General features: G+C 40.1%; 4 protein-coding genes across 5 annotated transcripts; 2 read left to right on the forward strand and 2 right to left on the reverse strand.

The window, feature by feature from the left end:
• Positions 1-64,243: 64,243 nt before the first annotated feature.
• calb1 (calbindin 1) lies at positions 64,244-110,935 on the forward strand. Of its 2 annotated transcripts, XM_052023879.1 has the most exons (11): positions 64,244-64,331; positions 64,771-64,847; positions 66,419-66,493; positions 68,385-68,465; positions 70,397-70,453; positions 96,529-96,606; positions 106,972-107,027; positions 107,120-107,159; positions 107,959-108,012; positions 110,302-110,373; positions 110,488-110,935. In XM_052023879.1, the coding sequence occupies exons 1-11, from the start codon at positions 64,244-64,246 to the stop codon at positions 110,599-110,601; spliced, it is 792 nt and encodes a 263-aa protein (XP_051879839.1). In that variant the 3' UTR covers positions 110,602-110,935. The 2 variants fall into 2 exon arrangements, with proteins under 2 accessions (XP_051879839.1, XP_051879840.1); XM_052023880.1 differs by lacking the exon at positions 66,419-66,493.
• Positions 110,936-111,076: 141 nt separating this feature from the next.
• decr1 (2,4-dienoyl CoA reductase 1, mitochondrial) lies at positions 111,077-138,412 on the reverse strand. Its single transcript, XM_052023877.1, has 10 exons — positions 138,274-138,412; positions 133,099-133,301; positions 124,628-124,685; positions 123,258-123,344; positions 122,483-122,630; positions 119,309-119,408; positions 116,966-117,038; positions 115,307-115,453; positions 112,399-112,461; positions 111,077-112,047 (listed from the first exon to the last, which is right to left on the reverse strand). Exons 1-10 carry the CDS (start codon positions 138,355-138,357, stop codon positions 111,988-111,990), a joined length of 1,023 nt encoding a protein of 340 aa, XP_051879837.1. The 5' UTR covers positions 138,358-138,412; the 3' UTR covers positions 111,077-111,987.
• A 34-nt stretch (positions 138,413-138,446) lies between these two features.
• On the forward strand, positions 138,447-191,035 carry nbn (nibrin). Its single transcript, XM_052023874.1, has 15 exons — positions 138,447-138,555; positions 143,883-144,016; positions 145,396-145,544; positions 149,770-149,929; positions 151,129-151,232; positions 152,586-152,703; positions 154,711-154,898; positions 155,929-156,026; positions 156,553-156,688; positions 161,788-162,054; positions 162,928-163,378; positions 169,199-169,366; positions 170,073-170,186; positions 170,398-170,447; positions 190,202-191,035. Exons 1-15 carry the CDS (start codon positions 138,522-138,524, stop codon positions 190,230-190,232), a joined length of 2,202 nt encoding a protein of 733 aa, XP_051879834.1. The 5' UTR covers positions 138,447-138,521; the 3' UTR covers positions 190,233-191,035.
• Positions 191,036-197,154: 6,119 nt separating this feature from the next.
• osgin2 (oxidative stress induced growth inhibitor family member 2) lies at positions 197,155-215,896 on the reverse strand. The gene is made up of 7 exons (XM_052023876.1): positions 215,722-215,896; positions 215,355-215,520; positions 212,643-212,794; positions 207,240-207,376; positions 204,389-204,580; positions 202,882-202,973; positions 197,155-199,188 (listed from the first exon to the last, which is right to left on the reverse strand). The coding sequence occupies exons 3-7, from the start codon at positions 212,707-212,709 to the stop codon at positions 198,153-198,155; spliced, it is 1,524 nt and encodes a 507-aa protein (XP_051879836.1). The 5' UTR covers positions 212,710-212,794; positions 215,355-215,520; positions 215,722-215,896; the 3' UTR covers positions 197,155-198,152.
• Positions 215,897-288,358: the final 72,462 nt, after the last annotated feature.

Genomic DNA, 288,358 nt, shown 5'->3' on the forward strand with positions numbered 1-288,358 from the left:
CTTCTCAGCTTTTGGAAAATACATAAAGAGTTTTTTTTAGGACAATAAATACAGTGCAACATTTACTTTTCACCTACCTGAGTAAATTCTAAAATCTAAGATGTGGCTACTGCACTTTTATTTTCAGAAAATTACTACTCTGTGCCTTTAACTCAAAAGACTGAGAGGATTGCTATTCTCGATTAGCTTTTGAGACCATGTATTTCGATTGTTTTGTTTGGGGTTTGCAGAATTTAGCAATTTTGTCCTGGCTTTCAATCTTCTCGACTTGAATTAGAAGTGCCTATTCAAATTAATGTTAGTTTCAGCTCAGCAACAATAGTAAAGCCAGATTTTGGACTCTGGATCTGGAGTAATGATGCATGAAATAATGACCAGTAAAGCCTTTAAAACATACACTACATTTCACTATGTTTGATTGGTGTTGGGCCAGAAGTCATTCAGACAGAAGTATATTGATTTGTTTTCTTTCAATTCAATAAAAACACTATTCTGAAGGTTACAGTTGATCTGCAATATAACTTGTAAATAGTGTATTCTGTCCTACTCAATATGACTGAAAATAACAGATTAAACTCCCAAGAAAGTCACCAAATAAAAATAAGGCCTGATAAGTGATCCTGCAAGTTTCAGCATATCATGAAAATTAATATTTAGGAATTAGTTTTGTCAATGATTAATATGTCAGACATAATTAAAATTTATAATAATGTTAAATTTATATTTAATTATGTTGTTGATTCCCAAGTTCACGTTTGATCAAATCGGCAAATATTTCCCTTTTTTTAACCAAGCGTAAAGTTTCCGGGCTTGAATTTGTTTGTAATCAGTAGGTTTTCAGTGCAATGAGGAAACCATGCATTCATGTGTTGAGTCACTATAATTCCTCCCAGGGTACTCATTATCAATAGAGGGAAGATTTCGAGCAGCAAACTCCTCTTCATAGTTACTCTGGGACAAGGGAAAGTCCCAGAGGGATCTAAAACATTGTTGCTTTTTAAAGGGATATTTCTGTTTGAAAAGTCAGGGACAGGAGTCTAATGTTTAAGAATGAACAAGAGCTTCAACAATGCTTACAGCTGGGTGAATCACCAAATACTTGGACTCATCCTAACAGAAGTAAGAGCCAGAAGAGCATGACTATTGAGATCTGAGGGTTGGAAATACCATAAGAGATGGCTGAAGCAATGTGGTGTGATGTGGCAATGGCTGTTTGTGTTTGTGTCTCAGTGAGTATGATTTCCACCACATTCAGCACTGCCACAGTTTACAGAAGGGTTACATTGTAAGAGTGTTCAAGGTATGGTGCCAATCCACTTCCTGTATGAACAATAAAAATGATCCAAAGATTATTGATGGAAGGTTTTGACCTAAAACATTAGTTCTGTTTCTTTCTCCACTGAGGCTGCCTGACCTGCTGAGCATTTCTGTTTTATTTCAGATTTCCAGCATCCCCAGTACTTTGTTTTTGCATAATCTTATTTTTATTAGCAACTAGGCATCTGAGGAACTCATTTATTGCAAGGAGCACCTTCTGAGAACAGCAGCATCAGCCAACACATGGCTGGTCACAAGGAGATCTGTTGGTTTATAGGCATATTTTTTAATGGGGTAATGAACTAGCATTTCACACATGGGTAAGTATTCAGGCCTTTAATAGAGACAGAAAGATAGACAGAGAAAAGAATCACTACCTGTTCATTGGAGGAAGTTTTCTTGGAAATTGGAAAACCTTCTGATGAGGGTAATGGTCCCAGGGACTACTTTAATCTTAAAATGCAAGGCAGATATTGTGTAGATGTAGAAAATTGCCTACACAGGTCCTGTTCACAAAATACAGAAAGAATCCAATCAACCCAGTCGACTCACAATCGTCAGAAAATGGATGAACAGTGCTCGCATGCAATACTAAGTCACTACAAGCCTACTTACCAGTGCACAGAAATAAAACCAATAAATGCTGGAAACACTCAGCAGGTCAGGCATCATCTGTGGAGAGAGAAACAAAGTTAATATTTCAGATTGAAGACTCTTCATCACTTCTGGTTTATTCCAGCCTCGGTTTCTTATGTCCTGGCCAGCAGTACACTAATCCCAAAAGAAAATAAATAATAAAACTTATTTGTGGCCACAGGAGTGGCAGCAAACAATGTTGCAATGGAGGTTATTTAACTTTGTGAAACCAAGCTCTATCAGTGGGTTTCAAGAAATGGATGAAAAATACATTGTCTCTTCAGGAAATTATGCTCAACCTGATTGCTGCTACTTTTTTCCTGGCAGCTCTTCAAGTTTGAGGATGACATGTCACCTGTGGTTTTGTGTGGTCTGGGGTGGCAAATGAGATCAATGTGGGAACCACAGACTCCTCCACAGGTAGGGCAAGGGATGGCTGCTGGGGTGGTTGGTGGATAGTTTGTGATGTGCTCCTCTGGCTGCTTACACAGCTCTTCTGTGTGTTCTACTTGCATGACCTCGAGATTCTCGATACCATCCTGAATGCTCTTTCTACACATTGAGCGATAATGGGCCAAAGGCTAAACATCTTCAAGAAGGCTTTGAGCACTCAGACCCTGCTCAATACTAACACCAGTATATGCTTCAGACAAGAGTTTTCCAGCCACCTCTGCTGCAGAAGAAACACTGGTAGAAATTGATGTTTCCGAATGAATAACTTGAATAGAATGAGTAAAATAAAAACTGAAGATGCTGGAAATGCTCAGCAATATTCAGACCAAGGGTCTTTGACCCAAAGCATTAACTATCTCCTTTCCCACAGATGCAGCCTGACTAGCATTTTCTGTTTTTATTTTAGATGTCCAGCATCTGCAGTTTTTTTTTTGATTTTCAATAGAATGACTGTTACCTCTAACTTTCTGCATTCCTGGAGAACTTTCCCAGAAACCAACAACTCTCACCTACAGTGTACCTAAAAGGACTACCTAACCCGGAACCCAGAGCAATTAGACCGGTTGAAATAAGGGTCTCTTCACAACTTCTGTCTCACCTGCTTAGCAGTTCCTATGTGCAGAATGCAGAAGCCTCTAGACTGTAGCATCCCTACCCCTTCTGCTTTGAGTAAACTAGTTTGGGAGGGGAGGCAGGATGACAGCTTGGGGTGGGGATGATGTTAGGGTTCTGCACTAACCAGGTCCCAGCAGCCAATAGCATCAGAGTTCAGCTCCTGGACTAGTTCCTGGGTCTTTTGCTTCACTCTTGGTTGTCATCTCTCTAGAGTGCATTGGATATTGTCCAACATTTGATTGGGACAAAAAGAATGTAAATAAGTATTCCTACAGTTCAAATACAACCACTAATCAAACATACACTCAATCACATTGTATATTTGAATTAAATGATCTGGCTTTTCCCTTGGATATCCATTGCTTACATCAGATGCAATTTTCTACTTTTTCTGTTTGGAAGCCTTACCTGCCAGCCTTTCACAGAGGAAAATCAAGCACACATTGTGGCTGGAACTAGAGTGTGTATTAAAATAATCTGGTGCTTTTCTTATATGTAAAACACAGTTTCAATTATACATATATCCTCAGAGAAGAGTTGGGGACAGTTGTAATGAGTCAGGATAATTGGGGAAAGAAAGTATCATAGGTAATAAACCCTTTATTTTTGTCACAGTAGTATCCTCACCAGAATCTTGTCCATCAACATCCTGTTCTGTGCTACGTCTTTATTCTAGTTCCTCCTCTACATATTCCTCCTTGTTGCAGGGAGGACACAAAGAGTCTACAAAAAGATATAAACCAAGTAGGGCTTAAACTATGGTAGATGGAGTACAATAATTATAATGTAAGATACTTTGATAAGAAGAATCAAAAAGCAAAATATTGTTTAAACAATATGAAGCTCTTAAATGTCACCACCCAAAGACAATTGACTGCTGGGCGTCTTTGTTCAAGAAACACAGCAATCTTCCAAGCATGTACAGCAAGAAGGTGAATGAAAGGTTGGCCTTTATTGTAAGGGGATGGAGTACGTGTGTAAGGAAATCCTGCTACAGCTTTACTGGGCTTTGATAACTGGTAATGAGTTGGTGATTGTCACATGTACCAAGATACAGTGAAAAAAAATTGTTTTGCATGCCATCCATACAGGTCTTTTCAAAACATAAGTACATCCAGGTGGTACAAAGGGAAAGGTAATAACGAAATGCAGAATATAGTGTTACAGTTACTGTTATGGAGAAAGTGTTGTGCAGGTAGACAAATAAGGTTCAAGGGCCACAATGAAGTACATTGAGAGATGGAAAGTTCACCTTTATCATACAAGAGGTCCATTCAAGAATCTTATAACAGCAAGATAGAAGCTGTCCTAGAGCTTGGTGGTTCCTGTTTTCAAGCTTTTGTATCTTCTTCCCGATGGAAGGGGGAGAAGAGAGAACGTCTGTAGTGGGGGGAGAGGGGGCATCTTTGAATATGTCGGTTGCTCTTCCAAGGCAGCGGAATGTGTAGACAGAGTTAATGTTGGGAAGGCTGGTTTCCATGATGGACTGAGCTGTGTCCACAACTCTCTGCAGTTTCCTGGTATCGGTATTGGTATTGGTTTACTATTGTCACTTGTACTGAGATATAGTGAAAAACTTGTTTTGCATACCGATTGTACAGGTCAATTCATTACACAGTGCAGTTACATTGGATTAGTACAGAGTGCATTGATGTCGTACAGGTAAAAACAATAACAGTACAGAGTAAAGTGTCATAGCTGCAGAGAAAGTGCAGTGCAAAAAGGTGCAAGGTCACAACATGGTAGATTGTGAGGTCAGAGTCCATCTCATCATATAAGGGAACCGTTCAATAGTCTTATCACAGTGGGGTAGAATCTGTCCTTAAGTCTGGTTGTACGTGCCCTCAGGTTCTTGTATCTTCTGCCTGATGGAAGAGGAGAGAAGAGAGAATGTCCCGGGTGGGTGGGGTCTTTGATTATGCTGGCTGCTTCACCAAGACAATGAGAAGTAAAGAGGGGAGGTTGGTGTCCGTGATGCATTGGGTTGTGTCCACAACTCTCTGCAGCTTCTTGTGGTCCTGGGCAGAGGAGGTGGCATACCAAGCCATGATGCATCCAGATAGGATGCTTTCTATGGTGCAGCGATAAAAATTGGTGAGAGTCAAAGGGGACAAACCAAATTTCTTTAACCTCCTGAGGAAGTAGAGGCACTGATGAGCTTTCTTGGCCATGGCATCTACGTGATTTGACCAGGACAGGCTGTTGGTGATGTTCACCCCCAGGAACTTGAAGCTCTCAACCCTCTCGACCTCAGCACCATTGATGTAGACAGGTGCATGTATACCACCCCCTTTCCTGAAGTCAATGACCAGCTTTTTTGCTTTGTTGACATTGAGGGAAAGGTTGACACCATGACACCATTCCACTAAGCTCTCTATCTCCTTCCTGTACTCCGACTCATCGCTGTTTGAGATACGGCCTACAACGGTGGTATCATCTGCAAACCTGTAGATGGAGTTAGAGCAGAATCTGGCCACACAGTTGTAAAAGATAACTGGGAATGCAAGGGTTAATGACTGGCAGTGTAAGAGTTAATAGTATGCTTTTTAGTATGCTTTTCATTGTAAACGGGTTCTCAAGGTAAAGAATGATCTCATGTGATTTAGCTTTATCTGGTTTCAATGCCAGATGCAAGTGAGGAAGAAGTAGTTTTTTAAACATATCTTGTTATGATAGAAACTATATGTAAGCAATCACCTGTGTAAGTGTAACTTCTCACCTAGTTTTCCCTCAAAAATTAGTATAATGGTATGCTGTGGCCAAGTCCTCTTTGAGTGGGTTTCGGTATAGAGTTAGGGTTACATGGTTTACTCTCTCTCTGTATTCCTCCACTCCCGCCAGCGAAAGCTAATAAAGCATTTATCGTAAGTTCTTTGGTTCTGCTGTTGTCTGATTATTTACAGAAGCGCGGGTCAACTTTGACATTTGAGTAGTCGGCAGGATTTCACGGCGACCTGGATACCTCTGGACTGAGTAAGTGGCAGACGGCGTTTGGAAGGTCAACGGGAGAAACAGGTGCCTTCAGACCCCTTGTGTCTGACTCCTACATTGACCTCCGGGAACACTGTGGTCCCTCATCCGAGGTTAATCTGGTTCCCATGTCGAAATCCCAAAGAACCAGCAAAGAGGTTCACAGGTTGGAACATGTTATTTTTTAAGAGATAGTTGTATGGTGAAAGAAAAAGAGTTTGTTTTGTGTTACACTGGGGCACAGTGACACAGGGGCAGAGATTTAAGTACTTAGAGTCCGTATGGTATAAGTTCGTTCGGAATTAAAGTTCATTTGGTATTGGAGCTCGTATGGAGTAAATAATTTCATTTGGAAGAATAATGTAGTACTACAGAGTTTGTTTGGGAAACAGAGTTCGTTTTGAAATAGTTCGTTTGGGAAACATAGTCTGGGATAAGTTGTAATTCGATCCAAGGCATTGAGGCCAGGGTAAATTGTGATTCGGACATCAGACATAAATCAGAACGGGACAGTCTCTTGATAAAAGTAAAGGAGGTACCCCAGTGCAGCAGATGTGTTACCTGCACCCAGAACATCAAAAACAATTTCGACAATTGTCTGCAGCTTTAAATGAGAAATTAGGTAATGAAGGGTGGCCGATCGGTGGTACAAGGTGCGCATTAAGTCATCTGTTTAAAGGACGTCAAGGGAGATATTTAATTTAATTTCTTTTAAGGCTCTAATTTCCGCCTTATCTTATTTCATGCTATCTTATAATTTCATGTTAAGTCTGCTCTTTAATTTCAAGAGTGCTTTTCAGTTTGTGGTAGAAATTTATGTTTTTTAAAGTGATACTTTAATGTATAAGTGTTGTTTTTGGGTCATTTTGTCTTTCACATTATGTAAGATTTTTTGAGAATTAAGTTCTAATAAGTTAAGTTTTGAATAGTTAATGAACAACATTATGTACGAGGGAGGGTGCACCCAAAAACTGGGAGGTTTTAAAAGCTGAGTGTGAATGGTATGATAAGAAAAGGAGTGTAAAGATAACAAAGTACAGTGTCAATTGATTAAGAAAATGGCCAAAAGTAGTGAAATTGATAATGACCCCAGGGACCCACTGTAAGACATGGCGACCCTATTCTTGCAGAATGATGAGGATGAGGAATTGGAAGATTCCTTGTGGGCGAGACCACCCCCGTATGTCCCTCAGGGACCCCTAGATTACCAAGCTCCAGCACTGCCAGCACAGCCGGAGCCATTACCTCAAGCTCAGGCTCCTGTCAGGGATGAGCAAGCAATACAAACAATAGCTGATGGTGTGAAAGTAGCCCCCAGACAAATGAGAAAGAAAGTTCCTAAGGTAACAATGCACCCTGTTCGAGTACTCCCCAATCCCCGAGCGGATGCTCATGGCCAGGCAGATACTGTGGAGATTTATACACCGTGGAAACCTCAAGAAACGTTATTAATTGCTCATCATGCCCCAGATAGAAACAAAGATCCCGTTGGATTTGTAAATTATATACGATCTACCCAGACCATGTATGGGCCACAACCACGAGATCTCTTTTCTCTCTGTCATGCTATACTGAATCCTGAAGAGAATATTCAGTGGAAGGCAGCAATGTTGCTTCCAGCAGGAGGGGGAAATCCTATTGATACATATGAAAATTTAAATCAGAAAAATGGTAATCTGAATCAACAAGTTACTATCATGTTAACAGCTCTCTCGGAGAGTTTAAAGCGACCAATTGATATGAGTAAGGATCTGAAATGTAAACCTACTCTTAAAGAGACAGCCCAGAAATTTTGGGAATGTTTTACTACAGCAGATCAGACATATGCTGGAGATCAGGCATACAATAATGGACAGCCATCCACCCAGTTTAATGCGATTTTAATGCAGTGCTTCCCAGAGAAAACAGCATCATTGGTAAAGACTAACCTGGACTGGTGTGATAGTACAAGGGAACAATCCCGCAGGGGCAGTGCTGGCTTTTTGGCCCAACAATAAAGAGGAAACTGGGTCCTCAACCAAACCCCATGTGAAGTATGAGTTCCTCCTACATGCACCAATGGCAGATAATTGGGATGATTGTTCATACCCCAGTATTGGTCGTCCTCCGGAAGGACCAGCACAGATTCTCCTCCAAAGGTCCTATCAGCAAGGAAGGAGAAGGCCGTGGGGGCAGGGTCAGGGACCTCAGAGTCGCCCTAATGTTTTTTATGGACAACCACCATGCAGGGATGTCTGCTTTAATTGTGGTAGAGGACACTGGCAACAGGAATTTTCCTTTAATTGCCAGGAGAATATGGACGGCAGGTATGAGAGAAGGAGGGCACCCTTCACCACCAACAATCCTTTCAGACAATGACTCGAGGTCGAAGGAAGGGCTCTGCCACTCATAGCAAAAGGGAGGAGTGAAGAACCCATCGTGATGATGAATGTGCAGGGAGTCTCTCTTCCATTTTTGATTGATACAGGGGCAACCTTGTCCACCCTGGATCAGAAACTCGTGGAAGAGTATGGATTCCTTGTAACTACTTGTATTGTTTGAATGTCTGGACTGGAAGGTAATCTCAGAGACCATCCAACTACAGCACCTTTACAAGTAACTTATGATTATGCTACCCATACACTGCCTTTCACTATTACAGAAAATCTGTGTTTCAACTTGGCTGGAAGGGACTTGCTCAAGGGACTTGCTCAAGGGACTTGGAGTGGAAATATTGTGCACTGATAGGGGGCTCTATGTGAGTTCACCCTCTGTACCGCCACGAGTCATCATGGCAGTCAGCCCTCCCCAGTGGTGGTCAGTAGACCTTCCCCCGGAGCCACTCTTTTCTGGCCTGCCTAACCCTTATGTCACCCTGTGCTATGATCCCACTGGTCATGATTGGGAGAAAGAGCATTTCTACAAGGCGTATGAAGGACACACGGTTAATGTACACTCGACAGGGAAAGTTGAGGGATGGCAGTGCACAGAGATGATGTGGAAGCAAACGGGATTAATCCATCCACATGTTACACTTACTGTTAATAAGGGACATACGGCTAAGGAACTCAGTGTTTTAACACCATGCTTGGTGAATCTTGCTGATCCTAATTTGACTTCTCAGCAGGAGTTCCCTCAAGGTGTGTTGACATATTGGACGACGACTCAAGAAGTTTTCGGTATATTGAAACACCATCGGTCACAGGATAAGACAGAAATTCCTGATGAGGTCTGGTCTGCGTCTCCATATGAGGTAGGAAAAACTACCTGTGCACCAGTATGCATATTGGTAAAACCCGATGCCCAGCTGCCATCAATACCACAGTATTCTTTAAAGCCAGAAACACATGAAGGCATAAGGGAGCTGGTGGATTCGTTGGTACGTCAAGGTATTCTCATACCCTGTCGCTCCCCCTGCAACACACCGATTTTCCCGGTTCCAAAGCCTGGACGCTCTGAGTGGCGCCTAGTGCAAGATTTACGTGCTATCAATGATGTTGTGATGCCGATGCATCCTATTGTGCCAAATCCAGCTACTATATTGAGTCTCATTCCTGCAACATCTATGGTATTTACGGTAATTGATTTACAGCATGCCTTCTTTGCAGTTCCTCTACATCCAGACAGCCAATATCTTTTTGCTTTCACTTATGAGGGACAGCAGTATACATGGACGCGACTTCCGCAAGGCTTTATTCATTCACCTACATTGTTCTCGCAGACCCTTCGGGAACAGCTGACATCATTAACTCTTCCTGGTGGTTCCACTGTCATTCAATATGTGGATGACCTGTTGCTGGCCAGCCCAGACAAAGAGACGAGTGACAAGGATACTGAATCTCTTGTGAAGGCGCTGCATGGATGGGGATACATCATTCCCCGATGAAAGGTAACGCAGGGTAAAGACGAGGTAAAATTCTTGGGAATCGTGTTGAGTGCCACAGAAAGAAAACCCACTCCAGCTCGTACTACTCCCATCATTAATTACCCTGCCCCTCAAACACCAAAACAAATGCGGGCCTTTTTGGGGTTGGTAAATTTCTGCTGGCAGTGGATTCCTAACGTAGCGACGTTGACTAAGGAACTTTCCCCTCTGGCCTTCGTTAATGCACCACAGCACTTTACTCTTTCCACTCAACAGCTCACGGTGTTTGAGGAATTAAAAGGAGCCTTGCGCTCTGCTCCAGCGCTTGAACGACCTCTCTATGACCATCCATTCCAACTTTACGTTACAGTTACTCAAGGGTGCACTACAGCTGTGCTTACCCAATATCATGGTGATGTCCGGAGACCTGTAGCCTACTTTTTTGTCAAACTAGACCCTGTGGCACAGGGAATGCCTCCATGTACACAAATTTTACCAGCTTTATATGACATTGTTTCTGCAGCTGCTAACACTACCCTACACCAGCCGGTTCAGGTTTACACGCAGCATTCGGTCGCTACCCTGATGACGTCAGAACAACCTCGCCACTTGACTCAAGCATGACTAGGGAGATACGAGGTCTCCCTGTTGGCCAATCCATACCTGACCTTCCACAATTGTACAGCTGCTAATCCAGCTTCTTTTCTGACACAGCCACCTTTAGAGATCTTGGAGCCTGATCATGATTGTCTACAGAGAAATCATCTTCTAACTTCAGCTCGTGAGGATTTAAAGGACTGTCCGATTGATGGAGCCATAACCTAGTTTGTGGATGGCTCATTCTTTATAGATGACCAAGGCCGGCAATGATCTGGTTATTCAATTGAGCAGAGAACTGATACAGTAATACATCCTCTCTCCGCACAACAAGCTGAGCTTTTTGCTTTAACACGTGCCTGCATCAAAGGAAATGGTATTTCCCTTAACATTTACACAGACTCTCACTATGCCTTTGGGGTTGCCCATGACTTTGGTGCCCTATGGCAGTATCATGGATTTTTGACTTCATCAGGCATTCCTATAAAGAATGCTTTGTTTATTTCAAACCTCCTGGGGTCCCTGTCCCAACCGTCCCACCTAGCAGTAATTAAGTGTGATGCACACACTAAAGACCAAGAACCCATTTCCATGGGAAATTCCTACGTGGATACAATCGCGAAGGCCGCTGCTATCCAGGGACCCCTTACCATTTATTTAGACAAAAACAAACAACTTTTGAATAGAACGGCCCTGCCTGACATGGGGAGTGTAGAGAAACTTCAGAGGGACGCTGCTGTAAATCAAATTGAACTATGGAAACAGCAGGGGTGCACTAGAGATCCTGACACACGGTTATGGACAACCCCTGCTGGACAAGTTTGTGTACCAGATGCGTTTTTACCTACTTTATTGAATTATATACATGCAATGACTCATTTGGGCAGGGAAGGAATGGTGGGAGTGGCACTACAAACTTGGTGACACCCCAATTTGAGGAAGGAGGCACAAAGAAAGACACAAGAATGTAATAGTTGCCAGAAAAATAATCCTGGTAAAGCAGTTAAGTGTCCTCCGGGTAGGACAAAAATGCCAATGGGTCCTTTTGAATGCATACAGATTGATTTTATAGAATTACCAAGAATACAGGGTTACAAGTACTGTCTTGTTATTATTGATCTTTTTAGCAGATGGATAGAAGCAATACCAACAGCAAATGCCACAGCAGAAACGACAGTAGGAATTATATTACGGGAAAATATACCTCGATTTGGGCTTCCTACCACTATTAGTTCAGACAATGGACCACATTTTACTGCTAAGATAAATGAGGAGTTATGCCAGCATTTCAAAATAAAGCAACAATTTCACTGCACCCATCATCCACAGGCAGCTGGGATTGTGGAGAGAATAAATGGTACACTAAAGAATAAGTTGGCTAAATTAACTGAGGAGACAGGATTGAATTGGCTGAAGGTACTGCCTTTGGCCCTCTTTGAAATAAGAATTACACCACATACTAGTACAGGACTAACTCCAGCAGAAGTATTATTTGGAAGACTGCTGCGCACACCATGGGCTGCAGATAAAAATATAGATGCGTGTCTTGACCTTCATGCCCTTAGTGAGAGAATGATTACTTATGTACAGAAATTAACTGGTGTTCTTAAGATTCTACATTCACAGGTTCGTAATGCTCAGAGAAAGGAAGAGGACAACACAGAAGAATTGAGGATCCAGCCTGGAGATTATGTCTTGAAAAAAAATTGGGACCGTAAAAAATTGGCACCAAGGCGGAAAGGCCCCTTTCAAGTGCTACTCACTACGCCCAAGGCGGTAAAGGTTGAAGGAAAACCTCGGTGGATACATCATTCCGACTGCAAAAAGATTGGTTGAGGGAAAGGACAACACATTGGGGGGGCGAGGGGGGAATGGACAATTAGTGCATCCATAAGTATTCTGGGACTAGTTTTTAATAGTAGTAGTTATTATTGTTGTAATCATTATAGCACACTATCTCTTTCCGTTAGTAGCACAGTAATATTGTACTCGGTCTCTCGCTTTATAGAATTGTTTATTATCATGAAATGATAAAGAGGAGGGAATGTAAAAGATAGCTGGGAACGCAGGGGTTAATGACTGGCAGTGTAAGAGTTAATAGTATGCTTCTTAGTATGCTTTTCATTGTAAACAGGTTCTCAAGGTAAAGAATGATCTCATGTATGGTGTGATTTAGCTTTGTCTGGTTTCAATGCCAGATGCAAGTGGGGAAGAAGTAGTTTTTTAAACATATCTTGTTATGCTAGAAACTTTATGTAAACGATTGCCTGTGTAAGTGTAACTTCTCACCTAGTTTTCCCTCGAAAATGGGCATAGAGGTATGCTGTAGGCGAGTCCTCTTTGAGTGGGTTTCGGTATAGAGTTAGGGTTACATGGTTTACTCCCTCTCTGTATTCCTCCACTCCCACTACTGAAAGCTTAATAAAGCATTTATCGTAAGTTCTTTGGTTCTGCTGTTGTCTGATTATTTACACAAACGCAGGTCAACTTTGATACAGTCATGAGTGTATAGGGAGCAGAGTAGAGGGCTGAGGACTCAGCCTTGTGGGACACCAGTGTTGAGAATAATCGTGCTGGAGGTATTGCTGCCTATCCTCACTGACTGCGGTCTGTTTGTTAGAAAGTCAAGGATCCAGTCACAGAGGGAGGTGTTCTTGTGGTTTTGGGCAGAGCAGCTGCCATACCAAGCTGTGATGCATCTGGATAGGATGATTCCCAGATAGGATGGTGAAATACTCTTGGAGCACTATATATAGTTCTGATCTTATTTAAGGAAGGATATACAATATTAGCCTTAGATGCATTGCAGAAAATGCTGACGTTTGAATTGTGGCATGATAGGATTGTCTTATGAAGAAATTTTTCACAGAATGGGTGTAAACTTTCTGCAGCTTAGAAGAAGGAGAGGTGATCTCACTGCAGCATATAATTCTCAGGGTCTCTGATAGTGCAGATGTTATGAGGATGCTTCCTTTGGTAGGGAAGTCTAGATTTAGAGGGCTTAGTGACACCTAAGATTGAAATGAAGAAACATGTCATTTTTTAAATTTCATTTACAGCATGGTAACAGGCCCTTCAGGCCCAACAAGTCCGTGCCGCCCATTTTAAACCCAAATTAACCTACCCATACATCTTTCTTGAGAATTATGAACCTTTCAGTCCTTGATCCCAGAGAGCTGTGAATGCTGAGTCATTGAGTATATTCATCTGCAGGGGAAATTGAGGATTATGGAGATTGGGCAGGAAAATGGAAATGACGCCAAAGATTAAAGCAGACATGCTCTTGGAGAAGGCTTTATGATCCCTGTAGCCCAAACCTATAACTACTTCTTGCAGTCTTATGAACTTGAAACGTCATTTCGTCTGCCTTATCAGACTCCTTCATAGATTTCTCAGTCTTTCAATCTTACCTGGTATTCACAGTTAAGGTATCATTCTTTCAACATATGTGCATCTTTTGTTCTAATATTCCTCCTTCTCTATCCCTCTTTCCCCCTATTGTAATGTACTTTTAAAACTTATCTATGTGTAGTCTCTATTGTTCAATCTTTCACACCATGACAATTTTATCTGATAACATGATTATCCTCTAATGCTTTACCTTGAGTCATTTTGATCTATTAAAGACACTTCTTGGTGTAAAGTAAGAGAGAAAACAGAATGGACAGATGTTATGTAAAAAAATAATTATTTTCTCTGGAAGGTTATGGTATTGTTTCAGCTGTAAATAACACCTTGGCTTTCAATGGCACACTACTCATTATTACCACTCACCCAAACAGAACTAATCCAGCTGTGGAGAGTCTATCTTGCTGGCTCAAGGTGCACTAGAGACCAGCAACAGGGCCTCCTAATGAACCCCCAAGCCCCAGATACCCCTGATAATAGGCAAAGTTGCATCCAAGCTTTGCAGCCTGCCAAGGAAGTCAAGGATAATAATTATTTCTGAATGAGATATTCAGAAACATATAAAATGATTTAAACTAAAGTAATTTTTAAAAAGTAAGAATTATTGAAATTGTACACATTAGAAAAATGAAATCAACTGAAAACACTTAAAATGCTTTTGCATAATTAAAAGCATTATACAAATGACAAATGCTTAACAATAGAGTATGTACTTTCTTATTGCCTTCTGATCTTTGAAATCAAAGGGCTGATGACAGGTCTAACCAGGAGCAAGGCAATTCCAAAGCTTAAATGTTGGGTACTCTCAATTGGATCCATCTCCATTCCATGGGGAGCAACAAACAATCTGCTGGAGGAACTCAGCGGGTCAAGCAGCATCCGTGGGGGGGAAAAGGAATTGTCGATGTTTCAGGTCAAAATCCTGCATCATGACTCCAAGGTTTCAACCCAAAATGTTGACCATTCCTTTCCCCCCCACAGATGCTGCTCAATGCATTGAGTTCCTTCAGTTTGTTGCTCCAGATTCCAACATCTGCATTCTCTTGTGTCTCCATCCCATGGGGAGTTCAGCAGTGCAGAGTACCAAAAGATATGGTGCCAAGTATTGCTGAGTAAGTTTGGGACATATGTGGAAGACCCAGACTTGGCATTTACAGTAAAATCTGGACAAATGAAATGTAATCTAGAAATTTTATTCATAGATGATAACAAGAATTTGTTTTGACATTGCACCTTTTACGCGTAGCCTCTGAGCCCAGCTGATCATTTGATTCCTTTCTCCATTCCCGTTAATATTGAGCTGCGAGCTATGCTGATTGGGACTGACACACTGATACATATCAACTCAGAAGACTTCCTGTAAGAGATGCACTTTATTTCTTCCCTTGCATTGGCACTCAGCTCCATGATTTTATGAGGAATAAAAAGAAAACCAGCTCACAAACACTTGAAGAGAACTGTGGTGTATGGATGCAACAGAGTCTGTTCTTCACCATTTTAGTAATATTTGAAGCTGAACAATCAAACCTAGAAAAGCATTTCAACAATAACTCAGGCTGAAGTGATGAAAGAAGAAAAAGTGCTGGTAGCCAAGGCAACTGCACCTGTGTTAAAGATAAGAATGTGAAGTAAATTTGATAACATCTCAATAATAATGATACTAGGTGAGTTCTAGGTATCCTGCCAAGTTATCACACTTCTAAGTTTAATGCATAGATATTCCAGCTCTCGGTATCCTGCCCAGATACCTCAACTATGGGTATTGTGCCTAGAATTTCTCTGTCTAAGTCTGTTTCCAATTCAAATTTACAGAATTGAAGGAAGTTACAATACAGAGGAAGCAATTTTTGGGTTATTGCAGGCTGAGTAAACAATTCCACAGTACTTTATGGAGCCTTGTAAAGAATTAACACATCAACCTGCACTCTCCTGCTTGTTTTAAATGGAAAATCCATAATATGTCTGCTAAAGGTGTTGCTAGGGGCCAGATCCAATTTTCCTGTACAGAGTGTTTACTTGTCCAGGTCATTTCTCTGTCCTGGTCATACCTAGAAGGGGCAAAATTCTGAAGGTTGACATATGTAATTGGGTGCTCTGGACATCAATAAAGCTCCAGGTACTTGGTGGGCTGAGCAGGCAGGAACAACCAAAGTACAAAGAGACAGCAATGTGGATGCTATAGATTTTGCACAATACAGATAGAAGTTCTGCTCCTTAACATGGCTGACTGAAATTCCAGAATGTGCTGGTTCTTACCTTTATCCTAGTGGTTTCACCAAGTTAAAGTTCAGGATTAGTGTGGGTTTCTCATTTGCCTGGATTGTAGATTTGGAACATAAGATGACCACAAAATAAACCTGTTGCTCTTTTTCTCATGGCTACTTTTGATAAAGGACATTGCTGCCACTCCATTGTACCTGTAAGTTACCATAGCCAGCCTAAGTCTAGCATAAGACTAATGTTGATTTGATAGTGGTATTCAAAGACCTCATGGTAAAGTAAAATGTATCAGTCAAACCATGAGGGACAGATTGTTCTGTGACTGCTCTGAATGACCTAGTGGCTAAATATTCCCCTTACCCTATCCATCCCTCCACCACCCCCTCTGCAACTTCAAGGTAACTTGTTTACTCTCTTTCTTCATTCTGCTGAACAGTCTTCAACCTGAAACATTAATCTGTTTCACTTTCCACAGATGCTACCTGCTCTGCTGAGTGTTTCCTGCATTTTCTGTTTTCATTTCAAATTTCAGATTTCTAGCATCATCTTAATGATTTTATACCCCCTTAAGTTATCTGCAGGATATACAATGACATAAATTGAAACTGGGAAGCCGTGACAGGGCAGATATAGAGAGCATGTTTCCCTTGCAGGAGAGTCTAGAACAAGGAGCCACTGTTTAAAAATAAGGGGCCACCCATTTAAGACAGTAATGACGGAAGATAAGGTAATACTGTTTCTGCCAGAAGGTCATGAGTCTTTGGAACTCTTCTTCAAAGGTCACTGGAAATAGAGGCTTTATATATTAAGTTTATGTTTAAGGCAGAGTTCAATTCAGTCTTAATAAACAAAGGGGTGAAAGGTTACTGGGGAAGCAGGCATGTAGAACTGAGGCTTACAACCAGATCAGAATTTTTATCTGGGTGAGTAAATTGAACTTATCAACTTTGACCCTGATTCAAATAGCCAAATTCAATCTTGAAGATGAAATTTTATAAAATAATTTGCATCCCATATCTAAGCTACACAATTTCATGGTTACATAATGATGACCCCACTATTTTAGGCTGAACACACAAAACATGATAAAAACTATGATGATAAAAGGTTCTGTGAGTCACTCTACCAATATGATGCATTGCAACAAGATAATTATATTGTGAATTTTAGCTTGCGTTTAGAAAGCAAGTGAAACATTACCTGTGTGGGAGGTAGAGTATAGGTCCAGAGTGGGAGACTCTTACTCAGAGTGGGAGTTTTGGCGTGTATGGTATTTGACAATAACATTGAAAGGCTGAATTCAAGGTTTGAGTATTATCATATTACTATAGGACCCAGTATTTGTCAGAATTTGCAATGTTGCCTTTTATTAATAAAGCTTAGAAATTCATTTTAAGTACAAAGCTTTGGAGCCTATATGAACAGGAGTTGTTCTAATGGAAGGTGACTCAGTTCACACATTTAAAGTCTTTTCCATTGATTATACACATGCTTCAGTTTTAGACTTCACATTCACCCTGGAATCTAGCTTCTAAAAATCTTTTTAAGTTTCTTTGAATGTTGTAGTTAATTAAATGAAATCTCAATGTTTCTCTCTTGGTTGTAAAATACTATTCACCAATACATCATAGATAATTCCAAAAACAAGTTGCTTATATTTTTTTAAATCAGTTTTCATCAGTGAGTATCATAGTATTAAATATTATTACATCTACAGTGCTGTTTGTTATTAAAATGAATGCTTTAGACTAAAAGAAAAATAAATGCCTTAAAGTACTTTGACAATATCGGACATCCATTTTATCTCTTTACTGCTCTACCGTTCTTCCTATTATTATTAATTCCATTTTAATTATATCTGATTTTATTTAAGAATACTTTTGCTCTGAATTCACTTGCAATCTTCGAACTTCAGTTACATTTTAACAACAATACTTAGGAGGCATTTCAGTGCTTAAGCTATTTCTGCCAGATTTTGGGACATATTTTAACATGAAAGAAACTGAAGATAATTTGACTAATGCTACCGTTTATCTTCTGAGAGAATGTTGGTCGCCCATTTGGCATTTTCCTTGATTTTTATTTCCATTCACTTCTAAATTACCCAGAGTATAAATGTAAAATAGTTCATTACCTGATCAAGAATTCCACTACAATGTTATTGCTTTGTAATTTTTCCAAGATGGCCCTTGCTCACTGGAGTGCATATATGTGTTGGGTGCCTTAAAGAACTGGAGTGTATGGTGTGGCATGACTCTGATTTTTTTTGTTGGGACATGGTATTTTTGACTTCTTGTTAGTCAAGAGTGATGGCAAGGCCAGACCAAATAGGCTGCAGTTGGATGGAATCAAGAGTGCTCAAGGCAAGGACAGAGTAATGATTGAGGAGGTCCTTGAAGTGTTTCTTCCTGCAAGCATTGTCTGTCTCTGTCCTTCACCAGGTCTTCCCATTCTGGGTTGTCATTCTGGTGGGACCTTGGGTGTTTGGTCTGTAAATCAACGGAAAAACCTGCACACATTATGACGGTCAGTAAATCACTGAGCCACCTGCACTCTTTCCAGTCACCATCTCTTCTTTAGATCATAGATTTTTTGCTGGACCTCTGCTTTGCTGTGCATATGGAGAATCCTTTGAAGAATGGTGGAGAATCCAGGAACATTTTAATTAGCTCCTCAATCTCCTGGTCATTCTCATCAAACTAGTCCTGGTTCTTGGCAAAGAATCTCTTTACAGTTGTCAATTATGGTTGACTTTAGGGCAGTTGTGCACACTCTGTGGATTTGTTAGCTGGGAGTTGACAGATATCTGCCTGAGAAGAAGCTACCTTTTTACAATCTTTCTCATTGCCCTACTGCATCTTATTCCCAATCTATCATGGGAGTGGAGCTAATTTTCTAAACCAATAGGAAACTACAACAACCACACTACAGAATAAAGATCACCTGAACTTCATTGGTCAAGCTGCAATATGCTTGAACTTGCCCCTTCACTTAATGAAGCATATGACAGGATGGACCTTATGCTCAGCACCTACAAATTAAAGGTCCGTTACCCAAACTGCTCCTGCTGTATGACACAGCCCTTACACCAAGGTCCTGGAACACATGAACTACTTGCCATATCTTTGGAGAAACCTCTCTGCAAAGGCAGACATTGATGATGAAATTCACCATTTCAATGCACAGCTTTCAGTCGATTAATGAAAAGTTGTGGGGGCCTGCACATGCGGGACTCGAACCGCCATCGGGAGCCACAGGCAGACACGCGGTAGCGCGTTTTGAACTACCCGCTCGGGCGGACCCTCCGGGGACAGTCGGATGTCATGTCCGCCCCACGGGTAGCAGGGGCCCATGGGAAAGGAGATTTAAATGTGCGATTTTGAGTCAGTAAAGGTTTTTGAGTTCAGCACTCTCTGCCTCCGTGTGTTCCTTTAGTAGCGCGTTGTGTGTGGCTACATTGGTGACCCCGACGTTCCAGACAGCATCTGGAGCCAGCTACTCGGTGACCAGCCATGAATTCGAGCAACTCACACAGTGCAATCTCTCTGAAGCTCCCGACTTTCTAGGCCACTCAGCCCCATGTTTGGTTTGAGCAGGCTGAGGCCCAGTTACAGAGACATTACAGCCGACGCCACGCAATACTACTACGTGGTCAGCACGCTCGATCAGAACACGGCAGGCTGAATCATCGACTTCCTACGCCAGCCACCAACGGAGGACAGGTACACTAAGCTTAAGGTGCTCCTGATCCGTACCTTCGGACTCTCCCGCTGCGAACGGGCTGTGTGGCTCCTACACATGGATGGTCTGGTCAACCGGACGCCATCCGAGCTCATGAATAATATGCTGGCGCTCATGGACAGCCATAAGCCATGCCTTTTATTTGAACAGTTGTTCCTCAAGCAAATGCCAGAGGACATTCGCCTCCTTCTCACGAGTAAGGATTTCAGCGACCCACAGAGGGTCGCGGCTAAAGCAGACATCCTTTGGCAGAGTAAGCAACGTGGAGCAGCCTCCATTGGCCTAGCCATGAGCGTGTGCCCCAAAGCCCAGGCCCCGCGACCAAAGCTGTCGAGACCCACAGGGGAAAAAGGCGAAAGTTCGGAACAATGGTGTTTCTGTCACCAAAGATGGGGTTCAGGCATGCGCCGCTGCCATCCACCATGTGCTTTTCCGGGAAACGCCGGGGCCAGCCGTTGCTAATGGCTACAATGGCTGGTCACTGAGACAGCCTCCTGTACCTTTGGGACCGACACTTCGGGTGGTGCTTCCTGGTAGACACCAGGGCCGAAGTCAGCGTACTTCCCCCCTCGAATATGGACATTCGTAATGCGGTCCCAGGCCCCGAATTCACCGCTGCAAATGGCACCAGTATTCGGATGTACGGCCCGTGAACTATCTCACTGCGTTTCGGGTCCAGCTGTTTCACTTGGACTTTCACATTGGCAGCGGTGTCACAGCCACTACTAGGGGCAGATTTCCTACGAGCCAATGGCCTCCTGGTCAACCTAAAAGTCCGGTGTTTGGTCCACGTCGAGACCGTTCCAGACTTTCCAGCTCAGAGAAGCCAAGCTACCGGCCCTCATCCTGGATTCCGTGACCCTCTCGGGTAACAAATTTGCCAGGGTGTTGGCAGAATTCCCTTCCATAGTCACCTCTCAGTTCTCCGCGGCCAACCCCAAGCACACCGTGCAGCCCCACATTCCCACACAAAGACCGCCGCTGCACGCCTGAGCTCGCAGGCTCCCACTCGACAAGCTCCACCTCGCCAAGGAGGAGTTCCGTAAGATGGAAGAGATGGGAATTGTACGCTGCTCAGACAGCCCATGGGCATCCCGACTGCACATGGTGCCCAAGTCCACGGGAGGATGGAGGCCCTGCGGAGACTACAGAATGTTCAGTGATGCCACAACCGCCAACAGATACCCGGTACCCCACATCCAGGACTTCATGGCGAACCTGCACGGAGCAACCATCTTCTCAAAAATCGACCTGGTCAGGGGATACCATCAGATCCCAGTGCACCCCGACGACATGCCCAAGACAGCCCTCATCACCCCGTTCGGCTTGTTCGAATTCCTGAGAATGCCTTTCGGTCTCAAGAATGCAGCCCAAACTTTCCAAAGGCTCATGGACTCGGTGGGACGTGACCTGGATTTCATTTTCATTTACTTGGACGTTATCCTGGTGGCCAGCAGTTCGCACCAAGAACACATGGCACATTTGCACCAGCTCTGCCAACGCCAGAGTGACCATGGACTGGCAATCAATCCGGCAAAGTGCCAGTTCAGGCTGACAGAGATCAACTTCTTGGGCCACAGAGTCAACCGACATGGCGCAGTTCCCCTACTGGACAAGGTCCAGGCCATCGCCAATTCCCCAAGCCCAGCACGGTCAAGGTCCTGCAGGAGTTCGTAGGGATAGTCAACTTTTATCATTGGTTCGTGCCGGCGGCGGCACGCATCATGAGACCCTTGTTCAGCCTAATGGCTGGCAGGGCCAAAGAGGTGGCGTGGGACGCGGAGTCCACGGAGGCATTCGAGCAGGCCAAGGAGGCGCTGGCAAAGGCGGCCCTCCTAGTGCACCCGAGAGTTGATGTACCCACGGCAGTCACAGTCGACACTTCCAACACGGCAGTCGGCGGAGTCCTGGAGAAGCTCATCGAGGGCCAGTGGCGAGCACTCGCTTTCTTCAGCCAGCATCTACGGCCACCAGAGGTGAAGTACAGTGCTTTCGACAGAGAGTTGCTAGCGGCCTACCTGGCTGTCCAATATTTCCGGTACTTCCTCGAGGGAAGGGAGTTCACTGTGTATACGGACCACAAGCCCCTCACCTTCGCACTGGCCAAGGTATCGGACCCATGGTCAGCTTGACAGCAGAGGCACTTGTCCTTTATTTCAGAATTCACCACGGACATCCGCCACATCGCAGGGAAGAACAATGTCGCCACCGACAGACTGTCTCGTCCCTGCCTCCATTCAGCGGGCATATCGTCCTCAGGAATAGACTACGCAGCACTGGCGGAAGTACAACGGTCAGACACCGAGATGCAGGCTTACCGCACCACCGTTTCAGGGCTCCAGTTGGAGGATGTCCCCATCAGCCCAGCAGCGGATCGACTCCTGTGCAATGTGTCTACTGGCAAACCCCGACCCGAGGTACCAGCAGCATGGAGGCGCTGGGTGTTCGACACGCTGCACGACCTGGCCCACCCGTCCATCCGGGCGTCCATCAAGCTGGTAGCGGACAGATTCATCAGGCACGGTTTGCGCAAACAGGTCGGACACTGAGCCAGGGCCTGCGTAGACTACCAGACTGCCAAAGTCCAGCGGCACGTGAAGGCTCCCCTCCAGCAGTTCCAGCCGACATACAGGAGGCTCCAACACATCTACGTGGACGTCGTCGGGCCCCTGCCAGTCTCCCGGGGTGCCAGGTATATCTTTACAATGGTAGACAGGTTCACCAGATGGCCGGAAGCCGTACCGCTCGCAGACACGTCCACTGAGTACTGCGCCAGGACGCTTATTGCAAACTGGGTCACCAGGTTCGGCCTCCCAACGGACATCGCCTCCGACAGAGGGGCACAGTTCATGTCTGGTTTGTGGACAGCACTGGTGCAGCTCCCTGGGCACCCAACTGCATCACACCACAGCGTACCATCCCCAGTCCAACGGTTTGGTGGAGCGATTCTACCAGCATCTCAAGTCGGCCTTGATGGCGCACCTCAGGGGCCCCAACTGGACAGATGAGCTTCCCTGGGTCCTACTGGGCATCCGCACAGCCCCCAAGGAGGACCTGGGCACCTCCTCGGCGGAATTGGTCTATGGCGCCCCCCCTGACGGTCCCGGGCAAGTTCATACCAGAGGCCCGAGGTTCAGAAGAAACACCAGCAGCGGTGTTAACGAGGCTGCAGGACAAGGTAGGGACCCTGGCACCAGTCCCGATCTCCAGGCATGGTCCCACACCATCCTTCACCCCTAAAGACCTCCGAGTCTGTGAGTATGTTTTTATTCGCAGGGGCATGCACAGGTCACCTCTACAGCGGCCGTATGAGGGACCCTTCAAGGTGATCCAGCACAACGGATCCACGTGTGTCGTTGAGGTGGGTGGCCAGGAAGAGACTTTTACAGTGGACCACCTCAAACCGGCGCACTTGGACATTGAGCAACCAGTGAGGGTACCCACACCACGCCGACAAGGCCGGCCACCTAGGCAAGCCACACAGACTGGGGTCTCCACTGCCCCGATGGATGTTTCTTGGGGCGGGGGGGGGGGGGGGGTGGTGGTGTGGCAGCCCGCACACGCGGGACTCAAACCGCCATCGGGAGCCGCGGGCAAACACGCAGTAGCGCGTTTTGAACTACCCGCTCGGGGCAGACCCTCCGGCGACAGTAGGACGTCACGTCAACCCTGCAGGTAGTAGGGGCCCATGGGATGGAAGATTTAAGCGTGAGATTTTGAGTCAGTAAAGGTTTTTGAGTTCAGCACTCTCTGCCTCCGTGTGTTCCTTTAGTAGCACATTACGTGTGGCTACGAAGTATATTTAAGGACCCAGACTTCAGACCTGGTACAACACTTGCAGTCCACCAGGCAACTGTGATCCCTGCTTGACTATTTACTTCTGAAACCTGGACCACCTGCTGTAGCCAACTCAAGTCACTGGAAAAATTCTACAAGAAATGTCTCTACAAGATCCTACAAATTCACCAGAAGGATAAGAGAACCAATGTCAGTGCCCTCTCCCGGGCTCTTGAGGTCCTAGTTAGATTCAGTTGGCTCAAGGGATAGAACATTCAGAAAAGGTTTACGACGATGTTGCCAGGATTAGAGGGCCTGAGTTAGAGGGAAAGGTTGGCCAGGCTAGGTCTTTATTCCTTGGAACATAGCAGAATGAGGGGCAACATTATAGAAGTGTTTAAAATTATGAGAGGCATAGATAAGGTGGATGGTAATAGTCTTTTCCCTAGGGTAGGAGAGTCAAAAACTTGGGGACATAGATTTAGGATGAGAGGGGAAAGATTTAAAAAGGATCTGAGGGGCAACTTTTTCATGAAGAGGGTGGTGAGTATGTGGAACGAGCTGCCAGAGGAAGTGGTTGAAGCATGTACAATAGTGTCATTTAAGAAGCACTTGGATAGATACATGGAGGGGTGGGGCTTAGCAGGATATGGGCCGAGTGCAGGAAATTGAGCCTACCTGGGTGGGCACCGTGGTTGGCATGGACTGGTTGAGCCGAAGGGCCTGTATTGCTCTATGACTCTATAACATGGTGCTTGCATGCTCAACATCAGACTCCCAAAATAGACACTTTATTCCAACATCTGTCATGGGGAAAAATTACCCAGTCAGAAAGAAATTAAAAATGCAACATCTCCACTGACTTTTGGAAATTTCTGGCTCATGACCACTCAAATGGAAAAGGAGTTTTTGGGATGGTATTGAGTACATTGAATCAGGTGTATCAAGATCATTTGACATGTTGACTGGCTGATGAAAGGCTTTGGTGTAATTCTTTATTCCTGTGGTCCTGATGTTCAAGGGAGCTTGTTGAATGCCATCAGTGTAGAGATGGCACTTATGAATGTGAGATGATTTTGCTCAGCACACAAACTGGAGATGCAAGTGTCAAGCAACCCTACAGGAATGGTGACAGTGAAGCCCCTTCCTCATCTCTGCAACATATAGTTGCAAAAATTGACTTTGGCATGAGATAGGACCACAAGGATCTGAAAATCAGGAAGACTGAAAACTGCCATCAAAGAAAGAAATGAAGGAGTGGCAATTCACAAGCTGGGATGCTGCAAGTACCCTGAGCAGTACTGAGGATTAACGGAAATATCCCACAGTGGATGTGGGTCTGCAGGGCCATGGCAATTACATGGCTATGGTCAAGGTAAACATTTTTTGGGTACACACAGCAATTGACAATGGCATGGATCATTCATTAACAAGATGCAACAATTAGAAGTAGAGACAGTGCAAATCCATTGGTCAACTGCAGCACCCTTTCTACAAATGTTGTCCAGGGAGCTTATCATTTCCTTGGTGCAATAGTATACAAATTCCAGTGCAAGGACATTTGAAAGAGAGTTACTAATCATAAGTGACCAAATACATGAGATGACAAATTCTGATGGGAAATTATCATCTTAGGCACTGTATATTAATTGGGTGGCAATCTATAGTGTTCGTACTGCATCAGAGGGCCCGCAAAGCCTCCAAGCTCAGTATAAATATCTTTTCACCAACTCGCATAGTTTGACACAACACTTACATTCACATCTGTCAGGGTGTCAAGCTTATTTTTTGACAACCCAGACCAGTTTCTTATGCCATAGTTAAAGGAGGAGATACAAGAGTTTGGACAGAACACAGTTCTTGGTGGATTCATCAGAGTAAATGACAGCCCTATTAGTTGTGGTCCCCAAACTAGATAACACTGTACAATTATGCAAGGAATACAAGGTGACTTCAAACAGAACCATCGAGATGAGCAGCATCTGCCGCCCACGTCAGAAAACTTGGAATTGGTTTGCTTTTGATAATTTAGCAAGCTAGACTTGTGTCCCACCTAGGTACAGCTGAATGTAGATTCAATGAGTCAGATCTACCTAACAATCAATACACATAAGGAATTCAAAAGTTACATCAAGCTACCATATTGGAACAAGTCAGCCCTAAAAATATTCTAGCTGGTGATGGAGAAAATGCTACAGTGGATCCTGAGGTTTTAATGTAATCGGGGTGACATTCTTATTGCTACAGAAACCAAAATGGAACATTTGATATTGCTGGGGAGTTTCTCAGCAGATTATAATGGCTACCTGAAATGGAACTATACCATAGAACCATACAGCACAAAACAGGCCCTTCGGCCCACGATGTGGTGCCGTCCACCAAACCACCTTCACACTATCTAACCCTTTCCTCCCGCGTATCCCTCTATCTCACATTCTTCCTTATGCCTATCCAACAAACTCTTGAACCTGTCCAATGTATCTGCCTCCACCACCACCCCAGGCACCAACCACTCTCTGGGTGAAAAACCTCCCCCTGACATCTCCCCGAACCTCCCACCCATAACCTTAAAGCCATGCCCCCTTGTCTTGAGCATTGGTGCCCTGGGAAGGAGGCGCTGACTGTCTACTCTATCTATTCCTCTCTATATTTTATATACTTCTCATCCTTCTCCTTTCCAGTGAATAAAGCCCTCTCCTCTAAGCCTCTCCTCATATTCCATATGCTCTAATCCAGGCAGCATCCTGGTAAATCTCCTCTGCACCCTCTCCAACACCTCCACATCCTTCCTATAATGCGGCGACCAGAACTGAACACAGTACTCTAACTGTGGTCTAACTAGAGTTTTGTAAAGCTGCATCATAACCTCTCGGCTCTTAAACTCAATCCCACGATTGATGAAAGCTAACATCCCATAGGCCTTCTTAAGTGCTCTATCCACCTGTGAGGCAACTTTTAGTGAACTGTGAATATGAACCCCCAGACCCCTCTGCTCTTCTACACTGCCAAGTACCTTACCATTTACCCTGTACTCTGCCCTGGAGTTTGTCCTTCCAAAGTGTACCACTTCACACTTCTCCGGATTGAACTCCATCTGCCACTTGTCAGCCCAGCTCTGCATCCTATCAATATCCCTCTATGAGCTCCGACAGCCCTCCACACTATCCACAACACTGCCGATCTTAGTGTCATGCAATCTGAAGTTGAAAGGCCACTTCAACAAAGAGGAATTTACACCTGGATGCAGTTCTGTAACAGCTCCTCAGGCATTTATTAAAACCATTGATGTCACTTGAGCAGTTAACAAAACATCAACACATGTATGGATTTTATATTAGCTACACAAGTCTATAACTTTAACTTACTTAAGCAAGCTTCCCAAAGTGCCTTACAATTAAAATTTTACAACCATTCACAAATAAAAAATCAAAAAGAATTTGTCTGAACCTGCAATTATTTTTGGAATTAATCAGAAGATCATAGTTCCTAAATCGATCGTAGATCGTAAGATGATAAACCACTTTTGGCAATTATTGGCCCAAGTGCAACCATTCCAACAATGGATGGTTCATGATTGCAAAGTTGGATTGTAATATTGTCACATCTGGAATACTCTCTTGAGTCGTTGCATATCAAAGCAGAAGGTTATGATACAGCACTTTTGTGTATACCTTTTGTGGAGGGGAATGACAAATTTAGAAAGGAGCATTACAAGTAATTAATGATAACAATAAAGATGCTACTCTGAAACAGGGACATCAATAACCTTATCAGATTGAAGCGAATCTGAAATGGGAGTGAGCCAGAAGTTATGTGTAGTAACCTGGTATTGATCAGGACATTGAAGAAGAGGTGAAGCCCTGCTCAGTGTGTCAGGGCCTCTGGCAACGGAGAGAGCTACTACTCAAATTCAAACACGTAGGTAGCCAGAAGATCCCTTCCAAAATGTGCTTGCTGATTTCTGGATGATGCATCCATTCTGCTCCTGAGGACTCAGTAAAAGACTTTGGTAGGACAGCCAATCGATAAAGATTGATTGACATTAACAATGAGTTGCTGAGGCACTGTCAGATTTGCCTGAAATGTCAAAAAATGTAAACCAGTCAACCTCTTGTCTGGGAAATCCACAATCTCCAGCACCTCTGAGACAAAGGGCTGAGAATACCAACACCTCTAGGCTTACATCCACATCATACATCATCATGAACTAGAAAAATCTGTTCTTTACTTTTGTCACTGAATCATAAATGCAGACTACATTTAATCAAGACAAGAATACAACCTTGAACTAATAATCTGTGTGTATGTTCTCAGTGCCTGTACTCTGATTGTTTTTGCTCCTCCTATTTTTCCTGCACACTGCTCCACCAGTGGTTGCAGGTGGTCTGGTATAAGACTTCTCCTTCGTAGTGGCAGACACTGCAGATTGTTTTGTAGCATGGCCTCCAATAGATCTAGGTCTACATGTCTCAGCTTCAGCCTCCACTGTCTCACCAGAAGCAGCAGCAGTGTAGGCTAGCTGGATGACAACAACAGGATGGGTACTAAAGTAGTGATGATGCTGGGATTGCAAATGTTGCAGTAATAAAAATGATCAGCCTATTTATGTTCTACAGTATCACTACCTAATCTGGGATTATACCTAAGCACTCTTTGTAGCACTTTGGAGGATAGATGACAGGAGTTCTATGACATCTTTACAATAATACTGAATCTGTGTCAATAACTATTATGACATCAGACAAAGTTTGCAGGGCAGATTTATGTGAGTTAGTACCCCAGCACCTCGACATCCAAGGATTTGGTCCATACTGTCGTGGAAGCTGGGAGCTTAGCCATTGTGTTCTGCTTAGTTAGAGTCATAGACTCACAGAGTCAGACTGCTGAGAAAATGGCCCTTCGGCCCATCACATACATGCTGATCTTTTTTGCCTATCTACACTAATCTCATTTTCCCATTTTAGGACCATATCCTTCTTCGCTTTGCCTATTTAAATGTGTGTCTAAATTCTCTTAAATGTAGTAATTGCATCTGATGCTGCAAACTCTTTTGTCATTGTGTTCCAAATATCAACCATGCTCTGTGTAAAAAACCTACCCCTAAGATCCCTTTTGAAACTCCTTCCTCTAACCTTAAACTTATGCTTCTTGTTTATGATACCTCTACTACTGGGCAAAGAATTTGACTGTCTCTCCTATTCATGCTCCTCATAATTTTATCTGCTTCTATCAGGCATCCCTAAATCCCATTCACTCCAGGGAAAACAAACCCAGCCAATCCAATCTCTCCCTATATCTAATGTCCTCCAGTCCAGGTAACATTCTGGTCAATCTCCTCTGCATCCTCTCCAGTGCAATCACATTCTTCCTATAGTGTGGTGACCAGAACTGCTCACAATATTCAAAGTGTGGCCCAAATGGTGTTTCATAAAGTTGGAACATCACACCTCAACTCTTATATTCTACGCCCCGACCTATGAAGCCAGACATGCCATATGTCTTCTTCACCACCCTATTGACCTGGGTTGCCACTTTCATGAAACTATGGAATTGGGATCCTAGGAATTGTAGAAATTGGAGCCTCACAAGGTGTCAGACCCCGACTGTGTACCTGGCAGGGTACTGAAAATCTGTGCTGACCAACTGGCCCCTGGGTCTCTGTACCTCCCTCGGCAAATGGATCCTCGACTTCCTTACTGGGAGACCACAGTCAGTGCAGATCGATAGTAACATCTCCTCCTTGCTGACAATCAACACAGGCGTACCTCAAGGATTCGTGCTTAGCTCACTGCTCTAATCTCTCTACACTCATGACTGTGTGGCTAGGCACAGGTCAAATGCCATCTATAAATTCGCTGATGACACCACTGTTGCTAGCAGAATCTCAGGTAGTGATGAGGAGGCGTACAGGAGTGAGATAGATCGGCTGGTTGAGTGGTGTCGCAACAACAAAACTCGCACTTAACATCAGCAAGACCAAGGAATTGATTACGCACTTCAGGAAGGGGAGGTCAGGAGAACACACACCAGTCCTCATTGAGGGGTCAGGAGTGGAAAGTGTAAGCAGCTTCAAGTTCTGGGCACCAACATCTCAGAGGATCTATCTTGAGCCTAACACATTGATGCAATCATGAAGAAGGCACGCCAGTGACTCTGCTTCATCAGGAGTTTGAGCAGATTTTGTATGTCACCAAAGACTATTGCAAATTTCTACATATGTACAGTGGAGAGCATTCTGACTAGTTGCATCACCGCCTGGTATGGAGGCTCCAATGCGCAGGATCAAAAGAGGCTGCTGAGGGTTGTAGACTCAGCCAGCTCTATCATGTGCACAACCCTCCCTGCCATTGAGGACTTCCTCAAGAGATGGTGCTTCAAGAAGGTGGCATCCATCATTAAGGACCCTCATCATCTGGGATATGCCCTCTTCACGGTACTACTATGGGGGACGAGGTACAGGAGCCTGAAGACCCACACTCAACAGTTTCTTCCCCTCCCATCAGATTTCTGAACGGTCCATGAATACTAGTTATTCCTCTTTTATTTATTTTTGTAACTTATAGTCATTTTTATGTCTTTAAGATCTCAGTGCCACAAACATTCATGAAATTCATGGCAGCCACACCAGTGATTGCCATTTGTATCTCCTCCAGGCTGCTGAACCAGTATGCTTGCCCTGCCAGTTCATTGCTGCTGGTGTCAATTGTGTGCTACCTTCATTTAGAAGTGAGAGGGGAGTGTGTTAGGACGTGGCTGGGTGAACTTGCCTGTCATGATTGAATAGATATGGATGTGAGGCTAAGAGAAGTCAGACATAACAGAAGCACATAGGATATTTGAATTTTTTTTTAATATTATTGATGACAAACAATGATTCTTGAAGCTGCAGATGCAGTGTTTTCAAATTCCCATAACAAAAAATTCCAGTGTTGCGGTCCTTAAACAAGCCTTATGCTCTTATTAACTTTTACTGTCATTGGGAATGTCGAAAAAAGTGCCTGGCAATTGTAGAAGTGACCCAAATACATACAATGATGAGATGCATCCCAATCCAGTGTGGTATTCTATTTTGCAGACTTATTTTATGTCTCCTATAAAATTACTTTCTTTGCATTTCAACTGACAAGCTTTTTAAAGTACTTGGTGATCTAATTCTTTAAATGTTAGGAAATAGTTTAATGCTGAAAAGAATTGCATTTAAGATAGCTGATTAGTTAAAAAATTCTAATATGTAATTGGTACCTTCATTCATAGAAATAACAGATAGTCTTCATACATAACACTTTATTAATGATTGTGTACATGAATAATTTATTCTGAAATGAAAATGTTTTATAAAGAATAAATCCTGCAAGTAGTCATCTGAATTGGCTTATAACTGAATGGTGATGGAGTATTAAGTAGGCAAAGTGCTGTATATTATTCAATTTAATTTAATGGAATTATTTCAACACTGCCCAAAAGCAGAATCTGAATGTGTAGTGAAAGTCAACCAGGAGATCTATTCCTAAGTTTGCTCATTCCAATGGTGTGGAATTTTGATCATTTGTACATGTGCAAGTTTCCAAAAAACCACCTGAAATCAATGGGATCTTTTTTCCACATGGATATCAAATTACACTGATGTCACTTGAGCTTGTATTTTAATCAATAGTCTTAGCTACAAAGTTTTGGAATAGAAATAAAATAGCTGGAGTTAGAAATCTCATACATAGGCACATATTAAAAGCTTTCTTGAGTTTCCTTTTGAACCAGAAGAAGCAAAGGTACCCTTCCATGTCCTGCGAAAAAAAAGTTCTTTGGTGCCCTGATATAAATGCCAAAGAAAGTGGATTTTGGAAACCTGAAATTCCTAGAAATATTCATCTGGAAAGCAGAACTGCAGTAAATGAATTGGTTCAGGTGAACAATCATCAATCAGAAAATTGACTGTCTCTCTTTACCCAGAGAATACGACCTGACCTAGTGACTATTTCCAGCATTTCCGTTTTTATTGAAGGTATCCCCAGAACTGTATGCCTGCCATTTCCTGATCGTTAAGCCTCAACACACAAAGCCCAAGGATATTTACTGCACTAAGTGTAATTACTTTTGATCATTTGTGTTCCTGAACTAATTAAGGCTTGTGAGTAAAGATGTATTTAATAGAACATAGAACAGTAGAGCACAGGAACAGACCGTTCGGCCCACAATGTCTGTGCTGACCATGAAGCCAATCCAAACTAATCCCATCTGCCTACAAATGGTCTATATCCCTCCATCCCCTGTCTGTTCACATGACTTTCTAAATGCCTCCTAAACATTGCTATTGTATCTGCTTCTACTGCTTCCTACCACTCTCTGTGTGAAAAAAACTTGCCTCATGAATCTCCTTTAAACTTTCCCCCTTGCACCTTAAAGCTTGTAGTTGCATACTAACATTTTTTTTACAGTGAATAAAGAGCTATAAGTTTTTGTTGAACGTGGAAGTGTACTGATTAAGTCATCAGACTAATAGCTAGAGACTGGCCTGTAATTGTTAGACTTTTGCTTTTTGCTGTTTTTTTCTGTGCTGTATGACTCTATAAATAACATTCACCATCATCCAAACCTCTGGCACCATCACTGTATCCAAAGAGCATTGAAAGAGTTATGGTCAGTATCCTGACAATTTCTTCTCATACTTCCCTCAAAATTCTAGGATGCATCATGTCTGATCCTCGTTACTCACCTACTTTTGAGTTCATACAATCTCCATATTTTATTTAGTAATATCTAATGTCACAACTACCTCGTCCTTCACTCTTACTTTGGAAGCATCCTCTTCCCTGGTGAAGACAACTACAAAGACTTAACACTGCCATCAGCTTCTCTGTTCAGATTACCATTTTGTCCTTAATAGGCCATACTTTTACAATTTATGTGCCTGTAGATCATCTTTGAAATCCAATTTATGTTTCTCATATGCTTTCCTTGCCTTATTTTAGTTTTCACTGCCCCTCTAATTCTTTTATTAATCATCCTGGTTCTGGCTGGTATTTTCAACCCAACATTTATTTTTATTTTATCTCTGTATCTCTTTTGTCATCCAGTGAACTCTCAATTTATTTGTTCCTTCTCTACTCCTTATGGAAATCCTCTTCATTTGTAGCTGAACCATCCCTTCCTTAAAGGTAGCCCATTGTTCTACTACAGATTTGCCTGTCAACTTTTGGTTCCACTTTATCTGGGCCAGATCCACTCTCAATCCACTGAAATTGGCCTTCCTCCAATTAATAATTTTTACTTTGGATTGCTCCTTCTCCTTTTCTATAGCTAACCTAAATTTTATGATGCTATGATCACCATCACCTAAGTCATCCCCTGTTGAAACTTGATGCACATGAACCTCTCATTCTTTAGAAGTAGGTCCAGCAATGCCTCCTTCCTTGTTGGAACAGAAAAGTACTGCCCTAGAAAATTAACCTGGATGTATTTGAAAAGCTCTTCACACTCTCTTCCTTGAACACTGTTACTATCCTGGTTGACAATGGGATAATTAAGTCCTCTATTATAACTACCCTACAGTTTTTGCACTATACTGTTAACTACCTCCTCAGTTCAGGGACCATAAAGAATGTGCAATAAGTGCCAGAATTTCCAACAATATTCATATCCCACGAACAAATGAATTAAAAGCATTCCACTTTCACCAAATAGACAGCTGCCACTTCTTTCAGACATTTGGCAAATATCAAATTATCAGAGCCCTTGTTACCTTAGCTCCTGCTGACTGTATTCCCACTCTGCAGTAACCTCAGATGCTGTATTTCAGTTTGGGCAAGCATTTGCAGTAAAAACATGTGTTGTACAGTCTGTGGTTATTAATACATTTATGAAAAGTTAAACTAAAATTGTCAGCTCCCTTTGTGTGTTTTGGTTTTATTCCAGAATAAAATCTTGAGTCATGAACACGAATTATTAATTTCATATTTTTTGGCAAGATTCCTCCTACTGAAAACATAAATGTCAATAACAGTACCCAGCTTTGATTTTCTTGATCACATGAAGAATGATTTCATATCTTGGGAAATCATTTCACACATTTCCCTGCACTCTACTGAAGTGAGTCAATTTTAAATTGAATCCTTTGTGGTATATCACACGAATAATTTGAGAGAAATACAATTAGAATCATATGGTTATGTCTTTTAAAAAAGAAAATTAGTGGAGCTAAATATCATTGAATTGTTTGCTCTTCATTACTCCCTAGTGGACAAAAAAAAACACTTACAATATTGTTTGGAAAGTCAACATCAATATAGATATATAATTAGGTTAAACATTTGATTTGTATTAACTTCAGATATAAAACCCACTGCAATGTGCTTTCATAACAGAGTTTCATAATTAAAGTGATTACATGATGTAATTGAACATAAGTAGACATAAAATTGGGATCCTATTTCTAATCCTACTGTGACCATTCTTCAGGATGTATTTGGCAGTAAAGTATTTTGGGACATCCTGAGGTTATAAAAGGCAAAATATAAGCACAAGCCAGATTTCCTTTCATCCTTTCTTTCTTCCTTACTTTCAGGTTTGATCTTGACATGATCATAACAAAATAGAGCATCTTCGCTGCATCTCCAGAGAGAAATGTTGAGAAAGCAAAGATGTTTAAACCAGGGTTTACTCTGTGGAGCAAAACTGCAACCATTAATGTGACATAAAATATATGGCACAGTGCAGAAATTGTAAAAAATATTAAAAGTGTCGGGAAATGGAGGAATATTCAAACGCTCTGGAAAATCAATAAGAAGTACAAATAATTAAAAATATATATCTGCAGGTGAAATTTCCTCCAAGTGATGAAAGGTTAGTTCATGTTTGTTTGGTATAAGTTTTAGTTTGCCTAACATGTGAATAAATTTTCTGAATTGGGACCAGTGGTCAGAGATTTTCTCTGTCCTTATCAAATGTTGGAAAATTGTGAGTATATTTTTATTCAGTTTTTTAAACATTACATTTCTCATCATTAAAGATAACTTGGAAGATTTTATCTAACTTATCTAATACAGAAAAATAAGTCAATATTTTATAATTAATTAAATAATTTCCTTGTGTAAGAAATGTTCCACATTACATTTAATTATCTATTTTAATTACAAACTATTTTCCATACAGCTTTTAGATACCTACCAATATATAGCTCACTGGAATTCCAAGCATTTCCATTAATGATGAAGATTTTGTGAATTATTTTTATGTACAAATTACATACAGATGTTAGTCCAGGGCATGTAAATTTGTATTTACAGGGACAGTTGATTGGAGTATAACAAAGTACCCAGCAGCTGTACAAACATGCAAATAATAAACCAAGGTTCAGCTCTACTGAGAACAGCTGTGCTAGAAAATCAAAAGGATTTCAATGGGACTTCAATAAAATTAAAACTCATGATTGACTATATATGGATTAGTATGCAGTATAGTCCCTTATCAGATGCAGTCTTACTACCTTTTATTAATTCAAGAAAACATGATTAAAAAGTGAAGCTTCGTGTAGACGGAAAACCTTAGTCTACATACGTTACACATTATAGTAAAAGTGTATTACACATTATATTGCTAATCCACACATCTAACCATGCACTCTCCAGCAACCCCACACCCCACTCCAACAGTGAGTCAGTAATTAGTTGCAACATGGATCATTATTTCATCTGTGTGTGCAAAAACTGTGATGATAAAATACTGCACAAAACTATGGTCCTTTATTCAGGGGTCTAGAGGAAAAATAACAATCTGAACTTTACGCCTAGCTGACAAGTTTTTTCATTGCTGTTGTAAATGAAAACTGCCCACAAAAGATCTTTGACATGAACATCTCCCTTTTGCGATGTTGGTTGCTGTCAGAAAGTTGTTGCTGAGAGGTGTCAATTCAAATGAACAGTCGCACCAAACATGATGTAATCCAGGTGTCTGAACAATTAATCATATTCAATTATTCTTACAGACAGCAAAGTAGAAGAAAAAGATGACACATTTTAGATAATGAGCTGGATTGCACTGGAATCTGCCAATACCTTGTGGTTGTCCTATGACAACACTAATCTCATGTAGCTGCACATTTCCCAATGACCTCAGGGCTTTGCTACCATAGCTATTCTGCAGAGTAGTGTGGGCCACCAGTGATGAACATGCCACAGCGTGAGGCCTTGCCCACAGGTCACCTTCATGGTCTCTTGACTGCATGTGCCGTCAGAAAGTCTTTTCATGATTTTCAAATGTGTCTGATGATCAAAGACACTTGGAAACAGTTGAAAAATCATTTAATTATTTTTTTAAATATTGAAAAGATTTAAAAAAATACATTTATTTTAAAGCTTTAAATTGCTGTTAATTAAAAACATAATGATTCAGTGAAATACACAGAAAAAATGGTAGACATGTCTGAAGTTGCTATTTGAATTAAAGTTGGTAATGCCTTTCAAATGAATGGGTGGCAGTAGAAATGCAAGCTGTGCTCGGTGTGAAACTGAAGATCCAAATGCAATTTGACCAGCCCCTCAACTCAGCAATTTACCAAGTGTCTCTGAACTCAATGGTAAAAGGTTAGATGTGCACACTGCAGCTAGATAGTGTTTCTTTATGGAACCATCAGTGCATTCTAGCCCAATATTTTAGACCAGAAAATGCACATAAGATTCAGGTAGAATTTGAAATATCATAAATATGTTTCCTTTTAAAAATCCATTATATTTGGATAGTTTTCCTAGAGAATGGCTAAAGTGTGCTGAGCAGTTATTATGGCTTAGTGCCAAACTTACTCAGACTCCATGCACCAAAATATAACATTTTCAGCAGCTTTTAATACAGTGATAGTAGTTTATAGCTACCTTGAAATCGCCTCATATCACTAATTTCCCTTGATTATATTGGAGTATGCTACAAAACAGTTCTACAAATTCAGTGTGCAAATTCATAGTTCAGAGATATCTGTCAGTTTCATGGAATACTGAAAGCAAGAAGTTTTGCCATCATTATAACTACAAAATCTGGGCCATTAGCTACTCAGAGAATGTGAGAAGCAGAATATAACCCAAGATGTTCTTTTATATAATGTACTCTGCAAAATTTAGAAATGAATTGGAGGATGTAACACCCATTTTGGACCAAACTTATCCATGCACTTTTCACTTTGACGTATTTGATATTTTGCAGGATTTTGTGCACACCAAATGATTTCAACACTTGCCTAATGCCCATTTCCATCTTACAGCATACTAAAAATGGATGCAATCCAATTTCTAGCCTAAAATACATAAGGTGGAACCCATGGTTTATTATACTTAGTTTTTTTCTCTTCGGGATCTGACCAGCATTTATTTCCCATTCCTAATTGTACTTGAGGTGATGCTGACTTTCTTTCTTGAACTGCTGCAGTCCTTCTTAAGAAGGTATTTCCACAGCGCTGCTGGGTGGAGAGTTCCCGGATTTAGACACAGTGACAAAGAAGAACAAGTGGCACGGTAGCGTAGCGGTTAGCGCGACACTATTACAGCGCCAGCGATCGGGGTTCGATTCCCTTCGCTGTCTGTAAGGAGCTTGTACGTTCTCCCGTGTCTGTGTGGGTTTCCTCTGGGTGCTCCGGTTTCCTCCCACATTCTAAAGACGTACGGGTAGGTTAATTTGGGGGTTTAAAATGGGCGGCGCGGACTCGCTGGGCCGGAAGGGCCTGTTACCACACTGTAAATAAAATTTTTTAAAAAATTTAAAATTTAAAAATATATTTCCATGCACCTGCTGCAAAGAGAATTTTATGCATTGTCTGGCTCTTCAGGCTAATTTTTGGTGTACTATGTTGGGGTTAAGATTTGTAGTGTTAAGACGGTCACTTGGTTTCTATTAGGAGTTTTATTTTGCAAGGCAAATAACTTCAGAGCATTTTGTAGTTGGTGCATATTTCCACCAAGGTGCACCGGAGATGGAAGGAATGGATATTTAAGGTGGTTAATGGAGTACCAGTCAAGCAGACCTCTTTGTCGTTGATCGTATCGACCTTCCTGAGAGTTGTTGCTGTTGCACTTGTCCAATCAAGTGGAGAGTATTCTATCACACTCCTGACTGGTGCCTCATACATTGTGACCAGAGATGATTTAATGGGAAATATGCTGTATACTATTTTTTCCCAGTTGGCTTAATCATATCTGCTATTCAGTCTGTCCAAAGAAGCAGGAACAAGCCCTTCAAATCTGCTCTGCCAATTAGTGACATCATGCCTGACTTTCTACCTTGCCAACTAATCCCCATATTCTCTTATGCCCCAAAACCAATCAGTCTTAGTTTTAAATGTACTTAATAACTGAGCATCTACAACAATGAGGCAGGGAATTTGTAGGCCACTGTGTAAAGAAACTTCTCCTCATTTCAGTTCCAAATGGCCAACTCCTAATCCTGAAAATATCCTTAAAATTCTAGTCTCCACCTGGCAAAAACAGTTTCTTGGCTCCAATTTCATCAATTCTTCTCAGAATTTTGTAAGTCTTAATGAGATCTCTTCTCATTTTTTTTTTCAACTTTAATCAGTATCCGTGTTCGTTGGAAAATTCTGTTATCCCAGGAATCAGTCAGGTGAATCATCTGCTACAATATATTCTTCTTTAGGTACAAAGACTAAAACTGTAGATACTGCTGTGGATGGAGTCCCTACAAAGCCCTGTACAATCACAAGGAGACTTTCATGTCTAGAATTCTATTCCTAGTCAATAGCACTAAACACTAAACACTTACATCATGGGATGAATTTCAGAAGCAGAGTACAAAACACTGATGGGACAATATAATGTGTTCAGCACAAATGACTGGGGATGAATTTCTGTACTTCACTCGCCTTACAATAAAGCCCAATGTACCATTTGCTTTACTAATTTGACATTATTTAATATTATATGTTCCTGAAAAAGCTTAATCATGATTAAAGGCTCTTCAAATTTGGGATTACAAAATGGTAGTGTCTCAGTGGCTGACCCAGTTGTTAAGCAAAATGCCTTTCAGGCACAGTTTAACTAGCAGATAGCACAAGATAATAAGTGAAAAACAATGTAAGATAATAAGAGAAAAATATTGTGTCATCACTCAAGTTAGCCCTAGGATACTTTTAACAGCAACCATTGACAAGTTGTTAGATATATAAGGGTTCAATCTTGGTCTGATATCCTCATGAGTCAGACAAAAACATTTGGCATTTGACAACAGATTTACACCTGATTACTTCCCTCTATTTTTTGGAGCTACTATTCCAATTCTCTTTTTTCCAAAAGATTTTTTTTTGGTTCACACCAAAGGCAAGGAAATAGCCCCAGACCAAATTATCATCATGTTCAGTTGTGGAACCTTTGTTACTGCAAACATTTTGTGTGAGATTGTTTTTCTTTGCCTGTAGTGGTTTCAAGTTAATTTCCTTTGTGAAACTGAGGAATTTTGATTATGTAGGAGGCATGGGAACAGCAGATAGGCAAACTCACTCCATCTCTTTCTTAACAGGTGTATTTAGTGAATGAAACATTCTTTGTTTGTGAATGTTATAGACTGTGTGTATCCACCATCCAATTAGAATCCGGTAATCTAAGTTAGGTGTCAGAAACAGCTCAATGGTATCATTCTCATTTCTTAATCAGAAGGCTATGCACTTATGTCCCATTCTGGAGGCTTGAACCACATTCCAGGATGGCATCACTGCAAAGTACTGAGGGGAATCCAACATCATCCTGGTTAATTATAAAAGATTCCCAGGCACTAATAAAGAGGAACAATGGTTTTCCCTTCAACCCTAGCCAATTGTTATCCTTCACTAATATTGCTCATTTATCTCTCTGCACTTTATAACTGTCATATTTCACTACAGAACAGGTCAACTCTGCTTCAATAGTAATCATAGCCTTTTCAGAATTTTGAGGAAGTGCTTTGCTCATGAAGGGTGCTTTATAAATGCAAATTTTGTTTGCCAAATCCTGTGGTCCATTTATAGAAGAATAGCTTGGTGAATCAATTGATGGGAACCATGTTATCTTAATCGGAACACTACAGAAACCAGACATCGAGGAAATTCCATCCACTATTTTGAACTTATAGCTTTATCTGAAATAATCTGAGATCAAAATTTGGTTCTAAAATGGTAAGAAATAAAGCTGTTAAATTCAGTTTGAATTATTATTCCTTGAATCATTAAGATCTGAATTCAAGTGTACAATTTCTGCACAGCGACATGCTGATTCCAACCTTACAGCTTGCAGAACATTTGATCAGAAAGAAGAAACATTCCAAACTAAATTATCTTTGCACAGTAATAATGTATATAATTAATGTAGTAATATATGTAAATGAATGCATATAGTTGATGGTTGTTCTTCTCCAAGCCATGGTACTTTTGGGGTTTTAGCATGTCACTGTTTTGAGCTTTGGCAAATGCCATACTTCTGAAAAGATTGTTTTTGCAGATACTTGCACTCAGCAGATTTGCAGAAAATAAACAAACTTCTTATAGGACAAAACACAGCCTCTATCATTTTTGGGGTAGGGGTAGGTGGCCACTATTGAACAGGAGTTCATCTGGACCGGCCACATAAATAGCACATAAATACAAGAGCAGGTCAGAAAGTGGCTCACTTCCTGACACACCAAAGCCTTTCCACTATCTATAAGGCTCAAATCAGGAGCATGATGGGATGCTCTCCACTTATCTGGATAAGTGCAGCTCAAACAATCTCAAAAAAGTTCAATAGCAACCAGGACAAAGCAACCCACTTGACTGGCTCATTATCAATAAATGTAAACTTTCATTCCCTTCACTACTAGTGTGACAGCTACAAAATGCAATGCTGTCGGTTGGCTAAGATATTCCATCAGCACCTTCAAAACCAGCAACATTTACAACCAAGAAAGACAGGCCATCAGGTGCATAGGAACACCATTACCTGCATGTTCCCTCCAAGCTGCACACAAACTAGTCCAAGTCTTGGAACTTCCAATCCAACTACACTGTGGGGTACCTTCATCGGAAAGATTCTTTGGTAGAAGAAGGTGGCTCATCATCAACTTCTCAAGGGCAATTAGGTAAGAGCAATAATTGTTGGTCTTGCCAGTGGTGCATAGCTCCCAAAAAAAATATAGAAAAAAGGCAAATCCTTGAATATTTCCTTAGGTCACAAAGTGTCATGTTGTGTGGAAGATTTTTGACAATATTCTGCAAACTGTATGTTAGTATTCCGCAGACACTCTCTTGTTATCTGCTGCACCTTCACTGGTTTCTCTAGTTCATGGTGCAGCTTGAACCTTTCAGGTCCACTTAAGGCCTCAATTCAATTAGCTTAAGTTCACGACTGGGTGAAAGATTTTCTTCTTCCAAGGACTTTAATCTGTCAGTTATATTTACTCTTGTTGCTGAAATTTTCTTCTCTAATGCTGAGATGTTAGAAACATAGAAAACCTATAGCACAATTCAGGTCCTTCGGCCCACAAAGCTGTGCCGAACATGTCCCAACCTTAGAGACCCATAGCCCTCTATTTTTCTCAGCTCCATGTACCTATTCAAAAGACTCTTAAAAGACCCTATCGTATCCGCTTCCACCACCGTTGCCGGCAGCCCATTCCACGCACTCACCACTCTCTGAGTGAAAAACTTATGCCTGACATCTCCTCTGTACCTACTCCCCAGCACCCTAAACCTATGTCCTCTTGTGGCAACCATTTCAGCCCTAGGAAAAAGCCTCTGGTTATCTACCTGATCAATGCCTCTCATCATCTTATACACCTCTATCAGGTCCCCCCTCATCTTCTGTCGCTCCAAGGAGAAAAGGCCAAGTTCCCTCAACCTGCTTTCATAAGGCATGCTCCGCAATCCAGGCAACATTCTCATAAATCTCCTCTGCACCCTTTCTATGGCTTCCACATCCTTCCTGTAGTGAGGTGACCAGAACTGAGCACAGTATTCCATGTGGGGTCTGACCAGGGTCCTATATAGCTGCAGCATTACCTCTTGGTTCCTAAGTTCAATTCCACGATTGATGAAGGACAATACACCATATGCCTTCTTAACCACAGAATCAACCTGTGCAGCTGCTTTGAGTGTCCTATGGATTCGGACCACAAGATCCCTCTGATCCTCCACACTGCCAAGAGTCCTACCATTAATACTATACTCTGCCATCATATTTGACCTACCAAAATGAACCACTTCACACTTATCTGGATTGAACTGCATCTGCCACTTCTCAGCCCAGCTTTGCATCCTATCTATGTCCTGCTGTAACCTCTGACAGCCCTCTATCCACAACACCTCCAACCTTTGTGTCATCCGCAAACTTACTAACCCATCCCTCCACTTCCTCATCCAGGGGTGTTTATAAAAGTCACAAAGATTAAGGATCCCAGAACAGATCCCTGAGGTACACCACTGGTCACCGACCTCTATGCAGAATACGACCCTTCAACAATCACTCTTTGCCTTCTGTGGGCCAGCCAGTTCTGGATCCACAATGCAATGTCCCCTTGGATCCCATGCCTCCTTACTTTCTCAATAAGCCTTGCATGGGGTACATTATCAAATGCCTTGCTGAAGTCCATATACACTACATCTACTGCTCTCCCTTCATCGATGTGTTTAGTCACATCCTCAAAAAATTCAATCAGGCTCGTAAGGCAGGACCTGCCCTTGACAAAGCCATGCTAACTATTCCTAGTCATATTATACCTCTCCAAATGTTCATAAATCCTGCCTCTCAGGATCTTCTCCATCGGCTTACCAACCACTGAAGTAAGACTCACTGGTCTATAATATCCCGGGCTATCTTTACTCCCCTTCTTGAATAAGGGAACAACATCCGCAACCCTCCAATCCTCTGGAACCTCCCCCGTCTCCATTGATGATGCAAAGATCATCATCAGAGGCTCCTCAATCTCCTCCCTTGCCTCCCACAGCAGCCTGGGGTACATCTCATCTGGTCCCAGTGACTTATCCAACTTGATGCTTTCCAAAAGCTCCAGCACCTCCTCTTTCTTAATATCTACATATTCAAGCTTTTCAGTCTGCTGCAAGTCATCACTACAATCACTAAGATCCTTTTCCATAGTGAATACTGAAGTAAAGTATTCATTAAGTACCTCTGCTATTTCTTCCAGATCCATACACACTTTCCGACTGTTACACTTGATAGGTCCTATTCTTTCACATCTTATCCTCTTACCCTTCACATACTTGTAGAATGCCTTGGGGTTTTCCTTAATCCTGCCTGCCAAGGCCTTCTCATGGCCCCTTCTGGCTCTCCTAATCTCCTTCTTAAGCTCCTTCCTGTTAGCCTTATACTCTTCCAGATCTCTAACATTACCTAGCTCTCTGAACCTTTTGTAAGCTTTTCTTTTCCTTTTGGCTAGACTTATTATAGCCTTTGTACACCACTGTTCTTGTATCCTATCGTAACTTCCCTGTTTCATTGGAACATGCCTATGCAGAACTCCACACAAATATCCCCTGAATATTTGCCACATTTCTTCCGTACTTTTCCCTGAGAACATCTGTTCCCAATTTAAGCTTCCAATTTCCTGCCTGAGAGCCTCATAATTCCCTTTACTCCAATTAAACACCTTTCTAGTCTGTCTGTTCCTATCTCTCTCCAATGCTATCGTAAAGGAGATAGGGTTATGATCACTATCTCCAAAATGCTCTCCCACTGAGAGATCTGACACCTGACCAGGTTCATTTCCCAATACCAAAGCAAGCACAGCCTCTCGTCTTGTAGGCTTATCTACATATTGAGTCAAGAATCCTTCCTGAACACACTTAACAAACTCCACCCCATCTAAACCCCTCACTGTATGGAGATGCCAATCGATATTTGGGAAATTAAAATCTCCCATCACAACAACTCTGTTATTATCATACCTTTCTAGGATCTGCTTCCCTATCTTCTCCTTGATATCCCTGTTACTATTGGGTGGCCTATAAAAAAAACAGCAAAGTTATTGACCCTTTCCTGTTCCTAACCTCCACCCACAGAGATTCCGTAGACAGTCCCTCCATGACGTCCACTTTTTCCGTAGCTGTGGCACTACCTCTGATCAACAGTGCCACTCCCCCACATCTTTTGCCTTTCTGAACCATCTAAAACCCGGCACTTGAAGTAACCATTCCTGTCCCTGAGCCATCCAAGTCTCTGTAATGGTCACCACATCGTAGTTCCAAGTATTTATCCAAGCTCTAAGCTCATCCGCCTTGTTCACTGTGCTCCTTGCGTTAAAATAGACACATCTCAAACCATCTGCCTGAACACGTTCCTTCTCTATCACCTGCCTATCCTTTCTTTCGTACCGACTACAAGCTTTCTCTATTTGAGAGCCAAACACCTCTTTCGCAGCCTCTCCAGTTTGGACCCCACCCCCCAACAATTCTAGTTTAAACTCCCCCCAGTAGCCTTAGCAAACCTCCCCGCCAGGATATTAGTCCCCCTGGGATTCCAGTGCAACCCATCGTTTTTGCACAGGTCATACCTGCCCCAAAAGAGGTCCCAATGATCCAGAAATCTGAATCCCTGCCCCTTACTCCAATCCCTCAGCCACACATTTAACCTCCACCTCATTCTATTCCTATATTCACTGTCACGTGGCACAGGCAGTAATCCTGAAATTACTACCTTTGCGGTCCTGCTTCTCAACTTCCTTCCTAACTCCCTATAGTCATTTTTCAGGACCTCTTCCCTTTTCCTATCTATGTGGTTGGTACCAATATGTGCCACAACCTCTGGTTGTTCTCCCTCCCTCTGCAGGATATCTTGGACGCGATCTGAAACATCCCGGACCCTGGCACCTGGGAGGCAAACTACCATCCAAGTTTCCTTCTTGCATCCACAGAATCGCCCATCTACCCACCTAACTATAGACTCCCCTATCACTACTGCCCTCCTCTCTCCTTCCCTACCCTTCTGAGCCACAGGGCCGGACTCTGTGCCAGAGGCACTGCCACTGTTGCTTCCCCCAGGTAGGCTGTCTCCCCCAACAGTACCCAAGCAGGGGTACTTATTGTCAAGGGGTACAGCCACAGGGGTACTCTCTAGTACCTGACCCTTCCCCTTCCCCCTCCTGACTGTGACCCACTTGCCTGACACCTGTGGCCCCGGTGTGACCACCTGCCTATAACTCCTGTCTATCACCTCCTCATTCCCTCTGACCACACAAAGGTGATCGAACTGCACCTCCAGTTCCCTAATGCAGTCCCTTAGGATCTGCAGCTCGACACACCTGGTGCAGATGTGGTCGTCCTGGAGGCTAGGAGATGCCAGGACCTGCCACATCTGACACTGAGCACAGAAAACAGCACTCATTTTACTTCCTGTCCTCAAATCCCCTACCTCGCCTCACCCCTTTACGCCTAAGCCCCTTGAGCCAAAGTCCAATCACTCTGCTCCCTCTCACTCCACTGCCCGCTCTGACGCTGTCCGCTGGATATGATGGTTTGCTTTCTAAACTGCCCGCGTGCTAACTGCTTACATCATGTGCCTGAACAGTCTTGCACCACTATTCCCGATGCGAAGAAAAACTTAGCTGCTCCGAAGTCCGAAGTCCGCTGAACGACCCGAAAACAAAACCGCCGAAGTCACTTTTTTTGCTTTTTAAACTGCCCGCTCTGCAAATTTTAATATTTTTCTTCCTCATACCAAATTTAGTTGAATTTATCATGACACCTTCACTCTTAGAACCCAAAACTTACTCTAGTCCAGCCTCCTTCATAAGGTATTTATTTTCATCCTTCCTGACACAATCGTCCTGGACCACTTTTGGCTATTTTGATTTTTAGCTCTCATGATCTCTCAGCAAATCTGCTTCTGGAGTATTGGTATTGGTATTGGTTGGTATTGGTTTATTATTGTCACTTGTACTGAGGTACAGTGAAAAACTTGTCTTGCATACCTTTCGTGCAGATCAGTTCATTACACAGTGCAGATACATTGAGTTATCTGTGTATGGAGGTGCATTGAGGTAGTACAGGTAAAAAAAGTAAGAGTACAGAATAAAGTGTCACAGCTACAGGTAGGCAATAAGGTGCAAGGTCACAGCAAGGTAAATTGTGAGGTCAAGAGTCCATCCCAACGTATAAGGGAACTGTTCAATAGTCTTATCACAGTGGGATAAAAGCTGTCCTTGAGCCTGGTGGTATGTGCCCTCAGGCTCCTGTATCTCCTTTCATAACCATTAACTAACTGGTTTCTATAGCTAGCCCAGTTATCTTGCTATCCGTATTCCTTAAACCTCAATGTCCACTAACTGAAGAGTTCTTTGCAACTTCCAAGCCAGAATGACAATGGTCTGCTCGGGTAGGGGCAGGGCCACCCCCCAAAGTGTGATTGGTTTCCTTCCCAAGGCTGTGAACCTTTCATCTTGGCTTTGAGCCAATTTATATACGAACATGGCTGAATCATGCTTTACATGTTGATTGATGTCATTAGGTGTACAAATGTTGATTGTGACCAGAAGAGCAGTGCAATTTTGCAACTGCAGTGATTTCACCTGGAAATTATTGGTAAAGCAATTTACTCCAGGTAAAATTTTGGATTTTGAATTGTGCAGTGCTGAGAAAACAGCATTTCAAGATGCAGTTCCTTGGCTCATTTCCCTTCTTTACCAGCAAGCTTTCTAAATACAGGAATCTTTGAAACTTTATGAAACAGAATTACTTTATATTGTTTAAAATTTGACTGTTCTAGGATATTAGTTTAATGTTTTCTTTGTTTTCTCCAAAGAGGTGCAAATCACCCCATAAAAACTGGCAAAGCATTTGATTGAATGGCATTTTAGTGCTAGGAAAGCATATCTACATCAATTAATATTTGAATCATTTGAAAATCAAGTAATAATGATGATTAGAGAGTGAAGTTCAAATTACTGAGCATGGAATTTTTTAATTATCTCATTAAGACTTATTAAATTAGCTGCTTGTTTTTCCAAGAAGATTGTTGTAAGTTTTGAATTTGTATTTTGTTCCTGGAATGATATATGAGAAATAAACAAGCTGGGAAATATATCCAGTGTAATTCAGAACACTGAACAATTCATATAATCAAATAAATTCCCTAAGGAGTACAAGAAAAATAATGTTATGCAAATATCATCCAATGTTGATATTATTTTTAACATATGAGACTTCATTGATAAGCACTTGGGATACAACTCACAAATATGTCTAACTGGTTGTTGTTTTCATATGATCTGCTGTATAATCTTGGTGTTAGAGCAGCGAAATGATTCAGCAACAGTATGATAGCTTTGATTATCAGTTATTTTCATTGGACTTTTGAATTGTATCATTGATTAGTAAAAACTTGCATATATATAAAACTGGGGGACACAGGAATGCAGATGCTGGAAATCTGGAGCAACACAAAAGCCTGGAGGAACTCAGTGGGTCAAGCAGTATCTATGGAGGCAAATAGACAATTGACATTTCAGGTTGAGGCCCTTCATCAGGACTGGAAAGAGGTGAGAAAGCCAGTATAAAAAGGGTTAGGTGGGGGGCGGGAGAGTGGGTGGAGCAAGAGCACATGGGAATCCAGGTGAGAGGGGGAATGATAGGCAGGTGGGCAAGAGGGAGAATGGGAATGATGAAAGAAGCTGGGAGCTGATAGGTGGAAGTGACAAAAGGCTGAAGAATGTGGAATCTGATTAGAGAGGACAGTGGACCATGGAATAAAGGGAAGGAGGTGAGGAGGGGAACTGGGTGGAGGAGTGTGTGGGTGATGGACGTTCATACCCCATATTTGCTTGTCTGCAAATATGGGATATGAATGTGTTCTTGGTATTTTTTGAAAAAATTGTGAATCCCACTGTGAGAGCATTTTCTCTTTAAATTTCAGACTCTCAGTCATTTCCTCCACTTTTCCTATGTGTGTGTCCCATGTCACTTTAGGTCTTCACAGATTCTTTGTTTCTCTAATGCTGTTGATTCCCTAATGTGAAAATCATTTCAGTCATCAGGCAATCCTTTAAGCAGATTATAAGTAATTTCATAATATCTTTTTGATTTTCTCTCCTGTTTCTATTCAATCTTGGTCCATTGAAGTACTAGCTCAGCTTTTAATTTTGGTAAGTAAAATGTTAAGTGGTCGGTTTTCTGCCAGGTGCTAGATAGCCTGTTGTGTGTTTATAGCATATTCTGTTCTTTCACTTTCAAATTGACAGACTCCAGTACAGTGTTTTTAAATGTACTTGTCATGGCAATCCATATTGTTTCCATGTGCTCCTTCCCAGACTGTTGTGTTGTCATGTTATTTTCTGATTATTTCTCTGCCAGCTGAGCTTCTTTCTCCCTTTGTTCTCATGTTTCATTCTTTTTCTTTATTTTCTTATGTTATGATCCTCTTGCTGTTAATCAAGGTGGTAAAACAAAGCCAAGTTGTGAGCTTGGTGTCACGAACCAGCAACAAAAGAAACACACTGAGCATGATTCAGTGTTAAAAACTATTTTATTAATCACTACTTATGATAATACGTAAAATAAAAGTTAAAAAAAATGTTAGTATGTTAGAATTCAAGAATGTTAAACCTCGAACGTTAACCCCAAAACTAAACTCTTCGTGTGTGTGTGTGACAAAGTCCAAAACTCCCAGTTCCTGAATGGTTCTTAAAGTTCAGTTCCGCAAGCCATAAGGTGAAACATGAGCAAGGGCTTCTTCAACAACCACCGTTGTCTGAAGATAAGATGTAGATGTAGAAAAACATAGAGAGAGTACATACGAAATCCAAATGTTCCACGATGGAACCCAAACGACACTTCAGTGTTTACTCGGTAGTGACTTCCTCACCCCGAAAAGCATCCGAACCGTGGTCGTCCACTCACAAATACCTGTTTCCTTCTACAGGTCAGCAACAAAGTGAACTCCACCGGATTACTTCCAACTTCCATACATGGATTTCAGTGGTAAACACAGTTATTGTTTCTCATCCATCGATAGAGAAAACAAGCAGGCTGGTGTCTCTCTCCCTTCTCTCTCTCTCTTCTTCTTCTTCTTCAACAACGTCATTACGTCCTTTATCTTCTATTGACGTAAGCACGCCCCACACACACATACACACACACTCTCTATCTTAAAGGGACTTTCACTGAGTCCGTAACACCTCCCACCTAAAAAAAAAATTTTCCCAAGAAAATTTTAACCGCGCATAGTTAGTAATGTTAATAATTATCATGCTACACAACTACAGACTATCAGATTAGTACAGATACATGTTTCCCATTTAACATCGGGAAAGACAATCAGCAATCACATTATCTTTGCCTTTAATGTGAGTTATCATGAGATCAAACTCTTGCAAAATTAAACTCCAGTTTAACAGCCTTCTGTTCTTGTTTTTGACTCGGCTCAGAAACACCAATGGGTTATGATCTGTATACACAGTCAATGGTTTCTGAGCGGTGCAAACATATACACTGAAATGTTGCAAGGCTAAAACAAGTGACAGTAATTCTTTCTCTATGGTGGAATAATTCTTTTGATGCTCATTAAATTTCTTTGAAAAGTAAGCTACAGGATGGTCAATATCATCAAGGTCACCCTTCTGCAACAACACAGCTCCTGCAGCTTCATCACTGGCATCTACTGCTAATGAAAATGGCTTTTCAAAGTCAGGTGTTCTGAGCACAGGATGGTAGCATAAAATGGCTTTTAGCTTCTCAAATGCTTCTTGACAAGAATCTGTCCAAACAAACTTTACTCCCTTCTTCAGAAGATTAGTTAGGGGAAGAGCAATATCAGCAAAATTTTTACAAAATTTTCGATAATATCCAACCATTCCCAAAAATCTTCTAACAGTCCTCGTACCTGTGGGAATAGGGAACTCAGATATTGCTTGAACTTTTGCCTGAACAGGAGCTTGCTTGCCTTGACCTACAACATAACCAAGATACGTCACAGTGGCATGGCCAAATTCACTTTTAGCCAAGTTAACTGTAAGGTTAGCCTTGGAAAGTCTTTCAAACAACCTTTCTAACGCAGAGATGTGATCCTCCCATGTATCATTCCCAGTCACTAAGTCGTCAATGTAGGCATCTGTATGTTTTAACCCATGAATCACTGAATTAATCATTCTTTGAAATGTTGCCGGAGCATTTTTCATTCCAAATGGCAAAACATTGTATTCATACAATCCAGAAGGGGTTACAAAGGCTGAAATCTCCCTTCCTCTATCTGTTAATGGAACACACCAGTACCCTTTTAATAGGTCAATCTTTGTAAGAAATTTTGCCTTTCCCACTCTATCTATGCAATCATCCACCCTAGGAATAGGGTAAGCATCTGACTTTGTTACAGCATTCACTTTCCTGTAATCTGTGCAAAATCTAACAGTTCCATCAGGTTTAGGTACAATAACACAGGGCGAACTCCAATTTGAAGTAGAATGTCTAATAATATCATTTTCCAACATGTATTTTATTTCCTGATCAACAAGTTTACTTTTTTCCACATTCATTCGATATGGGTGTTGTTTGATTGGTTTTGCATCCCCAACATCAACATCATGGGTAATTATCGATGTTCTGTTTGGAACATCTGGGAACAAATTTTTAAATTTTAAAATTAATTCTCTCATCTGTTGTTTTTGTGAAACTTGTAAATGGTCCAACTTCGTTTCAAGGTTCTCCATGATATTTTAGTTTTTCAGTTTCGATGGAACAATATTTGGTCTAAATTGGCCTTCCTCAACATCAACATCAGGCATTCTAGAAACAACCTTTTCACCATCCACCAAGGCCACAACTGAATCCCTCTCATAATAAGGTTTTAGCATGTTTACGTGACAGAGTTGTGTTTTCTTGCGTCTATCTGGTGTTTTGATTATATATGTTAGATCAGTCACTCGAGATTCAATAACATAGGGTCCAGAAAAACGAGCTTGCAAGGGATTATTTTGGCTAGGGAAAAATACCAACACCTTTTGCCCCACTGCGAATGTCCTAGGCCGAGCACGTCTATCAAAATATGTCTTCATTCTTATCTGGCTTGTTTTCAGATTCTCTCTCGCTAGCTGGCAGACTCTCTCCAACCGAGTTTTAAATTTTTGGACATAGTCCAACAGACTCAAGTGAACTTCCTCATTAACCCATTGCTCTCTTAACAACTCCAAAGGTCCTCTCACCCTATGTCCAAACACAAGCTCAAACGGACTAAATCCGATTGACTCCTGGATCGATTCTCTAACGGCAAACAAAAGTAAATGGATACCTTCGTCCCAATCCTTTGTGTTTTCAAAGCAATAAGTCTTCAGCATATTTTTGAGAGTAGAATGAAATCTCTCCAGAGCTCCTTGAGATTCTGGGTGATATGCAGATGATACAATCTGCTTTGCTCCCAGCTCATAGACTATTTGTTGAAAAATTTTTGACATAAAATTACTACCTTGATCAGATTGGATTTCTTTTGGCAAACCAAACAAGGTAAAAAAATTTTACAAGAGCCTTTGACACCGTCTTGGCCTTAATATTTCTAAGGGGTATTGCCTCTGGAAATCTAGAAGTGGCACACATGATGGTTAACAAATACTGATTTCCAGTCTTAGACTTTGGTAAGGGGCCAACACAGTCCACAATCACCTTCGAAAAGGGTTCACCAAAAGCAGGAATTGGTTTCAAAGGAGCCACAGGGGGTTTTTGATTTGGTTTACCTACCATCTGACATGTGTGGCAGGTTCGACAAAACATCACCACATCTTTTCTCAAACCAGGCCAATAGAATTGTTTCAAGATCTTCCCTACAGTTTTATTCACACCAAAATGACCACCCAAAGGCATACTATGGGCCAGGTTTAAAATCTCATCCCTATAAACTTTTGGAACAACAACCTGATGAATAACTTCCCATTCCTCATTAACAGGAACATGAGGAGGTCTCCATTTCCTCATTAACACTCCATTTTTGACATAGTATCCAGTTGGCACCTTTTCAATCTCCTCACATGAGAGTGCTTTTTCTTTCAATTCTGTCAACTCAGGGTCCTTTGTCTGTTCCACCATAAAATTCTTCCTTGACAAAGACAAATCTTTAAATTCAGGCTCACTGTAAGGATGTTGATCCTCCAGTGAAGACAGAAAAGTCTCAGATAAGGCATCAAAATTTTCTTCCTGTTTAGGACTGTCACAAGGAACCACATCAGACTGCATCGGACTGTCTGTCTTGGCTAATTCTTTAGCTCTAGCTCGAGTCACCGCACATGATGGGTAAACATCTGAATCATCCTCAGACTCATCAATCCTTGGTTTGGTTGTTAACCGTACCACAGGATCACTTTCTCCATTTGCAAGGTCATTTCCCAATAACAAAGAAACTCCTTCCACTGGCAAACTAGGTCTTATCCCTATCTCGACTGGTCCTTCTACGAACTTTGACTTTAAAATCACCCTGTGAAAAGGTACAGACATGGTCTCACCTGTAACGCCTCGTACTAGATTTACTTCACCAGTGTCACTTTCTTCACCAAAATTTAAAACACTGTCCAGCAAGAGAGATTGACTAGCCCCAGTATCTCTAAGAATTTTCACTGGCACCTGGGGTGACTCATCATTCAGTGAAACAAAACCCTCTGATACATACGAACGGAATTCTTTTCTCACCTCCTCCAACTTTTCCGCTTTTCCCTCTTGCAAGGACTGAACTTTAACAGCATCTCCTAAACCTTTTTGATTTTTAATTGCCTGAAAGCAAGCATTGGGCCCAGCTTCCTTCTTTTTCTTCAAAAGGGCACAATTAGATATCACGTGGCCAGGTTTCCTACAGTAATAACAAGTACGCTCAACAGGTTTCTCCAGCCCTGGCTTCTTTTCATCCTTTCCTTTTTGATTACCTCCCAATTTAATCTCCGGTTTACCTGGATTGTCTTTGTAACTCTTTTGAAAGGTTTTAGGTTGTCCCCATTTGGATTTATGGGTTAAAGCATAATCATCTGCCAACCTAGCAGTTTCTTGTAAAGTTTCCACTGCCTTTTCATTTAAATATGTTGTTAATTCAGCTGGAACACATCTTTTGAAGTCTTCCACTAGTATCAATTCTGTCAATTTATCATAATCCCCATCTACATTTTTAGCCAGGCACCATCGTTCAAAACATATTCTCTTTCCATTGGCAAATTCCATATAAGTCTGATCTGCAGATTTCCTCAAGTCTCTGAATTTTTGTCTATAAGCCTCAGGGACCAATTCATAGGCCTTCAAAATAGCTTGTTTTACCTTGGTATAATCAGCTGCATCCTCAACAGACAAAGCAGAATAAGCTTTTTGAGCTTTACCTTTAATCACACTCTGTACCATAAGAGCCCATCCTTTCCTTGGCCAGTTTGAACTCACAGCAACCTTTTCAAAATGTTGGAAATACTGATCAACCTGATCTTCTTCAAACGGAGGGACTAATCGAACCTCCCTGCTGGCTGAAAAACCATCATCAGAATCAGATTCCGAACTCCTACGCTTCATTTGTAACTCATGCTGCCTCTGTTTCTCCTCGTTATCCAGCTCCATCCTCTTCAATTCCATCTGCTTCATTGCTAGATCAGCCTCTATCTTCATCTGAGTTAGCTTTTGTTCGGCCTCTATCTTCATCTGAGTTTGCTTTTGTTCGGCCTCTAATCTCTTTTCCTCTCGTTCGGCCTCTAATTTCTTTTGTTCTCGTTCAGCTTCTATCTTTAACTGGGTTTGTTCTCGTTCAGCTTCTATCTTTGCCAGCTGCACCTGTGCCTCAGAAATTGCTATTTCACTGCCAGGAAACTGTTTTAACACTTCCTTCTCAAACACCTTCTTTTCCACATAATGGCCAGCTATCAATCTCTGAATATCTGCCTTTCTCATAGACTGCTTTACTTCTGTAAGGTTTAGCCTTGTAGCAATATTTATCAAATCATCCTTTTTCGCCACCTCCAATCCCTTTTGGGTTGGTGACTCCAAAAATGCCTTAATATCCATTGCTGCTGGTTTCCACACACACAAGCCAATTAAAAAGAATTTATCAGACCTCCCTCAAAAATCTTTGGATTGAATCTCGAACAAATCTCGTCAATCTGGGGTACAATCCCAGATGACACTCGTTAACCTTGGGAACTATCCCGGACGAGCCCCCAATTTTGTCACGAACCAGCAACAAAAGAAACACACTGAGCATGATTCAGTGTTAAAAACTATTTTATTAATCACTACTTATGATAATACGTAAAATAAAAGTTAAAAAAAATGTTAGTATGTTAGAATTCAAGAATGTTAAACCTCGAACGTTAACCCCAAAACTAAACTCTTCGTGTGTGTGTGTGACAAAGTCCAAAACTCCCAGTTCCTGAATGGTTCTTAAAGTTCAGTTCCGCAAGCCATAAGGTGAAACATGAGCAAGGGCTTCTTCAACAACCACAGTTGTCTGAAGATAAGATGTAGATGTAGAAAAACATAGAGAGAGTACATACGAAATCCAAATGTTCCACGATGGAACCCAAACGACACTTCAGTGTTTACTCGGTAGTGACTTCCTCACCCCGAAAAGCATCCGAACCGTGGTCGTCCACTCACAAATACCTGTTTCCTTCTACAGGTCAGCAACAAAGTGAACTCCACCGGATTACTTCCAACTTCCATACATGGATTTCAGTGGTAAACACAGTTATTGTTTCTCATCCATCGATAGAGAAAACAAGCAGGCTGGTGTCTCTCTCCCTTCTCTCTCTCTCTTCTTCTTCTTCTTCAACAACGTCATTACGTCCTTTATCTTCTATTGACGTAAGCACGCCCCACACACACATACACACACACTCTCTATCTTAAAGGGACTTTCACTGAGTCCGTAACATTGGTAATCCCATAAATGTTTGTCACATGTTTTCTCCTTATTGTCAAGCACCAATTCATAAGACCATAAGATATAGGAGCAGAATTAGGCCATTCAGCCCATCAAGTCTGCTCTGCCATTCAATCATGGCTGATTTATTTTTCCCTCTCAATCCCATTCTCCTGCCGCCTCCCCATAACTTTTGATGCCTTTACTAATCAAGAACCTATCAACCTCTGCTTTAAATATACCCAGTGACTTGGCCTCCACAGCCGTCTGTGGTAATGAATTCCACAAATTCCTCCTCATCTGTTCTAAAGGGACGTCCTTTTATTCTGAGGCTGTGCCCTCTGGTCCTAGACCTTCCCACTACCAGAAAAATCCTCTCCACATCCATTCTACCCAGGCCTTTCAATATTCAGGAGGTTTCAATGAGATGCCCCCTCATTGTTCTAAACTCCAGCAAGTACAGGTCCAAAGCCATCAAACACTCCTCATGTATTAACCTTTTCATGTCTGGAATCATTTTGGTAAACCTCCCCAGACCCTCTCCAACACCAGCACATCCTTCCCTAGATATGGGACCAAAAACTGCTCACAATATTCCAAATATGGTCTGACCAATGCCTTATAAAGCTTCAGCATTATGTCCTTGCTTTTATATTCTAGTTCTCTTGAAATGAATGCTAACATTGCATTTGCCTTCCTTAATATCATCTCAACCAGCAAGTTAACCTTTAGGGAATCCTGCACTAGGACTCCCAAGTCCCTTTGCACCTCTAATTTCTGAATTTGCACCCCATTTAGAAAATAGTCTATGCCTTTATTCTTCTACCAAAGTGCATGACCATACACTTCCCTACGCTGTATTCCATCTGCCACTTCTTTGCCCATTCTCCCAACCTGTCCAAGTCCTTCTGCAGACTCCCTGCTTCCTCAACACTACCTGCCCCTCCACCTATCTTTGTATCATCTACAAACTTGGCCACAAAGCCCTCGATTCTGTCATCCAGATCATTAACATATAACGTGAAAAGTAGTGGGCCCAACACTGACCCCTGCAGAACACCATTAGTCATTGGCAGGCAACCAGAAAAGGCCCCCTTTGTTCCCACTCATTGCCTTCTGCCAGTCACCCAATCTTCTCTCCATGTTAGTAGCTTTCCTGTAATACCATGGGCTCCTATCTTGTTTAGCAGCCTCATGTGCAGCACCTTGTCACATTCTTCTTCTCTTGTCCCCTTCACAGCAACATCACCTGTTTACAATCCCCTCTTTTGTCTGCTCAGCCTGCCCTGAACTATGCCTTTGTTTGTTCCTGCTATATTTCCCATAATTCCTGATTATCTTCTGCACACTCTTCCATACAATAATCTCCATTCAATTTTCCTTCATCCTGTGCCACTGCTGTAACTCTCTGTTTCTGTTCAGCCCTTCCCAGTTTCACTCAGGTGCTCTAAAATTCTGTGATCCCTTCCCGTGGAGCAAAACAAAAGGTGCTGCAGTTGTTGTACACATTGTCCATTTTTGGCCACAAAATTCACATCCAGGAGAACCAATCAGCAGGTATCTTGCTGGTTGTTTTCTGATTTGCTTATTTCTACAACACAGGAAACAGAAGCAAGAGTATGTCATTTAACTACTTCTTGTCAGACTGTTTGCAGATGAGCTAGAACTTTTCCTTATTTAAAATCAGCATGAGTGAAACCAAAAATACTAAGAATAAATTGCTGATTTATCAGCAGAATAAAGAGAAAAGGCATCTCAGTGTTTCAAAACTAGGGATTGAAAAATGCGAGCCTGTTTAATAGAGACTGAACAAAATTAGCTAAGGGGTAGGGAGGGAGGAGAGCAGTGAAAGAGAAGGGTGTTGGGTTAGGTACTCAGATTATTCCATTGAAGTGTTTGAAAGTTATTAAAACTTGTGCACGATAAGTCAAAATTATCTTCCTAATGCAATTAAAATACATTAAAAGGACAAATGTCTATTTTGCCACCTAAGAAGATGATGCCTTCATTAATTGCCTGACTGCCATTTAATCTTTTTCACATTTAGGTATTGCAAGCCCCTTTGTCTTTTTAATGTATTTTAATTGCATTAGGAAGATAATTTTGACTTATCGTGCACAAGTTTTAATAACTTTCAAACACTTCAATGGAATAATTTGAGTATTTAACCCAATACCCTTCTCTTTCACTGCTCTCCTCCCTCCCCACCCCTTAGCTAATTTTGTTTAGTCTCTATTAAACAGGCTCGCATTTTTCAATCCCTAGTTTTGAAACACTGATATGCCTTTTCTCTTTATCCTGCTGATAAATCAGCAATTTATTCTTAGTATTTTTGGTTTCACTCATGCTGATTTTAAATAAGGAAAAGTTCTAGCTCATCTGCAAACAGTCTGACAAGAAGTAGTGAAATGTACTATAGGGTGGAGAGTTAAATTTGGCTGTCATATATACACATTACTAAGTAATGTTGAGAGAAAATATGTGGATAAACAGACAAAAGTGAGGACAAAGAATGTAATGAATTCTTGAAGACTACTTGCTACTGTAGCAATCTGACATTGCACATCAAGCAGATAAAAAAAAATTAATCAAACTACTTCACTCATTTTCTAAAAGAAAAAGACAGCACTATTTTATTTCCATCAAGTTCACACATGAGACTAGATGATTCCCTGGTTTATAATTGTACTTTTCAATCTCTAATCTGGTTTTCAATCCATTCTCATGGAATGAAAACCTTTTTTTCTATTTTTCTATTAGTTATGGGAGTTCTAAGTGAAATGAGTTTCAAAAGTCTCAACATGTTTCCCAATGTCTGTAGTTCCAAACCATAAAATTGCTTATTTCAATGATAACTGGCACTCACTCTAGAGGCATATGAGTGACTGCTAAAGTAAAAAGAACTATCATGAGGGAGCAGAAGTGAATGTTCTTGTAAACTTGGGTTTACGGCACATATTTGGACAAATAGAGAAAGCCCAAGATGGAAATTATTGATGATGATTCTAAACAGAAAGTAGCCAATATTTCTATCCCTCATGTTGCAGTTGCTCAAATTCATCAAAATCATATTTTCACAGAAATAAATAATTGTAATTAAGTATTTCACCAGCAGATGAGAATTCTCATAAACTGACTTGAACTGGATTCTTAATTTCAACTGTATTCATCCTTAACTGCAGCTCAACCAAAAGTATTGGATCTCTATATGCAAATATGTGTTCCTCAATCAATATATGAAATTGATTGAGGACCACATATACAATTCTAATGCACACCAGTCATCCACATATAAACTGGCAGCTTATTTATTGGTGATTTTTCATGTTCAAAACTCTAGTGCCAAATGCCCATTATTCTTCAATAACAAGGACCACTGCACTTCTACACATTCTCGTAAACAGAAATAATTTCCATAATAAAAATAAATAAATGTTAAGATTACTTCACCTAATTAATGACCTTTGAGAAAAGAAATGGAACAAATGAGAAGTTTGGGATTGCTGAATGGGTTGCTTTGTTTGCCAGCAGAGAGATCTCAAATCCAACACTTTTTATTGTAATAGAAAACTGAAGATGCTGGAAAAATTCAGCAGATCAGGCAGCATCTGTGGAAAGAAAAACAGTTAACATACAAGGTCTGGGACCCATCATCAGAACTGAGAAAAAAAGAAATAATAGCAAAGAAGGTTGGGGAGGCAAATAGAATTTAATTTGTTTTTGTAATTCAGTTAATGGAGACTAAAATGGATATCTCATCAAAAACTCATAAAATGGATGGCTGTCCAGAGCCTGTTTCCATTGCTTTGATGCAGGCAGCCCATCCATTTCCTACTGTCAGTTCATTTCTCTGATTGCTGAATGCAGCCAGCACTAACTGGATTGTTCAGAGACTACTATCTTGGCAGGAGGGTCAATTTTGTGTGTGACAGGCACCAATTCAAGATAGACAGCAGTACATAAAGCCAACTCATCTTCTTATTAAACTGGAGATTCACTGCAGCTGCAATAACTTTGGAAGGTTTTCTGGAGCTTACTCTGACCTAAAAGACATGGAATATTGGCACAATGCAGAAGAAAGTGGACTAAAGTAGGGGAGATATCTCACACTTGCAGGAGCTTGGGAGGCCCAGAAGGCCCTCCAGACACACTGAAAAGGCAGTGGGAGGAGATAGCTGCGTTGGTCAATGTCAGGAAATGAGCCCTGAGGGCTGAAATGCGGTATCCCAGAATCTTTAATTAACTCACATGCATAAACAAGGTGAGTGAATGTATCTACCTCCCTCCTCCATTCACCCACCAACAATCTATCAAGCAGGATGTATATCTATCTAACGTTCGTGATCTCCTACATTCTCACATATTTAACATTGCTTCAGCCTTCACACCAACTTCTCACAACTTGCTGACACTTGGTGTCATTCAGCTACAACAAATATACCACCCAAACACAAGTAACACTCAGCAATTCAAATGCAATTGGCCTACTTCAAAAAGAGGGAATTTTCACTGGTGCCAGGATACTGGAAATTGAGCTGAATGATGGTTACATGCCATCTTAAACAATGGATGGTAAGTAGCAGGATGTTAGAAATACGTTATATTTCCACACTGGAAGAGTTCCAATCAAAACCAAAAATCAGTCCACAGTTATCACTGCAGTACAATCCTTACCTGCTCAGAGCTTGCAGTTGTGCCTGGAGCACTTCAACATAGACATTGCTACTGAAGCATAGTTATCTCAAATATTTCTCCTCACAAGTAGAACTGATCTCTGAGAGCGCAGGATGGAAATAACCTTCTGCTGAGAGCTCTTTTCCCCATTTTACTTTTTGCCTACTCATCCTGTATGTTTCTCAACAATTTCAAAAATATAGTAGCAATAAACAGGCTTAATGTAGTAAAAATGCACAATAACTGAGCTTAATATTTATATTATTAAAATCTTCTATTGTTCATATAATTAAAAGGACCAAAAGTGTTCATGATATAACTGCAAGTCAATGTAAGGTTAGGTGCAATAAATCTCTGTGTATGCTCACTCGGGCATATTTCCAGCTTTCTGCTCCAGCTGCCAATTCATAAAAGTTTTCACGTGGTCATGTGAAAAGTGGTTTTGCACCACACCGCAGGTAGACACAGTCGGTTATTGACAGAATCTTTTCTCTGTGTGGCTTCATTGTAGATGGGACTGAGATTGGGATGCATTATTTGCATACAATGTGCACTCCTTGCTCCGTCTGTCAGTGTGTGTGCAGTACATCGGCAGCCTTGGTCTTGTTTCCTATTCATCGAGGCGTTGTTTAGCGACCAAGTCATTAATACAACATGAAAGTTCATCCTTAATTAATTTCCCCGCTCTTCCTGTCTTATGCTCGTATAATCGAATTTTAAAAAAATAATTCGCTTATACTTTTAATTAAGTTGATGGAATTAATGGAAATAAATTATTGAAAATGCAGAATCTTCAGTAGTATTAGATCACAATTGAAGTCATAAAGCAGTTTCTGCTAATAGCGATAACTGCGAGGTTAAAATCGATTTATTTTACATTGTAATACGCTTTAGAAATTATGCATCCAGATTGTCCTTAAACCTGAGTTTTATTGGTTGGGAAGTCATTTAACATTTTGTCCAATAAAATAAATCTGTTCTACAAGAGCCTTTGGGTGAAGTTGATTTATTTTGGTTTTGGATCTTCAAGTAAAATCAATTGCGAAGGAAATCTTCTGGTTTGCAATGTGGTACCGTTGCTCAGTTTTTTTCTTTTGCCCATTATTCCTTAACTCAAGCAAAACTCCATTTTCCAAGCCCTTCCATCAGTCAAAGTTAAATTTGAGGTCTCATGCATAATTTACAAATGCCACCAAGGCCAACAGGGTTCCCTAATTCTTTAATTTTGAAGCCCCCCATCGCCACAGACTTTGGAGAAGCTGTAAACTCATTCCATTCAATGGTACTGTCTCATTGCCTTTATATTTGCATTGAAATTTGCAAACTCCAGGTAAACGTAACATTAAAACTAAAATAATTCTAACTTGTAACATGGTGCTGTTGTTCAGCTTTTCTTTGCAAGTGGCACTCCGACACCGTAACGATAATGGATTTGAAATTATGTTTTGATATATAACATTTAAATATGTTTGACTCTGACATCATTTTATGCCGATTGGAACAGGTCCCGTACTTGCCTGTTGCACAATGAAATGCTTGCACCCCAGGCACAACATTGACCACTGCAGATGGGCTCCAGCCTTCCCCATGATGTATTGAGATCCATACTTTACAGCTTGAGGGATATGAGTGCACGAACCAAGTTCAGTGTGCGTTCTCCACTAGTGTTGGATTATGATCGATGAGTTAGTTTTCCATTGACAATGATTTCCAATAGAACCAGGTCGATCCTATGTGTAAGTGATAAAGGTATCCTTTTTGACAAGCCAGGGTTATGCTCCAAAGTTGTGATGAGACTAAATTGCTCTGGTTTTTAAGATCCGACATACGAAATAAGAATATTCGATATATGAGTGATGTCACCGCCAGAGGAGGGACTTATACACTTGACATTAAAAATGGGTAACTACTCCCACAACACTACAAAACTATTTCATATCACATACTGTTGGCATTTTCTCCAATATTTCCTTGGTTATCCTTTTTCCCTTCAAAATTATGTTGGTATGTTCTCGCCCTCACAACGGCAGCTTTATTACGTGTATGCGGGCATGCACTTTAATACTGCTTCAAAAACTAATAGATCACATTTATAATCCAGGATATATATATCAAATAGTTCGCTGCCGAATCGGGCTGGCGATCTGCTTGGATCTGTATTTGTTTCAAACAACACCTATTAAATAAACATTGGGTTGGAAACCAGTCTCAGTGTTGTTGCTGCAGATTGGAAGTAGACATGGATTTTGGTCCCTCGGTGCACTTACTTAAGAGCACGTTTGAAAATTTATTTTAAAAAATAGCTGCTGAGCATCAAGTCTCGCTTTGTTTGCTTTTTGCCGATTAAGGTATAAATAATAGAACCAATAACTTCTAAATTTTGAAAAAGCTGAAGAAACCATAAACAGTGTTTACTACAGAAATAAATAAGGAAGGGGGGTGGCCTCACTCCAGAGCGATGCTGAAATGAACTTCAACCGAAGAAGCTCCACTGTTGATAACTTGGCGGCTTTCTATAACGAGGATCCAAGTTCGGAAAACCAATAATGGGTGGACAGAACCAATAGATAATGCGGTAGAATCTGCCGGGACAAGAGGGCTAGAGCTAGGGAATTGTATGAAACTGTTGTCATTAAGTCTCTGAATGTTGAGAAAGCAAGGCAGATTTTGCAGATCCCATGAATAGACTGGGAAATTGGGAACCAGTTGAGAACATGCAAAAAATAGAAGATAAAGCGAGAGAAACAGAAGTAACAGGCAAAGAGAACAGAAAGTATGCGTATGGTGAGGAAATCGTCGAGAGAAGTGTCGGAGAACAGGAAACGAGATTTTAAATAAGTGGGGAAAATAATTAGTAATAAACGCGTTTTACCTGAAACCTTCAGCTTCAGAAATTAAAAACAAAACAGCAAAAGAGAGATCTCACTGCTCAGTGAACCTGGTAAGAAATTCTGATTACTGGTAACCAGGTGAGGTCCATTACTGAGGTACTCAGTAATGGTTGTAGTGGTTTTCAAAGTGCCTTAAAAATTCCATCTCTTTTCAAATACGTCATGTGTGGTTATTTTGTAGCTACACTGTTTCAATATCTGAGATTGAAGGACTTAAGACATTTGCCCTACAGTGGAAATATTATTTCAATAAAGCCAAGGAATGGAATTAAGGACCTGAATGTCTAACTTAACATCGTGGAGAATTGGTCTCCAATTTAGATATTGGAAGGACACATCCTCATTTCAAACTTAGGTTAAAGGGTTAACTCAGATAAGATGTGCGTAATTGCTGATGCGATTAGATTTACTCTCGGCACTTTCCTCGAAACAGGCTGTTAAACATCTTTTTATTGCAATAACGCGCAAGTATATTTATAGGTGTGCATGGTACCAACACTCTTGCATCGAACGTGGATGCGTACATATTTGACTGTACATACCAATGCAGATGGAGTTCATTGTTCAGGAGTGTATGATCATTCACATTGAATTTGGAAAAAAAGATATATAGAAAACTATTCTTGACGGTGATAGACTACAAGTTCACTAAAGGATACACCAGCAGTACATAAGTAATTTTTAGAGAAGAATTGTGGGTTGGGATTCGAACGTCAGAAGGAGATCCTTAAGTTATACAGGAAACCCGCATTGAATACTGTTCAGGGTAGGGCAATGAATCCCAGGAAATACATACAAATTCACCAACATTATACTGGAGCTTAAAGAGTTAAAATTATAAGAGCCAGTTACATAAAGTGGTGCTGTATTCCCTTAGGTTTAGAAGATGTGGTGGAATGATATGACTGAGGCTTTAACTTGTTCTGAATTGCTGGATGCGGAGAAACTGTTTTCTGGTGGGAGAATGTAGAAAAAGGAAGCGCGATCTGAAAATTGCGACTAGATCATTTAAAAATGAAAGCAGGAAGCACGCTTTCCACAAAGGACAATGGATATCTAAAACTTGTTCCTCAAAAGGCATGTGGATGCTAGTTCAGTTGAAATCAGTGGCCATCAGATCAATGACAGGCAACGTTGTACAGGGATCTGGAACAGCAGTAAGAGGAGAAGTTGATCAGTGCTGCGAGTTTGAATGAATGGTTAACAAGCTGAAGAAGCTCAATGTCGTACTCCCGGTTCTTTATTCCCAAAGCAACATTAGTTGCTATTTCCTCAGAGCTGATAGGAGGTTGGTAACCTGGAACGTTAGATCTTCTCTGTCCATAGATGCTGCCTGATCTGCTAAGTAATCACAGCCTTATTTTTATTCCCTCTCAATATCATTTTCGTAGGAGAAAAGAAGAACAATGCCAGTAAATGGTTAACTGAATGTCAGAATATTGTTCTGTTCGGAACGTTCACCTGATCAACACACGTGTAAGAATAATCCATCATTCCTTTATTGTACACAGAAAACAGCTGAAACAGCTCCCGTCCGTATCTGAAGAATAATTGTTCAGATGCATGATTCTTTATCTTTATGCATGAAATAAATATTTAATAAAATGCATTATTACCCTCTCCCAGGTATGTAATGACATCAGCGCCTCTTGCTCTCCTGTAAACAATGACAATAGTTAATGGAATACATTCCTTATTTCTTTGAATTTAATGTTATTTGCCCTCTCCCACATGCAGAAGTGAACGTGGTAAATAGTTAATCCCCGCGCTTTCCTGGGCACACAGTGAGTGGTTAAGTTCCCAGCGCCGCCCACTCTTGTACATATTAGTAAACAATAAAATGCATTCTCCTCCGTTCCCCACACATGGAGTCAATAATTACTATTATGTATTGCTCTCTTATTTTTAATCTGGAAAAAAAAAGATACCTAGGAAGAATACCATTGCTTTCCACTGATTGTGCATGGTGAACGAAGCGCATGCTCGCCCCTCCACGTGTTATAAGCCCTTGCTTCTACATACTAGTCCATGCCGGCGAGGTCCGGCACCTTCGCCTTGGAAGCGCTTCCTTGCCTCTCACCTGCCAGCCGAATGGTAGCAGCTGGGTGGAAATGGTGGCGCGTGCGCACTGCGCGTGGAGGGCTGGACCCCCGCGCACGAGCTGCATTTAGAGGGCGCGAGCCGGCAGGGGTGGCTCAGATTGAAATTGACGGCGAGAGACAGTGCGCGGCTTGTCAGCCAGCCCGCCTGCAACCTTCAGCACAGGTAACTGGGAGCAGCACCAGACCACCATGGCAGACACACACAGCCTTTACCTCCAAGGGATTGAAGAATCTACCTCGCAGTTTTTGGAAATTTGGCATCACTATGATAATGCTGGTAATTCTAATTTTTTTTGGTTAAAATACATCAAATTCTTCCATATGGTATTGTGCAAGGTGAATACTTTTAGATCTACTTACAAGAGTTTGCATTGAATAATGTATATTTTTGAACAACAAATGCTAACAATAATTTTATTCGCACGATGAAGTAACAGATTTTAGAAGTCAAATGCTCTAAAGGAAACCGGATAAAAGTGCAAAGTGAGTAAGATATCCAATTCTAACTTGATTAGGGTTGGTAAATGCAAGTTACCCCGAGAGTGTAGGTGGGTGGTAGAATCTGGGAGCAAGCTAATGGAAATGTAAGGAGAAAAAAAGGGATTAGACTAGGACCGATAGTCGGTGTAGATGTGACGACCGGGGGCTTGTTTCCATGATGCATGACTCCAAATACAAAACTTTGTTATTAGTAAAAGTGTGACTTACTATTTTAGGTAATGGTTATATTGATGGAAGAGAACTGCAGAACTTCATTCGAGAACTCCAACAAGCTCGAAAAGGCGCTGGCTTAGTAAGTGTTAAATGAACCACGGCGATACATTTAGTGGAATAAATTCGTGCAGAAGGACAGAATTCAATCAGAATAATAAACCAGCTGTCACTTTATTAAAGTAAATGTTTGGATTTTGCTTTCTTCGGAAGACTATGTGCGTGCGTTTCTCAACAGTGCACAGATGCAAAAAACCAAACAGCTGCAGGAACTCTTCCCGTCTCTGAAAAAGATAGGAAATACAAGAGCGAAATTAATTTTGATCATTGTTCCTGCAAGGTTTCACTGAGAAATGTATCTATCGGGAATGCCCAGACACCAGGCTAAACACTTCACAACTGATCGCACTGGGATTCTAGATTTCACCCAAGACCTACTGCCTTTCTCCCTTAACCAGGTGCTACCAAGTAGCGAGATCGAGCTGATCACAAAGTCACCGATATTCTTTCTCTCTGGCTCCACCTCAGGCAGTTTTTAGATTGAGTCGCCACTGCTGAAATTCACGAGTTGCATTTAGTGAGTGTTTGAATCCTGATTGAATTTAAAAACTATTGTACACCAGATGTAATCTATTATAATGTACTTGGGAACCATGTTTTCCTCAATAGAGTTAGTATTGGAAGTTATTTAATTAAATAAATTAATGAAATATTAGCCTATAATGATAATCTGTGCGTCAGCAGGTTGTTAACAGTGAAACACGAGTACATAAAATACCAAAAGCTACAACAGAGATGTAATTACCATAGCGCCAAAAATTGGACTATTGGTATGCTGCTGTTTCCTTGACTACGAGTTTCTTGTAAAAGGACACTCGGGCATTAATGCTGATAATGCCTGGCAGCGAATCTCACTCTTTGCAATTATGTGCCATTGTTTAGAACTCGAAATAATTTCACTAATTTTGTATATTATCTCTCCACACTTTACTTGGTACGGTCCTCTGTCCTTTATGTGCATTTATGTCTTTCCCTGAAAATAATTATCATGTGCAATAGTTCATCGGGGGTAGGTCTCAGATACAACAATGATAGACAAGACATTCACAGGTTAATTACAAATTAATCATTCAGATATGATAAAGGGAATATATCTCCAGTGATAAGTGTGATACAGCAACACTCACAAATTAACAACCTTTTAAAAAGTAGTTATGTATATATTTGTGTGATATGACTGAGCACTCGCCTAACAGTATGAATTTAAAGAAGTTAACTCGTTGAAGTTGTCTCTATTATGTATAATATAAAGTAAGACATTAATTGCTGCAACATGTAAATAAAACTTTTTTGGATTACAATAAGCAATTAATATTCTGTGAATGTTAGAGATCTGAAATAAAATCTGAAAATGCTGGATATGTTGTTGGACTTGCTGAGTATTTCCAACATTTTCTGTTTTATCTGTATTTTAGAATTTTAAGCTCCTCTCATTTTACATCAGTGTTATGTAACTGTATGCAGCACCAGCAAAACATTGTCATCTGCATTCCTTTATTTTGCTCGAATGTGTACTTATGTGCATTAAGCTATGCTAAGGGCCAGAATCCTGTAGGTATGTTTAGTAACAGAACTAACATGATCAATCCCTAGGAATTGTCTGATGAGATGAAAGCTTTGGTGGAGAAGTATGATCAGAATGCTGATGGAAAAATTGAACTGGCAGATGTAAGAATCTCCCATTTGCTTTAACTTTATCACAATTGTGCTGAAACATTCAATATAAATTATTTTATGAAAGATTTTGTCTGTTTTTAAGAAATTTGGTGCTTACTGGTGCTTGTTATTACCTACACTTTGATATCAATAGTAAAATATCAATTCATGCAAGGGAAAAAGTTACCATTTTCAAAATACTATAGGCCTTTAGATGCATTATCGACTTGCATATAAAAGAATGGCACAAAGGAATAAAAACACCCAGGAGCACCCTTGTATGCATCCTGATTTTAAACTTTTAAATTAAATCACCAATTCAGAAATTTAAAATTCTATTCTTTTTCACCTTTTGGCAACATTGACTTAATGCGTAAATCTGCGGTAACAATAAGCACCAGAAATATGCATTAAAAAAATTCATCACCAATTTGTGAATCAGAGGCATGGTAGCTTAGTAACTTAGTTTGGGAAGAAAATTAGATTTTTGCCTGCAATTTCATTTGTTATATTCTTGAATCAAATTGCCTCATCAGCAGAAGCATTTTCCAGAAGAGATGAATACCAATTTAAGACCGAGCCACCCTGGATAGAATGGCAGTCAGATGCAGAATATTATTGGAAATGATCTTAATAGCAGATCCCCCACCTGTGCCCACTGAGAGGGAATAGTGCATTGCCAAAACAGTTCTAAAGAGGAAATGTAACCAATTAAACTTGACAGAAATAATCCTTTAAACGCACATCAGACAAATTAAAAACTTTTCTCATAGATTGATACTTGATTGCATTAAAACCACCTATTGTTCCAGTGAAAACATTTTCAAAATCCTAATTCCCAGTTTAAGTTTACATCTAAAGCTAAGTGGGATTTACCCAAAATGATAAGAATGGATGGAACAAAAGCAATTATTCTGTAGCAGTCATGATACACAAAGGTCCTAACATTTTCTTTACCCCCATAAACATAATGTGTAGAGACTGTGATTTAGATTAATACTTGAGGAATTTATGAAGATCTTCTGTGCAAAATGAAAATGAGTTTGGATGATCAGAATTAAATAACAGTGTACATGCATTTGCATCACAAACTACCCTTATTCTGCAGTAATTGATGTAAATTTAACAATTTGCAACTGGATGTCAAGAGGTGACTTAAGTAATGTCATGATGGAACGTCAAATGGTGTGCATGTGAAGTTCGTAGATCAGATGTGTTGTCAAGACAACACTACAGCTCTTCAGTAAACACAAGTCATGACTGGCTAGATACATTCTTGAGCATTAACTGTGATTATGATATATTGAAACCATTGTTGATTCATATTTAGTTATCTAGGAGGCACGGAAGTCAATCTGTGCAAGAATTGTGGCGGCACAGTAGCGTAGCAGTTAGCACGATGCTATTACAGCGCCAGCGATTGGGGTTCGATTCCCGTCGCTGTCTGTAAGGAGTTTGTACGTTCTCCTGTGTCTGCGTGGGTCTCCTCAGGGTGCTCCGGTTTCCTCCCACATCCCAAAGACGTACAAGTAGGTTAATATAGATTTAAAATGGGCCGGAAGGGCCTGTTACCACGCTGTAAGTAAAATTTAAATGCTACAAGTGTCTTATTTTGAAACGGGACTCCATCTGCACGCTGATGAATCCTTGATGTTTGTATTCTTGAGCCAATGATTTCATCAAAATGTGGATAAAATTGCCCTTTTTTCCCCAGAGTACTATTGCAGGGTAGATGAAAGCTTGAGTAATTGATTTCATTCAATAATGATAAGAGGAAGGCACAAAAGAATAGTAGGGCATGAAATTGTAATACCATTTTCTTCAAGAAAAAATACCATTATCAATAATGTCAATCTTGAATTAGAAAATCAAGTGTTAACCGAATATATTATTTTTTTTCTAGCTGCTTCAGATACTGCCAACAGAAGAAAACTTCTTCTTGTTCTTTCGGCAACAATTAAAGTCAAGCACAGAATTTATTGAGGTATCAGTGTCCTTCTCCAGTGATTGGCAGAAGTTAGATAGTCACTCTAATCATATTTTAGAATATCTTTGCTCAGTAGAAGTTCAATATTGTTTGTTTTCCAAAAACCTAAATATTATCACTGTCTACAATACTAAAAATATTTTACTTGTTGAAATATCCAAGTTACCTGTCTATATTAAAAAGTATTTTGAGTGATGTTTGAATTTTTATGCACATTATACTGTAATGTTGTATGCAAAATATACCGTAATTTTTAATCTTTGAATAAAGCCATGTCCATATGAATATATCTACCTAATAGACATTATTGGAATTGTGGAAATAAGTTACTTGCCATTAGTTCATCTTTGCTATAAATTATACACTCTTGGTCTTTAGTCATGGACATATAAAGATTTCCTGCATTTTCTACACTTTTCTTTGAAAATCTACTATCATTGAGTTTTGTATACTAATTTAGTGATGCACACTATAAGTAAGTGCATACTTACTTAAGTAAGTATGTATAAGTAAGTGCACACAAAGTCCAAGAACAACTGCAAAGCATAACTTTTGTATCTGGTGATTGTTGCTACAACATGAAGCTTCTTAAAACAAGTTGTAACATAGGCAGAAATAAAACATCTTTATTATGGCAATATTGACTGATTCTATGTGGGCAGCAGTCAAAAGGATTTTTTTTAAAAAAAGAAAAAGGTGGCAGAAACAATGCCAAAAATTGCAGTGCATGCAGTCACTAAAACAAATTTTGCAATGATACACTGAAAAAGTTTTGATTCAACTTTGATCCCAAATATTGCAAACAAAGCTCTAGTTTGGAGCAGTGAAATTGAGAGATTAGCATGCAATATTGAGAGTCAGAGCAGCATAGGTAATCTGAGGCTCTTTTAGGAGATATATAATTTTAATGCTGTTAAAGGTTAAATTTTATCAAATCCTACAATGGATATAAATTCAAATTTGAGATGAGGCTTGAGTCGCATTGAACAGGAAGGTACCAGGCAGGTAATAGCTTGGTCTCCTTGGGGATGGAGTCACAGGCATAAACAATTTCTGGCATATCTCTGCCACCTTCTGGAAGACAATTCTAGAAAATACTGGCAGCAGCAGGAAAGCAGAATGATCATTTTCCCAGTTGTTAGATGCAGGCAAGTGAATAAGTATAAAGTGAGTATTGTGTACAGTTCTAGTTGTCAAAGTATAGAAAGGGTGTAATTTCACTGGAGAGAGTACAGAGGAGATTCACTAAGATGTTGTCTGGTATGGAATGACTCCGTTACCAGGAGGGACTGAATAGACTGGGTTTGTTTTCCATGGAACGGAGGAGACTGAGTGGGGAATCTGATTAATGTATAGTAAATCGTGAGAGCCATAGAGAGGGTGGACACTGAGAAACGTTCTCCCAGAATGGAGTCATCTAAAACCAGAAGGTATACATTTAAGATAAAGAGTAAGAAGGGATCTGAGTAAGTCTTTGCAACCACCCTCAGAGTTAAAACAATCTGGAATCCACTTTTGAGAAGATAGAGGCAGGTAATCTCACAACATTTAAGAAGTATCTGGATGAGCACTTGAATTGCCAGGGCATAGAAGGCTACAGACCAACTGCTGGTAAGTAGGATTAGTAGAGATGGATACTTGATGATTGGCATGGACTTGGTGGGCCAAAGGGCCTATTTCTGTGCTGTATAATTGCATGATTCTAAAATAAATTTTATAGTACAAAAGAGGAAACAATATCCAAAAAAAAATGCTTTACTTAAAATCTACATTTCTATATAAATAAACTTGACAAACTACTAAATTACTGGACAAATATTTAATAAATCTTATCCAGTAAAGGAAACTAAAAAATTGCTACACTTAACAATTATGTTAGATTTTGTTACAAATCAAGAGTTAAGCAAATTGTGTACTTTCTGTTTCAGACTTGGCGAAGGTATGATGAAGATCATAGTGGCTTCATAGAGGCAGATGAGCTGAAGGTAAAGACCAATTGTGCATAAGGTATTATACAGTACATGATAATATTCTAGTATAATGGTTTTTAACATGGAGAGCATGACTGCTCACTGGGCACCAAAGATTAAAGCTTCCCTGATATCCTGCAATAACATGAGATAGTTAAGTTAATAACTTCAAAAAAAAAAATTCAAATATAATCAGCTTGTAACCTGTCAGGCTATAGGGTGACTAACAGACTGCATCAATCCCCAGAACATCCCCAATTCTGTAAAGGCTGTGGCCCATGATATCACTGGACATTTGCTGGTATTTTACCAAATGTGAACAGTGTAGAGAACCACTGTTCTTGTAGGTTGAATTCAGTTGTCTAGTCCAAACTACTTGTAATTCTCTGGTGAAGCTTCTGGTGCTGCAATGCATTGGTTTAACTTAGTCAATGTTTGGTTACTGGCTAAAATTCCTAGTCACAAAATGATGTCATTGTTTTATGTATGTGTGTGATCCCAAGGCCATGCCTGGCACTGGAGAACAATGTTTACTAATACAGACATAAAACTTATTTTCAGAAATTTTTCTAATTGCTTCTGGGTAATTGTCAGGTATACAGTTTCCACTCCTCCTGAGCACCATCTACAATGAGACTGTGTTTCAATAAACTGAGCAAATTATGTGAAACCATACCCCAGACTTACGATTTTAAAATTGATTGAGGGAGGTGATGACAACAGCTTGCAGTAGTGCTATGGAGTCAGAACTAGTGATTTTGTTTTAAATTCAAACACTTACTACTTGATGGCTATTACTGCTTATTATGCAGCAACCACTCAATAATCCTGGTCTTTTCTTTGCTTATCACATACTGATTTATTGCAAATATAAATAATCTAATGGTTGTTTTAGATGGGCAATATAATTACCTAAGCAGAAATCCGCATGTTTGCAATTCCTGGCATTAAGCAAGCATGGTACTTATCTTCCCTGAAATTGGTTACTATTCGCCTTGCTTATAACTGTAAAATTCACTTTCCATCCCGTATATTTTCCAATGTCAATAAAACATAAAAAGCTACAGATGCTGAGAGTCTGGAATAAAAGCAGAAAAAGCTGAAAACACTGAGCAGGTCAAGCAGCATCTATGGAAAGAAAAACGGAGAACACTTCAGGTCAATGACTCTTTGTCAGCTAAAGTCTGTTTCCCCTTGAGTAGTTCATGTACAATAAGTAGTTGTACTATATGTGTGTGGATTAAAATAGTCAATAACATCAGTGGTTGCCAGCAGCTTTATCCCAGTGAGACCTTGGAGATGACATTCCTAAAATATCCCAGCCTTGATCAAATACACTTCTTGTATACAACTACCTTAACATTGCCAGCTTTTCCTTGCCTCCACCTCCCATGGCTATTCCATTACCTCTGATTTGTCTTGACACTCTTCCACTGTCCATGGTTGAATGGGCAGTAATTTAACAGAATTGCAAAGACATTTATTGCACAAAGCAGGTCATGTAGACTAAAAGACCAGCAACATGTCATTCAATCCCTCCCTTCCTTTGTCTCTGTCTAACGTTCATTTAAATGTATTTGCCTCAACCACTCTACGTGGTTTTATATTCTTGCCTCTTCTTGCTTCTGAATTATATTATTGAAATCTGCTCTAACCAAGATCATCCTTAGTTTTAACATGTCTGATTTTTATTTAATTTTTCTGGAAATGAAGCCCAGTGTTAGCATGTTTCTAGCTTTGTTATCCTGCACCGCAATGATTTGTGAATCTGTATCTAGATCCCATTGCATATCTAAGCCATTTAGTCTGGTATTTTCCAAGGATTGTGTGGCATTTTGTATTCCTCCTACCAAAATGCAGTATGACACACTTATCTCTATTAAAATGCACTTGTCATTTTCAATACCCACCCCCACCCTCATGCCAGCCAGCACTACTCCTTGCAAAAACCGAAAATGCTGGAACTGCGCAATAGAATCATACAATGATACAGCATGGAGACAGGCCCTTTGGCCCATCAAGTCCATGATGACCATGAAGCACCTAGTTACATTAATCCCATTTACTCTCCCTACATTCCCAACAAATCGCCCCAGATTCTACCATTCACTTGCACAGGGACAATGTACAGTGACCAATTAACCTGCCAATCAGTATGTTGTTGAGATTTTGGAGGAAACTGGAGCACCTGTGGGGAAATCCATATAATCGCAGGGGGAACGTACAAACTCCATGAAGACAGCATCCAAGGTTAGGATTGTATGAGGTTGCCGGAGCTGTGAGGCAGTAGCTGTACCACTGTGCCATCCACATATGACAAGGATGGAGAAACAGAATGGAGAGGCAAATCAGTTCCCATTCAGCACCACTCTCCTTTACCCAGCTGAACTCACTCTTGTATTGAACAACTTCTTCAATTTCACTCACTTTCTCCAAGTCAAAGGAGTCCACGTGGGAGCTTGCATGGGCCCAAACTATCCCTTTCTTTTTGTTTTTGCATACATTGAACAATCCTTTTTTGTTTAAGACCTTTTTTCAATTAAATCAATAACTGTATTGGTGTTGCTTCCTGCACATGTTACAGAATTTGAAAATTTCCTTTAATTTTCCTGCCAATTTCCACCCTGCTCTCACTTTCACATGGTCCATCTCTGACTCTTCCCTTTCTTTTTCTGACTTCTCTATCTCCATCTCGGGGGATAGATAGCACCAGTATTCATTGTAAGCCTACCTACTCCTTCAGCTCTCTCAACTACACTTTTTCCCTCTCTGCTTCCTGTATGGATCCCACTCCACCCTCCCCATTTCTCTTGTGTTTTGTCTCTTCTAAAGAGTAAACATTGGAACAAGTGCCATTAAGACTCCTTCCTTTTTCCTTAAATATGGTTTCCCCTCTACCACAGTTGAAAGGGTTTCTCCTCTGTGTCCTGAACTCTGGTCTTACCCACTGTCCTCCCAGTCAGAACAAGCATAGAGTTCCCATTGTGCTCATCTTCTACCCCACCAGCCTTCTCATTCAACAGATCAACCTCCATAACTTCTGCTACCTTCAATTGGATTCCACTACCAGATACATCTTCCACTTCCCTTTCAGCATTGTGAAGGGACCATTCCTTCTATAACTTTTTGGTCTGGCCTTCCATCTCCACCAACCATTCCCCTTCTTATGGCATGTTCCCATGCAACCATGGGTGAAACAATACCTACTCTTACTTCTTCCCTTCCTACTATACAGAGACCCAAATGGTCCTTCCTGGTGAAGCAGCAATTTACTTGGACTTTTTCCTAGTTTGTATTTAATTTGGTGATCATGATGTGGTCTCCTTGCCATTGCAGAAACCAAACTTAGATTAGGAGTTTTGCTTTGCAGAATACCTCCATTGAATTTGAGGTCAACCATAAACATCCAGTCACCTGTCACTTTAATTCTTTGTTCCACACCTATTCTGAATTGTCTTCAGTCTTCCACATTGTTGCAAAGATGCCCAACCTGAGATTGACGGACAGTACCTCATCTTCAATCTGAGCATCTGGCCATCCTTGGGACTTAATATTGAATCCAATGATTTTGGGGAAACACTCCTTTGTTTTTCTTTCCACAGATATGGCTGTACTGTTCTATTTCAATTTAGTTCCTTTTTATTTTTACAGCTCTAGCTGCTGTTTTTTTTTTAAAGCAATTGTTACCTTGAAATTTTTGATCTGCATCCTACCACAGATAGACTTCATAGAACAGAACAGCATAGTACAGGCCCTTAGGCCCACAATGTTGTGCTGGCCTATATAAACCTCCTCCATGGTCAATCTAACCCTTCCCTCCTACACAGCCCATAACCCTCTATTTTTCTCTTAAATGTCCCTATTGTATCAGCCTCTACCGCCACCCCTGGCAGTGCGTTCCACGCACCCACCGTTCTCTGTGGTTTGAAAAAAAACTATCCCTGACATCTCCCCTAAACTTTCCTCCACTCACCTTAAACTGATGTCCTTTGGTATGGGGAAAAAGGTGTTGGCTGTCCACTCTGTCTATGCCTCTCATAATCTTGTACACCTCTATCAAATCCCCTCTCATCTTCCTTCACTCCAAAGTGAAAATCCCTAGCTTGCTCAACCTTTCTTCATAAAATATGTTCTCTAATCCAGGCAGCATCCTGGTAAATCTCATCTGCACCCTCTCTAAAGCTTCCAATTCCTTCCTATAATGAGGTGACCAGAATGAGCACAATATTCTAAGTGTGGTCTAACTAGAGTTTTATAGAGCTGCAACATTACCTCTGGCTCTTGAATTTAATCCTCTGAATAATGAAGGCCAGCACACCATATGCCTTCTTAACCAACCTGTCAAATTGCACGGCAACTTTAAGGGATCGATGGACTTGGACTCCAAGATCCCTCTGTTCCTCCACATTGCTAAGAATTCTGCCATTAACCTTGTACTCTGCCTTCAAATTTGATCTTCAAAGTGTATCACTTCACACTTTTCCAGATTGAACTCCATCTGCCACCTCTCGGCCCAATTCTGCATCCTGCCTACATCTCTTTGTAATCTACAACTACCTTCTACATTATCCACAACCCCACCAACCTTCATGTCATCTGCAAACTTACTAACTCACCCTTCCACTTCCTCATCCAAGTCATTTATAAAAAATCATAAAGAGTAGGGGTCCCAGGACACATCCCTGCGGAACACCACTAGTCACTGACCTCCACACAGAATATCCTCCATCTACCACCACCCTCTGCCTTCTGTGGGCAAGCCAATTCTGAATCCATGCAGCCAAGTTTTCATGGATTCCATGCCCTATGACTTTCTGGATGAGTTTACCATGGGGAACCTTGTCAAACACCTTACTGAAGTCCATATACACCACTCTACCTTCATCTATTTGTTTTGTTATCTCCTCAAAAAACTCAATTAGGCTTGTGAGGCACGACCTGCCCCTTACACAGCCATGCTGACTAACCTAATAAGACTATTCTTCTCCAAGTGCTTGTAAATCCAGTCCCTAAGAATCATCTCCAATAGTTTGCCCACCACTGACGTAAGACTCACTGGTCTATAATTCCCAGGATTATCCCTATTACCTTTCTTGAACAAGGGAACAACATTTGCCTTCCTCCAATTCTCTGGTACCACTCCTGTTACCATCATAATTAGCCCTCCCCCAATTAAATACTTTCCTATATCATCTGCTCCTATTCTTGTTCATGGCTATGCTAAAGGTCAAGGAGTTGTGGTGACTATCTCCAAAATGCTTGCCCACCAAGACATCTGCCACCTACCAGGTTCATTGCCTAGTACTGAATCCAGTAGACCTCTCTTCTAGTCGGCCTGTCCACATCCAGAAACCTTCCTGGACACACCTAAACAAATTCTGCCCCATCTACACCTTTTGCACTAAGGAGGTGCCCATCAATATTAGGGAAGTTGAAGTCACCCATGACAACAACTCTGTTATTTTGGCACCTTTCCAAAGTCTGCCTACTTATCTTCTCAGTGTCCTGGTTGCTATTGTGGGGCCTATAGAATAATAGAGTGCTTATGCCCTTCCTGTTTCTGACTTCCATCCACACTAACTCAGTAGGCAATCCCTCCACAGCGTCCTTCCTTTCTGCAGCTGTGATACTATCCCTGATTAGCAAATCCATCCCTTTTTTTAACCTCCCTCCCTATCCCTTCTGAAGCATCTAAACCCCAGAACATCAAGCAGCCAATCCTACCCTTGCAATAGCCACAACATTGTAATTTCACGTACTGATCCATGCTCCAAGTTTATCACCCTTATCCTTAATACTTCACATTAAACATATTTCAACCCATCCAACTGACTGCATTTATGCCCTATGCACTGCCTATCCTTCCTCACAGTCTCTCTGCATAATGCATATACCTTTACACCAACTGCTCCATCATCTGACCTAACACTCTAGTCCCGATCACCGCCAGCCTAGTTCAAATCCTCTTCTCTCCACCTCTCCCCCTCTCTGCAACTTAAAATGCACTTATTTTCATCCTTTTTAAATTCTGATGAAGGGTCCTTGACCAGAATCATGAAGTCTCTCTCTCCACACTGACTGGCAGGCACGGTAGTAGGCAGGGACAGTAATGTAGCGGTTAGAATAACGCTTTACAGCGCCAGTGACCCAGGTTCAATTCTGGACACTGTCTGTAAGGAGTTTGTATGTTCTCCGTGTCTGCATGGGTTTCCTCCCACATTCCAAAGACGTACAGGTTAGGAAGTTATGGGCATGCTATGTTGGCGCCGGAAGCCTGGCGACACTTATGGGCTGACCCCAGAATATTCCATGCAAAACAGATGCATTTCACTGTGTATTTCGATGTACATGTGACTAATAAAGATATCTTACTAAATCTGTTAAGTGCTTCCAGCATTTTCTGTTTTTTTTTATTTTGGATTGCCAGCATCTGCAGATTCTTTGCTTCAGCCAGTATTCTTTTGTACTGGTCTTGGCAGCTATGCCTTGGCTTGCTTGCCATTCTTGTTTTGTACCACTGTTTTGTCTACATAGCAATATCTCCAATTTTAGGTACTGATCAGTGGCGCAAATGTTTGGAACCACTTGCGGAATTTCCAAACATTCATATATGAATCATGCTTGCACATTGGATGAATTGAGGATGGATAGTTGGTGATAACAATTCTCATGCAGTACTGCTTTGCTTTGAGTTTGCCAAACTGAACTGCTTTAATAAACATAAGGCACCACTAAATATGCACATCAAACCTTGTGCTGAGTGGGGCTGTTGAAGCTTATTATTTTCCAGTTTTTTGGTAATTGAGTTAAATTTGTGCTGCTGCTGCTGCAAGTGAGAAAACTTTTCTGCAGCCTTTTGACACTGTGTGGATAACAGACATGGGTGTTTTGTGGCCTTGCCACTTGGAGCTGCATGTGATGGAGAGAATAACCAATGGTTCACCCAGTGGCCACAGTATACCTGATGGTAGGTTGCTGATATGGAACAAGGGAGGCCATATTCCAACAGCTTTGGACCTGGAAGGCCCAGAATGCATGCCTTTGATCTGAGAAGCATTAGTATGGCTGGTAGGCTGATGGTCAGTAATGAGTGAGTGACCATGGTGAGAAGATGAATATTCAAAGCCCTGTTCAATGGCAGTAGTATGAGCTTCCATACAACACACACAATCTGTGTCTTCTACATACTCTACTGGAAATCGGACATCTGGTTGGGTACACGGGTGCTGAAGTAGAGCTGACTGCAAAATCTGTGTTGAAAGCTATGGGCTCCAGACTTGACGAAAACCTTGAGCATTGGAGGTGAATGTTGTGCTCCTTGAGATTTCATTCCAGCTATCTGAAAGCATATCATTGTGTGTGCCCATCTGCTGTCTTCTTTAGGCAGCTGATTGAAGTCCTTGTGGGCCTTCTAGAGTGGAACCCAGATATGATACTACCCTCTGAGCTGACACACAAACTGTTCTTTCTCTTTGACCCATCTGCAATCCACTTGTGCCTGGTGATCCCTCACATGTAATTACAACCCTGAACCTACACCATTTACTTCATGCTAGTATCTGGGAGAATGGGTCAAGTAAGAGAGTGCCTTCACTTTTCCCTGCTGTATAGTAACTTATCTATCTTCCCTTGACCAGTTGTGATAGATTTCCAGACTATCTGACAAGAGAAAAGCATGGGAGCATGTTTGCATCTTGTAAATCCAAAATTGCCAAATGAGGTGACATTTTCATGTGAGAGGAGGCTTAGCTGTAAGCTTCTATGATCTGTGCACAACCTGCAGTTATGGTTTGTACCAAGGCAGTTCCAATGATTTTCAGGACTCTGTCTTTCAGTGTACTGAGTCAATGCCGATGAGTTGGCTGCCTGTTATCTACAAGAGAGGGAATGGTTTTGTGTGTTCAATGGGTTTGGGTGATGTTTTTGCTATTATTGAGTAACTGGAACTGTGTGGAAGCTGTGGCATATGGTGTTGAACCAGTGCTAAGTATCTCTGAAGGTGTATCGTGGGGGGTGGACATTATTTTCTAGTGCTGCTTGATGAAGATTGCCTTTATGTGAGTGGGAGCATGTTGAACAGAATTGTTTAAAGTTGTCAATGCATTTAGTGGTGTACTTCTCTATGGTATTCATTTGCTAACACTTGAGTCTGTGCTAATCTATTTCGTTCAATCATTTTGTTATTTATTATGTTAAATATACTGTTTCTGATATGCATAGTATCGCATTAACTGATGTGAAGACAGATTAAACAGGGCTGGAATTTATGCTCAGTTGCTTGCTCTTAAGGCACAGAGTAATAGCTGCATGTTTTACTTCGCTTCTGAAATTCAGTTACATTGATTTCAATGAGAATAACTCAAATTGAAGTTTTCTGCTGTCACTACTGTAAAGGCCTTGTATTCATTATGCCATTATATTAACATGGTTCCAGTTAAGAGTTACTTGTGTTGATCTAGCCAAGAATTATTTTTTTAAATGCCTGTGTTCAAAATTGAATGGTATTTTTTTACAGTGGAGTCTAGTACTTTCTCATGTGTTTAAAATGTAGAGAAATTGGAGAACCCTTGAAAACAGACAATGGGATAACAATGCAATAGACATTTCTCCAAAGGAGACTGGTATTCTGTTTAGCATTACTACATACAGTACTGATTCATTATAGTGCTTTTGTTCCTTGAGTCCAAACATTCATGGGTATGTCTGCTCCTGTACTTCTGCTTGTACTGCATGTTGCTGTGCCAGGAACCTGTCAACTCTTGCCCTGTGCTGGTGCTCCTGTAGCAATGAAGGAGATTTAATTTTCACATGACTGGGTGTAGAGTGAGCCACTGAGGCAATGTGCAGAGGCTACCTGGGAGGATTGGTGCTGGCAAGCTGGGCCAAGCAGTGTGGCCACTTTAGGATGCACCCTAGCTGGCACAGTGAGAACTGGGGACGAGCACCTGCTGCTCCATGTGTTGATAGACCACCAGACTTTCTCTGTGTAACAGTGGTCTCTGGCTGTTGAGCTGGTTACCAGGGCTGGGGAAAGCTGTGCACTCGGGGGGGAAAAAAAAAGAGATTCTATCTCATCCAGCAGGAGGTGACCAGAGGATCGAGGTGGTTTTATAAGACATAGAGCAGCCAGTGCTAGTCCCAAGCAATGGCCTATACTCACTGTTCTTTCCAGAATGCAGCTTTGCGCTCCACATCTCAGTGCTAAGCAGCTCCACCACTCACCCCCAGCCCACCCAATGCCAACCCTCATAGGCAGCTGTTACTCATTACCTCAGAGGTTCATTCCACCCTAAACCATGAGACGATACGATCACTCCCACCATTTTATTGCTGAAGGAGTGCCAGCAGAGGGCTTAGTCTTTCACCACAACCCCTACCTTCTCAGTATGTAGAAGCATAGAGGGTAGGGGTTCACTCCAGCTTTCTGACACTACAGCACTGTTAGTAATACATCTCTCTATAGTTTAATGACTCTCTATAGCTGACTTCATTAGCTCTTTCATTTCTGGGCATGCATACTGTGCTTTTAGCAAGGCACCATACACTGTAACCCTGCAGCTGGTAATGCTTAACCAAGCTATTCATTGGCTGCATACCTCAGTAAGGAACTCTGCATCAACTCTGGGGGTGATGAAGTCAACTTAAAGCTCACCTGCCCTATAGAAGGTGGGGAAGGTGCAGGTAGCAGGCATTCTACAAGCTGAGTTGGGTAACGTCAAGAAATGTACAATCCAAGGGTGCATATTCCATGCTTCTGAAAATGCATTAATCTTGGTGCAGGTAGTGTAAAGTATGAGTGAGGTCCTGTTTTTCCTTCCTCAGAAGTTAGGAGGCCCATCAGGCAAGGACTGTGGGAGAAAAGTCCCGGCACTGAGTGCCACAGCTAAGCCCTCATGCACTTTGTCATATTGTAAAAAATTCTTTATGACCTCAAGATGGATCAAGGTCAGTAAAAGAATCTTGAATCTTAAAGTGACATATTGTATTAACTATCACTCTGCGTTGACCCTGTTCCTTGTATTAATGGCTATCGCTCACCCACCAACAATCTCTCTATCCCACAATGTCATTATGCAATTGGCAATGTTACAACCTTCACAACCAATTCTTTTTTCATAGCTTGCACACAATGGGCAGATTACATAATTGCATAGTACTCACTAAGACAATTCCCTGTCCCTTGCAGGACAGTAGGGATAGGCAAGATACCGGCATGAGTGTGTCTCCTTAATTCCTTGGAGGAGATAGTACTATTAATAATTAGAGTAGTTATTGCTGGCATCAAAGCTGAAACCAAAGAAGGTGGTGATATCCTGATGCCTAAATACTTCTCGTAATTTTTTCCTACCTACCATCCTACAAGCTCATTTGATTTACGTGTTGAAGATGGTGTAAACATGCACTACTGACTTCAACACAACCAACCTTATCCCTCATAATTTACCTCCATGGTGGCAATATTCTTATGACTCCCTCCTTGCACATTCAATGGCTACTTGGTAAGTGCCAGAAAGAGACTAAGAAGCAAGTGAAGATGAAGACACACTCATTTGATTTAACACACAAGCCGCTAACTTGCCAGTTTAGAAATCTGAGCTTTGGGGGTTAGCCTGTAGGTGGAGTCTGCACTGGCACATGTGGCCTGCGGACAGAAGGGTGAAAAGGTAGCTCAGATGTTAATATCCCCAGGGAATGAGGTCACACACGAGTTCTACTTCAAATCCTTGGAAGAGGATTTCGATAGATGTAATTTCCAGCATGAATGTCATAGGGAACCACTGGTATGGTGATCTGCTGACATCTCATGCAGAGATTATCCAGTGCCTGAGTAAGATCAGAGCACTGCCATGATGGCTTTGGATGCCAGTATTCAAAGATGCAACATAAAAATTAAGAGTAGAAGTAGGTCTTGTTCCTGTTATGCCATTCAAAAAGGTGGTAGCTGATCTGATATTTTAACCTTGGCTCTCCATTCCTGTCGGTCCTTGGTATTATTTCATCTCCTTGCTTATCAAAATCTATCATCTCTGCTTTGGATTGTTTCCACCGCCCTTTGTAGAAGAGAGTTCCGAAGACTTTCTATCCTTTGAGAGAAACAGCTCCCCTCATTCTGTCTTAAATGGGTGACCACTTATTTTTAAACAATGATCCCTAGTTCCAGATTCTCTCAGGAGAGGAAACATCTCTATATCCATCCTGTCAAGTCCCCTCTGGATCTTGTGTTCTAATCTAGTCATCCCTCGCTCTTCTAAGCTTCAGGGGATGCAGGCCTATCTGTCCAAACTTTCCTCACTGACAGAGAATTTCATGGCCTCTCTGGCCATGGGTAAGGTGCCAGAAGACTAGAGATTAACCAACATTGTTCCTTTGGTTAAGAAGGGCAATAGGGACATACCAGGAAATTATAGGCTGATGAGCCTTGTATCAGTAGTAGGGAAATTATTGGAGAAGATTCTTGGGGACAGGATTTACCCACATTTGAAAAATCATGGACTTATTAGGGATAGTCAGCATGGCTTTATGAAGAGGAGGTCCTGTCTCTCAAATGATTGAGTTTTTTAGAAGGTGATGAAGATGATTGAGGGGAGGGCAGTGGATGTTTTCTTCATGGACTTTAGTTAAGCATTTGACAATGTCCCACATGGTAGGTTGGTTCAAAAGATTGGGTTGGTAAATTGGATTCAAAATTGGTTTGGCCATAAATACAGAGGGTAGTGGTGGAAGGGTATTTTTCTGAATGGATGTTAGTGACCAGTGGTGTTCTACAATGATCAGTGCTGGGAACTCTGTAATAAATCTAAATAATTTGCATGGAAGTGTAGGTGGACTGATTAGAAAGTTTTCAGAATACATGGAAATTGGTGAATTTGTAGATAGTGAGGAAAGTTGTTAAAAGTTACAGCAGGTTATGGATCAATTGGAAATTAGGGCAGAAAAATGGCAGATGTAGTTTAATACTGACAAGTTTGAGGTGATGCATTTTGGGAGGTCAAATACAAAAGAAAAGTATACAGTAAATGGCAGGACTGTTAGGAACGTTGATGTACAGAGGGATCTTGGGATGTAAGTCCATAGCTCTCTGAAAGTGGTAACATACATGGATAACATGGTAAAGAATGTATACAACTGCTTGCTTTCATTGCAAATAAAACTTGGCAAGTCATGTAGCAGCTTTATAAGACTTGGGTTAGGCCACATTTGGGGTATTGTGAGTACTTCTGGTTGCTACACTATCGGAAGGATGTGGAGAGGATGCAGAAAAGGTTCACCAGGGTGTTGTCTGGATTGGACAATATTAGCTATAAGGAGAGGTTGGACAAACTTGGATTGTTTTTCTGGAGCATTGGAGACTGAGGCAGTGACCTGATAGAAGTGTTTAATTGAGAGGCATGGATAGGGTAGATAGTCAGTCTTTTTCCCAGGGTGGAAATGTCAAATACAAAGGGCATGGGTTTAAGACGAGAGGGAAAGTTTAAAGGAGTTTTGCTAGAGGGGAGTTTTTTTGTACTGAGTGTGGTAGGTGTCTGGAACGTGCTGCTATGAGAGTTGCAGGAAGCACATATGTCAATATGTGCACATATAGCACATATAGCAACATTTAAGAAGCATTTAGACAGATACAGAAACAGGCAGGGATAAGGACCACATGCAGACAGATGGGATTAGTTTGGATTGGCATTATGGTTGGTGCAGTTATGGTGGGAACTCTGAACTGCTTCCAATACATCTGCATCTTTCCTTAAATAAAAAAAAACCAATACTATACACAGTACTCTAAATGTGCTCTCACCAGTGACCTATGTCGTGGAAGCATAACCTCCCTACTTTTTTATTGCCATGGGAACTGAATACATCTTTTTTTATTTACAGCGTGGTAACAGGCCCTTCCAGCCCAACGTGTCCGTGCCGCCCATTTTAAACCCAAATTAACCTACCTGTACGTCTTTGCAATTTTGTTAGCTTTCCTTACACTTGCTCACTTGAACACAGGCTTCCTTGAAACAAAGACTAGGACAGTCAGATCCCTCTGCATCTCAGCCTTGCAGTCTCTCACCACTTTGATAATATGCTTATTTTCCATTTTTTTCCTGCCAGAATGGAAAATTTCACATTTTTCTATGTCATAGTCTATTTGCCAGATCCTTGCCTATTCAGTTATTCTGTATACAGTACATCTCTTGTGTGCTTATCACATTTTATTTCCCCATCTATATTTAAGTCAAAAAAATAGATGTTTGCAAGCGGTTCAGAAATCTATTCAGTTGATTATTGTCATCACTGAGGCTCAATCTTGGTGAAGTAGCTGTAATTCTGGGCCACAGTCCTATACGATCACTTTAATTATGATCTACCACTGCTACTCTACTAGTACCACTATTATTGTCTATTAACCAGCATCCCAGACTGCTGCCACTCCATGCAAAGAAAATGATGTCCAAAGCTAAGCCTTCCTGGCCAGAAAATGTTCAATTATTTTACAAGGCCATCTGCAATCTTCTCCTTTGCAAGTTAACAGCCTTCCATCAAACCAATTACAGCATTTACATAGGAGCACTTGGAATGATAACCATACCCAGAAGGCAATTGCTAAGGAAATGCCCAAATGTAAATCAGCTGGTGTTTCTATGCAACTTGCAGTTCTCTGGTTTTGATTTGTAAATTTGGTTTGGAATGTTTGTTTTTTTATTTTTGATAGTTTCCAACCACATGTTGAGATGGTCAGCAAAAGAAAGGTAAGATGCTGGACTTTTGAGGAATGGGGAAATGGGTTTGTTTTTGGTATTCCAGCCATGGACACCCCAGTCAATAAGGGACAACCTAGGCTGCCATCTTCCTGGTTGTCTCTAACACATTGCACAAACTGGGATGAGGTAGCAGAGCATACAGGAGAGCACCACAAATTTTGACATCTACTTCCTGTATATCTCTTTGAGAGTGTTTCAGCAAGCTATTTGCTTGCTCTGTTACATTTCATGTGGCAGAATAGGTTTTGTTGTCCTCATGCCACTACCACATGGATAAATTGTGCACTGGAGGTGTAACCATGTGGCCCAGTAGACATCCTTCTGTTTGTGATGGGGGTTGAAATGTAGATGGTAATGAATGAATACTAACTGCTGCTGGGGCAATGGGCATTGGTTTGCCTTGTGCACTGTGTATGGTCACATGTCAGATGGACTTTGAGGTAGTGGAATTCCTCTCAATATTTTAGCAGCCAGCTTAGTACAAAGTAAGTGCAGTGAATCCCCAGAAAGCTTTGTACTTGCTTTACCAGCTATTCCCTGGCAAGAAATAATAAAATGTGGTTCTGCTGCCTATGAATAGAGGGAGTCGGTGACTTTTCTAATGCAATATTGAATGGGAAACAAAGATGTTGTAAATATTTCAAGCTTCAGCCTAGAAGGATCTCCTCACCCTACATTGCAATTGTGGCTAAGCACATGATAACTTTCTGAGGATACCTTTACTGAAATATGGACTTCTTGTAACATCTTGCAGCCTTACGGAGATTCGGGTAGAATTGAACAGCTTAAGCACATCTTCTGGTGAGATTCTTTTATATCTCCTCCTCTTATAGAAGCTTGTTCTTCTCCATATGCCTCTTCTTCACCCAGTCATGCTGTAAAAGAAATGCTCAATCAGTCCCGCTTATCTGGGAGAGATTGTTTTCAACCAACATTTTGTAGGAAGGATAAAGTGCTGTAGGACCTGTTATATACAGTATAAAAACTATAGCTTTTAACAACCTGAAAGATTCTGGAAACCACAAGACATATAAAGAGCATTGTATGGGGCATTTAGATCAAATCAGCATTACATGGACACCACAATTAGACTACTCTGTATACTTCCACTAGGTAAGTGCCCTACCAATATAGCAACTGGCACAATTTTTTATTTCACCATAACTGTATCCAGTGCAACCCTCATCTCAAATCTGCATGCATTGAATGCTGCATTGGAACCAATCTGGAACCAGCAACATCCAAAAAACAAAGGATGAGGAACTAAATCTTGTAGCACAAGTGAATGCTGCCAGTCACAGAAAAAGAATAACTTAAGTTTGGAGATATTTGTAAGAGGAGAGACTTGTCACTTTTTATATTTCTTTTGTAGAAAAATAATTGTTGAAATGTACATTATAGGAGCAACTTTTTAATACAAGAGGAGAGATGATTTTATATAGATGGTTGAAAGATTTGGAATAGAACATAGAACAGAGCAGCAGAAGAACAGGTCCTTCAGCCCACCATATCTGCACTGACCCCAATGCCAATCTAACTAATCCTATCTGCCTGTACGTGATCAATACCCCTCTTCTCCCTGGCTGTTCATATGTCTGCAAAAATGCCTCTTAAATCTTGCTATTGTATCTCCCTCCTCCACCACCCCTAGCAAGGCATTCCAGGCACCTACCACACTCTGTGGTGTTTGGGGGGGAGGGGGGATGTTGTGGCAGTGGGGAATTTGCCTCGCACATCTCCTTTAAACATCACCCACTTCAACTTTAAACCTATGCCCTCCTGCGTTTGACATTTCCACCCTTAGAAGAAGACCCTGACTATCTACCCTATCTATGCCTCTCATAATTTTATATACTTCTATCAGGTCACCACCTTAGCCTCCAACACTCCAGTGAAAACAATCCAAATTTGTCCAACCTCTCCTTATAGTTAATACACTCCAATCCAGGCAACATCCTGGTGTACCTCTTCTGCAGCCTCCCCAAAGCCTCCACATCGTTCCAAGAGTGTGGCAACAAGAAATGCATAGATAGTCCAAATGAGCCTAACTGGTCTTTAATTAGCTTACCCACCTGCCAACTTTTATACTCGGTGCCCTAACTGATGAAGGCAAGCATGCCATATGCCTACTTTGCCACCCTATCCACTTGTTGCCACTTTCAGGGAGCTATGGATGTGTACCCAAAGATCCCTCTCTACATCAATGCTCCTAAGTGTCCTGTCAATTACTATATACTACCCTCTTGTACTTGACCTTGCAAAATGCATCATCTCACACTTGTTGAGATTAAACTCCATCTGCCATTTCTCTACCCAAATTTCCAACTAATCTATATCCTGCTGTATCCTTTAACAACCTTCCTCACTATCCACAGCTCCACCAATTTCCATGTATTCTGCAAACTTGCTAATCAGTCCACCTACACTTTCATCCAAATTGCCAGACAGACTACCACCACAATCCTCTCTCTTCTATGACCAAGCTTATTTTGAATCCAACCTACCAAGTCACCATGGATCCCATATGACTTAATCTTCTGGATCCGTGTACCATGAGGGACCTTGTCAAATGCTATACTAAAGTCCAGGTAGACAACAACCACTGTCCTGGCCTCATCAATCATTTCTGTCACTTCCTCACAAAACTCTTATCAGATTTGAGATAGGACCTCCCCTGCACAAAGCTATGCTGTCACTAATGTCCATACTTTTCCAAATGCGAAGAAATCCTATCCCTAAGAATCTTCCCCAATAATTTTGCTACTACTGATGTAAGCTAATAGGCCTGTAATTTCCTGGTTTGACCCTGTTGCCCTTCTTAACCAAAGGAACAATTCTCCAGTCTTCTGGCACCTCACTCCTGGCTAAAGAGGATGCAAAGATCTCTGTCAAGGTTCCCACAATCTCTCTGCTTTCCTCCCTCAGTATCTGGGGATAGATTCCATCAGGCTCTGATAAATTATCCACTTTCATGTTTTCCAAGACACCCAGGACAACTATCTCCTTAATATTGACATGCTCTGGAATATCTCTCCCTAATCTAGACATCATCCATGTCCTTCCCCTTGGTGAGTTCCCATGTGAAGTATTCCCGCCCACTTCTTCTGGCTCTGTGTAAATTTGCTCCTTTGCCCTTGAGTGGACCTACCCTTTCCCTAGCTACTCTCTTGCCCCACCTCCCTAGCAGAATATACTATCAGTTAATGTTTAAAACAGATGACTTTTGAGAATAGATTAACTCAGGTTTGTGGGAAAGATAAATGGATGAGGAAAAGTGAGCACATGGGATTATGACTTTTGCTGCTGAGTGATAAACCATTTAGAACTGTTTGTACTAAAAGCTTTGTTGTAAATGCTATCTAATTTTTTTGTAAACTCTCATGTTTGTCCACTAAATTTGTTTCTAGTATACATCTTGTAGTCTGTTAATTGTTGATGTCCTTGTGAAGTTGATTTTCATTTACTTCAGCTAACCTACTCTTTGTAATTCTGTGTCTAGACACTGGTCTTGGTACAGATTTAGCAGTTGCATTGGTAGTGAAGTTATTCATATTCTCAGTGGTCATGTGATGAAACTGATTGCAGCTTTGAGTTTTTTATCGAGTGTAATTTAACACAGAAATTCCAAAGTTGTTGTCAGTAAGTCAGTCCTTCTCCACAGTCTGCATTCTGAGGGGGAATCACTGGAATTGACGAATTTAAGGTTTTTTTAAACTAGTCTCACTGCAAATACTATGAAAATATTACTTTTCTGTTACTTGAGTTTAGTTTTTAATGTGCACTTAGCTATGAATACTGCTTTGTAAACTCCTGTGTTTGGAATCATCAGATATTTAAAAATAGAGGATTTTTGTTTTAAATTATTTTATCCATCTAAATCATGATTTTGTTCCAATATTTATCTAGTTTTATGCAAAATACATTTAAAATCAATTAATATGCCATTTCCTTGCATTATTTTTTCTCCATGAGAATTACTTGATATGATTGGTTGTTCTGACAGCTTGATGACAGTTTTATCTGCTTTAAACATTAACTAATAGTATATTTGACACCTGATTGCAAACAACATTGGATAGGTGGAGAGTGGGTGAAGGTTATGGGTTCATGTCACAGTGACTAGGAGAGGTTTCTTCAAGGTCAGTAGTGAATGCTATTGCTTCACCACTGAAACAAATTCTGGGCTACTGTGCCCTTTGCTCAATTATGTATATGTAGATTGTATAATACTTGATTGTATTCTTTAGCAAATGTCCCTGCCCTGTTACACAAGTTCATTAAAATAAATGTTATTTGACTGTAAGCTACCTATGAACTAAATTATTACTTTTAAGCAGTAATGCCAAAACAATGTACTGTGGATGTTGGAAATATAAAGGCCAGGTAACAATGGCGGAAAGAGAAACTGAATTATGATTTCAAGTCGATGACCATTCTATAGTTCTGATAAAAGGACATTGATCTGAAATGTTAGCCCTGTGTTGTCCTTTCTCAGTAGATCAAGTGATGACTTCCTACTGAATACCTCTAGCAATTTTTGTTTTTCTACTGTAATAATTCATTTTAGGCATGATTTTATTTGTCTTCTGCATTCAAAGATTAAATTAATTAATCTAGTTCTGATGTCAATGTTCTCACCATTGAATTCAGATGCAATATTGATGACATTTATTCAAGAATTTAATCCCTGAATTAATCAATGAGTATATGCAGTCTGTTTATCAAGTACAGTATGTGTTCCAAAACAATTATCCATAGTTAAATCCATTTGTCATTCAGCAATTATCATCTTCGCTTGTAAGGATCCCTTTATGTAAAAAAAACTTTCCAAGTTTAATTAGCAATTGTTATTCCATGGTGATCCCATTATATAAGAACAGTATGACCCAAAATCCATTCCATCAGATCTAGACAATTACTTAGTCCTAAAAATGTTTCCACTCTATCAACACCTGTTTTTTTTTGTTACTGAAATATTTTTAGTCCTGATAATACACTATTAATTTCTAAAATGGTACATATTATTCTGTCAGCTTATGGGATAATTGATTTTGAACACAAGAACACAAAGTAGGAACAGGATAAGGCCATCAGGCCCCTGCCATTCAGTATGATCATGGCCAATCTCTGCTGGTCACAACTCATCTGTGCCAGCTCCCCATGGCCCTGAATTCCTCTATTTTTCAAATATCTATCTATCTCCATCTTAAATATATCTGATGATCTGGCCTCCATACTTGGGGGCAGAGAATGCCAGAGATTCACTACCCTCAGAGGAAGAAAGCTCTGTGTACCTCAGTTTAAATTACCTGTACCTTATCTTGTAGCTATGTTCATGATTCTCCCACTAGTTAAAATCATGCAGATTGTCCCCTATGACCATTGTGATGCCACATAAACTTTGAAAGAACAGACATTGGTTGGAAGGAGCATAGGAAATCCAGCAACACCCCAGCCCCCCAACTAACCATGATATGCATGGATCCTTTAATATAGTCAAGACCATCTATAGCCCAAACACCAAGAGCCCATCCCAATAAGAGCCAAGAAGAGGATAGCTTATCAAGGATAGAGAGGCAGTTGGTAGCCACTGGAAGGAGCAGTTTAAAGAATTCCTGAACTGAGATTCTTAACACAAATGTACTTCACTCCATCTACCAGCAAACTATCTGGTCTAGACCAAAACAAAGCTGAAAAGGCCATATGTCCATTGTAAACTAACAGGACCTCTAGATTGGATGGTATCTCCACTGAAGTTCTAAAACTTTGCAAAGAATGTGAACTTTACACATTCACAGGCTCATCTCCCTGATCTGGAAAAAGGAGCAGACCCCAGATATGTCATAATCATGACCATCTTTAATAAAGGAAACCAATCCAATTGCTGTAACTCTCCCTGTTGTTGGTTACTGGGAACATCATTGCAAGGGCATTCCTTAGCTGTCTCCTCCCAGTGACTGAAGAGCTATGCCCGGAATCACAGTGATCACCATACTGTAAGGGTAATGCAAGGAATAGTATCAGTGAAGGCAGACATTGATAATGAAACTTACCACTGTTTCCAATGTGCCAACACAGCCTATGGCTGCAAAAATAACTGTTTGAAGACCAAGACCCAAAACTTGGCATAAAGCTCATAATCTACCAAGCAGCACCTCTGTGTATGCTTCAGAGACATGGATTACCTGCAATGGGCAACTGTGTCACTGGAGACCTACCACAAACATTGTCTCCACAGAATCCTCTAAGTTGTAGAGTTGTACAGCACAGAATTGGCCTTTTGGCCCATCACATCCATGCCGATCTTTTTGACCATCTCTATTAATCTCATTTGCCCATACCTTTCTATACCTTGTCTTTTTAAGTGTCAGTCTAAATGCCTCTCAAACATAGTAATTGTATCTGATTCCTCCACCACCTTCTCTGGCAGTGCATTCCAGATATCAACCATTCTCTGTGATTTTAAAATGAAACTTATTCCTCAGATCGCTTTTTAAATCTTCTACCTTCCACTGAAATGATAAGCAAATCAACCTTGGTATCCTTTCCCTGCCCAACTACCCCGCTCAAAATGGAGGCGCATTCTCAATGGTACTCACTTAAGATATTTTCATCAGGAATATGCGGAAGCTTATTGAAAATACTAGAGACCACTCCACCTCTCATACCCCGTCACGTATCTCTTGTTTCTCATGTACCAGAAACTGTGGATCTCACATTGGCCTTATTGGCTACCCTGGAACTTGAGTGGAAGCAAATCATCCTTGACCCTGAGGGTCTGCTACAAAAGAAATTATGGACCCTATTTTCTAAGGTGTTGTTGACTATCTCCTTTGCAATTCAAGCTGTGGGACAATGAAAGCTAAATAAACTACTAAAGATCACAGAACTTCTCAAGATATCAAATGTTATTGCTATTCAATCTATAATAGTATTTACTTTGTGGTTTTTATTGCTGAGCTATTTAGTATTCTCCCATAAGTACATATTGAACTATTTTCATGACAACCAACAGATTTCATGGTTGGTGTAACTGGTGTCAACCCACAAGTGATAAGATTATTTTTACATTCAATTTACCATATTGGAATTTGAACTCGTATTGTTTGAGTATGGTGTATAACAATTAAGCTGCTATACAATGTATCATCAAAAACCAAGGCAATATAAATGCTTTTTGTTAAACTTGTTTTAAAAAAAATACTCTTCACATCCTATCAGAACCCATTCACTTTACAGTCAATGAAGATTTTTTTGAACACCCATTTAAACACAACAAACTCATACATACAGCAATGTGGCTGTGACCAGATAATCTGTTTTTATAATGTTGGTTGAAAGATAAATATTTCCCAGGACACCTTGAACAACTCCAGTGGCCTTCATTGAAAGTGTGCCAGGATTTTGTTTTAAGTTCATCTGGAGGAACAAATGAGATCTTGGTTTGGTGTCTCATATAAAAGATGGCATCTCCAACTCTAGTGCACTGAAGCATCAACCTCTCTGTGTGCTCATGTCTGTGGGGTGGGACTTAAACCTTACCAGAACTTTCCATTTCAGAGATAAAAGCGCTACCAACTGAGCCACATCTGACATACATAACGATCTCCCAACACAAGTTGAGTGGGACACTGAAAGAATGCCAGAGGGAAAATGGCAAAAATATGTTGGACAGGAATTGCATTCAGGAAGCATTTTCCACATTATGGATGACTATGTAGTGATGCCACTGTCACAGATTTGCAGATAAATCCTGGATGATTTATAATTTATGACTAAACATACAACTAATCCACAGGAGGGCAGCAAACATTTCATTATCAAAGAGGCCAACAAACTACAAAATATGAATAAAGTGATTTCATATTTCTCTTATTGTCAGGATTACATTTTTAGAGTGACTTTAGAGTGCTTTCCTTCCTTATCCATCTGTAGTTGGTACATCAAAATTAGTTTAAGAAATAGACAGAAATATTTTGGGATAGCACATTTTAATGGAATCAATGGTTTCAATTAATAATAGCTGAATATTTACAGTGAAAAGCTAAGAAGAATTATTATTTAACAGTGGTGCAGTAGTTGAATTTAGATCCACTTAAGCATAATGGTGGTTAATAACAGAAATATTGAGATTATTATTGGATATATTTCAGCTTATTTAAAATCTCATCAAAATAGCTTATGCATTCATGAATCTTAAATGATTTGGCCTTACTTTGTTTCTTGCAGAAAACACAAATTAAATAAAATTAGTCCTATCCTATATGTCACTTTTTACTCAAACATAAATTAAGGAAAAAACCATGACAAAGTACTACTTGATTATAACTATTTAATTTTCCATGCGATGCTGGAGATGGGAGAAAACCTGCAAAGCCAAATGTCTTTTTTAAAGAGGTGGGTGATAATAAAAGTTTCAAAACATTTTGGGGCAGTTCCTGAGAAGAGGATTCATTCACATGAGCAGCAGGAAGGAAGGGTGTGTTGGGTGGGTCAGGGAAATGTGGTGAGAGGAAGGAATTGGAAAGTTATTGGAAATGAGGATAAGGGAGGAGGAGCAGAATACTGAAGCATTTAATGTTTCAAATCCATGGACAGTCATTTGGAAAGCCTGAAACATAACTTATGCTTTACTCTCTCCAGAAATGCTGCCTGACTTGATTTTCAGCATTTTGTCCTTTTATTTCAGACTCCCAGCATCTGTACCTTCCTCCTTTCCATGGAAAATGTCACAAGTAAATCAATTGTTTACACTAGTGTTGCCTTGTTCAGTAAGTTGTCTCCAAAATGGCAAATGCATGTGTGTGTCCTCTCATAGTACAGCACATGGGATCAAGTTGAGACCAGGTTAAAGCAGGGTTAATGTTGAGAGCAGTTAATTGCAGTAAAGGGAGAAATGGAGGGAAGAGAATTAAGGATATGTGTAGAACTGGAGAAACAAGAGACTACAGATGCTTGAATCTGGAGCAAAAATAACTGCTGGGAGAACTCAATGGGTCAAGCAGCATCTATGGAGGCAGAAGTGATGGTTGACATTTCAGGTTGAGACCCTACCTCAGAATCAGGATTGGGGGGTTAGTATATAAAAGTGGTAGGTGATAAGTGTAATCAGATGATGAGGGGAATGATGGACAGATGGCTCCAGATGGTGGGAAGGATGAAAAAGATGAATAAAGAGAACCTGGGTGAACTGGAAAATTCATTGAATATTGAATTTTTAAATTTCAGGTAACCCAAACCCCCTGTGTTCCTTTCCCACTCCCACCAGCCCACCCAGGTTCTCCCTTTGTTCACCTTTTCCATCCCACCCCCTCCCCCACCTGACTCTATCTGCCCACTTTTTCCTTCTTCATCTGGTTCCACCTATCATCTCCCAGCTCCTGTCCCACCCCTCCTCTGACTTTCTATATACTGACCACATTTCCTTCTCCTCCCTCAGTCCTGATGCTGGGTCTCAGCCTGAAAGATCAAGCATCCTTTTTGCCTCCACAGATGCTGCTTGACCTGCTAAGTTCTTCCAGCAGTTTGTTTTTTGTCAAATCAGTTCAACACACAGCAATGAGGAACTATGCTTAATGGGAGGCAGGAGGTTATTAACCTGCGAGGTTGTCAGTTGGTATCACAGTGGTCTGTTCTGGAACATTTTTGATGTAAAAATAACTGGAGCCATAAGTTTCAAGAATAGTGACTATGTCTGCAATTAATATGGTTAATTAAGAGGGTTGACTCCAAAGCTACAAAGGACAAACCACACAGAGATTGAAATATAGTCAGGGCTTGGTCTGAAAAATGCCTGAAAGTGATGAAAGCAAATTAGATGTTACAGTATAGTTAAAAAATAATATAGAGGTGAAATGGTGAGTTTAATCATTTATAAGTCATTGTTGTTACCACATTAAAAATACCTTTCTGATTACCACTGCATAAATATAGGCAGACGTGCTGAACAACTATTAAAAATGAAGTAAAAGTAACAACTGAAGCTAAATGAAATCCTCAAATTAATTACACACACATGTCCAGAACAAAATTAGGTAAACTGTTGCAATAATCTGTAGCAAAGAACCAGGTATCATGTGAATAACTGAAACATGCCCTGGCTGACTTGATTTGGGGAGCCTGTATTAATTCTAAGGGGTTGAACTAAACAACAGAAGTTAAAGTAAACATGTATAGATCCTTGGTTGGAACACAAAAAAACTAAACTGTTTATTATATAAAAAAAAGTACACTTTTCGACAGGATCTTGGAAATGGTTGGCATCCACCACTTAGAATAAGACAGTCAAGAGCCATGTGGGGGCAGAACTGCATCAAAGTTCTCCCTCCATATTATATAGCCACTTGATTTGGGAATGTTTTGCTATTCATTCATCATTGCTGGATCAAAATGTTGGAGCTCCCTACCTAACACTTCTGTGAAAGACCTTCACCAAATAGATTGCAGCTATTCAAGAAGCCAGTTTATCACAACACCCTTCAGGGCAATTAGAATGCTGAGCATGCCAGTCGTGGCACCTCCTGTGAATGACAAAGTAAGGTGTTGAGGTAAATAGTGTGGAGAGGTTTAATAGGAAGCTGAATAAGCACCTATTAAGAGAGCAAGGTACAGAAGGAAGTGATGATGATGTTTGATGAAGAAGGATGTGAGGGAGCTCTTAGGGAGCATACATCTCATCATGGGCCTTTACAGCACAGAAGCAAGCCATTAAGCTCCAATCATTTTCATTGATGGTGAAAGATGATCTGGATGGACTCTAGTTCTATTTTATCTCACAATTTTCTTGGTGGAGTAGAAAAGATGTTTGATTGGGAAGAACTTTCTGAATAGGTTGGGGAGTGTGGGAGTTCTGTCAACAAATAACCTCATAATCAAAGAAAATGTTACCAAGTAGAGGTGGGGTAGTTCAAAATGTATGGCAGCCTGAAACTAGTAGGATGATGCGCCTCAGGACCAGATTTATGTGCAATATATATAAGCTTATACTTTGCTGCAGTATTGAGGGAATATAGTACAACCAGAGATACTGGGCCAGATCCCGCTGATGTTTGGCAGTTATTCCAGCATTTTTGACCTCCCATTGTGCTCCCGATTTAGCAAATGAAAACAGGGGCGGTTCCTGTGAGTCCAGTCACATCTAGCCCCTCAGTTCTAGTACATACGTGTTCTTTTTCAGATGTTTGCCAGTTTTCATTTAAAAAGGAAGTGAAACTGTAGATTGTTTATTTCCCTTTTATTTTAATTAATATTATTATTATACTTTACCAAGTTTTGTGTGTGTTTTAAATAAATGTATTATTTTTAAATTGTGTAATCTTTAATTAAAACAAAATGTGTTACAAATGTTTCTAAATGTCCAAGATCATCAGAGATAGCACAGGCAGGCAGTCTGGGGCTGGATCTCAGTTTCTAGCACTCGAGGCCTAATTGCCACTCCTTCTGAGGATGAATGCAGCAGCAAGGCCAACGGCACATTGAGATTGTGTGGCTATGTGCAACCACAGGCTTCCTGTGGGTGGGAAATGCAAGGCATGGTTGACTCAAGCACAATCTGGCTCATTGTCTTCCAAATGAGAAATTAAACCAAGGTGCTCTGTGCTCTCTCAAGTGGATATTAGAAGTCCTATGGCACTATCTTGAAGATGTGCAACAAATTATTTATTCCTCAAGCAACACTTGTAAAATACATTGTTTTATCAGTGGAGCCTGCCATCATTTAACATGTTGATTTGGTTGCTATGTACCAGTAGCAGCTGTACTTTAAATGCTTTGGAACATCCTGAGGTTGTGAAAGGTGGTGTATAAATGAAAGTTCTTGCTCTTTTTTGAAAAAAACTACCTTGCATTCCATCTCTTGCAAGACCAGGTACAGGTACAATACCAATAGCATGCTGAAACTATTTGCCTTTTTTTTAACAAATATCAAATATATTTTGACAACTAGATCATTATCCAGTAACTGATACACCATGACCAGTAATGGTAGAAATAAGATAAAACTTATAATCCACCTCCTCTGCATCAGAATACCTTCAAAGTGATAAACACAATACACACTGCCTGTAGCAAAATTGAGTTCACACAGTTTTGACAAACCAGTGATATAATCTTCCAAGATTTAATATAGACTGTAATCAAATCATCCTGGAATCTGTTATGTAAAAAAGCAATTATGCATATTGCTTTAACCTGATTATAGAATCATCAAAGTAAGTTTTAACAATATTTTTAATGTTATATCTAAGGAATTTGACATTGTACAATGAGTTACTGAAACCCTTACGAATGATGCTATTGGAATCCACAAACAATATCCTAAAGTTTTGCTACAATTTTCCTGAACAGAGTTTTCTTCGAGATTTACTCAAGAAAGCAAATAGGCCCTTTGATGAAGTGAAACTGGAGGAGTATACCCTGACTACGGTAAGAGTAAAATCCTAATAGTTTGCTACTGCAAAAGTTTACTGAAAACATTATAATTTGTTATGAAACCTCTGTGGAATGGCTTTTGTAATTAGCATGAATTTTGATATTTAGCAAATAAAAATCGATGCTATAACAATATTAATTATAGAATTAATAGCAATCACAGTGGAAATTCACAGCAGTTTAACAAGATGAGAATCCAGGTGCAAAGGGACTTGGGAATCCTAGTTTAGGATTCCCTTAAGGTTAACTTGTAGGTTAACACGATAGTACCATAGAACCATAGAACAATACGGCACAATACAGGCCCTTCGGCCCACCATGTTGTGCTGACCTTCAAACTACACCTAAGGCTATCTAACCCCTTCCTCCCGCATATCCCTCTATTTTAAATTCCTCCATATACTTATCTAACAATCTCTTGAACTTGACCAACGTATCAGCCTCCACCACCACCACCCCAGGCAGCGCATTCCATGCACCAACCACTCTCTGGGTGAAAAACCTCCTTCTGACATCTCCCTTGAACTTCCCACCCATTACCTTAAAGCCATGTCCTCTTGTACTGAGCATTGGTGCCCTGGGAAAGAGGCGCTGGCTGTCCACTCTATTCCTCTTAATATTTTGTATATCTCTATCATGTCTCCCCTCATCTTCCTTCTCTCCAATGAGTAAAGCCCCAGCTCCTTTAGTCTCTCCTCATAATCCATACTCTCTAATCCAGGCAGCATCCTGGTAAATCTCCTCTGCACCATTTCCAACACTTCCACATCCTTCCTATAATGAGGTGACCAGAACTGGACACAGTACTCTAAGTGTGGTCTAACCAGAGTTTTGTAAAGCTGCATCATTACTTCATGGCTCTTAAACTCGATCCCACGACTTATGAAAGCTAACATCCCATAAGCTTTCTTAACTACCCTATCCACCTGTGAGGCAACTTTCAGTGATCTGTGGATATGAAGCCCCCAGATCCCTCTGCTCCTCCACACTGCCCAGAATCCTGCCATTGACCTTGTACTCCACCTTGGAGTTTGTCCTTCCAAAGTGTACCACCTCACACTTCTCCGGATTGAAGACCATCTGCCACTTGTCAGCCCAGCTCTGCATCCTATCAATATCTGTATCTATCAATACGGTAGTAAAGAAGGTAAATGAAATGTCAGCATTGATTTTGAGAGGACTAGAACATAAAAACAATGATGTACTGCTGAAGCTGGTCAGACCATATTTGGAATATTATGAGCAATTCTGCGCCCCATATGTAAGGAAGGATGTGCTGGTCTTGGAGAGGGTCCAGAGAAGGTTCACGAGAATGATCCCAGGAATGAAAAGCTTACTGTATTAGGAGAGTTTGATGGCTCTGGGCCTGTACTTGATGGAGTTCAGAAGAATGTGGGGGGGGGGGGGGGGGGGGGAAGGGAGTCTCATTGAAACATACCGAATACTGAAAGGCCTGGATAGAGTGGATGTGGAGAGGATGTTTCCATCAGTAGGAGAGTCTAGAATCCGAGGGGGCAGCCTCAGAATTAAGGGACGTGAGATGAGGAGGAATTTCTTCAGCCAGATAGTGGTGAATCTGTGGAATTTGTTGCCACAGAGGGCAGTGGGGGCCAAGCCATTGGGTGTATTTAAGGCAGAGATTGATAGGGTCTTGATTGGTGAAGGAGTTAAAGTTTATGAGGAGAAGGCGGGAGAATGGGGTTAAAAAAATCAGCCATGATTGAATGGTGGAGCAGACTCAATGGGCTGAATGGCCTAATTCTGCTCCTAAATTTATGGTTTTATAATCATATGAGGAATTCACTTCATGAAAAATATCCATGTTTACAAACCATAAGTAATTCAGAAAGCAAGCAAAAAATAAACACATTCACCCATCTTAAAGATGATAACTTTTTGATTGAATAAAAAATTAGTTCAGCATTTTCACACTAGATATCAGCCTGTACTAATCTTTACATCATTGGCATTTGACAATGGACATATAAACACAAGTGGAAAAAAAATGAAGAATAACTGACCCACCCAAGTGTCCAATAAGAAATGGTACAGCCTGCTCCTCTAGGAAACCAGCTTCAAAGATATAGCTAAAAAACTAAATGAATACCTCAGACAATTGCTTATCAACTTCAAAACATGAAACTATTTACAGAAAATAATAGTTATTAAGCAGAACAAGAGATTAGCTTTCAATTCTTTGTATGTCAACACAAAGTTAATAAATGAGCATTACTGATAATTAGCAGAAATATTATTTTTGCAGTAAACTTTCCAACTTGGTTCTCTCAGGGAAATAAATCATGAAACTTGGGCCCGACCTTAACTGGTTGGAAAATTATACAAGAAACATCCAAAATTACATAGTCCAATTAGGTTCCTTATAGGCAAAGTGGTGTTGGAAATAATCTGTTTTCTGTATTTATACATTAAAATCATGTGAATAATGGGACTGATAAAAGAGCCTTGCGGTACATACCGGTGAAGGTGAGATAAAATGTAACAATATACTGCACAATGTTACCCTATAAAGGGACCTTGACAGGGCATGGTTAAACAATACTTGAGGCAATACTTGAAGGGGTAGGAGAAGCAGTAATGTTAGAACGGAGGTAACCATGGTCCAGATTTTGAAGAGAAATTTGTATTTATTTACTACTTTCCATTGAACAAAATTGGAGACTAGATTTCAAAAAGTACATTACTCCAAAATTAAGGTGATTTGGTGTTTCATGAGGTGTGAAATGTACTATAAATAGAAATTTCTTCCTTTCCTCTTTAATAGTTTAAATCTCAGAAATAAGTATGTTTGGTTTGACCTCCTTATTAAATATGAACTTCCATACAAAAATTTCATGGCAAGTTATCATATACATCCCACATCACAAAGCACATGTGGTGTTGGAGTGAATGTGATGAGATTCTTCCAAATTTTTTTTCTCTCTGCTGCTTTAATTGATCCTTGTAATTCATGAACTCTACATAATGCAAATTGGAACTCTAATCAATATTCCCTGGTTAACGATTAACAGTGATGACTGCTCCATCAGTGAACTGATGAGATCTTCAGGATTCAGGCATTGAATACACTGCCTCTCCAACCCTGCAGATAATTTCTAATCAGAGCATGAAAACACTGTGTAGTCTTTAGGGACCAATTTCTTTGAGATTGTCCCCACAACCACCTGTGTGGTGCTGTTTGTTAGCATAGTTACATCATCGTTGACATTTCTATTATCCGTTAACTCCTGTAGTACTCTAATTTTGCCATTTCTGCACACAACCTTCTCCAGGGAGAAAATTATTTTTCTGGGCATAATGAAACAGACCTTAATTAAACTCCCATTTTTTCTTGGGCATCCTTTGACATTATCTAAGCTGCCAAAATCAACCTTACATTGCTAAAAATCTTACCAATGCTCTTAATAGGCTAACCCTTGTGTATGTGAAACAAAAACAGAAAATACTGAAAGCAAGTCAGGCTTGAAACATTAACTCTGTTTCTCCATAGATGCTGCCTGACCTGTTGTGAGTTGCAGCATTTGTTTGTTTCAGATTTCCAGCAACTGTGATTTGTTTATTTTTTGATGGGTGTAGGCAGACTGTATAACCACAATCAGAACATGTATAATTCCTACTTAAAACAGTCTCCACTAATATCATTCATCCATCCATCCCACCAATTGGTAACCTATGTACCACAGTGGATATGCAACTCTAGGTATTTCATGACGGTAATTCAGCAGCTGGAAATCCTACAAACTGATACATATTAGGGGTTGGGATCCTCGTGGACCAATATCTTACATCCACATGAATTGTTCATACATTGGTCGAAGCACATCTCAGAGTGACCACCATATGTTCACTTCCATGTCCTTTATTCATTGAAACTATAGCCTTTGAAGCATGTATAATGTTAATTAATCTGTTTCATTAATTATTTAGGCCTTGTGTTCCAGATAATATTAAAATTAATAATGTAGATGAGTGTTTTTATTTCTGCTTTTAAAAGTTTATGTTAACGGTTCTCAATAAATGCCTCCATTTGTATTGATGCTGTCTAGGATAGCATGCATTACTATGACTAAATATTTACTTTTTTTTTCTATTAATTAATTAAAAATGTTACATCTAAATGTCTACCTCTTATCCATATTGGTCAACTTCCTCTATTGCAAAGTATAATTTGCCATGAACATTTGATTGTTTTATTCAAGTTCTGAAAACATTGAGCCATGGGATAAGCAAAATATATCACTCATACCCATTTTTCAAAAAGGTTGATAATGAGAGTTTACTTTGCTCTCTTCCAATGATTTTGTTTGTATTTCTTCCTGAGTTCACCTAATTTGTATCACAGTACTTTGCTCTGAGTCTAAAGCAGAGATTCTTAAACTACATAGATTGGGATGGGAATAGAGGATGGGGTAGGCAGAGGCTTTGGGTCTGATGTGAACCATACAGCTTATTAAATCAGAAGCGGCATGTCAAAAATATCAATTTCTTTAAACTTTAAGAAACTGAACAGTTTAATTTTCAGTTCAAGAATGAATATATACCAATGCAGACATACACCATTTAATCTCAGCACAGTGGAGATTATGAACCTGAATTTATGCAAATTTCTAGAAATGGAGAATTAATTGCTCAGGGTAATCAGTTGTTAGTTGCTGGCAGTGGTTCTGATTGGCCCAACTTCAACTTTAGAAAAGTAGGATGATGTCTGCTGTGGTTTTAATTGCTAATCAATCCTACTAAAGCAGAAAGTGACACAAGGCTATCTTCATATCTGCCTCAGGTAAACTTTAGGTCAGCAGTTTCTTACTTTTCTACTGACCTAGATTATCCATGCCTGAGTTGATATCTGCACTATCCTGTCGTAGCATTCAGATCACCTTCATTTGATATATAATTGCCATTACTGTGACATTTGAGAATGATAATTATGAAAGAAAGGAGGATTCTTTGAAGGATACAGATGGGATGTTGCTCCTGTGGAATGAACAGGTAGAGCAGAGTAAAAGAAAAAAAATATACAATTAGGATCTTCGGGTTTAGGCTCAGTAACTCTAACAAAGATAGCCGACTGCACTACAATATCTGTGCTTAAATTCTTCCATGAGGGAGCATGAAACTGAGAAAATGTTATAATTCACTAGGAGACCAAATATCTTGATACCAAAGATAATCCAAGAGATTTGTTACCAAGTAAAGTCTCTTGCAACAGAAAAGTCAGATGAAAATATCAAAAAGATTCTGTTGACTGTCCCAACCAAAATTCACAAACAAGAATCTGGAAATTCAGAGAGAAATACTACACGTCTTTGATCAATTCTGAATCCAAACTTGATCATCATTTCTTTGATCAATGCTACTTGGTTTTATTGGAATACATGGAAAATATTTCACGTTCATTGAGCAAGCTGTTCTTTGCAAGGTAAGACATGTAACTTTGTTATCATGTAATAACCCCTACTCAGGGAAAAAAAAACTTTCCTCTACAGTGTATGTGAGACACAATGAAGTTCTCAACATTGCTTTATTGTAGACCATGAAATGTCATTCGAGGAAGCTAAGAAAGTCATTTAGTAGCACTTGTCCCCATTCTTCAAAAAATTCAATGAGAATTTTCTAAGGGAGAGGGAAATGAATTGCAAGATTTCATTGAACTTAAGATCCAGTTTCTGGACACTTGGCAGCAGGGTTTAACATTGTTGAGAGTTAAAAGATCACTAACACTGCTCTGGTTGCTTTAAGAGACAGTTTTTAAGTTATGTCACCATTGATTCTGATTCTCAAATGGAACATAGAACATAGAACACAGGAACAGGCCCTTTGGTACATGATATCTGTGCTGTCATGATGCCAAATTAAACTAATCCCATCTCCCTGCATGTAATCCGTATCCTCCCATTCCATAAATGTTCATGTCTAAATGCCTCTTAAACTCCACTATCATGTCTGTTTCCACCACCACCCTGGCAGCGTGTTCCAGACACCTACAGCGCTCTGTGTAAAACAAACCTGCCCTGTACTGCTCCTTTAGTTCCAATAGCTCCTTACCTAAAAAGGGCATCAAAACAACTTGCCATTCAATGTATCTTTAATGGTATTTTCATCATTTTCAAGCTATTATTGAAGAGCAAGGCACCTAGAAGATTCAAGGTAATGAAGCAAAGTCAACATGGTTTTGTGAAAGAGAAATCATGCTTATTGGAGAAGTGACATGTGCTGTCGATAAAAGGGAAGCAGTAGGTGTATTATACGTGGATTTCCAAAAGGCATTTGCTAATGTGCTGCAGCAAAGGTTAACATGGAAAATAGTAGCTCATGCTGTAGAAGGTACCATAGGAATGGATAGAAAATTAGTTGGCTAATAAGAAACAGCGAGCAGACATAATTAATTTTCTGGTTGGCGAGATTTGATGAGAGATGTGCCAGAGGGATTGGTGCTTTTTACGATTTATATAAATAACTTGGATGGAGGGTTCAAAGGTATGGTTGCTAAGTATGATGGTGATGCATAGATAGGTAGAAAAGTAGGTTGCAAAGAAAACATAAGGAGGCTACAAATGAATATAAATAGGTTAAATAAGTGGTCAAAGATCTGGCAATGTGGGGAATTGTGAAATTGTCCATTTTAGCAGAAAGAATACAAAATAAGTATGTTATCTAAATGGTGAGGCATTGCAGAGCTCTGTGATGTAGAGAGATCTAGGTGTCCTAGTGCATAACTTACAAAAGCCTAGTATGCAATTGCACCAAGTAATTAGGAAAGCTAATAGATGTAATTATTTACTGCAAGAGGAATTGAACTAGGGTGGTTACACTTCAGTTACATAAGGCATTGATGAGTCCACACCTGGAGTCCTGTGTGCTGTATTAGTTTCCTTAAGGAAGGATGTTACTGCAATGGAAGCAGTTCAGAGGTTTACTCAACCAATTCCCAGAATGGGTTGGGTTATCTCAAAAAGTTGGACATATTAGATTTGTATCTTTGTGTTCCTGCTTATCCCCCCTCTGGCAGCTGTCTCCGGCCTTAACACTTCACTCCCCACCACCACCCCCCCCCCCACCTTGCTCCATCTGCCTCTCAATTTTTTTCTGTTTCTTTGCCTTCCTCTATCTCTCATTCACCTGCCACTATCTCCCAACTCCACCCCCGCTCCCCTCCCCTATCTGGCGCAACCTGCCTGCCATTTCTCACCCCTCCTCAGTTCACCAACCACTTCGGACTCCTGTCTCACCACTCCTTCTCCTCTTTATACTGGCCATCTCACCTTTCCACTCTCAACCGAAATGTTGACAGTTCCTTTCCTCCCACAGATGATGCTCGACCTGCTGAGTTCCTCCAGCAGATTGTCAGTTACTCCAGACTCCAGCATCTGCAGTCTGTGTCTCTAGACTTGCATCTGCTGGAGTTCAGAAGTGCGAGAGGCAATTTGATTGAAACGTGTAGAAACCATGAGATATCTTAGCAGGGTGATTTTGAGGAGGATGTTTGCTCATGTGGGAACTGGTGATCACTGATTAAAAATAAGGTGTCACCATTTTTGTCAGAGATGGACTGTGATTTACTCTCTTAAGAGATCATTAGTCTTTCCAATTCTCTTCCTCAAAAGGCAGTGGAAACAGAGTCTTTGAATATTCTTAAGGCAGAGAAAGATAGCTTCTTTATAAGCAAGAGTATGAAGGAGTACTGGGATCTTGGGAAGTATGTTGGGGATCAGCATTAATGCGATAAACTTGATGTGTCAAATGGTCTCCTGTGTCAAAAGAAAATGTATGAAAATATGCAGGTATGTGGAGTTGATGGTGCAATCAGAACAACTATGATCTTACAATCATGGAGAGATACAGCATGGAAACAGGGCCATCAACTCATCAGTTCCACACTGACCATTGACCACTCATTTGTTACACTAATCATACATTGATCCCATTTTTCTTTATTCTCCCCACATTCTCTTCAACTCTTCCCAGACACTATTTCATAATTGAATCTCTCCAAAGTAAAGACAGTATTTCACAAATTGTCTGGCAATGAATAGACTAAACGTTTCTGCTGAGATTGGGTGTTCTATCAGATGTTACTGTTGAGTCTAGAACATAGAAACAAGCCTTTTGACTCAACTGTTCTGTGCTCCCCAGAACACTCTTCCTGCATCCCTTCATCAAACTCTTTTCGAATGCTCTTCTACTCCAGATTTGTGTGCTTTCTGTATTGTTCTAACTTCCTTATAAATACAGTACATCTATGCTACTTGCTGCAACTACTTGTTTCACATATATCTTTCTGGCAACTTCTCCAATGTCTCGGTATCCTTTTTAGAATATGGAGATAAGAATGTTCACAGAACTCCAAATATATTCAATATATTTAACATAACTTATCTGTTGTTTGAGTTCAACCTCTCCAGAAATGAACTGCCTTTTTTTTAATGGTCTTAATAACCTGTTTCAATACCTTTGGTGATTTATGTACCTGTACTATCATTTACACCACTGCCCACAGATTCTTCTTATCCTGCCAAAACACATTGATAATTTGAATTCTGGAATCAAAATTTGTGGAGACACTAAACTGGGAGTTATAGATAATAGGAATGTGAAAAAATACACAATGTTTTGTAGCCAGCTTGCTGTACATTCTGCCATGTGGACCCTCAACTTGGTTATTAGCTCCATGCCACAAATTTACCCCTATTTGATTTCTGGGATAAATACTCTCAAAATATTCTCTGTGGTGTAACCTATTAATCAATTTACCATCAATACTTATGCCTCTTTATCTGATATGAACTAAAATAGAAGTGGCATTTTTTTGTGAATTTTGGACTCATGGAAATATGATTTCCATGCAGGAACTAGGACTGATAGAATGTAAAGGAAAATGCACGTACATCCTTTTTTCAGTGCGCTAGTCATCTCCTGGAGACTATGTGCTCACACCTCCTCTGATGGCTTTTTTTCCCAGATATTATTTGTACATGACTGATACCCACAAGCTAGTTGACAGTTAGTCAATGAATGCCAAGTATATCCAACTCAATTTATCTGCCAGCCATGAAGTTAGTCTATTTAGGTGGAGCAGAGGCATAATGAAATCATAGAAAAACTGTCCATGGATTGATGAAATGACACCTGGATTACTGCATACAGTTTAATCTTGTTGGAAAACAGTTCACTGATTCCTAGGATGGGGTTGTCTTTAAGGAAAAATTGAGAAGATTGGATTCTCAGCTCCCTGAAGGATGTTTCCCCTAGCGGTGGAAATTAAGTACCAGAGGAGTCTCAGGAAAAAGGGTCAATCACTTAAGACCACTTAAGGGTTGAAGAGAAATTTTTTTCTCATAGGGTTGTGAATATTCAGAATTTACTTCCTCGAAGTTGTGATGCTGTGTAATTAAATATTGGGTGATCAAGGATGAGATAGATTTTTGGAACACGGGAATAGAGGGTTTAATGATCGGACAGGAAAAGGGAGTTGAGGCCAAGATCAGATTGGTCATGATTTTATGTCATGGCTTAAGTAGGAATTGCCTATACCTGCTCCTATTTCATATCTTCTAGATGAATTATGTCTCTTCCCCAGCACCTGCTCCCCCAACCACCTCATTTTTGGCTGGGGTACCAAAACAAAGCAGTTATTTGGCAAAAATTCAATGACAGATGGTGGAATATGCAAAGCAATTTAAAAATTGGTATTTAAAAGTTAATCCATGTGTGCTGGCATCTTGTACAGATCTATAGCAAGACTATATTCTTCCTGCTGCATACCATATGCCAGCCATAAACATTGTATTGAGATCAATGTCTCACTAGGCATAAACGTGCTACCAACTGCGCACACAAGTGATGCAAAAAGAGACTGCAGATGCTGGAATATGGATCAAACGATAAACTACTGGAGGAACTTACCGGGTTAGACTGCATCTGTAGATGGAAATGGACAGCCTGGACCAGATGAAGGGTCTCAACCCGAAAAGTCACCTGTCTGTTTCCCCCTACAGATGCCGCCTTACCCGCTGAGTTCTTCCAGTAGTTTGTATTTTGGTTTAATGCAATTGTGACCTGGAATTAATAAATTGGAGGTTGAACAAGGATAGGAAATTGTCAAATGGAATAATTTGTTATAAACATACTGGTTCATTGAGATGTAAATGACTATAACATAAATTTTAAATATCAAACTATCATTGATTAATTTCTTTATCCGCTGATTGTGCTCTTATGACAGGAAAACCCTTGATCACCTAATGCAATATTTTGTTTTTGAAAATTTGAACATATTTATGTTTTCTGAAGAGGATAAATATTTGATCCATTTTAGGAAACTTTCATTTTTTATTTTTTAAGCTCAAATTGTTTGATTCAAATAATGATGGAAAGCTGGGACTGGGCGAAATGGCCAGGTATGTGATTTTAAATATACATTTTGTTCATTTAAATCAAAGAACTTTATGTAATGTAGGTAGATAAACTACATATGCGCTTTTTTGAATAGGTTACTTCCTGACAAAGAGAACTTTCTCCTCAAATTTCAGGTAGGTACTACTATATTTGTATTGAAAAGGAAAAATCTATCAAACATGCACAAGAATAAGGGGTTCTGTACACTTTGGCAAATAGGACCTTGGCCACTACATTCCACAATTCAACCCTTTATCCTCAACCTTTCATGACACATAAAACTGTAGATTATATGATATGCATGAACTGTCTGCAATTGTTGTTCTTTTTATTACTGTCATCCTAATTTCATCACATTTTCAGTCATGCCAGAAATTTGCTTATTGATTTGTTTTTGTTGGAGTCTTGTAGTATCTACCTATAGGGTGGGCAGCAGTCTGCTCTTCATAGCATATTTAATCACACATCACCAATCTCAAGCCAACTCAGTATCAGTCTACAGTAGAAAAGTGATCTATTTAAACATAACTCTCTCTAACTACTTATTCTTTCACCTTCTTAACACACTAAATAATCTGCTGGAGAAACTCAGTAGGTTGAACAGCATCTGTGGGAGAGGGGAAGGTATTGTTGACGTTTCAGATCAAAATGTTGACAATTCCTTTCCCCTCACAGATGCTGCTCGACCCACTGAGTTCCTCCAGCAGATTGTTTGTTGCTCCAGATTCCAGCATCTGCTGTCTCTTGTGTCTCCACTATTTGTTTTAACTACATCAATGGTCTCTTAATAACCTCCAGATTGCCTTCAGCAATTTCAAGGGTTCATTCATATCATATATTTTCAGAAGCCTTAAATGATCCTGGAATCAGGTGTTACATATTGATTGACTGTCTTGCTATATGATTGCTGAGTTTTTTTTTCTCATTCTTTAGGGGGTGAATATGTCCTCAAAAGAATTCAATGATATCTTTGATTATTACGACCAGGTAATTTTTCTAAAATGTCGTACTTTAGCTAGTGTCTAAGTTGTCTGATTGTGCTGTCCCACAGACCAGTCATACAACAGCCTGACAAATGTACTGAGAGTATTATTCCATAGAGGCAACATGCCAGACCCTTCCTTCACAAACCCTTCATGCATTCTATCCCACTGGCAGGAAAGATCCACCTTCAGGAGGGTTGGGGGTTTGGGAGAAGGTACAGTGGTATAGCTAGATGCAAGTACTCTGGAGGTCCTCAACAATGACTCTAGATCCCCATGAAGTTTATGCCATTGGGTGAAATATGGCAGCGATGTCCTTCAGGACTGAGCCAATGGAGTTGCTATCGAGCCACTTGATAATAAGCATTTATGTCCCCAGCCCAGTGCACATCTTGTGCCCTTATTACTCTTTGTTTGTTCTGTGTATTGTTCTCTATGAAGTTGTACTGATTCATCAACTAAGGTAGCAAGGGGAGGAGGTTTGCGCACTTGTGTTTGACAAGCAATGTGTTGCTGCAGAAGCAGAGTGAAGTGAAAGCTGCAATTTTGGATGTGAATGAGCTGAGTAGAACAAAGTTGTTCTACTTGTTATCAATCAAGTGACAGAGATTTTACACTTAAATGCAATCAAATGTGAAAATGCAACAATAAAAATATTATTCTGCTGCAAATTTTGGAGGTGGGTAGATTATATTTTCATGCATTCCAATTGCATTATACTTCCTTTTGGTCAACAAATGTTGCAAGTGCATGTTAAACTTGTATCATAATGTCAGTAACTGTTTCTCTTGTAGCACAAGTGTTGTAGTATGACATTTTTAATTATAGCATTATGATCATGGACTCACATGGGGTCAATTGTTTATGACTAGGATAAAGTGAAGTGTCCTAGATAAATTGCTTTAGGATTAGTCATTGAGTATATTCATGATTGTTAATGATAGATATAGATAACAAGGTAATCATGGTATAAGGGGATAGGAAGGGAAAGCGGAACTGACATAGTTAAACTGTCCTCTCATGAAATGTGACAACAGCTTCCAGAGGCAAATAAGCATGTTTCTAATCCTATTTAAAATTACGAAATAGTCACAGAACCAGTTTGCAAATAACTTGGCAATCCTGAATTACCTAGAATTATTGAATTTATTACATTTGTCACTGTCTATAAGTTGCCTGACAAAGCAATGCCCTGAATTTGAGAATCATACCTGGCTTATTTTTTCCTTAAAACACAACAGTATGCACAAACTGGACATAGCAATGAAATCAGATGGTTAACCTTTCAATAGTCTACCCGTTTTTATTTATTAAGTATAAGCGTAATTTGATGCCCTCAAGATTGTTATACAAAAGACAATTATATTAAAGTCTTTGAACCATACAATTTAACTATTTCTTCCAATCCTTCATAATTTTGCTATTTGTAAGTATAACCTATTATGAATTTAAAGGCAAAGACATTCAGCTAGGAAACCTCTATTAATAAATATAGCGTAGTGAGAATACCATTACAAATGCATAAAGATGCAGTCCCCAGTACAACAAACTTAATTTCTTGAATATATTGATGTATTTAAACATGTATAAATGCAAATGTACTATACTTATTGATGTTTCCATTGTTATCATAAGACAGAATCTATCAGCTGAATATGGCTTCTAGAAGAATGATAAAGTCAAAAAAAATCCTTTAACCTATTTGAGATCCATTTGAGACTTTTGTGGAAGCAACGCAAGTGATAATGCAACAGTTACTAATAAAACATCATTTTTTTCGTAATAACTATACAGCAATAATTGAATTTTTCATGCAGGCTATCATAATTTACACAGTGGGGGTTTATTCACTTTAAATCTGTACTAACCCACACGTTCAGCAACATTCTTCAAATAGAATAAATATCTTTTTCTTTGGTAGTGCATCAGTCTGGGATGGTTTAGATTATCACAATGAACTCCCAAATTCCAAAGCAGCGATAAACATTTAGTGCTGTATATCTGTTTAAAAATTATGCTTCCCATAAGAGATCTCCAAAAGACTTTTTTTGTTTAAAAATTCCTTCTTTAAAGGAAACAAAACTTTCAATTATGTGTGTACTTACTACTGTGTGGTAATCTGAACAGTGTGTTCCCATTGCATGAAGGATGATTTTACAGGATATAAGCAATAGAATGATTTAATACTTCAGAAACTAACCCTATGTAGAATAAACAAATTGGTAATGTTAATAAGATTTGTATTCTGTGAAGAAAATCCAAGGGTTTTAAACTTGTATCTTTTTCTGCACAGGATGGCAGTGGATATATAGATGAAAATGAATTAGATGCACTACTAAAGGATCTCTGTGAAAAGAACAAACAGGTAACAACACAATGCAAAATTTCTTTAACTTTAAAGAGTTAAACAAATGAAGATTTTATTCTGAATGGCTGTTCATGAAATTTAGTTAACTATATGACTGATTATAAAATACAGGACCTAGACATTCAACATCTTACAACATACAAGAAAAACATCATGGCTTTGTCTGATGGAGGAAAACTCTTTCGGAAAGACTTGGCATTAATCCTCTGCGCTGAAGAGTTTTAAATATCTTGCATTCTCGTGTGCTTGTGATCTCTGTGAATATAGCTGTGTGCTAAAAGGGTGTAGGATATGCTTTCCTTCTACCTGTACACATATAGGTTAATCGGTAGAATGTGCAACACATTCTTTCTGATCTGTTGTATCTATACTCTTTGTAATTTATTGCTTTTGTATCTACAGAATTCATACAATAAACCATACTACTAAAAATGATATGATATGTGGCATAAAACAGTTTTGTCTGGAAGTGAGAGAGGTGTTTATAATAAAGGTTGACAAAACTGTTCTGGATTGTTTAATAAATGTAATGAAGGTATAGATACCTTGTGCAATTGCCACAATATACAATTAAAGATGTTAAAATTAATCCAGTGAAATTTTCAATAATTGTTCTATATGTTTCCTTGAGCATAGTGTACATTTTTTGAAAAAAGTTAGATAGTAACAAAGTACAAGTAAATAACATTATGCTGAATATTATCTGAACTACATAATTTATTGATGATGTAAAGGCATTTAATTTCTCTGACATACTATCCTAATGTATTTAGTGTTTATTTTGTTCCTTTTCATTTTTTTGAGATGTACAAGATTAAATGGGGAAACATCATGGATGTACAGAGAATGCATAGACTGAGGAAACAGTAAGAAAAAATACAGGGTAAATAAACAAGAAAGCAAAGCAAATTGACAAAAGAGCATCTTTACACAAAGAATGTTACCACAGCTACACAGTATGTTTAACATCCATTCCAGATTTATAAAAGTCCATTATGATACAGCATCTTATCACTGTAGTCATTAGCTTTAAACCCAGTCTGATATTTTAAAATTAAGATTCATTAATGAATGAATTATTCCAAACTTAATATCAAAGCCCTATAATCCTTTCAAACACCTACTTTATAAACCGGACACATTTCTAAAAATTGCTCTCCACCATATTAACGTAATTTCCATGTATCCTTTTTCCAAAAAATGTTAGTTTACCAATTCGAAGAAACACCCTAATTTCCCACCTCTGGCACTATGCATGCATTGTTTATAAAGGTACCTATTATGGTGATTACAATATTCTATTACACATTGCCTGGAAAATGTTTTCCGAATAGTCTTGTCTCATTTTACTTTATGATAACACTCAGCAGAGTAGCAAAACTGTTCCTCTTAATTAAAAATAAATTTGCAATTACCAAATTCTGATTCTGCAACCAATGATAAATGAAGCAATATTATTCCTAATAAAGATATTTCAATTTGGCAGATCAAAAATAATTATTTTGAAAATCTAATCAAGTATGAATCATCCAACCCAAGTTTCTTCCACTGATAAGCTGGCATAATACTCTCGTCTATGCGTCATTTTAAATTGTGTCTGATTTGCACCACTTAGGAGCCTTTGGTTTTTCTGATGAGGGACTCGAGCACGTCCCATTGTTCACTTTTAACCTACGATAAAAAGAGAGAATTCAAAACTCAGAGATAAGTAGATTATATTATTTATATTTTAAAAATCATAATAGAAACTAATGAGAAATAAAACAACATTATATCTTCAGCAAGTAATGAGAAACAAACTTGATCTCTAATGTGTACGCATACTAGTTATTGTATCACTACTGATGCTCTCCAACATATATCCAATTTCTTGGGTGAGAAATACATTAATCCCTGCAAGCATGTCTAGAGTTAATGCAAATATAGGTTAGTCTATGGTCTTTTTGCTTTGCCTCCCATGCAGAAACAGGCTAAGAGAAAGGGACATAAAATAAAGGTTCAGCAGTTAAAAGAGGACATTACCTTTTGCAGAGTGTTAAATTCACCAGCTATTGAAACAAATTCACCACCATCAAATCTTATTACCTATAAAAAAAACCACAAGGCCAACATTCAGTTATGTTTGGCTTAAAATTAAACAAAGAAAGATTTTCTGCAGAATTTGAACAGCATCGTTGTTTCCTTCCAGAGTCTCTTCTTCCTCTCCATTTCTTTAGCCCTACAATTTTCCAACTTAACAGTGCTCCTCTATTCCTGCCCTCACAAAACATTTAGTTTTGATTTCTTTCGAAGCTAAGGGCCCAAACTCTGGAATTCCCTACCTAAGTCTCTCCACCTCTCTTTCTCCCTTTAAGATGTTCTATTAAATACAGCTCTTTTCCATTATATTATTTTGTGGCTCAGTGTCAAATTGTTTGATAATATCCCTGCGCACTTCTTTTGACTGTTTTATTACATTTTGGTGAAAATAAAATACAATTTGATGATGTAGTTGTTCTAATAGAAGATATTTCATCATATTCCTGACTTTCCTTGCAGGCCTTTTGCAAAATTGGGAGGCAAGTCTCTCTGCATTGAATATCCAGAACTGATTCATTCAGCAGTCTTTTTTCTTTTGAGAATTTGGCAACTACACGATGATCTAAGGATCTGGAAAATTATCAAAGTTTTTGATAAGTTGGATACAGGGAGAATTTCATTTGTGAGGAAGAGTAAACAGTAAAACTCCAATAACCCACTATTTAATTATTTGAAAATCCTGATGTATACAATATCCACTCACGTGGGCCCTGACTCCCACACTCTCTTCCTACTCAGAGGCAGTAGGTCCCATACTCCCTTCCTACTCACCAGGGCCCTGGTTCCTGCACTCCCTTCAAACTTATGTGATGTTTCTTTGAAACTTACCTGGTTCAGTTTCCCAAGCTCACTCGAAACTTACTGGATTCACTGAGGCATTATTGTGTAATGTCTTTTAAAAACCTAAATGAAAAGTGTGTTCAAGTATCAATAAAATGACATCTAATAGTCTGGAAAATCTGCCAGTCTGGCACCAAAGTCCAAAGTGTGCCAGATTAATGGAATTTAATTATCGCTACATTTCATTGATCCTAGTCAGACAGTAAGGAAACCAGTAGGGATTTCAGAAAAAACTTCATTAACAAAGAGGTATCTTGCTACCACAGATGTTAAAGGGCATGATTTGGATACTTTTATGGGATACATTTATGGGAGAGCTGGAGAAGTACATGAGGAATAAGGAAATAGATGGTTACACTGAAAGATTTACATCCGGAAAAACAGGATGAGGCTCAAAAGGAATTCCCACTATATCATTCCTCATCAACCACCCCAGGAGCCTCCGCATCCAACACATCATTCATTGCAACTTCGACCACCTCCAACGGGATCCAACCACCAGGCACATCTTCCCCTCACCCCCCTCTCCACTTTCTGCGACTCCCTTGTCCACTCATCCCCCATCCCCCCCCCCCCCCCCCCCGGAACTCATGCCTGCAATCGCACCAAGTGCAACACCTGTCCCTACACCTCCTTCCTCACCACCATTCAGGGCCCTAGAAAGTCCTTCCAGTTGAGGTAGCGCTTCACCTGTGAGTCCGAGGGTGTCACTTATTGCATCTGGTGCTCCCAGTGCGGCCTCCTGTACATCGGTGACACCCGATACAGATTGGGTGACTGCTTCATGGAGCACCTTTGCTCCGTCCACCGCAACAGGCAGGACCTCCTGGTGGCTTGCCACTTCAATTCCACATCTCACTCCCATACTGACATGTCTATCCATGGCCTCCCCTACTGCCACATTGAGGCCAGGTGCAGGCTGGAGGAACAACACCCCATATTCCGCCTTGGGTCTCCAACCTGATGGCCTTAACATTGATTTCTCTAACTTCCAGTAACCCCGCCCCTTCTTTCCCCCCCCCCCCCCAACTCCTTTGTCTTCCCTTATTCCTGTGGCTCCCTTCCCCCACCTTGATGACCTGCCCATCTCCTCTCCTCCCCCCATCCTTTATTCAATGGTTCACTGCCCTCTCCTTCTGGATTCCTCCTTCTTCAGCCCTTTGCCTCTTCTACCTACCACCTCTCAGTTTATTACATCCCCCCCCCCCCCCCCCCCCCCACCTGGACTTGCTATCACCTGAACTCACCTATCCCCTGCCTGTGTGTGCTCCTCCCCTCCCCCACCTTCTTATTCTGGCTTCTGCCCTCTTCCTTTCCAATCCTGATGAAGGGTCTTGGCCCGAAACAGTGACTGCTTATTTCCCTCCATGGATGCTGCCTGATCTGCTGAGTTCCTCCAGCACTTTGTGTATTGCTCCAGATTCCAGCATCTGCAGAATTTCTTGTGTCCCTACTATATCATGGAATAGTTGAGCTGAATGAACTATTTCTGTGCCTTACGCCCTATACAATCCTCTACAGTCCTGGCTTTTAAGTGCTTTCTCCAATTAAGTGTCCTGCCATGGATGATCCCAATGAGTAGCAACAGGAGACCGAGTCATAGAGTTATACAGCATAGAAACAAACTCTTTGGCCCACACTGTACATGTTGACCATCAAGTATTTATCTACACTACGTCCATTTGTCAGTACTTGGTCTGTAGCCTTCTCTGCCTTGGCAATTCCTATGCTGTAAGATTACTTGCCACCACCATCCTCTAATGCAGTGCATTCTAGATTTCAACTACCTTCTGGGTGAAAATGTTCTTCCTCAGATCCCATTTAAATCTCTTACCATTTACCCCAAAATCTACGCCCTCTAGTTTTAGAAACCTCTGACATAATGAAGGTTTCCTACTATCTACCCTAGTTTTGTACTATCTTTGCTATGATTGGATTCTTTTAATGGGGATAACCAGGGGGAATATAATGTTTTAAACAAAGAATAAGAGCATTCTGAATGGTAACTTACTGCTCCTGTAACCCAGTTGGCATAATCACTGCACAGGTAAGCAGCAAGGTTGGAGATTTCATTCACAGTGCCAAAGCGGCCCATTGGAATTCTCTTCAGCATTTCTTTTTCAAACAAACCACTTGGGTCAAGTCGACTAAAGGCACCCTACAGAAGGTTAAAAATACATAACAAATGTTACAAACTGACTAGACAAACAATGTGAACGCCAATTTGGTTCAGAAAAAATCTTAGCTCTTGGTTGAAATATTTTGCAATGGTAATAAAGAAAATACATAGCAGACCTGGCATTTAAAATATTTTTAGATTTTTTGAGGACATTAGAAACAGGAGCAAAATTAGGCCACATGTCAACTCAAGCCTGCACCATATCTGATCATTGGCCTGAATTCCATTTTACTGCCAGATCCCCATAATCCTCTATTCAAAAATTCTGTTGTTGTCTTGAATATACTTAATGAACTGAATCATACTGTCAGCTGGACTGTGGTTCCACAAAGAATGCTAGCTGGCTGCAATGTGCATCAGTGTGTTCCAGACTTCTGCACCTACACATAGTAGCTCGCAGGCTCCAACAGTGATTCCATATCATAATGATCTGACATTGGCTACCTAGTCCCTTAGTTTTACACCAGCTGTAGCTAATGCATCTAGCACAGCCCCATTCATTTGAATGAGATTACCATCCTTCACTAAGCAGACAGATGAAGATCTACAGAATTGCAATGGATACCTATTTCTTCACCTAGAGGCACCGGAAATGATTCTCCTCAGTGAAACATTATCTCTATCTATTTCCTGCATTTACTGGACACAAAGAGAGATATGAAAACTACATCCAGTCCATGTTATGATCATTTGGATCACTTTTTTTACCTATCCACTTAAGTTTTAAGGCTAGCCAAAAGCCTACATCATTATTTTCCTAATAAAATTCTTAAGAAAATTCTCTTGATCCCCAACAACTACATTTAAGAATGCTCTTGCATGATTACTAAAGGATACAGTACCATTGAACTAATTTTAAACTATAAACAATTAAGGATGAACAAGAATTAAGATAATAGTTAAATAAACTTAAAAGTCTTGCAATTTAGAAATGCATAGTTAACCAAAGACAAGAAAAGCCTTAAATTAAAAGGTCATAAGGTTATGTCACAGATAACAGGGTAATAATTATTGTTTTATGTCTAGACTGCAATAACTGAATGGGCATATTGTCCAAGGAGGATAGGTTGGGCTATCAGACTTGCACCTGCTGCAGTTTAGAAGAAAGAGAGGCAACCTGATTGAAATATATAAGATCCTAAGGGATCTTGACCAGGTGGATGAGGTGAAGATGTTTCCTATTCTGTGAGAATTTATAACTAGGGATCAGTGCTTAAAAATAAGGGATTGCCCATTTAAGACAGAGATGAGGTTGAACATTTTCTCTTTGAGGGCCTTGAGCTCTCTTCCTCAAGTATGCTGGAAGTAGAGTCTTTGAAATATTTTTAAGGTAAAGGTAGGTAGATACTTGATAAGCAAGAGATTTAATGGTTACTGCATGTAGATGAGAACATGGAGTTAAGGTTGCAGTCGGATCAGCCATGATCTTAATAAATAGCAGAACAGGCTTAAGGGGCAGATTGGCTTACTCGTGCCCCTGGTTCATTATACCTTTGTTTTAATAGGTCCTGGTTGAATTATATTGAATCTCATACCATATCGACCCCATTCAGCAGCTAGTGATCTGTAAACCAAAATAAAAAATAGTTTGTAGCATTTCTGCTTAAGTTGAATAACAAAATCTACCTATAAGTTAGCAGTTGCATCTTGTGGTAGAACAAAACAATATCAAAAATGATGACATTTAGAAAATTATGTGAACATATCTTCACATATATCATTACTCTAAAACACTAAAAATACACTCCCTCTTTAATTCAAGTAAATTATCTATCTTTGATGTTGCACTGACTTGAAATACTACTGCACTCAAATAAAATTATTTCTGGGAGAAGATTTGAAGGTCAAAATGCGAGAGTCTAAATATATATTCCCTTCATCACCTTCTCAATCAAAGAAACAACTGGTAAATCCCAAATATGGCAGCTTTTTAAATCTACTGAAGACAAGTTCAAAGCAAACCTGGACCAGCAAATTATTCTTTTGCAGATCATGGACATGAGTATAAAATACTTCTACAGAGGTCAAACATCAAACAATTATATATGCCTTTGACTGAAAAAAGAAACATCTCCTATTCCATGTGCTCTAAGCTGTCAAAAACTATGAACACCAAAATGCTAACACAAGATAAGTGAAAGGATATTGTAGTTACCTGATGCAGAGTTACCTACAAGCATTTTACAAAGTTCATTTAGCATTATGATCAACATCAAAATAGCTACAACATTTGAAAATACTACAAGGTCTTAAAAATGAACAGTATAGCAAAACCTTAAACGGAATGATAAGACAGAGATCCATTATAGCACTTTAAATTTACTTTGAATGTTGATATAACAAAAAAAGGGACTGCAATTAAGAGCCGCCCAGCAGAATGAAGATTTAGTGTTAACACACCAAGTTTAATGTTAATTTTAGAAAATAAAGTTAACTTTAATTTACAGAAGTAGTGCAACAGATTAATTTTTTGTTTAATAAACTCAAACACGGATTCCTATAACCATTTGATTTTGCACTTAAAACATCATTTCCTGTAATCTGAATTACATTGTTCAATATGTAGAGATCTCATTATATTATCTGCAATTACAGTGGAAACTTGATATAACTGGTTCAGAGGACAGATTTAGCATCCCCTTTATAAGCTACCCCTGTGATAAGTGAAAGTAACAATTACCCAATTTTCATTTTGTGGGGCATGATAATAATCATGGTATAATTGAAACCGTGATGCAATGGGATGCATATATTGAGATAATACTGAATTTGTTTTCAATATCAAAACTTCACATATTAAAATAAGCATCAAATTGCAAATGTCAAACTAACTGTTTGCTGAATCAAATTAATGATATATAATCTCCCCTATCATGGGGAAAAGACTGTTACCTTCTGTTCTATTACACTCCCTAGTGCCCTAGCATTCATTGTATAAGTCCTACACTTCACCAAAATGCATCACCTCATACTTATCTATATTGAAATCCATTTGCCACGCCTTGGCCCACTTCCCTATTGATCAAGATCCCCCTGTAATCTATGATAACCTTCTTCACTATAAAGATCACCACCTAATTTCAAGTCCTCCGCAAACTTACTGATCAAGCTTTTTGCACTCACATCCAAATCATTTATATAAATAACGACTAATAAGAGTCCCAACACCGACCCCTGCCGTACACCACTAGCCACTGGCCTCCATTCTGAGAAATAACCTTCAACCACCACCCTCTGCTTCCCACCTCTGAGCTAATTTTGAATCCACCCAACTAGCTCTCCCTGGATTCCATGGGACCTAACCTTGCAGACCAGCCTACCATGCGCGAATTTTGTCAACATCCAAACAGAAAAACATCCACTGCCTTACCCTCATCCACCTATTTGGTTACCTCTTCAAAAAACTCTAAAACGTTTGTCAAGTACGACTTTCCACACACAAAGCCATGCTGACTCCTCCTAATCAGACTTTGTACATCCAAATGCTGGTAGATCCTGTCCCTCAGAATTCCCTCCAGCAACTTCTCCACTAGTGATGTCAGGCTGACCATTTATTACAGAATTAAAAATTTCATGCTCTTGAATAGATGTCTGGCAACTGCAGTGGATACCTTGAAGACAAATAATGCTGATTTATGTTCTTAATTGCATTTCAATGTCATGTCCACCAGCAAAGTTCCAGCATAGTGCACAAGGCAAACAGAACACCAATTCTGGTTTTCTGTTAATACTGCACATGTGCATATGTTAAAAGATAATTACTCCATAACAACGGTGAGAAGTGATGGATTCCTTGTTATTCTTATCAACTAAATCAGGCCTAAAAATACCTACTTGCTCATGGCTTCTACTCCTGCTTTTGCTGATGCACTGGGCATCACAAATCCTGATCCAGTCTCTGCATAGATGGTAGTAATGGCTAGGAAAGCTGCACCTAGAAGACAGTGTTTTGGAACTCAAAGTAATTACAGATGTGAAATATTTTAGAAAATATACAAAAACTAAGTGGGTAAGAGAAGTTATTTTGGAGCATTCTAAAATTACCAGTAATGTATTCCTAATTCCCTAACAGACCTTGAGAAGGTAGTGATATAGCCAAGTAACTGTAGTGCACTGTTAAGTGATAACACTGCAGTTACAGTGCCCCACTAGTGGAAGAATGAATGTTTTGGGTGGATGGAATGCTAATCAAAGGTCAAGCACCCAAAACGTTAACTCTGTTTTTCTCCCTATAGACAACTTCTGACCTGCTAAGTATTTCCAGCCTTTTCTGTTTTATGGCATCTTTTTTTTCTTTATTTGATCTATGTCTTCTGTGGGCAAGTTCACAACTCCTTATGTTTTAAGATAGCCATGAATATAGATAAGTATGGATCCTACAGGAAAGTATTAAATTAAGGGAGGGCAAATTACGAGAGTATTAGGCAGGAGCTAGGCAGAGTTAATTGGGAACAGCTTGTTTTGGGCAGGCCCACATCCGACACAGAGTAGAGGACCGGTATGTCCCAGTAAGAAGGAAGGACAAGGATGGCAAAATAAGGAAGCCTTGGATGACGAGAGAGGTTGTGAATTTAGTCAAAAACAGAAAAGGAAGCATGTGTATGATTTAGGAAGCTAAAATCAAACTGAGCTCTTGAGGAATATAAATAAACCAGAAAAGAACTCAGGAAGAGAATTAGGAGAACCAGGAGGGGCCATGGAAAGTCCTTGGCATGTAGGATTAAAGGGAATCCTAAGGCATTCTGTACATACATGAAGAGCAAGAGGATAACTAGAGAGAGGGTAGTACCACTCAAGGATAAAGGAGGAAACACATGGTTGGAGGCAGAGAATGTGGGCGAGGTCCTAAATGAGTGCTTGGAGAAGGACATGGAGGATAGTGAGATCATTGTGGAGCATGGTAATATACTAAGGCATTTTGAGATAAAGAAAGAGGTGGTGTTGGGTCTCTTGAAGAACATTAAGGTGGTCATCCCCAAGGCCTGATGGCATATAACGCAAGTTATTGAAAGAGAAAAGAGGTGAGTTCACTAGGGCCTTGACCAAGATCTTTGTGTCCTCTCTAGCCACAGGCAAGGTCCCAGGGGACTGGCGAATAGCTAATGTTGTCCCTTTGTTCAAGGACGGAAATAGGGATAATCCTGGAAATTATAGATCAGTGAGTCTCATGTCAGTGGTAGGGAAGCTATTGGAAAGGATTATTAGGGATAGGATTTATGAGCATTTGGAAAAGCATGGCCTAATTAGAGACAGTGAGCATGGCTTTGTGCAGGGCAGGTCGTGCCTTACTAACTTAATTGAGTTTTTCGAGGAAGTGACAAAGGTGATCGATGAAGGTAGAGTGGTGGATGTTGTCTACGTGGATTTTAGTAAGGCATTTGACAAGGTCCCTCATTGGGGTTCATCCATAAGATTAAGATGCATGGGATCCATGGTGACTTGGCTGTTTGGATTCTGAATTTAATTTGCCCATGAGGACAGAGGGTAGTGTTTGATGCATCTTATTCTGGCTGGAGGTCTGTGACTAGTGGTGTTCCACAGGGATCCATACTGGAACCTCTGCTGTTAGTAATATGTATGTATACATAATGTAAATAACTTGAATGAAAACATGGATGGGTGGGTAAGTTTGCAGATGACACAAAGATTGATGGCATTGTGGAGAGTGTAGAACATTGCCAAAGAATACAGCAGGATATAGATCAGTTGCAGACATGAGCAGAGAAATGGCAGATGGAGGTTAACCGGCCAAGTGTGAGGTTTTGTGCTTTGGGAGATCAAATGTAAAGGGAAAGTACACAGTTAATGGCAGGACCCTGAATGGCATTGATATACAGAGGGATCTTAGATCCAAGTCCATCGTTCCCTGAAAGTGGCTGCACAAATGGATAGGAAGGTAAAGAAGGCACAAGGCATGCTTGCCTTTTTTAGTTGAGGCACTGAGTTGAAGAGTCAGGAAATTATGTTGCAGCTTTATGGAACTCAGATTAGGCGACATCTGGAGTATTGCATTCAATTCTGGTCGCCCCATAATAGGAAGATGTGGAGGTACGGAGATAGACAGCCGGTATCTTCCTCCCAGGTCAAAATATATAATACTAGAGGGCATGCATTTACAATAAGAGGGGGAATGTTCAAAGAAGGTGTGCAGGGCAACCCAGGGGTGGTGGTGGAGGCATATAAGATAGAGATGTTTAAGAAGCTCTTAGATAGGCACATGAATATGCAGAGAATGGAGGGATATCGACCATGTGCAGGCAGAAGGGATTAGTGTAATTAGGCATCATTAGCTTAATTAGTTTGACACAACATTATGGGCCGAAGGACCTATTCCTGTGGTGTGCTGTTCTGTTATATAATTTGTTGCCTTGCAATATCAATATTTTGTTACTTAATCTCTAATATAATTTGTTTTTTTCTTCCTCTTCTGTACCTCAAAACTTTTCTAACACTTCTAACTTTTCCAGTTCTAATACAATGTCATCTACCTGTTCCTCCCTCCCCATATCTACATGACCTACCAAGAACCACCAGCATTTTCCTATTTATATTCCAGAAGAAAATGATCATGTACTGTATCTTCCACAATCAGGTTTATACTCCAAGGAATTTTTACCTTGCTATTGAGTTTGTCACAACTATCCTAGAAGTATCTGATAATAACAATGGCTGTTAAATATGATTCACTGTCCAGCATTGCCATACTTTTCCTCAATAAATATACTGCGCCAGATATACCATGGGGTACTTTGAATGAACCTGAAAGAGCAGCAAGATCTCAGGTTTACAGATCTGCCCAATAATATAATTCTGAAATGTTATCTTCTATTATTGGCAAATAATAGAACAGAATTTGAATCCATTACTTTCCACTTCAAGCAAGAGCACTATCCGTGTCAAAATTACCATCAAATTGATCAAAATCAACCTTTTCTCTGATATATACAGTACAAATGAAATATACAATGTTTTCCACATGGTTTCTAAAGAGCAAGATTTTCATTTTACCTTTTTTTGCTTTAATCAATTCTTTTCCAATCTCCAGAGTTACATATGCAGTACCATTAAGAACAATATCCGTAATGGTTTTAAAAGCATTAGCAGAAAGTCTTTCCGAGGGTGAGATGAAGTTTCCAGCAGCGTTATTTATTACAACCTGGCACGCAAGAAAAGAAAGGTACGTCCAAAGGCCTTTAAAAACTATCGACCTATAATGTAGCTCAAAATTTCAAACCGTTTGGGTGATTTGGGGTTTTAAAATTGGGTACTATGTCAGATGAATGTTTAGGGTGCAAAACCTCATACAATTTCTAATAGCACTGATTGTGCATGGAACATCTACTCAAACAAATGAGGCTATTGATAGGAGTAGGAGCAAGGATGGGGATCAAGATTCCCTGTACTGGGAACCATTATTTCCTCACCTATAATTATTGTAGCTTTGTATATCAAAGGAAAAGTTTCTGCTTCTGGAACAGGAGACAGGAAAGGAATGCAGGCTGCAACTTTAAAATGACAAAAGCTTTTCAAAATACACTTTTAGCCTCAACCATCTTTGTAAGAAAACCTGGCGCTATTTTCAAAATGAAATGGCACTCTCCTTCCAATAAGTTGGCTCTAATTTGTAAATTCATGTGGAATAGGACTTCTGGTATTTGAACTGAGCTCAGTTAGCCATGTGGAATTGATTGGTCATGCACTGATCCCTATACATCTTAGCATGGAAGTGCCAGAGGCAACAGTGCACTGCATTCCCAATAAATATCATAATAGTTATACATACATCAGGCAGCCCTGTCACTTCAGACATCTGCTCCACAGCAGACTTCACAGAAACTGGATCTCTCACATCACACTGAATTGAATGGACCTAAAATAAAAGTATGACATCATATTCATAGAATAAATAAAGATCCATACGAAGACAATAAACTATGAACTTGATATCCCCCGATTTCGATCCACGGATCTGTGTACTTGCAAGGTCTGCCCAAGGCACCATTTCCAATCTGTTCCTTAGGAACCAAACAGCAGGATTGCATACCTGCACTCATAAGATTGGTCTGAAGTGTGGACTACGTGCGCAGATATTGAAAGATTGGAAAACATTAAAATAACAAATTAAAGCCAATTATAAATGATTGAATATGTGAAATATTCAAGCATAATGATTCTCAGTGATTTCAGTGTTCTGTTTCACCCATTAAATAGTCCCTTTATACTGAATGATACTAATTTAAGTCATTATATGCATAGAAAACTCATACCAAAATAGATTTTTAGAAAACAATGGAAACAAATATGTTCAAGTTGGATTGATAGCACCTTGTTTAATGCCCAGAGTACAATAAAAACTCCAATAATTTATCATGCTTGTACTTTGATGGTGACAGAATAGCAGATTCTTGAGACTATTGGATGTTGTTTTAATTAATCCCCCAATGAGGGGATGTGTAGAAGAGGGAATGTCCATGATAGACGAGTCAAAATGGCTAATGGCAGTGGTTACCTGCACATTAAGCTTTTGGATCTATGTAATGAGTTGTTAAAGACCTGCCTGGCAGGCTAGACTTATGTGAGTAGGATAAGAAAAACTGAGCTCCGGTGAATGAAAATGAAGAGCAAGACCCCAGCGAGTGGGAAGGGAGCATGGGAACCAGGGCCCTGGTGAGAGTGAAGAGAATGCGGCAAAGGTTACCAGGTGAGCTAAATGCCAAACCATCGGGACTTCCAAATTGCTGGTAGCAGATTATTGGAGTTTTATTCACTTCCTCTGTGTACCACTGAAAATGAAAACTCATAATGCCGTGACTGCTTATAATGGAGTAGATATATATTGATAATATATGTACTTAAAGTATGTAATTTGCAAAGTCTGCCAAGATTATTCTTTCATGTTACGTTTTAAAAAATATGCAGGACATTTACCATGATTTCAGAATGTTAAAACTTGAAAACCATGAATACATCTACTAATATTTGATCATGTAACTTGATATACAAAAATTTTGATTAAAAGTTTAACCGGCAATATCCAAACTTCAGCGGGTAAAAGTTTGAAAGCTACTACAAATGAAAGCATGTTTTTCTTTTAGGGAAACACAGATGCACGTTCATTAAATGTAAATGTGAATTTAAGCCAAAACTAATTACCTTGTTTCCAGTCTGCAAGGAGATTTCTTCTGCTGCCTGCTTCAAAACATCCAGTTTTCTGGAAGACATTATTTAAAAATAATTATTTTTAATTGCATAACACTTACATTACATTGAAAGCCATGTGTTTAATGCAAAGCACATGCATTTGCCAAATTTAATTATCATTGCCTAATGATTATCACATTCTTTGATGCCAAGGAATATTGCCACCATCTCCCATTCCTGTTTGTTTCCTGGATGCCTCTCCATATTCACTTCCTAGAGCTCAAGGAGCACAATCATTATTACCTCTGGCTTAAAACTGCTTTTATCATCTAGCAGTGGATCTGGTTTGACTGCATTGAGTGATATTGGATCAAAATAAAAACACAAAGCAGCAAATGGTAGAAAAGCAAAAAGCTGCAGATGCTGGAAATCTTAAATAAAAACTGTAAATGCTGGAAATACTTAACATATTAGGAAACATCTATAAGGAGAAAAATAGTGTTAATGCTTCAGGTTGATGCCCTTTCATTTAGAAATCTATTTTCATCAGCACTTCTGATGAAAGGTTATCAGCCTGAAGTGTTACTGCTGTTTCTCTTTCCACAAATGGCATTTTTATTTCATGTCTAAATTTGCTTATCTATTACTCACCTTCCAACAGATAACTATAGATAAGACCAAAACCATCATCTTTATTCCTATTTCAACGTTTGTCTGCCTCAAAGTATCTCAGATCAAATCAGACTCTCCACAGGCTTCATCACCTTCAGGCATGACTGAAGCTTCCAAATCCCGAACTGTTCACTACAAAATTCACTTTTGTTCCCCTTCATTACATCACCAACATCCTACCAACTGCTACTAAAACCCTATTACCTCCAGATTTGTCTACTTTAGTGCTATTCCTTTCTGGCCTCCCTCCTTAAATGCGAGCTCAATGAAGTTCTGTGGCCAAATTTCTTATCCCTCAACAAGTTCTGTTTCTCTATTCTGCCTATTCTTGCAGTCCCATATTATCTTATCATTCGCCAAATGGCAGAAGCTGTGGAGAATATGTTGGATGCATAGGCTTGTGGGGTGGTTGATGAGGATGAGGGAAACTCTACCCTTGTTATGCGTAGGCTCGTGGGGTGGTAGATGAGGACCATCCCCAACAAGATCTCACCACCAGGCACATCTTCCCCTCCCCTCTCCACTTTCCACAGGGATCACTCTCTCCGTGACTCCATTGTCCGCTCATCTCTCCCCACTGATCCCCCTCGAGGCACATCACTCCAACAGTGCTTCCTTTCTTTTTCAATCTTTTTATTAATTTCAAATTAATATGCATAACAATTGTAATTAAACACATTATATAAAGAGATTGGGATTACAATAATAACAGTTAACGTATACAAACACAGTGAGTAAAATATGTAATCTGAACCCCCCAATCTCTTAATAATTGAACATGAAAAAGATTTAAAAGAAATTTGATGATAAAAAAAACCCAAACTAAGAAAAAATAGTAACAAAACAAAATTATTGGTAATAATAAACAAAAACTACCCAAGAACTAAACAAAAGCTGGGCTGTCGTAGTTCATTGATTAAAAAAAATTATGTCATTAACTCCACTCCTCTATATTCGAATAGAAAGTTATTGAGAAGGATTTGGAAAAGGTCAGCTTATATCATATGAAAATACTGAATAAATTGGGCTCCAAGTTTCTTCAAAATTAACCGAAGGATCAATAGTACCACTCCTAATTTTTTCTAAGCTTAAACATGTTATAGTTTGGGAAAACCATTGGAATGTAGTAGGAGATTTAGGATCTTTCCATTTAAATAGAATGGATCTTCTGGCTATTAATGTTACAAATGCAATCATACAACAAACTGAGGCAGATAAATGGCCAGAATCCATCATTGGTAACCCAAGAATTGCAGTAATAGGATGTGATTGTAAATCCATATTCAATACCACTGAAATGATATCAAAAGTGTCTTTCCAATATTTTTCCAAAAGAGGCAGGACCAAAACATATGTGTCAGGGAAGCCACCTCCGAATTACATCTATCACAGATAGGATTTATATGGTTATAAAAGCGAGCTAGCTTATCCTTAAACATATGGGCCCTATGAACCACCTTAAACTGTATTAGAGAGTGTCTAGCACACATTGAAGAGGTATTAACTAATTCAAGAATTTTCTTCCATGTCTCTATAGGTAGAGGTATCTGAAGTTCTCTTTCCCATTCATTCTTAATTTTATCCGGTATCCCAAAACGTATTTTCATAATCAAATCATAAATTATTGCTATCAAGCCCTTCTGATAGGGTTAAAACCTAGATTTTTTCTGAACTTCAATTGATGTGGTATCAGGAAGTAGGTAGAGTAACATTTAAAAGTTTCTAATCTGTAAATATCTAAAAAAAATGTGATCTAGGCAAATTGTATTTATGAGACAACTGTTGCAAAGACAAAAACAGTTATCAACAAATAGATCACGAAAACATGTTATTCCCCTTTGTGTTTCCATAAAAGAAAAGCTAGATCCAATTCTTAGATGGTGAAAGGAAAAAAAATTAACTATAATTAGGGACTTGATAAGATAAATTTATTCAATTCAAAAAAATTAACGAATAGAAAACCATATTCATATTGTATGTCTAGTTATTGGATAATCGTTCGTTTATTTCAATCTTAGTAAGTGCAAAGGGGAGCGAGGCCCCCTTAGATAGAGCCAATGAAAAACCCTTGCACTGACTCATGCTCGAGATACACCCATCGTGGACATTGAAATTACATCTAAATCTTGTGTCCAGAAAATTAAGTTTTTGATATTAATTGCCCAATAGTAAAATCTAAATGTAGGCAAAGCCATAACGCCATCCTTTTCTAATTTCTGTAAATCTTTCTTACTTAACTTTGAGTTTTTATTCTGCCATATATATGACAAATTTTAGAATCAATATATCAAAAAAGGATTTAGAGATAAAGGTTGGAACCGCCTGAAATAGATATAGAAATTTTAGGTAAAATAGTCATCTTAACAGCATTGATTCGACCAATCAGTGATAAGGACAATGGGGACCATTCAGTAAACAATTGTTTACATAATCAATTAAGGGGTAAAAAGTTAACTTTAATAAGTCCTTATACTTCTTGGTAATTTAACAGCTAAATAAGTAAAATAATCAGTCACTAATCTAAATGGCAATTGACCATAGATTGGAGTTCTTGCATACTTAATGGCAAAAGCTCACTTTTATTAAGATTAGTTTATAACCAGAAAAACCACTAATTGAGCAAGCAATGATAATGCTGCAGGGATAGATTCCTCAGGGTTAGAGATATGAAAGTAACAGTCATCTGCATATAGTGATACCTTATTGCGTCCCATCTCCACAAATAATACCAGATATGTTAGAAGAGTCACGAAAAAGCAATTGCCAGAAGGTTCCAAGGCAATATCAAATAGTAAAGGACATTAAGTGGGTTCAGCCCTGTCTATTACCTCAGAATAAGCCGAAAAATGGAGGATCTCTGATATTGGTATAGTACAGAAGCTAAAGGTGTATGATATATCAATTTGATTTCGGATATAAAATTTTGACAAAAATTAAATTTCTCAAGCGTATTAAATAAGTAATCCCATTCAACCCTATCAAACGCCTTAGAAACATAGAACATAGAAAAACTACAGCACAATTCAGGCCCTTTAGCCCACAAAGCTGTGCCGAACATGTCCCTACCCTAGAAATTACCAGGCTTACCCATAGCCTTCTATGGGAATGGCATCAAGCGAAATAACACATTCTGGAATTTTAGATGAAGGGGTATAAGCAATATTCATTAATGTCCTAATATTAAACTGCAAATGCCAATTTTTAATAAATCCTGTCTGATCATCAGAAATAATTTGTGGAAGTACATTTTCTAATCTATTAGCCAATATTTTGGAAAAGATTTTAGATTCCACATTCAATAAGGAGATAGGTCTGTATGATGCACATTCAGAAGGATCTTTATCTTTTTTAGGAATTAAAGAAATAGATGCTTCATAAAAGGATTGTGGTAATTTACCTACAAATTTTTAACAATTTTACATAACCAGGGAGAAAGAAGATCCAAAAAAGATTTTAAAAATTCAACTGTAAACCCATCAAGACCTGATGCTTTACCAGAACTCATCGAAGAGATTGCTTTCTTTATTTCTTTCCCCGAAATGGGTGCATCTAATGTTAAACGTTCATTAAGTGATAATTTCGGAATATTCTATTTCCTTAAAAATTCGTGCATTAAAGTGGAATCTTCAGGAAATTCTGATTGGTATAAAGAGATATAAAATTCTTGAAGAGATTTATTAATTTGGTCATGGTGAACCGTCAAATTACCATCTCGTTTACGAACTTTAATAATCTGACATTTAGCCGAAGCAGCTTTCAATTGGTTGGCCAATAATTTACCAGATTTATCACCGTGTACATAAAACTGACTCTTGGTTTTGAGTAATTGATTTGCAATTGGGGATGTTAATAACAAATTGTGTTGCAATTGAAGTTCAATTCTCTTTTTATAAAGCTCCAAATTAGGAGCAACAGAGTATTTTTTATCCATTTCTTTAATCTCATCAACCAATTTACGTATTTCATTATTAGTTTGTTTTTTCAATCCAGCAGAATATGAAATAATTTGACCACGGATATACGCTTTAAAGGTATCCCATTGGAAATTTCTTCTGTAGAGTTAGTTAAAAAGAAAAAGGCAATTTGTTCTTTAATAAAGTTTAAATCCTGAAGCAGAGAAAAATTGAACCGCCATTGCTTGGCACCAAAAATTATGTCAGTTAGTTTAATTGATAGTTTCAAAGGCGCATGATCGGAAACAGCGATTGCATCATACTTACAATCAATGACAAATAGAGCTAATCAAGAGTCAATAAAGAAATAATCAATTCTAGAGTAATTATGGTAAACATGAGAAAAAAAATGAAAACTCTTTATCGTTAGGGTGCAAAAATCTCCTAACTTCTAAAATTCCAGAATCAACTAAAAAGGAATTGATAAAGATAGCAGATTTGTTTGGAAGTACCTGATTGGACACAGACCTATACATCGAAGGGTTCAAATAACAGTTGAAATCTCCACCCATAATCAACGTATATTCATTTAAATAGGAAGAGATGCAAATAAATGTTAAGAACTCGGGGTAGTCGACGTAGGTGCATAAACATTAACCATTACAACTTTTTGTTATGAAGTTAAACCAGTATTAATAAAAATCTATACCGTTCGGGTCTGAAATTGTTTTCACAATGAACAAATGAAATCGAGGGGTCTATAGAGACTCCTTCACCTTGGGCTTATGAATTAGAGTGAATGTTGACCTTTCCTAAAAACCGAAAAAAAAACGCTGATTATCCTCCTTCCTAATATGCGTCTCTCGAGCTAAAAATAATCGGAGCATTCAATCTATGTGCAAACTTTAAAAATCTTCTTTCGCTTAATTGGATGGTTTAAACCCTTCGTATGCCATGAAACTAAGTAATAATATTATCCATTTTACTTAAATAAAGCATATAGTATGTAAAGGGTTAACCTTACCGATAGGAGACATAATCAGGAAGAGGGAAAGAAGTTCAAAGGGGAGCCGGATGTACGACAATTCAGACATATTTGTAGTTATAGGACAGCCCAGAAGGAAAAACTAAAAAATAGCCCAACCCTGCAAGGCCCAAAAACTGGCCAATAGACAGCCAGAAGCTACCTGAGAATATCTTAACCCCACCTCTCTTGATGGCAAATCTCCAAATTAAAAGGAATGCAAAACACCACCATCAGACAAAACATTGAGATAAAAGTACCATAAACATTTCGTACATATAAACAAAAAGAAGTTACTGGAATCTTCTACACAGTTAAAACTTCTAAAAGGCAACATTTAAAAAAAGTCTTACTAATATTTCAAAGAAAAAAAATCAGTCACCAAGTCAGATTCTTAATTATTTCAAAACACTTATTAGTCATCTGTAGTTGAAAGTTGATCATCAAGGAACTTTTCAGCTTCATCCACGGATCCAAACCATTTACATGACTTATCAAGGAGAAGAATACTTAAACGAGCTGGAAATAACAATGCAGGTTGAAATTTCCTTTGATACAGCTGTGACATGATCAGTTTAAAAAGCAGTCTTTCTTTGATAATTTCAGGACTGTAACCTTCAACCAGATGGAACTTAAAATCTTTGTACTGGATAATTCCTTTACGACAAGCAATTTGAATTAAATGCTCTTTAGTGTTCACATAGTGGAATCTCAATATTAATGGTCGTAGTTTTTGCTCTCCAAGGGGTTTAGGTCTTAGAGCTCTATGAGCCCGATCAAAGATAGGACGGGCAGAGAAAACTTCAGAGCCAAACACATCCATCAAAAGTTTGGAAAATAATTCAATAGGATTACCAGTTTCGACGTTTTCACGGAGACCAATTATCCGCAAGGTTTTCTCCGACTTCGACTTTCTAGATCAATAGTCTTTTGTTTGTACTGTTCCAGTGCTTGAGTAGTCGAGACCAATTTCTTTTCCAAGGAATCTAATCTATGATCTGTTTGCCGGCTTCCTCCAGTTTAGAAATTTGTTTCTGTTGCTTGGTGTTTTCCTGTTTAAGTGCCGTTAATCTACCTTCGATCTCCTTTAACAACACTTCCAAAGTGGAAAATCTTCAATCAAATTTTTCATTTTTCTCATCAGGAGTTTGGAAATAGCTTCCAAAGTGAGTTGAGATTCACAAGCTGTTTTCCCTCTGGTAGTCATTTCCAGCAATTAAAGATCAAAGTCCAAACATATAAAAGTATTATTAATACTTTAACATTGAAGGTGAAGAGGTGGTAGGAAAAAAATTAAGAGGGAATGGAGCAAAGCCAAAATGCGACTTACTCCATCTAGAGCCACCAAGAAAGTCTGACCACAACAGCAGTGAGTGTTACACCTGTCCCTACACCTCCTCCCTCACCACCATTTAGAGCCCTACACAGTCCTTCCAAGTGAGGCAGTCATTCATATGTGAATCCATCAATGTTATTTATTGCATCTGGTGCTCCTGGTGTGGCCTCCTCTACATTGGTGAGACCTGACGCAGATCAGGGGATCGCTTCATCAAGCACATTTGCTCCGTCTGCCGCAGCAGTTAGGATCTCCCGGTAGCCAGCCATTTTATTTCCACTTCCCATTCTCACACCAGCATACCTGTCCACAGCCTCCTCTACTGGCAAGTTGAGGCTAGACGCAGATTAGAGTAACAGCACCTCATATTCCGCCTTAGTAGTCTCCAACCTAATGGCATGAACATGAATTTCTCTAGCTTCTATTAGCCACTCCCCTCCTTCCTTTTCTCCCCCATTATCCCATGGGTCCCCATCACCCCTTCACTTTCCCCTCCCCCACCCTCTCAATCTGCCCATCACCCACACATTCCTCCCTCCAGTTCCCCTCATCTCCTTTCCTTTATTCCATGGTCCACTGTCCTCTCTTATCAGATTCCATCTTCTTCAGCCCTTTGTCACTTCCACCTATCACCTCCCAGCTTCTTATATCATTCCCACTCTCCCCTCTCCCTCACCTGCCTATCATACCCCTCTCACCGGGATCCACCTATCACCTGTCAGCTCATTTCACCCTTCCCCCCACCTTTTTATACTGGCTACCTCCCCTCTTTCTTTCCAGTCCTGATGAAGGATCTTGACCCGAAACATCGATTGTCCGTTTCTCTCCACAGATGTTGCCTGACCTGCTGAATTCCTCCAGCTTTTTGTGTGTTGCTCCAGATTTCCAGCATTTGCAGTCTCTTGTGTCTCTCTCTTTAAAATTATGTTGTTTCAATACTACCATGTCTTTAACCCCTTGTGAATTCCTCCAGATCTTCCACCTGGCCTTTCACCTGTCTAGTCTTCTGACAATGGCTTATTTTTCCTCTTTCTCATTTGGCCATCATTAGCACCTAAATACAACAATTAAGGATTCAACTGCTTTGGCTCCAGTACTTGGTGTTCTCTCTCCTCTATTGACAACCTTTAAAATTCACAGATGTTTGACTAAGCCACTTTTCACCTCCTATAACATCTTTTACTGGAAAGCCATTTTGATAACATTTTTGTGATGCATTACATAAGTTTTTAAAAAGGTTTCCACTGCTGTAAAATTTGCCAGACCTTCAGTGCCTTGAGTGTGAGCAAAAAAGATCTTAACAGCCACATTGTTGTATACCAGTAAAATACAATTACAAGTCCAAAATTCTTCACCAAGTAGCCAGTTGTTTCAGTACATTCATTCACTTAAAACACAAAATTACAATGCTAATGATCTTTCCACTGATTCAATTTTTATGTTAGTGTTTCAAACTGCTCAAAGTTTAATTGATTTTTATTTACCTTTATTGGATTACTGATAAAAAGGCATCTGTACTTATGGTAAGTTTTGTTTGATCACATTTAATCTTACTTACCTACTTGCAATAACACATTCAGCACCCAGAGCAGATAGAGCAGTTGTCATTCCTTTCCCAAGTCCAGTACCTCCACCAGTGATGAAGGCTACTTTACCCTTAAATGTTCCAGAAGGCAACATCAATGTTTGCTTCTGAGGAAGCATTTCTTGTTGATCGGAATCATTTTTTTGGTACAGCGTTCCTGTGCTTTGGCTGAAAAGCTGGAGACAAAAATTCAATAGTGACAATCAATTGCTATCTGAAAAGATCATTTGACTTTATTATTATAATTTAGTAAGGCATTTTGTCTCAATAATCTATTTTACTCATTGAAGAAAGCGTCATTTTGAACAATAATTCTGGATATTTCCAGAGTACCAAACAAAAGCATTTGTGATAGCATTATGAAGGCCAGCATGCCAAAAGCTACCCTGTCTACCTCCAATGCCACTTTCAGGGAACCACGTCTCCTCAGTCCCTCTGTTCTACGTTGTTTTAATTAGATTTTTTTAATAAAAACTTTACATCAAGTGATCTTCCAGTCACACCCTGCAAATTACTGGTAAGTGTAAAAATCCATTCTAACTACATTCTAATTTTGAAGCCTTAAGATGGTGGGTTCAATTGGAAGTGAAACTGCAAGTGTTAGCTCATTTGGTGTCATGACTACCAGTTCACTCTCATGGTGTAGAAGCTAACATATTGGCACAGAGAGAAAATTGACTGGCTGAGAGGAAATAGAAAGCAGGCATAAATAGTTCTTTTTCCATTTGAGTACTGTGCCTGCAGTTAAGTGCTGGGGGCTCACCTTTTATAATTTATATAAATAACTTGGATGAAGGCACCAGAGTACAGTTGCTAAATTTGCTAATGACATAATTATGGGTAGGAACTTAATAGAAGGCCATGGTGGGAGTGAATGAGCAAAGAATTGGCCAATGCAGTATAACATGAGAAACTATGAAGTTGTGGTTTGACATGGAAAAATAATACAGCTTATTCCCTAAATGGTAAGAGATCGTAAAGCTTTGAGATGTAGCAGAACCTTAGTGTCTGATTTACAAAAGGCTACTATGCAGGTAGAGCAAGTTCATTAGAAAAGTTAGCAAACCGTTATTATTTATTACTCAGGGAACTGAATACAAAAGAAGAGAGGTTATGCTTCAGTTACATACTGTTTTATGAGACCACATCTGTGAGATACAGGGCTCCTTATTTAGGGAGGTATGGAAGCAGTTCAGAGAAAGTTAACTAAACAAACATTTGGAATTGGGTGGGGTGTCTTTTAAAGAAATGTTGAATAAGTTGGGTTTGTATCTGCTGGAGCTTAGAAGAGTGAGAGGTTTTGAATGAAATGTATAAGACCCTGAAGGGTCTTGATAGTCTGGTTGTGGAAAGGATGTTTCCCCCTATGGGAGAATCTAGCAGTAGGGGTCAATGTTTAAAAACATTTGGTCACCATTTTAAACAAGAACATAGTGATTTTTTTTTAAATATCAGAGAGTTGTTGTCTTTGGAAGTCTCTTCCTCAAAGGACAGTGGAAGCAGAGTCTTTGAATACTTTTAAGACCAATATAAGTAAGTACTTCAGGGGAGATGACAGAGGGAGGTTTTTCACCCAGAGACTGGTTGGTGCATGGAACGCACTGCCTGGACTGGTGGTGGAGGCAGATAGATTGGACAGGTTCAAGAGTTTGTTGGATAAGCATATGGAGAAATGTGGGATAGAGGGATATGCAGGAGGAAAGGGTTAGATAGTGTGAGGGTGGTTTGATGGACGGCACAACATGGTGGGCCGACGGGCCTGTTTTGTGCTGTATGGTTCTATGGTTCTATCTTTCCCAGGACAAATGGCTAACATTCATACAACCACATCAGACTCCCTCTCCTGGCTTGAGAACTTCGGTTAAAAATATTTGTACCAACATGCAATAAAAAATTGCACTTTTTATTGAACTAGAGCACTTGAATGCGAAAAAGATAATCACAAGACATTTTATTAAAATGAACTAACAAATTATCAGACGTGACCATCTTAGATGCTCAAAGCCTCAGCTGAAAATTTCCTTAAGTCATGACATTATCACAAAATAGAAGTTGTAGGGGTTATAAATTATTTCATGGCTACATTAATGAACAGAATTATCCATTGAGCCTAAAACAAAAAACTAATTTCTATAGTTTAGCTGGGTTTCACATGTGAAGTTTACATTGGTATGGTAAATGCCAAAAGGTTGTTTTTGACTCAGGAGCCACAGTAACCTAGGAGTCACTCAGAACAAAAAGAGTTAGTCCACAAAATGTGGAAACATTTCTTAACTGAATGGGTTATGAATATTTTGACTTCTCTACCAGAAGGCTGTGGATATTCATTTGTCACGTGTATTCCAACAGAACCTGGTATGTTTTTAGATATTCAAACAGTATGGAATTGAGAAACATGGGAATAGTGCAGGCATAGGGAGTTGACGTAGCTTAGATGAATGGCAGAGTGTACTTGAGCAATCAAATTGCCTATTCCAGCTCTTATTTTTAATGTCAGGAATATAAAAGTAGTGGGACCAAATTTTCTGGAATGAAATTTTCAATTTCAATACTGCTTAGCATGTAACTTCCACACAGAGCATACTAATTTTCTACTGCAACTTCAAAAAGAAACCTGAGGAAAGGAATAAACTCCTATTCCCATCGTTTCCAGAGCTTCTACCGAAGTTATAGCCAGAAATCATGATCCAATGGATAAATGATAAATCATTAGAAATGGCAATGTCTTTCCAAAAGTTGTGAGGAGTTATACACTGATTGCACAGCCTTATCTTTGGAGGGGAGATTTGATCTTGGTTATTGAAGTACACCTAGAATTAGATATACAGAAAAGCTATTAGATGAATATTGTCCATTTTTTGGAGGGCACAGGACATTGAGCTTAAAGGATGGGCTTGTCACTTATTCAGCTCTTCCACTATCCTACAGTTATAACAGGCACTTTGGGAAGATCAGATAAGCAACTGTGTGAACATTGTTATGATTTCAATAATGATAATTCAAAACCAATCAAACACTAATCATTTTTTTCAGCTATAAAACATCATGTACTTGTAGACAGCCTTACACTTTGTTCATATTTCTGATACTCCTAATATTTTATTAAATAGGTAAAACAATAATCTGAATAATCAGAAAAAAATCAGAACTTTGTCTTTATTCCTATCTACCCCGATCCAGTTTCAACTTGAAAAACGTCAATGTGAGCAAGAAATAAAATGCAGCATTGCAGATGCTATGAACGTAAAGAAAAACAAATCAGTAAAAGCCAACAGTGCCTGTAAAACACTAGAGAGTATTTTAACTCAAAAGCATTTCAGGGGAAGCCTGCTTGTTTATCCAGTACTTATGCATCTGGAACTCTTATGCACGAAATTCCAAAACATAAATTTGAATTTGCTGGGTTCCAACATGATTTTGTTCACGTGCTGTCTCCCAACAGTCTATAGCACAAGGCACTGCCCCTAGTCCCATAAGTGTTGGTTGGTTCCAATTCTGCTCCATGGACTATGCCACATTCACCCATCTAACCACTATGTCGGGTAAGAATACTCCAGGCAAAGGTACAAAGCAGAAACATGTTGTCGTAACATTGAAACAGAAAATGTAAATAGGCAAATGAGTGGAAAAAGGCGAAAATCATAATGTTCTTGTGAAATAATTCAATATTGCTTCCCCAACAATTTATGAAATTAAATCACCAAGTACAAAGCATAAAGAGCTTTTCCTGAACTCAGTGATAAAAGTGTTGAAAAGCGCCGTAGATTGCACTAACAAAGGCAGTGCACTTGTACACCGATTAGCAGCAACATCCTCTATGAAGATTTGACACTTAATGTGATGGTGAATACAGTCATTCATTTGATTTTTTGTCATATTTTATTTTAAGGTTAATTCATTTTAATAAATAGAATTGCAGTCTGAAACATTGTTATTAAAAAGGATAAGGAAATGACATTAGTTGACCAATTTATTTAGAGGTTTATGGATAAAATACTTGTGCCTGTTGCACAATAATGTTCTATTTTGAGCAATTGTCATGTAACCAGCACCCCATCATTCCCCATAGATGCCAGAGGCATACTGCAGATGGATGGAAATCTGACAGCCCTGCAGTCTTTGATGAATGGGTCAAAAGGAGAGGAGGCCCAAGTGGATTGTTGTAAAGGAGAACCTACTTTTGATCTGAATGGGAATTGGTTTATTATGTCATTTGTACTGAGGTACAGTGAAAAACTTGTCTTGCATTCTGTTCATACAGATCAATTCATTACACAATGCATTGAGGTTGTACAAGATAAAACAATACACAATGCAGAGTAAAGTGTCACAGCTACAGAGAATCAACAACAGACAACTATTTCTATATTGCCTGCCCTGCTAGTTATTTGACAGCCTTATCAATTATCTATCATTTCATTGCATTACTTCAGGAAACTTGTACTGTCAAGAGTCCCAATTTTCAGATGAATGCCAACACCAAATCTATTTTCTGGGTATTACTTAACTGCTTGGGGGGGGGGGGGGGGGGGGGGCTCTTCCCAGCATCCAGGGAAACACTGCTCTAAGCCATTAAAACAGATGATTTGAAATATAACCAGAAAATATTGGAGATACTCAGCAAACCAGGCAGTATATGTGGATAGAAAAACAAAATTAACGTTTGCCTGAAACGTTACCCGTTTTTCTCTCTACGAATACTGTATTTGCTGTATTTATTTTACTGAGTCTGTAGTTTTTTTTGCTTTTCGTGATACAATCTGTTCATTTATCCAGTTATTCCTAGCGAATTAGTTGTGTCTTTCCTATGTGAAAGAGCGGCCGTGAACACTTTGGGACGCGATCAGGTGACCAACTGCACTCCCGAATAGTTTCCCCACTCCACATTAATTTACAGCCCACGCCAGCTGGAAAAATCATGATTTAGTTAAGTTCTTCCCCTTCACGCAGCGGTTCCCTGACCTGCTGAGTTTCCCCCAACTATTCTCTGCTTTATTTATGGCCCCGTGAAAGGATAACAAAAAAAATGGAGCAAAGTGCGAAATTAATGATTTCTCCGAACTTGCGACGACCCTTTCCGGAAGCAAAGTTATCAGCTGACGAAGTGAATCGCCCAAACTCATGCCACATGTTCGGAACAGGCCTCACCCGCTCGCTCAGGCTACACTCAGACGGTGTAACGGTAAACCTGCGCCAACACCGCCAGAACCTGCGGCCCACAAGCACCGCCATTCCTCCCCCGACTCCGACAACCGTTCGCCCAATCACGGCATCGCCCGAGGATGCGCATGCGTGTCGACCCCTCCACCCGCCGTGGCGTCGGGGTAGTCACGTGACTCTGATCGCGTGCGCAAAGTGTCTGCGTCGTCCGTCTCCGTGCATGAAGAGAGTGGGCGATGTGGGTGCTGAGGCCGATAACCCCGGGTGGAGGTACCGAGCGCTGTCCGTGCTAATGTTCCGCCAGTACAGTGGTCCAGACTAAGCGGTGTACAACGGGACTCGTCCGGAGGGAGGGGGGATAGTAAATACTGGCTCCCGCATGTTGAGCTTCCTACGCCTAACGCCAGCCGGCTATTGTGTCATCCACAACTGGATGTGTTAATGGAAGCCAAGTGTTTGGGTGCCAGTTTTAACTGTCCTCGTAAAGGTCCAATTAAGTAAGGTCACATAGGGTGGGATGGCGAGTCATGCGCTTGACTGAAAGATCTGAGATAGGAATGTGTGGCCCATCTGCATTCCAGTGCCACTTTTCATTCGAGTCTCTTGGCATCCATGAATATCGTTTAAAATTAAACTTCAAAATCTCAAGTTTAGCATCAAGTTCAAATTCAGCATTTGGAGCCTTCTCTCCACAAGTGCATCTTGCAGTGTTGAATGTGCCCAGCAGTTTTTATTTCCGTATCTGTAGTTATTTTTCTTTGCTTTTTCTCTTTAAAACTATTTGCCTTTTCTGAAGACTTGGAACCAAGGATAGTGAAAGGACAGCTAATTTGAAAGACTACTAAAAATGGGATGGCTATGAATTTTAACATTTATATTTATGAACAAAATAGAAATAGTTGAAAATTTGACTTCAGTGTAGGCCATAGAGGAAACTATATTTACAAAAAAAATTGGGGAGAAAGTAATAGGGACAGAGTGGCTAGTTATTTAAAGTGGTGTGGAATTAAGAATGACATGCAGTAACTATTTCTGTGTAATGCAGCAGTAAAATAAAGTAACTGGTAGCAGGGAAATTAAGAAATAATGAATATTGATGTAAACATTTGCAAAATAACACAATGTGAGTTGTATCTAAAGCTTTTGGAATAGAGGCTTGTTGACTTCAGTGGAATTAAAGCAGACTAAACTAAAATCAAGCATTTTATGTTAATGACATTAATTCTGAGTTCTCCAAGGTTCAGGTTAAAGTACCTACCAAGGCAGCCACATCAAGGTGTGGTACCCTATAAATAAACAGTAATAGAGTTGTGTTGCAAAAAAAAACTGCTGAAGCAACTCAGAGGTTTGAGCAGCAAACCTCTGAGGTTTGGGAGAGGAATTGTCAACATTACCAGTAGAGACCCTATGTCATGGCTGCGAGTAGAGAGGGAAGATAGCTGGTATAAAGAGGAGAGGTGAAGGGATGAGAAAGGGGCCAGTAGGTGATAGATGGACTGAGGAGGGATGAGGGATGATGGGCAGGAGGGAGAGGCAGTTGGGTGATAGGTGGAACTAGGCAAGGTGGTGGGGGGGGGGAGACGGAGAAAGGGGCAGGCGGAGCTGGTAGGGGTATAGGTGGAGACAGAGGCCAGCAGGTGATAAAGCAGGAACACAAAGGATACGAATGCTGGAATCTGATAAATGAGGAAGGTGATAATGGGGACACAAGAGGAACTGTGGATGCTAGAATCTGGAGCAGCAAAGAAACTGCTGGCAGATTTAAGCAGGACAAGCAGCATCTGTGGATGCAAAGGGATATTGTCGACAATTCAGCTAGAGATCCTGTGTCAGGACTTGATGGCTAGCAGGGCGATGATGGGATAATTTAAGGGAAAGATGAAGAGCAGATGGAACAGGAGCAATAAACAGTTCCAACAACAACTCCAGCAGATTGTTTGTTGCTCCAGATTCTGTCATCTACAGTGTCTTGTGTCTCGGCAGATGGAACAGGATGGGGGGAGGGGATCCAGTGGGTGAAGTGTGTGTAGTAGGTGGATGGAACCGAGGTGGGGGGAGGGGGAGGAAAATGGGTGATGGGGTGCTGGAGGTATGGGAAAGGGAACAAAAAATGGGAAAACCAGAGGTGGATCAGAAGGAGAGTGTGAGGGGAGGGGGACATGAGGTGAGGGTCGCCTGAATAAAGTTTGGCGACTTATTTCCAGGAGTGTTGTAAACACTTACAATCATTTACATAGTAAAACCTAATTAGTTTTCTTCAGTAAGTTTATAGAAAGTTAGACCGCTTTAACAGCAAGTGAGATGAATAGCAAATTTGTCCATTTTTAATTGGGGAACAAATGATAACCAAGAAACTAACAGCTGTTTGCAAAGTTATTTGGAATCTTGAAAGCAGACAGCATAAACTCAGACTGCACAATATAGCACAATGGCTACATTTTTATTACTACAGACAAGATAGAGGATGCATTCAAGAATGCATACAATCTTGGGGGAAATACACAGTATTCTTAAACAAAAAATATACTGGCATAACAACACTACAGACCGTTCCATGTCTTGCATATTTTTCTGGTTAATGGCACCTCTAACAATGGTGGTGGTACTTCACTACATTACAGTTAGTGCCATCCTATCTTGAGCCTGAAAGCTAAATCCATTCTTTGTTAAAAAAGACTAATATATTGGAACTATTATAGAAAAACACTGAGAAATGAGAATGTAATTAAAAAGAATTGGTGAAGGGGAAAACTAAAGTGATATGAAAAAACTAGACTCATAGGAGTAGTCATTGAAATGGGGCAAACTGATAAAAGAAGTGAATTTGCTTAATGAATAGTGATTTTTGGATCTGCAGGAAGGTACACTGCAAAAGAACCTGAAGAAGTAAGTTTCTCTGGTGATTGAAGTTACAAAAAAATGAATGGAATTGAAAAGGCTAATGCCAATGAAAGGCGAACATTACAAATTATTTTGTCATTATTATGTTTTGCAAATCCAATTGCATCTTAATAAAAATAACAAAATCATAATTAAGTAATCAGGGCAGAGAACTATAATGCACTGTTCTATTTTTCTTCAATTTATTAAAAACAAAGTAAGGGGTTACTCTGAGCCAGCAATCTAATGCCGTACTGAGGGAGCAGTGCATTGAGAGAGGTGTGTTCTTTTAGATAAGATGGTAAACTGAGGCCATGTTTGATCTCTTGTAAAGGAATTTATGAAAAGCCTTTCAGTTCCCCACCCTAACTGGTTCATTTTCACCATCTACATCCAATCCGTGTATACTTCCATCCTCCATCAGGAAGGCCACAAGACTCTCTGCTTATTTCTTGATAACAGATCCAACCAGTTCCTTTCCACCACCATCTTCCTCTGTCTGGCAGAACTGGTCCTCACCCTTAACAACTTCTCTTTCAGCTTTTCCCATTTTCTCCAGACCAAAGATGAGGCCATGGGCACTCGCATGGGCTCAAGCTATCCCTACCTTTTCGTTGGCTACCTAGAACAATCCATGTTCCAAGCCTACACCAGTAACGCTCCCCATCTCTTTCTCTGCTACATTGATGACTGCATTGGTGCTGCTTCCTGCACCTATGCGGATTTCATCAGTTTCATCAACTTCTCCACCAACTTCCACCCCGCCCTCAAATTCACTTGGTCCATCTCTGACACCTCTCTCCCCTTTCTTGATATCTCTTTCTCCCATCTCCAGAGACTGATTATCTACCAACATCTTTTACAAACCCACTGACTCCCACAGTTACCTTAACTACATCTCTTCCCACCCTGTCACCTACAGGGATGCTATTCCCTTCTCTCAGTTCCTCCATCTCTGCCACATCTATTTTCATGATGAGGCTTTCCATTCCAGGACATCTCAGATGTCCCATTTTTTCAGAAAACAGGGTTTCTCCTCAACTGCTATCAATGCAGCCCTCACCCGCATCTTCTCCATTTCCTGCACATCTGCCCTCACCTCATCCCCCCTGGACATAACAGGGTTAGGGTTCCCCTTGTCCTCACCTACCACCCCATGAGCCTCCGCATCCAACATATCATTCTCTGCAACTTTTGTCATCTCCAATGGGGATCCCACCACCAGGCACATCTTGCCGTCCCCTCTCGGCTTTCCGTAGGGATCGCTCTCTCCGTGACTTCTTTGTCCGCTCATCCCTCCCCACCGATTCCCCCTCCTGGTATTTATTCCTGCAACTGTGCTAAGTGTTACACCTGCCCCTACACCTCCTCCCTCACCACCGTTCAGGGTCCTAAACAGTCCTTCCAGGTGAGGGAGTCCTTCACATGTGAATCCATTGGTGTCATTTATTGCATCCGGTGCGACCTCCTCTACATTGGTGAGTCTCAACACAGATTGGGGGATCACTTCGTCGAGCACCTTCGCTCTGTCCACTGTAACAGCCAGGATCTCCTGGTGGCCAACCATTTTAATTTCACTTCCCATTCCCACACTGGCATGTCTGTCCACGGCCTCCTCTACTGCCAAGTTGAGGCTAGATGCAGATTAGAGGAACAACACCTCATATTCCTTCTTGGTAGTCTCCAACCTGACGGCATCAACATTTCTCTAACTCCTCCATTCTGTTCCCCTCCCACCCCCTTGTCCCTCTGGCCTGTTTACCCCTTATCTTTCCCCTCCTCTGCCCACACGACCTGCCCAACACCCACACCTTCCTCCCTCTGGTTCCCCACCTTTTTCACTTTATTCCATGGTCTACTGTCCTCTCTTATCAGATTCTATCTTCTTCAGCCCTTTGCCTCTTCCACCTATCACTTCCCAGCTTTTCACATCATTCCCACTCCTCCCGCTCTCCCACCTACCTACCTTCCCCCTCTCACCTGGATTCACCTATCACCTGCCAGCTCGTGCTCCTCCCCCTCCCCCCACCCTTTTATTCTGGCTTCTGCCCTCTTTCCAGTCTCAGCCCAAAAAGTTGACTGTTTATTTCCCTCCATAGATGCTGCCCGACCTGCTGAGTTCCTCCAGCATTTTGTGTGTGTTGCTTATGGAACACCCTATTTCATAGACCACCAGGATAGTTATCTTGGGTGTTCAGTCCAATATTTTTCAAGATCACCAGAACAAACCCTGTAGTTGTTTCTGTGTGGGAGTTTGCTTTATGTAAATTACAATTTCTCCTGCAGTACTATAGTTACTACACTTCAAATGAACAAGTATAGTGTTGGTTGTTCCAAGATCATGAAAAGTGATAATTTGATGCAGGGGTTAACTTTTTTTTAAAAATTGCTTGACATCAATTGCCATTGTTAATCCAACATTTATTTCAATCTTTGGGCTGTATTCAGCATTGACAAAGTAATCTTTATAACTCATTACTTGGGAACCATGTCATGAAGTTGGCAGAACATATTGTAGGAAATGCCTTATATTATTCTGTCAAATATATTTCTTGTAAAAAAAAATTGCAATCAATAACCTAGATAATTTCTGAGTATTTACTGTTATAATCAGAATTCAGTATTTTAATTGTTTGTCTTTCTTAAAGCAGTTGGAAAAAAAATGTAAAATTTCCACTCATCCTTTTCTTATACCCTTTCATATTTTCATGTTACAGAAGGACCTTACTATTTCTTAGTTGGTGTTAATTATGTTGTTGGACGAAAAAACTGTGCAATCCTTCTACGTGATGATCAGTCTATCAGTCGTTCACATGCTACACTTTCGGTTGTTCATCCTGCCACAAATCTGGTAATCAATCACCAAATTTTCTTTTGTAGAATTCAGTGGTATTACTTTCCTCATATTAGAGGCTTAAATTGTTTCTTTTCAATCATTAGAATTTACATTTCATCATAACAGTCAGTCATTGTTAGTGTTGTGGGTTTGATTAGGAGACAGATTGAAAACTTGTCATTTAGTTTCCATTAGCAGTGGTTTTTGATAGCATGTAAGCCTGGGAGCAACACTGTCAATACTATTCAGTGGTATAACCAACCATTCGTCCTCGGAGAGAACTTACACTATGCTGGGCCTCGCTAATCACCTGGTAGCCATCCTCCCAATAGAAGGTTAAACACTGGGCCACCCTGGAAGAAGAGTGAAAAAAGGGCAGGTATCTGCCCAATTATAATCAAACAGCTGGTTGCTAGTATGCAAATATAATGAATATTAATAATAAAGTAATACATTAATTCACTGACCAAATACATGTTCGCATTTAAAAGTAAAACCAATAATTTCCATTTATATAATGCCTCATGTGGTAAAAATATCCTGTCTTTCATAGGAGCATTATCGAACAAAATAATTAATATATATATTATATGATGCTAGGACAGATGACCAAAGGTTGGGCAAGAAGGTAGGTTTTGAGAAAGAGATCAGAGAAGCAGAAGTCTTGGAAAGAGAGTCAAGATTAGGTCCTTGGTGCCTGAAGGAATGATCAGCAATGATAAACTGAATAAATTGGGAAGTGCCATTTATATTGATCTGGTAGTGAAACAATCCTTGTTACAAATAGTTGGAACTTAGTTGATGTTCTCTAGCTACCAAGTGACTGAACGTTATATTGGAATAGATTTGGCGTTTTGGTTCTTTTGCATGATTTTAAAAATGTCAGAAGGACTATATGTCATACCTAGTGACCCAAAGATAAAAAGGTACAGTGAGTCTGTACTAATAGTGACTTGTCCATTTTACCCTAATTACAGTGCTTTATTTGAGGATCTGCTGGGTAGAGGTTGTTGTATGCAGCTACTTTGATGTAGCAGTGTGAATAAGAATGGTATTTGAGGTCAATACTCCACATTGTGAGGGCAAAGCAGCAGAATTTCATGACATCAAGTTAGAAGCTTGGCACAATATCTCAGCTTTTAAAATGCTATTTAACAAAAGAAATTGGTATAATTCTTTATAATACAGAGATTAGAGACATTTAGTAAAATCTCTGCCCTTTAATATAAGAATAACACCTCATAAATGTATGAGATTGAACGTATAGTTTAAATTTAAAGAGAATATGAACATAGTGTGTAGTTTATTTAATAACTAACTGTTTGTTCTTAACAGCACGAAATCTTAACAATGTATATTTTCTGTTCTAAATTTATTTTGTTTTTTCTTTATAGAACCAAGTTGCCAGTACCTCTGTACTGACATTAAAAGATACTTCAAAATATGGAACTTTTGTAAATGAGGTGCGCTTAGAAAAGGACAGCCCAAGGATCTTGAAGTCAGGAGAATTGGTCACATTTGGAGTTTTTGACAGCAAATTCAGGTGGCCATTTTCTATTTTGGTCCAAAATTTAACATAATTGATCATAATTAGCTTTTGAAGTCAGTATCCCATATTTCATAGAAAGTACAGCACAATAAAGGCCCTTCGACCCACAATGTTGTGCTGATCTTTAAACCTCGCCTAAGACTATCTAACACCTTCCTTCCACATATCCCTCTTTTTTTAAATTCCTCCATATGCTTATCTAGCAATCGCTTGAACTTGACCAATGTACCTGCTTCCAGCACCACCCCAGGCAGCGTATTCTATGCCCCAACCACACTCTGGTTAAAAAAAAAACCTCCCTCTCATGTCTCCCTTGAACTTCCCACCCATTATTTTGAAGCCATGCCCTCTTGTATTGAGCATTGGTGCCCTGGGAAGGAGGCGCTGGCTGTCTATCTATTCCTCTTAATATTTTGTATACCTCTATCATGTCTCTTCTCATCCTCCTTCTCTCCAAAGAGTAAAGCCCTAGCTCCCTTAGTCTCTCCTCATAATCCATACTCTCTAAACCAGGCAGCATCCTGGTAAATCTCCTCTGCAACCTTTCCAATGCTTCCACATCCTTCCTATAATGTGGTCTAACCAGAGTTTTGTAGAGCCGCATCATTACTTCGCGGCTCTTAAACTCGATCCCACAACTTATGAATGCTAACATCCCATAAGCTTTCTTAACTACCCTATCCACCTGTGAGGCAACTTTAAGGGATCTGTGTATATGAACCCCCAGATCCCTCTGCTCCTCCACACTACCCAGAATCCTGCCATTAACTTTGTACTCTGCCTTGGAGTTTGTCCTTCCAAAGTGTACCACCTCACACTTCTCCGGATTGAATTCCATCTGCCACTTCTCAGCCCAGCTCTGCATCCTATTAATGTCCCCCTGCAATCTTCGACAGTCCTCCACACTATCCACAACACCACCAACCTTTGTGTCATCTGCAAATTTGCCAACCCACCCTTCTACCCCCTCATCCAAATCATTAATAAAAATCACGAAAAGTAGAGGTCCCAGAACCGATCCTTGTGGGACACCACCAGTCACAGCCCTCCAGTCAGAATGCACTCCCTCCACCACAACCCTCTGCTTTCTACAGGCAAGCCAATTCTGAATCCACACGGCCAAGTCCCCCTGGATCCCATGCCCTCTGACCTTCTGAAGAAGCCTACCATGTGGAACCTTGTCAAATGCCTTACTAAAATCCATGTAGACCACATCTACTGCACTACCCTCATCAGTCTTCCTGGTCACCTCCTCAAAGAACCCTATCAGGCTTGTGAGACATGATCTGCCTTTCACAAAGCCATGCTGGCTGTCCCTGATCAGACTATGATTCTCTAAATGCCCATAGATCCTATCTCTAAGAATCTTTTCCAACAGCTTGCCCGCCACAGACATAAGGCTCACTGGTCTGTAATTCCCTGGACTATCCCTATTTCCTTTTTTGAATATGGGGACAACATTTGCCACACTCCAATCCTCCGGTACCATCCCCGTGGACAACGAGGAGTCAAAGATCCTAGCCAACGGTTCAGCAATCTCCTCCCTCGCCTCGCGGAGCAGCCTGGGGAATATTCCGTCAGGCCCTGGGGACTTACCTGTCCTAATATTTTCTAACAGCTCGAACACATCCTCCCTCTTGATATCTACATGCTCCAGAACATTAACCTTACCAACACTGTCCTCAGCGTCATCAAGGCCCCTCTCCTTGGTGAATACTGAAGGGAAGTATTCATTGAGAACCTCACCCACTTCCACAGCTTCCAGGCACATCTTCCCACCTTTGTCTCTAATCGGTCCTACCTTTACTCTTGTCATCCTTCTGCTCTTCACATAAGTGAAAAGAGCCTCAGGATTTTCCTCAACCCTACTCGCCAAGGGCTTTTCATGTCCCCTTTTTGCTCTTCTCAGCCCCTTCTTTAGTTCCTTCCTTGCTACCCTATATTCCTCAAGAGACCTGATCCTTGCTTCCTAAACCTTATGTATGCTGCCGCCTTCTTCCTAACTAGTTGTTCTACCTCTCTTGTCACCTATGGTTCCTTCACCCTGCCATTCCTTCTCTGCCTCACCGGGACAAATTTATCCCTAACATCCTGCAAGGGATCCCTGTACAACGACTACATCTCCATGGTACATCTCCCTTTAAAAATGTCATCCCAATTCACACGCTCAAGTTCTAGCCTTATAGCCTCATAATTTGCCCTTCCCCAATTAAATATCTTCCTGTCCTCTTTGTTCCTATCCTTGTCTGTGACAGTGCTAAAGGTTATGGAGCAGTGGTCACTGTCCCCCAAATGCTCACCCACTTAGAGATCTGTCACTTGACCTGATTCATTACCTAATACTAGATCTAATATGGCATTCTGTCTAGTCGTTTGATGGAGAATGCTGTTGTTGTTGACCATACAACATTACATTACTTTAGAGGTATTTACAGGATAAAGTTAAAATAAATTCTGCTGGAAAGAGCTTTTTAATTTTTTATACACTCCCATTTTTGACTTGATCTGTTTGTTTGCATGGAAACAAAATATCCCATTGCAATTTTTGAAGATGGAGTTCTCCCAGTATAATGTCCAATGTACACCTGCAGTCAAAACTACCAAAATATATTGGTGCCGACCTTGATGAGTGACTTGAACTCTCTGGTCAACTGTCCTCAAATCCCTCTCTTATCTGGAGCAGCTCTTCAGCTGCAATATTCCTCCAGGATGGCAGCTATTTGATGTCATCAGGTGCAGGGCCTTTCCAATTCTAAGTGAAGGGCTGTGCCTCCAAAAATGTTTTGAGGGCCAGTTAACTCATGCTTAAAGCTATGAGGAGATTGACTGTCTCTAATGCAAATGTTCAAAAATTATTTAAAATACCAGTAAATTTTAAAACGTGAAAAAAAAAATTTGGATACCTGTAAAAAAAAAACCTTCATTTAAATCAGCTTGGTTAAATACAAGGAAATGAAATTAACTTGTCCTTGCATTCTAACTGCAGCTGTTTCTTCCAGTTAAAATTGATGGGATTGCTAGACTGACATTTTCCAGTCAAGCTGGAAAATTACAGACAAGTCTTCTCTTCTGTCATAACCCTCTCCTGGACTCAATTAGGGGATTAATAGCAATGTAGAGTTGTGTCCAGGTGTTGAAAATTTGGGACTTGTGCTTCATTTGAGAACTTCAAGCTTATGGCTAGTGATATAAGTACAAGCTGATAATTCTGCTTGGAACAGTAAGCGTTTGGGTGGAAGAAACTTGCGTACAGTTGGGTTATTAATCTCAGTTTCTGCTTTGTGACCATAATACAAATGTTCTGCAGTATTATCAGTAACTAATGCAACCCCACAAATTTGTTGGCTCTTAATTCCTCTAATAAACCCATCCAATGGTTAGGAGCTTCCAGATGACGACAGAAATTGTCTGCAATCTGATTAACGATAATATATTTCCTTACTAAATCTGTGTGTATTTGAATTGATATAATGCACTCGTGTTGCAGTACATTTCTTTTCTGGTATTGGATTTAGCGAACATTTGTTACTTTTCCTGATGCAGGGTGTCAACCCAAAATGTCGACCGTGCCTTTGCCTCCACAGATGCTGCTTGACAAACTGAATTCTTCCAGCAGTGTATTTTTTGCTCCAGATTCCAGGCATCAACAGTCTCTTGTGTCTCCAACAAAGTTTCTTTGTTGTAGAGAAGATCAAGTTTAACTTGGGAAGAATTACAGTTTTGACTGTGTCTTGATTTAAAACAACACTTCTAAACTGCAAATATTGAAAGATTTTTAGTTATGTTGAAAATTGAGTTTCTCCCTCAGCCTTACAAAATTAGCTGTCAGTTACTTGAGGAGGAAATAATAATTAAACAATACTTTGCATTTACATCTGATTCCTTTACCCAGGATTTTTATTTACTCAATATATATGTAGATAATATATTGATTTTTAATTAAAATATTCTTCAAAGAAACAACAGTGATAACTGATGCAAGAAAGAAACCGCTGGAAGAACTAAGCAGTATCTGTGGAGGCAAAACAATGGTCAATCTTTTGGGTCAAGACCATGTATCAAGATTTGATCTGATGGTTCTATCTCCTTTCTGTGAGGCAAGCAGCTCAGAAGATAGTGAATGAGGTCAAGTTAGATGCTATCACCATGATTTGACTGTGTGCTAAGATGTCCTATGTTATACATTGGCAGTGTAATAAAAACATGTTCCTATCTTCAGGGTAGAATATGAACCCCTGATTGTAAGCTGTTCCTGTTTGGATGGGCCAGTTAAAATTACACTAAACCAATCAATTCAATGTCTTGGAGGTCATGTTACCAGCAGCTGGACAGAGGATAGCACTCACCTCGTTATGTCATCAGTAAAGGTTACAGTGAAGGTTAGTTGAATTCAATAAAGTAAAATGCTATTTCATTCTGCCAGATTTTATGGGAAACGTCACCAATATCTGAAATTATGGTGTCTGCATATTACTTTAACTGCAATGGCAATTCACTAATTCTGCTGTCAATTGTTAGTGCTACCAACTGAGACAGATAGTTGAGATTTCCGAGTATTTATTTACTTTTTTAAGTCTTAAGCACATTAGAAGTAGCCGTAGTCCAAATCACTCTTAAGCTTGTAATATCAATTTGATCATCATGTTCCTTGTGCGTCAAAGTTACTTTCCTGCTAAATCCCCGTAATATCAGGATCATTTTCCAAAGCTACTAACATTCTTAGCTTTCAATGCACTTAATGACTGAATATCCATAGATCTCTAAGATGGGGAATTCAAAAGATTTAAGACCCTTTCAGTGAAGTTTCTCATCTTGGCCCTAAGTGGCTAACCACTTTTATCCTAATATCGAAAAGACGAAATGCTTATATTTTGAAAACACTATTGAGCAGTTTCAGTATCAACGTGCTTTGTCTTTTGAGAATTCAAAAAAATTGTTATGTTTTGTAAGAAGATGCTTGGTATGGCCTAAAACATAACAGTTTACCTTCCCTTCAGTACATGACTGATGCGTTTTATTTAGGAGCATTTTTAAACATTACCTGAAAAGTTTAGAGTCATACAGCATAAAAAGAGGCTCCTAGGCCCACTGTCCATGCTGACTATCAAGTATCTATAGTTAAACTACCTAATCATACACTAACTCCATTTTATTCTGCCCACATTCTGATCAGCTTCCTCCAGATTCTACCACCTGCCATTTAACCTACCAATCCACTTATCTTTTTTAGAAATGTTTATGAAAAATATTTAGATGAACGTGTCATTTTTCTGCATTAAATGGAGATACTGTAATTGCATTTTCTGTTAGGTCATATTTCTTTAGTTATTTGTTTTATGAATGTATAATTTGAGTTAATCACATTTTCAAAAAGTTCATTTGAATTGCGATGGACCAAAGGGCATTAAATCATTTAGTCATGTATCAGATTTCAGAAAGAAATTAGTGACCGTCCCATTTCTTGAATAAATTATTGCTCATCTGTATTTGCTAAGGAAATGTGTTAGGTTATATGGATGACAATATTGACATAGCAATTCAGTGCCATTTATAATAATTCATATCTTTGCTTTTTAAGACTATATGCGCATTGATCTGTTGTCGACCAATAGTAAAACCAAAATTCTTTGTCGATCTTATTGAAGCAATCCGAAATAGAGGACAACTTCTCAATTCAGAAAGGTAACATGAATATATCATTATCCTTAAACGTTCTTAACAAATATACATTTGTATAACATATATGTACAAAATGTGCGAATGATTTAAGATAATTGTTAGAAATTGAGAAGAAGAGGACAAATGTCCTTTGGGAAGCAAAGTCCTTTAAGTCTTATCACTGTACTCTTATTGAAATTGTTAATTACAACTTGAAAAGAAAAGTAATCAAGTAGTATACTATTCTTTAAATTCCTAACTTTACAAAATATTTTACCATGGTGTTTGATTACAATGTGTCAAAAAGATTGCAGCTGTCATATTTTATGACAGACCATGAAATGAGCTTTCTTAACCAAAATCTTCCTAAAGAATAAATAAAATTACTTATATAAAAAATGTCAAGCATCTTAAAAATAGGCAAAGTGTCACGAAAAAAATTAATAGAAAATGGATGAGCAGAGGTAAAGGAGTATAGAGCAGGCCATGAATAAGCAAGGTCTATTGTAACATCAACTCCAATGTCATGTCTGCAGAAAGAGCTGCAATCTGAACATGTATTCTAAAAGATGTCCATAAGAACAGTAATGGATGACCATGTTCCATTGATCAAGACAAGCAACCACGAGAAGAGGAAGTGGGTTCTTTTATAATTTAGTCTTTCAGTGAGAAACATTTTGAAATGGAAAATTACTCTTGCATCTCCAAAGCTGACAAAAATATTTGCACAACAGAATCCCTATCCTGAGACAAAGTGAGCTCTGAAAATTCAAATGGTAAAACATTAAACTATCTCCAGGCAAACTGACCTCACCTTGTCACTGATGCAACAGATTTCTTCAACAACAGTCCACAAACTCTTGAGACCAGATGAACAACCAGCAAAGTGCATGAGTTTGTTAATGACAAAATCTCTTGCCTAGAATTCTGTCATGGGAGCCTTGTCACCCTTAAAGTATCCACCAAGGCAAACCATTTGAATTTGAATTCCATCCTACCATTGACTCACTGATGACTCCCATCTCATTTTTTTCTGCCCTCATACATTATCCTTTTCTCCTCCCCGAAGCTTCATGGGACACTAGCCATTTAGACGGGCTGTAATGTTGATTGGCTTTTGATTAGCTAAGGGAATGTTCAAATAGAAATCAGTCCAATTTCTTGCAGGTGGTGATATGAGATACTTAATACTGTTGGGAATTGTACACCGGTGCATGATGTAAAGTTGAACTGCATCAGAGTAAAGCACAACTTCAGAAGACCCTCTAGTTGTTGTTTCTCCAGTTAGGAAATAATTTTTGGCTGACAAACAAGTTCTTAATTATTTTCCTTCTGAACTCTCGTGAAAGATCATGTTTTAAATTTTGTTATTGGCAGTTATTCCCCACCTGTTGACGAACCTAGTATCAAGCCTGGAGAACTGGATATTACAGTGAAACCAGAAAGAAAATCGATTTTTAGAGGCAAAACATTCTTATTTTTAAATGGAAAACAGGTAATGATGACTTTTAGAAGAGAAAATAATCCATAATGGTATTTGATTTAATAGTGACTTTAAACTGAACAGTTCATAACATTAAAAACTTCAGTAAATGAGTTACTGCTCAAAGGAAGTGATATATAAACAGAAACAAGTAAATAGTATGGAACTTCCGGTGTAGAGGGGTAGAGAATTGTGCATTTTTTAAAATAATCTTTAACCTGCATTGCAAAATCACACATTTACAACAAAAATTTAGTCTTTTTATACCCAACTTTCTGACAGCAGCTTATGTGGAAATTTCTAGTGGGCCTCAATGGACTGAACAGAAATGTAAGAATCAATAAAATCCCCAGCATGGTTTTCATGTGGGGACATAGGTGGAGCCCTTTCGAAATATTACCTCCACTTAACAAACAAGGCTTCACATGTATCTGATGGGGTTTTATTCTTGACAGTTCCCAACCTTTGTCCCTGCAGCATTTGGTTAGGTCATGTTTCAATTATGTAGCTTAGCTCCATATAACTTGATACCCATACCTAAATAAACAAACATCACTCTCAGTCATAAAATCACAGCAGATCATAGCTATCTTCATCATCCTCCAGTGAAGATTGCAGCACATGCTTGAGTCTATCCAGTCACCTGAAGCAACCCTTGAGAGGCATGGCTGTATCCAGTCACTCCATGGTAGCTAAATGTATGTAGCTGTATTGTTCTATTGCCACATTTTTTGTTGTGTTCAATGCTATGATCAGTTTTTGGCTTTAAGGTGTATTCCTTGTTATCAAAGATTCACATATTTGCTTCTCTTGGCCAAAAAAGAGTGCAGTGTTAATGAGAAATAAATTCTTTATGGTAGCTTCCTGTGTTGTGGGTCTCAAGGGGCACCTGAACATTGATAAATGGCTACCTTTATGTTTGACATAATTTTCAGTGTTCCCATTGAGAGTAGCATATGTGATTGATTTTTGCACTTCAGGAAACTAGTAAGTCAGTAAATACATATTCTCTTCCCTTGTGTCATTGTAGATGTGCTCAAGGAATTTGAGCCTTGCAAAACAGAGCATCAATAAATTAACAAGTATAGAGTCTCCCTCTTCCCTGGATTAGAACATAATCATGGCCTGCTTGGGCCAATAAAAGTGATCACAGCAATTTATGATTGTTTTTGGACCACCTGGTGGGACATCATATTTGATAGATTAATTCTCATTTCCATTCAGCATGCAAAATTGCACCAAGAGTTGAAGGAAGCTATTCAATTATCTGTACCGGCAATCTGAAAGGGTTATTCAATTGGCCTGACACTCCAACTGTTTCCTCATAGTCCTATAATTTCCTGCAGCTCAAGTGTATATTCAGTTCTCCATTGACATTACTATTGATATAGGTTTCACTGCTCTTTCAGAGCACAGCAACTCATGGTGCAAAACATATTCTGATTTCTTACTGGAACTTCTGGCACTTATGTTAAACCTGTGACATCAGATTAGAGATACCTTCCATCTGCTCCACTTGTCGTTGTAAAGGGTTTCTTCTTGTCATCACGAGAAGCAGCCTCTGCTCCATTGACTCTATTGACACTTCCCACTGACTCAGGGAAAGCAGCCAACATAACCAAGGACCCCTCCCACCCCAGTCATTCTCTGTTTTCCCCCCACCAAAATAGAAATAGATACAAAAGCTTGAGAACATGAGATACAAAAGCTTTGAGAAGGCTCAAAGACAGCTTCTGTCCTGCTTTTATAATGGATCTCTTATATGCCAAAGGTGAACTCTTGATCTGTCAGTCTACCTTGTAATGGCCTTTGCACTTTATTTGTGTACCTGCACTGCACTTTCTCTGTAATTGTAACACTGTTCTGCATTCTGTTTTCTTTTCCTTTTGTACTACCTTGATGTGCTTACGTTTGTTTTATTTAGCAAATATATCTTATCCACTGTGATTATTTGTTACCGGCTATTTATACCATCGTATTTCTAATGCTGTTAACTCAACAATGTAACTTGTTTTGCAGCACAAGAGGCTGAGCACTGCTATAATTTTTGGTGGAGGAGATGCTAAAGTCTTAGAGAGTAGTGGCTCAAATATTTTGCTGATTGAAGCAGCAGGAAGTTGTGTCATTGATATTGGTGCATCAGATTCTCAGACTATGTCAAATTCAATGGAAAAATGGATCGAGTCAGTTATGAAAACATTGCAACGGTATGAAATGTATTTCCATGGAGAATATGTCAATGATTAATACTGAAGAAGGAGTATTAATTCAACATCCAGAGATGATTTTTTGAAGACTTTAGATATTCTTGTTATACTATTTTCTGGAAAAAATCCTCCAAAAAGTTAGGTGAATTACAGAAAAATATTGTATTTATTCATTCTTTCCATTTTAACATAAAACAGAAGGGCCTTGCAGATTTGGCACTGGACTAGCAATCCAGGGACATGAGTTTTAAATTACATCAGGACACATTGTGAAATTAAGTTTAGGGCCAGATCTTGTTGGTGTCCAACTACTGGTTGAGATCTCTCCATGCCTGTACTTGCCTGATCTGGATCCACAGGGTCCTCCATGCTGGCATGAAGTAAACCAGATTCCAGCAGTGTGGCTTGTGCAGCAAAAATGCCACCAAAAGCTTTGGAAGCCAGCAAAGCTCTACCCCTTTTACCATCTAAGTTGTTAAATTCTATCAATTCTGTTTAAAACCAGTGGCATTTTTTTAATTTTTAAAAAAATGTTATTTACAGCGTGGTAACAGGCCCTTCTGGCCCAACGAGTCCGTGCCGCCCATTTTAAACCCCCAAATTGACCTACCCGTACGTCTTTAGAATGTGGGAGGAAACCGGAGCACCCGGAGGAAACCCATGCAGACACGGGAGAATGCACAAACTCCTTACAGACAGCGACAGGAATCGAACCCCGATCGCTGGCGCTGTAATAGCGTTGCGCTAACCGCTATGCTACCGTGCCGCCCCGGTTGTTAACAGATAAATCTGGGCCACTCTCAGGAAAGAAAACCAAAAAGATTGGACTAGAATAAATGGGTAACTGTAACTGTCATTGATAATGGTTTTAAACAATTTTGTTCTAATATTGCACTGGCAGTTTTAAAACCATAATTATCCACTCACCACACAAGGGTGGATTTGTATATAGCTTGTGCTTTTGTGTGTTCACAATTTGGTTACCTTTTGATGGTTCATGCGTAAACCAGAATGTTTTCTGTTTGACTAGAAAAGGATTGCGTGCTATACCTGAGGCAGAAATTGGTTTAGCTGTTATCTACAGTTCAACAGATAATTATTGTAACCCTCACAAAAAGCCGATTTCTGGTAAGTGTGCCTTAGATTGATAGTATGACTTCAACTAGAAAGACAAAAATGCATGTTCAAGGGTGCTGTATGTTCAAATGTAATGCTTTCTGTGACAATAAGTACAAATATTTGCATCGCAATCACAATCTTAGTCAATGGGTTAAAATTCTGAACTTCCATACATCATCCTGAGAGTATCATGAATACAAGGACACAACAGTTCATAAAAATGCAGAAGATTCTTAGTTAAAACTGAGGCATAACACGGCATGAAAGATGCATGTTTCCTTTTTAGTTTCACATCATTGACGAGTGATCACCCTGAGGATACTTGGAGAAAATTCTCGAAAGAATGTTTTACCGTACTTTCCTAGTTGTCAGGGGGGAGCCTGAAAAATGGGGGGATTTTCCTGAATCACTGTAGTTTCACTGCTGCTGGCTGTTGCACTTTGTTTGATAGAGGAAGTAAATTTATACAAAGTATTTTAGGATGTGTTATATTTCATTATGGACATTGTTTGAGAAAATATTCCTTCCTTTATAGAAACTTGTTCAAGAACAGTGATTCCAGGTCCTACACTTTCTCAAAGTGTCTGCATGGCTGACATGACAGCTCCATGTTTTTCACAAACTATTGCATGTGTTCCAGACACTCAACCGTCGCAGGAATACAGTACAAGGTAAATGAACAATGGATGCTGTTTGATATAGAGAAGTGCAAACTAGTTGAATGATATATGTGGTGGCCTATATGTTCCATATGTTTAGTCTTGTTAATCTTTGTGAATTTATGTACTCTATAGTATTGTTAGTTAACCTTATTTTTTATATTTTCATTATTTTGAAGACTTTGATTGGGTCTTGCAGATAAATTTAGTCACATACTTCATAATGTAATCCTCTAAACTCTTATACTGTTTGAGCTGTTTTCTAATGTACTTGCATCTTTTGAGGTAAGGTAACTAAAATGTAGAGAATAGTTTGTGTGGTATGATTAGTTGAGTCAAATGACTTGATTCTGCACTGCATCTTTTATCAACTTCATGTAATTAACTGCACTGTTGATTATGATAACTTGATCTGATTGATCTCTACTTGCTTGAGGTATGTGATTTCCCTGATCGGCAATTTCTTCACATTGTACTCTAAAATCCTTTTCCTTTTCACTACTTTTCATGGAGACCATGTCCTCTGGTTGTTTATTACTGCCTGTTACATGTTTTTCTGTACAGTTATTCAATTTAAGAACTGTCTGCCATTTTTCAGCCAATGTGTCTAATTGATTGAGTAGGTCTCTTAAAATTGTGGTCACAGTCATTACTGCTCAAAACTTTAGAAAACATGTTGAAGTTATGGAAAGTATTCACCATAGATTTGCTGAGGTGTTGCAAACATTACAGATGTAGTTTTGAAGTTTTTACAAACTATCTTCATTAATCTTGTATTAACACTAGAACTATAGCAGTAGTACCCTTAGCAGCTATTGAAACAATGTGCATCATAGCACTTAAAAGGGAGCATGAATAAGAGTACTGGAATACAGAAAGGAGGAAGAAACTACAGTTTAAGCTGTAGTATAGATTAGTTGTCAATGGCCCAAAATGCCCTTGGTGCTATCAGTGATTCTTTTCAGTAGTATTTTGGAGAAGGGTTCCAGACCTAAAATGTTAATTGTTTCTCTTTTCAAGCTGCCTAACTGCTGAGCGTTTCCAGAATGTTTTTGTTTTCTGTGAAGTTAATATTTCAGGTCAGTGGCTTTTCACCATTGATCTGAAGCATTTTCTGTTTTTCCCTCCACACATACTGTCTGACATGCTGAGCATTATCAGTAATTTATGTTTATACTTTGTAACTGAAGGTCAAACACTAGATGGAGCAGTTGTTTCAACGTGTGTGTATTTTGCCACTCAACCCTGTTGTTGCAGTTTGTGACAGTAAAAACAGTCATAGAGTTGTACAGCATAAAAACAGGCGCTTTGGCCCAGTCTGTCTATGCTAACCATCATGTCTATCTATTCTAATCCCACTTGTCTGTGTTAATTTTATATCCCTCTATGCCTTGCTCATACACCTGTCCAGATGCCTCTTAAATTTTGTTACTGTTCCTACCTCCACCCCTTTCTCTGACAGCTAATTCAAGATACCAATAACTCATGAGAAGTGAAAAAAATTACCCCTCAGATTCCCTTTAGACCTCCTCCCTCTCACCTTATACCTGTGCCCTCTAGTTTTAGATGTGCCTATTATGGTAAACAGAGACTGGCTATCTATCCTATCTATGCTTCTCATAATTTTATATACCTCTATCCTGTCACCTTTCAGCCTTCAGGGGAAAGAAACACAGCCTATCCAACTTCTCCTTATAGCTCATGCCCTCCATTCCAGGCAACATCCTTGTGAATCTCTCCTGCACCATTTCGTCCTTTATCACTGGAAATGCAAAAAATACTCCAAGCGCAGCCTAACCAATGTTTTGTACCAGTGTAATATGACCTCCCAATTCTTGTACTCAATGCCTTGGTTGATGAAGGGAATCATGCCATATTCCTTCTTCACCACCCTTTCCTCCTGTGTTGTAACTTTCAGGGAACAATGTACTTATACCCCAAGGTCTCTCTGTTGAACAACACTCCCTATAGCCCTGCCATTCACTGTGTAGGTCCTGCCCTGATTTAATTTCCTTAGATAACCACCTTCACTGTACAGGGTGATTATTTTTCAGAAAGGTACTAACAGGCAAAAATAAGGGTTTTGGGAGTCATTGCTATTTCCAATGTAAACTACTGTAATCCATTTGGAAAGGATAAAAGAAAAATAAGCCTCGATTGCTTAGGTTAGCCTATAATACTGGTCTAAAAAATTAGAACATATTCTTCAGTAATGGAGAGAAGAAAGCTAATAATTGGCTGTAATTATAGGCTTTCAGATATAGTTAGAATTGTTACAGTTCACAGTATTGTAAAGGTTATTGACTCACTTCAAGTTACGTTAAAGATTAGAAGTGTAAACATGACATGTACAGGATGATGTTTATAATCAAGAAGGCAGCCAAGCAAAATATTTATCTTGGTTAGGAGGTAAATTGTATCATTTCTTCCTCTGTCGATTGTGGGTTTCTTGTCACTTTCTTCAGAACCATAGAACAGTACAGCACAATACAGGCCCTTTGGCCCACCATGTTGTGCCGACCTTTAAACTACACCTAAGACTATCTAACCCCTTCCTCCCACATATCCCCCTATTTTAAATTCCTCCATATGTTTATTTAACAATCTCTTGAACTTGACCAATGTATCTGCCTTCATCACTACCCCAGGCAGCGCATTACATGCACCAACCACTCTTTGGGTGAAAAACCTCCCTCTGATATCTCCCTTGAACTTCCCACCCATCATTTTAAAGCCATGCCCTCTTGTATTGAGCATTGGTGCCCTGGGAAAGAGGTGCTGGCTGTCTACTCTATCTATTCCTCTTAATATTTTGTATACCTCTATTATGTCTCCCCTCATCCTCCTTCTCCAAAGAGTAAAGCACTTGCTCCCTTAAGTCTCTCTTCATAGTCCATATTCTCCAATCCAGGCAGCATCCTGGTAAATCTCCCCTGCACCCTTTCCAACGCTTCCACATCCTTCCTATAATGATTTTACCAGAACTGGACACGGTACTCCAAGTGTGGTCTAACCAGAGTTTTGTAGAGCTGCATCATTACCTCGCGGCTCTTAAACTCGATCCCACGACTTATGAAAGCTAACATCCCATGAGCTTTCTTAACTACCCTATCCACCTGTGAGGAAACTCAGGGATCTGTGGATATGAACCCCCAGATCCCTCTGCATCTCCACACTACCCAGAATCCTGCCATTAACCTTGTACTCCGCCTTGGAGTTTGTCCTTCCAAAATGTACCATCTCACACTTCTTCAGATTGAACACCATCTGCCACTTCTCAGCCCAGCTCTGCATCCTATCAATATCCCTCTGCAATCTTTGACAGTCCTCCACACTATCTACAACACCACCAACCTTTGTGTCATCTGCAAACTTGCTAACCCACCCTTCGACCCCCTCATCCAAGTCATTAATAAATATCACGAAAAGTAGAGGTCCTGGAACTGATCCTTGTGGGACACCACTAGTCACAGCCCTCCAATAGAAGAGAGAACATTCCCAGTAGTTTTAATGTAATGATGGGAATTTTAGGATGAATAAACTTGCTTTGTGACTTCTGAACCACTCTGATGGGCATTGGTGCTAGTATGATGCCACTGATCTAGTTAATTCCCAAACAATGTAGTCATAAAGTGACATGGGTGGATGACTTCACTTAGTTGATTGTAGGTTGTGACATATTGTCATCGGAGGAAGTACTTTGGGAATTATATAAAATACCTTTAATAGTTTTGTTCTGAATATCTCTAGGTTTATGGATGGACAATAGTATTATTCAGTGTGGATGTTGAGTGTTCCTAGGTAAAGCAGATAAATGTGTGGTAGAGTTCTCTACATGTTGATTTTCTTGGAAATATATTGATGCATGTCTTTATTCTGCTGATATGCAAGGCCAGTGAGCAAGAGTCTTTGCATGATGTATTCAGAAACCAATTTCCAGATTTGGAATTAGCAGAACGGGGATAAATCCAGAATTTGCTTCAATCTAAAGTGAGAACAAAGGTTATAAACCCAGGTCATGTTTGATTGGACAGCAATGCTGTAATGTAACGCAATTGTAGTAATACTAATACTTAACACAACTTGATCAATTATTCACAGTGCAATGTCATGTAAAAATCATTGTGCAAAATTTTGACTGCAAATCTCACATTCTTCCCCTTTTCCATATTGTTTTCTCTTTCCAGATCCCTTTCCCAAGCTCCAGTTTTCCTGATCTCCACAGGCTGAAATTGCCTCACAGGCTTAACCTACTAAGATTTTTTTTCTTTACAGTAATTGCCCTCACTTTACCCACATCCCAGCCCCTATCTGTTATTTCCATTTCTATATTTCAGCTCCCATGAGAACTCTCAAAGCTCTTACTCTGAATTAACCTTCCTCTATGCTCCCTTCTGACCAACCCTTTCCTTTCTTCCTCCCCTGTCCCTTTCCTTGCATTAATTTGTTTCTTTCTCCCTGTAAGGAGCTGGGGGGGGGGGGGGGGGATAAATAAATTCTGCTCAATAAACCACTAGCAAACACTTTGTACTTGGCTGTTGTAGTTTGTTGAAATGCCGAATGTATCTTATTTAATTCTATTTCCCCTGCACAACTATCATATTTGCCTCAGATTTTTTTCAGCTGGATTGGCAAATGCACTGTAATAAATCCATTCCTTGCTATAGCAGTTTGGTACAGTATATTAGAAAGTTAGCATGCAATCTTGGAATGTGTAGAATGTGGGGTTTGACGCTCTACGGTGTGGTAAGATAGCACCTCTGAAACCTACAGACTGTATCAGTAAGAAGGACAAGAGCAGCTGGCCTTGCCAGGGACCACCATATACCAAAAATTGAATACATCGGTATTGGTATTGGTTTATTATTGTCACTTGTACTTTGGAACAATGAAAAACTTGTCTTGCGCACCTTTCATACAGATCAATTCATTACACAGTGCATTGAGGTAGTACAAGGTATAAACGATAACAGAATACAAAGTGTCACAGCTACAGAGAAGTGCATTTCAGGTAGACAATAAGGTGCAAGAAATGGTCAATTTGATATAAAGTAATTTGATAATTAGCTATAGCTAGACCTTGTATCAAATGTTGACAAATCTTCTTACAGAACAATCGTAAGTTGTGCACAGGTAGTAGAAGAAACACTGGAAGTGGAAGAGGATATTTCTGCAGTAAAGGAAACATCCAGCATGAGGCTATTAAATTCTACAGAAAAAAAACACTTGAATGAAGAAAAGAGACAAACATTGGCCACTGTTGACCAAAAAACATCCACAGGAACAAAACATAAGGGTGCTGAAAGGAAAGGCAACACCTCTTCACAAAAACAGTCCCTTCTTATCCACGACTACTTTCAACCAGTGGAAAGAAAAAGGTGAAACTTCAGAATATAAGAAGGATATTTAATGAAACTGTTAGTTAAAAAAAAACAAACTGCTGGAGGAACTCAATGGGTCAAGCAGCATTTGTGGAGGAAAATTTACAAGAAGATGGTTTGGGTTGAGACCCTTCATCTGGACTGAAAGATGTAGGGGAGATGGCCAGTATGCAAAGGTGAGGAGCAAGAGCTGGCAACTTATAGATGGATCCAGATGAGGAGGGTTAATGGGGGAGGGAAGGATGGAAATAGTGACAGAGGCTAGGAGGTGATAGGTGGAGGCAATAAAGGGCTGCAGATGATGGAATCTGATACGAAGGGAAGGTGGATCCTGGAACCAAATAAGGGAAATGGGGTAGGCAGATGGGAACAAGGGTCAGGGTTGCCCAGTGAAAGTAGTATGTGGCTGATGGATTGGGTGGAGGAGAGGAAAGAAACAGGGTGATAGTGGAATGGGGGGGGAGGTGCAAGGTAGGAGGTGGGGTGGGTGTAAGAGGAACTGGGTAGATCTGGGGAAAATGTTAGTGGTGGTTTTCCTTTCATTGGTTAGTTTACGCTATTTCAGTTTTATTCCCATTTAGTTGTTTTTAATTTGTCTACACATTAATAAAAGATCAAAGGTAAATAAGTTACTTGTTATAGTATGCTCAGATTGATAATCATATATTTCAGTTCATTACTTGTAAACTCAGATTAGATGGCAATTGAGAATTGCATTCTGATGATCCCTTAAATTAAAATACACTAAGTAGTACTTGCAATCCTGTGCATCCTTCAATCCCTATCTTTAGCAGAGTTACTTTTAAAAGGGCTAGAATAGAAATTAAAGATTTTAACTTGAATTCTTTTTTATGTACATATAAAAAACAGACAAAGAGAGGAAACTGGATTATCCCAGGCTAAATTTGCAAGAACAGAGGACCCAGATCTATTTGATGATCATCTTCTGCACATCGATCCTTCATCGGAGATGAAAGATTCTGAGTTCACAAGTCAGAGCACACAGACCAAATGTTTTTCTGAAAACCTCAAAACAGAATCTTATGCTAAGTGTTCAAAAGGGAATGCTGAGCCATCAAATGAAGAAAAAAGAAAGGGAGAAAATGTCCCTGAGAAAACTGAGCTTTTGTGCGAGTTTAAAACACAAAAAAGAAAACAAGAAGAAAACCTGGAAGATGACATGACATTTTCCAGGAATGAACCACTAGGAGTGAGTAAAAGGAGAAAGATAGAACTTGATGTTTTGGCATACAGTGTGAAAGATGAGCTCATGACAGATGAGAAAGATAAGCCCATGTCAGAGAATGGGGCTAAAGTGCCTGTGAGTATGCTTTGTTTAAATTGATGATTTTATTTGTGACTTGTTTGTAGAATAAATAAATATTTATTTATAGAATAATCATTTAAAATACTATAGACAGGTGCTATAAAACGACCAGTTTCTTCCTTCCTTTGCAAGACAAAGTAGCAGCAGCTTAAACCCAACCTCCTTCCTTGCCATTATGTTTAAGAAATTACCACCAAACCTCCTACACAATAATTAAAGATGGTCCTCAGTAGCTTTTCCTTTATGAAACATACCTTTCAGTTTTCCATCCACTTGAAGGCTCCAAGTTTATGTTCAGTGTGTACTATACACCAGCTGTTACCAAGTGAAAACTGCTGCTGCTATACATCTAAACTAAAATAGAAAATGCTGGAAACACTCAGCAAGTCAGGCATCATCTGTGGAAAGAGAAATATAGTTAAGGTTTTGTCTGATAAAAGGTCTCAGACCTAAAACATTAATTCTGTTTCTCTTTCCACTGGTGCTTGACCTGCTGACTGTTTTCAATGGTTAGAAAATGGAACATAACAAATTGCTAACCCTCCTCTTTTCATCTCGGGGAAATTAAGATCAATTAAGTGAGCTTCCTACTAGCTCTGTTGAAATTATCCATTCCATCGTGTCTTCCAATTGCCTAAACAAAGAAAATTTATTTTGTCATTGAGTTGTTAAAGAACTCAGTGTGTCCATTTATTATTTTTAATGGATATTTTGAATAATACTGAGAACCAATTTTTGTACTTTGTTGCAGTTTTGATTATTGGTGTGATATTTGGTTGGGAAGTTAAGTTTGTTTTTAAAATGTGTTAAGTATTTTGTCTATATTTGGGATTTTGAAGGAATATTTAGGAACATAACTAAAGCTATCAATTAAACTTATGGCCTAGTGTTTTAATCAAATAAGTAGGTTCCACGTATAGATCAGTTTTGTAGCGCAAGTACAGATCATCATTATACATAGGAATTGTGCCTTGTGTGTTGTTATCTATTATGGAAAAACTTCATCGCATCAGAGCTGGTGTTATCTCTGTTTAGAAATTGAATTAGTTCAAATTTTTTTCTATTAATATTGAAATTCACTAATGATTAAAATTATGCCTTTGATGCATAGGTTTGTAATAAGGTTTGCACAGCAAAGAAGAGTTTGAAAATAGATAATTACATATTTACAACTTGTAAACATTTTCTGTTTCTTCTTTGTGTCCAAATAGTGTAAAGAAAGCACAAGTAAGGTAGTCTAAATTTAAGCATGAAGTCTTTGAGGCATTTAAGAGAGTGCTAAATAAGGGTATAAAGGGAATAAAAATAATAATCTAATGTAAATGAACGTCAAACTGCAGTACAGTACTCACCGGGTTATGTTAGGGTTCTGGTCCTGACATCTGTCCATAAACTGAATTTTGATAAACTGAACTAAATGAACAGTTTCCCCCAAAACCAACTTGTGTAGATATCACAATCTGATGTATGGACATGGAAAGACAAAACACCTTAGTGGCAGATTAGCAGCAAATTTTGTTTGCAGTATAATGTTAATGATTATTATTTGATTAATTGAATTTCTTTTTAAAAATGTCCTCTGTAATTGTATTGCTGGGTTTAGACTATTCACTATTTCTGACTCCAGTCTTAACTGATGTGTGAATTAAGAATTTCTGAGGGGAGATTCATGTTTGTTGTTTGATTTAGGGAAGAAATATTGAGTAATTTTGTTGTAGTATGGTAATATTTCCATTTCTCTTGTTTATGTGGACTGACATAGGCACTGGGCTAAGAGCATCCTCAGGTTTCCAGACACACGACTACTACATTCTCTTTACTGATGTGGATTACTCCTAAGGGAAGAAATCACTCAGTTTCTGGTTTGGGAGAAAAGGTGTCCTTTTTTGGTTGCAGTGATTTTCTTCAAAAGAATAAACAGCAGTCAAACTTATTTTTGACATGGGAGAATTTGTATAAAGTCAGATTTCTAGAAATCTGATCTTCCATAACGTGGGGACTGCCTATATGTTCTGGTAACTAACTGAATGGAGTCTGTCCCCATAATTCACATTTTTGTAATATGCTATGAGAAATGACTTTGAATGGTCTAAAATTGGGCACCTCTCAGAGAAGAGCAGTAACTTGTAAAGCATAAAATCTATGGTGATGAAAATTTGAAGGAATCACTAAAATGATATCCTTGGAAAGCTGAACGTGAATCACCTGGAAGAGGGTCTCTTTTTATATAAGCATGCAAGAAAATTTATTGTCACCTTTAAAACAGAATAAATGGAAGAAAGACATGATTGGCATTTACCAGCACAGACTTGGGGGCAGACCTCCCACTTGAGAAATTTGTGGAAGATGGTGGCGTCCTGTTGGATCAATGTGGAGCCACTGGAGCAGCATAAGCAGCTGGTGGGGCAGAATATGAAACTGCTGATTTAGACTGACATCAGAGTTGGAAACTGGGACTTCCAACGGGATAAAAGGGTAAATCCCCATATTAGCGTAGCATTGGGAGGAGAAAACTTGCATACTTTGTATTTCTACATCTGAGATTAGATTGGATTCTACCTTCATTTGTAATTGGGAGAAGTAATTGCCATAGTTGGTAATCGGTGTTCCTGAAAAAAAGTTGTTTTCTAGGAAACAATTTGATTCTTTTATGGATTAATAACATAATTTGATGCTCAATGTACATTATAAAATTCTTCAGAACAGTAGAAACATTTTTAGTAGGAAATGAGTGTACATCACTTTATATCATTACTGTGAAAGTTCTATAATTTTTTAGAAACATAGAAACATAAGAAAAACCTACAGCACAATTCAGGCCCTTCGGCCCACAAAGCTGTGCCGAACATGTCCTTACCCTAGAAATTACTAGGCTTACCCATAGCCCTCTATTTTTCTCATCTCCATGTACCTATCCAACAGTCTCTTAAAAGACCCTATCGTATCCGCCTCCATCACCATTGCCGGCAGCCCATTCCACATACTCACCATTCTCTGAGTAAAAAACTTACCCCTGACATCTCTATACCTACTCCCCAGCACCTTAAACCTATGTCCTCTTGTGGCCACCATTTCAGCCCTGGGGAAAAGCCTCTGACTATCCACCCAATCAATTCCTCTCATCATCTTATATACCTCTGTCAGATCCCCCTCATTCTCCTTCACTCCAAGGAGAAAAGGCCGAATTCCCTCAACCTGCTTTCATAAGGTATGCTCTGCATTCCAGGCAGCATCCTTGTAAATCTCCTCTGCACCCTTTCTATGGCTTCCACATCCTTCCTGTAGTGAGGTGACCAGACCTAAGCACAGAACTCCAAGTAGGGTCTGACCAGGGTCCTATATAGCTGCAACAATACCTCCCGGCTCTTAAATTCAATTCCCCGATTGATGAAGGACAATACACCATATGTCTTCTTAACCACAGAGTCAAACTGCGCAGCCACTTTGAGCGTCCTATGTACTTGGACCCCAAGATCCCTCTGACCCTCCACACTGCCAAGAGTCCTACCATTAATACTATATTCTGCCATCATATTTGACCTACCAAAATGAACCACTTCACACTTATCTGGGTTGAACTGCATCTGCCACTTCTCAGCCCAACTTTGCATCCTATCTATGTCCCACTGTAACCTCTGACAGCCCTCCATACTATCCACGACACATCCAATCTTTGTGTCATCCGCAAACTTACTAACCCATCCCTCCACTTCCTCATCCAGGGGTGTTTATAAAAATCACAAAGAGTAAGAATCCCAGAACAGATCCCTGAGGTACACCACTGGTCACCGACCTCCGTGCAGAATACAACCCTTCAACAACTACTCTTTGCCTTCTGTGAGCCAGCCAGTTCTGGATCCACATTGCAATGTCCCCTTGGATCCCATGCCTCCTTACTTTCTCAATAACCCTTGCATGGGGTACCTTATCAAATGCCTTGCTGAAATCCATATACACTACATCTACTGCTTTCCCTTCATCGATGTATTTAGTCACATCCTCAAAAAATTCAATCAGGCTTGTAAGGCAGGACCTGCCCTTGACAAAGCCATGTTGACTATTCCTAATCATATTACACCTCTCCAAATGTTCATAAATCCTGCCTCTCAGGATCTTCTCCATCAGCTTACCAACCAGTGAGGTAAGACTCACCGGTCTATAATTTCCTGGGCTATCACTACTCCCTTTCTTGAATAAGGGAACAACATCCACAACCCTCCAATCTTATGGAACCTCTCCCGTCTCCATGGATGATGCAAAGATCATCGTCAGAGGCTCCGCAATCTCCTCCCTTGCCTCCCACAGCAGCCTGGGGTACATCCCATCCAGACTCGGCGACTTATCCAACTTGATGCTTTCCAAAAGCTCCAGCACTTCTTCTTTCTTAATATCTACATATTCAAGCTTTTCAGCCTGCTGCAAGTCCACACTACAATCCCCCAGGTCTTTTTCCGTAGTGAATACTGATGTAAAGTATTCATTAAATACCTCCGCTATTTCTTCCGGATCCATACACACTTTCCCACTGCTGCAGTTGATAGGCCCTATTCTTTCACATCTTATCCTCTTGCTCTTCACACACTTGTAGAATGCCTTGGGGTTTTCCTTAATCCTGCCCGCCAAGGCCTTCTCATGTCCCCTCCTGGCTCTCCTAATTTCCTTCTTAAGCTCCTTCCTGTTAGCCTTATACTCTCCCAGATCTCTAACATTACCTAGCTCTCTGTACCTTTTGTAAGCTTTTCTTTTCCTTTTGATTAGATTTATTATAGCCTTTGTACACCACGGTTCCTGTATCCTCTCGTGACTCCCCTGTATCATTGGAACATGCCTATGCAGAACTCCACACAAATATCCCCTGAATATTTGCCACATTTCTTCTGTACTTTTCGCTGAGAACATCTATTCCCAATTTAATCTTCCAATTTCCTGCCTGAGAGCCTCATAATTCCCTTTACTCCAAGTAAGCGCCTTTCTAGTCTGTCTGTTCCTATCTCTCTCCAGTGCTATCATAAAGGAGATAGAATTATGATCACTATCACCAAAATGCTCACCCACTGAGAGATCTGACACCTGACCAGGTTCATTTCCCAATACCAAATCAAGCACAGCCTCTCCTCTTGTAGGCCTATCTGCATATTGTGTCAAGAATCCTTCCTGAACACACTTAACAAGCTCCACCCTATCCAAACCCCTCACTGTCTGGAGATGCCAATCGATGTTTGGGAAATTAAAATCTCCCATCACAACAACTCTGTTATTATCACACCTTTCTAGGATCTGCTTCCCTATCTGCTCCTCAATATCCCTGTTACTATTGGGCGGCCTATAAAAAACACCCAGTAAAGTTATTGACCCTTTCCTGTTCCTAACCTCCACCCACAGAGACTCCGTAGACAGTCCCTCCACAATGTCCACCTTTTCTGCAGCCGTGACACTACCTCTGATCAACAGTGCCACTCTCCCACCTCTTTTGCCTCCCTCCCTGTCCTTTCTGAAACATCTAAAACCCGGCACTTGAAGCAACCATTGCAGTCCCTGAGCCATCCAAGTCTCTGTAATGGCCACCACATCGTAGCTCCAGGTATTTATCCAAGCTCTAAGCTCATCCGCCTTGTTCATTATACTCCTTGCATTAAAATAACTGATTTTTAACTGATTCTATTCCATCATTTATACTGCAAAACATTGCCCGTGAAATGATTTTATAAATATTAATTGTGATTTCAAGTACAGCACTTGCATGAAAAGAATCCATGATCAAATAAGTGTTCATCAGTCTGTACTTGCCTTGATAATATTTTCTTTGTCTTATAGCATATGGAATTACTTCATCAATCTGAAAATTATGAGACTCTTCCAAGTAAACTTTTGTTGACTGTGTTCAAGTCACTCGTTGTTTCTCAGCCTGGAAAAGGGACACGGTTTACCTCCAATGACAGTGCCAATGACACCCAACTGAAGAACTTTAAGAAATTTAGAAAGGTAAATATTTATCCTGCATGCTATATTTTTGTACTGTAGATGGTAAATAGGTTTTGGAATTACAGATTCCTAAACAATTAATGATTATTCTGTACACTTACAAAGTTTTGTGTGCCACAATATGAAATGGGACAAATCTTACTGGAAAAGTAGCAGCATGTTTAATAATACACTATTATTAATGTGCAAATGTCCAGAATTAAAACAATTTACATTGTGAGATCTCATTTCTTTCAGTGATAAAGGCTTTTGTAGGGATTTTAAAACTTTTTTTAATATAAAAAAGCTATACTTTTCCTTTTTTTTAAAAAATTCCCACCTTTTGTTCCTTCTGTTTCTCTTATTGTACCCTCTCTTTCATTGTTGCTTTTGTTTCTTTTGCCATCATTAATTCTTGTTGTTTTTAAAAAAAATAAACGTTTGGTCCCACCATTCTTAGAAGTCCCAATTGTTTCTTTGCTTGCTTTTCCAACTGTAGTTAATGGGGCATGTTTTGCATGTGAGTTTAATTGTAGCTGGTATGCTTGTAACCTATTCAAACTGCAGGAGAATCTTGCTTAGCCATCAGTGACAAAAAGTGCTTTCATTCAATATTGTTTAATTGATTATTTTTAACCTTTGTAATTTTGTTTGAACAATCAAGTATTAGTTGGTTAAAAATGCTGTTTTGGTATTATTTTGTTAACACCATCGTTCATTGTGGTAGGTTTTGTATCCTGGGGCAAAGACACTTCCTAAAATTATTGGGGGCACAGATCTGAAGGCTTATCAAACCAAAAAGAACTCAGAAATGGAAGAGTGGTTAAGACAAGAAGTGGAGGTATGATGTTGATTCGATATCAAAACGTGGGTTTTCTACTTCTGTAATTACAAGCCTACAGTTCTATTTTTGGTTTTAAGTGCATGAAAGATTAGAGCTCTTGTACCATAGAAATAAGAAAAACCCTGCCTGGAGATTTTAAGTTGTTGTACTGAATATTTATTTAATTTCATAAAACTCCAAAGTAACATTCAAAATATCTTTCATTCAGGAACAGAGCCAGAAAGCTAAGGAGGAGAATCTTGCTGATGACTTGTTCAGGTAGGGAGGAACATTTTTTGAAGCTCAGACTTGATTGAAAGGAAATGGTAAAAATATTTGCATCATTGCTGGAATTTATCCATGAAGTTTGAACTACTATTTGCTAAATTAAAAAGAAAATTGAACTACTTTGGCCCCAATGTAAAAGCAAATTACTGATGTTGGAATTCTGAAATAAGTCAGAAAATGCTGGAAGTCAGGCAGTGTCTGTGGAGAAAGAAACAGAGGTAACGTTTTGGGTTTCTGACCCTTATCAGAACTAAAGGAACGGAGGGGTGGAAAGAACAAAGGAGATGTCTGTGATTGGTTGGGCACCAAAAAGTCTGAATGACTCAAGTTGTGGTGCTGGCTGAGGTAGGGTGGTGAAGGCTTGTTAATTACAGCTGATCCATCAGCAGGAAATGTAAATAGAAGGACATAAATGAGAACAGAGGAGAGAGGGGAAAGTGCTGGAACTATGAGATACAAAACACTAAATATCTGAAATAAAAGAGAGTTGAGGAAACATCCAGCTGGTCACACAGCATATGTGGAAAGAGAAAAAGAGAATGTTCAGGTTGAAGATCCTTTGTTAGAACTGGAAGAGTGAGAAAACAAAGTAGTATTAAGTTGCAGAAAAGGTGGGTGTGTGATGAACAGGATAAAAGCTTACCTCTGAAAGGGTTGCTGTGGGAATAAAAAAGTTAATGAAGTTATCTGGTTGATAGGTGAATGAGAAAAGTTAGAATACAAAGGGTAAAAGCTATGTTATATGGAGTAGTAGGAATTGCCCAGCAGGTCAGGCCATGCTAGTGGAGAGAGAAAGACTGAGCCAATATTACAGCAGAACTTACTAGTTCGGAAACAAAATAAAGCAATGTAGCTTAAATTGTTGCATTCAATATTGAGTCTGTAAGGTTGCAATGTGCCCAGACAGAAGATAAGGTGCTGTTTCTTAAGTTTATGCTGGACCTTGTTAGAACAGTGCAAGAGGCATACATAGACAGATAGGCCAGAGTGGAAATCGGATGAAGAATTAAAGTGACAGACACCTGCAAGCTCAGATTTGCTCCTGCAGACTGAGTGTAGGCACTGTGCAAAGCATTATGAACACCGAATGTAGTACAGTAGATTCAGAAAAGAGCAAGTGAATTGTTGTTTCACTTGATTATTTGGATCCCTGACTAGGGGGTCAGGAAGAGGTGAAAAAAGACAAGTGTTGCATCTCCTGTGGTTACGTGGGAAAGTGTATCCAGTCGTGAATGAATAACATGAAACATTTTGCTATTATTATTAGTAGTAGCTTGAAAAATGCTTTAAAGGTTTATGGGAGAATTTGTGTTAAGTCTGATTTCTATAAGTCAACCCAGGGAGCCCCTGTATTTAAATGTGAAAATTGACTTGAAATCAATTTTGATAACTTCATATTCTCTTAATTTTTTTTATAAAACTGTTTCCTTGCTAGCTTTAATATATCATAGAAATTTCTAACCCTTCATAGTCCCATTTTGTCAATCTTGATTTTATTCCATCCCTTTTTGTAAATGTTCTAGATTGCTGAATTTCTATTCTTCCATACATTTGTCTAAAAATTTCCTTGTTGTTTGTGATACTGTCCACTTTGTTAAATCCCACTATAACCAGATCATACTTGTTACATGCTTTTCATATTTGTATATCCTGGCTAAGAACATTAGACCCACCTCACTACCAGCTCCCCCCCCCTCCCACTCCCCCACTGAAACCTGCACCCTTTACCTTTTGTCCTTTGAATTGCATTGAATAACTCCTTATGTTTCTTAATCTCTCTGTTCTGGAAAATATTTGAGGAAGCCAGCCTAACCTATAGCCAGATCTTGGCAGTGCATTTCTTCATAACTTACTAGCTGAATTAGTTTTTCTTTTTCACTTATTCATTTTTCTGACCTGGGAGTCACAGAGAGGGCTACAATTTATACCCCATCCCTAATAATTGCCCTTGAGATGATGGTGATGAGTCACCTTTTTGAATCACTACAGTACTTTTGGGTAGGGAGTTCCAAGATTTAGACCCACTAATAAAGGGGGACTGATACATTTTGCAAGTCAGGATAGTATGAAGGGGAACCTGAAGGTAATGGTGTTCCCATACACCTACTGCCCTTCACCTTCTTGGCAGTAAAGGATGCAGGTGTGGGAGGTGCTGTCAGAGTAGCTTGGCAAGTAACTGTGGTCCATTTTGTAATTGATGCACACTGTTGCCTTTGTGCACCAGTAGCGCACAAAATGAATGTTAAGGGTGGTGGGTGAAGTACCAGTCAAGTGGGGTACTTTGTCCTGCTTGATGCTGCGCTCCTTAAAGATACAGTCCTGGAGTGTATTTTCATCAGAATCTTAATTTGTGCTTTGTAGATGATGGAAAGGCTTTGGTTTTGTCAGGAACTATGTCACTTGCCATGGGATACCCAAATCCCTGCCGTTTTTAACATAGACTTTGTGGTTGGTCCAGTTGAGTTTCTGTTCAATGGTGAGTCCCAAGATGTTAATGATGGAAGACTTGGTGATGGTAATGCATTGAATGTCAAGGATGGGTGGTTAAACATTCTTTTGATGGAGATTACCTTAGTGTTGCATTTTCAAATTTAAATGTTATTTCCCACCCATTTGCCCAAGCCTAAATGTTGTTTAGGTCCTGCTGCAGGCAGGTATAGAATGCTTCATTTGCTGAATTGCAAATAGAATTGAACATCCTTACTTCTGACATTATTAATGGAAGGAAGGTCATTGGTGAACCAGCTAAAGGTGGTTGGACCTAGACCAGTGGACCTAGGACACTGGCCTGAGAAACTCCTGCAATATTGCCCTGAGGCAAGGATGACTGACTTCCTACAAGCATCTTCATTTGTGTGAGGATTGACTTTAACCATTGAATTGCTTTTCCCTTGATGTCCACTGACTTCAGTTTTAGCAGGACTCCTTAATGCAAACTTGCTCAAATGCTGCCTTAATGCTGAAGGAGTCACTCTCAGCTCACCTTTGGAAATTTGCTCCTAGGTGCATGTTAGGACCAAAAATAGTGATGACGCTTTGGTGAACAGGTGATTAGTGAATAAGTGCCTCTTGATCATACTGTTAACAACACTTTGTTGATGATTGAAAGTTGACTAATGGATTTCTTTTTCCAAATTGCTCAGGTAGCCTGGCAACTGTTCTGGAACAGCTTGGCTAGAGGCATAGCTGATTCTGAAGCACAGGGCATTAGTATTACAGCTGGGATATTGCCTGGTCCCATGTCTTTTGCTGTATCCGGTGCTCTCAGTCATTTCTTAATATCACTTGGACTGAATCAATTAACTGGTAACTCTGACTGTGGGATTTCTGGATAAAGCTGAGATGGCTTCAGGCTGAACATGTGTGCTGGGCCCCAGTATTGCTGAGATTGAGAATATTCTTGGAACTGCCTCTTTCAGTTGGCTGTTTAGTTGACCACTAGTGTGCTAGGACTGCAGAGCTTCAATATGATATGTAAGTTGTGAGATTGTTTAGGTCCAATAATTGCAAGCTGTTTTTCCTGTTCATCACGGCAGCTGCGTTCTTCAGGACATAGCCACTTCGGTTAGTGGTGGTACTACCAAGCTATTCTTGGTGATGGACACTGAAGTTCCACCCCCAGAGTACATCTGATATCCTTGTTACTTTCAGTTGTTCTTCTAGGTGTTGTTTAACATTGAGGAAGGATGGTTGTGAAGGATGATTTGATGATTATGGGTTCAACCATGTCAGTCTGTTATATTTTGGGATAGTTCTCTCAACTGAAGCATTGGTTCTCAAATGGTTTTGATGAGGCGTTTACAAGGTCGACTGGGCTGTAAGTGTCTTTGCTGTGTCCCAGTTTGGTGCTGAGGTCATTGTCAAATGGTTTGTCCAATTTTATTAATTCTCTTTTTGTATGTGGTGAGAACTGTAGAACTAATTGGCTCACAAGACCATTAAAAGGGGTATTTAAGAGTCAATCATATTGACTGCATCTGGAGTCACATATGGACACCTGTTGACCCAAATAAATTTATATCATAATGCAAAATACTAGGGAGACTGGAAACCTGAAAAAACCTGCCTGGAAACTGTGCAGGCATGGTAGTCTAGCAGTTAGCGTAACGCTTTTACAGCACCAGCGACCTGAGTTCGATTCCGGCCACTGTCTGTAACGAGCTTGTACGTTCTCTCCGTGTCTGCGTGGGTTTCCTCCAGGTGGTCCAGTTTCCTCCCACGTTCCAAAGACATATGGGTTAGGAAGTTGTGGACATTCTATGTTGGCGCTGGAAGCGTGGTGACACTTGCGGGCTGCCCCCAGAACACTCTACGCAAAAAGATGGATTTCACTGTGTGTTTTGATTTAAATGTGACTAATAAAATTATCTTTATCTTATAAAACCAAAAACTGGAAATAGCCAGAAATTCAGGCTGCATCTGTAGATAAAGGAGGTCAGGTCGATCTCCTTAATCTTTATTTTACCTATTGACAACTGGTACAACCCTATTAATTCTTTTATGACTGGGCGTAATATATCTGATTCCCCATTCAGATAGAAATTGGGGACTGCAAGTGCCTCTGCTTTTCAGGAATTTCCTATTAGTTAATGGACCATTTAGTTCTGACTGCTGGGTGCCATGAAGCAGCCAACATTGAATTTGATTCAAGTACTTCAACTGTGATGGTGACTATATATGATTCAAATGTGGTGTGCCTGCCAGTTTAAACATACAACATTATAGCACAGGAACAGGCCCTTCAGCCTACAATGTTTGTGCCGACCATGATGCCAAATGAAACTAATCCCATCTGTCTGAACATATCTGTATCTCTCCATTCCCTTCATGTTCATGTATCTGTCTAAATGCCTCTGAAGTGCCACTATGGTGTCTGCTTCTGCCACCATCCCTGGCAGTGCATTCCAGGCACCCACCACTCCCAGTGTAAAAACAAAACTTATTCCACACATCTCCATTAAACTTTCCTCCTCTCACCTTAAAGCTATGCCCTTTAGTATTTGACATTTCTACCCTGGGAAAGGGATTCTGACCATTTACCCTGTCTCTGCCTCTCATAATTTTATAAACTTCTATCAGGTTTCCCCTCAGCCTCTGACACCTGAGAGAAAACAATCCAGGTGTATCCAACCTTTCCTTATACCTAATACTCTAATCCAGACAGCATCCTGATGAACCTCCTCTGCACCCTCTATTAAAACCTCCACATTATTCCTGTAATAGGATGACCAGAATTGAACATAATACTCCAAAAGTGGCCTAAACAAAGTTTTATACAGCTGCAACATGACTTCCCAACTCTGATACTCAGTGCCTCCATCGATGAAGGCATGCATGCCATATGCCCTCTTTATGACCCTATCTACTTATGTTGCCACTTTCAAGTAGCTATTGACTTGGGATATTGACTTGATTACTCTGTACATCAATGCTCTCAAGGGCCCTTTTCACTTGATCTCCCAAAGTGCAACACCTCACACTTGCCCGGATTAAACTCCATCTGCCATTTCTCCACCCATATGTGCAACTGATGTATATCCTCTGTATCCTTTGGCAGTCTTTACACAACTACCCTAACGTTAGTGTCATCCGCAAAACTGACTAAGTTCTTAAGAGACCCAAAGGTTTTAGTTTAATTACATTTGAAGATTTAACTTTTTAATCAGTAAATCATAAACCGGCACGGTAGTGTAGCGGTTAGCACGATGCTATTACAGCGCCAGCGATCGGAGTTCGATTTCCGTCGCTGTCTGTAAGGAGTATGTACGTTCTCCCGTGTCTGCGTGGGTTTCCTCCGGGTGCTCCGGTTTCCTCCCACATTGCAAAGACGTACGGGTAGGTTAATTTGGGTTTAAAATGGGCGGCACGGACTCATTGGGCCGGAAGGGCCTGTTACCACACTGTAAATAAAATTAAATAAATCCTGTGTTTTGCAATGGTTGTAACTATTAGTCCATTTCCAGATTTCATTTCATTCTGCAATACCCTAGGATATAATAGACTGTAAATCTTGCATTTGGCAACTCTGGGCCATTTCTGGAGTATTTTCAGGAATGTTTCAAGTTTCCCACTATATTGTTTTTTTAAGAAAGTACTGTAGTAATCATGTTAGAACTGAGGAACACAGAACTGTCCACTGCTATACTTTCCAATGTATTTGCAGCTCTGCCCAGAAGTATTGACATAGATTGCACAAATGCAGGTATTCTTTGCACATTGTAGGGCAATTGGCAATGTTGCTTAGAAACTATGTTTGTCTGTAAATACATATGTAGCTAAATGATGTAATTCACATCAGATATGGGAATATTTTCCTGTCTAAGCAAAAAATTGGTTGATGAGCAAGATAGAATTATAACGATAAAAGCTATTTGCCAAATTGTGGAACTCAAGCTGTTCATGCATAAATACAATCATTACATAATACTAACTAAGAAAAACAACAGATTTTGTTTTTGGGACTATTCAAACATCTTTAGGATCAAATTGAATTTGCTCCACAGATACATTTTTCTCCCAGAAGAATGAGAGAGATGAATTCTTGGGATTTTCCATTATTGGAATGTAATTCAAGTGCATATGAGGTTCTTCATTAATCTTAACTACTCTAAGTAGACAGAAACTTAGTCAATAAAAACTAAAGCAAATTATTTGAACCAGTATACTTTTGGAATTAGCCTTTAGGCTCATTCATTGACTGACCATGCAGCAAAATGATGGTGTTTCAAAAATTATTCTGTTTTAGAACAATATTTCCACTGCAGAACATGTCGAACAGTCTGTTGTTTCATACATATGTATTTATTTTATTGATCTCTTATTGAAACTACGATAGTTTGAGGTATATTGTTTTTCCTTTCTGTGCTTGGACAAACTTTTTCAAATTTACATATGGGGTAACTTTTGTCTCGCCTCTGGAATTCAGCTTATTTTGTCCATACTTAACCCAAAGCTATAATAATTTCTGCAACCAACAGGTCCTGGAGAAAACCAAACTGAGCATCAGTCAGGAGACACAAGGGACTGCAGATGCTAGAATCTGGAGCAACAAACAATCTGCTGGAAGAACTCAATGGGTCAGGCAGCATCTGTGGAAGGAAAGGAATTGTCGATGTTTTGGGTCAAAGCATTCTGATGCAGGGTTTCAACCTGAAACGTCAACAATTCCTTTCCTCCCACAGATACTGCTTGTCCTGCTGAGTTCTTCCAGCAGATTGTTTGTTGCTGAGCATCAGTCAGTTGGTTATTGGTGAGTTAGCACAATTTGATTGCGCAATGATGACACATTCCATCACTTTACTGATAACTGAGAAGAGACTGATATGGTAGTCATCACTGCTGTTTTCTTTTAAGCAGGCTCTGAGGAGCAAGGATGACTTGCTTCCAGTTTAGCTGATGAAGCCAATGTGAGACCTGGAGACTGCCACATGTTTGGGAAGTGGTGCACACCTTCCTCCATTTACATTTGGCATCAGTATGCTTCTGATGATTGGACTCAAGGTTCTCAATGCTTTCCCGAATGCTGCACATCCATTTCATTGGTCCATTTTAAGCAGTAACCCTTAAATCTAGATTCTCCCACTAGAGGAAACAGTCTCTTCACATCCATCTCATCAAGATTTCCACCAAGATACCTCTCACTCCTAAACTTCAGGGGATACAAGCTTAATCTTTCCAATCTTTTCTTATAAAAAAACCCTGCCCATTCCTGCTGTTAAAATCATAAAGACTCTGAACTGCTTAAAATACATGAAAATACATGAATACATAAAATACTTCAATAAGGATGCCAATACTGTACACAGTACTCCAGACACTCTCATCAGTGCCCTGAAGAATAACACCTCTACTTTTTTATTCAATTTCTTTAGCAATAAAAAATAATGTTGTTAGCTTTTGTAATTACTTGCTTTGTCTGCGCACAAGTCTTTTGCATATTATGCTCCAGGATATCCAGATTCCTCTGCATTTTCAGAGCTCTGCAATTTCTCACCATTTAAATAATATGCTTCTCTCATACTTTTCCTACAAAAATGGATAATTTGCATTTCCCACATTATGCTTCATTTGCTAGATCTTAAGGAATTTTGGAAATTTAAAATCAATGCATCAACACTATCCACTTTTTAAATCATAGGATGAAGTCCATAAGGACCCAGATATTTGTTAGCCTGTACCTCCAACAATTTGCCCAGTGGCATTCCCTGTTGATAGTAATTTTCTTGAGTTCCTCTCTCCCTTCCAATTCCTAATTTACAGTAGTCTAATTGGTTTACTATTGTCACATGTACTGAGATACAGTGAAAAACTTTGTTTTGCATGCAGTCCATACGGATCATTTCAAAACATACATACATTGAGGTAGTACAAAGGGAAGAGCAATAACAGAATGCAGAATATCATGTTACAGTTACAGAGAAAGTGCAGTGCTGATAGACAATGAAGTACAAGGGCCATGATAAGGTAGACTGTGAGTTCAAGAGTTCATCTTTATTGTACAAGAGGTCAGTTCAAGGGCCTTATAACAGTGGTTTGGAAGCTGTCCTTGAGCCTGGTGCTGCATGTTTTCAACCTTTTGTATCTTCTGTCTGATGGAAGGGGGAGAAGAGAGAATGTCCAGGGTGGGAGATGTCTTTGATTATGCTGGCTGCTGCTTTCCCGAGGCAGTTGGAAGTGTAAACAGAATCCATAGAGGGGAGGCTGGTTTTCGTGATAGACTAAGCTGTGCCCACATTTCTCTGCAATTTCTTGCGATCTTGGGCAGTGTAGTTGCAGGGCAGAGAGTGTGAAATATTGGGGTGAAAGATATAATGCTATGAGTATCACAATGTGAGACTGTTGCTTCACTAGTCGCAGGGATAGTTCTATCAATATAAATGCCAATTCGCCAGATATTTGTGATGAGACTTTTGGAAGTCCCAGACTGGGGAGTCTTTGCATATCTAACTCCAATGCCTTGGCCAGTGCTGAATGGCTTGACAAGTTTTATTTTCATTGTCGTAATGTGGTTGATGTTGATACAACTGAATGGCTTGCTGGCCAATTTAATGGACACTTAAGAGTCAAAAAGTTGCAGTTGGTCTCAAGCCACAGGAATAATGCAACAGATTCCCTTTCCTTCCTTTTCATTAGTGACAGTCTAGTAATTTCAGTGTCACTATTGCTGAGATTAGTTTACTGCAAATAATTAACAGAACTTAAATTCCCCAGTTGCCGTGGTAGGACTTGAATTGTATCTGTTTAGGCCTCTAAATTACTAATCCTGCAACAAATCACATGTTTCTTTGGTTCCATTCTGTCACCACCACGACATCTCATCCAATAGCTTCTCCAGTGATCAACGTATTCTTCTTTGGTATGCATGTACCTTTTTCTCCATTAACTTGAGTCATTAACTTGCTTCAGTGCATTTATTAACGTGTCTCAGTGACTGGAAGTGAGTGCAGCTCTCAAGTTGTGATCGGAACAAAGCTTAGGTATAATTTCCTCTTATACAGCTGGCTTAGCTGTCCATTAATTGGAAATGTTGGGCTGCAACTACTAGATCAGCTTATTTATTTTTGTAATTATTTATTTGATATGCATGCTGTATTTTCTTCAATTTTCAGTATTTTGCAAATTGTTATCACTCAAATTTGATGACTATTAAACCTTTTTTTTGCATACCCTATCTCATTGTGAACATTTTTTGCTGCCTTTTCCAGGTCTACTAGTTTGGTATGATATCGAATGCTCATTTCCTATATTTCACAAAGTTCATTGAGTGTTTACGTTTCCTTCTACAGCATTAAGTTACATTGGTACCCCAGTTAGTGTTACCCAGAAAGTGTGATTCATTATAGTGTTCTTGGACCTCCTGACCAAACTCTGATGGCTACATACTCCCAAGACATCAAAAGGACCTTTGCTTAGTTGAACTGCTATGCCAAGATCCTTATGCAAATCCCTGTGCTGCATGCTGTTGTGCTGAGACTCTAGATACCTGAGTCTGGCAAAAATCTCCGCCCTTGGTGACACCCCCAATAATGGCCCGCGCTCACCGTACTACAAAGGTGCTCCACTTAATCCCACACCTTAATGCTGAGTGGCCACACTACTTGCCACAGCCCACCCATCACCAGCTGTCACAGGCAGCTTCTCCATAGCAAACTGTGGTGCGATTGATTGCTGCATTTGTGCTAGGTTCTTAGCACAGCAGTGCTGTCTGTAACATTTTCTCGATATGAAATCACAGTTATCCTTTTTGCTGTACATTTCATTGTTGCACTTGTTCCTGGGGTCACATCCTGACTTCTAAGTAAGACACCACTATGACAGCCTGTTGTGGACCTTTGTGCATCCAAAAGCCTTTGGATAATCTACCTATGTTCAGTCACCATGACAAAGAGTTGAGCTAGGTACACAAGCAACATCTTCTGATTCCAAATCTATGTTGATTGCTATTTCATATTCTTATTCATACAGTCTTTTTCTACTCATGAGAATCAATATTATTGTCATTACTTTAAACTAAATGGGTTAATAACTGGTTTATTCCTCCACAAATGCTGCCTGATTCATTGACTATTTCCAGTAAATAAAGTCAGTAAATAATGGAAACACTCTGCAAGTCAGGCAGCATCTATAGAAAGAGAAACAGTTAATACTTCAGGCTAGGCACCCTTCATCGGAAGGAGACAAGTGAGAAAACAAATTGGTTTTAAGTTTCAGAGAAGGTGAGGAAGGCATGGATAGGATAATGGGAACATCTCTGAAAGGGTGGACCCCAGGATTGCCCAGGTGGCCCAAATGTCTGTGGAGCTGTTTAATAGATTAATGAGATAGTTAAGTGATGGAGAAGTCATACAAAGGGACATGTTAAAGCTGTGAAATGGAGGTCAGAGTTATTGCTGAAACCTGAAGCCAAAAGAAAAGTGCTGACAGTGGTATTAGTATTAGTTTCGGTTTACTATTGTCACTTATACCGAAGTACAGCGAAAAACTTGTCTTGCATACCATTCGTACAGATCAATTCATTACTCATTGCATTGAGGTAGTACACAGTAAAAACAATAACAGAAATACAGAGTAAAGTGTCGCAGCTACAGGGAAGTGCGTTGCAGGTGGACAATAAGGTGCAAGGTCATAACAAGGTAGATTGTGAGGTCAAGAGTTCATCTCATTCATATAAGGAAACTATTCAATAGTCTTATAACAGTGGGATAGAAGCTGTCCTTGAGCCTGGTGGTATGTGCCCTCAGGCTCCTATATCTTCTGCCTGATGGGAGAGGGGAGAAGAGAGGATGACCCGGGTGGATGGGGTCTTTGATTACGCTGGCTGCTTCACTAAGACAGTGATAGGGAGAGACAGAGTCATGGAGAGAGGGCTGGTTTCGTTGATGTGCTGGCCTGTGTCCACAACCCTCTGCAGTTTCTTGCGGTCCCGGGCAGAGCAGTTGCCATTACCAAGCCGTGATGCATCCAGATAGGATGCTTTCTGTGGTGCATCGATAAAAGTCGGTGTCAAAGGGAACATGCCAAATTTCTTTAGTTCCCTGAGGAAGTGCCTGTGTTTGTGGAGATAAAAAAACTGAGTCAGTGTACAAATGGGTAACTTTACAGCAGAACTGGCCAGTTCTGATATAAACAGGAAAAGCAAATTGTTTGAAACTGTTGAAGTTGATATTGGTATCGGTTTATTATTGTCACTTATACTGAGGTACAGTGAAAAACTTGTCTTGCATACTGTTAATACAGATCAATTCATTACACAGTGCATTGAGGTAGTATAGGGTAAAAACAATAACAGAATACAGAGTAAAGTGTCGCAGCTTCAGGGAAGTGCATTGCAGGTAGACAATAAGGTGCAAGGTCATAACAAGGTAGATTGTGAGGTCAAGAGTTCATCTCATTCATATAAGGGAACCATTCAATAGCCTTATAGCAGTGGAATAGAAGCTGTCCTTGAGCCTAGTGGTATGTGCCCTCAGGCTCCTATATCTTCTGTCTGATGGGAGAGGGGAGAAAGGAGAATGACCTGGTGGATGGGATCTTTGATTATGCTGGCTGCTTCACCAAGGCAGCAAGATGTTGGTTTCCGTGATGGAAACCATGGAGGGGAAGCTGGTTTCTGTGATGTGCTGGGCTGTGTCCACGACTCTCTGCAATTTCTTGTGGTCCCGGCCAGAGCAGTTGCCATACCAAGCTGTGATGCATCCAGACAGGATGCTTTCTATGGTGCGTCGTTAAAAGTTGATGAGTGTCAAAGGGGATATGCCAAATTTCTTTAACCTCCTGAGGAATTAGAGGTGCTGATGAGCTTTCTTGGCTGAAATCAGGATTGAACTGGGGACCTTTTGCCTGTGAGGCAAACGTGATAACCATACACTGCGGAAACCAAGCCCGAAGTACCTGGATGGAAGACGAGGCACTTTTCCTCGAGCTTATGTTAGACTTTGTTGGAATAGTGTGGAAGCCACTGACAGTTCAGAGTAGGATGGAGAATTAAAGTTGCAAGCAAAAGGAAGCTTAGGATTTTTCTAGTGGGCTGGTAAGAGGTGTTCTGCAAAACAGAGACCCAATGTGTGTTTGGTTTCTCCAGTGTCGAGAACACATAGTGAGTCCTGGATTAGAAGAAGGGCAAGTGAAATACTGCTTCACCTGGAAGGAGTGTTTGGTCCCAGGATGGTGCAAAGGGGCAAGGTAAAGAGAAGTATCACATCTCCTGCAGGTCTTAGAAGAAAATACCATGAAAATCTGAGTAGATGGTGGTGAAGCAAGAGCAGACAGGGAGTTGCAAAGGTGTGGAATTGGGAAGGTGTATCTGCTGGTGAAATCTTGTTGAAGATGGTGTAAATTAGGGAGGATGATCTGTTGAATGCAAAGGCCAGTGGGGTGGAAGATGTGTGCCAATGGACTCTATACCTGCTCTGCCTGGGATGAGAAGTGGGGATAGCAGAGGAAATAGATGAGATGTGGTCGAGGGCTCTGTCAGCTATGCTAGAGGGGAAGCCAAGGCTTAGGAGAAAAGAAAACATCTTGCATTGTGGAAAGTCTCATCACCAGAGCTGACACAAAGCAGGCAGAGAAAGTGGGCACATAGAAAGTAATCCTTGCAGGATGCAGCGTGGGTAGTAGTATAGTCGAGATAGCTGTTGGAATCTGTGAGCTTGTAATGGATGTTGATCATCAACTTATTTACTTGAGATGCAGATGGAGAGATTCAGAAAGGTAAAGGAGGAGTCAGAGATGGACCAGGTGAAAGTGAGAGCAGGATAGAATTTGGCAGCATTAGTAATGAAATTTTCAAGTTGACTATGAATGCAGGAAGAGCACCAATAAAGTCATCAGTGTACCAGGAAAAATGGAGCTTGAGTTGGACTGAATCAAGGAATATTCCACTTACTCCACAAAGGGACAGATGCAGGTTGAATGGATATAGCTTGGTCCCAGGTGAGCTCCCAACACCATACCTTTGCTTCAATCCATTCTGTATGCAAGAATAACTGAGAGTTTCCAGTACCCTGTTAGTTTAATTCTTTATCCTACTCCCACTCTGACCCACCTCTCTGTGGCCTCTTGCACTCATTCACAACAAAGTCCATCACAAGACCAGGGAACAGCACCTCATCTTCCATGTAGGCATATCGCAGCCTTCAGAGCTCCATATTGAATTCAAGAATTTCGGATTCCCTGCAGCGGAACTGGCAGGTGTGCTGGTTGATAGGTTAATTAGCCACTGTAAATTTTGCTCACTGTGCAGATGAGTGTCAGAATTGGGGGTTGGGGGGGGTGAGGGTTGTGGGAGGTCGTTAATGGGAATATATGGAGAATAAAATGGATCAGGGTACAATTAGTGTCTGTGCTGTGATGCTGAGATTTCTTCCCACGCATCAGCCTTCATCTTCTCAAACGATCTATGCAAGCACCCCACTGCCCCTACCATCTGCCCAACATCTCCCCCTTGCCCAGTCCTCCCTCCAGTTCCATCTTTTCCCCAAATACCCTCACCCCTGGGTTTTAATCATCTCTTCCAATTACCTGTGGCAGGTCACATGCTTTCTCTGAATCTACCCTCCTTTCCCTCTCCAGCCCATCATAGATCTCGCTGACCATTCCCATCCTAGTCCTGGTTCTCTTATACTCTTACTGACCTCCATGCGTAAACCCCCAATTCCAGTGATCATCGAGATATGTATTAATATACTTATAGTTGCTTCTTTAAATGAGACTTTTTAAAGTTATGTTCCTGACATTTTACATCCAGTGTCTTTGAGTTCAAAAATTAAATGGAACTTGGTTACTTTGTAGTTTGCTGATGTTCAAGGGCACTCTGTTTTCTATTTTCTTCATTCTGTCAAGGCCAGTAGTGAATAATGGGTGAAGATAAGACCTCTCCTTCAAGGTTTTCCTGATGCATGGGACTGTGAAGATATTGTGTGTTACATGCCAAATTCTGGCTAATAAACATTTGTGTTTTCCAAGTTTATAATTAGTTTATTGCAGCTTCCCATTAAACTAATTTTCTGTTATCATATACCTTCTTACCTATTCATGGAAGAAATTTGTAAGCCAGAACATTTTGCCACTTAACATTGCAGGAGCAAAGTCTTCACCAGAAATTCCTTGCTTTGGTCCTGATATCATTCTTTGCATGGAGAAAGACTGCATTCTCCAATATACGATCTACAACTTTTTATAAATGTAATTTATTCAACCATTTTATCCAGTATTGGACAATTACAAAAATTGACATTTAGTTGTATGTTTTCTGTTTCAATCCAAAATCACATGTATTGGTTTTAACTGGACACAGCAATGCATCAGTGAATTCTGTTAAACATTCTCGGTTCAGATCTCACTAATGGATATTAGATTTGACAGCTGTGATTTGCAGTTTTCTCCCTTTTCTTGTGCTGCTTGGCAACATATGTTTTCTCACCCTCCTGAAGCTTCTTTGAACAATAAAGCCAGTTTTCAAGTCTGCTTTCAAAGTAAACTCAAAGCTTTTATATTTAGAACAGTCACTGCTATCATTTCACTATTGCAGTAGTGCTAATGTTTTGTTTAACCTCAATGAGGTATGTTGGATACAAAAGATGTAGCATACTTAAGATATGCTCATTTAAATTCAAGTCCAGTTTGTTGGTGTGTAGCCAATGTGGACTATCCTTTGAATGTAGAATCATATACAGGAACAATATTAGTTTACTAAACACGATAAAGATTTACCCCTTTGTTGTTTAAATCTAAATTGTTACAGTTAATTCCAGTTTAGTTAGGGGCAAGTATAAAAACTCCATTTAAATTGATGGGTCATGTACCCTATCAGTGAAAATGTTAAACAGAAATGCATACAGTCTGCTAGTAACGTCCAGTGATGAGTTTTCTGTGTTGTATACTTATCTTGCAAGGAGTTAACTTAGTTGAAGGGAAGATACCTCATTTTTAAGAAATTCTAGTACTGAAGCAAGTCAATACAACATGTCTGTATTTTAATATGACTGCATGTGTAAATTGATAAACAAAGCTTAGTCTTGGCAGTGTGATTATATCAAATAATAATTGCTTGAAACCAGAAATTTAGTAGAAATGTTCTTGTTAAGACTGATTAAAGGTCAAATTGTTTATGGACTATTCGTACTTGGGTGTATGTTTATCTGTATGTGTGTAGCTTCTGCACATTCAGGGTGGCAGGAGGACATTTTTCATTTGTTGCTTTGGGCATTGCCTGCTCAGTTAAGGGAAGAATTAGGTGTATTATTTGCCTTGATGTCCCATAGTATACATCCCAATATAGTGTTTTGAATGTTTTGTTCTCTACGTAATTTGCCCATGGACTCTCTGCCTGAGCTTGACCAGTTAGTATCTATTCTCAAGCCTTGCATAAATCAAGACTACTTTGCTGCCCAAAAGATTTTTGACATTAAGCACAATAATCATGTATTCTTGTTATAAAGTTCTAAGTTTGATTGACATCAGATTGCAAAGAGTAAGTGTGTTTACGGTCTTTTCCTTTGCCAACTAAACCAAGTGTGCAAATTAATTATATAGGGGATATTTAGTGTTTAAGAAAAATGTATTCTGCCTTCATTTCCAGAGATAGAAGAGAGTTTCGGTAATGCTATTCTTTTTCTTTAACTATCAACTATCTGTCCATTGGTTATGCATTATCTGTATCTGAAACAAATTTGAGGCCTGAAATTAGAAAATTGAAGCCCATTTAACTAAAACAAATTTAACAGTGTCGTTTGACAGTTGAAAATGCTCACGAGAGAGTTTAAATTAATTAGATATCCCATTTAAGTGAATTGTGCTACCAACCACCATCACCTTCTATCTTTTACGCCTGATCTGCTACTACTGGCCATGCCCTTTGAATAGAATAATACAGTTGACTGCATAGTTGTGATTAAATTGAAACAGTAGGTCTCAGCCTGAAGTAAGCGTAAAATAAATGACAAATGAAATTGGGGGGAAAAAAATGAATAGCCCAAGTAACATGACGACTTATTGTAGGAACTTACCCAAGAAATAAAGCTGATCTTTTTCTCTCTTCTTTTGCTCAGTGGTTTCTCTCAGGTGTTAAAGAGGTCTGTAAACAAATGAAATGAATGTTGGAGAGATGCAGGCAAGATTAAATATGAAAGCATTTAGTAAAAAATGAAGGATATAATGAGGAGCAAGGATATGGGTAAAATAAGCAAAGTAAGTCAGTGAAGATAATAGAGTTTTATTAAAGTGATGAATGGGAAGAACAAAAAGAAAGTCAAAGCTAAAGACACGAAGTCCAAATTTGTGAAGCAAGAAAATAAATGAATTAATAGCACTGAGAGAAATAAATAGATTTGAGATCTAATAGCCAGTTCAGATATTTGGTTACAGATCAAGTTTGGGAATTAAGTACTTTCGGTTAAATTTGAGAAGACAAAATGGCAAAGGGGGTGGGAGATCAGAAAGATGTGGGTATGAATAGAAAATGCAGAATCGGTTGGAGTGGAACTAAAATACAATAAGAGACAGGAGACCTGGGTGGAAGCAGTTTATTGGCCTCTTAAAAATAGATGCAATCTTGGGGAAGGAAAATGTACGGAAAAGAGCTGCATGTACCATAGGCCAATAAAGTAATCTTTGGGACTTTGTTGTATGTACAGAAGATCGTGGAATGCATTAAGGGATAATTTTCTGGTAGTGTAATAAGAAACCAAGTATAGGACAGTCTCCTAAGATCTGATATTTTGTATTAAGAAAGATTAATTAATAACCTAGTGAAGTTTATTGAGGAATCACCAAGAGAATGTGGTAAGACAGGTTTAATTATAGTAAAAGTGCCACTGATGGAGTGTGATCATTGATTTTGTAATCAATCTGGAAGTGATTTAGTTAAGCGCAAAATTAGGGTCTTAATCTGAACAAAGCAAACTATGGATGTATGAAGAAGTGAGTTGTTGAAAGTAGATTGAGAAGTTAGTTTAAAAGATTTGAAGGAAGTTTTGTAATGGTTAAACGTTCCCTTGAGGAATTGAAAATTCTAACGGAAAAGTATTCCATCAATGGTTAACAAGAGAAATTAAAGATAGTTTTGGATTAAGGGAAGGTGCTTTTAATGGTGTCAAAAGTAATTCTGAGAATGGGAAGAATTTCAGAATTTGAAAGTCGAACAAGAAATCAAGTTAAAATAAAATCAGGAAGCTTAGTGAGGCATAAATTCAGATTCTAAACACTTCTATTGGTAGGCAGCAAAAATAATGCTGATCCTTTATTGACAAATGCAGGAGAAATTATAAATGGAAATAAGGAACTAGCATTTCTATTAAATAAATGTTTGTATATCATTGCAGCAGATGCCATAAAAGGTTCTGGAAATAATAATAAACATGAACTCCAGATTGAAAGAGAAACTTAAAGCATTTAGTAAAGATGTAGAACCAGAGAAATTAGCAGCAATAAAAGCCAACATATCCCATGGAACTGATCACCTCTGTTCTAGCATTTTAAAGGAGATGACTACAAACATATTGAGTGCATTGTTTTAATTTTTCAGAATTGCCTAAAATTTAGAATGGACATTGCTAATCTGTTAATAGGAATTTGGTAACAATGCATTTAAATCACAATATAATTGCGCAGAGTTAACTAATTTGAGATTATCAGGTTATTGCATGTAGTTTTTTTTCATGCATTCATTGAGGTTCTTACTCTCATGTATAAGGGGGTTATAAAACAATGGATGGAAAATTGTCTAACAGACTGAAAACCAAGAGTAGGTATGAACAACTTCATGTTCACATTGCCATTATGTAATTAGTGGGTGCTTGATCATCAACTATTTAAAAATTTATATTGATGATGTAGACAAGGGGAGGAAGGATATTGTATCCAAGTTTCCTAATGAATCAAAGCTGGGTGGAAAACTAAGCCATGATAAAGCTGCAAAGGGATATACTTTTTAAGTGAATGTCAGGATTATGACAGAGGTCAAGAAATGTGAAACTGTTCACGTTATCTAAAATAGAAAAGTACAGTATTTAGGGAGCCGTCTAAAAAGGAAATTAGGAAGGCAAAGAGTTAGGAGAAATCACTGGCAGAGGGGATTAAAGTAAATCTGAAGATGTACTATATCAAGAGCAAAAGAATAACCAAGGAAAAGGTGGAGCCCATTAGGAACAACTGGGGAAATTTATGTGTGGAGCCAGAAGGTATAAGTGAGGTCCTAATTGAATACTTTTCATTGGTATCCACAAACAGACTTTCTTGTTGTAGGAATCAGTGATATGGGGTAGGTGAGAGTCTAGTGCAGGTCTCCATAAATAAGGAGGAGGTACTTGATGCCTTGGCAGGCTTAAAGGTGGATAAATCCCCAGGACTGGATGGGATTTATGCCAGGCTGCTCCAGGAGGCAAGAGAAGAGATTTCTGGGGCTCTGGCTGATATTTTTAAATCTTTACTGGACACAAGTTAAGGTACCAGTTGACTGGAGAACAGCAAATGTGCCCCCCCCCCCCCCCCCCCCTTTTTCATGAAAGGCAACAGGGAAAAACTTGGTAACTATAGACCTGTGAACCTAATATGAGTGGTAGGAAAGATACTGGAGAAAATTCTAAGGAAGAGGATTAATGATCAGTTGGAAAGGCAAGGACTAATCAGAGAGAAGCAACATGGTTCTGTCAAGGACAGATCCTATCTGACCAGTTTGAAGAGTTAACAAAGAATATTGATGAAGAAAGGACGGTAGATATGATTTACATAGACTAGTAAGGCCTTTTACAAGGCCTCACGTGGAATTCAGGGCAAGTCGGCAAACTGGATCCAAAATTAGCTTGACAATAGGAGACAAAGCATGGTGGTATAGGGTTGCTTTTCTAATAATGCCTCCTTTGTATCTTTTTGTTCACCATTACAAAGAGTTTTTCTGATCACTAAATGAACAGCCAAAGGAGTCATGCTTTAACTTCCAGAATTCTGTTTCTTTTGAATCTTTCCCTCTTTCCTTCTCACCAAATAGGTGGAAACAGCACAAGATTGGTCCACAAATGTGGAACAATAGTGCTTCAAAATTATCTCACACAGATAATTCTTGGTTGGCATTGTCCAGTTAGACCGAAGGGCCTGTTTCTGTGTTCTATGACTCAGTGTGAATGTATTGCACTAAAGCACTAACTGGTGTAATGTAATGGTGTCTGGTGCAAGGTTTTCATATTTGATTCTACTTTTAAATTGACCTGTATTCTATTTTTACACAATTAACTATTTTAATTGATTTACAGATATGACCCAAAATCTGTCAAAAGAAGATGATGCAGTTGGGGAAAACCATCACTGGCAGCAATAATCAAACCCTCTCGAGCTTCAGAGTACAATCATATATAGCTGAAAATGCTACCGAGAAGTCATAAAGATTTCCTTTTGGAATGTTTACAGCTATTTCTATTCATGTTTAGCTGTGTTCTAATTTTAAAAGTCAATCTTTCATATTTTTTTGTACTACTGTAGACCACATCGTTGGGCTACATCAAGTTCTGTGAGGAAACGGGGAAGATGGTAGAAAGCTGCGAAGTAAAATTGACTAACGATTGTATGCATGTGGGTACTGTTATTATGAAACATGAATGTAATAAATAGCTGATTCAGAAAAACAATGTTAAAATTGTTCAAAATAAGCAAACATTCAATTTTCTTTACATCATTAAAGTTCACAAATATATGCAACAAAATAGTATTTTACTACAAATGTTATACAAAAGTCAGATTTGAAAATAAAGAATTACATGAGTTTTAGTGGCATGTATACTTTGAGACCAAAATGCCGTGGTAGCCTAAGTTGTCTATATGAAAGAAATCTGAGCTGTTTCACATGAACCTGAGTTTATCTTTGATCCAAAATTGCCTTTGTACAATTATTATGTTTATATTAAAATACATCTTACCATCCAAATTGAAGATTCTGTAGTAGAAAATACTACTTAGATTTGTCAAGCAACTTATCATGTTGAGATATGTTTAAATCAATGTGCTTGTAACCTTTGGAATGGTATGGCCATTTTGCATTATTAGAGTAAACTTTCATGTGCAATTGTAACAAAAATATAAATCATTTATGTGAATGAGTGGTCCTTCATGCTGTTTATTTACCAATTTTTTTTACATAATTGTTTCACATGTTACAGTAAGACAGGAAAAAATACACCAAGCTTCAAAGGTTATAACAGTTACCAAGTAGGAACCAACATCGGCATCCAGGGTTTAAGAGGGTTGTAATTTGAAAATAGCCAACCAGCAACAGCAAATACCAAAAGAGGAGGGCTAATCTGAAACTATTAAATTATTACAAGTTATTTTGAAAATCCTAGTTTTTTTTTTGCTTTTATTAGCTGTTGTATCAATTTAGAACTTTCTTGACAATGATGTACAGTTTTAGAAGAGAAAATCGACATACTTGATTGGTGACCGAGGTAGGTTACTGAATTATGCCTGAAATGGTTTCTGATGAGGTTTTAAGATGGGGAGGAAACCAGCAAAGTGAGGATATTTTCTGTCTGATTCTCTTGAGCCATTGAACAGGAAAAGTGGAAGCATGGAGCTGGTTCATGAAATCCAAGAGAACTGTAGAGGGATGAGGCAGGGTATAATGTCAATACTTCCTTTGTCTATTTTACTGTTTGAACACTTGGAAAAATACAGGTTAGGTATAAAAATTGGGGCACTGTCCATTCAAAACAGTTGACTTTTACAGGGGCATTCTGCAACTTCTAAGTATTCTTAGCTGTACCTGGTCAGATATTATCAGGAGACGCAAGATACTGCAGGTGTTGAAACCTGGAGCAAAAAATGAACTACTGGAGCAACTCGATGGGTCAGGCAGCCTCTGTGGAGAGAACTAGACAGTCGATGTTTCAGGTTGAGACCCTTCATCTGCACTGAAATAAGAGGGAAGATAGCCAGTATAAAGAGGTGAGGGGGAGGAGGGTGGGGCAAGATCTGGTAGGCGGATACAGGTGAGGAGGAGTTTATTGTCAGGTGAGGGAGAGAAGGGTGGAGATGGCGACAGAGGTTGGGAGGTAATAGATGGAGACTGGAAAGGGCTGCAGATTGTGTAATCTGGTAAGAAAGAAGGGTGGAGAGTGGAACCAAACAAGGGAAGTATGGGGGGGTGGGAGATCCAGTGGGAGGGGTGTGTGGGTGATGGGCAGATGGAGTTGGAGTAGGGAGGCAGCGAAAGAAACTGGGTGATCGGGGACTGGACCTTGGAAATAAGGGGATGCGTGGGAGGACCTGGGCAGATCAGAAGGAGAAAGAAAGGAATGGGGAGGAGGTTACCTGAAATTGGAGAATTAACGACTTGCCTTTGGGTTATAGACTACCCAGGCGGAATATGAGGTGTGCTGTTCAGCTAGTTTGTGTTGGGCCTCACCATTTGAATTCCCATTCCCATTCTGGCCCATCTATCCTTGGCCTCCTCCACTGCTAGGGTGAGGCCAATCACAAACTGGAACAGCACCTCATTATCAGGCATGGATTTTGCTCAGATTAAATGCCACAGTCCTTTCAACAAAGCAAGTCAGTCATTCCAGCCACTGTTATACTCGCATCCAGAAGGGAACAGAATGATATTCAGAATTTTAATTTATCCACACGTATAACAGTATGTTTTTTCTTAACCATGAATTGTGAAATGCAGCAAAATCAGCTTACTGTGGTTGTGCATCCTCTGCAATCTTGCTCCATGCATAAACAGGTAAATTATGTAAAATACAAAATGTTATGAACGACTTGCCTTCTCCAGATTATCATGGTGCCCTCGCCCCAATAAAACTTGCTAAGGATGTATGTCTAAAATTGCGTAAAGATAAATTATACCTCCACTTTGGGAAAGCAGCCGAAAATTCTAGCTTCACCCACTCTTGTCCTCCCTACTAGACATTGGCATTGAACATATCTTGGTTACAGAGGTCAACAATATGTAAACTTCCATTACTTGCAAGACCTGTGTTTCCTTCAGTGACTTTGGAGGGAGACACGGACTCAAGCAGGACATAGGGATCATAATGATACAATGGAACGTGTATCCAATTTCTGGAGATGACAGCATCTTCAGTTGGGCAAGAGCTACAATCAGATTCAAGAATATTAAATTATTTTTGACATTTTTAATGATTTAGAATTTCTATGTAACAATTCTTTTTCTAGCCACACCTGTTACGTGTTTCACACTCCCATGTCTAAAAGACATGTGGTCAGGAACAATAGCATAGCAATGCAAGAACAACCCCCTTGAAAAAGATCTCCACCTCTTCCTGAAATGATTTTTATTTGTCTCATTTACCTTGTTAACCCTCACTAGTTTCTATTTCATTTGTTTTTAGTAAGGTGATGAACAAAACTCACTTAAACTGCCTCATTCCTTCAGCAAATGTATCTGACTCTGACTTATTTCTCTTGGATTTCAATTGAAATTCCACCTTCACACTTTGAATCCACATATGATTATATTCAAGATGTTCAGTATTTGTTGAACCATGTTTTTTGTTGCATCATTAAATCCAGCGCATGCATGCTGTTGACCTCACCAATGATCCTATCTCAATACTATTTTGGTACACAGTTCAACTTCATTCTTTGCTGCACCTGGTGCTTTATCTGGTTCTTTTCCTTTCCAGTATTAGGATAGCAAACTTCAACAACTCTTAAGTTCCAACTTTCTTCCAGATCTATCTTCTTCAGATTCCCCTGATCCCATCACTTTCCCCCAGTCTTACCTCATGGCACATTTTCACTATCTCTTATGATCTTCCCCTCTCTAATCCTGAATACAGTCTTCAGGAGATGCTCCAGCTTCACCTGGCTATGATCCTATCTCAACAGATTCTGAGCCATAGATGATGTCGTTCTGCTGCCTTTGCCACAATGTCGATTTATTTTACCACTTATGATTTTGCCATTTATTTTGTCTATGGAACCTTCTGCCTACCTTCAGGATTTTTTAGTTCATCTGAACTCCTCCCTCTGTTCTCTTAAGCTCTATAGATCTTTTCATTCCAAGCTGCTGGTGCGACCTTGCCCATATTTATCCTATTTGACTAACTCATTTAAGTAACATTTGCACCACACAAGTGGCAGCAACAACAATATTCAACAAGAGAAACTCCAGCTATCACCCCTGACGTTCAATGGCATTACCATCACTGAATCCCCTCTGTCAATATCCTGGGGTTACCATTGACCAGAAACTGAACAGGAATAGCCATTTACATAATATGGCTACAAGAGCAGTTCAGAGACGAGGAATCCTGCAGCAAGTAACAGGGCTCCTAACTCTCCAAAGCCTGTCCACCATCTACAAGGCTCAAGTCAGGAGCATGATGGAAAATTCCACTTGCCTGGATGAGTGCAACTTCAATAACCCTCAAGAAGTTCGACACCATACGGAACTGAGCAGCCTGCTTGATAGGCACCCCATCTACAACTATTTACTCACTCCATCAACAAAGCACAGTAGCAGCAATTTATATCATCATGAGGGTGCACTGCAGCACCTTGCCTAGACTTCTTAGCACCTTCCAAACTCACAACATCTTACAACTAGGATAAGGGCATCAAAACCATGGGGACACTACCACATGGAAGTTGCCCTCCAAGCCACACACCATTCGATTTGGAAATATATCACTGTTCCTTCACTGTTGCTGGGTCAAAATCCTGGAACTTCCTCCCTAGCAGCATTGTGAGTATATTCACATCTCATGGATTGCAGTGGTTCAAGAAGGCAGCTCACCTCCACCTTCTCAAGGGCAATTGGATGATGACTCAGCCTGCAAAGCCCATATCTCTTGAATGAATAAAATAAAACCTCCAATCTACCCACCTCTGAACTTGCAACACCGTTCACTTAGGACCAACATTATCACTAAAAATGCTGACAGGGATGATGCTGTTGTTGTTTGGTGAACTGAGCTCTCTGCCAGCTCCTCAGAATTCCCCTTGGGCCATGACACCCACAGAGAATATCAGTCTGTCATCTTTCAGTCAGTGACCTCATATCTTTTGGAGATCTTCCCTCAGCAGCCTCAAGCCTCACAGTCCCCCAACCAGTTTCTACCTCCATAACAAGCTGGGTATTTCAGTTTGTTCTCATTCTACAGAATGTGTTTCTTCCCACCTTGACTCTGTTTTCTTTCCTTGTCTAGTCTCTTTCCACTCACACCTCTGCCACCTGACATCCTCTGTTATTTTGACAGTTTCCAGTTTTCTTGCTCCAACTGGCTCAATCCCACCATGCGTATCCAATCCCCCATATCACTATCCTGCATCAGGATTGCCTGAGCACCATTTGTTCCCTTATAATCAGAGGCCCAACCAGTCCTCCTCCACCACTCCCTCCTTCACCTGGCTGAGCTTGTTTTCACCTTTAACACCACTATTTCCTCTGATTCAAAAGCTGTTTATATGGAAACTTGGATGAGTCCAAGCAATGCTTTCACTTGTGGAACGGTCCAGTTTCAATCCTACTGAGGGCCCCTTCCACAACTCTTCTTATCATTACATTGATGACTGTGTCAGTGCTACTTCCTGCTCTTAGAACTTGACATTTTCCTCACCTTTATTGCCACAAACCACAGAATCCCACAACTGCCTTGACCGCCTCCTCTCCTGCTTCCTGTAATGCCTATAGTCCATTCTCCCACTTTCTCCAGCTTTGTTGTATCTGTTCTTATGGTGGACACTTTCCACACTGGTGCTTCTGAGATATCTCATTTTTTCTTAACTATGGCCTCCCCTCCACCATGGTTGACAAGGCTCGCAATCAGGTCTGTCTCATTTCCTGCACTTCTGCTCCCATCCTGCCAGCCTGCACATTCAATGGATCATCCTACATAATTTCCCCAACTTTCACTGTGGTGCCACTACCAATGACACTTTTTTCTCCCCTCCCATTCCAGTATTCCAAAGGAACTGTTTCATTTCCAATAGTCTGGATCATTTTTCCACCCCCACCAGCACTCATAACCCTCCTAAAAACACCTTCCCATGCAACCCTGCCCTTTTATCTCTTCCCACCACCCAGAGACCCAAACAGTCCTTTATTTGTACTCTCCCAATTTAGTGCGCTTCATTTGAAGCTTACTGTGTGGTCATCTCTTCATCGAAGAAACCAAATGCAGAATGACCTCTTTTCAGAATATCTCTGTCAATTCGCAAGGATGACCCTGAACTTCCAGTTGTTTGTCACTTTAACTCTCCATTACACTCTCATTCTCACCTCTGCCAGTTTAAGAAAGGCAAGCGTAAACTCAGGCACATTCTAAATTAGCGTCTTACAATCCACAGGACTTCAATAAGGCCTTTGATAAGGTTCCACATGGTAGGCTGCTCTGGAAGATTATATCGCATGGAATCCAGGGACAGCTGGCTAAATCGATACACAATTGGCTTGATGGTATAAAGCAGAGGGTGATGGTGGAAGGTTGTTTCTTGGAATGGAGGCCTGTGACTAGTGGGGTGCCTCAGGGGTTGGTGCTGGGCCCATTGTTGTTTGTCATCTATATCAACGATTTGGAGAATCCCCCTCTGTCAATACCCTGGGGTTACCATTGACCAGAAACTGAACAGGAGTAGCTATTTACATCATGTGGCTATAAGAGCAGTTCAGAGACTAGGAATCCTGCAGCAAGTAACAGGGCTCCTAACTCTCCAAAGCCTGTCCACCATCTACAAGGCTCAAGTCAGGAGCATGACGAAAAATTCCACTTGCAACTTCAATAACCCTCAAGAAGCTCGACACCATAAGGAACTGAGCAGCCTGCTTGATAGGCACCCCATCTACAACTATTTAATCACTCTATCAACAAAGCAGAATACGCTTCTCTATATCCTTCCCCTTCTCTCCAAGTTGAAATATGTTTGATTTCTCTTAGTTCTGAGGAAAGTTCATCAACTAGATATGTTGTCTCCATTTTCCTCTCCATAGATATTTCCTGACCTGGTCAATATTTCCATCATTTCTGTTTTTAACTTCACTTTACAAATTACTCAAAGATCAAACTGTTGCATAATATTGACTAGGCAAACATGTTTTGCGATTGAGAGAGGATAGTGAAGGAGAGATGTTATTGTTTACAGAGTGTGATTAACACATTTTTAAATTTTAGGGCTGTCAAGTGTTTTTTCAGTAATGCTGATACTACAATTTCTGGATTGTCATAAACAGTCTGATTTACTAATGGCCTTTCAGAAAGTAAGTCCGCTTCCCTTGCTTGAATTGCTTGTTTGACTCTTAATTGTGCACTGAAATATCCTAACAAGCCAATTGTGTGCATTGTTAAAACAGGAATAAAACCAAGCAGACCATTTGCCACAACTTAAGGCACTAGTTTTAGACCAAGCTTCCAATAGAATCTATGCCTAAACTGGGAGAGTTGCCCCATGGACCAACCAAGAGCAGGCTGACAGTCATATTTCCTTCTTCAAACCAGTGCAATTTTGTAAAATTATCTCTATGGGCATTAAAACATACGTACAGATGCTAGTCATATCCCTGCTGGTATGGCCGTGTTACTTACGGAGATCTGGCTTTGATTTTCACACCACTTCCAGCTCCATTATAACACTCTCATATAAAACCTTCTAAACTCTCAATATAAGACTGTACAATCAAAATGATCTGAGATGTTGGATATTTGGAGGTGTATAAAGACTCTAGGAATGTTCAAAAAGCAACCATACTAGTCATATCAAATTATCTTAACAGCGTGATTTTGGTTTAAAGGACATTATTGAAACAATCTACTTTTTGTCTACAGGACAAAATATGCAAAGAAATAGTTGGCTCACTGAAACTAATAGACCATGAGATGTAGTGGAAGAAGGAAATAGATGGCCAGGACATCAAAGCACTGAGTAATTCTCACGAGGTTTCTGATATTGTGACCTTTTGAGTTGGAGTATATTTTTAGATGGATTTTTGAGAATAGGCTTGCTTGTTGGTTATTTCCTAAATTCACAGCCCCTTATTTCATAAAGAAATGAGCATTCCACAAAGTATAAAAATGTGCATATTACTGCCGAGCACACTAACAATTAACTAAACTATTTCCATTATCAAAAAGTGAACAGGACACTCACTGATTCTTCTGCATTCAGCATCTGCTCTTTAAAGACTATGTTGGGGACTTTTGGTTGAAAGTAGAACAGTTCTAAATTGACCATTAGCCTTAAACTTTGCTACCCATCATCACTTCCAATTTCAGAAATTAACTGTCCCTTTTCCTTCAAGCGTTTCACTAAGCAACTTGTAATGCCCAGAGCTCCACCTTTAAGAAAGCGGACAAAGTTATCCCCGATCAGTGGGCCCATAGCAAAAATGCTATCCTCTTTGGTACACTCAAATGTATAGGGATTAACATCAATGGGATTTTGCTTACATGAAATGGGCTTACTTGGATCTATTCCCAAGTATTTTCCATGCTCTTTAAGAAAGGACAAATTGGGGTAAGTACCTATCAGCACCAGTGCCATTGAGATACTTAGAATAATGTTCCTTCCTGAAGTAGTTTGAAGAATACATTTCATATCTGCTAGGAAAGAAACAATGCATGTTTCGGGAAAGCTGGTGTAGTTAGAGTACGAAGTTGTGATGTAGCATTGCTTGCACATCTTGTGATAAACCTTGTGATACTCTGGATAAAGCTTCTTTGGAAGCTGCTTGAAGATCAAGGCTGGGTCAGTTACACTTCTTCGGAACGTATGAATAACAGGGATATTGTGGTGGTAGGCACACAATACTGCATCTGCTGCAGTCAGCCCTGCACCAACAATGAGAACAGGATCTGATGCCTGATTAACTTTGCAGCTTTTGATGGCTGATTCAAAGGCTGAGAGGTTGTGAAATACAAAAGGCAAGTCTTCACCTTCTACCCCAAGTCTAGCAGGTAAATCATAGGTGCCAGTAGCTAAGACAACATTTTCAGCATAAAGGCAAAAAGGCACATGTGACCCATCTCCAATTCTCTGATATCCTCTGACTTCCCAAAGACTGTGAGGAAATCCATTTTCAGCAGCAGGCAGTTGTTGTGTAGTGGTATCTATTTTGACACTCTTCGGCATTTTGCCCTTTATACACTTCTGATCTTGCTGCATCTTTGCGACAGAAGTGACACAAGTATTGTCAATAAAGTTTTTCTGAAGGCCCATAATCTTAACATAGTCTTTATAATATGAAGCGACTTCTTCTGGAGTTGCTCTATCATTCGTCAGGTTTCTGTGGAAAAAATATTTATATCGTGAAATACAAATATTAGCAAGATTTAAAAGCCATCTACATAAGTACATGGATAGGAGAGGTTTAGAGGGCTATGGGCCAAATGCAGGAAGATGGGACTAGCTCACTGGGCAACGCAGTCAGCATGGACCAATTGGGCTGAAGGGCCTGTTTCCATGCTGTACTCTATGACTCCATAAAATATAACTAGATCATCAACAATTAATGCTTGATATAACATCTTCTATAACTAGTCTACCAATTGGTACAATGTAGGCTATGAAATTATTTCAGTGATTCTTAAGAAATTATTGCAGTGTAATTCACTAATTTCCTGGTATTGATTTAGCCAGTTTGTTTTGCTATAATGCATTTGGTCATTCCTGGATCCAAATATATAGAACATTTAGATTATTTAAAAGTGGGAGACTCAGGACTTCCAAACATTGTAAATTATCATTTGGTAGTTGGATGACCAGTTTTTCCTCTGAAGGGTTCGGGTTATGAATAAAACAAATCTACTTAATGCCTAATTTTATGTATACATTCTGTATTTTCAATCTTTCCTGAATACTGTAAAAACAATACTGAAAATCTCAATGGTAAGAACACTGCATAATTTTGTTAAATCATTGCCCCATTTAAACCATAATATTCTCTAAATAATGATAGTCCTACCTTCCTCATTCATACACAGGATATTGGTACAGTTGACAAAACAGTATTTATTTCCCTAACCTTGTGTCTCTTGTGAAGATGGCATTGAGCCACCTTGAACAGCGACTGAGTGTGTGATATGCTTATGACCAAGCAGCAGATAAAGAATGACAATAAATGTCTAACTGAGGATGATGTATGAGTTGAGGAGGGAACCTTGAGGTGAAACATGCCAGTTGCTCTTGTCCGTCAAGGTTTGGGAGATGCTGCTGGTGACGCTTTGGTGACCTGCTGCATTGGATCTGGCAGAAGGTATGCACTGGAGCAATGGGGCGCTTGTTGTCGAGGGAATGAATTTCATCAAAATCTAATCACTTCAGAAGCTTTTTTTAAATATAGAAGTTCCAAAAAATGCCCATATAATTTCACCTGTATGGTTTTGGATGATGATATCACTTCATTAAACTGATTAGTTCTGCTGACAGATTCATTTCTTGGTCATTTTATTTTAAATGGGTGTGGTAGAAAGTTTATGCATCTGTAAACGTAACACATTGCATAAAGGAGCATATTTATCGGGATATATTTTCACCAGACAAACATGTTTTTATATTCAGGCTGGACTAGGCTTTCGGAGAAACACAGTTAAAAATACCCATTAGCTACTGAAGGGCTATTTAGAACTGTTATAGATAAAATTTCATAAACAAAAGTTTTGAAAGGAGTAGCTATGGAAGCTAATCCTTGGCACCTGCACATCCAATTGAATGTAGGAGGAGAAAATCAAAGTAATGCATTTCACATAATGATTTGAAAGATTATCTACCTTCTGGGGGTGTTAGCATGCCAAGGGCATCACAAGGTTATTGCAAAATGGGAAAGAGTATATTGTTTCTATGTTATGGCTACCATTAAGTGAACCAATAATTAGATAGGCTTTGACCTGAACTCTTTCCCATTCAAATTTCCTCTGTTCCTCTGGTCAGGAGATTCAACTGGTGGAGGAAAAGCAAACATGGCTCCTGATTTTTCCTGAACCATTTTGGCCCTTGGTGTTGAATAAAAGCATTACCCATAAACTGAACTTAATTGCAGCAGGCCCATACATGTCAGCATTTTCTGTCATTACACAATAGGAGAGAAGTGGCACAATTGACACAGGTACATTCACTGGCAAAAGGAAGTTATAAATTTGAAGGTGCCACACTTCTGACCCTGAGAGACTTTAACCCCTTAAAGACCAACAATCCACTTGGTTGGTAAACAAAATTTGAGCTTCCTGATGGAATCCTCCTTGATTTGAAGCCTGCCTTGGAGAAGATTCTTCAATTAAGAGGATTCATAGTTAAAGAAAATGTTGGGGACTCTTGCATCTACATGCCCCACAGACAGAAATAATGAGAGACAACAGCTCGTAATCATGATATCTTTTGGAACAGTGCTTACTGTTGCCATAGGCTTCATCCTGCACTGTTCCAGCCAGGGAAGATCTGGAATCTTGAGGCAACATTGAGGAAATCTGACACAACTGTGTATCTCCCCTTTCTTTTTGACCCTGTGCCTAATTACTGTCTATCCTGCAAGGCCATGCATAACGGTAAAGGCATTTTGAACAAAGTATCTGGGATATTTTCCTAAATACTCAGGCAGAGATTAAATCAGTAAAGATAGGAAACGGTCTGACTCATTGAACATCCAGCACCACATCTTAAACTTCCTGGTAAATCTCCACCTTCAAATAGTCCTAAAGTAACCGAGGCAAGAATAGACAAAAAAAAATTCAAGTTCTTGGACAAACTCTTTCCAAAGTTTCATCCTGTGAAATGGGACTAGCATCAATGAATGGTTGTGGCATATGAAGCCCTTCAGCCAATTGAGTGTTTGTCAGCTCTTGGAAGTCCTGTTTCCCTGCTCTTTCCCCAAAGTTCTGCACAATATTCTCTATCAAGTGTTCATCTAATTCTCTCTTGAAAGCCTTGCTTGATTCTGCTTCCACCACTTTTACAGGCAGCATGTTCCAGATCATCACTATTCTTTGTATTTTTTTCCTCAGTTGTATTATCCAAAATTTTAAATCTCTTCTTCCCCAGTCCTTGAATCATAATGAGGACAGCTTCCCTTTATGTATCCTATCTAATTCAGTGATGAAATTGTACATTTCTATCAAATCTGCTCTTTACCTTCTTTTGGTTCAAGACGAACAACCTAAAGCTATAATAGAATTTTCTCCAGGTGCACTTTCTCCTTACAATTGAGAGACCTACCAATACTTTCAATCTTTAATTCATTATTTTGGTTCCGAAAATTGTGCCTTGATTTCAAACTTTTTTTTGGAATAATTGTCTTTCCTCTCTTTCCTACTGGCAACATAGACCATGAAGAAAATATATCCATGACAAAAGGGGAAATCTTATACTCTGCCGGGCTTTAAACGATCAGGTTCAGAAGAAACATTTTTTTTTAATATCAATGTCTCTGGAGAGAAGAAGTATGCACATCGAATCCTAGAATCTGGATCATCCGAACCCCTAGAAAAACCTTTCCGTTAAATGCACATTACTAGATATTTCCTGCAAATGATATATTTCCCCATGTACAGAATTATCTTGAGGGATACTTTGATGAGCTATTGTCAATCATAAAACAAAAATTGCTAGAAATATTCAGCAAGTCAGGCTGCATTTGTGGAGACAGAAACAGTTATATTTCAGATTGATGGCTTTCCAACACTTATTCTAAAATGAGGAACAATACTTAGAATGGGAAAAGGGTGTGGAAATAATATAGAAATTTTGGAAACTTAGGCTTTACAAAGTTCTGAGGATTAGGAGGTAAAAGATGTTCTTACAACAAAAGACCTCCAATAAACGTTCTGTGACAGGGTCAACAAGCTCAATTGCTCTTTCTGGCTTTACAAATGCTGTTGACCTACTTAGTATTTCAAGCACTTTGTGTTTTTATTTCAAATTTCAACATTAGCGGTAATTTGCTTTTGTATTAGCATTTCTCAGCAAATATTTTACAACTTATTTGTACCTCCATTTACCATTGGTCCAGTCTTTCAGGTTCAAACCTGGTAGCTCCATCCAATTGTTCAGACTAATTGTTAGCATGGATCCTTTCATCACCTAAAAACACAGAATCCTTTGTTTATTATTGAGAGATCAAGTAAAGGGCCAAATCCACAGCACAGATAAAACCTGTGACTGAAAAAGATAAAAGATCAAATAAGTTATACAAACAGCCATTATGATTCCAAGCCTAGATTTTAGAAGCCTTAAGTTAGAGGATGAAGGAAGGAGGCAAAGAAGTTTACTGAAGGTTAAGAATCTATAAATGAGTTATAGTAGAAGACCATACTATAGAAAATATAGGAAGAAGGATATGAGAGTGGTATGGGAGCAATATTGAAATTTTGTCACTCTTTGATTTTATAATTTGAGGTTCAGTAGATAGTATGGTCAAAAATGTTAAAAGATGAAGAGTAGAACCACTAAAGGAAGACATAGCTGTTGGAGATTCAGAAATGGAAGGAAATCAAGGAGCTGCATTCTACATCCCTTCTGGCATTCTCCCATCATTAACCCAAAGGGAGTGTAACAGAATGAATGTCTGCCAAAGTGGTTGACTTTGAGCCCTTGACTTTCTCAGCAGTTTCAATGCAACTTTGAATGGGCCAGAGTGTTCACTTCTCCAAACGAGAGCACTTAAGCTTCAATAAAAGGCCTGCAGATTTCTGGTACAATTTTCATTATCCCATTGAAGAAAATCATGACATAATGATTCAGCTATTCTATTGCAAGGAAGCTGAAGATTAATGAGCATGACATAATGCATTGACTAGCTGCTACTCCAAACATTTACATACTCCATATATGATCATGATTGCAAACATTAAAAAGACCTAGGGATTACAGGTCACACATTATTGAACATGCATAATAAATGCTGCAAGATTGATGCAAAAACAAATGTAATAATAGGACATATTATCAAGACATTCAAACAAAATAACTAAAAATGCTACCTTTTTAATCACTTTTTTCTCACCCATAATCTCCTTCCTCATTGACCAACACTGGTTCCATATACCCAGTTCAATCAATCAAAAATCCTCTTCCACGTCTTCAAATCCCTACTTCCGTACCATTCTCTTGGCTTACATCCTAGGACTGTTATTCAATTTTTGGATACCTGTGATTCTCCACCTGCCCCTCCTTTGTAAAAGTGACCACAATTCAAGATGTACTTTGTTGGCAATAAAGTACTTTGGGACATCCTGAGGTCATGAAAGTTACTTTATAATATGAAGTCCTTTTTATTGGTGACAGACCCTTCAGTTATTCTCTGGAATTCCATCCTCAACCATACCTGCACTCTATTTCTGTGTCTGTTGTGCGGAGTTCTCCAGGAGCCCAAATTCGTAAAATATACTCTTGCATTCCATATGTTCACCCCAGTTAAGCAGTATCTTTCTCATTCACATTAATAATCTTAGTACATCTCATTATCTTTGATTATGCTGCCTAAATAAGATACACACATGCCATGCGCCACCAGGTGGTCCTTTTCCCAGTACTATGTGAGGAATGCTGTTGTGCTTTTCTAGTTTCCACTGTACGACTGAAGGGTAATCAAACCTAAAGTCTGCCTCAGGATGAAGAAGTGTATCAAAGAGCAGTGCCACAGGGTTGGATGACCTGCCTTCAAGCCCTTCGGAAAGGTATTCCAAATCCTGAAAAAGATAAAGATATATCAATAATAGGTAAGGATTCTTCAAGCACAATTATACCTGAACCCATATATTGTTAGATATTTATCCTATTACGTTTGATAAATTAAGTTCTCCCTATAAACCTTACACTCTTCTTTCACAGTTCTCCACCTGCCCCATGTTTTATATCCAGCTATCTAGGAATGTATCTTGGGATAACTAATCTGGTATTTAAACTGGATATATATTAACAAGTTGTTGTAATTAATTTAGTATACCTTCAAAGTGGTATCGTTGAAGGCAAGATTAAATTTGATGCAAATCAGTGAACATTAACTCTATTATGTTAAGAATATAAGAAATAGGACTAAGGGCCCATTTGGCCCCTTGTGCCTGCTCTATCACTTGTCAAGACAATGATTGATCTTCTACTCCAATGCCATTTTCCTGCACAATTCCCATACCCCTTGATTCCCCTAACATCCAGAAATCAATTGATCTCCATTTTGAATGAACTTTGCAGTTGAATCTCCACTGCACCCTGGGTGGAGATTTCCAAAGATTCACCACACTCTACATGAAAACACTTCTCCTCACCTTGGTGCTAAATATCCTACTTCTTATTCTGAGACTGTGATCCTGACTCCTCTGTCAGGGAAAACATCCTTTCTGCATCCAGCTTGTTTACCCCTGCACAAGTTGTGTAAGTTTCAATGAGTTCTCATTCTTCTAAACTCTGGATAATACAGGCCTATTCTACTCGATTTCTGCTCATATGGCAAACTTGGAACTAGTCCAATCTTTGCTGCACTATCTCTATGGCAAGTACATTCATTTTTTGGTGAGGAGACCAAAACCATATACAATTCTCCTGGTGCAGTGTCACCAAAGCCCTATGTAAGTGCAGTAAGATATTTTTACTTAAATTCTCTTGTAACTGAGCCAATATACCATTTGACTTCCTAATTGCATATTGACAATCAGTGACTTATGTACAAGGACATGGCAGTGTCATGAACATCAATAAGTGCCAATCTCACACTATTTAAAAATACTCTACTTTTTTTGTTTTGTGCACCAACTTCTCATCTTCCTATATTATATATGGCGATTAAACAATTACTGTATTATCCTGTTACATGCATCTCTAATTTCTTGATTTATGCCATGCTCAATATAATAGCTACTGTTCATTATATTATAAATAACTCATATGAATGTTTTCTGCCCTTGCTTTTCCTTAGCTTGACATGAAGAAACTCTAATTCTACATCACAATCTACAAGACCATGATTGCTTCTCACCAATTGTACTGATTTCATCCTTCATTAATAGCTAAGGAAATCTAGGCCCTGCAATATGTTGTATTGCCATAGAAAAACAAAAGGACTGCAGATGCTGGAATCTCAATGAAAAACACAGTCCTAAAGATAGGTCCTGACCCGAAACATTGACCGCCTGCTTTTCTCCATGGATGCTGCCTGGCCTGCTGAGTTCCTCCAGCATCATAGTGTTGTATTACCATGCTTAACAAATTTAATTTACAGGTAGTGTGAATGCTTTGTTAAAATTTATAAAATATTCCACATGCAAGTGTCCAGTTTTTAACAATCATAATATTTGCATGCAAGTCTTTTGTTTGTAAGCTTTACTTTCCACACTACTAAACTGTAATTTTTTAATGCAAAATAGAAAATTGATTTTTTATTGTCACATGTACTGAAATACAATGAAAAGCTTTTGTTTGCATGCCACTGAGACACATCATTTCATACATAAGTACATTGAGGTGATACAAAAGGGGAAAAAACAGAATGCAGAATATAGTGTTACAGTTACAGAGAAAGTGCAGTGCAGGTAGACAAAAAAGCGCATGGGCCATGACAAGGTAGATTGTGAGGTCAAGAGTCCATCTTATTGTACTAGGGGACTGTTCAATAGTCTTATAACTGTGGGAGGACTCTGTCTTTACCTCTCGTTGCCTTGGTGAAGCAGCCAGCATAATCAAAGACCCCACCCACCTGGGACATTCTCTCTTCTCTCCTCTTCCATCAGGTAGAAGATACAGGAGCCTGAGGGCACGTACAACCAGACTTAAGGACAGCTTCAACCCCACTGTGATAAGACTATTGAATGGTTCCCTTACACGATGAGATGGACTATGACCTCACGATCTACCTTGTTGTGACCTCGCACCTTACTGCACTGCACTTTCTCTGTAGCTGTGACACTTTACTCTGTACTGTTATTGTTTTTACCTGTACTACATCAATGCAGTCTGTACTAACTCAATGTAACTGCACTGTGTAATGAATTGACCTGTACGATTGGTATGCAAGACAAGTTTTTCACTGTACCTCGGTACAAGTGACAATAATAAACCAATACCAATACCAATAAAATCTGTCTTTGAGCTTGGTTGTACATGCCTCAAGCTTTTGTATCTTCTGCCCGATGGGAGGGGGGAGAAGAGAGAATGACCTGGGTGGGAGGGGTCCTTGATTATTTTGGCTGCTTTCCTGAAGTAGCGGGAAGTGTAGACAATGGAGAAGATGCTGGTTTTTGTGCTAAGCTTAAAGATTACAGTTTAGCATAGTTTTACATGTTGTTTTAAATTTCTAAAATTTGATAGCAAATAAAAACAAAAATTGATACACAAAACATTGACAATGCAACTAACCTGATCTACAACAGAAAAATGAATTCCTTCTTCCAATTTGTTATGAAGAATTGGGTTTAGATGTACAGCTCCTGGTGCCATGTAGGGTCTATATCCAGACAGCAGGTAGGAAAGACATATTCCAGAGGGACCATTTCCTGGATTTATAATATTTGCAACATTGTTATAGTAACATAGAATTTCTAAGACAAACTTAAAAACAAACTGTGTTTACTTAAATGCAAGAAGTGTCAGGAATAAGGGGGATGAACTGAGGGCTTGGATAAGTATTGGGGACTATGATATCGTGGCTATTACTGAGACATGGCTGACGTCAGGAGAGGAGTGGATATTGAATATTCCTGGTTTTCGGTGTTTTAAGAGGGATAGGGAGGGGGGGAGAAGAGGAGGAGGGGTGGCGATACTGGTCAGGGACACTGTTACGGCTGTGGAAAAGATGGATGTTGTAGAAGGATCATCTCTAGAGTCCGTATGGGTGGAATTAAGGAACAAGAAAGGAGCAGTTACTCTACTAGGAGTATTCTATAGGCCCCCCGGTAGCAGTAGAGATATAGAGGAGCAGATTGGCAGGCAGTGTTTGGAGAGAAGCAAAAATAACAGGGTTGTTATAATGGGAGACTTCAACTTCCCAAATATAGACTGGAACCTGCTTAGTGCCAAAGGTTTAGATGGGACGGAATTTGTTAAATGTGTCCAGGAGGGATTCCTGACGCAGTATGTCGACAGGCCGACTAGAGGGAATGCCATGTTAGATCCAGTTTTAGGAAATGAACCGGGACAGGTGAAGGATCTATTGGTGGGTGACCATTTGGGGGACAGTGACCATTGCTCCATAACCTTTAAAATTGTCATGGACAGGAACAGGTGCAGAGAGGACAAGAGGATTTTTAATTGGGGAAGGGCGAACTATGAGGCTATAAGGAGAGAACTTGGGAGTGTAAATTGGGTTGTCCTTTTTGAAGGAAAATGTACCATGGAGATGTGGTCGATGTTCAGGGATCTTATGCAGGATGTTAGGGATAAATATGTCCCGGTGAGGCAGAGAAGGAATGGCAGGGTGAAGGAACCGTGGGTGACGAGAGGTGTGGAATGACTTGTTAAGGAGAAGAAGGTAGCGTACATGAGGTATAAGCAGCAAGGTTCAGACAGGGCCCGTGAGGAATATAGGGTATCGAGGAAGGAACTTAAGAAAGGGCTGAGGAGAGCTAGAAGGGGACATGAAAAGGCGTTGGCTAGTAGGGTTAAGGAAAATCCCAAGGCCTTTTTCAAGTACGTGAAGGGTAGGAGGATGGCTAGGGTACAGGTAGGTCCGATTAAGGACAAAGGTGGGAGAATTTGCCTGGAGGCGGTGGAAGTGGGAGAAGTTCTCAATGAGTACTTCTCTTCGGTATTCACCAGGGAGAGGGGTCTTGATGATGTGGAAGGGAGTGCTGGTAGGGGTAATGTTCTCGAGGTTGTAGATATCAAGAGAGAGGATGTATTGAAGTTGTTAAATAATATTAAGACAGATAAATCTCCGGGGCCTGACGGGATTTTCCCCAGGCTGCTTCGAGAGGCTAGGGAGGAGATTGTTGAACCACTGGTAAGGATCTTTGAGTCCTCGTTGTCCACGGGGATGGTGCCAGAGGATTGGAGGGTTGCGAATGTTGTCCCCTTGTTCAAAAAAGGTAATAGGGATAGGCCAGGGAATTATAGACCGGTGAGTCTCACGTCTGTGGTGGGTAAGCTGTTAGAAAGGATTCTAAGGGATAGGATTTATGAACACCTAGAGAATCATGGACTGATTAGGGACAGCCAGCATGGCTTTGTGAGGGGAAGATCTTGCCTCACAAGCCTGATAGAGTTCTTTGAGGAGGTGACCAGGAAGATTGACAAGGGCAGTGCGGTGGATGTGGTTTACATGGATTTTTGTAAGGCATTTGATAAGGTTCCTCATGGTAGGCTTCTTCAGAAGGTCAGAGGCCAAGGGATCCAAGGAAGCTTGGCTGTGTGGATTAGGAATTGGCTTGCATGTAGAAAGCAGAGGGTTGTGGTGGAAGGAGTGCCCTCGGATTGGAAGGCAGTGACTAGTGGTGTCCCGCAGGGATCGGTTCTGGGACCTCTACTTTTTGTGATATTTATAGATGACTTAGATGAGGGGGTGGAGGGCTGGGTTAGTAAGTTTGCGGACGACACTAAGATAGGCGGTGTTGTGGATAGTGTGGAGGGCTGTCGGAGCTCACAGAGGGATATTGATAGGATGCAGAGCTGGGCTGACAAGTGGCAGATGGAGTTCAATCCGGAGAAGTGTGAGGTGGTACACTTTGGAAGGACAAACTCCAAGGCAGAGTACTGGGTAAATGGCAAGGTACTTGGCAGTATGGAGGAGCAGAGGGATCTGGGGGTTCATATTCACAGTTCATTGAAAGTTGCCTCATAGGTGGAAAGAGCAGTTAAGAAGGCCAATGGGATGTTGGCTTTCATAAGTCGCGGGATTGAGTTTAAGAGCCGCGAGGTGATGATGCAGCTTTACAAAACTCTAGTTAGGCCACACTTAGAGTACTGTGTTCAGTTCTGGTCGCCTCATTATAGGAAGGATATGGAGGCGTTGGAGAGGGTGCAGAGGAGATTTACCAGGATGCTGCCTGGATTAGAGAGTATTGAATATGAGGAGAGGCTTAAGGTGCTAGGGCTTTATTCACCGGAAAGGAGGAGGATGAGAGGAGACATGATAGAGGTATATAAAATATTGAGAGGAATAAATAGAGTAGACAGTCAGTGCCTCCTTCCCAGGGCACCAATGCTCAAGACGAGAGGGCATGGCTTTAAGGTTATGGGTGGGAGGTTCAGGGGAGATGTCAGGGGGAGGTTTTTCACCCAGAGAGTGGTTGGTGCATGGAATGCACTACCTGGGGTGGCGGTGGAGGCAGATACATTCGACAGGTTCAAGAGCTTGTTGGATAGGCATATGGAGGAGTGTGGGATGGGGGGATATGCGGGAGGAAGGGGTTAGGTAGTGTGAGCGTGGTTTGATGGACAGCCCAACATGGTGGGCCGAAGGGCCTGTTTTGTGCTGTATGGTTCTATGGTTCTATGGTTCTACTTTAAATTACCACATGTTTAATTGATCAGTGTGAGTAAACATGCCTTTCATATTTTGTGCAACTTTATTCTTCATTGATGTCAGTAGAATGTAAAATCAACAAAAACCCAAAAGAGGGTATGAGCAAGGGGTGAACAATTCAATTTTGTTTGCCAGATAGGTTAAGTTAAAATAACCAGCCAAAACTTTTCACTAAACATTCAATTACTTTTTTTATCTCAAAAATTAAATTAGAAAATAAAATCACAGATAAAAATATAAACCTAAATATGCTTATGTGTGTATAAGTGAAAGAATAATTATGCATTTCATTTAACTGAGGCTTCATCAATTTGAAATAGTTTAACAGATCACTTTTGAGCAGCTATGTATGAATGTGATCTGTCCACAACACAGAAAGATAAGGGTAATATAATGACACCTGAATTGAAGCCACAATTATATTCTGAATGACTGGTCATTCCTTCCAGTTGACTCTATTTCTGGTAACAGTTAATGTGCTTCTCAAATGCCTGATATCAACACCACACCCCCCGCCCCCCAACAATTTGAATATAAGTAAGGGAAGATTTTTACCAAAAACCTACAAATTTACATCATTGTGCCTCATGACTGCAACACAACACTGAAGCTCACGCTTTTTGAGGATTGGATTGCGCTTGAAACATTACTGAATTTACATTAATGCAGTAATTTTTTTTGAGTAATTAAAGTGATAGCCAAGGAGCCTGTGGAAAAATCATTCTGCCCTGTCATACTCCTTTGTGAAGTGCAACAAAGTTGCAATGGGCAGCTGGAGCTAGCCAGGGGTGGGTGAAAAATACTGGTGTCTTCCTGGGCCATTGCCAGTGCTGAAAAGCATGATTTCCCAGCAGGATGCCGGTTCTGAAAACCATGTAGTAAACTTCCAGGTCTAAAACTCATTGATCTAAAATAATGGGTCAGGTTGTTCTTGTTCCAACTCACCGCCTGCACTCAGCTCTCTTTCTAGCCCCAGGGTCGCACTAATCATCTTGGCCTACAGAGCTGCCAACAACTTTGTGGCCTTGACCCATAGCTGACCTGCAAGTGTGCCGGCAACATATGCCACTCAGGCCTTTGGGCAACCCATTCCAATGCCCTGTTCCCAGTACTGCTCTCTCAGTGTTTCATAGCTCAAAATCAGAGACATTTAAAAACAATTGAAATAGCCGTAGGTTAAAAAAAGCTACTTTAAAAAAGTTTAAAACAATAAATTTATTTAAAAATCTCTAACTTATTACATCATAAATATACAGAGAAAAAGAAAATAAATAAATTTAGCAAAATATACCTTCATGATTAAGGTAAGCAACCCAACTGAAAGGAATCAGGCTGTGCTAAGTATGGGCTATGGCTATTGGAAAGTTGAGGGCCCAGAAGCAAGGAATAACTAGCCCATCAGCCTGATAAGTTAGATTCAGTGGTAAATCCATGTCAATGTGTGAATGTGCAAAAGTATACACATTTCACTTCCAACACGTTCCATGCCTCCTCACAGGTGTGGAAGTCTGGAATGTGTTGAAGCGCAAACTGCAGCTAGCTATTCTATGGAACTTTGCTTCTCTCCCCACACTTGTATTTCCAACATTTCCTGTTTTTATTTTAATTACATTTCTGCTACTTCTCCAGCTGTCACATGATTTCACTGACTGAAAAGTAATAGAAAACAATTCTACTAAAGAATATGCAGAAGGATGTCAGTTCATTTCTGTGCTAAGGGCTCTGGAGCAGGATTGGAAAACAATGATGTTTTGACTCCATGATAAGAATGCTAAACACTGAGCCAAGGCCAACTCCCAAGATTGTGTGCATTCAGATAGAATACAGCATTTATGCTTTTAAGAGATTCATATCTAGTGAATTATTTTGCCTGTACAGGGAGGAAAATGCAGCAGCCAATTTACATGTAGCAAGGACCTACAAGCAACAATGAGATAAACATCTTGGTAAATTTCCACAACCAGGACCTTTTGTTTCAACTAAAAGTTGTTTGTACTACTTAGATTAAAGGTCCTCAATATTATGATCATGAAACTAAGATATTTTAAAAAAATAAATCCCTTAATATAAACGGCAAAAACTAACTGTAGCAGTAGTGATGCTAAAGGCGGATGGACAGTTTTTTCTCCTTTATTTACAGGATATGGGCATTGCTGTCTGCATTTATTCCCTATCTCTGATGGATCTTGTGCAAGTTGTATTGAACAAATCCTCCTCTCCTGTACCTGCTTGCTTGTGAACAATGCTTCCGCCAAGATCAAAATGCTTTTATGTGTGCAAAAGGTGGAGAGGAAACTTACCTATAATGATGACAGGTATATTTAATGGGAGGTCTCCAAGGAGAGTAGCTTCTTCTAGTAGTGGCATTGCCACCTTGTTGGAACAATAATAGAGCAGTACCTCTTCCACCACCTGATTTTCACACTCAAGCTTCACAAGTCGCAATCCTGTTCTAGTTCAAGCCAAATGAAAGTAAACAAGATGAGTTAATTACTGTGATTTTTTAAATGATCTTTTAAATATACATGCAAACTTTGTGTCAAAATGTGCAAACAGTTAAGTGAAATTAATATATATTTACATCATATACTTTTCACAAAGGTTGTTGCTTACTGTATAGTTTTACATTGGCCAAGGTATCGATGGAGCAGAGTAATAATAATCTCCTCAATTGTAAAGAAGGAAGAGCCACACACTATATGTTAGTGTAGCTTTAGCTTTTCAACCCATATCTAAACCAAAATCCTAGCATCTGATTTTTCTTATCACATAACTCGCTTTGCGGTTCACTTCGGTTAATGAATCTGTTTCCTAGAGCTGTATCAAGAAGAAAAGTATAATATGATTCCCTTGTCAGACAAAGGTTTGAATTTCTTGGACATTTACAGCATGGAATGATATTAGTGTGCCTTTTCAGCAATGAAATGTAAAGGAAAACATTAAAAGAGGCCACATGTGCAGCTTTAATGCCTCCCTTCACATTTCCTAAGTAACCATTCTGCAATCTGTCATTGGACTCAATTACATATGGTGATGTGGATAGGAGTTTCCTGGACCTAAATTTGTTCATATCAGGTACAGCTGCTGCAAAGATCAGCTGGTAAGGTTCTTAATAGAACAGAACCTGTGGATCTTTTATTAAAGACAGCAGATTGTAGAGTCTGTGTTGCAGTTATATGAGAGCAGGAAATACTGAAGTAGCCATTAACTTTAATTTTCAAAGGTCAACTGGAAAAGGAGTACTGAAAGAGAAAGTTAATATTTCAGATATAACCCATAATTGTCAGTATTTTTCCTTTCATTTTGGATTTAACAAAGTTCTCTGTTTTCTTTTTTATTCAGAATTTAAGTATTATCTTGTACTTCAATTTTCAGTATGATTTCTTACAGTCTCCATCAATAGCACTGACATAAAATCATCCTTTACATTAAGCACAATTTGTGTATCAATTCATATAGATAATGAAGACTTGGTGACAATTTACCAAATAGGAGCCAAGCTGGTGTCTTGGCCAATAATCTTCCCTCCATCACCAGTGCCAAAAATGACATAACCAAATGTTGTTACTGGTCATTCACCTTATTCCTTTGTTTATTGATACCACATTTGTCGACATGATAACAATTAGTGCAGATCAACCATATCCTTGGTCAAATACCAAGACATTTTTGAGAGATGTGATAAACTATGTAAGATCCAAGCTTCAAGGTAAAGTATCATACAGAACTATAAGTCAAAACGTTTGGAATATTTAAACAGTTGGGCCCCTGATGTTGGATTATTCTCCCTATTACTGTTCTGCATAATGTCATTGGTCCAACATAATAATGAAAATTAACAATAACATTCTGAAAAGGCAAGCATTATTTACAGTTATCAGAATAATAGGAATTATAAACAATTTCTATGGATTTAAGTCTCACAGTGCCTCAAGAATAAGTCATTTGGTTGTACACAATGCTGAAGCTCACATATTTAGGACGATTAACTCTCATATGAAAACGGATTGGAAGTATTTAGCACAGTATAATCCATCTGGGATTCAGTTATTTTTGTCATTGCCTAAATCTACATAGTTCATCATTTCAAGCTCTCATTGTGCACTGACAACAAACTTTTTTTTGTGCTCAGCAATTCTTTTATCTATGCTATCAATTATCTTGTGTAGTCCTGCATTATGGCATCTACAGAAATATTGTTCTGTGGCTCCCACTTTAAAGATTTTGTTCTACTTTCTCACTAGACCTTCAAATAACATTGTTTACTGGCAATGGTGTGATGACCACTATGCCATTTTGTCAGGTGGTAATTTGAACCGATGGTACCTTATTAAAAGCCTAACATCATGATGATCAGTACCGTCTTGATCGGTGCCCAAATCAACCTTTTTATGATGTAATAGAAAAACTGTATATTGATAGAATTTGATATTGCTAAGATAGAAAATATAATAATTGAGAAGCAGTATCTGCGTTGAACAATTTTCTCATTTTCTTTAACACTTTTGATTAGGCTGGTGTGTAATCCTCTCCTGACAAAAACTGACCATGGTTAATTGAGACCATCTAACCCATTCTGTAGTTGTGGTCTTAGTTTGGCGACTCACAGTTTAGTTCAGTCTATGCAGCAATATTAATTAGCAGATTGGTTGTAAATGTTAACAATTCCATTGCAGCCAATGAAAAGCAACTTTTTTTCTAAATTGAAAGGCACTAGTTGAAAAGTTAAGATAGCACAGGTTAGACTTGGGGTAATATACTTGAAATAGAAAATCATGGAAAGAGGTAAATAAAATTCGGTGAAAAAAAAAGAAATACACTTTAAGACATCATTAAATTTATTTTAGTGCATATATAACATATTCTTAATTAGAAAGTCGCAGAAGGGGTTACAGTCTGTTAATCAAAAACATAACAATGCACAATATTTTAAGATTTAAAATCAGGATCTAAGTTATTTTTAGAGAGTTTTCCAATATCTCTTCAGAAAGATGACACAAGCTTTGACAAACCGGGAATGCTCTGGTGGTGAAACAGGGTCTGATTGCTGTAGCTTAGGCTGTTGGTGGCAGAATTCACCTGCTTCTCTCAAGAGGTCCCATGACTACGTCTGGTTACAAATGGAAGCTGGCATCACACCAAGAGTTTCCTTTCTTTCTCTCTGCCACTTTATATAACCTAGAAAAACAGAATTTCTGGTTTTTGCTTTAACTAAAATCACATATAGAGACGGTACTAAATATATCTACAAAGTTATTATCCTGAACCGTCTGCAATGCAAAACAATCAACTAACCAGCTTTAGCAGAATTTTTTTTAAATCTAGAAACAGTTCAGGCAGTAAGAAATGACAAGTTTGCAGTGAGGTGACTAAACTGACCTGATCGATTTGATTTCTTGTTCTGCCAATAATGAGGCTCAGGACCGTTCTCTGCTACACTCCTTGAATACGGTACAACGACTGGGCGAAAGATTAAACTCCGCTGATCCTGCAGTGAGGAATTTTTATTCTGCGTGCCAGCAAAGAGATGGCCTGGACCCAGCAGGATTCGTGCACGAAGAAATCTGAAACATTTTCTTCCGAGTTTTCTGCTTCCCCTGCCAGTGTGACACGGCTGGGGCGGAGCTCTGATGTAATTTCTGCAGATTCCATTGTTTAAAATATTCGATCCAAAGTAAGAAACTTCACGAACATTTCAGCACCAGTGTCCTAAATACCAAATCGATCAATAAAGCAATTTTGACGAACAATAATTTTTAACTGAGCCGAGGTATTGGAATAGAATACAGTAAATATTTAATTGGGATCTTTGACCGGTGCAGATCCTTGTTCGCGACACCCTTTTTGATAAGCAAACTGATCAGGGCATTTGGTAATTGCGCAGATGGGTCCCATTTGAGTAACATTTAGAGTTCTAGGAAGTACATCTCCAAACTCGCACAAACAATATGCATTTATATAGTGCTTTCAAAGTAAAAATGAGATCCCAATATACCTCACAGCAAAAGGGGGTTCAGGAAGGAATTCTATGACCTAGCAACTGAGGGCAGGGCTTTCAAGGGTGCAGTGGCAACAACTGAGATGTGACAGTGACTCAAATCCTGGGTTAAGGGGTTAAGCAGACAATGAGGGGTGAGGTTCTGCAATTTATGTATAGAATTCTACAGCATAGAAACAGGCCCTTTGGCCCACTGCGTCCATGCTATCTATACTAATCTCAGTTGCCTGCATTAATTGTATATCCCTCTATACTTTGTTCATTTAGGTACTTTGCCAAATGTCTCTTACTGTTCCTGCTTCCACCACTTCCTCTGGCAGCTCATTCCAGACACCAATTACTCTTTGTGTGAAAAATGTACTCCTCAGATCTCCTTTAAACCTCCCTCTGAACTTAAACCAATGTCTTCTATTTTCAGTCACCACTACAATGGGAAATAGGCTCTGACTATCCACCCTATCTATGCTGCTCACATTTTCATAAACCTCTATCATGTCAATTCTCAGCCTCCTTTACTCCAGGGAAAACAGACCCAACCATAAGACCATAAGACATAGGAGCAGAATCAGGCCATTCGGCCCTTCGAGTCTGCTCCGTCATTTGATCATGGCTGATTTATTTTTCCTTCTCAACCCCATTCTCCTGCCTTCTCCCTGTAACCTTTGGCGGCCTTACTAATCAAGAACCTATCAACCTCCGCCTCAGACATACCCAACGACTTGACCTCCACAGCCATCTGTGGCAATGAATTCCACAGATTCACCACCCTCTGGCTAAAGAAATTCCTCCTCATCTCTGTATCCAAAGGGATGTCCTTCTATTCTGAGGCTGTGCCCTCTGGTCCTAGACTCTCCTGCTACTGGAAACATCCTCTCCTCGTCCACTCTATCCAAGCCTTTCAATATTCAGGAGGTTTCAATGAGATCCCCCCCCTCATCCTTCTAAACTCCAGCGAGTACAGGCCCAGAACCATCAAATGCTCCTCAAATGTTAACCCTTTCATTCCTGGGATCATTCTTGTAAACCTCCTATGGACCTTCTCCAATGCCAGCACATCCTTCCTTAGATATGGGGCCCAAAACTGCTCACAATACTCCAAATGTGGTCTGACCGCCTTATAAAACCTCAGCACTACATCCTTGCTTTTATATTCTAGTCCAATCCAATCTAATCCAATCCAGTTTCCCTTTATAACTCAAGCCCTCCAATCCAAGCAACATCCTTGTGAATCTTTTCTGCATCCTCTCTAGTTTAATTACATCCTTCCTATTGTGTGGTGAACAGAACTGAATAATATGTAAGTGATCATTTGATTAAGAACTTAATAATGTCATGTGTTGGTATGCCTTGCTGGTAGTTAGAATAAAACACACACCTTTGTTTCAAAGCTTGTGTGTCCTGTTGATATTATTAGTTAGAGCATACCAACAGTCCAGTCTAGGTCAAGGTATACCTGCCTGGAATGTGGAGCATGCTTTATGAAAGCAGGTTGAGGGAACTCGGCCTTTTCTCCTTGCAGAGACGGAGGATGAGGGGGGACCTGATTGAGGTGTATAAGATGATGAGAGGTATTGATAGGGTAGATAGTCAGAGGCTTTTCCCCAGGGCTGAATTGGTGGCCACAAGAGGACATAGGTTTAAGGTGCTGGGGAGTAGATATAGAGGAGATGTCAGGGGTAAGTTTTTTACTCAGAGAGTGGTGAGTTCGTGGAATGGGCTGCCGGAAACGATGGTGGAGGCTGATACGATAGGGTCTTTCAAGAGACTGTTAGATAGGTATATGGAGCTGAGTAAAATAGAGGGCTATGGGTAAGCCTAGTAATTTCTAGGGTAGGGACATGTTCGGCACAGCTTTGTGGGCCGAAGGGCCTGAATTGTGCTGTAATTGCTCTATGTTCTATACCCCAGGTACACTGCCACTGGCAACAAGGCTGTTTTAAATGACCAAAATGAATTAATACTGGGAAAAGTTATCATAAAGAAAATAGTTGTTGTACCTCCAGGGGATTCCTTCTACATCATGCTTGTCATGGGACTCCAAGAAAACTGTCTGTGAAGTAAAAGCAGGAAGATGGCAGCAAGTTATATATTCTTATGATTCCCGTATTCCTTCACTTAATATTCAATTATCTGTTGATCTGTTTTGAATGAGCTCAATAAATGAGCCTCTACAGCTCTCAGTGGAAGAGAAATCCAAAGATTCACCTTTGCCTGAATGCAGAAATTTTGCCTCATTTCAATCCTAAATGGCTACCTTAGTCTGATGGTGACTTGTGGTTCCAGACTACTTAGCCAGGACGACATCCTCCCTACATCCAGTCTATTGAGCCTAGAAATCATTCAGATTACTCCTCATCCTTCTAAACTTTAGAGAATACAGTCTTCTCAGCCTCTCCTAATGCTGCAAACCTGCCATCCCAAAAGCCCAAGTCTGGAGGGATTTGAACATGACGACAATTTTAAAATTCTAGCTGGATTCAGAGCTTGATGTGAGTTAGGATAGGAGCAGCCAAGTTGTCGATGCGCTAAGTTTGTGGTAGCAATGTGCAGAGGAGTACTCCATTCATAAAGAAGGCAAGTAACTAGATCAATGCAGGAAAAAGAATTTACATTTAATCACTGCCACACAGGTTCTTTGAGCAGAAAGCAAGAGGCTTGCTTTCTGCAGAGTTAACATAATATAATTGATTCTTTTTACATGGACGTTTATTAAACTGGCAAAGGTCTAATAGCATTGACTTTTCACATTTTACACAAGTACATATTTGTAGAAATCTATTTTAAACATTCATTTGAAAGGTATAGAAAAGTGTAGGCTGGCAAGTGTAGGTGAAATTTTACTCCGTTGTTTTTTTCTATCTACTGAAAATCTGTATAATCTGAAAAATAAGTACTTAACATTAATGCAGGCTGTAATTTTCCTCCATGATGTTGCCCAAATTGATCGCATAGGATGAAAGAAAACATAAGCAGTGTGGCCAACAGCCTCCCTCTATCCTTGTAATAATTTTCATTGGCTTCTCCATCAGTCCCTGTCATATGTAGATGACAGTACATCAGCTAAGGGCAATCTGATGTTGCCCCTTCATCACTGGGGAACATTACTAAACATTCTGAAGCCTTCCCATGTAGGAGGAGGATCTTGTGGCAACTTTCTCTCCCTCAGGTCTGGCCCCCAACACATACCTGTTGAAAGCTCTGTCTCTACTAAGGCATTCAATGGTACAGATGATCTATTCTTTGGGGAAATTATTTGAGCTCCTTAACCAGCTTTTTGGGTGCAAAAGTACCTAGCTCATTCTGGCATGCTCCCTCTGTGTAGCTGGAATCCAGCTGAGAGTCTGCCATGCACTAACCACAGGGTACAGAAAAATTCAGAGCTACATTTTGCCTCACAGTAAGCATTGAATCCCAGCAGCAATAACCAAAAACATATCTGGGTGTATGTGCACTGAACTCAACCATCCCCTACTTAACAGTAATGTGATTGGACAGCACAATCAGCATATTCCAACAGCATCACAATTAAAAGTACACAAGATTCTTTGGCTGCTAGGTCTATGAACATCATAATCATGTGACAATCCAATTACTGCAATGCTGTCCGCGTGATATCTACTTAATCACTGGATCGGGTTAGATTAAAATGGGCATAAAACCTAACGTCCTTACAAAATCTGTCCAGATATATCCTTCTGATTCACTTTATGCTGTTTTCTGAAACAATAAATGAATAAACCCTTTTCTATAATATAGTAATTACTGAGCAAGTGAGAAAACTAAGTTTTGAATTTTTGCAGATCTGATTTGAAATTCAGTTGTGTCAGTACTTTGTGTGAACTTAAATTCCATTTGTACATTGTACAAAAAGCAAGGCTACTCCTAGTGGTTTAATTAGTATGTACAAATGGAAAACAGATATGTTATATGCCTTGGCCTTAGATCTTTTCTCTTGAAAATCACAAAAATTCCCTATTTTAACATTCATATTCTTTCAAAAAGTTCAGTTGCTGAGTTTGCCTACATACATTCCATGGACTGTCTTCATTTGTAAGGACCAGATTGCACAAATGTATCCAGTGCTACCATATTATATCTCACACAATAAAATATATTAAAGAACCAGTTAAAAGTTTATGAAACAAATGAACTCGCAAAATATTTTCTATGATTTCATTAGAATGATAAAAGAAAAAAAGGCACACACTTAAATAGTGACTTTTACAACTTCAGATCACTGCATAGGGTTTTTGAAGAGTTGTCACTATGCTATCATAGGAATCATGTGAGTTGCTTTGCTAGCAACAAGCTCTGATAAATAGTAAAATGATCCTGACCAGATATCTTTCAATCAGCTCTCTCAGATGTACGTAAACCTTCATTGTCATGCCGACCAGAATTTTATCAATCACAATTTTGAAATTTCAATTAACCTAACCTCAACAGCTCTTTGGGGGAAATTTCCACTAATCTTTGAGATAGTGCTTTGGACATCAGCCTTGAAATGCTAGCTCTAATTTTAAGTATATTCCCTTCTTCTATACTATCAAACCGAAAAAAACTTTCAAATATAATGTACATTTTTTAGATCACTCCCATTATGTTCTACATTCAAGCAATTACAAGTATAGGCTATGTGACCTGTTTGATAACTTAACTCTCTAATCCCTTGTATAATTCTTATGAATATAGTCTGCACCTCTTCCAAGGCCAATAAAACATTCCTGGTATGGTGTTCAGAAATGAATGTTGGTTCTTCTACAAAGGATGGAATTTATCTCCACTCCTCTCCTCCTCCCTAGCCATAGCTCCCACATCAGCTGGGCAATCTTTTAAAGTCTGTCACTCTTGTCATTAGAAATAACTGGGTTCCAGCAGATGTCTCCACATCTGTTATAATGGAATAACCACAATTTTCTAGCACCTGTAAAAATTAGATGAAATTAAACTTCCCAAAATTTAATGGATAGTAAGTTGATTCTTTCATGTTGGATAAATATACATGATTGTTGAATTAAAAAAAAATACAAAATGGCGACTCTAATTTGTAATTAATGAATAAACCTTAATCCCAAACAGGACAAATTTAAATTTCTCAGTTTAGGCTTTGTTTCATATACTAACTGAGAATGGTCACCCCAAGCTCCAAAGATATCATGAGCCTTATTTTCATAAGAAACATTTTTATAGTTTTGCAAATGAGCAAGAAATTTATTGTGTCTAATTTCCATAATCATAAGTCTTTACTTTCATGTTTTATTTTGTTAGTAGTTAACACATAAACCTACACTCCAAACAAAACAGAAATCTAAAGAACTCATGGCTTTTTGGAAAAAGCAGTATTAACAGTTTCTTTTGTTGAAAGCCAAATCTTTCTCATAAAGAAATATGCAGATTAAATCCAGCCTTGATATTCAGGTAATTGAGCACTTACTTATTCTTTTCAATCATACAGGTGGTTGGGAAGAGAGGCTCATCTGACTTACATATGGAGATGGAATTCCAGAGAACTGCATCCAGAGGACTGAAAGCTATTACAACAATGGTGCAAATGGAATAATAACAAACAACCATTTCAAAAATACAAATTCATGTTAAGACCAAAGAGCAGCATAACATCTGGGCATCCCATTCAGTGTCTACTTTAAATCACACATGGCATTGAGAATGCTGGTTATTTTACAAGCCTGTATCCTACTTAACATAGCTTTGGGGTCTTCTTTAGCTGAGTGTATTTTCCAGTGCAATGCAAAACTATATGCTGTGCAGTCTTAGTTTCAGTGTTAAGTTATCTTGGCTGTCAGAGTCTGATGCAGAAGTGTTGCAATGGCTGCCAAACACTGTGTGTATTATAAAGTTAAGGTTCAGTTGAAGAGTATTATGAAGTTAAAATGAAACAATGAAACCAGGAAAGAAACTTCTATAAGCATTTGTAGCATAGTTTTTATTTTGGTAAAAATTTGTCCCAGTTATACCTGAGAAAATGGTTTGCAGAACTAAACAGACACTTAAGTACATTTGAACTAAGTGAATTAGTATTTTATAAGAATGAAAATACACTATTTAATGCTGTTTAAACAATGCAGCAATTAATTGTTACTTCTGTCCTGAGCAAGTATCTGTTTCATGATTAAATGGTACATAGACAATTGCAAAGTTTTTCATAATATTTGAAAATATTGCAGCAACAAAATACATCTTGTTCTGCAGTTAATACTCCCTGAGCGAACCATGCATTAAATAAGTTGATTGTTAACATAAATAATTGACTGGAAATTTTCAAACTATAGGCAATGTATTTGCCCATAAGGAAGCAATGGTCATTGGTTAGTTTCCTAAAAAATTTTACTTCAGGATACTACAGAACAATTCTCTAAGCATGATTTTTATGTTGGTTCATGATGAAATTATTTTCTATCATGATGGTAATATGAAAACAGAGGCATAGTTGATCATTATGTAGAAGTGATCCAAGGAACTACATCCAGGATACTGAAAGCTAATACACAATGGAAAAGAGCACAGCGACTCTGGGGCTACTGATGATTTCTACTTATTACTGAATAGTTACTATAATAGGACCAAAGAACCTCACTTGCCTACCAGCGGGGCCTCAAACTCGTTTATATATAGGGATGATGGTTCCCTATATGATCATTCCCCCATGCCTGCTACTGATTGGTTACAGGATATTACTCCTTGAATTGCCTATCATTATTGCCCATTTTGCATCTCGGGTGGGAAAGCTTGCGATGGATTCAATGAATATACATACTAAATCTGGTTGATATGAGTTACAAAATATTCCATCTCTGCCAGCATATGCATTTATGCTGTCCATATTCAATAGTTTTCAGTACAAAGGCTGATATTATTTGCTGAAAATGTATGCTATTTATTTCACTAATGAACAGAGAAATCAGCCACTAGATTGCAAATCACAGTTTACTCATTAAAGTAACTAAACTTTCATCAGTCTTCTTTGGAACTATGTATGAAAATGGTCATTTCATGGTGGCTATATAAAAGTATATCTGCTAATTTTCATATTGTTCAAATTTAATATACTACTTTTATTTCTAACATAGCAGAAAAATCAAGCACTAATCAAAAGCAAATTTATTTTGCTTCCTAACTACCTACAAAAGTAGTAGTTTCACAGTGTTACAAAATGAAGTTAAAAGATGGTTCGTGAATTCTATCTCAGTGTTATTTAGGTTTGAAGGAAAATGAATTTATTGCAGTAAATTAAACATCTTCCTATCTTAGCTTGGCGATGCTTCAGAGCAGACTTCCTAGCAAAAAAGCTGGGGTTGCAGGCCAAAATAATTTTTTAATTGGCATTAAGTATTGAAAATGTTCACCAACAGGTAGATGACATGCTACACTAATTTACTGCCAATGTGGCAAATTGAAATTCTACCAAAGAATGTCAGCCAAATGAACACCAACACTAGCTGTAGTGGTACTCAAGGTAATGGCAACATACCAGATGTTCCTTCACAAAGTAAATACTGCAGTACAGAGGAAATCTAATGGAGCATTTACTTGCTCTGGTTAGATGAGTTTTGCCTAAAATAAGAGCATAAGAAGCATGACTAGTAGTATGATAAGTGTTTCTTCTGTCTGCCATTCCATGTTATGGAAAATCATGGCCAATCTGATCATTGGCCTCAATTCCACTTTTCTATCTAATCCCTTGAACATTTGATTCTTCTATAGTCCAGACAACTATCTCAGTTTTGAATATGTAATGATTATGCATCCATAACTCTCATCCTATGCTGTTTCATCACAGCTTGATATGGCAACTGCTCTGACCAAGATTACAAGAAATTGCTGAGAATTGTAAACACAGCCCAGACCATCACACAAACCAGCCTCCCCTCCATTTACTCCATCCACACTTCCCACTGCCTGAGGAAAGCAGCCAACATAATCAAAGACCCCTCTCATCTTGGTTATTCTCTCTTCTCCCCTCTCCTGTCGGGCATAAGATACAAGACCTTGAAAGCCCGCACCACCAGACTCAAGGGCAGCTTCTATCCTGCTGTTATCAGACACTTGAATGGACCTCTCATACGCTAAAGTTGAACTCTTGACCTCCCAAACTACTGCATTGTGGCCCTCACCTTAGCTGCCTACCTGCACTGCGCTTTCTCTGTAGCTGCAACACAAAATTCTGCATTCTTTTTCTTCCTTTTTACAACCTCGATGGCATGATCTGCCTGGATGTCAAGCAAACAAAAGCTTTTCACTGTATCTCAGTACATGTGACAATAATAAACCAATACACTGACAGAAAACATTTCCTCCTCACTTCAGTTTTAGGTAGTTAGCCCCATATCCTGAAACATGTATCCTGGTTCTGGATCACTTTAAAACACCAGATAGTAAAGTCCATTCTGTTCAATCTTACCCTACATGACAACCAGGAATCAAATGAACATTCACTATATTGTCTCTAATACAGGTGTACTGTTCTTTAAATATCAAGACCATAATTGTGCATGGTACAGTTGTGGTCTGTATGGTTGCAGCAAGACTTCCTGAAGCTTGTTTTCCATCTTGCTTACAGTAAAAACCCAACATTTCTTACTGATTACTTGTTGTGCCCGTATGCTAACCTATAGTGCTTCTGTATGCAGACATCTAGATTATCCTAAACACCAAGACTTAATTGTTTGACATCATTAAAATAATGCTATTTTTCAATCATTCCTACCACACTGGAAAATCTCACATTTCCCAACATCATATTGCATTTGCCATTTTTTTGACCACTCCACTTGTTTTAATTCATTTGCAAATTGTACACCTGCTCACAAGTTACTTTTCTATCTGTAAACTTAAATGCATTATGCTCAATCCCTTCATGTTATCATTACCATATTTTATGAAGAACTAACCCGGCACTGATCCTGAAGCACCCTTGCCAAACTGAGAAGAAACCCTGGTAAAACAGTGCTCTAGGATTGTGCTTAAACCATCAGGTTCTCTAATTTCTTTATACAGCTGAAAGCAAACTGGTGAACAAATTAAAGGATAATTACAAAGTGTAATTTTCATTTCCTTGACCATGTTCACTTATCGTATAATGATGTTATAGAAATGGGAGAAAAGGACAATTAGCTGAAAGTTAAGGGTAACCAAAATGGAGTAGTGAACAGTCTGTCCACATTTCAACTGGCCTCATAAAGGTGATGATGCTGGGCAGCCAGGGTAGGTTTTGGGTGCAGGATGGTTGGAAGTTAGAGGTGGCAAACAAGTTGATGACATCTCCAGTAGTATTATCAACTGGAGCTGGCAACTCCCAACCCTATGAGTAGAAAGGACTTGTCACTCATTGTCTGCTCCAACAATTTTTCATCAATTCATTCATTCTATCAAAAATAACTGCTATGTAAAGTTGTACTTATTGCACTTCCAACTTATTTGTTTAATTATAATGCTCATCTCCATTACATGCCGAAGAGTTCATTTGCCATGAAAGATTAATGGTGATTCAATAATCCTGCAGGATCAAATGGAGTCAGGTTCAGCTGTATTAAACAAATAAATGAAAAGGCCTATCAGACAAGTTAACTTTACAATTCTTTTATTAATAAAATAACATAATGAAATCAATAATGCTTCACTAAATTCTGTCAAGTCAATGTTGATAATTTACATCATAACGTGAGAGCTTTTTTGTCTGTAAATTAAACAGATGAGAGGATGTTTATTTTAATAAAGGCAAATTCTTATCATTCACAAAATCAAGTAATTATAACTAATGGGATGATTCATAATCAGCAACGTGGTTTTCTCATTTTGCATTCTTCTAAATCGTTGGCCTGGATTTAGCTGGTGTGCATCCATCAACCACAAAGACCTATTTCCCAAACTCAACCATATTTAAATGTAGAGGTCCTGTCTTGTCATTATTCAGATGAGACATTAAATCGAGGCCCATTCTGCTCTCTAAGATGGATGTCAAAGGTCCAATAACACGATTTTGAAGAAGGGCTGAGAAGTTAAGAACTAAAAAACTTAACAATAAGACAGGAATAGGCCATATGGCATGTTGAGTCTGCTCCTAAAATTAGGTAATCGTTCCCACTCAATCTCCATATTCTGTCATTCCCTTAGTTTTCAAGAATATATCAATCATAGTCTTGCAAATATTTTATGACAGAACATGCACAACTCTCTTGAGGTATTTGGAGGCCTCTGCATGAAGAACTTTTTTTCTTGTTTGTTCTCCTTTCCTCTGACTACATCCCAGTATCAGACTCACCAACTAGAGGAAATAGACACGACGTTCATTCTGTCAATTCCTCAGTATGTTGTATGTTTCAATGACATCTTTCATTCTTCTAACTCCAGCAAGCTATCTCCAATACACTGTCCAATATTTATCCCCATCTATGTTTCCTAACAAAAAAAAAACAAGCCATTATTACATTTTGGGAGTTTGTTGGTTTGTTGTGCACAAATTGGTTAGTATGTTTACTACAATAGAATAGCAACAACACTTAAAAGGCACTGGCTATGAAGTGCTTGAGGACCTACTGAAAGCAACATGGAAGGTGCTATGAAAACGCAAATCTTTTTTTGTCCTGTCTTTCCTTTACTTGCCCTGTATACGATGTTGTACAGGAATGGCCATTTGGTTTAGTAAGTTCCGGGTTGGCAATATGGAAGAAGGCTGCACATGCCTTCTATTTAGCTTGAGGAAACCATTATGTACAGATAATTACATGGTCCTTGGGGATCAGATGAATCTGAAGTCAACGCCATCTATAAATTTGCCAATGACACCACTGTTGCTGGTAGAATCTCAGATGGCGACAAGGAGGTGAACAGGAGTGAGACAGATCAGCTGGTTAAATGGTATTGCAACAACAACCTCACACTCAATGTTAGCAAGACCAAGGAATTGATTATAGACTTCAGCAAGAGGAGGAAGTCAGGAGAACACACACCAGTCCTCATTGAGGGGTCGATGGTGGAAAGGGTGGGCAGCTTCAAGTTCCTGGGTGTCAACATCTCAGAGGTTCTGTCCTGGGCCCAGCACATTGATGCAATCACGAAGAAGGCATACCAGTGGCTAATGGAGTTTGAGGAGATTTGGTATGTCACCAAAGACTCTTACAAATTTCTGTAGATATACGGCAGAGAGCATTCTGACTGGTTGCATCACAGCTTGGTGTGAAGCCTCCAATGCACAGGATTGCAAGAGGCTGAAGAAGGCTGTAGATTCAGCCAGCTCCATCACAGGCACAACCCATCATCAAGGATGTCTTCAAGAGGTAATGCCTCAAGAAGGCAGCATTCATCATTAAGGACTCTCACCACCCAGGATACACCCTCTTCTTGTTACTCGGGGAGTAGGTACAGGAGTCTGAAGACCCACACTCAACAATTCAAGAACAGCTTCTTCCCCTCCATCATCATATTTCTGAATGGTCCATGAACCCATGAATCTTGTTATTCCTTTTTATTGCACTATTTATTTATTTTTGTAATTTATAGTAATTTTTATGTCTTTGCACTCTACCGCTGCTGCAAAACAACAAAGTTCTCGTGATATAAGTCAGTGATAATAAATCTGATTGTAATGGCAAGGGTATAACAAGGCAATCAAAGCTTCATCCTCTGTGCAGCCTTCACCACCATCACAGCCATTGAGAAGTGTGGCCTTGTCATCCGTCTCTTTAGATTGAGGTTCAGAGTCAAATTGCTTTTTTTTCTGGTACCATCACCAGGAATACTGGACTCCAGATTGCATCACTCCCTCACTCAGTTCCATGTTCCACCCTCGTCTCCTATCAGATTCCATCATCTTCATCCCTTTGTCATCTCTAATTACCTCCCAGCTTCTGTTGTTATTTCAACTCTTCTCTCCTCCATTTGTATATCACTCCTCCTCACCTGGATCCACCTATTGCATGCTAGCTTTTGCTCCAACCCCTCCCTTCACCTTTTTTCTTTACTGGCTATCACTCTTCTATCTTTCAGGCTAGATGAAAGGCCTTGACCCGAAACATTGACTAACCTCTTCCCTTCATAGATGCTGCCTGATCCACTGAGTTCCTTCAGCATCTCGTGTGTTGCATCACTCTCAGGTCAATTGGTCCAAAGCAAAGCTTTTTTACCATTTTTACCACAGAGAAGAAAGTTGTAAGTACAAATCTAATGAATTACGCTGTCATTTGTTTGCCCATTAAGAACAAAATATTGTCTAGTGGATGACAAACACGATGATGCTGGAGGAACCCAGCAAACCAGGCAGCATCCATGGAGAAAAGCAGGCGGTCGACATTTTGGGTCAGGACCCTCCTTCAGGACTGAAGGTAGGAAAAGGGGAAACCCAATATATAGGAGGGAAAAATAGAGCAGTGATAGATGGACAAAAGAGAGGAGGCAGGGTTGGCACAGGGTGGTGATAGGTAGATGCAGGTAAGAGATAGTGATAGGCAGGTGCGGGGGTGGAGGGGAGAACAGATCCACCAGGGGATGGGTAAAAGGTAAGAAGAGAGAGGAAAAAAAGGCTAGGAAAGGGAGGAAGTAAAGAAGTATGGTGGGGGAAGGGGGTTTGTGGGGAAGGGGGGTTTGTTGAAAGGGGGTGTGGGGATTACCTAAAGTGGGAGAATTCAATGTTCATGCCGTTAGGCTGCAAGGTTCCAAGATGGAAAATGAGGTGCTGTTCCTCCAGTTTGCGCTTGGAATTCTGCTGGCAGCGGAGGAGGCCGAGGACTGACATGTCAGTGACAGTGTGGGAGGGGGAGTTGAAGTGACTGGCAACGGGAAGATGCAGATCACAATTACGGACAGAGAACAGGTGTTCTGCAAAATGATCACCTAATCTGCGTTTGGTCTCACCAATGTAGAGGAGGCCACACTTGAAGCACTGAATGCAGTAGATGATTTTAAGGGAGCATCTGCAGTCCTTTGTTTCTCTATTGTCTAGTGGACCCGTGGGCTTGATATTATTTGCTACAAATGAGTTCTGAAGAGTGAAACAAAAGAGAATTACCTCAGCCTGGGCAATAACCCATATCCATCCAGGCAAGAATAGAAGATGCTGATGACTACTTTGACATAAACTCTTGGGAGTTATTTTGTGATGTTTAAATTGTATCCCCTGGGACCGCCAGGTTGAGGGGATTTGTGGGCTGCGGGCTGATGGCCATAAGCTGAGGATCAGGGCCTAGGGTTGTGTCAGAGAACAAGGCACATGAAGGGAGTAGGCTACCTGCAAGAGGAATTGAGACAGGGAGAGGAGTACAGATCAGGGAAACAGTGCTGGGAATAGTGAGTGGCAGGAGGGGATATGGCTGTAGATCCAAGGTTTCAGCACTGGGGAAAGGCTGGTTTGAGCCAACCGGATGGTTGCTGAGTGGAGAATAATTGTGAAGTACGAATCAAGAGTCAGGGCCTGGGCTTCGTGGGGATAGGTCCTTGAGGCCTGGACCTCAGGGAGTCTGTGGGGCAGAGAATGATGGGTGTTGAGGCTGCTTCAGAGGGAAAGTGAAGATGGAAGTGGGAGCCAAATGATCAACAGTAATTATGGGACTTGCAAAAGGCGCTAATACAGCATTGTAGAATAAAATGGGAGTGCCCAACAATGACTGTGCAGGACAGAGTGGTCGAATTTCCCACACAATACTTCAAAAGGACTATCGTACAATGTACAGCATGATCCTGTGTACAACCAACTTGCAAATCAGATTATGCGGGCAAGAATTAAATATTCCAAGAAGTGCCCAGTTGACTTTCCGGTGTGAAGCTAAACAACCCAAAAATCATTGTTTTGCATTTCAGTCTGTCTAAAATGTTTTCAATTCTGTAACACTGAGAAGGCACAATGTTACATGGGCAATGTATTACATCAACACCATATATTTTTATGGTGTTAAAAACACAAAACACTCTTCAGCCCTCTAGTGCTCATCCTGGTTTGGTGCAGCAGCAAGCTGTATTTTTATTATCTGCAATCAATTATCTAGAGTTTCCTCAGCACCTGCAGTAATTGTGTTAAATAATTGCTGCTTGACAGATCAATCATTGCATTGGTCATGAGCCCATCACTTAGAAATCTCAAAGCATCCAAATGCTGATAGATTCATTGAGCTGTACTGCGCAGAAATGTGCCCTTCAGCCCATGCTGGCCTTTTTGCCCACCTACACCTCATTTGCCCTCATCAGCACTGTATCCTTCTATGCCTTGCCTATTTAAGTGTCTGTCTAAATGTCTTTTAAACATAGTGATTGTATCAGACTCCACCACCTCTTCTGCCAGTGAGTTCCAGATAACAACCACTCTCTGTGTAAAGTATTTTCCCTTCAAATCCCCTTTAAAGCTACTTCCTCTCACCTTACACTTACGCCCTCTTGTTTTTGATACCCCTAACACGGGAAAAAGATTCTGACTATCTACCCTTTCCATGCCTTTTATGATTTTATATATCATGTCACCTCTCAGCCTCCTTTGCTCCAGGGAAAACAAACCCAGTCTATCCAATCTCTCCCCATAACTAAAGTCCAGTTAACCCAGGCAACCTCTCAGCTAATCTCCCCAACACTCTCTCCAGCACAACCATATCCTTCCTATAGGCAAGTGACCAGAACTGCATGCAGTACTGCAAGTGCGGTCCAACCAGAGTTTTGTTAACTTGCAACATAATGTCCCAATTTTTATATTCTAAGCCCCGACCTATGAAGGCAAGCATGTTGTATGCCTTCTTCACCACCCTAACTATCTGTGTTACCACTTCAGGTAAGTATGGAATTGAGTCCCAAGGTCCCTCTGTTCATCAACATTCGTTAGACCGCTACAATTTATTATATATGTCCTACCCTTGTTTGACTTTCCCAAAAGCATCACCTCACACTTGTCAGAATTAAATCCCATCTGCCAACATTTCACCAACTTTCCTTCTGATCTATACCCTGCTGTAACCTTAGACAACCTTCCTCACTATCCACAACACCACCAATTTTCATGTCATGATGTTGAGCTGAAAGCACAATTCTTGCACACATCTGCACAGGATAAACTGTTGATCAGACATCATGATGCCAGCTCACAATTTCCAGTGTTTCCAATTTAGCCTCCAATGTGCCACAATGCCAACTGAGCTAGTCCATCTGATCCCTCATACCAATTTAATGGCTTCATACGTCATGCGCAGGCACGTGACATCAGCAGGTAGCACGTGGGCAGTTTAAAAAGTGGGTTAAAAAAACTTCAGAGGTTTCGTTGGTTTCGTTTCGGCAGGCTTCGGGATCTCAGAACAGATAAGTTTTTTTTATATAATTCTCATCGGGAATAGTGGTGCAGGACAGCACAGGCACGTGACGTCAGCAGGTAGCGCGCGGGCAGTTTAAAAAGCAGACTGCCATATCCAGCAGGCAGCGTTGGAGCGGGCAGCAGAGCGAGAGGGAGCAGAATGGTTGGGCTTTGGCTCAAGGGGCTTAGGCGTAAAGGGGCGAGGAAAGGTAGGTGACTTGAGTAAAGGAAGGAGTATGAGTGTGGTTTTCTGTGCTCAGTGTCAGATGTGGGAGTTCCCAGAGTCTCCCTGCCTCCGGGAAGGCTACATCTGCACCCGGTGTGTCGAGCTGCAGCTCCTAAGGGACCATGTTAGGGAACTGGAGATGCAGCTTGATGACCTTCGTATGGTCAGGGAGAACGAGGAAGCGATAGAAAGGAGTTATAGGCAGGTGGTCACACTGGGGCCACGGGAGTCAGACAAGTGGGTCACAGTCAGGAGGGGGAAGGGGAAGAGTCAGGTACTAGAGAGTACCCCTGTGGCTGTACCCCTTGACAATAAGTACTCCTGCTTGAGTACTGTTGGGGGAGACAGCCTACCTGGGAGAAGCAATAGTGGCAGTGTCTCTGGCACAGAGTCCGGCCCTGTGGCTCAGAAGGGTAGGGAAGGAGAGAGGAGGGCAGTAGTGATAGGAGACTATAGTTAGGTGGGCAGACAGGCGATTCTGTGGACGCAGGAAGGAAACTCGGAAGGTAGTTTGCCTCCCAGGTGCCAGGGTCCGGGATGTTTCAGATCGCGTCCAAGCTATCCTGCAGCGGGAGGGAGAACAGCCAGAGGTTGTGGCACATATTGGTACCAACCACATAGGTAGGAAAAGGGATGAGGTCCTGAAAAAAGACTATAGGGAGTTAGGAAGGAAGTTGAGAAGCAGGACCTCAAAGGTAGTAATTTCAGGATTACTGCCCGTGCCACTTGACAGTGAGTATAGGAATACAATGAGGTGGAGGTTAAATGCGTGGCTGAGGGATTGGAGTAAGGGGCAGGGATTCAGATTTCTGGATTATTGGGGCCTCTTTTGGGGCAGGTATGACCTGTACAAAGAGGACGGGTTGCACTTGAATCCCAGGGGGACCAATATCCTGGCGGGGAGGTTTGCTAAGGCTACTGGGGGGAGTTTAAACTAGAATTGTTGGGGGGTGGGATCTGAACTGGAGAGACTGGGGAAGAGGTGTTTGGCTCTCAAATAGAGAAAGTTAGTAGTAGGTACTAGAGGGAGGATAGGCAGGTGATAGAGAAGGGACGTGCTCAGACCGGTTTGAGATGTGTCTATTTTAATACAAGGAGTATGATGAACAAGGCGGATGAGCTTAGAGCTTGGATAAATACTTGGACCTATGATGTGGTGGCTATTACAGAGACTTGGATGGCTCAGGGACTGGAATGGTTACTTCAAGTGCCAGGTTTTAGATGTTTCAGAAAGGACAGGGAGGGAGGCAAAAGAGGTGGGGGAGTGGCACTGTTGATCAGAGATAGTGTCACGGCTGCAGAAAAGGTGGACGTCATGGAGGGATTGTCTACGGAGTCTCTGTGGGTGGAGGTTAGGAACAGGAAGGGGTCAATTACTTTACTGGGTGTTTTTATAGGCCGCCCAATAGTAACAGGGATATCGAGGAGCAGATAGGGAAGCAGATCCTAGAAAGGTGTGATAATAACAGAGTTATTGTGATTTTAAATTCCCAAACATCACTTGGCATCTCCATACAGTGAGGGGTTTAGATGGGGTGGAGTTTGTTAAGCGTGTTCAGGAAGGATTCTTGACTCAATATGTAGATAAGCCTACAAGAGGAGAGGCTGTGCTCTATTTGGTATTGGGAAATGAACCTGGTCAGGTGTCAGATCTCTCAGTGGGAGAGCATTTTGGAGATAGTGATCATAATTCTATCTCCTTTACAATAGCATTGGAGAGAGATAGGAACAGACAGACTAGAAAGGCGTTTAATTGGAGTAAAGGGAATTATGAGGCTCTTAGGCAGGAAATTGGAAGCTTAAATTGGGAACAAATGTTCTCAGGGAAAAGTACAGAAGAAATGTGGCAAATATTCAGGGGATATTTGTGTGGAGTTCTTCATAGGCATGTTCCAATGAGACAGGGGAGTCACGAGAGGATACAGGAACCGTGGTGTACAAAGGCTATAATAAATCTAGTCAAAAGAAAATCGGACCAATTTTGCTACTTAATGTGAATGTTAAAATTTTATCTAAAGTTCTAGCTCGTAGATTGGAAAATATTTTACCTTCAATTATATCCGATGATCAGACTAGTTTTATTAAAAATCGATATTCTCATTTTAATATTTGTCATTTATTGAATATTATCTATTCTCCCTCTAAGGAAATATCAGAATGTGTGATATCTCTAGATGCTGAGAAGGCCTTTGATCAGATTGAATGGAATTACTTATTTAGAACCATAGAACCATAGAAAATTACAGCACAGAAAACAGGCCATTCGGCCCTTCTAGTCTGTGCCGAAACATTATTCTGCTAGTCCCATTTACCTGCTCCCAGCCCATACCCCTCCAGACCTCTTTCGTCCATGTATCTATCCAATTTACTCTTAAAAGTTAAGAGCGAGCCTGCATTTACCACATCAGATGGCAGCCTATTCCACACTCCCACCACTCTTTGAGTGAAGAGGTTCCCTCTAATGTTCCCCCAAACCTTTCCCCTTTCACCCTAAAGCCATGTCCTCTCATACTTATCTCTCCCAATCTAGGTGGAAAGAGCCTACTTGCATTAACTCTGTCTATGCCCCTCATCATTTTGTAAACCTCTATCAAATCTCCCCTCATTCTTCTCCGCTCCAAGGAATAAAGTCCTAACATGCTCAGTCTTTCCCTGTAACTCAACTACTGAAGACCCTGCAACATCCTTGTAAATTTCCTCTGCACTCTTTCAATCTTACTGACATCCTTCCTGTAGTTCGGCGACCAGAACTGCACACAATATTCTAAATTTGGTCTCACCAATGACTTATACAACCTTACCAAATCATTCCAACTCCTATACTCAATACTTTGATTTATAAATGCCAGGATGCCAAAAGCCTTTTTCACAACCCTGTCTACCTGTGACTCTACTTTCAGGGAATTATGTATCTGAACTCGCAGATCCCTTTGTTCCTCCGCACTCCTCAGTGCCCTACCATTTACTGTGTATGTCCTCCCTTGATTTGTCCTTCCAAAATGCAACACCTCACACTTGTCTGCATTAAATTCCATCTGCCATTTTCTGGACCATTCTTCCAGTTGGTCCAGATCCCTCTGCAAGCTTTGAAAGCCTTCCTCGTTCTCCACTACACCTCCAATCTTAGTGTCATCCGCAAACTTACTAATCCAATTTACCACATTATCGTCTAGATCATTGATATATACAACAAACAACAATGGCCCCAGCACAGATCCCTGAGGCACACCACTAGTCACAGGCCTCCAATCTGAGAAACAACCATCCACAACCACTCTCTGTCTTCTCCCGCTCAGCAAATTTCGAATCCAGTTTACAACCTTTCCATGGATACCTAGTGACTGAACCTTCTGAACTAATCTCCCATGTGGGACCTTGTCAAAGGCCTTACTAAAGTCCATGTAGACAACATCCACAGCCTTACCTTCATCTACTTTCTTAGTGACCTCCTCAAAAAACTCCACAAGGTTCATCAAACACGATCTACCATGCACAAAGCCATGCTGACTATTCTTAATCAACCCTTGGCTGTCCAAATACTTGTATGTCCTATCTCTCACAACACCTTCCAATAATTTACCCACTACTGATGTCAGGCTCACTGGCGTGTAATTACCTGGTTTACTTTTCGAGCCTTTCTTAAACAATGGAACAACATGAACTATCCTCCAGTCCTCTGGCACCACACCCGTGACTAAGGACATTTTAAATATATTTGCCAGGGCCCCTGCAATTTCTACACTAGTCTCTCTCAAGGTCTGAGGAAATATCTTGTCAGGCCCTGTGGATCTATCTATCTTTATTCACTGTAAAGCATCAAGCACCTCCTCCTTTTTAATCTCTATATGTTCCATGACACTAGTGCTTGCTTCCCTTCCTTCCATATCCACGTTGCCAGTTTCCTGAGTAAATACTGATGCAAAAGAACTGTTTAAGACCTCCCCCATCTCCTGAGGCTCTGCACATATACGACCACTCTGATCTTCTAGGGGACCAATTCTGTCTCTTACTATCCTTTTGCTCTTAATATACCTGTAGAAACCCTTTGGGTTTACCTTCACATTATCTGCCAAAGCAGCATCATGTCTTCTTTTTGCCTTCCTGATTTCCTTTTTTAGTGTTTTCTTACATTTCCTATACTCTTCAAGTACTTCATCCGTTCCTAGTTGCCTATACCTGCTATACACCTCTCTCTTTTTCTTAACCAGCTCACCAATATCCCTTGAAAACCAAGGTTCCCTATGCTTGTTACCCTTGCGTTTAATCCTGACAGGGACATACAAACTCTGCACTCTCAAAATTTCGTCTTTGAAGGCTTTCCATTTACTGAGCACATCCTTGCCAGAAAACAACTTATCCCAATCCACCCTACCTAGATCCTTTCTCATTTCCACAAAATTGGCCTTTCTCCAATTTAGAACCTCCACTCGAGAACCAGACCTATCCTTATCCATAATTATCTTGAAACTAATTGCATTATGGTCACTGGACCCAAAATGCTCACCTACGCATACTTCTGTCACCTGACCTGTCTAGTTCCCTAATAGGAGATCAAGTATTGCATTCTCTCTCGTTGGTACCTCTATATATTGATTTAGAAAACTTTCCTGAACACATTTGACAAATTCCAAGCCATCCAACCCTTTCGCAGCGTGGGAGTCCCAGTCAATATGTGGAAAGTTAAAATCCCCTACTATTACAACTTTCTGTTTCTTACATCGGTATGCTATCTCCCTACAGATTTGTTCCTCCAATTCTCTCTGTCTTTTGGGCGGTCTATAATACAACCCTATTAGTGTGGCCACACCTTTCCTGTTCCTCAGCTCCACCCATATGGCCTCTGTAGACGAGCCCTCCGGGTTGTCCTGTCTATGCACAGCCGTGATCTGTTCCCTGACTAGTAATGCCACTCCTCCCTGTTTCATCCCTCCCCCTCTATCACGTCTGAAACAACGGAAGCCCGGAACATTAAGCTGCCAGTCCTGCCCCTCCTTCAACCATGTCTCACTAATAGCAATAACATCGTAATCCTACGTGCCAATCCACACCCTAAGCTCATCCGCCTTACCTACAATATTCCTTGCATTGAAATAGATGCACCTGAGAACATTACTATCATGTACAAACCTTTGATTTCTGTCCATACCTGCAGACCTCGAACGATCATTTTCCTCCTCACTTTCTTCTCTAACACTCTGGTTCCCCTCCCCCCGCAAATCTAGTTTAAACCCCCTGGAGCAGCACTAGCAAACCTATCCACAAGTATGTTAGTCCCCCTCCAGTTCAGGTGTAACCCGTCCCTTCGGAACAGATCCCACCTTCCCTGGAACAAAGCCCAATTATCCAGAAACCTGAAGCCCTCCTTCCTGCACCAACTCCTTAGCCACGTATTTAGCTGCATGATCCTCCTATTTCTAGCCTCACTAGCATGTGGCACTGGTAGCAATCCTGAGATTGTGACCTTGGAGGTCCTGTCCTTCAACTTTGCACCTAATTCCCTAAACTTTCTTTGCAGTACCTCTTCCTTCTTCCTATTCACGTCATTGGTCCCAACATGGACCATGACATCTGACTGCTCACCCTCCCTCCTGAGAACATCAAGAACTCGATCTGAGATATCACGGACCCTGGCACCAGGGAGGCAACAGACCATCCGGGATTCTCAATCTCACCCACAGAATCTCCTATCTGTCCCCCTAACTATTGAATCCCCTATCACTACTGCTCTCCTTTTTACCCTCCCTCCTATCTGAGATGAGAGTCCTGCCTCAGTGCCAGAGACTTGACCACTACAACTTGTCCCTGGTAGGTCGTCCCCACCAGCAGTATCCAGAACAGTATACTTATTGTTGATGGGAATGGCCACAGGCGTGCTCTGCTCCTTCTGTCTAATCCCCTTCCCTTTCCTAGCAGTCACCCAGCTACCTGCCTCCTGGCTTTTAGGTGTAACTATCTCCCTGAAACTCCTATCTATGTCTGCCTCCACCTCCCGAATGATCCAAAGTTCATCCAGCTCCAGCTCCAGTTCCCTAACACGGTTTGCCAGAAGCTGCAGCTGGATGCACCTATTACAGGTGTAGTCATCAGGGACAAGTGTGCTGTCCCTGACTTCCCACATACTGCATTCGGAGCACACAACTTCCCGAGCTGCTGCCTTCATTACTCAATCCGACTTTAATTAACTTAAAGGAATTACCGGCCTTACCTCTCAGTGTGCTAGCTCTTCCTCAGCTCGCCGAAGCCTCTTGAGCCAAAGCCTCAAGGCTCCACTCCTACCCTGAGCCACTCACACACTGGCCGCTCCTCTTAGTTACGCCTCCTGATATTCTACTTCAATATTTATCACAGATAACAGGTAACCTTACCTTTGCCTACCTACCAGCTACTCACCTGCCTTACCCCTTTACGCCGAAGCCCCTTGAGCCAAAGCCCAGAACACTCTGCTCCCACTCACTTCGCTGCCCACTCCGACGATGCCTGCTCGATAGGCGGTTTGCTTTTTAAACTGCCCGCACCACGCTTGCGCAGTCCAGCCCCCACTCGACCACTAAAAACTTTTAAAACACTTATAAAAAATCCTAACCCTAGTAAATTATAACTCTATTAACAACTAAGCCTTATACTTAAAACTTAGTAAAAAGAAAAACTTATCTGCTCTGAAGTCCTCCGAAGCGAAGCCCACAAAGCCTCTGGTTTTAAAACCTTAGAGAAATTTAATTTTGGGCCCGATTTTATCCAATGGATTAAATTACTTTATTTATCCCTTTCTGCTTGAGTTCTTACTAATTTTCAAAATTCTAAATCTTTTAAACTTCAACGTGGAACCAGATAGGGATGTCCTTTGAGCCCTTTGCTCTTTGATTTGGCCTTAGAACCCATAGCTATTTCTCTCCGAGAATCTAGACATATCTTTGGTATCTCCAGAAGAGGTATTAACCATAAAGTTTCTTTATATGCTGATGATTTATTACTCTTTATATCTAATGTTGAAGCCTCCTTACCTCCTATGCTTTCTTTACTTTCTCGCTTTAGTCATTTTTCAGGCTACAAATTGAACTTATACAAGAGTGAACTTTTTCCTCTGAATAATTTGGTACCATTTGATATTAACGTTCCTTTTAAAATTGTAAGAAATCATTTTACTTATCTGGGGGTGTCAATTACTAATGTCACGAACCAGCAACAAAAGAAACACACTGAGCATGATTCAGTGTTAAAAACTATTTTATTAATCACTACTTATGACCATATGTAAAATAAAAGTAAAAATGTTAGTATGTTAGAATTCAAAAATGTTAAACCTTGAACGTTAACCCCAAAACTAAACTCTTCGTGTGTGTGTGGCAAAGTCCCAAACTCCAAGCTCAGGAATGGTTCTGCACTCCATAAGGTGAAACATGAGCAAGGGCTCCTTCAACAACCACCGTTGTCTGAAGATAAGACGTAGATGTAGAGAAACAGAGAGAGAGTAAATACGAAATCCAAATGTTCCACAATGGAACCCAAACAACTCTTCAGTGTTTACTCGGTAGTGACTTCCTCACCCCGAAAAGCATCCGAATTGTGGTCGTCCACACACAAATACCTGTTTCCTTCTACAGGTCAGCAACAAAGTGAACTCCAACGGATTACTTCCAATTTCCATACATGGATTTCTGTGGCAGACACAGTTATTGTTTCTCATCCATCGATAGAGAACACTAGCAGGCTGGTGTCTCTCTCCCTTCTCTCTCTCTCTCTCTCCTCTTCTTCTTCTGCTTCTTCAACAACGTCATTACGTCCTTTATCTTCTATTGACGTAAGCACGCCACACACACAAATACACACACACTCTCTATCTTAAAGGGACATTCACTGAGTCCGTAACACTAAAAATTTTAAGTATTTAAAGAAAATTTTTTCACCTTACTGCACTATGTGAAAAGGATTTTATCAAGTTGGTCTCCCCTTTCTATATTCGCATTATAGCATTGGAAATACTCCGCAGACAGTCCCTTCCTAAATCCGAATCTTATTCTTGGCCGAATTAATGTTATTAAAATGAATATTTTACCTAAATTTATATATCTATTTCAGGCTTTACCTGTTTTTATTCCTAAACCTTTCTTTGACTCTCTTGAGTCAATTATTTCTTCCTATATATGAATAATAAACATCCTAGACTAAATAAAGTTCACCTTCAGAAGGTTAAAAAGAATGGAGGTTTAGCCTTACCTAATTTTAAATTTTATTACTGGGCAGTCAATATACGAAATCTTAAGTTTGGTTACATTACATTAATCAAGAGGCTCGTCAGTATGGGTCTCTTTGGAGATTAATTCTGTTAAAAATGTTCTATTATCTCTTTGCTTGGTTCTTCACTTCCAATACCATTAAATAAACTAATAGATAACTTAGTAGTTAAACATGTTTTGAGGATTTGGTTACAATTTAGAAAATATTTTGGTTTATTGAGTTTTTCTTTGTCCAGTCCCATTTTCTTTAATTACTTTTTTAATCTTCTATGACTGATGTGTTTTTTAAAGAGTGGGACAAGTTAGGTATTTCTTTGTTTGAACAATTGTCTACCAAGTATAATTTACCAAAAACTCATTTTTTAGATATTTACAAATTAAAGATTTTCTTCGATCTCAACTACAATCTTTTCCTTTGAGTCCTGATAAGAATTTATTAGATGTAATTTTTAATTTGGAACATTTTCAGGATGGCTCAATATCTAATGTTTATGACAGATTACTAGGAATGAGTAAGGTGCCACTAGATAAAACACGCTTGGGAACAAGATTTGCAGATGACAATTTCTGAGGAAACTTGGAATGAAATTTTCAAGTTGGTTAATACTTCGTCATTATGTGCTCGTCATTCTCTCCTTCAATTTAAAGTGGTCCATAGAGCTCACTTATCTAAAGATAAATTATCCTGTTTTTATTCTGACACATCTCCTTACTGTGATAAATGCAATAACGGAGTGGCTTCCTTAATTCACATGCTTTGGATGTGTCAGAGTCTTAAAAAATATTGGACAGGGGTCTTCCATACTTTTTCTGTACTTTTCAAAATAAATTTTAAACTTAATCCTTTGACTGCACTACTTGGAATTGTTGGAGAAAAAGATATAACTTTGAAGGCTTCTGATTTACTCATGCTGGCTTTTATTTCCCTTATAGCCAGGAGAGCTGTATTGCTTAAATAGAAGGAAGTTACTCCGCCTACTCATGCTCAATGGTTACGGGATGTTATGTCATACTTGAATCTAGAGAAGTTTCACTGTTCAGTTTTTGAACCTAACCTAGATTTTCAAACCTTGTGGGGACCTTTTTTGAATTATTTTCAAAATCTCTGATTTGGGAACTAAAATGCAGATATTGGCTGACATGGTTACGTTTTTTAAAGTTTTTCCTTGTTTTTTCCATCTAACAGCTTCGGGTTTTGGTAGTGGGAGTAGATTTTTTTATAATAAAATATTTTAATTTTTTCTTCCTTTATTACCTAACTGCTATATGTGATTATTAATTTAGAGTATTGTAATCTAAGTACGATTTAATACAACATATTCAGTAGTATTTTTATTCTCTTTCTTGATGCATGTACTTTGTATTTTTTTCATGGATTCAATAAAAATATTGTAAAGAGAAAAAAAAAGAAAAGAAAAGCTTACAAAAGGTACAGAGAGCTAGGTAATGTTAAAGATCTGGAAGAGTATAAGGCTAACAGGAAGGAGCTTAAGAAGGAAATTAGGAGAGCCAGAAAGGGACATGAGAAGGCCTTGGCAGGCAGGATTAAGGAAAACCCCAAGGCATTCTACAAGTATGTGAAGAGTAAGAGGATGAGATGCAAAAGGATAGGGCCTATCAACTGCAGCAGTGGGAGGGTATGGATCCGGAAGAAATAGCAGAGGTACTTAATGAATACTTTACATCAGTATTCACTACAGAAAAAGAGCTGGGTGATTGTAGTGAGGACTTGCAGCAGGCTGAAAAGCTTGAGCATGTGGATATTAGGAAAGAGGAGGTGCTGAGACTTTTGGAGAGCATCAAGTTGGATAAGTCGCCTGGACCGGATGAGATGTACCCCATGCTGCTGTGGGAGGCAAGGGAAGAGATTGCGGAGCCTCTGATGATGATCTTTGCATCATCGATGGAGACAGGAAAGGTTCCAGAAGATTGGAGGGTTGTGGATGTTGTTCCCTTATTCAAGAAAGGGAGTAGTGATAGCCCAGGAAATTATAGACCAGTGAGTCTTACCTCACTGGTTGGTAAGCTGATGGAGAAGATCTTGAGAGGCAGGATTTATGAACATTTGGAGAGGTATAATATGATTAGGAATAGTCAACATGGCTTTGTCAAGGGCAGGTCCTGCCTTACAAGCCTGATTGAATTTTTTGAGGATGTGACAAAACACATTGATGAAGGGAGAGCAGTAGGTGTAGTGTATATGGATTTCAGCAAGGCATTTGATAAGGTACCCCATGCAAGGGTTATTGAGAAAGTAAGGAGGCATGGGATCCAAGGGGACATTGCAATGTTGATCCAGAACTGGCTGGCCCACAGAAGGCAAAGAGTAGCTATTGAAGGGTTGTATTTTGTATGGAGTTCGGTGACCAGTGGTGTACCTAGAGATCTGTTCTGGGACCCTTACTCTTTGTGATTTTTATAAACGACCTGGATGAGGAAGTGGAGGGATGGGTTAGTAAGTTTGCGGATGACGCAAAGGTTGGAGGTGTTATGGATAGTATGGAGGGCTGTCAGAGGTTACAGTGGGACATAGATAGGATGCAAAGTTGGGCTGAGAAGTGGCAGATGCAGTTCAATCCTGATTCGTGTGAAGTGGTTCATTTTGGTAGGTCAAATATGATGGCAGAATATAGTATTAATGGTAGGATTCTTGGCAGTGTGGAAGATCAGAGAAATCTTGTGGTCTGAGTCTATAGGACACTCAAAGCAGCTGCACAGCTTGACTCTGTGGTTAAGAAGGCATATGGTGTATTGTCCTTCATCAATCGTGGATTCAAATTTAGGAGCCGAGAGGTATTGTTGCAGCTATATAGGACCCTGGCCAGACCCCACTTGGAGTACTGTGCTCAGTTCCGGTCACCTCACTACAGGAAAGATGTGGAAGCCATAGAAAGGGTGCAGAGGAGATTTACAAGGATGCTGCCTGGAATGCTGAGCATGCCTTATGAAAGCAGGTTGAGGGAACTCAGCCTTTTCTCCTTGGAGTGATGGAGGATGAGGGGGGACCTGATAGAGGTGTATAAGATGATAAGAGGCATTGATCGGGTAGATAGTCAGAGGCTTTTCCCCAGGGCTGAAATGGTGGCCACAAGAGGACATAGGTTTAAGGTGCTGGGGAGTAGGTATAGAGGAGATGTCAGGGGTAAGTTTTTTACTCAGAGAGTGGCGAGTGTGTGGAATGGGCTGGGGCAACGGTGGTGGAGGTGGATACGATAGGGTCTTTTAAGAGACTTTTGGATAGGTACATGGAGCTGAGAAAAATAGAGGGCTATGGGTAAGCCTAGTAATTTCTAAGATAGGGATATGTTCGGTACAGCTTTGTGGGCCAAAGGGCCTGAATTGTGCTGTAGTTTTTCTATGTTTCTATGTTCCATGTTTCTACTAGTCTCCAAAGGCATTCAATTGCTTGATGTGTTGACTTAGCTCATTACCTATGAGCAATCCAATTAAGATCAAGCTTTTTTGTGGAAGTTACCTTTACTTAATGTTGCTTGTGGTTAACAATGAATCTCAATTAACCATGCTGAAACTTTATACTAGTGCTTTGATTCACAAAACATGTTGGTTTTGCCATCTATTGGTGCGTAATTGTGTAATTCAGGAATCTAGTTCAAACACAAGCAAGTAATTACTTCTATTTTCACACTTTAATAGTGGTTTAAATTCAAAAACACATCAGATTAATGGATGTGCAAAAAGATGGCAGATGGGGTATAATGAGGGGAAGTGACAGAGAACAAGTGGCCATATATAAAAAGAGGAAGGAAATACCATTATTAATAGGGAGCATTTAGATGTACCAAATGCTAGTGAGTTCATAAATTCCATGAACCATGGACAAAGTCACATGAAATACTTGTATAAGAATTTAGAAGGGACATTTTAATCCAGTGCCTTCAGAGATTGTCACAATTTACACATTTGATTTGTGTAATCAGGGACCAGAAGAAAGTTGTCAGATTAAACAAATTGGCAAAAAATGTGCAATTTTCAGATCATTTAAGATTGGTCATTCTGGTATGGGCGCTAGCAAGAAAGAAAATTCAGCCAAAACTGTTTGATACGGTAGATCTAATATTTGAAGGAGCAAGAAGAATAACCAAAAGATGCCCTTAGGTGCTACAAGTGCCTTCAGCAAGAAAGCAATAGGTTACATGAGTTGCTGTGATGAGAAAGTGAAAAAATTGGGAATCATTGCTATGGTGGTCATGGAAGTCTCAGAATGCACATTGCAGATTACCCAATTGCTTTTGGATAGGGCATATTGCATGGATATGCAGGTTCTGTAAGAATGTGACTGCAGGTAAGGACAGTAGTCCTTGTTTACCTCAGAAGGGAGAGGGCAAAATATCTAAATGAAGAAATGGACTTTATACCTGCAAAGAAAGTTACCAATAATACATTAGTAGCATCAATATCAATTGGAGACATCATGATTCTTATGAAGGGCTTGACAGGAAGATGCAGAGTTGATGTTCCCCTGGTTGAGGTGTCAAGCATCAGGACTCATTCTCAAAATAAGATATCAGCCAATCAGAACACCACCATTTCTTTATCCAGATGAGGAAAACTTTTAAAATTCTCTACACAAGAGGACTGTGGAGGCTCAGGCACTCAGTATCTTTAAATTTGGGATTGAATTCTTTTAAATATTGAGGGAATCAAGGAATATGGGATTAGAGGAGGAAGTGGCACTGAGCTAAAAGATAAGCCACTATCTTCTTGAATGACAGGGCAGGCACGAGGGGACCAATGGCCTACTCCTGCTGCTATTCCTCATGTACTTTAGATCAGCATGTGTACTGATGCTGCAGTAAACAAATCTGTCACCGGGTAAGATGTGTATAAAAATACCTCAAGCAGTTTTCTCGCAGTCAATGTAGGCTGGTGTAGTGCACCTACAAAAACTGTTGGAGGAACTCAGCAGGTCAGACAGTATCTATGGAGGGAATCACAGTCATCTTTTAAGGTTGAGACCCTTCATCAGGACTGGAAAGGTAGAGGGCAGAAGCCAGAGTAAGAAGGTGATGGGAGGGGGAGGAGCATAAACTGGCAGTGATAAGTGGTCCAGGTGAGAGGGGAAGGTGGGTGGGTGGGGAGGAGGGATGAAAGGGAGTGATGTGAGAAGCTAGGAGGTTACAGGTGGAAGAGGCAGAGGGCTGAAGAAGAAGGAATCCGATAGGAGAGGACAGTAGACCATAGAATAAAGGGAAGGAGGTGGGGAATAGATGAGCAGGTCATGAGGGCAGGGGAGGGAAAGAGAAGGTGGGGAGGGGGCCACAGGAATGAGGGAAAACAAAAGGGAGGGAAGGAGGGGAGAAAGGGTGAAAACAGGAAGTTGGAGAAATCGTGTTGATGCCGTCAGGTTGGAGATTCCCAAGGCGCAATATGAGGTGTTGCTCCTCAACCTGCGTCTGGCCTCAACGTGGCAATGGAGGAGGCCATGGATAGACACGCCAGTATGGAGTGGGATGTGGAATTGAAGTGGCTGCCCACTGGGAGATCCTTGCTTTTGCGGTGGACGGAGCAAAGGTGCTCGACGAAGCAGTCACCCCAATCTTGCGTCAGGTCTCACCGATGTAGAGAAGGCCACACTGGGAATACCAGACGGCACCCTAGGATTCACAGGTGAAGCACTGCCTCACCTGGAAGGATTGTCTAGGGCCCTGAATGGTGGTGAGGGAAGAGGTGTAGGTACAGATGTAACACTTTGCACGGTTGCAGGGATAAGTGCCAGGAGGGTCATCAGTGGGGAGGGACAAGTGGACAAGGGAATCATGGAGAGAGTGCATCCCTGTGGAAAGCGGGGGGGGGGGGGGTGGTGGGTGGGGAGTGGATCCCATTGGATGGTGGCAGAAGTTGCAAAGAGTGATGTGTTGGAATTGGAGGATTTTGGGCTGGTAGGTGAGGACAAGAGGGGCTCTATCCTTGTTATGTCGGGGGGTGGGTGTGGGTGGGGGCAGATGTGCAGGAAATGGAAGAGATGCAGGTGAGGGCTGCACTGATCATTCCAGAACATCAGAGATGTCTTTCCTTTTTTCAGTAAATGGGGTAGTGGAAAACAGAAGTAAACTTCCTCTAATCCTTTTTGCCTCTTGAGCCTTGTTGATTTTTGTTTGACCTCACCATTGGCTCTCATGCCTGGTATTCTTTTCCTCAACTTCTTCAATTTGAAAGTCGGGTTATTGTCATATGCACAAGTACATGTGTGCACAGTGCAATGAAAACTTACTTTGCACCAGCATCATATAAGCAGTATTCATAAGAAAAACACAAATTATACACAATTTTTATAGAAGGAACACAATTAGAACAAAAAAAAGTCCATTTTAGTGGAAGTGATCAAAGTGTCATAGTGTTGCTAAATTGTAGTGATTAGGCTTTTGCCGGTTGGTTGGTTCAAGAATAGAATGGTTGAAGGGAAGTAGTTGTTCTTGAACCTGGTGGTGTGGGACTTCAGGCTTCTGTACCTCCTGCCCCGATGGTAGCTGCGAAAAGATGGCATGGCCTGGATCGTGGGGATCTTTGATGACAGATGTTGCCTTCTTGAGGCAGTGCCTCCTGTAAGATACTACTGATAGTGGGGAGAGATGTGCTTGAGATGTATTGGGCAGAGTCCACTACTCTCTGAAGCTTCTTATGTTCCTGCGATTTTGAATTGCCGTACCAGACCATGGCGCAACCAGTCGGGACACTTTCAACAGTACATCGGTGACAAGCCGAACCTCAGCCTTCTAAGAAAGTAGAGATGCTGGCCTGCTTTCTTTATGATTGCATCTATGTGCTGGGCCCAGGACAAGTCATCCGATATGTTAATACCCAGGAATTTAAAGCTGCTGACTCCCTCCACCGCCGATCCCCCAATGTAGACTGACGCATGTTCGCCCTCCTTCCACTTCCTGAAGTCAACAATCTATTGCTCCTCACCTCCTGTGAGACTACATATCTCCCTATTTGACCAAGCTGTTGGTTACCTGACTAAATATCTCCTTACGTGATTGAGTGTCCAATATTTTTGATAATCTCTTCGGTGAAGCACTTAAGGTCATTTTAAAATCTTAATAGTCTTGTATAAATACACGTTATTATTTTGCATAGCACTGTGAATTCTTTTTGATACATATACTACAGAGAATGGATACAATATGGGAAGAGAAAAATCATTGCAACTCAAATGGACATTGTAAATAATTAGAAGTCAGAAAGTTTTAAGCTTCCTTTAGAGTGCTAATAGTATGAAATACAGCAACATATTCAGGAAAAAAGACATTCAAAACAATAGGCCAGTAGAATGAAATAGCTGAGTTACACTTTGATTGATAGAGAATCCAGTAAGGTTGAATTGTGCAAGAAGAAAGTGCTTGCAATTACTGACAGAACTGAAAGTCAGTCGATATACGCCTAGAAATTGTAACACAATTTGAGTGACATCATTGTCATGCAAACACTTGTTTGGAGCATTGGCTCATATTTTTGTATGACAGTAAAACTTTTGGCTACTCAGAGAGAGCTATGTTCTCACTGCAATGCATCTTCACAACATCAAGGGGTAGCCAGCTACATAGCACTTTTGCAGTCAGCAGCAGGGAATTCTAAAAGTTGGCAGGATCTGCAGGATGATGTTACAAGTTAACAGGGTGCCTGTGAGTGTGGTGCACTGCCATTTTTCTATTTTGTCATTGGTGCATTTGTGATTGTCTCACTGGGCACGCTGTGCAAGCTGGAGCTGCAGAGACAAGCCATTGGACACAAACCAAACATGCCAGGGACACTGAAGGAGAAGGAAAGAAGGGCCTTCATTCCCTAGTGTGTCCAGGGAGCCATGCTCCAGCCTACAGCTCCCTGAGGGGAAACGTATCCAAAGGCTAATTCTTTATAAATCAGTTGTGGCAGAGATCTGTGACCACCTGCAGACAGAAGTACAGCTATATAGCAAAGACTGGATTGCTTTGCCTGCAATATATTAAGGTCACCCTGAACGTGTTAAGTCTCTGCGTCATTCCAGGTGATGGCAGGTGACCTTGCCTATATTTCCCAGTTCACAGCAGGAGGAAGGTGACAACTGTTCTCTGCTCAAAGGGCTAGGCCTCATTTTACTTCAGCAGAAGCCAGCAGGCTGAGTGGGCAGATTGATTTGCAAGGGTTGTACAGGGGGTGATAGACAGCATTCATGAAACAATAAAAATCCAGAGCTCCGAATGAGTTGCATTCACCAACTGTTCACCTTGTGGCTCTCCATGAGAAAGGACATTCTCATGGTCAGCACCATATTCCTAGAAAGTTTGCATGACTTTTATTCTTAGGCAGTCAAGTGCTACTATTTCAGCCACTGCTTTGCATGCAGGGGTGGATTCTGACTCTCCCCATGCTCCACCTACTGCAGTAAGTAATGTCACAGGACCTAGTGGAGAATACCATTAGGGCTCTCAAGCTAAATATCTGCTTTTGTTCCAGGGAATAGCTCCAAAGAGGGGGTGGTACTTCAGCATTGTCGGCTATATCTTCTATAACCTCACCCACAGGCAGGTTTAGTCACCTTGTGGTGGCATCCAGGAAGAGAATATGGGGGAGGGACAGGTAGAGGAGGAGTGGTTGCCAGATCACAATGACAGGAGGTCTTCTGTGGATGTGGTTTTAGGTGATGAATCCGACTGGCAGGGTGATAACCTGGGAAATGATGGGCTTTTTCACATCATCTCTCTGCAGTATTCTATTGTCAAGATCTCATGTTGAGAAGTTATTGAGTGACACCAACCCTATTCTTCAGCCACAGTGCATCTCACCTACACTCCTAACCATGATCTATACTGAAGCTGCAACAAACATGCACAAAGCTGAACATTGCTGCTGACTGGGCTTTTCTAAAGGACCACGTGGTCCTCAGGAGACTATGCAGCAGTAACAAGGGGAAGGAATCACTTCCTTACCTAGAATTGTGTTCTCTGGCTTAAGGTTCTGATAAGGAGCTCCATTACCACAGTAATTGTCTAACTATAGGAGCACTGAGTCCAGAGGAATCTCATTTCAGATCAACCAGTGAGGTAAGAGATTTTATGCTAATTTTTGACCTTGGCAAATCAAAGCTGCCCCACTGAACACTATTATAAATACCCAGCTCTGGATGGAGTAAGTGGTCAATAGTTTGATCTTTGACCATAGAACCATAGAACCACAGAACACTACAGCAGAGAAGACAGTCCATTCGACCCTTCTAGTCTGTGCCAAAACATTATTCTGCTAGTCCCACTTGCCTGCACCCAGTCCATAACCCTCCAGACCTCTCCCATCCATGTATCTATCTAATTTATTCTTAAAGCTTAAGAGTGAGCCCGCATTTACTACATCAGATGGCAGCCCGTTCCACACTCCCACCACTCTCTGAGTGAAGAAGTTCCCTCTAATGTTCCCGTAAACCTTTCCCCTTTCACCCTAAAGCCATGTCCTCTCGTACTTATCTCTCTTAATCTAGGTGGAAAGAGCCTACTCACATTAACTCTGTCTATGCCCCTCATCATTTTGTAAACCTCTATCAAATCTCCCCTCATTCTTCTACGCTCCAAGGAATAAAGTCCTAACCTGTTCAATCTTTCCCTGTAACTCAACTCCTGAAGACCCAGCAACATTCCAGTAAATATCCTCTGCACTCTTTCAATCTTACTGATATCCTTCCTATAGTTAGGTGACCAGAACTGCACACAATACTCCAAATTTGGCCTCACCAATGACTTATACAACCTCACCATAACATCCCAGCTCCTATACTCAATACTTTGATTTATGAATGCCAGGATGCCAAAAGCCTTCTTTACAACCCTGTCTACCTGTGACACCACTTTCAGAGAATTATGTATCTGAACTCGCAGATCCCTTTGCTCCTCCGCACTCCTCAGTGCCCTACCATTTACTGTGTATGTCCTCCCTTGATTTGTCCTTCCAAAATGCAACACCTCACATTTGTCTGCATTAAATTCCATCTCCCATTTTCTGGCCCATTCTTCCAGTTGGTTCAGGTCTCTCTGCAAGCTTTGAAATCCTTCCTCGCTGTCCACTACGCCTCCAATCTTAGTATCATCAGAAGACTTGCTGATCCAATTTACCACATTATCATCTAGATCATTGATATAGACAACAAACAACAATGGACCCGGCACAGATCCCTGAGGCACACCACTAGTCACTGGCCTCCAGTCTAAGAAACAATCATCAACTACCACCCTCTGTCTTCTCCCACACAGCAAATTTCGAATCCAGTTTACAACCTTTCCATGGATACCTAGTGACTGAACCTTCTGAACTAATCTCCCATGTGGGACCTTGTCAAAGGCCTTACTAAAGTCCATGTGGACAACATCCACAGCCTTACCTTCATCTACTTTCTTGGTAACCTCCTCAAAAAACTCTACAAGATTCGTTAAACACGATCTACCATGTACAAAGCCATGCTGACTATCCTTAATCAGCCCTTGGCTGTCCAAATACTTGTATATCCTATCTCTCACAACACCTTCCAATAATTTACCTACAACTGATGTCAGGCTCACCGGCCTGTAATTACCTGGTTTACTTTTAGAGACTTTTTTAAACAACGGAACAACATGAGCAACCCTCCAGTCCTCTGGCACCGCACCAGTGGCTAGGGACATTTTAAATATATCTGCCAGGGCCCCTGCAATTTCTACACTAGTCTCTCTCAAGGTCTGAGGAAATATCTTGTCAGGCCCTGGGGATTTACCTACCTTTATTCACTGTAAAGCAGCAAGCACCTCCTCCTCTTTAATCTCTATATGTTCCATGACACTAGTGCTTGTTTCCCTTCATTCCATATCCTCTATGCCCGTTTCCTGAGTAAGTACTGATGCAAAAGAACTGTTTAAGATCTCCCCCATCTCCAGAGGATCCACACATAGACGTCCACTCTGATCTTCTAGGGACCAATTTTGTCCCTTACTATCCTTTTACTCTTCATATACCTGTAGAAACCCTTTGGGTTTACCCTCACATTATCTGCCAAAGCAGCATCATGTCTTCTTTTTGCCTTCCTGATTTCCTTTTTTAGTATTTTCTTACATTTTCTATACTCTTCAAGTACCTCATTTGTTCCTAGTTGCCTATATCTGCTACACACCTCTCTCTTTTTCTTAACCAGATCGCAAATATCCCTTGAAAACCAAGGTTCCCTATGCCTGTTAACTTTGCCTTTAATCCTGGCAGGAACATGCAAACTCTGCACTCTCAAAATTTCGCCTTCGAAGGCCTTCCACTTACTGAGCACATCCTTGCCAGAAAACAACTTATCCCAATCTACTTTTCCTAGATCCTTTCTCATTTCCACAGAATTGGCCTTTCTCCAATTTAGAACCTCAACTCGAAGACCAGACCTATCCTTATCCATAATTAACTTGAAACTAATGACATTATGGTCACTGGAACCAAAATACTCACCTACACATACTTCTGTCACCTGACCTGTCTGGTTCACTAATAGGAGATCAAGTATTGCATTCTCTCTCGTTGGTACATCTATAAATTGATTTAGAAAACTTTCCTGAACACATCTGACAAATTCTAAGCCATCCAGCCCTTTCGCAGTGTGGGAGTCCCAGTCAATATGTGGAAAGTTAAAATCCCCTACTATTACAACTTTCTGTTTCTTACATCTGTCTGCTATCTCACGACAGATTTTTTCCTCCAATTCTCTAACTTTTGGGCGGTCTATAATACAACCTTATTAGTGTGGCCACACCTTTCCTGTTCCTCAGCTCCACTCATATAGCCTCTGTAGACGAGCCCTCTGGGCTGTCCTGTCTACGCACAGCTGTGATATTTTCCCTGACCAGTAATGCCACCCCTCCCACTTTCATCTCTCCCCCTCTATCATGTCTGAAACAATGGAATCCCGGAACATTAAGCTGCCAGTCCTGCCCCTCCTGCAACCAGGTCTCACTAATAGCAATAATGTCGTAATCCAACGTGCCAATCCACGCCCTAAGCTCATCTGCCTTACCTACGATACTCCTTGCATTGAAATAGATGCACCTGAGAACATTTCTATCATGTACAAACCTTTGATTTCTGTCGATACCTGTAGTCCTCGCATGACCACCTCCACCTCACTATCTGCTCTAACACTCCGGTTTGCCTCCCACTGCAAATCTAGTTTAAATGCCCTGGAGCAGCACTAGCAAACCTACCCACAAGTATGTTAGTCCCCCTCCAGTTCAGATGCAAACCCTCCCGTCGGAACAGGTCCCACCTTCCCTGGAACAAGGCCCAGTTGTCTAGGAACATGAAGCCCTCCCTCCTGCACCATCTTCTTAGCCACATATTTAGCTGCATGATCCTCCTATTTCTAGCCTCATTAGCACGTGGCACGGGCAGCAATCCTGAGATTGCAACCCTGGAGGTCCTGTCCTTTAACTTTGCACCTAATTCTCTAAACTCTCTCTGCAGGACCTCCTCCTTCCTATCCACATCATTGGTCCCTACATGGACCACGACATCTGGCTGTTCACCCTCCCTCCTAAGAATATCGAGAACTCGATCTGAGATATCACGGACCCTGGCACCAGGAAGGCAACAGACATTCTGGGATTCTCGATTTCTCCCACAGAACCTCCTATCTGTCCTCCTAACTATCAAATCCCCTATCATTACTGCTCTCCTTTTTTCCCTCCTTCCTTTCTGAGCTGAGGGTACCACCTCGGTGCCAGAGATGTGACCACTATAACTTGTCCCTGGTAGGTGATCCCGACCAGCAGTATCCAAAACAGTATACTTCTTGTTGAAGGGAATGGCCACAGGGGTGCTCTGTTCTTTCTGTATATACCCCTTCCCTTTCCTGACAGTCACCCAGCTACCTGCCTCCTGACTTTTAGGGGTGACTATCTCCCTGAAACTCCTGTCTATGTCTGCCTCTGCCTCATGAATGATCTGAAGTTCATCCAGCTCCAGGTCCAGTTCCCCAACTCTGTTTGTCAGGAGCTGCAGCTGGATGCACCTTTTACGGGTGTAGTCATCAGGGACAAGTGTGCTGGCCCTGACTTCCCACATACTGCATACGGAGCACACGACCACCCTAACTGCTGCCATCACTACCTACTTCTAAGTATTTAAAATAAAGGAACTTACCCGGTCTTATCTCTCTGGGTGCAAGCTCTTCCTCAGTCTCTGCTCGCCAAAGGCTCTCGAGCCAAAGCCTCAGAGCTCCACTCCTACCCTGAGCCACTCACTCACTGGCCGCTCCTCTTCAGTTACCCCTCCTTATATTTGTCCCTGTTGATTATCCCAAGTACTCACTCCCTCTAATTAATCAACCAACACTCTGTTTTAAATAATCAGCCCCTACCTGCTAGAGACACGCTGCTCCAACGGCTCCCTGGCCGATCCTGTAAGGGAAGAGCCCGTGCAAAAACTGTTTAAATAATCAGCCCCTACCTCACAAGGAATGGAGATAATGAAGACTGAAAGCTGCCGAGCACCCTCATGGTGACACACTGGCTTTCCTATTGCTCTGCACTAACTGTAGGCTGCTAGTGCCAAGTCTTTCCCGTGTAAAATGAACTTCTAATCTAGCCTGTTTAAAGTATTGGAAGTGTCTGGTCCAAAGAATAGTGTCTTTCTTCTCTTCCTCCTGCTCCTTTGAGGAATTGTTCCTGAGCTGTGTGGTGGCGTAGGGGCTGGGTGATTAGCAATGAGCTGCATTGGTGATACCTCCTGACACTCTGCAATGGTAAAGGGGAAATTGATGCCATACTTGGATTGGTGTGTGCATGTGTACACAGAGAGGATCACTTCAAGATGTGTCTGTTAGGTGCACAGCAGTAACCTTGACAGATCTATTGTGGTCATGGTATTTTTCCCAGCACTGTTCTGAGGTGCAGAATAAGTCACCACTGCCAGTTATCACTGCAGCTGTGTCCTTTCACTTCTGCTTTGGATATAGAATACCACATCAACTCTAATGAAGGTTTAGTGCTCTAATTTAGGAGTAATCTTCTTACACGTTGAATTTTCTTGCCATATGTTGTTCATCTGAATTTTTAAAACATCAACATTTATCTTTCAATATAAATTGACTCTGTCTACATTTCCTGCTGCCTTGAGAAAGCAGCCAATGTAATCAAGGACCCCTCCCACCCTGGTCATTCTCTCTTCTCCCTTCTCCCACTGGGTAGAAGATACAAAGGTTGAAAATGTGTACCACCATTTTTGGGATTGCTTCTATCCCACTATTAACAGACTCTTGAACGAGCCTCTCATGTGCTAAAGATGAATTCTAGATCTCCCAGTCTACCTCATCATGGCCCTTGCACTTCATTTGTTTATCTGCATTGCCCTTTCTCTGTAGCAGTAGCACTATATTCTGCATTGTTTTCTTTTTTACTACCTCAGTGGACATGTATGGCATGACCTGCCTAGTTGGGATGCAAACAATAAAGCTTTTCACTGTATCTCGGTACACATGACAATAATAATAGACAAAACCAAACTAAATTTACCCAATGAAGATGGAATTTATCAGGAAAAGTTTCAATACAAAGTTTTTCAATGGACATCATCCTGTTTTTCTAAAAAAAATATAATTTTCTTGTTTTTGTTCTATTTTAAAAAAAAATTTTAAAATCAAAATGACTTCACTTTTCTGCATTTAACAAGGAACAGCAAATTATTATGTAAATTTTCATCATCATTTCACCCGGGAAGTTGGGAAGTACTCAGTTCCCAGGGGCAGAAAAGAGGAAATGGATACACAAGATCTTGGTTGAGGTTTCCTCAACCACAACATTTTCCTAAGATTTCTGGGACTTCCCAAGTTGAACAGCTTCATATTTGCTCTAGGTGGAAACCCAGTTCTGCTCAGAAATTCTATTCCACTATAAAGGGTGCATTTGGTTGGCACGGATATGGTGATAGAAGACAATTCTGGTCATTGCACCAGTGCATCAAATGTTAATTCCTGAGGAGGTCCAAGGCTAGCCATGAAAACATGTGATTTTGCATGTTTTTGCATTTGAAAATATGCCACCCAATTCTCTTCTCCCAGGTTCAGGAGGGGTATTGGGGAATTTGTTGTGGAGATGTTATAATTGTGAGTCCAGCTAGCATTTAGATGCTGGGAAAATGAAAGGGGAAGGGAAGAACACTGGGAACAGTTGTTTTATGTGGAAGTGGAGAATGATGGGGAGAGAGATACTAAAGGTTGTCCTGCTTGTTGCACAGCAAGTGGTTACAATCCTGAAATGTACCACTAGGGGGAGTAGTGGAGACGGATACAATCGTGAACTTCAAATGACAACTGGATAAATCATTGAAAAAGAACATTTTTCAGGAATACGAGGTGCATGCAGGAGTGTGGGGATAAATAGGATTGTTCAATTAGCCGGACGGCCTCCTTCTGTGCTGTAATCGTTCTGTGTGTGTGAAAATGTGTAGGTGATAGCATGGTGGGGTCTGGAAGGGAGATACTGGCGTTTTCTCTTTGCATGTGGGATGGGTGGATTGAAAGTCAGGAGATCATGCTATAGTGGCTGTATGACTGTTCTCTGGGGGGTAAAACAAGGTTAAAAAGGTTCAAGGGTTTGGGGGTGCTTATAGGTCAACAGTTTGGTGAGGTCTCTTCAAGGTCAAGGACTGTTAGAGGAAGTTGGTCTTAACATGGGGTAAGGGGTGTGTGTAAGGATGAAGCTAAGTGTGTTATCTCCCTTGCTGATCTCTTGGGTAGATGCTGTGGAACCAAGACCATGCTCTCCTGGGAGATACGAGACTGCGGATGCTGGAATGTGGAACAAGAAGATGCTGGAGGAATTCTGTTCATATGAAGGGTCTCAACCAGAAAGGTCGACTGTCCATTTTCCTCCACAGATGCTGGCTGACCCGCTGAGTTCCTCCATCATCGTATTTGTTTACCCTGGGAGCACCAATGACAGCCATCCCGTGCCCCCACCCCCGAGGAAAACCTTGTCTAGGTTTCCCAGCAATGCTGCAAAGGAGTATTGCATGAGAAATGATGTCATTACACATGCCCCTGACACAGAAATCACATCTAGATCATAGAGTGACTCATGACAGGAAATGCCTTATCAAATTTTCCACATGACGTGAAACAACCTGGAATTGTCTGCTTTTCTGTTTCACTCATGGAAAAGGCAATTTTCAATTGTACAATGCCGAGAAAGAGTTATGCAGTTGAACTTCCTGGCATTTAAGGATGTAAATGAGGTGGTTTTGGGTGGATACAGACTTGCATCTAGATTTCCTCTTAATGAACCTATAGATCATTCAAAAAAAATCTCTAAAATGCTTGTGGTGTCATTTGAATTGAAACTTTGGTTAGCATGGTGACCTGTAGGGGTATCTTTAATTTCCTGATATTTTTTCTACTCACTTGCAAAACTAGCATGCATCATAGCCTCTTGAAACTAATGGTTTGCTGAGCCTTTCCAGAGGTTAGCCAGGAGGCCAGAAGTAGGTATCGTGATAGTACAGTGCTGGACTAATGAACCAGAGACCAGAGTTAAAATCCCAGTACTGTAGTTGTGGAATTTGAATCCAGATTAAGTATCTAGAATTTAAAAGAAAACATCCAGTTTAAGCAATGACCATAAAACTACTGGACTGTTCACAAACCTCCCTCAGAGGGGGAAAATCTGCAATGCTTCCTGGTTTAGCTCGTATGTGACTCCAGAACCCATTGCAGTGTGGTTGATTCTTAAATGGTCAGTGTTCAAATTTATTGTCATGGCCATACATACCAAGGGTATAAATTCCATGAAAATTAGCTTTTTGCTGCAGCAGCACAGTACATTACAAACATAAATTACATAAACTTAAATTGACATAAATTACACATACATGACAAAATAAACTTAACAATATTAGTGCAAGTTGAGGGGAATATAGTCAGAGGTAGAATTAGGATTTTCCAGGTCAAGGGGAATCAGGGATGGGTGACAAACACTGGCCTTGCTGGTGAAGCCCACATCCAGGAAAATGAGGTCAGCCGTGCTGGTGGGTTTGGAGTCACACATAGGCCAGACTGGGAAAGGACAGCAGATTTTGTTCCCTGAAGGATGTTAGAGAAATAAATGGATTTTTTACAGCATGCTGCTCATTGTATGGCCTCCACTAGTAATATTAGCTATTTAAAAAAAAATTATTAGACTGTAATAACTAGTATTTGTCTCTCTTGGTCAATAATCCATATCTTTTGGATGCTGTTTCAGTAACTAAACTGCAGTGCTACCTATTCTGTAATACTCACACTTACTGCAACTTTCTGATCTCCAGTACCTGGTGACATAGCTTAGTTCACTAAGGGCTGCAATTGTAAAACTGTTCTTACTTCTTCCCTTTGCTCTCTATCCAAGAGCTGCGTGCTGATGGTACAGACAAAAAGCATTTGGCAGCTTCTACCTCACAGGGCAGTACACACCCATGTTTTGCAGCTGATTGGTAGGGCTGACAAGGAGTCTTACTATGCACTTACCTTGGATTTGGACCTGAGTTTGCTACCTTTCATAGAGGACAGAGTCAGCATCAGCCAGTTATTCTTTTGGTTTCACATTGTCCTTTAGTGGAGCATTTAGCAGAAGTTAGGTCAGCTTAGTATTTGCAACAATACTTCCTCCAAAACTACATAAAAAAATTTACGTTAAGCAAGTAAGTGGATCAAATGCAGCAACAAAGAACAACTGCATAACAAGAGGAAATGATGTTCATAAAGTAAGAAGATTTAGGGAAATGGAAGTATCACCAGGGAAACAGATTGTGAGGGCAAAGGGTTAGGAAGTCCATGCATTTTAGGGAAATGTTATGAGGTGAAGAGACATTCAAGGTTGAGGAGCTTGTGGTTAGAGCTGAAAGTTGGTCGGAGGTAGCCCTATTTTTTTAATTCATCAGAATAATTACATAGCACAGGAACAGGCCCTTTGCCCCACACTGTTATGCTGAACTAATTAAACTAGTAATTAAACGCCTAACTAAACTAATCCCTTCTGCCTGCACAATGTCCATATCCCTCCATTCTCTGCACATTCATGTGTCTATCTAAGAGCCTCTTAAATGTCTCTATTGTATTTGTCTCCACTACCACACCTGGTAGTGCATTCCAGGCACCCACCACTGTGTGTGTGTGTGTATATATATATAGATGTAAATAACTTGCCTTGCACATCTCCTTTGAACTTACCCCCTCTCACCTTAAATGCATGCTCTCTAGTATTAGACATTTTGACTCTGGGAAATAGATATCAGCTATGTATCCTATCTATGCCTCTCATAATCTTATAAACTTCTATCACGTCTCCCCTCAGCCTCCACTGCTCAAGAAAATGACCCAAGCCTGTCCAACATCTCCCCATAGCACATGCCCTCTAATCCAGGCAGCGTTCTGGTAAACCTCTTCTGCACCATCTCCAAAGCCTCCACATTCTTCCTATAATGGGGTGACGAGAGTTGAATGCAATACTCCAGATGCAGCCTAACCAGAGTTTTATAAAGTTGCAATGTAACTTCCAGACCCTTGAATTCAATGCTTTGACTAATAAAGGCAATTGCAAGATCTATTTTCACAGTGGAGATATGGATTGAAAAACTTGGGAGCAAAGCTTTAGTCCTAGATCTGCCTGACACCCTCTTTAAATTTAATTGTTTCATTAAAAGTGTTGAAGAAGAACATTAAAATTACAAAATAATAAGTGCATTAAAATGTCTCAGCACAGACACATTCAGACATGTAGGGTTAATGAACAACATAAACTGTGCAGATACCTTTCCTTCCATCTTCTCCTGACTATGCTGGCTTCTCTCTCCCAGGTTATGAATCTGATGGCAAGTATAACACCAACTATCTAGAAACACTGAAAGTGCAGTGGTGTAATTATTCAGGGACCATGAATGCTCTGTAACCTAGCTTCATGTTTTTCTTTTTGTGGCCCATATCCATTGTTTACCATAATTGAACTAAGGCTAGTCTTGGAATCAACCCTTCAGTTACATTTGCCAGAGTGCTATTCAGGACAGCATTTTTAGCAATTGCTCTATCAGGAACCAAGGAGAAGTTGTACATAATTGAAAAAAGAAAACCAGCAGTAACTAGTAGTGATAGACTTAAAAGCTCACAAGAAAGGAGAAAATAGATTTTAAGAGAAAATTTGTGTGTAAAATCAATAAGAACAGTAAAATTGTCTCGGATATATAAAAAGGAAAAGAAAGGCTCAGACTAGTGTGAGACCTCTGGAGAATTACCATAGGAAAACAAAGAAATGACAGATACATTAAATTGATTTTTGTTTCTTGGGGACTCTGCAAATATCCTAATGATAATAGATGGGCTGTTTACAGTCTATCCCCATTGTCATCCTGGTTTTACTGAATTGGAGACATCCCCCTCTCTCGCTACCCTCTCTCCCCACTCTCTCTGCAACCTAACAAACTGCTTTTGCTACCACCTCAGTTTTGATGAAGGGTCTTCAACCTGAGACATTAACTCTTCCCACAGATGTGACCTGACCTGCTGAATGTTTCCAGCATTTTTTCTAATGATTTTAGATTTCTAGCATCTACAGTTTTTTTTTAATTTTCATTCACCAGGGTTATTCTTGGGATGAGAGAATTGTTCTATCAACAGAGGCTAAACAGGGGTTGAGTTTGAATTCTTTGGAGTTTCGAAGATGAGTGTTAATCTTATTGATTCTAAAGGAGCATGATAGGGTAGATGTCAAGATGTTTTTACTAGCAGGGTAGTCTCAAATGTCAGGATGCAATTTCAAGTGAAGGGCTGTTCATTTAAAACTGAGGTATGCAGCAATTTCTTCTGAGGCCAGTGAAGCTTTGGAATTCTCTGCTGGAGAGAATCATGGAAGCCATATCATCAAAAGTGTTCAAAGTGGAGTTAGATCAGGGGATAAGTCTGGCACAGCAGAGGAGTTGAGGCCTGTGGGAGATCTGCCATTTGAATGGTGGGACAGGCTTGAGGGGTCAGGTGGCCTACTCCTGCTCCTATTATTTTGTGTTCTCTGCAAGAAACTGCAGAGAGTTGTGGACACAGCTTAGTCCATCAAGAAAACAACCTCCCCTCCATGAACTCTGTCTACATTTCCCATCTGCCTCAGGAAAGCAGCCAACAAAATCAAAGACTCCTCCTACCCCAGTCATTCTCTCATCTCCACACCCACAACCCCCCCCCCCCCCCCCCCCACCAATTGGGCAGAAGATAGAAAAGCTTGAGTACAGGTACCATCAGACTCGAGGACACCTTCAATCCCGCTGTTATATGACTCTTCAATGGACCTCTTGTATGATAAATATAAACTCTTGACCTCGCAATCTAACTCATCAGGCCTTTGCACCAGTTTCTCTGAAAATAGAACTGCAACACTATATTCTGCATTCTGTTATTGCTTTTCCCTTTGTACTACCTCGATGTACTTGTGTTTTGAAATGAAGTGTATGGATGACATGCAAAACAAAGTTTTTCACTGTATCTCACTACATCTGACAATAATCAGTTACCAATGTTATCCATTTTTTCAGGCTGAGGATTGAAAATAGTAGAATTAGTGGGTATATTGTGGGGATGGGAACCAGAGGGATAGGTCAGTGGAAGAACTAAAGTCAGATCTAACATATAGAGAGGCTTTGAGGAAGGAGAAGCAGAGTATAGGGTATAAAAGTAGAAAGGTGGATGGGCTAAAGTGCATTTACTTAAATGCAAGACGTATCAGGATAAGGGTGATGAACAAAGAGCTTGGATAAATACGTGGAACTATGATATTGTGGCTCTTGCAGAGACTTGGCTGTCACCAGGGCAGGAATGGATACTGAATATTCCTGGATTTCAGTGTTTTAAAAGGGATAGGGAGGGGGCGAGAAGAGGAGGAGGGGTGGCGTTACTGGTCAGGGATACTATTACAGCTGCAGAAAGGGTAGATAATGTAGAAGGATCCTCTCTAGAATCAGTATGGGTGGAAGTTAGGAACAAGAAAGGAGCAGTTACTCTACTGGGAGTATTCTACAGGCCCCCTGGTAGCAGCAAGGATACTGAGGAGCAGATTGGGAGGCAGATTTTGGAAAGGTGCTAGAATAACAGGGTTGTTATCATGAGAGACTTCAACTTCCCAACTATTGATTGGCACCTGCTTAGTACCAAAGGTTTAGACGGGGCAGAGTTTGTAAAGTGTGTTCAGGACGGATTCCTGTCACAGTATGTTGACAGGCCGACTAGAGGAAATGCCATATTAGATCTAGTATTAGGTAATGAACTGAGTCAGGTGACAGATCTCTCTGTGGGTGAGCATTTGGGGGACAGTGACCACCGCTCCCTAACCTTTACCATTGTCATGGACAAGGATAGGAGCAGAGAGGACAGGAAGATACTTAATTGGGGAAGGGCAAATTATGAGGCTATAAGGCTAGAACTTGAGAGTGTGAATTGGGATGATGTTTTTGAAGGGAAATGTACTATGGAGATGTGGTCATTGTTCAGGGATCTCTTGCAGGATGTTAGGGATAAATTTGTCCCGGTGAGGCAGAGAAGGAATGGCAGGGCGAAGGAATCATGGGTGACAAGAGAGGTGGAACAACTAGATAGGAAGAAGAAGGCAGCGTACATAAGGTTTAGGAAGCAAGGATCAGATAGGTCTCTTGAGGAATATAGGGTAGCAAGGAAGGAACTTAAGAAGGGGCTGAGGAGAGCAAGAAGGGGACATGAAGAGCCCTTGGTGAGTGGGTTTAAGGAAAATCCTGAGGCTTTTTTCACTGAGAGCAGAAGGATGACGAGAGTGAAGGTAGGACCGATTAGAGACAATGGTGGGAAGATGTGCCTGGAAGCTGTGGAAGTGGGTGAGGTTCTCAATGAATACTTCTCTTCAGTATTCACCAAGGAGAGGGGCCTTGATGACGCTGAGGACAGTGTTGATAAGGTTAATGTTCTGGAGCATGTAGATATCAAGAGGGAGGATGTGTCGGAGCTGTTAGAAAATATTAGGACAGATAAGTCCCCGGGGCCTGACGGAATATTCCCCAGGCTTCTCTGCGAGGTGAGGGAGGAGATTGCTGAGCTGTTGGCTAGGATCTTTGTGCCCTCGTTGTCCATGGGAATGGTACCGGAGGACTGGAGAGTGGCAAATGTTGTCCCCTTATTCAAAAAAGGTAGTAGGGATAGTCCAAGGAATTATAGACCAGTGAGCCTTACATCTGTGGTGGCCAAGCTGTTGGAAAAGATTCTTAGAGATAGGATCTATGGGCGTTTAGAAAATCATGGTCTGATCAGGGACAGATAACATGGCTTTGTGAAAGGCAGATCAAGTCTCACAAGCCTGATAGGGTTCTTTGAGGAGGTGACCAGGAAGATTGATGAGGGTAGTGCAGTAGATGCGGTCTACATGGATTTTAGTAAGGCATTTGACAAGGTTCCACATGGTAGGCTTCTTCAGAAGATCAGAGGGTATGGGATACAGGGAGGCTTGGCTGTGTGGATTCAGAATTGGCTTGCCTGTAGAAAGCAGAGGGTTGTGGTGGACGGAGTGCATTCAGATTGGAGGGCTGTGACTAGTGGTGTCCCACAAGGATCGGTTCAGGGACCTCTACTTTTCGTGATTTTTATGAATGACTTGGTTGAGGGGGTAGAAGGGTGGGTTGGCAAATTTGCAGATGACACAAAGGTTGGTGGTGTTGTGGATAGTGTGGAGGATTGTCGAAGATTGCAGGGGGACATTGATAGGATGCAGAGCTGGGCTGAGAAGTGGCAGATGGAGTTCAATCCAGAGAAGTGTGAGGTGGTACACTTTGGAAGGACAAACTCCAAGGTGGAGTACAAAGCTAATGGCAGGATTCTGGGTAGTGTGGAGGAGCAGAGGGACCTGGGGGTTCATATCCACAGATCCCTTAAAGTTGCCTCACAGGTGGATAAGGTAGTTATGAAAGCTTATGGGATGTTAGCATTCATAAGTTGTGGGATCAAGTTTAAGAGCCGCGAGGTAATGATGCGGCTCTACAAAACTCTGGTTAGACTACACTTAGAGTACTCTGTCCAGTTCCGGTCACCTCATTATAGGAAGGATGTGGAAGTGTTGGAAAGGGTGCAGAGGAGATTTACCAGGATGCTGCCTGGTTTGGAGAGTAGGGATTATGAGGAGAGACTAAGGGAGCTAGGGCTTTACTCATTGGAGAGAAGGAGGATGAGGGGAGACATGATAGAAGTATACAAAATATTAAGAGGAATAGATAGAGTAGACAGCCAGCCCCTCTTTCCCAGGGCACCAATGCTCAATACAAGAGGGCATGGCTTTAAAGTAATGGGTGGGAAGTTCTTTTCAATATTTTTATTAATTTCAAATAAGAAGTATAAAATGCATGAAACAAAGGAAAAAAAAAGTTACAAAATAGATTGTATTGAATCACATTAGAAATCACAATGCTTCATATTAATAAACAAAAAAGATATCAATTGATATTGATAAATTGGAATAATTTATTATAAAAAAATCTAACCCACTACCAAAACCAAAGCTGTTTAGTAACATCCCAAAGACATAGTAATATTGTATTGGCCAATATCTGTACATTAAGCACCGAATCAGTGGTTTTGAAAGTAGTTCAAAAAAGGTCCCCATAATATTTAAAAGTTCAGAATAGATCCAGAAATAGAGCAACGGATCTTCTCTAAATTTAGATATGACATAACATCCCGTAACCATTGAGCATGAGTGGGGGGAGTAGTTTCCCTCCATTTAAGCAATAGAGCCCTCCTGGCTATAAGAGAAGTGAAGGCCAATATGTGTAAGACAGAAATCTCCAGAATTATATCTTTTTCTCCAACAATCCCGAATAATGCAGTTAAAGGATTTGGCTTAAAATTTATTTTAAAAAGTACAGAAAAAGTTTGAAATACCTCTATCCAGAATTTTTCCAGACTCGGACATGACCAAAACACATGAATTAAAGAAGCCTCTCCATTATTGCATTTGTCACAATCAGGAGATATATCCGAATAGAAACGCGATAACTTGTCTTTGGACAAGTGGACCCTATGGACCACTTTAAATTGAAGGAGAGAATGACGTGCACATAATGATGAAGTATTAACCAGTTTAAAAATTTGATTCCAAGTTTCCTCAGAAATTGAAATCTTCAGATCACGTTCCCAAGCGTTTTTAATTTTGTCTAAAGGGACTTTATTTGTTCCTGATAATCTACCATAAATTTTAGATATTGAAGCATCATAAAAAGGCTTCAAATTAAAAATTACATCTAATAAGTTCTTAACAGGGCTTATGGGGAAGGTATGTACTTGAGATCGGAGAAAATCTCTAATTTGCAAATATCGAAAAAAGTGACTTTTTGGCAAATTATATTTAGTTGACAATTGTTCAAACGTTAAGAAATTTCCTCCAACAAATAGATCCTGAAAACCAGTAATACCCAATCTATCCCATTCTTTAAAAACTATATCAGTCATGGAAGGTTTAAAGAAAACATTAGCAAAAATAGGACTAGACAAAGAAAATCTCAGTAAACCATAGTATTTTCTAAATTGTAACCAAATCTTCAAGGCATGTTTAACTACCAAATTATCAGTTAATTTATTTATTGATAAAGGAAGTGAAGAGCCAAGCAAAGAAATAATAGAAAATTTTTTAACCCATACTGGACAGGCCTCGTGATTAATATAATAACCAAAAAGTAAGATTTCGTATATTGACTACCCAGTAATAAAAGCTAAAGTTGGGTAAAGCAAAGCCTCCATTATTTTTAGCTTTCTGAAAATGAACTTTATTTAATCTAGGATGTTTATTTTCCCATTTGTAAGAAGAGATAATTGAGTCAAGAGAATAAAAAAAAAGCTTAGGAATAAAAACAGGTAAAGCCCGAAATAGATACATAAATTTAGGTAAAATATTCATTTTAATAGAATTAATGCGGCCAATCAGCGATATAGGAAGAGGTGACCAATTTGGTAAGATCCTTTTCACATAATTCAGTAAAGCAAGAAAGTTCTCTTTAAATAAATGTTTATAATTCTTAGTAATAGTTACACCCAAATAGGTAAAATGATTTCTTACAGTTTTAAAAGGAAGATTAATATTGAATGGTATCAGATTATTCAGAGGGAAAAGTTCGCTCTTGTGTAAATTCAATTTATATCCTGAAAATTGGCTAAAACGGGAAAGTAAAGAAAGCATAGAAGGTAACGAAGTCTCAACATTAGAAATGAAGAGCAGTAAGTCATCAGCATAGAGCGAAACTTTATGGGTGGTACTTCTAGAGATACTGACAATCTCTGTAGATTCTCGAAAAGCAATAGCTAAAGGTTCTCGGACCAGGTCAAATAGCAGAGGGTTCAAAGGGCATCCCTGTCTAGTTCTGCGTTGAAGTTTAAAATGTTCAGAAAGTTGAAAGTTAGTAAGAACACGAGCAGAAGGAGATAAATAAAGTAATTTAATCCATTGAATAAAATTGGGCCCAAAGTTAAATTGCTCTAAAGTTTTAAATAGGTAACTCCATTCGACCGAGTCAAAGGCCTTCTCAGCATCTAGAGAGATCACACATTCCGATATTTCATTAGAAGGAGGATAAATAATATTCAATAAATGACGAATATTGAAATGGGAATCACGGTTTTTGATAAACCCCGTCTGATCATCGGATATAATTAATGATAAAATATTTTCTAATCTATGAGCCAAAACTTCAGATAAAATTTTAACATCAACATTTAGTAAGGAAATTGGTCTATATGAACAACATTCCATTGGGTTTTTATTGTTCTTAAGAATAAGTGAAATGGAAGCTTCATAAAAGGATTGTGGTAACCTTCCCAATTTAAAAGAATCTGAAAAAATAGAACTTAAATAAGGTATAAGCAATGAAGAGAATTCTCCTGGAAATCCATCAGGGCCCGGTGTCTTTCCAGAGTGCATTGATTGTATAACCTCGGCGATTTCCTCATGAGTAATAAATTTATCTAATTGTTTTCGGTTATTAGCAGAGAGTGTAGGAATACTTAATTGGTTGAAAAAGTTGTTCATTACAGTATCATCTTTAGGAGAATCAGAACTACAAAGTTTAGAATAGAATTCCCTAAAAGTATCATTTATTTCTAAATGATCTGTTGTCCTTTGTCCATTGGCTTTGCGAACTTCTTTGTTTTGCTGTCTAGCTATAGAGGTTTTTAATTGATTAGCCAATAATTTACCTGTTTTATCTCCATGGATATAAAATTGAGTTTTATCTTTTAGGAGCTGATTCTCAATTGGATATGTTAAAAGGAGATTGTATTTGGTTTTAATTTCAACTCACCTTTCATATAAAGTGGGATCTGGATCCAAGGCATAATTTTGGGCTAAAAGTTTCAATTGATTGGCTAAATCAATCCTTTCTGTATTAGCTTTTTTCTTAATGCTTGCCATGTAAGAAATAATTTGTCCTCTAATATAGGCGTTAAAAGCATCCCATATAATAAGACTAGAAGTCTCTCCCGGGGTATTCTCTTTAAAAAAGAAAGTGATTTGTTTCTCCAAAAATTAAAAAAAATCTTTATCAGATAGCAAAGTTAGATTAAAATGCTAGGATCTGTTTATTTGAGAGAGTCTAGGAAGGTTTAAAGATAAAAGCACAGGAGCATGATCTGAAAGAGCAATCTCTTTATATTCACAGGATTGGATTGATGAAATCAATTGACTATCAATAAAAAAATAATCAATCCTGGAATATGTGTGATGAACATGAGAAAAAAATGAATATTCCCTGTCTTCTGAATATAAAAAATGCCAGACATCAGTAACACCAGTTTTCATTAAAAAAGATTGAAGAAATAAAGCTGATTTATTAAGAGCGGCTGGTTTAGTAGATGACCTATCTAACCTTGAATCTAACCAACAATTAAAATCTCCTCCTAGAACCAGAGAGTACAGATTCAAATCTGGCAGAAGTGCAAAAAATCATTCAAAATATCCTGGATCGTCTGTATTCAGAGCATAAATATTGGCAAATACCACTAGTCCATTATCTAACTTCCCTAATACTATAACAAAATGGCCATTAGTGTCTGTTATTACCTTATGTTGAACAAATAAAACAGTATTATCTATAAAGATTGAAACCCCTCTGGATTTAGCCCAAAAAGAAGAATGGTATTGTAACCCTCTCCATTGGCTGAAAAAGGATAAAGTATCACAATTGCATGTGTGAGTTTCTTGTAAAAAAAATTGAGGCTTTGAGCCTTTTAATATCAGCAAAAATCTTGTTTCGTTTTACAGGATGATTTAGTCCTTTAACATTAAAACATTAAATTAATCACTCGATCCATTTTAATATTGTTTAACTGTGAATAATAAACAAGGTAATATACAAGCCATATTAAAATGTAGATTCAAATAAAACACTGAATTTTCTGATAAGGTAACTAAGCAACAGACTTGGCTAGAAGCCCAAAACAGCTTCCGAAGAAAGAACCTGATTCCCCTCCCCCCACCCAAAGAAAGAAAGCAGCCGAACAATAGGAAGCCGGCATCTCTACCAGTATAACCCAAATAAACCTGTTGCCAATTTCTCAAGGTTGGTAAAATTCAACCCAGTCAAAACAGTAACTCGAAAAAAAACACCACGGTTTCAAAATCATGAAATAACAAGTATCTTTGTTAGTTTATTAGTAAAAGACCTCAAAAGGATATATATAAAATAATATGTCAAAAAAAAAGATCAAAAATCAAACTACATAAAACATTCAGAGTATTAGTAAAGAGTTATTGAAAAAAAAAGTATATGTTAATGAAGAAAATTACAAAGTATTTCAATCCTCAGATTCCAGAAAAGCCTGAGCATCTGCAGGGGAAGTAAACCATTTATACGAGCCATTTTTCAGAATGATTCTTAGCTTTACAGGGTAGCGAAGCGAAGGTTTATAACCTTGGTTTAAAAGCTCCGACATGACCTTTTTAAATTTCACACGTTCATTCATAACTTCAGGTGAGAAATCTTCAACGATTCTAATCTTGTAATCTTGGTAGTTAATCTTTCCTCTTCGGCAAGATTCATGAATCAAAAGGTCTTTAATTTGAAAGTCATGCAGCGAGACAATGACTGACCTGGATTTGCCTTCCGTAAGAAATTTGTTCATTGGTGACCTATGTGCTCTGTCAGTCTTAGGTTCAGCTTTTAAAATAGAAGGAAACAATTCAACCAGAAGGTTTGCAAAGAATTCAGTAGGTTGAGTGCCTTCGACAAGCTCTCTAAGTCCGAGAATTCTGATGTTGTTCCTTCCGGTCTTGTTTTCTGAGTCAATAATCTTTTGCTTTAGCTTTCCATTAGCTTTAGATTGCTTTTCACAAAGCTTTTCCAAGTCATCGATTTTTCTAAGTCACCGAGAGAGATACTTCATGCTGTTTAATCCGTTCATCATGATCATGTAAAGTTTCTTGGAAAGAATCCAACTTAGAATTAACCTGCTGAAGTTGCTTTTGAAATTGTTCAAATTTCTCAGAAGAATCATCCATATGTTTTCGAAGCAATTGTAAAATAGATTCCAGAGATGGAGGAGGGTCATCTTCTTTAGTAATTTTAGTACCTTTGGCAGCCCTTGTAGCCATGGTGAAGTAAAATTGCAATTAGAGAAAGAGTTTCAAATTGGGTTGAGAAGGTAAGATAAATAGGAGCTCTGGCATGTGACTGTTACTCCATTGACGACCAGCAGGCTTCTCCTGGGTGCGAAGTTCAAGAGAGATATCAGAGGGAGGTTTTTTACCCAGAGAGTGGTTGGGGCATGGAATGCGCTGCCTGGGGTGGTGGTGGAGGCAGGTACATTGGTCAAATTCAAGAGATTACTAGATAAGCATATGGAGGAATTTAAAATAGAGGGATATGTGGGAGGAAGGGGTTAGATAGTCTTAGGCGAGGTTTAAAGGTCAGCACAACATTGTGGGCTGAAGGGCCTGTATTGTGCTGTACTTTCTATGATTCTATGATTCTATGATTGTTAGGGTAAGAGGTTGGTTATTTATGAAAGAAGGAGGAATTTCTGTTCTCACAAGTTGTGAATCTTTGTAATTTTCTATTGAGTCATCAAGCATTTTCAAGGTTGAGATGAACAGATATGATAAGATATCTTTATTAGTCACATGTACATCGAAACACACAGTGAAATCTACCTTTTGCATAGAGCCTTCTAGGGGCAGCCTGCAAGTGTCGCCATGCTACTGACGCCAACATAGCATGCCCACAACTTCCTAACCTGTACAAGTTTGGAATTGGGAGGAAACCCAAGCACCTAGAGAAAACGCACACAGACATGGCTTTGTGCGTGGTAGATCGTGTTTAACAAATCTTGTGGAGTTTTTTGAGGAGGTCACTAAGGAAGCAGATGAAGGTAAGGCTGTTGATGTCGTCTACATGGACTTTAGTAAGGCCTTTGACAAGACCCACATGGGAGATTAGTTCAGAAGGTTCAGTCACTAGGTATCCATGGAAAGGTTGTAAACTGGATTTGAAATTTGCTGTGTGGGAGAAGACAGAGAGTGGTAGTTGATGATTGCTTCTCAGACTGGAGGCCTGTGACTAGTGGTGTGCCTCAGGGATCTGTGTCTGGGCCATTGTTGTTTGTTGTATATATCAATGATCTAGAAGATAATGTGGTAAATTGGATTAGTAAATTTGCAGATGACACTAAGATTGGAGGTGTAGTGGAGAACGAGGAAGGCTTTCAAAGCTTGCAGAGGGATCTGGACCAAATGGAAAAATGGTCCAGAAAATGGCAGATGGAATTTAATGCAGACAAGTGTGAGGTGTTGCATTTTGGAAGGACAAATCAAGGGAGGACATACACAGTAAATGGTAGGGCACTGAGGAGTGCGGAGGAACAAAGGGATCTGCGAGTTCAGATACATAATTCCCTGAAAGTAGAGTCACAGGTAGACAGGGTTGTGAAAAAGGCTTTTGGCATCCTGGCATTTATAAATCAAAGTATTGAGTATAGGAGTTGGAATGTTTTGGTGAGGTTGTATAAGTCATTGGTGAGACCAAATTTAGAACATTGTGTGCAGTTCTGGTCGCCGAACTACAGGAAGGATGTCAGTAAGATTGAAAGAGTGCAGAGGAGATTTACAAGAATGTTGCCGGGTCTTCAGGTGTTGACTTACAGGGAAAGATTGAGCATGTTAGGACTTTATTCCTTGGAACGGAGAAGAATGAGGGGAGATATGATACAGGTTTACAAAATGATGAGGGGCATAGACAGAATTAATGCAAGTAGGCTCTTTCCACCTAGATTAGGAGAGATAAGTACGAGAGGAAATGTCTTTATGGTGGAAGGGGAAAGGTTTAGGGGGAACATTAGAGGGAACTTCTTCACTCAAAGAGTGGTGGGAGTGTGGAATGGGCTGCCATCTGATGTGGTAAATGTGGGCTCGCTCTTAACTTTTAAGAGTAAATTGGATAGATACATGGACGAGAGAGGTCTGGAGGGGTATGGGCTGGGAGCAGGTAAATGGGACTAGCAGAATAATGTTTCGGCACAGACTAGAAGGGCCAAATAGCCTGTTTTCTGTGCTGTAGTTTTCTATGGTTTCTACACGGGGAGAACACACCATGTCCTTAAAGATAGCAACGGGAATTAACCCGGGTCACTGGCACTGTAATAGCATTACACTAAACGCTACACTACCGTGCCTGCCCTCTACTCCACATTATCTATTGGAGACAATGGAATTAAGCATAAGAAAATAGAGCTGAGGTCAAGGATCAGATCAGCCATGATCTTATTGAAAGGCACATCTGGTGGGAGGAATCATGTGGTCTACTCCTACTTTTACAAATGTCCTGATGAAACGTGGTCTGTGCAGGTTACATTCATGAGTTTCTACTTTGACATCCATAGATCTCTTCCTTTGTGCAAGGTATGACTCCAGTCAAAGAAATATTTTCTCTTTGATTCCTGTTGACATCAGTTTTACTTGGGTCACTCACGGTCAAATGCTGCTTTGGTGTCAAACGCAGTCGTTCTCACTTCACCTCTGGAATTCTGTTCTTGGGTCCATGTATGAATTTGAAATCGAGGGCCAATTGCTCTTGAGGAAACACAGATTGGATATTGGCAAGCTGGATATTAATGAGTAAGTACTACTTCATAGCACAGTCTACGATACTTTCCATCATCTTGCTGATGATAGAGTAGAAGGATTGGGCACTAAACAGGTGGATTGGATTTGTTCAGCTTTTTTGTGAAAAGGTTATACCTGGGCAATCTGCCACATTGGGTAGATTCTGGAACAGCTTGGCTAGCAGCATAGCTAGTTCTGTTATGCCACTGTTGACCCCTGGCCAACTAACTTGGGTTAGGTAAATCACTACACAAATTTTAAAAAATTCAATACTCTTACCTTATTGTATCTATGCAAAACATCCACAATTAGCATCCCTGAATGCTATTGTTCCTCTTCTTTATACCAGTACTCACAATTACATTGACCCCGGCCAACAACTTATTACACCAAAATAGGGGATCTCCTCTTGGCCAAATGATCGATCCTTCTCCTCCCTGCCCCAGACATGGGGGTCTTCCTTGCGATAGTTAGCCTCCGGAGTTCTCACTGCTTTACATCCGAAATCCTTCCTCCTTATTCTCTTTTCTTATCAGTTCTGCACTGTTGTGCTTCGATTCCGTTGGTTCTGCAAAGCCTGTATCAACTTTCATTGGCTGTGGTCCAAGGCTACAGGTAGCATTACCTCATTGCTTTTCTCCCAAGTAGGGACTTGCCTCTGATGTCATCCCCTTGCTTTCCCTGAGTCAGGCCATTTTAACCCAGTTACAGCCAGCTCAAGCCAAACACAGATTACTTCATTTCACAGATGCGGACTGCTCTTCTTGTAAGTCTGCAGCAGGTTATTGGTAGGGCTCTGTCATTGTGACCACTTTCAATTACTCTGATCCAGCCATCCCTGAGCAAAAACCAGTTCACAGAACAGTTGGCAAAATGGTGGTCGCAAGAACAGTCTCACAAAATGGTGACCTCCATTTCTTCCACCACATTGAAATAATAGACATTTGTTTTGTCTTCTTCCATTGTCCTTGACTCATTTCAGTTAGCTGTTTAATTTTTAATTTGGATTTTTAATTCTTTCCTGGTCAACATCACTGCTGACATGTTAAATTGGTTCCATATTGTTGCATCCTATGTTCTCAGCTATTTTTTGATATGATGTGATGAGAATTGAATTGGCCGAACATGGGTTTCTGATGGTACAGATCTCAAGAGAAGTCTACATGTATCATCTAGTTTGCTTCTTTTGGGCTGAATGTGATAATGAATTGGTTCTGTTTTGTCTTTGGCACTCATGTGCAGGGGATGGTGATTTTTTGGAACCCTCTCTTCCTCGATTGTCCAGCATCAATTCATGACTAGATATTATATAACTGCAGAACTTTGATCCATTTGTTGTAAGATGTCTTGGGTCTATCTGTTGCATGTTATTTCTACTGCATAGGATGTACGTAGTTCTTTGCTGGAGTTTGGAACTTCGTTTTTAGATGTCCCTAGTGCTGCTCCTAGAATGCCTTTCTACACTCTTTAATCCAAGTTTGGTGCCTGGGCTCGATCGCAGTGATAGTGAAAGAAATGCTGGGTCTTGAAGTTACAGGTTGCAGAGGGATACATTGCTGCTGCTGGTCCTGATGGATGCCCGGTTTTGAGATGGCAGATCCTTTAAGTTTAAACTGCCAAGAATTGTATATTACCTGAAATTATCAAAGAAGCAGAAATCATGAATTCTCTTCAGTGTCTATCACTTTTTTAAAGTATACCTTTTTGATAATATTGAATGGAAAATTGGTCAGAAAATTATGCTCATGAACTCCAGCATGTGATCCAGAGGTTGTGATTGCCTGTTTATGGTACAAAGAGAAGAAACATCACTTACTTCACCTACAGACATTTAATAAAACTACACCACTCAATTTGTATACCTATTACATAAATCCTCTATTACATTTCTTCATCCAAGATCTGTTTTACCATTCATTTCCAGTCAGAGTATACAGAGCACAACATGGATATCATCTGGCATCTGAGTATTCGGATTCCAATAATTATCTGGAAAGAAAAACATATTTTCATGATTGGATTTGTAGAGATTTTAAATATTGTTTAAAAGGATATCTACAGTATTGAATTTGAATTGGTACATTTCAGGATTTCAAATTCCTGTCCTACAAAGGTAAGTGTATTGCAATGTTAAGACACTGCAGTAAGTAACATAGTTCCAAGTTATTTAAAAAGAAACAGCGATCTTTAGAACTGACAGACTCGGTCCTCCAGACCACCCAGGCAGCAAGTGTAGCAGCTGGAAGCTCAAGGAACATCTCTGTTGTTTGAGGAAATGTGGGTGCCGGGAGGGTTGCAGGTAAAACTGAAACGCAAGGCCCTAAGTCCCCCCCCCCACCCCGCACCATCCTCCTGGCTAATGTACAGTCTCTGGAAAATAAAACTGAAGACCTCAGAGCAAGACTGCAGTACCAGAGGGACATTAGGGACTGTTGTTTACTCTGCTTCAGAGACATGGCTCATCCCCAGCACTCCGGACACAGCACTCAGCCCGAGGACTTCACCATCCACCACATGGACCGGACGGTGGCATCAGGTCAAGGCAGAGGCAGCGGTGTTTGCTTCACGATTAACTCATCGTGGTGCACAGACATGGCGGTTCTGTCTCAGTCCTGGTCCCATGACCTGGAACATCTGGCGATCGAGTGTCGTCCATTTTATCTGCCGAGGGAGTTCTCAGCCGTCATCCTGGTTGCGGTGTACATTCTACCCCTGGCAAATGTCAAGCTGGCACTGGAGGAGCTGAGCACCATGATCAGCAGTCACTAGACAGCACACTCTGATGCCTTCCCGATCATCATGGGGGACTTCAACCAGGCCAGCTTGAAGAAGTCTCTGACAAACCTGTAGAACCAGAGGAGCGAACACACTCGACCACTGTTACACCACCATCAAGAACACTTACCATGCCATCCTGCACCCACACTTTAGCAAGTCCAATCACCTAGCTGTACTTCTATTCCTGATCTCAGTACCAGTGGTGAGGACCGTGAAGGTCTGGTCAAGGGAGGCAGAGGACCGTTTACAGGACTGCTTTGGATCTGAATGAATATGCCACGGCCAACACCAACTTCATCAAAACCTGAGTGGATGAGTGTTTGCCGTCAAGAACATGCTGAGTTTTTCCCAAACCAGAAGCCCCTGGATGAACCAGGAGACTGGCAGTCTGCTGAGGGCTAGATCCTGTGGCATTCAAGATCTGCGATCCAGAACCCTACAAGAAGTCCAGGTACAACCTTACAGAAGGCCATCATGAGAGCTAAAAGGCAATTCCATGTGAAGTTAGAGACACAATCAGATGCACGACGGCTGTGGCAGGGTTTGCATGCCATCAGTTCCTAAGGCGAAACCAAATGGCATAAATGGCAGTGATGCTTCACTCCCCAACGAGCTCAACACCTTTTATACATGCTTTGAAAGGGAGACTAACACTACAGCTGTGCGAATTCCCACGGCATCTGGTGACCCTGTGATCTCTGTCTCAGAGGCTGATGTCAGAACATCCTTCAGGAGGGTGAACACTCGCAAGGCGTCAGGCCCCGACAGTGTACTTGGCAGGGTACTGAAAACCTATGCTGACAACTGGCTGGAGTGTTCAAGGACATTTTCAACCTCTCACTGCTTCAGTGAGAGGTTCCAACCTGCTTCAAAAGGGCATCAATCATACCGGTGCCCAAGAAGAGCAGAGTGAAGCGCCTCAGTGACTATCACCCGGTAACACTCACATCTACTGTGATGAAGTATTTTGAGAGGTTGGTCATGGCTAGAATTAACTCCTGCCTGAGCAAGGACCTGAATCTGCTGCAATTTGCCTATAGGTCTACAGCAGACACAATCTCACTGGTTCTCCACTCTGCATTGGACCACCTTGATAACCGCAAGACATACGTCAGGCTACTGTTTATCAACTCCACCATTCCCTCGGTACTAATAACCAAGCTTCAAAACCTTCCCTCTGCAAGTAGACCCTCAATTTCCTTATCGGGAGATCACAGTCAGTGCGAATCGGCAACAACGTCCCCTCTTCGCTGACAATCAACACAGGCGCGCCCCAAGGATGTGTGCTTAGCCAACTGCTCTACTCTCTCTATACTCATGACAATGTGGCTAGGCACAACTCAAACGCCATCTATGAATTTGCCGATGACACCGCTGATGTTGTCAGAATCTCAGATGGCGATGAGGAGGCGTACAGGAGTGAGATAGATCGGCTGGTTGAGTGGTGTCGCAACCACAACCTTGCATTCAATGTCAATAAGACCAAGGAGTTGATTGTGGACTTCAGGAAGGGGAAGTCGGGAGAACACACCACCAGTCCTCATTGAAGGGTCAGCGGTGGAAAAAGTGAGCACCTTCATGTTCCTGGGCGTCAACATCTCAGAGGATCTATCCTGGCCCCAACACATTGATGCAGGCATGCCAGCATGCCAGCAGCTCTATTTCATTAGGATTTTGAGGAGATTTGGTATGTCACCAAAGATTCTTGCAAATTTCTACAGATGTATAGTGGAGAGCATTCTGACTGGTTGCATCACCACCTGGTATGGAGACTCCAATGTGCAGGATCGAAAGAGGCTGCTGAGGATTATATACTCAGCCAGCTCCATCACGGACACAACCCTCCCCGCCATCGAGGGCATCTTCAAGAGGCATTGCCTCAAAAATGCGGCATCCATCATTAAAGACCCTAACCACCCTGGACATGCCGTCTTCACGTTACTACCATCAGGGAGGAGGTACAGGAGCCTGAAGACCCACACTCAACATTTTAGGAACAGCTTCTTCCCCTCCGCCATCAGATTTCTGAACAGTCCATGAACCTATGAACACTACCTCATTATTCCTCTTTTGCACTATTTTATTTGTTTTTTGGTAATTCATAGTAATGGTTATGTCTTGCATGTACTGCTGCTGCAGAACAATAAACTTCATGACATATGTCAGTGATAATAAACCTGATATTGAAGTATAAATTCTTTATGCCTGTAATTCATTTGCCCAGCAGCATTGGATAATAATGCCGAATAAAGTCCAAGGACTTTACGAATTACCGTAGCTGAATTACTTTCCATTTTCAATTTAATTTCCCATTTGCCCTAAATTGAGGATAACACTTGTAGGGCACAAGTTAGTTGATTAGAAAATGGTATCATTGGCCCCAAACATCTGCAACTACTCTATCAGACTTTGTTGTAATTGACAAAAGAGTGGCATCTTAGCACAGAAAGTTTAGAAGCGTCCTTGATGGGATAAGGACCTTTTCTGGCTGTAATGGGGGCAGTTCAATGGGAGGGAGTTTAGAAGAGTAAAGGGGGACTTGAGGGGTCTTGACAGCTGGATGTAGAATGGACGTTTCCTATTGCGGGAGAAACTTTAACTGATTTCAATTGTTTTAAAATTGCCCATTTAAGACAGAGAAAAGGCAGAATTTTCTCTCAGAATTATGAATCTTTGGAACTTTCTTCCACAAAGAGTGATAGAAGCAGAGGCATTAAATATTCTTAGGGCAGAGTAGATAATACTCTTATAAGCAAGGATATGAAAGGTTACTGAGGGTAACTATGAATGTGGAATTAGGGTTACAATTAGTTTAACCATTATCTTATGAAATATCAGGGCAGGGTTGAGGAGCCAAGTTGAGTGTTTCACATCTACTGAAAGGATTGTTGAATAAGGAATAGAATGTGGCTATTCACCAGTGATCACATTTCTGATCAGACTACATTCTGCCCTGAGCGCCTTTACAAATAACTATTTCAAAAAAACTAAAACTGTTTTAGATATAGTGCTGGATTAGAAAGGAATTAGAAGTGTGCTGGAATAACTTGACGGGGTTTAACATGTCAGACTCCACGAAGTGTATAAAACCATATGGCAGACTGAAGGAATTGTCAGATGTATTTGGCACAATATGTTAAAAGTGCAAGTTATGTCAATCTTTAAACTGGAATTGGGGCTGTGAGACCACAGCAGCAACATGTTGACCTGAATTTGTGAGTAAGATCTGAATTATATTTTGTATAAACACATGCTATCTTTCCAGGAATTTATTGGTTTGAAAGACTGTAAGCTTTTGACTAATCAAAACACATTACCTCTGGATCTGGTAAATATGAGTAAATATTAACTCTAGTCTTTGATTATTTTTCTCCTGTTACAAGTCAGAGGCACTCTTAACTTATTTTTTTAGGAGCAAAATGCATGTAATTGCTGGGGGTGAGATCACAGTAGTGATCATTTCCAGGACAATTAGCATCCATCAGAAAATCAGCCCAGACACTTCATGCAATTCTCATTAGCGTAACTCACTTCATCAGCTAACAACACCATGTACACAGTGGCCATTTCTGTGATTACAAACTGAATTTGTACATAAAGGTGCCTCTAACTTGAGACTGCCACTTATTAGGCACAAAGAAATGGCAAACCTTGCAATAGGTTAGCAAAGAGATGTGAATTAAATAGTCCCAGGTGTGACATCAATGTTTAATGCAGAGCCTTTGTCAGACTCTATTTTCATTGCTCAGAATACACACATGCAGAAGGATTGCTATATATTCCGTCAATGGATGCAACTCAGTATAAGATGCAATGACGTTTGCTAGACTGATCAGCACAATATCATGTAATCACACGGGAATACATGTGGCACAGGGCAATAGATTGTGTGGATGGTCACTCATGCCGGACATTGCTGCTTTCCCCTCACCTCTCCATGGCAGACACAGACCAGCCTTTTCTACATGAAGTCTAAAGCTTGATTGCCCTCCCATTGGTCAGGGCAGCATGATGTAGTAGCTATGATCTCTGCATAGAGCCCCTTACAGGGACCACATAGTTCTTATTTAGCAAAGTGCTACTTTTAATGTATTTTTGTTCTGTTTTGCAAAAGGTTTTTCAGGAGCTTTATAGCCCAACATTTGCCAAAAATATTATCAACATTTCATGCTCCATTTCTGTATATAAAGAGAATATTTCTGGATGGAATCTTTTACAAAGTTGCAACCACTGCATTGGGACCCAAATTTGAAGAGTAAGGGAAGTCTGCTGCCACACCTTATAAGAATTAGTGGGACAACGTTTTGCCAATGCTGATTTTTTCAAGTGAAGATGGTCCTGTGGATGTGCAATGTGTATGATTATAAAACACAGCTACTTTCAGGCACTCAGCTGTTATATATTGTTATCCATTCCTTATGGTATGAGGAATGTATGTTATAAAGAAACAAGGTTTCATGAGTCTATGGTTTCTACTGTTGTAGAACTATACTAGTCACCCTTTTATTTATATGTGGTGACAAAATAGGTATATCATATTGTTGCAATGCTTCTTTATTTATAATTGGTAAATTGGTTATTATCATCACGTGCCGAGGTAGAGTGAAAAACTTTGTTTTTGCATACCATCCATACAGATCATTTCATCACGGCAGTACATCAAGGTAGTATAAGGGAAAGCAATAACAGAATGCAGACTGTAGTGTTACATTTACAGGGAAAGTGCAGGCAGACAATAAGGTGCAAGGTCATGTCGAGGTAGATTGTAAGGTCAAGAGTCTTTTCATACAAGAGGTCTGTTCAATAGTCTTAAAGAAATGGAATAGAAGTTGTCCGTGAGCCTGATGGTATGTGCATAGAACATAGCACAGGAGGGCCTTTGGCCCATGATATCTGTGCTGCACCTGATGCCAAATTAAACTAATCCCTTCTGCCTGCAAGTGATCTGTATCCCTCCATTCTCTGCATATTCACGTTCCTATCTAAAAGACTCTAAACATCCACTTTTTTTTCTGCTTCCACAACCACCCAAGGCATTGCACTCCAGGCAACTACCACTCTCTGCGTAATTAAGATAAAACTTTCCCAGTACATCTCCTTTACATTTTCCCCCACTCACCTTAAAGCTATGCCCTTTTAGTATTTGATGTTTCTATCCTGGGAATAAAAGTTCCTGACTGTCCTACCCTATGTATCCCTCTCATAATTTTTAAAAACATGTAGGTCTCCCTCAGCCTCCGATGCTCCAGAGAAAAAAATCCAAGTTTGTCTGACCTCTCCTTGTAGTGCGTCCATTTTAGTGCAAAGTCCATTTTAGTGCAAAATGATCAGGGTGGTCATGGTGTTGCTAAAATGTAGTGGTGATCAGGGTTTTTGCTGGTTGGTTCAAGAACCGAATAGTGAAGGGAAGTAGCTGCTCTTGAACCTGCTGGTGTGGGACTTCAGGCTTCTGTACTTCCTGCCCAATGGTAGCTGCGAGAAGGCATGGCCCAGATGGTGGGATCTTTGATGGATGTTTCCTTCTTGAGGCAGTGCTTCCTGTAGATACTACCAATGATGAGGAGGGAGGTTGCAGGACAGGCTATTAGTGATGTTCACTCCTAAGAGCTTGAAGCTCTCGACCCTCTCCAACTCAGCCCAGTTGATATAGGCAGGAGCATGTGCGCTGCCCCCCTTTCCTGAAGTCAATCATCAGCTCTTTTGTTTTACTGACATTGAAGGAAAGGTTGTCGTCATTTCACCATGTCACTAAGCTATCTCCTTCCTGTACTCTGACTCCTCGTTATTTGAGATGTGGCCCACTACAGTGGTATCATCTGCAAACTTGTAGATGGAGTTAGCACAGAATCTGGCCATGCAGTCATGAATGTATCGGAGTAGAGTAGGGGCTGAGGACTCAGCCTTGTGGGGCACCAGTGTTGAGAATAATTTTGGTGGTGGTGTTGCTGCCTATCCTCACTGATAACGGTCTGTCGCATGGTATGAAGCAGAATATGAGGCTAAAGGTGCAGATGGGACAAAAATGGGAAGGTTACTTAAATTGATAGAAAATATTGTGGATGAAAAATGAAAATAAATTAATGAGGCTTTGTTCATTGTCTGTAAGTGAAGAAAATCTATTTTAAGGTGTATTAAAAGATCACTATTCAACCAGAACCATCAAATATTTATTCCATTTTATAAATGAGAAACAAAGGACTGCAGATGCTGGAATCTAGATGAAAAACATTATGATGCTGGAGGAACTCAGCAGGCCAGGCAGCATCCGTGGCGAAAAGCAGGCGGTCAACTTTTCGGGTCAGGACCCTTCCTCAGGACTGAAGATAGGAAAAGGAGGAGCCCAATATATAGGAGGGGAAAAGCAGAGCAGCGATAGGTGGACAAAAGAGGGGAGGCAGGATGGGCACAATGTGGTGATAGGTAAATGCAGTTAAGAGATAGTGGGGGAGGAGGGGAGAGCAGATGCACTGGGGGATGGATCCAAGGTAAGGAGAGAGAAAGAAACAAAGGTGTAGGAAGAAAGAGAGATAGGCTAGGAAAGGGAAGAAAAGAAGAAGCATGGTGGGGTGTAAATGATTATGCTATGATACATTGAATACTTAACGCTTTGGCAGCAAACTAAGATGAAAATAATTTGGGTTCTGTGGAAGGGAACAACCAGAATGGTTGAGGGGATGGAAGAATGATGAGAAATTATTTTATAAATTGGGCATGTTCATGTTCTTTCTGGAGAGGAGAAAGTTGAAAGGAGATCTATAATCTCCTATAACTTCAAATACAGCCTCGAGTGTGCCTGGACTGTTTTGTCCATTGTGATCAAGGTAATGGTCACTTCTTAGCCTCAGGATCATTCTAGGCCATGCTGCTAGTCCCTGCCACATCTTTTGACTTTTTGCTCATTGCTGCATTAGCAAAATCACGCAAACTCCAGACACAAGGAGAAAAAGGTTCATCTAATTTTCCTTCAGCACATGGGCAAGCAGGGTGGACACAGCTAAATGCCTGCATTATAGACATGCCCAGTGATTGCACATGTTTCTTCCAGAGTCCTGCCAGGTGCATATATACAAAGGCTACAATTTTTATCCTCCAGGAAAGCATTGTTAAGATGAAATGAAAGTCACAAAAACTGGGTCATCTCAGTTTCTATGCTGATGCTGTCAGTGAACAATTATTCACAGGAAATCAGTACCAAGCACTGTCAGTCATAAACTCTGAGAGCCAGATACACATCATAGTTATTTAACACCTCCAAACTAGACAGTAACATGATGCACATGGAATGATTGTTTCACAGAAGGGGCACTACAATTTAACACACCGCTCACCATCACCCTAGCACAAGAATGTGCTACTACAGCTCCAGATCCCTCTCTAGCATCCATTCATTCAGGAATGACACTCCCCTGAGGCTGGAAGGATGTTGCTTATACGATGGCATTTCCCATTAAAAAACTGATGGTGGTGCTGCATGCAGGCAACATAGAGTATTTGAAAGATCAGCAAGGAATGCTATGGTGAGAACTTCAGTCAGTTTCAGCATGGTGTTACACCAGAAAACTCCAAACACTGATCTATGAACATTAAATTGAAGTTCTCACTCTTCATGTGACTTTTACAATCTGTACTGTTGTGACTCACAGCTCTGCTTTAACAAAAAACAAACTTGCTGATGAATTTCTGGTTCCATTGCGCTAACTTGCTACTTTCTCTTGGTTAATGAGTTCAAACAAATTTTCAAATTTATAAAGGAGTAATATAAATTAGAAAGAGCTCAGAAATGATATAAGTTATTGCCCATTCAGTAATTTACAGGCACAAAACAAGCCTACCATCTCCAATTACAGGAAACACATTTAACAGCATTAGGTTCCACCATCTGTTTATCTTTTAATGTTTTTCCAAAATTTATTTTTATTTATTTATTGGATATGGATTTCACTGACTGGGCCAGCGTTTATTGTCCATCCTTAGTTCACAAGATCACAAGACAAGGGAGCAGAAGCAGGCCATTCGGCCCATCGAGTCTGCTCCAAGGAAAGGGAAATAGAAATGAGAAATGAGAAATGGGGAATGGGGGAAGAAGAAGAAGAAAAAAAACTATTCTAATCCCAATTACCGGCCTTATCCCCATAACCCTTGATATCCTGACTATTTAGATATCTATCTATCTCCTCCTTGAACGCCCCCACTAGTTGTCCCTGGTCTGAATGATTTGATATCCTGTTCAGAGGATAGTTAACCACATTTCTGCAAATCTGGAGTCACAAACAGGCCAGATAAAGGATATTAGATTCTTTCCCTGAGTGAATCAAACTATGACATTCCACTTCAGAAAAAACCTCAATGTTCAGTGACCTTTAAATTAGGTAGGAAACTTAGTCAGAGTGTAAGTGGCAAAATCAAAGGAGAAGATACATCATTTATTTTAAAATGTTGCTATCATTCCACATTAGCTAATGGAGTTTTGTAATACAGTTTGTATTTCAGGTGAGGATAAAAGATCAAATTTCTTGACTAATACGTGTTCTACTAATTGTTGATTTCCATGCTGTTAAATTGTAGTGCCCCTTCTATGAAACAATCATTTCATGTGCGTCATGCTACTGTCTAGTTTGGAGGTGTTATGATTAGTTCAATAACTATGATGTGTATCTGGCTCTCAGAGTTTATGACTGACAGTGCTTGGTACTGATTTCCTGTGAATAATTGTGCACTGACAGCATCAGCATAGAAACTGAGATGACCCAGTTTTTGAGACTTCATTTCATCTTAATGATGCTTTCCTGGAGGATAAAAATTGTAGCCATTTTATATATGCAGTATGCTATAGCGCAAGTAACCTCTCATATTTCCTAAGGGAATTATTATTTCTTCCAATACATCATTAAAATCACTTTTCACATTGCATAAGAAAAGCAACTTGTAGAAAACTGGCCTGAGATATTTTCCAGCTGTTATCACTTTATCCCAAATACTATTCGGCCACAGAAACTTTTTTGCTGTATATACTCAGGAAATGAGGGATGATTTGGTAATATTAATGACTAAAGAGTTAATGGAAATTTGAAAATTCTCAAGGAAGTTTGTCTCTGCTTGTTGCATCAGATTGCAACAGCAACTATTTGGCAAGCTGCAAAGGAAACACAAAAAACTAAGAATAGTCGTTTCAAGAGTGGGTCCAAACAGCTCCTTGAGCCTAATCCAACATATTCTTGGAATAGGGTTAGGGATACAAATGTGTTAGACTGAACTGGGAGTATTGTGAGAAGTTCTTGTCACCGCACTGTGGAAAAGATGTGACTAAGCTAGGGAGGATGCAGAAAAGATTTAGAGGACTGGAGGGCATGAGTTACAAGGAGAGATTAGATAGGCTTGGACTGTTTTCCCTGCAGCAAAGGAGGCTGAGGGGTGACCTTATAGAGATTTATAAGATTATGAGAAGCATGGATAGGGCAGATAGTCACAGTGTTTTTCCCAGGATAGGGGGGGTCTAAAAGCCATGGCATAGGTTTAAGTTGAGAGGTAAAAGATTTTATCATTATTTATTTATTTATTAATCACATGTTCATCAAAACACACAGTGAAATACGTGTTTTTGTGCTACTGAGAATGTGCTGGGGGCAGCCCACAAGTGTCGCCACTCTTCTAGTGCCAACACAGCACAGCTCCTCACCATGTACAGTATGTCTTTGGAATGTGGGAGAAAACTGGAGCACCCAGAAGAAACCCACACAGACACACAGTGAGAATGTACAAACTCCTCACAGATAGTGGCTGGAATTGAACCCTGGTTGCTGGCGTTGTAGTAGCGTTACGCTAACCACTACACTACCGTGCTGCCAGCTGAAGGGGATCTGAGGGGCAATCTTTTCACATGGAGGGTGTGCAGATACAGTGGCATGCAAAAGTTTGGGCACCCCTGGTCAAAATTTCTGTTACTGTGAATAGCTAAGCGAGTAAAAGGTGACCTGATTTCCAAAAGGCATAAAGTTAAAGATGACACATTTCTTTAATATTTTAAGCAAGATTTTTTATTTCCATCTTTTACAGTTTCAAAATAACAAAAAAGGAAAACGGCCCGAAGCATAAGTTTGGGCACCCTGCATGGTCAGTACTTAGTAACACCCTCTTTGGCAAGTATCACAGCTTGTAAACACTTTCTGTAGCCAGCTAAGAGTCTTTCAATTCTTGTTTGGGGGATTTTCGCCCATTCTTCCTTGCAAAAGGCTTCTAGTTCTGTGAGATTCTTGGGCTGTCTTGCATGCACTGCTCTCTTGAGGTCTATCCACAGATTTTCGATGATGTTTGGGTCAGGGGACTGTGAGGGCCATGGCAAAACCTTCAGCTTGTGCCTCTTGAGGTGGTCCATTGTGGATTTTGAGGTATGTTTAGGATCGTTATCCTGTTGTAGAAGCGATCCTCTTTTCATCTTCAGCTTTTTTACAGACAATGTGATGTTTGCTTCCAGAATTTGCTGGTATTTAATTGAATTCTTTCTTCCCTCTACGAGTGAAATGTTCACCGTGCCACTGGCTGCAAGACAAGCCCAAAGCATGATCGATCCATCCCCGTGCTTAACAGTTGGAGAGGTGTTCTTTTCATGAAATTCTGCACCCTTTTTTGTCCAAACATACCTTTGCTCATTGCGGCCAGAAAGTTCTATCTTAACTTCATCGGTCCACAGGACTTGTTTCCAAAATGCATCAGGCTTGTTTAGATGTTCCTTTGCAAACTTCTGACGCTGAATTTTGTGGTGAGGACGCAGGAAAGTTTGGGGGTGGATCGATCATGCTTTGGGCTAGTGTTGCAGCCAGTGTCATGGGGAACATTTCACTCGTAGAGGGAAGAAAGAATTCAATAAAATACCAGCAAATTCTGGAAGCAAACATCACACTGTAAAAAAGCTGAAGATGAAAAGAGGATCGCTTCTACAACAGGATGACGATCCTAAACGCACCTCAAAATCCACAATGGACTACCTCAAGAGGCACAAGCTGAAGGTTTTGCCACAGTCCTCACAGTCCCCTGACCTAAACATCATTGAAAATCTGTGGATAGACCTCAAATGAGCAGTGCATGCAAGACGGCCCAAGAATCTCACAGAACTAGAAGTCTTTTGCAAGGAAGAATGGGCAAAAATCCCCCAAACAAGAATTGAAAGAGTCTGAGCTGGCTACAGAAAGTGTTTACAAGCTGTGATGCTTGCCAAAGAGGGTGTTACTAAGTACTGACCATGCAGGGTGCCCAAACTTTTGCTTTGGGTCTTTCTCCTTTCTTGTTATTTTGAAACTGTAAAAGATGGAAATAAAAAAGTAATATTGCTTAAAATATTAAAGAAATGTGTCATCTTTAACTTTATGCCTTTTGGAAATCAGGTCATCTTTTACTCGCTTAGCTATTCACAGTAACAGAAATTTTGACCAGGGGTGCCCAAACTTTTGCATGCCGCTGTAAATCAAATGAGATTCCAGACATGAAAGAGGTAGGTACAATTACAATGTTTAAATGGCATTGGGCCATATTCATGGATAGGAAGGGCTTAAAGGGACATGGGCCAAATGAAAGCAAATGGTATTAGCATAGATGGGCATCTCAGTCAGATTGGATGAGTTGGGCTGAAAGGCCTGTTTTTGTGCTGTGTTTGTCTATGAATCTTCAGTTTGGTCACAAGTTATCTGGACATCAATTCTATTTATCCTCTTTTGCTGCACATCCCTTTACATCCTTACTCAAGGAAAGTTTTATTGATTCTAATCTCTAATAGATACATAGTGCAGTTCAATACATGGCCAAGGAGCTGGTGCAGGAGGGAGGGCTTCAGAATTATGGATCACTGGGCTCTCTTTGAGGGCAGGTGGGACCTGTACAAACAAGAAGGTTTGCATTTGAACTGGAGGAGAACCAATATCCTCGCTGGGAGGTTTGCTAGAGCTACTCAGGAGGGTTTAAACTAGCGTGGTGGTGGATGGGAACCACAGTAACAGGTGGTAGGGTTGAAGGCAAGATAGATGGTATGACAAGCAAGACTGAAAGGAAGGACAGCAAGGGACAGGCTACTTAACATGGGCTGAAATGTGTTTATTTCAATGCAAGGAGTATCATAGGTAAGGAGGATGAACTTAGAGCCTGGATCAGTGCATTGAATTATGATGTTATTGGCATTGCAGAGACCTGGATGCGAGAGGGACAGGACTGGCTGCTCAGTGTTCCTGGGTTTCATTGTTTTAGATGTGATAGAGAGGGGACAAAAGAGGTTGAGGGATGGCACTACTGACAAGGGAGAATATCACAGCAGAACAGAGGACATACTGGAGGGCTCATCCACAGGGGCAATTTGGGCGGAGCTCAGAACTAGGATAGGTGCAATTACACTGATGGGATTATACTATAGGCCTCCCAAAAGCCTCTGAGAGGTGGAGGAACAGATATGTAGACAGATTATGGAAGGGTGCAGAAACAACAGGGTTGTCATAGTGGGGGACTTTAACTTCCCCAGTATTGATTGGAATGTCCTTAATACAAAAAGCTTAAGTGGGGTATAGGATTCCTTCAGTGCACCCAAGAGGGCTTCCTGAAACAGTATGTGGAGAGTCCAACTAGAAGAGAGAACATGGACCTGGTTTTGGGGAAATGAGCAGGCGGGTGACAGACCTGATAGTGGGTGAACATTTTAGGAATAGTGACCACAACTTGTTACGTTTTATGATAGTATAAGTCAGGATAAAATTGGATCTTATGGGAAGGTACTAAATTGGGGGAGGGCAAATTACGACAGGGTAAGACAGGAACTCAGGGGCACTGAGTGGGAGCAGCTGCTGTTGGATAGGTCCACATGTGACATGTGGGAGTTGTTTAAAGACCAGCTGATCAAAGTTCAGGATTGGCATGTTCCGGTAAGGAGTAAGGACAAGGATGGTAAGGTAAGGGAACCTTGGATGACCTGCGATTTCCTAAATTTAGTCAGTAAGGAAAAGGAAGCATATGTAAGATTTAGGAAGCTAAAATCAGACTGGACCCTTGTGGAATTTAATGATAGCAGGAAAGTACTCAAGCAGGTGATTAGGAAGACCAAAAGGGCCCACGAAATGTCCTTGGCGAGCAGGATCAAGGAGAATCCCGAGGCACTTTATACTTGCATTAAGAAAAAGAGGATAACTAAGGAGAGGTAGGTCCAATCTAGGATAAAGGAGGGAATTTGTGCTTGGAATCAGAGCAAGTGGCTGAGGTAGTAAATGAGAACTTTGATTTCACTGTCCTCCAATTTCTTCTCCTTGATAAATACCGACACAGAGTGGGGCATGCTAATGTACTGGAACATTTTGAGACTAAGGAAGAGGTAGTGCTGGGTATTCTGAAAAAACATTAAGGTGGCTAAATCCCCAGAATATTGGAAGGAGCAAGTGAGGAGATTGCTGGGGCTTTGACAAGGATCTTTGTCTCCTCGGTAGCAACAGGTGAGGTCTTGAAGGACTGGAGAGTAGCAAATGTTGTGCCTTTGTTCAAGAAAGGAAATAGTGATAATCCAGGTAATTAGAGGCCAGTGAGCCTCATGTCAGTAGTAGGGAAGCTACTGGAGAGGATACTGAGGGATAGGATTTATGCACATTTGGAAAGGCATGGGCTGCTTAAGGGACAGTCAGCTTGGCTTTGTGCAGGGCAGGTCATGACTTGACTGAGTTTTTTGGGAAGGTGACAAAGATACTTGATGAGGGTAATGGAGTGGACGTCATCTACATGGATTTTAGTAAGGCATTTGACAAGGTCCTCATGGTAGGTTGATTCATGGTAAGGATTCGGGGTGAATTGCAAGTTTGGATTTGGAACTGGCTTTCCCATAGAAGATGGAGAATAGGGGTGGAAGGCTGCTATTCTGGCTGGAGGTCCGTGACCAGTGGTTTTCAGCAAGCGTCGGTGCTGGGACCTCTGTTTGTGATGGATATCAATGACTTGGATTAAAATGTAGATGGGTGGATTAGTAAATTTGTGGATGACACCAAGATTGGTGGAGCTGTGGACAGTGTAAAGGACTATCAAAGAATACAGCAGGATATAGATCGGTTATAGATATGGGCAGAGAAGTGACAGATGAAGTTCACTCAGGGCAAATGTGAGGTATTGCACTTTGGGAGGTCAAATGAAAGGAGAAAGTAAACAGTTAAAGTAGGTCCCTTAATAGCCTTGAAGTACAGAGGGATCTTGGGATTCAGGTCCATAGTTCACTGAAAGGGCCCATGCAAGTGGATAAGGTGGTAAAGAAGCCGTATGGATTGCTTGCTTTCATTAATAGGATAATTATAGGTTATGCAAGCGAGCACATATTTGACAGATAAGAATATAATGTGGAGACATGAGGTTATACAAAACAAAGTAGGATATTGTTTAACTGAAGAGAGGGTCTGGAATACTGCC

Source organism: Pristis pectinata, chromosome 9 (assembly GCF_009764475.1).
Source record: "Pristis pectinata isolate sPriPec2 chromosome 9, sPriPec2.1.pri, whole genome shotgun sequence".
Classification (NCBI taxonomy): domain Eukaryota; kingdom Metazoa; phylum Chordata; class Chondrichthyes; order Rhinopristiformes; family Pristidae; genus Pristis; species Pristis pectinata.

Bases quoted from the DNA above. Each gene is read 5' to 3' on its own strand.
- nbn (XM_052023874.1), top strand. From the start codon at position 138,522: ATGTGGGTGCTGAGGCCGATAACCCCGGGTGGAG. The intron at 149,930-151,128 runs GTTAGTTGAATT...TTGCTTTTTAAG, and splicing joins CAGTAAAGGTTACAGTGAAG to ACTATATGCGCATTGATCTG. The intron at 169,367-170,072 runs GTAAATATTTAT...TCATTGTGGTAG, and splicing joins ACTTTAAGAAATTTAGAAAG to GTTTTGTATCCTGGGGCAAA.
- osgin2 (XM_052023876.1), bottom strand. From the start codon at position 212,709: ATGCCACTACTAGAAGAAGCTACTCTCCTTGGAGACCTCCCATTAAAT. The intron at 204,581-207,239 runs GTTAGTTGCATT...TATCTTTTTCAG, and splicing joins ATTTTTCTGTTGTAGATCAG to GATTTGGAATACCTTTCCGA. The intron at 199,189-202,881 runs GTACAAATAAGT...TTTTTTCCACAG, and splicing joins TGGACCAATGGTAAATGGAG to AAACCTGACGAATGATAGAG.
- decr1 (XM_052023877.1), bottom strand. From the start codon at position 138,357: ATGGCGGTGCTTGTGGGCCGCAGGTTCTGGCGGTGTTGGCGCAGGTTT. The intron at 133,302-138,273 runs GTGAGGCCTGTT...TTTTGTCTCCAG, and splicing joins AGTGTAGCCTGAGCGAGCGG to CTTTTCAGCCAAAGCACAGG. The intron at 122,631-123,257 runs GTATGTATAACT...CTTGCGTGCCAG, and splicing joins AAGTGACAGGGCTGCCTGAT to GTTGTAATAAATAACGCTGC.
- calb1 (XM_052023879.1), top strand. From the start codon at position 64,244: ATGGCAGACACACACAGCCTTTACCTCCAAGGGATTGAAGAATCTACC. The intron at 70,454-96,528 runs GTAAAGACCAAT...TTTCCTGAACAG, and splicing joins TAGAGGCAGATGAGCTGAAG to AGTTTTCTTCGAGATTTACT. The intron at 110,374-110,487 runs GTAACAACACAA...TATAAAATACAG, and splicing joins TCTGTGAAAAGAACAAACAG to GACCTAGACATTCAACATCT.